The 229899-nt window shown below is 38.7% G+C and overlaps 18 protein-coding genes across 26 annotated transcripts; 12 read left to right on the plus strand and 6 right to left on the minus strand.

The window, feature by feature from the left end:
* Window positions 1–104: 104 nt before the first annotated feature.
* Window positions 105–2159, plus strand: LOC114456478 (interferon alpha-inducible protein 27-like protein 2). The gene is made up of 4 exons (XM_028438256.1): window positions 105–372; window positions 501–533; window positions 1171–1332; window positions 2043–2159. Exons 1-4 carry the CDS (start codon window positions 363–365, stop codon window positions 2129–2131), a joined length of 294 nt encoding a protein of 97 aa, XP_028294057.1. The 5' UTR covers window positions 105–362; the 3' UTR covers window positions 2132–2159.
* Window positions 2160–3516: 1357 nt separating this feature from the next.
* LOC114455877 (interferon alpha-inducible protein 27-like protein 2) lies at window positions 3517–8090 on the plus strand. Its single transcript, XM_028437176.1, has 5 exons — window positions 3517–3564; window positions 6150–6262; window positions 6838–6878; window positions 7556–7735; window positions 7930–8090. Exons 1-5 carry the CDS (start codon window positions 3517–3519, stop codon window positions 8088–8090), a joined length of 543 nt encoding a protein of 180 aa, XP_028292977.1.
* A 623-nt stretch (window positions 8091–8713) lies between these two features.
* On the plus strand, window positions 8714–10726 carry LOC114456476 (interferon alpha-inducible protein 27-like protein 2). Its single transcript, XM_028438254.1, has 4 exons — window positions 8714–8941; window positions 9070–9102; window positions 9739–9900; window positions 10610–10726. The coding sequence occupies exons 1-4, from the start codon at window positions 8932–8934 to the stop codon at window positions 10696–10698; spliced, it is 294 nt and encodes a 97-aa protein (XP_028294055.1). The 5' UTR covers window positions 8714–8931; the 3' UTR covers window positions 10699–10726.
* A 6624-nt stretch (window positions 10727–17350) lies between these two features.
* LOC114456477 (interferon alpha-inducible protein 27-like protein 2) lies at window positions 17351–19298 on the plus strand. The gene is made up of 4 exons (XM_028438255.1): window positions 17351–17510; window positions 17639–17671; window positions 18309–18470; window positions 19182–19298. The coding sequence occupies exons 1-4, from the start codon at window positions 17501–17503 to the stop codon at window positions 19268–19270; spliced, it is 294 nt and encodes a 97-aa protein (XP_028294056.1). The 5' UTR covers window positions 17351–17500; the 3' UTR covers window positions 19271–19298.
* Window positions 19299–25702: 6404 nt separating this feature from the next.
* Window positions 25703–35238, minus strand: LOC114456464 (cytosolic 5'-nucleotidase 1A-like). Its single transcript, XM_028438241.1, has 6 exons — window positions 34718–35238; window positions 31155–31322; window positions 30841–30970; window positions 28884–29006; window positions 28616–28800; window positions 25703–27452 (listed from the first exon to the last, which is right to left on the minus strand). The coding sequence occupies exons 1-6, from the start codon at window positions 34841–34843 to the stop codon at window positions 27033–27035; spliced, it is 1152 nt and encodes a 383-aa protein (XP_028294042.1). The 5' UTR covers window positions 34844–35238; the 3' UTR covers window positions 25703–27032.
* Window positions 35239–61812: 26574 nt separating this feature from the next.
* On the minus strand, window positions 61813–65553 carry LOC114456465 (protein L-Myc-1b-like). Of its 2 annotated transcripts, XM_028438242.1 has the most exons (3): window positions 65334–65553; window positions 64413–64968; window positions 61821–62954 (listed from the first exon to the last, which is right to left on the minus strand). In XM_028438242.1, the coding sequence occupies exons 2-3, from the start codon at window positions 64903–64905 to the stop codon at window positions 62374–62376; spliced, it is 1074 nt and encodes a 357-aa protein (XP_028294043.1). In that variant the 5' UTR covers window positions 64906–64968; window positions 65334–65553; the 3' UTR covers window positions 61821–62373. The 2 variants fall into 2 exon arrangements, with proteins under 2 accessions (XP_028294044.1, XP_028294043.1); XM_028438243.1 differs by lacking the exon at window positions 65334–65553 and having other exon boundaries at window positions 61813–62954; window positions 64413–64914.
* An 8892-nt stretch (window positions 65554–74445) lies between these two features.
* Window positions 74446–93856, plus strand: LOC114456454 (sodium-dependent lysophosphatidylcholine symporter 1-B-like). Its single transcript, XM_028438224.1, has 14 exons — window positions 74446–74687; window positions 79190–79315; window positions 80365–80489; window positions 84810–84933; window positions 85120–85198; window positions 85278–85429; window positions 85522–85612; window positions 86151–86269; window positions 86509–86592; window positions 88533–88616; window positions 88728–88840; window positions 90452–90595; window positions 90711–90887; window positions 92468–93856. The coding sequence occupies exons 1-14, from the start codon at window positions 74604–74606 to the stop codon at window positions 92520–92522; spliced, it is 1557 nt and encodes a 518-aa protein (XP_028294025.1). The 5' UTR covers window positions 74446–74603; the 3' UTR covers window positions 92523–93856.
* Window positions 93857–95338: 1482 nt separating this feature from the next.
* Window positions 95339–100795, plus strand: LOC114455878 (zona pellucida sperm-binding protein 3). The gene is made up of 8 exons (XM_028437177.1): window positions 95339–95746; window positions 97344–97456; window positions 98589–98695; window positions 98778–98952; window positions 99036–99150; window positions 99221–99300; window positions 100026–100114; window positions 100212–100795. The coding sequence occupies exons 1-8, from the start codon at window positions 95339–95341 to the stop codon at window positions 100793–100795; spliced, it is 1671 nt and encodes a 556-aa protein (XP_028292978.1).
* Window positions 100796–101781: 986 nt separating this feature from the next.
* Window positions 101782–137071, minus strand: LOC114456443 (uncharacterized protein KIAA1522 homolog). Of its 3 annotated transcripts, XM_028438190.1 has the most exons (9): window positions 136809–137071; window positions 136321–136394; window positions 123639–123945; window positions 108297–108437; window positions 107888–107928; window positions 107664–107799; window positions 107388–107489; window positions 103115–107266; window positions 101782–101870 (listed from the first exon to the last, which is right to left on the minus strand). In XM_028438190.1, exons 3-9 carry the CDS (start codon window positions 123919–123921, stop codon window positions 101815–101817), a joined length of 4911 nt encoding a protein of 1636 aa, XP_028293991.1. In that variant the 5' UTR covers window positions 123922–123945; window positions 136321–136394; window positions 136809–137071; the 3' UTR covers window positions 101782–101814. The 3 variants fall into 3 exon arrangements, with proteins under 3 accessions (XP_028293991.1, XP_028293990.1, XP_028293992.1); XM_028438189.1 differs by lacking the exon at window positions 136321–136394; XM_028438191.1 differs by lacking the exons at window positions 136321–136394; window positions 136809–137071 and adding an exon at window positions 135952–136127.
* Window positions 137072–139531: 2460 nt separating this feature from the next.
* On the plus strand, window positions 139532–144335 carry LOC114456466 (syncoilin-like). The gene is made up of 5 exons (XM_028438244.1): window positions 139532–139692; window positions 140784–141250; window positions 142382–142792; window positions 143515–143639; window positions 143729–144335. Coding segments are annotated over exons 1-5 (1050 nt in total). The 5' UTR covers window positions 139532–139691; the 3' UTR covers window positions 143775–144335.
* Window positions 144278–149852, minus strand: LOC114456459 (histone-binding protein RBBP4). Of its 4 annotated transcripts, none has more exons than XM_028438233.1 (12): window positions 149698–149852; window positions 148301–148448; window positions 148076–148221; window positions 147952–147960; window positions 147652–147825; window positions 147449–147564; window positions 147157–147320; window positions 146923–147049; window positions 146739–146816; window positions 144977–145111; window positions 144773–144883; window positions 144279–144651 (listed from the first exon to the last, which is right to left on the minus strand). In XM_028438233.1, the coding sequence occupies exons 1-12, from the start codon at window positions 149711–149713 to the stop codon at window positions 144589–144591; spliced, it is 1287 nt and encodes a 428-aa protein (XP_028294034.1). In that variant the 5' UTR covers window positions 149714–149852; the 3' UTR covers window positions 144279–144588. The 4 variants fall into 4 exon arrangements, with proteins under 4 accessions (XP_028294033.1, XP_028294034.1, XP_028294035.1 ...); XM_028438234.1 differs by having other exon boundaries at window positions 144280–144651; window positions 147157–147317; XM_028438235.1 differs by lacking the exon at window positions 147952–147960 and having other exon boundaries at window positions 144282–144651; window positions 147157–147317.
* On the plus strand, window positions 149839–155477 carry zbtb8os (zinc finger and BTB domain containing 8 opposite strand). Its single transcript, XM_028438250.1, has 7 exons — window positions 149839–150038; window positions 151543–151567; window positions 152618–152739; window positions 153620–153702; window positions 154467–154519; window positions 154783–154819; window positions 154903–155477. Exons 1-7 carry the CDS (start codon window positions 149957–149959, stop codon window positions 154987–154989), a joined length of 489 nt encoding a protein of 162 aa, XP_028294051.1. The 5' UTR covers window positions 149839–149956; the 3' UTR covers window positions 154990–155477.
* A 2821-nt stretch (window positions 155478–158298) lies between these two features.
* On the plus strand, window positions 158299–162791 carry khdrbs1a (KH domain containing, RNA binding, signal transduction associated 1a). 2 transcript variants are annotated; one of them, XR_003672827.1, is made up of 11 exons: window positions 158299–158641; window positions 159184–159311; window positions 159406–159522; window positions 159603–159749; window positions 159828–159952; window positions 160045–160306; window positions 160386–160462; window positions 160541–160602; window positions 160695–160871; window positions 162480–162540; window positions 162604–162791. XR_003672827.1 is itself a non-coding variant. In XM_028438240.1 (9 exons), exons 1-9 carry the CDS (start codon window positions 158482–158484, stop codon window positions 160805–160807), a joined length of 1191 nt encoding a protein of 396 aa, XP_028294041.1. In that variant the 5' UTR covers window positions 158299–158481; the 3' UTR covers window positions 160808–161829. The 2 variants fall into 2 exon arrangements, 1 of the variants encoding a protein (XP_028294041.1); XM_028438240.1 differs by lacking the exons at window positions 162480–162540; window positions 162604–162791 and having other exon boundaries at window positions 160695–161829.
* A 2013-nt stretch (window positions 162792–164804) lies between these two features.
* On the plus strand, window positions 164805–177451 carry tmem39b (transmembrane protein 39B). Its single transcript, XM_028438230.1, has 9 exons — window positions 164805–164994; window positions 167918–168104; window positions 168189–168408; window positions 169292–169375; window positions 169527–169681; window positions 170397–170730; window positions 173508–173695; window positions 173783–173903; window positions 177154–177451. The coding sequence occupies exons 2-9, from the start codon at window positions 167974–167976 to the stop codon at window positions 177385–177387; spliced, it is 1467 nt and encodes a 488-aa protein (XP_028294031.1). The 5' UTR covers window positions 164805–164994; window positions 167918–167973; the 3' UTR covers window positions 177388–177451.
* Window positions 177452–180818: 3367 nt separating this feature from the next.
* On the plus strand, window positions 180819–188167 carry ccdc28b (coiled-coil domain containing 28B). The gene is made up of 6 exons (XM_028438247.1): window positions 180819–181028; window positions 182479–182773; window positions 184477–184646; window positions 186386–186540; window positions 186923–186945; window positions 187383–188167. Exons 2-6 carry the CDS (start codon window positions 182535–182537, stop codon window positions 187435–187437), a joined length of 642 nt encoding a protein of 213 aa, XP_028294048.1. The 5' UTR covers window positions 180819–181028; window positions 182479–182534; the 3' UTR covers window positions 187438–188167.
* Window positions 188168–189053: 886 nt separating this feature from the next.
* togaram1 (TOG array regulator of axonemal microtubules 1) lies at window positions 189054–202979 on the minus strand. 2 transcript variants are annotated; one of them, XM_028438202.1, is made up of 20 exons: window positions 202737–202979; window positions 201255–202328; window positions 199131–199191; window positions 198746–198865; window positions 198375–198595; window positions 198084–198292; window positions 197886–197974; window positions 197599–197795; window positions 197412–197508; window positions 196570–196749; window positions 196320–196407; window positions 196106–196211; window positions 195787–196022; window positions 195528–195686; window positions 195148–195274; window positions 194905–195038; window positions 194649–194820; window positions 194306–194525; window positions 194134–194220; window positions 189054–190405 (listed from the first exon to the last, which is right to left on the minus strand). In XM_028438202.1, the coding sequence occupies exons 2-20, from the start codon at window positions 202296–202298 to the stop codon at window positions 190185–190187; spliced, it is 3768 nt and encodes a 1255-aa protein (XP_028294003.1). In that variant the 5' UTR covers window positions 202299–202328; window positions 202737–202979; the 3' UTR covers window positions 189054–190184. The 2 variants fall into 2 exon arrangements, with proteins under 2 accessions (XP_028294003.1, XP_028294002.1); XM_028438201.1 differs by having other exon boundaries at window positions 197334–197508.
* Window positions 202980–203618: 639 nt separating this feature from the next.
* On the plus strand, window positions 203619–219746 carry klhl28 (kelch like family member 28). Its single transcript, XM_028438207.1, has 6 exons — window positions 203619–203790; window positions 206331–206591; window positions 206676–207313; window positions 212560–213003; window positions 216282–216490; window positions 216625–219746. Exons 2-6 carry the CDS (start codon window positions 206331–206333, stop codon window positions 216786–216788), a joined length of 1716 nt encoding a protein of 571 aa, XP_028294008.1. The 5' UTR covers window positions 203619–203790; the 3' UTR covers window positions 216789–219746.
* Window positions 219747–219879: 133 nt separating this feature from the next.
* On the minus strand, window positions 219880–228740 carry dorip1 (dopamine receptor interacting protein 1). The gene is made up of 5 exons (XM_028438245.1): window positions 228470–228740; window positions 226892–227416; window positions 225472–225561; window positions 225241–225375; window positions 219880–223140 (listed from the first exon to the last, which is right to left on the minus strand). Exons 1-5 carry the CDS (start codon window positions 228550–228552, stop codon window positions 222957–222959), a joined length of 1017 nt encoding a protein of 338 aa, XP_028294046.1. The 5' UTR covers window positions 228553–228740; the 3' UTR covers window positions 219880–222956.
* Between the last annotated feature and the right edge of the window lie 1159 nt (window positions 228741–229899).

Consider the following 229899-nt stretch of genomic DNA (forward strand, 5'->3'; position numbering starts at 1 on the left):
GTATTTATTTCAGAACAACAAGAAATAATAATAAAAAATAAAAAAAACTAACTCTTTTCTGCCCTCTTGTGTCAACATTGTGCCACAGCTGAATTCTGGCTGGGTTTTAAGATTCGTTTCTCAGTAAGTCTATCCCTCCATTTTTTTATTCAAAGGCCAATGCAAAACCTTCCGTGAATCATGTGACTAGTTAAACAACGTGACTTCGCTTTAAAAAAAAAAAAAGGAGCGGTCATCAAAACTGTGTAGTGGGTCTGACTTGTATAAAAATCTCACAGAGCCTGGACCAGTCGGAGAGTGACTGTTTGTTCTGTAAACATCCATCCATCCATTTTCAGACCAGCTTTTTCCTCCGTGTAAACATGGGACTCTGTAAGTATCTGCATTTATTTTTCTAATACTTTAACTGCATTCAACTCTTATTTGCCATAAATGCTATTTCGTCAATGCAGATCTAGGGCTATATTATGATATAAAATCATTTCTGATGTTTGTTTCAGTGTCTTGGGCTGCTGCGGCTGTTATTGGAGGAGGTAAGAAGACACATCAAACATTTTAATACCAAACCTTAGCTTAAATTTACTCTGTAATTAGATAACCATGCAATAAATTACACTATGTCCTCTTTTCACGTCTCGTCTGGACAGTGTGGCAGGATTTTACAAACTCATCCAAATGTCCGGGTTTCCCAGGAACCCTGAACGCATCTAGGGGAGCATGTGTATTTAAATTACCGTAACTCTGCTAATAATTGCTCAATCGGTAATTTCCAAGATGGATTAAAATAGACCAAATACTGGTGGATTTAATTTTTTAAAATATATCAGTAGGAAGAGCCTGGATGATAAAAGAAGGAAAGTGTCTATTAGTACGGTTGCCGTACGAACAACCCTTGGTGCTATTGGTACGTTCACCATGGACAGACTGTTATAATGCATAATAAAGTTGATTGATATCAGTCATATTTTAAAGTCTTTATCATACAGAGATAAATTAATTTTTAAACCTTATGGACAAGATTAACTTGTTTATCTACTATATTGTATTTTGCCGTTACAGGGTAGATTCAAAAACACGTTCAGTAATTTGAGTATGAAGCGGTCGGCCCAAGTGTCCTCTTTTTTCAAATTATGGTCATCCTAATTTAGGCTAATGTGTGTTTCCTTTCAGTTGCTGCTCCATTGGCTGTTCCAGCTGTTCTGGGGGCCGTAGGGTTCACCTCAGTTGGAATAGCAGCTGGATCTTATGCTGCGGGCTGGATGTCTGCTGCAGCCATTGCTAATGGTGGAGGAGTGGCAGCAGGAAGTCTGGTGGCTATTGGACAGTCAGTCGGTAGGAAAAGCACAAAAAAACAACAATACCTTCATATATAGTTTGTTGCACTTCTCAGTTACAAGGTGATTTACAGAATCAAACTGTATATTTTCTTTCCCACCTTCCTCTTGATCGTGTTCACATTCATCAGTTGAACGTTACTTCCTACTACTTTTACTAAGAGGTTTCCTGAGGCAACCTTTTCTCTTCTAATACGATATCAATATTGTGACCTTGGTGGATGGCTGATATCTAATTTTGTAGTATTTAATATTAAGAACAATATTCAGCAACAGCAGGTATGATAAACACTGACCCATTTATTATTTACCAATGGGTTTCATACATTTTATCCTTAAACATAAGAATATTCTACAATTAAATTAAATTAAATGAATTAAAAAATAACCTATATGTATATTTAAAAACAAATTATATTGTATGAGAGATTTTAAATACAGGCCAAGATAATCTTAAAGTACATTTTTTGGTGATATGTGACCGATATTGGATCGGAACACCTTAAGTTTTACATGTATCACTACAATTATGTGATTATTAAATAGGAATCCCTTAAAACATTGTTATGGCAGAAGTCATATTCTACCTTTACAATCTCTAGAAACAGCCAAATGTCTCACAAATAACTTTTTTGTTTTTTCTTCACATATCCAACAAAACTCACTGTTAATATGCCAGTGATTTGATTACATGATGTCTCTCTGCAGGTATGGCTGGTCTCTCTACTGGTGTCACAGCTGCTTTGGGCGGTGCTGGAGCAGCAGCGAGTGGAGCAGTGGCTGCTATTCTCATTTAAAACTTGCAAATCAAACTTATTTATTGGACAAAATGACCAATATCCTATTAAAGAGAAAAATAACTGCTCCTCAATGTTCAAAGTTGTGACCTGTATTTCTGAGTATAATTGTCATGATTATTCACATGAAGGAAACAGGTTGATTTTGAAATAAATGGTGCATTAAATAAAAAACAGCGTGTTGGTTGTGATTTTTCATTAAAAGTAAAAAAGATTAGACTTTATTTGAAGTTTTATACATAAAGGCTGACATTATGCTGTCATTATAATGACATGACACCTGTCATCATTAGCATGAATAAGGTGTCATGAAAGCTGTCATTAAAGAGTAACTGAACCCCAAAACAACTTTTTTCTGCTGAATACATATGTACTGTATTTGGGTATTAAGTAGTGCTGTTGATTGATCTTTGTCCAACTTTTAACTTTTTAGTAAAAGTATTTTTAATTTAGTGTTTTTAGTTGTAAAATGTCGGAGTGAGTGCCCTTTATGGGTTGAAACCTGGCTATTACAATTGATTTTTGCTATTGGCTGAGAACAAGATCACGTGACATTTTGGGATCATCTTGCCACAAACAAGCACTGTTGGCCCCGCCCCTTTTATAAAAACTAGCACCTGTGGGCTCTACAATCTGGTGAGTAGGTTGGATTGAAAGAAGAGTGAATCTAGACGTATAATGAGTAGCAAGTTAACATAGCATAAATGGTTCATTGGAGATTTTATAGTATAGACTGGGCGTGTCTTAACTGCTCCAGTAATCCCGCCCATAATCAAGACATTTTTTTAATTTCCGTCCTAGTGGGAGGTGAGGAGAAAACGGGTTTGGTTACTCTTTAAAGCTGCAGTTTGTAGAATCCTCTCTCCGCTCCGTTTTGAAACTGAAACTTAGCCTCCCTTACCGGTGTCTTTTGTGAGCACTCTTTGCAACTTTTTTCTCAATAGAGACTTGGTGACAAACGTAGGGACATTGTCGTGTGTTATTGGAGATTTTTTTCTGGTGTTTTAGAGACTCTGAGATTAATGCACGTATCACTCTGTAGTTACTGCCCTGAGCAGCGGCTGCTGCCAGAGAGCTCACACAGTCGGCTGTGATCCCAGCTGCCGCTCAGGGCAGAGTGAAAACTATCACTCCGCATCCAGACTGTAAAATTAATTCCCCTTAAATAAGCTGCTTTTAGGTTTAAACACCATTTATCCCGTCTGTTCTCACTCTCTCTCTGAGACCAGTGTGTGCAGTAGACCCTGCACAGTCACAGGGATCCACAAGGACACAAAGCGATCCGCTCCACCTCAGTATGTTTGTGCCTTTAAACTGTTGCTCCTCTACATCTGTCGGCATTTTTACGCCTGATTTGCTGTGTAACTGTTGTGTCTAACGCCACGATGGAGACTTCTGCTGGGATGTCTGTCATCAAACTTTTATTACCGATGGTACGTGAACGCGCCTAACTTCAGTCGATCAGCCACTAGTATTGCCCAAAACAGCCTTTCGAATGAAATAATTCCTCTTTCTTGTAAACAGTTAACAACACTAAAAGCCACTTTAAGTTAATTCCAGTTGTGCGACTTGCGGCAATGACGTGCTGGGTGACGACATAATCCAACATGGCGGCCTGGAATAGAGCCGACACTATTAAATAAGAGCCTTAAAAGACATGGATATATTGAAAAAAGGGATGGACGGAGGCATAAACATGGAGACATTGACATGGACTTATCACACACATGGAGATCAGCAAACGGAACAGGCTTCATTGGACGGGTGACACCAAGACCCGGAGACAGAGTAAATGCGTCCCACTGCTGCACAGGCTGTAATATCACAGGGGACGGATCTAGATAAGCAAACTGCTTTTTTCCGTCGCCCTTTCCGGCATGCAAAAAGACAAAAAAAAAAAAAAAAAAGGATGATGTGATTTTGCTCTGAAAGTCAAAATGAATTTCTGTGATTGCAACCATGTCGGAAATGAACTGAATAAATAAATAAAATAAATCACCAAGTTTATCAATATACCAGTTGTTAGACCATATATTTTTACCAGGAAGCAACTATTTATTCCTGGTTATTGTTTTTCAGAGTTTTACTGGGCTTTATTTACTGGTGATAAGGTCATATCTCTCTTTCGTTTTGTGGACCAAAGTGTGTCATTGTGAAGCTGTTGCTTCAAAACTACAATCAAAATAAAGGTGAAAACAGTTCTCATGTGTGGTTTTCTATGTTAGAGCCGACAATGAAATGCTTGTTGTGTGTTTTTCCCGATAGACGTGATACGTCACGTTCGCCGCCTGTCCAATCAGAGCCTTCCCAACCCGACCAGGTTAACCGTTCAGCATTCATTGCCATAGTGATTAAGCAAGCTTTGTAGTCCAGCACACACTGATTCAATCCCGGAAGTTAGCGTGATAAGAGATAATCTAGATTCATAGTATAGGCCCTACTAGCCTCCACAGTCTTTAGCCAGCGGCGTTTATGTTAATTGTGTTTATTAGCATTTTGTTGTCATTTGCAAGTATCTGACTTTGTGATTAATTTGGGAAGTCGGGTTTTATGTCACAGATAACGTTAACTGTAGTAAGTAAACGGGCACCATTTTGAACTGGGGAAAACGCCTCGTCTGCCTCTTGTTTGTCCGATGACAAAAATGTCTTTATTTCAATACAGGAATGATTTATATATATATTTAAATGATTAACTCATCATCAAGCTCTACAGAAGCCTGATAACGATCCTGGTCATTTTAATCAGGTGTGTTGGAAGAGGGAAACATCTAAAACATGCTTGATAGGGGACCTTGAGGACCAGGATATCAGTGCTAGGGATATCTGAGAGTCCATACAAAGTCCCAGCTAACACTTGGATGAACAATTCAAAATATTGGCCCAATTTCACCTTCCCAGATCTTTATAATTACCTAAGAAATGAACCCCATGAGTAACCGTAACGGTAAAAATCCTGCAGTAAAATCCTCAGTCGATACATTGTTAACATTGTTTTACACCCAAACAAATATGGCGACTGGCGTTGAAACGTCACAACTTACCCGGATGCCCGACTTCCCGACTGTATTGTTTGTGAGCATCACTGCACTCATGTCCATAACAAACTTTCCCCCAGGGACTATAAAGTTAGTTGTGTCTTAAAAAACGAGATAATCTCTCTCTGTTACGTGCAAGTGAACTTGACACTGTTGTGATCCTCCTCTGTTTTTTTAGCAGGCTAATCAGCTGGCTGCAGCTGTGCTCACCTGGCCTAGTCAGAGCCCTGCAGTAGATAAGGGCTCGATCAGAAGGTCTTCAGGACAGTCTGGAGAGAGCAAGTCTGGAGAGAGCAAGTCTGGAGAGAGCTGTGCTACGTGGTGGCCTTCATTTTGTTTTGTTCTCGGTGTGGTGGTAAGGTGTAGGGTTAGGTAAGACGAGGTACCTCTTACATTTTACACACCTAGGAATTTGTCTGTCTAGAAACACTAGGTAAGTGGTGAGTGCCACCCCATGTACGTTTTGGCCTCTTCTTTAGTTAGTTAGTCAGGATTTTTGTTTGTTCTTTTTCATATTGCAGCAGTAGAGTTTGATAGGGCCTGGTTTGTTTTATTTGTTTCATTTATTTGGCACAAACCTCCCAGCCCTCACCTTCCCCGCCCGGGAAGTGTTCGTCCTGGTGTTAACGACGAATAAACCTGTTAAAACTGAACTGTCTTTGTGGATATTTGACCGTTTGCCATCCGGGTGTCTTTTGGGCACTCGGGGCGTAACAAGTGGGGGCTTGTCAGGGATCTTATACAACTGTCCTGGGCACGACGGTCAAATATTGCTTAAAAGATGAGTTTTAGTGTGCGTAGTTTTGTTTCGAATCCCTCGTTGGGGCAGCTCGAAAAGTGTCGGAAAGAAAATTGCTTGAACTTGCTGCACAGTATGGGGTTGAAATACCTCGGGGAAGCTTAAAAAGAGAAATAAAGGAATTGGTGTTGGAAAGACTTGTGATGTTGAAACTGATTCAGCTTCGTACCACTGTTGTCCAGCCTGAGACTGGTGCAGTGTCTGTTACAGATTTGGAGGATGGAGTGGACCCGGCAGCGTTCACGCCTACGGCTAGTCCAACAGAGGCAATGGACCCGCCAGCGACCCTGCCTCGGTTTGAGCCATTTACACCGTCGTCGCCGATATCCAGTGCCAACTGAAGGTATGACTGGCTCGGCTGCAGTTAGACGCTCAAGAGAGGGAAAACCTCCGCAAAGCTGAATATGAGTTGAGACTCCAGGTACGTACGCTGGAAATTGAGGCGGAGAAGGAGGTGAAGTTGAAACAATTAGAGGTGGAGGCCTTGAAGTTTACTTCTACTCAGTCTCTGCCTGCCAGTCTGAAACCAGCTCAAGTCTTTGATGTCACAAAACATATTCCGTTGGTGCCAATGTTCAGAGAGACGGAAGTTGACTCTTATTTCAGTGCGTTTGAGCGAGTTGCGACTGCTTTAAATTGGCCGGTGGACATGTGGCCAATCCTTCTCCAATGCAAGTTGGTTGGGAAGGCGCAGGAAGTGGTGTCTTCCTTGTCTTTAGAAAACAGCCTCAGATATGATGTGCTGAAAGAAGCAATTCTACATGCCTATGAGCTAGTTCCAGAAGCATACCGACAAAAGTTCAGAGGTCACAGAAAAACTGGGCAAACACTTGTTGAATATGCCCGTGAGAAAGCTGTGCTTTTCGATAGGTGGTGTTCATCGACTAGCAGCACGGACTTTAGGTCTCTACGTGAGTTGATGCTCCTAGAGGAATTTAAACGCACTTTGCCTGAGAAGCTGGTGATGTTTTTAAATGAGCAAAAAGTAGCTACCTTAGCTGATGCAGCAGTGTTTGCAGATGAGTTTGTGCTCACTCATAAGCCAGTCTTTATCCCTACCTCACGTTCAGAAAAATTTGTAACTCTGTGTCAACCCACTTCTGGCACAAACCAGGCTAGAACTAGATGGCTAGTACCCCCTCGGGAAGAACGGGAGTGCTTCTATTGCCACAGGAAAGGTCATGTCATAGCTGACTGTTTGGCGTTACAAAGACAGCCAAAAACAAACTCACAGGAACGAGACGTTAGTTTGGTGAAAAATGTTAAATCGGCCCCTAAACAATCGCCAGCGTGTGGTGTTACGCCAGAACCCGTGTTAAGAACCGTTCCTTTCAAAAGGATTTGTGTCTCTCTCTGAAGAACCAGCAAGTCAGAAACCAGTCATAATGTTAAGGGATTCAGGGGCTTCGTTGTCCATTTTAAGGGAGGATGTTTTACCTGTATCAAATAACACCTATTGTAAGGCTAATGTAGTGCTTCGGGGAGTGGGGATGACTGATGTGAGTGTGCCGTTGCGTAACACTCTCCAACAAGCCACCTTTCAAGTACAATGATGAGAGTAATATCTTTTGTGTTTCCATGTGTGCAGTAGGCGCTATCGGCGCTGTGGGTTCTGTGGTCGCTGCTCCCTTTGTTCTGGGTGCTTTGGGTTTTACCTCAGCTGGAATAGCAGCCGGGTCCTTTGCTGCAAGCATGATGTCCTCGGCAGCCATAGCTAATGGAGGAGGAGTGGCAGCGGGAAGTTTGGTGGCTCTTCTGCAGTCAGCAGGTACACTGGTTTCGTTGGTTTCATCATGTCAAATTATCCAATCCCGTGTCACTACAAAAAATACAGGGACACATCACACACACAAAAAAAAAACTACTTCCAGACCTCACAATGCAGATTTTGACAAATTCTTTACTATTAAAATACATTTAAAAACAGATACATTGGTAAAATAGATAATGATTTTTTTCTAGGTGCAGTTGGCCTTTCTGGAGCTGCTACTGCAGCTGTGGCTGGTGCTGGAGGAGCTGTTGCCTCGGCTGTTGGAGCATCGGTGACGGGGCTAGCCTACCCCAATGACCCAAACATGGAGGAAAAGGAGGAAGACGACGACGAAGACGATGAAGAAAAATGATTAATTTCTTCTTTGAAGCCTATTGAGTTAAAAGCTACAAGAAAACCTATTATCTCTACTCGTGTGAGCTCTGACATAATATTAAAGTGCTCTATAAGTAATTGGTATTGACTCATGGCTAACACATTTTGCTGAAAATAAATGCAGTATACATATATATATGTATCACTATATATGTATGTTGAACATGATCAAAAACTAATTGTAGAAAAAAATGTCTTTGGGGTAACCAGAAATTCTTGTTATCAAAATGGGGTCATGGGAACCACTGCAATAAATACTGTTTAATTCCACTTATTTACAAAATGAGATTATTTAAAATGTGTGTTATCATTCATTCATCATTATGCTCTATAGTTGTTTTTAATAAGTTTTCGAGGCAAAATGTTGTAGTTGGACAAAGGGGGTACTTGGATTCAGAAATAAGACAAAGGGGGTACTTGAGCTACTAAAGATTGAGAACCACTGCTTTAAAGTGTTGTATTTATTTCAGAACAACAAGAAATAATAATAAAAAATAAAAAAAACTAACTCTTTTCTGCCCTCTTGTGTCAACATTGTGCCACAGCTGAATTCTGGCTGGGTTTTAAGATTCGTTTCTCAGTAAGTCTATCCTCCATTTTTTTATTCAAAGGCCAATGCAAAACCTTCCGTGAATCATGTGACTAGTTAAACAACGTGACTTCGCTTTAAAAAAAAAAAAAGGAGCGGTCATCAAAACTGTGTAGTGGGTCTGACTTGTATAAAAATCTCAGAGAGCCTGGACCAGTCGGAGAGTGACTGTTTGTTCTGTAAACATCCATCCATCCATTTTCAGACCAGCTTTTTCCTCCGTGTAAACATGGGACTCTGTAAGTATCTGCATTTATTTTTCTAATACTTTAACGACATTCAACTCTTATTTGCCATAAATGCTATTTCGTCAATGCAGATCTAGGGCTATATTATGATATAAAATCATTTCTGATGTTTGTTTCAGTGTCTTGGGCTGCTGCGGCTGTTATTGGAGGAGGTAAGAAGACACATCAAACATTTTAATACCAAACCTTAGCTTAAATTTACTCTGTAATTAGATAACCATGCAATAAATTACACTATGTCCTCTTTTCACGTCTCGTCTGGACAGTGTGGCAGGATTTTACAAACTCATCCAAATGTCCGGGTTTCCCAGGAACCCTGAACGCATCTAGGGGAGCTTGTGTATTTAAATTACCGTAACTCTGCTAATAATTGCTCAATCGGTAATTTCCAAGATGGATTAAAATAGACAAAATACTGGTGGATTTAATTTTTTAAAATATATCAGTAGGAAGAGCCTGGATGATAAAAGAAGGAAAGTGTCTATTAGTACGGTTGCCGTACGAACAACCCTTGGTGCTATTGGTACGTTCACCATGGACAGACTGTTATAATGCATAATAAAGTTGATTGATATCAGTCATATTTTAAAGTCTTTATCATACAGAGATAAATTAATTTTAAACCTTATGGACAAGATTAACTTGTTTATCTACTATATTGTATTTTGCCGTTACAGGGTAGATTCAAAAACACGTTCAGTAATTTGAGTATGAAGCGGTCGGCCCAAGTGTCCTCTTTTTTCAAATTATGGTCATCCTAATTTAGGCTAATGTGTGTTTCCTTTCAGTTGCTGCTCCATTGGCTGTTCCAGCTGTTCTGGGGGCCGTAGGGTTCACCTCAGTTGGAATAGCAGCTGGATCTTATGCTGCGGGCTGGATGTCTGCTGCAGCCATTGCTAATGGTGGAGGAGTGGCAGCAGGAAGTCTGGTGGCTATTGGACAGTCAGTCGGTAGGAAAAGCACAAAAAAACAACAATACCTTCATATATAGTTTGTTGCACTTCTCAGTTACAAGGTGATTTACAGAATCAAACTGTATATTTTCTTTCCCACCTTCCTCTTGATTGTGTTCACATTCATCAGTTGAACGTTACTTCCTACTACTTTTACTAAGAGGTGTCCTGAGGCAACCTTTTCTCTTCTAATACGACATCAATATTGTGACCTTGGTGGTTGGCTGATATCTAATTTTGTAGTATTTAATATTAAGAACAATATTCAACAACAGCAGGTATGATAAACACTGACCCATTTATTATTTACCAATGGGTTTCATACATTTTATCCTTAAACATAAGAATATTCTACAATTAAATTAAATTAAATGAATTAAAAAATAACCTATATGTATATTTAAAAACAAAATATATTGTATGAGAGATTTTAAATACAGGCGATATAATGTTAAAGTACATTTTTTGGTGATATGTGAACGATATTGGATCGTAACACCTTAAGTTTTACATGTATCACTACAATTCTGTGATTATTAAATAGGAATCCCTTAAAACATTGTTATGGCAGAAGTCATATTCTACCTTTACAATCTCTAGAAACAGCCAAATGTCTCACAAATAACTTTTTTGTTTTTTCTTCACATATCCAACAAAACTCACTGTTAATATGCCAGTGATTTGATTACATGATGTCTCTCTGCAGGTATGGCTGGTCTCTCTACTGGTGTCACAGCTGCTTTGGGCGGTGCTGGAGCAGCAGCGAGTGGAGCAGTGGCTGCTATTCTCATTTAAAACTTGCAAATCAAACTTATTTATTGGACAAAATGACCAATATCCTATTAAAGAGAAAAATAACTGCTCCTCAATGTTCAAAGTTGTGACCTGTATTTCTGAGTATAATTGTCATGATTATTCACATGAAGGAAACAGGTTGATTTTGAAATAAATGGTGCATTAAATAAAAAACAGCGTGTTGGTTGTGATTTTTCATTAAAAGTAAAAAAGATTAGACTTTATTTGAAGTTTTATACATAAAGGCTGACATTATGCTGTCATTATAATGACATGACACCTGTCATCATTAGCATGAATAAGGTGTCATGAAAGCTGTCATTAAAGAGTAACTGAACCCCAAAACAACTTTTTTCTGCTGAATACATATGTACTGTATTTGGGTATTAAGTAGTGCTGTTGATTGATCTTTGTCCAACTTTTAACTTTTTAGTAAAAGTATTTTTAATTTAGTGTTTTTAGTTGTAAAATGTCGGAGTGAGTGCCCTTTATGGGTTGAAACCTGGCTATTACAATTGATTTTTGCTATTGGCTGAGAACAAGATCACGTGACATTTTGGGATCATCTTGCCACAAACAAGCACTGTTGGCCCCGCCCCTTTTATAAAAACTAGCACCTGTGGGCTCTACAATCTGGTGAGTAGGTTGGATTGAAAGAAGAGTGAATCTAGACGTATAATGAGTAGCAAGTTAACATAGCATAAATGGTTCATTGGAGATTTTATAGTATAGACTGGGCGTGTCTTAACTGCTCCAGTAATCCCGCCCATAATCAAGACATTTTTTTAATTTCCGTCCTAGTGGGAGGTGAGGAGAAAACGGGTTTGGTTACTCTTTAAAGCTGCAGTTTGTAGAATCCTCTCTCCGCTCCGTTTTGAAACTGAAACTTAGCCTCCCTTACCGGTGTCTTTTGTGAGCACTCTTTGCAACTTTTTTCTCAATAGAGACTTGGTGACAAACGTAGGGACATTGTCGTGTGTTATTGGAGATTTTTTTCTGGTGTTTTAGAGACTCTGAGATTAATGCACGTATCACTCTGTAGTTACTGCCCTGAGCAGCGGCTGCTGCCAGAGAGCTCACACAGTCGGCTGTGATCCCAGCTGCCGCTCAGGGCAGAGTGAAAACTATCACTCCGCATCCAGACTGTAAAATTAATTCCCCTTAAATAAGCTGCTTTTAGGTTTAAACACCATTTATCCCGTCTGTTCTCACTCTCTCTCTGAGACCAGTGTGTGCAGTAGACCCTGCACAGTCACAGGGATCCACAAGGACACAAAGCGATCCGCTCCACCTCAGTATGTTTGTGCCTTTAAACTGTTGCTCCTCTACATCTGTCGGCATTTTTACGCCTGATTTGCTGTGTAACTGTTGTGTCTAACGCCACGATGGAGACTTCTGCTGGGATGTCTGTCATCAAACTTTTATTACCGATGGTACGTGAACGCGCCTAACTTCAGTCGATCAGCCACTAGTATTGCCCAAAACAGCCTTTCGAATGAAATAATTCCTCTTTCTTGTAAACAGTTAACAACACTAAAAGCCACTTTAAGTTAATTCCAGTTGTGCGACTTGCGGCAATGACGTGCTGGGTGACGACATAATCCAACATGGCGGCCTGGAATAGAGCCGACACTATTAAATAAGAGCCTTAAAAGACATGGATATATTGAAAAAAGGGATGGACGGAGGCATAAACATGGAGACATTGACATGGACTTATCACACACATGGAGATCAGCAAACGGAACAGGCTTCATTGGACGGGTGACACCAAGACCCGGAGACAGAGTAAATGCGTCCCACTGCTGCACAGGCTGTAATATCACAGGGGACGGATCTAGATAAGCAAACTGCTTTTTTCCGTCGCCCTTTCCGGCATGCAAAAAGACAAAAAAAAAAAAAAAAAAGGATGATGTGATTTTGCTCTGAAAGTCAAAATGAATTTCTGTGATTGCAACCATGTCGGAAATGAACTGAATAAATAAATAAAATAAATCACCAAGTTTATCAATATACCAGTTGTTAGACCATATATTTTTACCAGGAAGCAACTATTTATTCCTGGTTATTGTTTTTCAGAGTTTTACTGGGCTTTATTTACTGGTGATAAGGTCATATCTCTCTTTCGTTTTGTGGACCAAAGTGTGTCATTGTGAAGCTGTTGCTTCAAAACTACAATCAAAATAAAGGTGAAAACAGTTCTCATGTGTGGTTTTCTATGTTAGAGCCGACAATGAAATGCTTGTTGTGTGTTTTTTCCCGATAGACGTGATACGTCACGTTCGCCGCCTGTCCAATCAGAGCCTTCCCAACCCGACCAGGTTAACCGTTCAGCATTCATTGCCATAGTGATTAAGCAAGCTTTGTAGTCCAGCACACACTGATTCAATCCCGGAAGTTAGCGTGATAAGAGATAATCTAGATTCATAGTATAGGCCCTACTAGCCTCCACAGTCTTTAGCCAGCGGCGTTTATGTTAATTGTGTTTATTAGCATTTTGTTGTCATTTGCAAGTATCTGACTTTGTGATTAATTTGGGAAGTCGGGTTTTATGTCACAGATAACGTTAACTGTAGTAAGTAAACGGGCACCATTTTGAACTGGGGAAAACGCCTCGTCTGCCTCTTGTTTGTCCGATGACAAAAATGTCTTTATTTCAATACAGGAATGATTTATATATATATTTAAATGATTAACTCATCATCAAGCTCTACAGAAGCCTGATAACGATCCTGGTCATTTTAATCAGGTGTGTTGGAAGAGGGAAACATCTAAAACATGCTTGATAGGGGACCTTGAGGACCAGGATATCAGTGCTAGGGATATCTGAGAGTCCATACAAAGTCCCAGCTAACACTTGGATGAACAATTCAAAATATTGGCCCAATTTCACCTTCCCAGATCTTTATAATTACCTAAGAAATGAACCCCATGAGTAACCGTAACGGTAAAAATCCTGCAGTAAAATCCTCAGTCGATACATTGTTAACATTGTTTTACCACCCAAACAAATATGGCGACTGGCGTTGAAACGTCACAACTTACCCGGATGCCCGACTTCCCGACTGTATTGTTTGTGAGCATCACTGCACTCATGTCCATAACAAACTTTCCCCCAGGGACTATAAAGTTAGTTGTGTCTTAAAAAACGAGATAATCTCTCTCTGTTACGTGCAAGTGAACTTGACACTGTTGTGATCCTCCTCTGTTTTTTTAGCAGGCTAATCAGCTGGCTGCAGCTGTGCTCACCTGGCCTAGTCAGAGCCCTGCAGTAGATAAGGGCTCGATCAGAAGGTCTTCAGGACAGTCTGGAGAGAGCAAGTCTGGAGAGAGCAAGTCTGGAGAGAGCTGTGCTACGTGGTGGCCTTCATTTTGTTTTGTTCTCGGTGTGGTGGTAAGGTGTAGGGTTAGGTAAGACGAGGTACCTCTTACATTTTACACACCTAGGAATTTGTCTGTCTAGAAACACTAGGTAAGTGGTGAGTGCCACCCCATGTACGTTTTGGCCTCTTCTTTAGTTAGTTAGTCAGGATTTTTGTTTGTTCTTTTTCATATTGCAGCAGTAGAGTTTGATAGGGCCTGGTTTGTTTTATTTGTTTCATTTATTTGGCACAACCTCCCAGCCCTCACCTTCCCCGCCCGGGAAGTGTTCGTCCTGGTGTTAACGACGAATAAACCTGTTAAAACTGAACTGTCTTTGTGGATATTTGACCGTTTGCCATCCGGGTGTCTTTTGGGCACTCGGGGCGTAACAAGTGGGGGCTTGTCAGGGATCTTATACAACTGTCCTGGGCACGACGGTCAAATATTGCTTAAAAGATGAGTTTTAGTGTGCGTAGTTTTGTTTCGAATCCCTCGTTGGGGCAGCTCGAAAAGTGTCGGAAAGAAAATTTGCTTGAACTTGCTGCACAGTATGGGGTTGAAATACCTCGGGGAAGCTTAAAAAGAGAAATAAAGGAATTGGTGTTGGAAAGACTTGTGATGTTGAAACTGATTCAGCTTCGTACCACTGTTGTCCAGCCTGAGACTGGTGCAGTGTCTGTTACAGATTTGGAGGATGGAGTGGACCCGGCAGCGTTCACGCCTACGGCTAGTCCAACAGAGGCAATGGACCCGCCAGCGACCCTGCCTCGGTTTGAGCCATTTACACCGTCGTCGCCGATATCCAGTGCCAAACTGAAGGTATGACTGGCTCGGCTGCAGTTAGACGCTCAAGAGAGGGAAAACCTCCGCAAAGCTGAATATGAGTTGAGACTCCAGGTACGTACGCTGGAAATTGAGGCGGAGAAGGAGGTGAAGTTGAAACAATTAGAGGTGGAGGCCTTGAAGTTTACTTCTACTCAGTCTCTGCCTGCCAGTCTGAAACCAGCTCAAGTCTTTGATGTCACAAAACATATTCCGTTGGTGCCAATGTTCAGAGAGACGGAAGTTGACTCTTATTTCAGTGCGTTTGAGCGAGTTGCGACTGCTTTAAATTGGCCGGTGGACATGTGGCCAATCCTTCTCCAATGCAAGTTGGTTGGGAAGGCGCAGGAAGTGGTGTCTTCCTTGTCTTTAGAAAACAGCCTCAGATATGATGTGCTGAAAGAAGCAATTCTACATGCCTATGAGCTAGTTCCAGAAGCATACCGACAAAAGTTCAGAGGTCACAGAAAAACTGGGCAAACACTTGTTGAATATGCCCGTGAGAAAGCTGTGCTTTTCGATAGGTGGTGTTCATCGACTAGCAGCACGGACTTTAGGTCTCTACGTGAGTTGATGCTCCTAGAGGAATTTAAACGCACTTTGCCTGAGAAGCTGGTGATGTTTTTAAATGAGCAAAAAGTAGCTACCTTAGCTGATGCAGCAGTGTTTGCAGATGAGTTTGTGCTCACTCATAAGCCAGTCTTTATCCCTACCTCACGTTCAGAAAAATTTGTAACTCTGTGTCAACCCACTTCTGGCACAAACCAGGCTAGAACTAGATGGCTAGTACCCCCTCGGGAAGAACGGGAGTGCTTCTATTGCCACAGGAAAGGTCATGTCATAGCTGACTGTTTGGCGTTACAAAGACAGCCAAAAACAAACTCACAGGAACGAGACGTTAGTTTGGTGAAAAATGTTAAATCGGCCCCTAAACAATCGCCAGCGTGTGGTGTTACGCCAGACCCGTGTTAAGAACCGTTCCTTTCAAAAGGATTTGTGTCTCTCTCTGAAGAACCAGCAAGTCAGAAACCAGTCATAATGTTAAGGGATTCAGGGGCTTCGTTGTCCATTTTAAGGGAGGATGTTTTACCTGTATCAAATAACACCTATTGTAAGGCTAATGTAGTGCTTCGGGGAGTGGGGATGACTGATGTGAGTGTGCCGTTGCGTAACACTCTCCAACAAGCCACCTTTCAAGTACAATGATGAGAGTAATATCTTTTGTGTTTCCATGTGTGCAGTAGGCGCTATCGGCGCTGTGGGTTCTGTGGTCGCTGCTCCCTTTGTTCTGGGTGCTTTGGGTTTTACCTCAGCTGGAATAGCAGCCGGGTCCTTTGCTGCAAGCATGATGTCCTCGGCAGCCATAGCTAATGGAGGAGGAGTGGCAGCGGGAAGTTTGGTGGCTCTTCTGCAGTCAGCAGGTACACTGGTTTCGTTGGTTTCATCATGTCAAATTATCCAATCCCGTGTCACTACAAAAAATACAGGGACACATCACACACACAAAAAAAAAAACTACTTCCAGACCTCACAATGCAGATTTTGACAAATTCTTTACTATTAAAATACATTTAAAAACAGATACATTGGTAAAATAGATAATGATTTTTTTCTAGGTGCAGTTGGCCTTTCTGGAGCTGCTACTGCAGCTGTGGCTGGTGCTGGAGGAGCTGTTGCCTCGGCTGTTGAGCATCGGTGACGGGGCTAGCCTACCCCAATGACCCAAACATGGAGGAAAAGGAGGAAGACGACGACGAAGACGATGAAGAAAAATGATTAATTTCTTCTTTGAAGCCTATTGAGTTAAAAGCTACAAGAAAACCTATTATCTCTACTCGTGTGAGCTCTGACATAATATTAAAGTGCTCTATAAGTAATTGGTATTGACTCATGGCTAACACATTTTGCTGAAAATAAATGCAGTATACATATATATATGTATCACTATATATGTATGTTGAACATGATCAAAAACTAATTGTAGAAAAAAATGTCTTTGGGGTAACCAGAAATTCTTGTTATCAAAATGGGGTCATGGGAACCACTGCAATAAATACTGTTTAATTCCACTTATTTACAAAATGAGATTATTTAAAATGTGTGTTATCATTCATTCATCATTATGCTCTATAGTTGTTTTTAATAAGTTTTCGAGGCAAAATGTTGTAGTTGGACAAAGGGGGTACTTGGATTCAGAAATAAGACAAAGGGGGTACTTGAGCTACTAAAGATTGAGAACCACTGCTTTAAAGTGTTGTATTTATTTCAGAACAACAAGAAATAATAATAAAAAATAAAAAAAACTAACTCTTTTCTGCCCTCTTGTGTCAACATTGTGCCACAGCTGAATTCTGGCTGGGTTTTAAGATTCGTTTCTCAGTAAGTCTATCCTCCATTTTTTTATTCAAAGGCCAATGCAAAACCTTCCGTGAATCATGTGACTAGTTAAACAACGTGACTTCGCTTTAAAAACAAAAAAAGGAGCGGTCATGAAAACTGTGTAGTGGGTCTGACTTGTATAAAAATCTCAGAGAGCCTGGACCAGTCGGAGAGTGACTGTTTGTTCTGTAAACATCCATCCATCCATTTTCAGACCAGCTTTTTCCTCCGTGTAAACATGGGACTCTGTAAGTATCTGCATTTATTTTTCTAATACTTTAACGACATTCAACTCTTATTTGCCATAAATGCTATTTCGTCAATGCAGATCTAGGGCTATATTATGATATAAAATCATTTCTGATGTTTGTTTCAGTGTCTTGGGCTGCTGCGGCTGTTATTGGAGGAGGTAAGAAGACACATCAAACATTTTAATACCAAACCTTAGCTTAAATTTACTCTGTAATTAGATAACCATGCAATAAATTACACTATGTCCTCTTTTCACGTCTTGTCTGGACAGTGTGGCAGGATTTTACAAACTCATCCAAATGTCCGGGTTTCCCAGGAACCCTGAACGCATCTAGGGGAGCTTGTGTATTTAAATTACCGTAACTCTGCTAATAATTGCTCAATCGGTAATTTCCAAGATGGATTAAAATAGACCAAATACTGGTGGATTTAATTTTTTAAAATATATCAGTAGGAAGAGCCTGGATGATAAAAGAAGGAAAGTGTCTATTAGTACGGTTGCCGTACGAACAACCCTTGGTGCTATTGGTACGTTCACCATGGACAGACTGTTATAATGCATAATAAAGTTGATTGATATCAGTCATATTTTAAAGTCTTTATCATACAGAGATAAATTAATTTTTAAACCTTATGGACAAGATTAACTTGTTTATCTACTATATTGTATTTTGCCGTTACAGGGTAGATTCAAAAACACGTTCAGTAATTTGAGTATGAAGCGGTCGGCCCAAGTGTCCTCTTTTTTCAAATTATCGTCATCCTAATTTAGGCTAATGTGTGTTTCCTTTCAGTTGCTGCTCCATTGGCTGTTCCAGCTGTTCTGGGGGCCGTAGGGTTCACCTCAGTTGGAATAGCAGCTGGATCTTATGCTGCGGGCTGGATGTCTGCTGCAGCCATTGCTAATGGTGGAGGAGTGGCAGCAGGAAGTCTGGTGGCTATTGGACAGTCAGTCGGTAGGAAAAGCACAAAAAAAACAACAATACCTTCATATATAGTTTGTTGCACTTCTCAGTTACAAGGTGATTTACAGAATCAAACTGTATATTTTCTTTCCCACCTTCCTCTTGATCGTGTTCACATTCATCAGTTGAACGTTACTTCCTACTACTTTTACTAAGAGGTGTCCTGAGGCAACCTTTTCTCTTCTAATACGATATCAATATTGTGACCTTGGTGGATGGCTGATATCTAATTTTGTAGTATTTAATATTAAGAACAATATTCAGCAACAGCAGGTATGATAAACACTGACCCATTTATTATTTACCAATGGGTTTCATACATTTTATCCTTAAACATAAGAATATTCTACAATTAAATGAAATTAAATGAATTAAAAAATAACCTATATGTATATTTAAAAACAAATTATATTGTATGAGAGATTTTAAATACAGGCCAAAATAATCTTAAAGTACATTTTTTTGGTGATATGTGACCGATATTGGATCGGAACACCTTAAGTTTTACATGTATCACTACAATTATGTGATTATTAAATAGGAATCCCTTAAAACATTGTTATGGCAGAAGTCATATTCTACCTTTACAATCTCTAGAAACAGCCAAATGTCTCACAAATAACTTTTTGTTTTTTCTTCACATATCCAACAAAACTCACTGTTAATATGCCAGTGATTTGATTACATGATGTCTCTCTGCAGGTATGGCTGGTCTCTCTACTGGTGTCACAGCTGCTTTGGGCGGTGCTGGAGCAGCAGCGAGTGGAGCAGTGGCTGCTATTCTCATTTAAAACTTGCAAATCAAACTTATTTATTGGACAAAATGACCAATATCCTATTAAAGAGAAAAATAACTGCTCCTCAATGTTCAAAGTTGTGACCTGCATTTCTGAGTATAATTGTCATGATTATTCACATGAAGGAAACAGGTTGATTTTGAAATAAATGGTGCATTAAAAAAAAAAAAGCGTGTTGGTTGTGATTTCTCATTAAAAGTAAAAAAGATTACACTTTATTTGAAGTTTTATACATAAAGGCTGACATTATGCTGTCATTATAATGACATGACACCTGTCATCATTAGCATGAATAAGGTGTCATGAAAGCTGTCATTAAAGAGTAACTGAACCCCAAAACAACCTTTTTCTGCTGAATACATATGTACTGTATTTGGGTATTAAGTAGTGCTGTTGATTGATCTTTGTCCAACTTTTAACTTTTTAGTAAAAGTATTTTTAATTTAGTGTTTTTAGTTGTAAAATGTCGGAGTGAGTGCCCTCTATGGGTTGAAACCTGGCTATTACAATTGATTTTTGCTATTGGCTGAGAACAAGATCACGTGACATTTTGGGATCATCTTGCCACAAACAAGCACTGTTGGCCCCGCCCCTTTTATAAAAACTAGCACCTGTGGGCTCTACAATCTGGTGAGTAGGTTGGATTGAAAGAAGAGTGAATCTAGAGGTATAATGAGTAGCAAGTTAACATAGCATAGATGGTTCATTGGAGATTTTATAGTATAGACTGGGCGTGTCTTAACTGCTCCAGTAATCCCGCCCATAATCGAGACATTTTTTTAATTTCCATCCTAGTGGGAGGTGAGGAGAAAACGGGTTTGGTTACTCTTTAAAGCTGCAGTTTGTAGAATCCTCTCTCCGCTCCGTTTTGAAACTGAAACTTAGCCTCCCTTACCGGTGTCTTTTGTGAGCACTCTTTGCAACTTTTTTCTCAATAGAGACTTGGTGACAAACATAGGGACATTGTCGTGTGTTATTGGAGATTTTTTTCTGGTGTTTTAGAGACTCTGAGATTAATGCACGTATCACTCTGTAGTTACTGCCCTGAGCAGCGGCTGCTGCCAGAGAGCTCACACAGTTGGCTGTGATCCCAGCTGCCGCTCAGGGCAGAGTGAAAACTATCACTCCGCATCCAGACTGTAAAATTAATTCCCCTTAAATAAGCTGCTTTTAGGTTTAAACACCATTTATCCCGTCTGTTCTCACTCTCTCTCTGAGACCAGTGTGTGCATTAGACCCTGCGCAGTCACAGGGATCCACAAGGACACAAAGCGATCCGTTCCACCTCAGTATGTTTGTGCCTTTAAACTGTTGCTCCTCTACATCTGTCGGCATTTTTACGCCTGATTTGCTGCGTAACTGTTGTGTCTAACGCCACGATGGAGACTTCTGCTGGGACGTCCGTCATCACACTTTTATTACCGATGGTACGTGAACGCGCCTAACTTCAGTCGATCAGCCACTAGTATTGCCCAAAACAGCCCATGGAGAAGACGTGTTTGTGGAAAGATCTCTGATTGGCTGACATTCAACGTCACACTCCTCGATTTCTAAACTTAACTTACAGTGACATGAGAACAGATTCACTGTCCACTCAAAACACTTTAGATTACAATATGCTCAAAGATAATTGCAAATTTTTGACCAAATGATGCCAAAAAAAATATTACATACTGCAGTTTTAAGTGTCGTTCATTACCCTAATTCTTTGTTACCCTAACCCCACTAGATCCCTCCACCTAACCCAAAAAATTGCAACATAGCTCCAAAGTCCAAAGGTGTCATAATTTAGCTAATGATACCATATTGTCAGTCTGTATAAAGTTTCAAGTAAAGTGTTACCAAAATAAGTTATAATACAGTAGGTTGAAAAAAATGTCTTAGAGTGACATGTGTCCTGAAAGACTGCTGCAATGATTTCCTTCCACTCTGCAGACATGACAATATGATATGTTGGTGGAAACATGTTCTTAAATTGTGTTGCATGTTTCCTAAGCTGTAGAACAGAAAGGGAGTGGAAAGTTATAGCCTTTCATTGTCCTCTGATGTATAAAATGTCATGATGTGTTTTGTTTTCATATACTCTGTGTTTAAATGCTATTGTTCCTCTGGCATCTTCCACGTTCAGATTCCAACACGGTTTCGTTTGTGAGGAATCGAATGTTAAAGATGTTCATCATAGATTCCACATCTTTAGACAGTGAATAGATGATGTGGGTTTGCTATCTTGACATCTTTATTTGTTCTTATTTAAACAAAAGTTGATCATTTTTTAATGATTTGACCATCAGAAAGTATTTGATTGAACACGTAGGTAGAAAGACGTCTCTAACTTACAATTAAAGAAACATGCAGGAATATCAGGGTGTGGAACCATATTTTTTTAATATAATGGGCCTTCCTTTACAATGTTTTGCATCTCAAATCTTTATTTCTGAAATGCTCGAGCACCAGAACCCAATAATCTTTTTTCATGGAAGTGTGAAAGCTTTTAACATGTCTATGGCTTTAGTTACCAGGGTAACCTCATAGAGAGCAACACATCCAGAAATGGAGCACTATTTCAATAAAATGAAATACATAAAAAGTGTAATTTGTTTGTCTCTTCATCCTCACCAACACAGACTCACTCAGCAAGCTTGGAGCAATCTGATTATATATGCCAATCTTTGTTTGTTCTATAAGAAATTTAACATTGCTCCAAAAGATAGTGCAGTGATGAATTTTCATTCAAACTAAATGGGTTCAGTTTGAATTATCAATAATCTACAGCGTAAGAACCCCTTGCCTTTCAGTGTGTGTCCTTTGAGTCTTCCTTTAAAGGTGCAGTCTGCAACTCTTACAAAAGTAACTTTTTGTCATGTTTGCTAAAGCTGTCACTGTGTAAGGACAGCTTTGCATCAAACTAGTAGTTTGTGTGAAGAAAACAGGCTCATTGAGTCCCCCCTGCTGCTCCTGCAGCGACCGAGCAAAAAGAACCAATCAGAGCCAGGATTGTGTTTGATGGGCTGTCTGACAGCTGTTGCTCACAGGCCCCGCCCCTTTCCCAGGCTGGAGCGCTGTCTTTTTTAAAGTGTATGTTATGGAGGAATAGAAGATGGAATTGGTGACTTTTCTGCTTGAAAATGAATTACTCCTGCTTGATTTACATTATGTTTGATATGTAATTGTTACACTAGAACTCTGCAGTGCATGCGTTTGTTCATTTGTGCACAGCAGCCTCCGTGTGGCTGTTGTAAGTGACACGTGTTGTTGCTGCTGCTGCTGCTGAGGTGTGGCACATTGAGAGAGAGAAGCGCTGCAGTAATACGCTTTTAACAGAGCATGTTATCTTACTGTGATGTTGCTGTCGGACTAGCATTAGCTTTTTAGCTCCTCTGAGGGAGGGACTTTGCAAGAGAGCAGCGGGGGGAAGGGATAGAGAGGGATTTGAGAGTTGCGGACTGCACCTTTAAGAAGAAAAAATTACTCTTTTCTGCCCTCTTGTATCAACATTGTGCAACAGCTAAATTTCTAGTTTTTTGTTTTTTTTGAGTTTTGTTTCTCAGAATATGATTTATTATTTCAATATTTGAGGGAAATAGGTATGTGGGATAGAATATAGGATGTTTCACTTTCAAACTTATAGGTACGGGTCTCTGAGTGTGGATGGGGGGTGGAACATAATAAAGCCCAGATGTAAAAGGGTAAAACAGAGGTTTAATGAATTAAAAGATAAGTAGCAGGGTTTACAACGATCAAGGGAGCTACAACAAAGGAAGGCTCTGAACACAAAAGAAACAGACCAAAGCAAATAACTTCCGGCAAAAATTAAACCAATCCAACTGACTAAAACAATCCACAACTAACACTAACAGATTAACTCACACAAACTTAAAAATGCTATAAAACTACTGCATTAACAGAAAAAAGTAAGATTTGGTTACTAGTATGAGGAGAGTTTCAGGCTTTCTCAGATTTGATATAAATCAGCCTCACTGTTAAGACACACCGCCTTAAAAAATGGGCTCATTAAAATCTACCGTAATCGACTCTTTACTTTTTAAAACCTGAGTCGCTGCAAACTAGAGAGACATTTACTGAGAAACGAAACTAAAAAAAACCAAACAAACCAGAATTCATTTGCACAATGTTGACACACGAGAGCAGAAAAGAGTCACTCAAAGGACACTCACTGAAAGGCAGGGGCTTCATACAATGTAGATTATTGATAATTCCAACTGAACTGATTAGTTTTAGTGAACATATATTACTGAACTATCTTTAGTAAATCACATTATGATCAATATACACAGATTTGGTATGTGATTACAGATGATAGATATATTTCACATAAACATTAAAAATGTCTACATGATTTATAGTCAATGAGCCACAGCTTAACCTGGGCAGTAAAACACTGATGAGAGCCAGGTTACAAAAAAGTAACTATGACTAAAATTCAGTCTTTAGAGGTGGAAAAAGTCAAAGTGGATTGTCGTGATATCTCTAGTTACCCGTTAACCTGTTTTCTGCACAATGGGGGAGGAGCAATGTTAAATTTCTTATAGAACAAACAGAGATTGCCATATATAATCAGATTGCTCCAAGCTTGTTGAGTGAGTCTGTGTTGGTGAGGATGGAGAGACAAACAAATGACACTTTTTATATGTTTCATGATAATGAAATAGTGCTCCATTTTATGAGGTTATCCTGGTAACTAAAGCCATAGAAATGTTAAAAACTTTCACGCTTCCATCAAAAAAAGATTCACAATAAATATCTACAAGTGCAAAACAAATGATCCTTTCACTGAGGATTTCTGCTACAAGACAATTGATCTCTATCTTTCACAATTATGAAAAAATGTCATTTAACATTCCCGTGTAACTTCCTTTCATAATGTTATTTCCTCTAAATTACTGTGGTTTGACACATTTGAACAGGATAGAGGGAAATGGGGTTTATTTACTAAATAAAAAAATCAATATTCTGAATTATTCTTAGAGAATTTGTTAATGTACATGTTAATGTACATGTTGTCCAGAACATTACAGACACCCAGGATAAATACAGATATATATATATATATTTTTTTTTTAATTAAAAAAAAATATACAAAAATTAAAACAAAAAAACACAAAATAATTAAAAAATTAACAAAATAAACTGATCAAAGTTGGCGGACCATCTGCCGTCCAACAGATCTGACAGTAAACTATAAAAATACTTCAGAAATCCTTCCTTATATAAAAGCTCTTTGCTTCAATGAAGTTGAGTGGCTTCATGTTGGGATCCAGCAACAAACTGGTGAGTTTCTGTTACTGTTTCTATTGAAAATGTTGGTGTCTAACGCCCTCTATGTCACACATCTTATAGTTGCTCAGTCTTTATCCTACTTTCGCTGCAGAACACCTTTTTCTTGTTGATGCTACACCAGGAATGTCAAAGTCATTTTAGTTCAAGGGCCCCACAACACCAAAGTTAGAAATAAAATCAAACATATGTCACTGTTAGAAAACGGCTTCTTTTATTTTTTTACATGATGGTGCCTGGATTTTGTGTTTCATGGGAAAAATGTTTACAGGTCACTTTCAATATTCTAAAAGTTGAACAATATCAAAGATCATTTAATTTGTGCCTAATTTCCTCAAAAGTATAATGTGTGGTTGTTTGTAAGAAACTGTCAGGTTTTGAAGTAATAAAAAAACAAAAACGAGAGCTCTTGCAAACAATTTGGTAATAATTATCACTGCAATCACGTCGCAGAGAAATATTACAAGACCCCTGATATTTTGGGGAGTTTCGTGTTCTAGCAGACCACGAGCCTTGAGTTTGACATGTCTGTGCTCCAATAAAACAAAACTTAAAAGTCAAACCTTTGTTGAAATGTCAAAAAATATCCTCATATATTTAAGTGGTGGGGTTTTAAATGGAGTTCATGGGGCAGACGCAGCCCTGTGGATTAATTAATTAATTAATTAATTCCCTCCAAAATGCTCAGCTCTGATGCAGGAAATCTATGGGGTGCCAAGTGTAAAAATGTAGTATAAAAGTTTTAGCTAACACATTTTCATTATTTATCTCACTTTTCTCATATTTAGCACATTTTCCTACATTTAACATTTAACCATGAAAAAAGCATTAAATCTAAATATTTAAATCTAAATCTAAATGGCATATGTTATATCTAAATGTTAAATCTATATCTAAATGTTAAATCTAAATCTAAATGTTATATGTTATATCTAAATGTTAAATCTAAATGTTATATATCATATCTAAATGCTTAATCTTAAATCTAAATGTTAAATCTAAATGTTAAATCTAAATGTTAAATCTAAATGTTAAATCTAAATGTTAAATGTTAAATCTAAATGTTAAATCTATATCTAAATGTTAAATGTTGAACTTAAATGTTTCACACATATGCTAATTGACCCCGCCCCTTGTAACCTCAACCAATACGCAAGCAGAGACACACACAGCCGATCCCACCCACCTCTTCACCCTTCACCAATCCCTGCCTGGGTGATTATGGCTGGTTCTCTCCAGGCGGCGGCGATCGAGCGCAGGTGGACGAGCTGCCCTTCACTGTACACATATGAGAAAAGTGAGGTAAATAATGAAAATGTGTTAGCTAAAACTTTTATACTACATTTTTACACTTGGCACCCCATAGAAATCAAGCTCTTTAATCTGTGTATCATAATGTAGGTAAAGGTGCAGTCCAAAATACTGGAAAGCTTGCACGACCTCCTCTAAAGTCCACCTGTCCAGACTCAGGCCACGCCTCCACAACCTTGAACATGACGAATCTTGAATCTGTTATAAAAAGAACAAATTACTCAGAAGCAAAACAAATACTGAGCTGTCCAATGAAAAATCAGCAACCCATGCATTACATTTCAGCTATATATAGCTTTAGTTTTCTGAGCAGGATTGAGGACTATAGCTACCCTTAGAGACAATGGTCTCGCCTTTACTTCAGTCTCGACACAGAAAAACAGTCAACAGTTACTCCAGTGGATCACTTTCTATAATGGCATCATATCCTCCAGTGCATCAGCAACCAACAGGACATAACCAAACAAACAGGCAGGCTGTGGCATAGAAGACACTGAGCTTTTGGCCAGTGCAACCGAAGACTGCACACATAATGCTGGTAATGAAGTGCTGCAGGCTGCACCAACCCATCTCAGAGGAAACACTTCAAAAGACACACTATAGAAGTTTCCATTGCATCATAAAATACTTTTAAACACATACATTGAATCAATCACATGTACAAAAAAAGACATACTTTTATCAGCTACATGCAAAACAGACAAGAGTGCAACAAACAGAGACGAGGAAAGGCACAAAATAAAGTACATAAACCTGCATGACGGACAAAGTGATGAGTGCTTTTAGAATATAAAATAAACTTTCCTTGAAATCTTTTAAATTTTTACATTTGCAATACGTTCAGATTCAATAAGAATAAATAATTTAAAATAAATACTGTACTCCAAATTGAAAAAAGCTGTTTTAACAGATTTAACAGTAAGAATAAACTTTAATTATACTACCTGTTTTGGTAGTCACATTTGTCAATGCTAATTAGAAGTAAAAAAAAATAATGGTCATTGAGTGAATTCGGGTCAATATGATATTTTATATGTAATCATACCAAAAACTCAACTTTCATAACAAATTTTGACATTACTGACTTTAAATTCAAGCGCTGTGTAGAAGATCTTGCATTTGTTGGGATTTCACCAAAGCTTTATATGCTTTATTTTTTAGTTTCTGATAGTATATTTTGTCCAGGGCCGCTGATCTCCAACTTTGGTCCACAGGAAGTTTCCTTTATCTTTGCTCCTGATTTGGTTCCTCTCTGGGCTATTCCATAAGGAACGTGGCACGCCACTGTCCCCATCTCTGCTGCCCCCTCCACATGAAACATCTGGTCATCAAAGAAAATGTGCGGCCTGATCTTCTCCAGCATTGGGCCCTTTGGGGCCCCTGCGAGAAAGAGTGCCTCGTCTATTTCCAGTCCCCATGAGCGCAGAGTCTTAAGAGCTCTGGTACCAGAGCTCGCTGCACTGCGAGCCGTCACTAAGTAGGTCCTGATGGGGCAGTCCATCCTTTGGCCTTTGTCGTAAAACTTCTTCTGCAGTTTTCCCAACACCTCAAGGAAGCCCTTCAGTGGCCCCTGCAGGAAAAGAGGACAATTGGTGCTCAACACACAAGAACTCTTAAACCTGCTATAGAGTCAACAGGTTTGGCAAAAATATCTGATGGTTCCGTAATAACGTCTAAATCAGTGGTTCTCAACCTTTTCAGCCCGTGACCCCCAAAATGAAGGTCCCAGAGACTGGGGACCCCCATAACCATGAGATACCATTGGTTATGATTTGGCGCTATACAAATAAAGATTGATTGATTGATTGTACCTGAAGGTAGTTGAACACAGACATGAACTTTCAAGAACAGTGATGTTGAGACAGGGCCATCTATAAGGGGGAATAACGGGGAGAACTTTTTGGAGCACAGCCATAAAGTCAGCAAAATGATGGTCCATTATATTATAAATCTGTGATCACCACATTTATTTATTCATCTGAATAAGATCCACTGTTACCCAGGAAGTTTATTATTATTTGCGCCACAGCAAATCTTAAAGATGTAAATCATTGTTTTAATCAGAAATAGTCAGTTAAAAGTGACCAAAAATGGTGGAAAGGGTGGTGAAATGGGATTTTAAAAACCACAGAAATTGGTTAAAAGTTGTAATATAGAGCGGCCAAAAACAGACAAAAAAGGTGATGAAAAAAGTGTTCAAAGTGTAAATATTGGAACAATTAGTTTAAACTGGCAAATAACGGGCATGACAAATCGTAAATGTGGTTAAATTGGCAAAAATAAGAATGAAATATGGTGAAAAGAGGTTAAAGGTGACAATAATGGCTCAACATATGCAACATTAGGTTTGGAAAAGTAGTGGAAAGGGTTTATAAGTGCCAAAAATGTTTTGAAAGTGGAAAAAATGTGCAGAAAAGTCATTGAAATTTGATGTAGAAGTGACAGCAATGCATTAAAAAAAGCAAAAATACAGCAAAAAAAAGTGATGAAAATACGCTCAAATATGGCAAGTTTTGTGTAGTTGCTGAAAAAGCAAATACGCGTAAATTGGCTCAAATTGTTCAAAAAATATTCTTAGTTTCTTGACGGCATCTGGCGACCCCCTCTCAATGGTTGAGAACTCCTGGTTTAAATGATTCTGAAAATTAACCTTAATGAATACGTTTAAATCTGTCCAAGTGAGTCTAGCGCTGTGAATCAGCATCAGCGGATGTGTAGTGTTGAGGGATTTACATGGTCCAGAGGCTTGTTCTCATGAGCCTTCTCATGTTCAAAGAACTTGTCCAGTCCATGGGCCTTATAGATCCGCTCTGACTCATCGGAGAACAGGACGGCGTCCCCATCAAAGGCGACGCGCAGCTGTGTCTCTGAGACTTCTTTCAGCTTCCCCGTTGTGAACATGGTGGCTGCTGCGATGCCTGGGTTACAAACATAAAGAGTCACATTAGCATCGACCTCATCGTGGTCTGAGAGTCCGTACTGGTTCTCTGTTGGTGCTCACCTTCTTCCAGAGCTTCACGAACCTTCGCAGCATCAGCAGACAGGTAAAGGTTAGTGTGGTAGGCCTTCATGTAGCCTATGGGGCTGTTCCCTCCAGTCATGCAGAAGCGTTCAATGAACAGCTCTGTAGAGACGAGTTCAATGACAATAAAGATCTGATCTGTGACAATGAATGCTGTGTCAGCAGAGGTGTAAAGAGTACTGATATATCCTACTCAAGTAGAAGTACTGTTAATTCATTGAAATTGTACTCCAGTACAAGTAAAAAGTAGCTCATTTAAATAGTGCTCAAAGTAAAAGTTACTAGTTACTTTCGCCCCCCATGTTTATTATTGGTAATACATTTTGCCACAGTTGCCTTGCATACAGTAAACATCTCATGGATAAACTTTAAAAGGAAGAGATGAAATCTGGCACAATTGGAACTTAAGTTATTTTCCATAAAGGCATCTGTATGAAATAAAAGGTTTGTCAAAATGTACAATTGTTTTTTTTTTTTTAAATAAAACACCAATGAATTCATTTCAAAATTTAAAAAAAATCTTAGGCTCTATGTATAGATACATTTATGAACTCTAAAACTGAGAAATTAACCTTACTTTTAAAACGTACTCAAGTAAAAGGAAAATTACAGATTTAGAATTGTACTCAAAAAAGTACACGTGCCCATAAAAGCAACTGAATTACAGTAACGTGAGTACTTGTAATCTGTTACTTTCACCTCTGTGTGTCAGTGTTAATCGATAAAATGCAAAGAAATTGCAAAATCCAAATTTTGTTCTGTTGAGAAAACGATTTCCTGTATTTTAGACTTTCTGCGAGGAGTTTGGAGTTTCTCGCCTCATTTTTACATCAGACATTTCCTCCCACACAATTAAAACAGAAGTACACAAGCAGTGTGAGGTGTTAAAAATAAACCCTGAATAATTATTGTAAGAGTGAAAAATAGATGCACACACATCCTGATACCTTTGTGTCTGTGTAACTAAGAGGACAGCGAGTCATAAAGTGAATTACAGGACCCGCTGCCAAGCAACCAATGATTTTACAGCACAGCATTTTGCTAAAGCACTTCTGTTGCAAACACAGGGACAGAGAGATTTTCTCTTAAAGCTTTCCGTAAACATTCCTCTGTCCACACGGCGCCTAAGAAACCACCGCAAAGCTGAAATAACTTGAACTTGTCGTCAACGTTTCTGGCTATATGCGGACTATGCAATTGCATTTGGCCCCATGAACCACTAGGGGGCCCCAAAAGCTGTGTACTCAGCATCATCTGAGGAGAATTAAAATTACACAGTCCAGCTCTCACCATGTTTACACTCACTCAAGGAAAATATTTATTCAGTTACAAACTTTTTCGAATCTAGAACCATACCCGGCAAGCTACAGGAGGGAAGGGTGAGGTGCCCATAAGAGGCTCACACACGTGCCCCCCAGCGGCTGGCAATCCTTTCCTTTCTCCACTCTAAACCCCCCCAACTCCCCCTTCCCCTTGCAAACTGTGCTCCAGAAAGAGCACAGTTTAGCATCTGCCTTTTTCCCACTTCTCTCATATGATAAGAGGGGCTGCCGTAGTGGCGACCCACAGCTCTCTCCGCTCCTGTCCCCTTATGTTATATGACTGTGATTTATACGGTATGTGATTGTCTCGTCATGTTTTCTTGGACGGAATGTAACTGAAACTGAATTGCCCCTCTGGGATAAATTAAGTATTCTGAATCTGAATCTGAGAATGACCGGAGAGGTTTAAGGAATTACTCCATTCTGAATTAAAATCTGAATAAACCAGCCATTTACGGTAATTCAGATTTAAATCTAATTCGCAAGGGCCATCTTTATTTGGAATAAGATGTTTACAAGGTCAGTTTAAAGAGGATTTAACTTTTATTCAGAATTGAAGGGGAATTAAAGCTCTTGTAGGGTTAATGATCTGTTTTCTGTGGTAGGGAACTCACGATGGTGGTTGATGGTGTTGATGAGTCTCAGGCCCACGTATGCATGGTTGTTGGTGATGAGCACGACATCAAAGAGCTCCTCGCTTGAAGGGTAAAGCTCCCTCAGCTGAGCATTCACAGCCTCCAGAGCCTGGCAACACAACCAAGAACAGGAGTCGTTCATCAAGAAGGACTACAGAGGGAGCAGTAATCAGCCCCAGTGTGATTGTGGAGATTCAGAAATACTCCTTATTCACCACTTTTCATTCATTCTAAGGATGTTTTTTTCCATGTGCTAGTAAATCACACAGCCCCTCCCCTCAGTCCCTCCTGACCTTGACAAAGGAGAAAGCAGGTCCGGGGCTGAACGGCTCAGTTTCATGCTCCACCTGATACTTGATGTACTCCTCCATGCCCTGCTGCTCAAATATCTGCTGCTCTTTCTCCATGTTGAAGAGGACTCGGGAAGACACAGCAATGGTAATGGCATTGCCTGGCTGTGGCTGCAGGACGACAGGATAGACACATTTTAGTACAGAACTAATCTTTCCATGTCTCAAGGCAGATAAACATCAAATATTAACACTAATGGGAAGGGGCGTATCACCACATTTTGGGCCCTGGGTACAAACCATCTTGTTGGGCCCCTACTGTAAGTTACTTTTTTTTTTTTTGCCCAGAAACTATACTCGTATTCTCTAACTTTCTATTTTTTCACATTAACCAAGAAGTTCCCAAAGGTTTTTTGGGTCGTGACCCCATTTTAATATCACAAATGTCCGGCGACCCCTGAGACATTTTTTTTTCTTCCTAAAATTAGTTTTTGATCATGTTTATTAAAGTGTGTTACAAATACAGTAGCCAGGACTATAGTGACAAAGTGACAAGTGATATTTTTATACAGCATTTTATTTTAACTATATTTGAAAAAGTTTACGTATAGGATACTGTTATTTGATATTTATTGTGTGTGATGTATATTTGAAAAAAAATTTCACCTCCATTTTTGTTTTGTTTTTTTGTTTTTACAATTACTAGACATTATAGGCGACCCCATTTTATTTTGAGGCGACCCCACATGGGATCCTGACCCTAAGGTTGAAAAAACTGCAATAACCTAATGACTCCATATCCATTGCTTGTATCTTATAAATCTGTTCTACGATATTTCAGTTATTTATTGAATGTTGTGTTTGTGACATATTTTTGCTACAATATTGGGGCGCCTGGTAATTATTATTATTATTTCTTATTTTTTGGGGGGTGGGGTATAACTAACACAAACTGTACAAAGGTTAATAAAAGGTAAAGATAGAAGAATTGGAATAATAATAAGACTTGGTGGCAGCAAAGTTTAGTCTTCAAAATATTTTTTTATTTAAAAAAAATTAATTTCCAATTAAGATTTGACATGCAAAAGACATGTTCCAGCATTTAAATGTGCAAGAGTGCACTGCTCTGATGCAGCATGAATAATTGTTTTAGTGCAAAACTGTGATTAACAACAACCTTTATTTTCACACTGGACTAATTAATTCCAATATAAATAATCTAAAAAAGTTTAAAATGCATTTTTGTACATACATGTAAAACAGACTTCTGAGGGGGCCCCCTGCCTTGGGCCTTGGATACTCAGTACTCTTTACCCCCCCCCAGTCTGACGCCCCTGCTAATGGGTCAAACCTAAGTAAATTATGGCTGATTTACTACATTTGATGTCTTCAGAAGGTAAGAGGGATTTAAAGGAGACTTTGTTGGCCCTGCCTGACATACAGCAGTGGTTCAACTGAGTGTACAGAGAGGTGACAGTGGTGATAAAACATATTTTCCAAAGCAGGGTCTGATAACGGAGGCTGACACATGTCATTGCCAACCCCTCACTGGACCCTCGTTTAAAAATAAATGGAAGTTAAAAGTTTATACCAAGAACACATTTAACAATGAAGCCTTTCCTTTAAAGGAGAAAAAGAGGCATGTTATTGAGGTGATAACATAACATAATATTCACCTGCCAAATTGATTTTTGTTTTATCAAATTCCTGCTTTGCAGCCAAAACAGCTTAAACCAATCACATGACATGAGTGACTCCACTGGACCTCTGAGGATCATCTGCGCTGTCTCACAAATTAGGACCAGAACATCCTTTGTTCTTAACAGTCACCAAGGATCTGAATTCTCACTCAGCTTTCAGTCTCACAAACCATCCCTGAACCAAAAACAACATTATTTATTCATGTTGAAAGGCTGCACATTCTGTGCCGCATTGGTGTCAATGTACTGTCCACACATGGCAAGAGTCACTGTCTTAAAGGATGGAACTGAAAACATCACAGCATGTTTCTGCCATGTTTCCTGCTCATTAACATATACGGCTGTGCAGACAATGTATCATAAAATGAGATCATCTTCCTTTATTTGTCAGTGGCCCTAAATGAAGGTGGACGATAATGAGAATTGATTCCTAATTGGTCAATGCCCAATCAATTGGTATTGATTTGTTTTCCCTTTTGCCTGCCAGGGATCATCAATAGTCATAATCTTATAGTTGACATCCTAAATAATGATACTTTTCTGCAGTTTAAAGTGTTTTAGAGATTTATTATCTATCGCTGTATCATGGGTAGTTTAATCTCTTCCTATTGGCTGGGAGAAATTAAAGGGATCCTTCGATTAGAGAATATTTTATGTTGTAAAAAAAAAATTAGTTTAGAGCGAACTGTAACTTTAAATATTAAAGAGAGCAAAATGCTTCAAAATGTTGACAGACGATTGTGTGTAAACCGCTGAATAGTGACACAAGTTGAGTGGAAAACTAATCTTCTCCGCCTGAAACAGGATCCCTGAACATCTCACTCGGACAATAAAGGGGCCTCGCAAAGCCTCCTATCCTGCTTCCTGTCGCTACATCTCTTTGATGCTTTATGTGCTCACTTTTACTCCATGTTTGACCCTCACGCTGCACAAGTTTGTGATTGTTGTGGTGCAACTACAAAAAGACAGTTCTGTATGTGAGAACAGTTTTTTCTTGGCTACAGAATCTGCCTCAAAATTGTTACTTTGGGATTAAGGAAGGGTCCCAGTTGACCAGTCCTAATAAAATGAAAATAGACTCTAGAGCAGGGGTCTGCAACCTGTGGCTCTGGAGCCTCATGTGGCTCTTAGACTCTTTAGCAATGGCTCCCTGAAGTTTAATAGAAAAATAAAAATAAATCATGAATTGTTGTTTCTTACTATAGTATTGATGATTAATGACATTAACTTCAACTAAACATATGGTTAAAAAAACATCTTCCACTTCTACAGACCAACTTTCCGTGTACCTGTGGCTAACCTTAAGTTTTAAATCCCTGGTAAGATAACTAAACTAACAAAAAAGACTATTCTGTGTTGACTGACATGATCATTCAAGTTTTTTTGTAACCCTTCAAATACAAAAAAAAACCATTTTGTTTACATAACACCATTCAATGTAATTATTTTTTAATATGTTTATTTCTACAGTCGCCTTACGTTTACCAAAGTACACATACTTAGCGTCTTAGGGTTAGGTTTAGGGTTAGCTTTTTTTTTTTTTTTTTTTTTTTTTTTTTTTTAGGTTTAGGGTTAGCTTATAACTCTATATCTCAACAATTTGTATGGTTAGAGTTAGGGTTAGGTTTAGTCTTGGTCACATGACCTAAACTGGCCAATGACTGACCTATCATACTGTATGTGATCTAAACTGGCCAATGAAGGGCGCTGAGTACGAATAGAATGTTGGTCTATTGATACGGTAACCGTACGGATAGTTACTGCCTTTTTTTTTGGATTCCAGAAGGACTTTAATCCAGGTGAAATGAGGCAAAATGGCTCATTTGCAGTATAAGTTACATAAAGAGGGTTTTCAGGAGTACTCACTGATTTGGGTCTTCTTGTAGGCGTGGAGAGTTTTTCATGATCTTCCCAGGCGATTCCTCTGTTGCTGCCATTCTCGGTCAGTCCTGGTCCCCCAACGGTCAGACATTGACCGTTGTTTTGACTCATCTTACTTTATAGGCTCACCACCTGTTCAGTACCAGACTGAGTGTCAGCCTTACTGTGGCAGCTCTCTTTCCTGGTCTCAGCCTGTCTCTCTCTCTCTCTCTCTCTTTCTTTGGCTGTAGTTCAAGGCTCACTCGATGATGCTCACAATTGAAATGCAGTCCTGGTGCAGAGAGCCTGGCTGTAGCTGCAGTTGCAATGATGTCAAAGCTAATGTGCTGTCAAAGAGAAGAGCTGCAGGGAGATGTAGCACAGGAGAAGATGGATGGGAAATAGACCAACATAATTTACCTTCATCCCTAGCATCATGTGTACTGTTCCTCTCTTTCAGATTCTGTGTGCGTACTCAGCTTTCTCTCTTTCTTTTTCATATTACATACCCAGCCCCCTTTTAACCCTCTCCAGGCCTGATTCCTTGAAGCTGCAGCTGAGATTTAGTGTATGTGACGACTGCTACTTGCTTCTGATTGGACAGAACATGCTGCTGTGTCCAAGCATGCACGGCTATGTCATGAGGCTTGAAATGTTCCCCTGCTTCACTTCACCTATAAGATGATTCTTCGCACTGCGTCAGAGGTGATGATCACCTACGTCTGCTGGTACTGCACAGCTGTTTTATTTCCTGCATGTTGTTTTTTCCACATATGATCAGCTCACGCTCCTGCTCAGCATTGTGGGAAAACAGAGTCCATCCTGGGTGATGTGTTTTCTCACGTGCATCTATACTGATCAATCATGTCCTCGTGCCCTCTTTTCACATGCATCACTAGCAGGATGTTTGCTTGTATCGACCCATGAAGCAGCACTCTCAGTTGCCAAGCAACCGCCAGGGGAGTCAGTATGTCTGGGACTCCTGCGTTTAGATCTGATTGGCTGTTTGGACACGAGAGGGAATAAATAGCCCATCAAACACGGCAGAGCTCAAAGGGAGAGGCAGGTGTTGTAAGGAAGAAAGATGAAAAAGCAGACGGTGCTCTGGGAAGTCTAAAACATGCCATTAACAGTGTGATCTTTGCTTTTATCACAACTAACAGACAAGTTAGCTGAACGTACAACAGGCCTTAGAGAACCTAAGAAAAACAAGTTCCCATTCCCCTGGGTGGTGCTAATAACATTTCATCACTTTGTAACAACCCAACATGTAATCCAATCAACAGAAGAGGAAATAGAATTAGGGAAAAAAGTGCCTTATTAAAATGTTCATCCAAACAGTGAACAGGAAAATAATTTATTCATAAAAATGGCAGTTTAATAAAGCGAAAGGACAGAAAAGTACGTATTTTGGCCTTTTTGAGCAAAGCCTCTATTTTCTAACTATTCCAAGTCCCATGTCAATAGATTTCAGTGAGTGCATCTTGTCATGACTAATGGCAAGGCATCTTATTTCATGCCACAAGAGAACACAATGTCTTCATCGTTACACATGGGTATAAAGACAATTAAGGCCCTTGACACACATGTTTTTGGATCAACTGTGACGTCACATAGATGATGTATTTGACGAAATATCATTTTTTTCTATTTTATAACCAAAAGGTTCTCCTACCTTTGAATGTAAGGCTTGTAGCTTAAAGTGATGGGTTGCACATTGACATTGTACATTGTCAACGTTTTTTTTTTTTTTTCTTTAAAGAATATGAAAACTTTTTTAGTCTTTGCATTGTTCAATCATGATTATTGTCTCCAAATAAGGAAGGAGGTTGATCTGAAAGCCATTTCATGCACTGCACGTTTGCAGCCAGTAGAGTGCAGCACATGCGCAGTGAGTCTCTGGAATAACTCATTTCTTGGGGGCAGTGGTGATGACAAAGAGGTGGAAGAAACAGTGAATGTGAAAGAAGAAGACTGAAGTAGAGCTGATAATGATTGTTTTATGCATTCAGACTGCATGACTCCAACGTGGTGAGCTTTGTATAAATATCCCGATGTGTTAGTTTTTATTGGAATTTTAAAAACTATATTTTACACACGTCAGTGGTCAACTGTACTCCAAATTAAGGAATACACATTATTCCTATACCTATTTAACCTTTCAATACAAAGGCCTTATTTAACAAAGATTGTCCTTATTTTGCTTGTGTGAAGAATAAGGTAATTTGTTAGATTAATTGGTCAATATTAGTTGTATCACTCGTAAAAATGCTACGTTGTGTTAACCATGTTGATATCACAAACACACAAATTGTTGTTAAAATATGGTATTGGAAAATATTTACAATTACTTTGCATTTTTTATTTTTTTTACTATTTAAGAATCTAATATTAAACTGTAATATTTCAATTGTTCATTTATTTTAAATGGAAAGTAAAACATTTTGACAACTTGGCAAGTGCATTTATTTTGATTAATTGGTGATAAAGCATTGATATTTTATTGTTCATTTTGTTACATAGAGTAATGCGAGCCTTTTAAATGTCGCAATTTTGCGAACCGCTATTTTGTGTGTGATTTCAGCCGCTGGCAGCTATTGTTTTGTGTGTCTGTAAACAACCATAACAACATAAAGGCCAGCAACATGCACAGTTCAACATGTGTGAGGATAAAGTTTCACCGTACTGCTCTACTGATCGTAGTTAGACGTCCAAAATCTTTGAGACAAATAAACCAGCTGCTAAGCCACAATAAAATATGGATATTTTCTTATAAAGGAAATACATTTTTATTATAATGCCATGATTTATAACAAAAAAAACCCAATTGACCTAATCAAGGGCACTTGTTGAAGTGTTTACTTCTCCTTTGAAGGTGGGAACATCCATAGTAAATTACCACTACTTTTTAAACTAAATGGAAACGACAAAAAGTCTTTATTCTCCGTTTTCTGGATCATTATCATTCACACTTTAAAGGCTGGGATGAAATTTCTATCTTATTAATGATGATACAAAAGGTCTAAACCAGGAGTCCCATCACGGTGCCCGCAGGCACCAGGCAGCCGCATGGACCATGTGAGGGGCCCTCAGGGGCCCCAGTCACCAATGAGCTCCATCTACATTTATTTTCCAGGATTCAAACTCACAAATATAAATACATATGACAGATGGAGTTAAATACTGCTGCACATGATGAAGTTTTAGTATTAAATTAACCATCTTTAAATGTTTATTTTAACTGAAACATTGTGACAAATGTGTTTAAGTGTTGCAGACTAGGTGTATATAAGATATGAGATTTTTGTTTTTTTTTTTCAAACGCAAGGTGGATTTTTGCAAAATATGACATCATTTTTCATTTTACAATGTTATGTTATATGATTAGTTAAAAGTTGTTTGTTCGTGGCTCGTAAAATAGGAAGATGGTAATTTTCTATGAAATGTAATGAAAATGAAACAATTGCATGAATTAGGAGAAATAAAGTATTGCATGTTGAAGCTTAAACTTTCCTATCTTTTTAAGTTACTTCTAGCCTTCCTTATTATCTTAGCCTCTAATTAAAGTGAAACTCTGAACATTTGGTATTTAAGAAGTGCTTTTCAAAATGGTTGCCCTTCAGACTACTCAGTACCTATGAAGTAGCTCACAGTTTCAGAAAAGTTGGTGACCCCTGATCTAAATGTATTAGCACCAGCACTTTTTTTTTTTTTTTCTTTTGAAAAATTGCAATGAAATGCTCAATCTGGATCCGATTTTGGATTAAACTTGGTGGGTTACTTGAGGAACCTACTCGGCATAACTGAGTCAAATTTCATAAAGATTGATCAATTAAGAACTGAGATGTGACATTTTTAAAATGTCATAGTGGCCACAGTTACTGTACATGATGTTTCTTAATTTGGAATTAGTTATTCTGAATTAAATTATTTGAAGAGTTCTGCTTTGTGTTACAAGTCATTCTGAATTGAAGTTTACATGGAAAACCGGCTTTATTCAATTCCGCTTTCGGCCTGAGGGTTGGGAAGGGCTCTGATTGGACAGGGGGCGAACGTGGCGTATGCAAGTCTGGATAGCAACGAACAGTCAAATGAAGCCAAGAAGTCAGTTTAGTTTTAAATGATTTATTCATCACAAAACAAAGACCAACACTTCCCGAGTGGGGAAGGTGAGGGCTGGGAGGTTGTAGCGAACCCCAGCCAGACAATGGTGAAGCTTACTGATGTTTTAAAGTTTTTTATTTATGTTCGGCCTTTGTCCTTATTTTGAACATAAATGTTTCCTTGAAACACCGTAAGAGCTAAAAGACAAATAAATAACAATACAGTTAGCTCTTACAACACAGATAAATACAACATGCTAAGTGCTAACAAGCTTGTGTGGCTACAATGAAGAAAACTCAAATATCACTCATTTAGAACATTACTAGTTTACAAATACAATATTTAACACTTAAAAGACATGAAATACCTTGTTCCCGATTCCAGCTGGGCGCTTATTTCACAGAAAACTTTGTTTTATTACTTTATTCTCTTCTCCACTCCATTTTACCGTTTTCCTTCCTGATGTAAATTTGCATACTGTCAGGTGAGACAGTCACTTCCGGTTTTTACCAAAATAAAAGACCCGTCGTAATCAAAAAAGGGGCACGAATAAAATAACACAATACCTTCAAAAAAGGATAGTCTTTAAGTCCTTTACACTCCCACCAATCATGAGTAAATAATGTAATGGTTCAGAATGCATTATGAACGAGTGATTTTCAAACAAGAGATGACATACATCTTGAAAGGTACAGAGAACTCATGTGGAGAACACCTTAAGTAGAAACCTTAATAACCATTTTGAAATAACTATCTGTAAGGAGGGGTATCCGCCATCATAAAAATAATAATAAAAAGGAAGGAAAGAAGAGAGCAGATTTAGTCCATTTCCAGCAGCAGGACTAACTTCTGAACAGGACGCTCAACCTCAGACACTTTATGGAGACGCTCCCCTTTCTTGCCAAGCTCCCTGTCGCCGAGACAGACCTTCACTCTCCTTACTAATCCGTCCTTGTCAGTAGTAGTCTTCGAAACTCTTCCCAATCTCCACTCATTTCTGTGTGCATCTTCCCCCTTTATCAACACAATATCTCCGATTTGCAGATTTCTTCTTGGGGCATTCCAACGTTGTCTGAGAGTGATGTTGGCAAGGTACTCCTTTCGCCATCGACTCCAGAACTGCTCTGCAAGGTATTGAACATGTCGCCACCTTTTTCTGCCATATATGTCTTCTCTGACGAATTCACCTGGGGGAGGTAAGGCCTTGACAGATTTCATAGTCAGAAGGTGGTTAGGAGTGAGTGGCTCAAGACTATGAGGATCACTGAGGTTGTCAACGGTCAGTGGGCGGCTGTTAACGATTGTCATAGCTTCATAGAGGAAAGCCCGTAGCGAAGCATCATTTAGCCTTCCAGAAGATAGGGAAAGTGTGGACCTCAGGATGTTTCTCACTGTTCTAATCTGTCTTTCCCACACTCCTCCAACATGACTTGAATATGGTGCATTCATTTTAAAATCACACTGCTTCTCTGCAAGAAACACGACCAGTCGGTTAGCATCGACTTCTTTTAGAGCTTCTTTGAGTTCGTTTTTTGCTCCGACGAAGTTGGTCCCTTGATCTGACTTAATCTGACGAACAGCGCCACGTATGGCAATGAAGCATCTCAGGCCATTTATAAGAGCATCCGTTGTCATATCTTCCAGCATCTCTATATGGACGGCACGGGAACTTAAGCAAGTGAAGAGAAGACCGTACCTCTTGTTCTCTTTTCTCCCCTGCTTCGTAAAGAATGGGCCGAAGCAGTCCATACCGCAGAAGGTGAAGGGGGGCGATGGTTCCACGCGTTCAGGGGGCAGATCAGCCATCCTTTGCTCTTCTGTTGGTTTCCGGTGCCGTCTGCAGGTAACGCATTGACGAATGTAGGATGCGACTGCTCGGTTTATCCCTGGTATCCAGTAGCCACTGGACCTGATTGCATTGACGGTGAGACCTTTACCTTGATGTGTCATCCTTTTATGGTGATGGGCAATCAACATCTTTGTGACGTGATGGTCTTTGGGGATGATTGCAGGGTGCTTGATAGAGTTAGGAAGAGAGGAGTTGTGCAGTCTTCCTCCCACCCTGAGAACACCGTCCTTGCCCAGGAAAGCATCAAGAGAGTACAGTAAATCGTGGCATGGTAGGGGGGCTCCTTTGACCAACAGCTTCAGCTGGTCTTGATACACATCTTTCTGCAGAATTTTGATTATGCAGTGTTCTGCCTCTTCTCGTTCCGTCACTGTAGTAAGGCTGTTGGATCGGTTCTTCTTGATGCGTCTTAGAATGCGTGCAATAGCTCGAGTAGCCAGCGACCAGGATGAGAATTTCGACAAACGATCAACCAGACTTACTCGCTCTGTAGCTCCTGTGCTAAGTGTAAGGGCGCTTCTGACCTCTGGATCTCCGATCGTTAGCTCTGGAATTTCATCCGCTGGCAGATTTATTTCCTTTTCCCATAAAAACTTGGGTCCAGTGAACCAGGTAGATGTCAGAAGCTCGCTGGGAGTCAAGCCTCGAGAAGCGTGGTCAGCTGGATTCTCAGCCGTAGGGACGTATCTCCATTGTTTTGGGTCTGAACTGAGATGAATCTTCTGAACGCGGTTGGCCACAAAGGTGTGGAATCGTCGGGCTTCATTTTTGATATATCCCAGGATCACTTTAGAATCTGTCCAGTAGAACTCCTCAGTGTCAGTAGATCCCAGTTCCTCCTTCAGCATATCGCTTATCTTAATGGAAACTACCGCCGCTGTCAGTTCCAATCTTGGAATAGTTGTGAGTTTGGTTGGTGATACTCTGGATTTTCCTACAACCAAAGCACAGTGAACATCTCCCTCTTCATTTTGTAATCTCAGATACGAACACTGTCCATAACCCTTTGTGCTAGCGTCCGAGAAATGATGCAGCTCAGTTTTTGAGATCGTTCCGAAACTAGCAGGTGAGTAAGTGCGGGATATGGCGACATTATCCAGTTGAGTTAAATTGTTTCTCCACTGTTCCCATTTAGGAAGAAGCTCATCAGTGAGAGGATCGTCCCAACCTGTACCACGTCTACACATCTCCTGAAGGATGATCTTTGCTTTAAGGAGGACAGGTGCCACAAATCCGAGAGGATCATACAGGGACGCTACTGTCGAGAGAATGCCTCGGCGTGTGGCAGGCTGTTCTTTGAGGGTGACGTTAAGCCGAAAGTGGTCAGACTCAACGTCCCATTGAATACCAAGTGCTCTCTCAAGTGGCAGATCGTCGAACACGAGGTCCATATCCTTCACATTGGTTGCTCGTTCAGAGAGTGGGATACTCTCTAAGACATCTCTGTCGTTCGACACAAACTTATGTAGTCTCAGACCGCCCATGGCACAGAGTTCACAAGCTTCCCTGGCAAGTTGAATGGCATCTCCAGTGCTTTCAACGCTTGTCAGCCCATCGTCTACATAGAAATCACGCATTATGAACCGTGAGCCTTGGGGATAGATGTCAGCATTTTCCTTAGCTAGGTGTTTTAGCCCATAGTTTGCGCATCCAGGAGAGGAAGCTGCACCAAACAGATGTACCTTCATGCGAAACTCGCAGGGCTTTGCATTGAAGTCTCCTTGCTTCCACCAAAGAAAGCGCAGGTAATCACGATCTGCTTCATTCACATGGAATTGATGGAACATTTTTTCGATGTCACATATTAATGCAACAGGATGCAAACGAAAGCGGATGAGGACTCCATTCAAGTTGTTCAACATGTCGGGACCAGAGAGGAGGTGATCATTCAGGCTAGAACCTTTATATCTGGCTGAGCAGTCAAACACTACACGAAGTTTATCAGGCTTCCTTTCATGGTATACACCATGATGAGGAATGTACCATCTCTCACCTTCACTCCCATCATCCTCGATCGGCTCTGCATCGCCCTTTTCGATGACATCTTCCATGAACTCGACGTAATGCTTCTTATACCGTTCATCTCTTTGCAATTTCCTTTTCAGATGATTGAGTCGAATCATGGCTGAGTCTCTATTGTCCGGCAGGCTTGGTCTCCTTTTGAAGGGAAGAGGCATTTCGTAGTGGCCCTGTGCATTTTTTCGTATGCCGTCATCCAGCTTATTGAGGAATGTGATGTCATCCTGTGACACCGTTTTGTCTCTTTCACTTCCATCTTTAAAGTCTGATTCGAGAATGCGGATAACATCTGCTGGAGTGGCTTGGGGTAGTTCTTTAACTGAGACTCTGTGACACAGATGACTTGTGGTCAGCATGTCATGGCTTTGTGATGAGCGGCCCACAATGCTCCATCCCAAATCTGTTCGCACTGCGTAGGGTTCTTCATCTCCTCCCAGAATTACTTGTTTTGGTGCCATCGCTCTGGAGCAATTATAGCCTATGAGGAGACCTACTTCACAGTCTTTCAGGGGTTGAATTTCATCTACTATTTCAGCGAGATGACTCCATTTCTTGGCTGTCTCACAAGTAGGGATGTGAGCGCGGTTCAAAGGTATAGATTCTTTCGTGTAAGTAGCAGGAAGGTCGACTTGAATGTTTGAACTGTATCCCCTTACACAAAGACCGGAAACTCTTTCACTTGTAAGAACTGCGTCTTTTCCGCTCATGGTAGTCAACTTCAGCTTCACTGGATACCTTTCCGCATTTAGACCATTGCTTACTTCTTGTTCGATGAATGTAGTATCACTTTGAGTATCAAGTAGAGCATAGACAAGTTTCTCTACAGTTGGATTATTTTTAGAAGACAACCACACTGGTATCACCATCGATGTGTTGGATGAGCCTTCACTTGCTACGCTGAGTGATGTAGCAGTGTTACCTTGACTTGGCCTTGTTTCTGCTGAGGACCATTCCCTTTTATAGTTTTGGTCATGGAGGGCTGTAGGATGCTTCCCTTTGCAGGTATCACAGGCATGACGATGACGACATTCTTTTGCGCTGTGACCAGGTTTGAGGCACCCGTAGCAGAGTTTCTTTTCCCTTACGTAGTTCCGTCTATCAATCAACGACATCTCTTTAAACTTGGAGCACGCGTGAAGATAGTGTCCGTTATCTTGGCAAAGAATACATGAAGTCTTAACCCTTTTTTGATCTGACCTTAGGCAAACATTGTCTACAGCTGTTTGAGTGGTGAAAACACTGGCCTTGTTTCGCTTTGGGTCTCTGGGATTTCTCCTTTCAGGGTCAGAGTCTGAAGGACGAAGGGCATGAAAGGACGTGATTGGGTTGCATGCAATGTCAGCTTCAGCAGACGTGAATCTAGCGAAGTCCTTGAAACTGGGGAATTCTTGGTTCTCATTCAGACTGTGTGTGACTTGACGATTCCAGCGTGAAGCTGCCCAGTCTGGCAGTTTGTGGACAAGCTTCTGGTTCTCTTCACAGTCATTTAATATGTCGAGACCCTTGACATGAGGCATGGCATCGAGACAGGCATTGAGAAAGTCAGAGAAGTTTCTGAGTCCTTCTGCATCCTTAGGTTGAATCCTTGGCCAATTGGTGAGCTTCTGTCTGAATGCTCTCTGAATGATGAATGGCTGGCCAAAGCGGCGATTTAGCTTGTTCCAGGCATCTTGGTAAGCTTCATTGTCATTTCGGTAGAAGGTACCATCTAGAGCCTGGCGTGCTGGGCCACTAACGTATTTCTTCAGATAGAACAGTTTTTCGGCTGGAGTGATTGCCCGTTGGTCGATGAGCGATGTAAACAATGACTTCCATTCAATGAATCGTATAGAATCACCATTGAAGACAAAAGGCTCAGGAACAGGCAGGCGATTCAAGGTTAGATTATCTTGAAGGACCTGGGCGAGGGAGGAAATGTCCGTGTGAGTGGAAGTCGTGCCATTTGAGATGGGGACTGCAGTGTGGAAATTTGGGGTGTTTTTTGTTTCCTCGATCCTTTCATTAGCGAGGTTAGCAGCTTCGCGTTCCGTTTCCTTCTCGTAGACCTTCAGCTTAGCTTGCGCTGCCCGCACTTCCTTTTCTGCCTGCAGTCGCTCTAACTCACGCTTTTGTGCTTCTATGACTTTCCGTTGTTGTTCCTCCAACTCCCGTATGGACTCCCTTTGTCTTTCTTCCTCAAACATCATAATGTAATTTGCTTCCTTTGCTGCTAAATCGGCTGCTGCATCTACACGCTTGGCTGCAATCGACGAGGCTATGGAGTGGCGGCCAGATGTTCTGTGGCTCATCAAGGAAGATGCAGATCCGTAGACTGATGTTGCATAATCACGGCAGCGCAGTTCATGAAGTCGGCGTCTTTCCTTTTCCTCATTGAACTCGCCTACCTCATCTATTGTTCTGTCATAGGCAATGCCTATTATTTCTGCAGTTACTGACTCACACGTATCGACTCGTCTTCTTATGTCAGTCGATGGTGTGATGAGGTCTCGAATTTGACTGTACATGTTCATTATGTCTCCCTTTTCTTTCTTGAGTTCATCGATGAGAACCCAAAGCTGCTCATCTGGCATGTATGTCTTCAATTGATCTCTTGCTTTACGCACCTGGAGCTTCCATTGTTCATACATGGACTGCAGCCTTTTCTCCCTTTTCTTGGCTTCTTCCTCTTGGAACTCACGCATCTTCTCAGTAGGATTTCGTGTGCGTTCTGAGCGTCTGGGACCTTCAGTTTGTTCATTTTCTCTCTGAACGAGACCCTGGAGGTCAGCTAATCTGTGTTGCTTTGCCTCAATAGCTGCCTTTAGATGTTGTCCTTCAGATATATCTGTAGCTACCTGAAGCTCACTGTGTAAATCTTCAATTTCCTGATTTACTTCAGCTATGTGCTGCTCTAATTCTGTCATGTCTGCTGACTGTGAAATTATAAACAGGAATTGTATTTTATTTGATTATAATTTTACTAATTTATGTAATTTTTTTTTTTTTATTTTTATAATTGCATTTATTTTCTTTTATTTAACTTTTATATATATATATATATATATATATATTTTTTTTTTTTTTTTTAATTTATTTTATTTTATTTATTTATTTATTGGAAAAGCCTTTTAGCAGATGTGGTTAGCCTTTACAGTGAGCACCATAAACATAGCATGTTAGCACAAATTAACAATCACAGATGCAGGAATGTAAATACACTTCAAAAGGTAAGTGTCTATCTAAGCAGCACAACAAGAACAACTCTCACAGTATATGAGACAAAAATCCAAAAATTGAGAAAAGTCCTTAATTAAGGGTCCATTTATCAAAAGAGAATTTGGATGAGACAACAATGTATTTTCTTTACTTGAAATGAGCAGGTACGTAAACTATTAAATGTCTGTTAGCTCAAGAAACAGTATGTCCTTTACTGAACTTATTTCGAAAGACCGTTGTCCGTAGCTCTCTCTCTTTTCTTTTTTTTTTTTTCTTTTCTTTTATTGAGGAGGCAATACTCACAGTTCTGAATCAATTTCAGTAAACGTGGCTGTACTTGACCATTGCACTGAATCCATTGTGACCGTCGCTGCACTGCTGAGGTAGATTAGGCTGCTCCGTGTGGAAACCGGCTGCTCGACGATCCACGGCAATGGCGTAGGCGACGACGCAGGCACGTGCGCAGACCCTCCGTAATGGCGTCAGTCAGTCAGGATCGGTGCGGGTCAAGCTCTTACTGTAGCGAACCCCAGCCAGACAATGGTGAAGCTTACTGATGTTTTAAAGTTTTTTATTTATGTTCGGCCTTTGTCCTTATTTTGAACATAAATGTTTCCTTGAAACACCGTAAGAGCTAAAAGACAAATAAATAACAATACAGTTAGCTCTTACAACACAGATAAATACAACATGCTAAGTGCTAACAAGCTTGTGTGGCTACAATGAAGAAAACTCAAATATCACTCATTTAGAACATTACTAGTTTACAAATACAATATTTAACACTTAAAAGACATGAAATACCTTGTTCCCGATTCCAGCTGGGCGCTTATTTCACAGAAAACTTTGTTTTATTACTTTATTCTCTTCTCCACTCCATTTTACCGTTTTCCTTCCTGATGTAAATTTGCATACTGTCAGGTGAGACAGTCACTTCCGGTTTTTACCAAAATAAAAGACCCGTCGTAATCAAAAAAGGGGCACGAATAAAATAACACAATACCTTCAAAAAAGGATAGTCTTTAAGTCCTTTACAGAGGTTGTGCCAAATAAATGAAACAATCAAAACAAACCAGGCCCAATCAGACTCTACCACTGAGCAATATGAAGAAGAACAAACAAAAGTCCTTACTGACTCACTAAAAGAGAGGCCAAAACGTACACGGGGTGGCACCTGATCAACCACCAGTGTTAGACGGTAACATTACTTTTGACAGTAACTAGTACTCTAATGCAAGATTTTTTTAAAGAAATAACAGTTTCCATTACAATAGTGTGCGTTTGTCCGTTACTTTGCTAGATGCAGTGTACTTCCTGTTTACAGTGGCGCCACATATTTTTGTGGGATGCCATGCCAACCTCCTTAAAACAGAAGAAGAAACATTGTCGGCGTGTATCTGTTTACATCACGTCCGCCAATCATGGCAAGTCTATGTGAGAGCAGGACGAGCTTTTCAGAGTGGAAATACGCTCATTATTTTACCAATCTGTCTCCAAAAGATACATGCATCGGTGAAGCTAAGCTAATGCTGCGTTGGTGGACTTGAGGGAAGCCTCTGCACCAAAACAACAGCGTATGAATGCAGGGAGGATCAGCAAAGCTATTGCACGGTATGTTGTTGTAAATATGCAGCCTGTCGCTGCTGTTGAGTCGCTGCTTTCAGCAGCACTTTAATCTGATACGTTTAGCATTGTGTAGCTAAGAAAAATGCTGTGAATTTGTTTTTCCATATTTATTTTCATAAGCATTTTCAGCAGCAGAATGTGCACCTGGAATACGCACAGCTTACTTTACATTACTGTGCTAAGGCTGAAAAATTACTGTTTTAATTTTTGAGCAGCAGTTTTGTTACGTGCACAACATTTATGGTTGCTTTATCGCAGTTTTTGTAAAGCAGAGTTGGTCAAAATGTATTCCCAATGTTAATTAAGATTGCTTTCATTTATTTATTTTAGAAGGTTTTTTGTGTTCATGTTGTACATTGCTGCTAGTTTTTGTACTTAAGCTGTAAAGGAACATTTTAAGAGCTAAACAACTGTTTTTATGATACTGAAGCTTCTTTGATTTTTTATCTTTGATTCTGAATAATATTCAGGTTGTTTGGTGTTATTTATTTCACAATTCCTTGTAACATTTTCATTTTCTGCTGGTCTCAGGTAAATAAACTGGCATTGGAAAAATACTTGTGTGTTTCAGTTTGTAAAGACAAATACTGAGCAGAGTTTAGTACTGTGAACGTAAGTGATTAGAAACTGTAGGGTTGGATACAATAACATTTCATTTATCAGAGGCTTTTATCCAAAGCAATGTTAATACAGGAGCATTTGGGGTAGAAGGGATTCAAACCACTGACCCTCTGATTACAAACCAGCTTCCTTAACCACTATTCACCGCACAGTTGATCAACAATGGATTATTTTCTGATACAGCACTGATATGAAGCTGTACGGACACAAATGACTGAAAAAAAATAATACAATACAATTCCTTAATTGTAAGTAACTCAAAAGTAACTTTTTCCAGTAATGCATTACTTTTTGATATAAGTAATCAAAATAAAAACTGAGTTACTTTGTGAATGAAGTAACTAGTAATGGTAACTAGCAACTTTTTTTCAGTAACTAGTACATCACTGCCAACCACTAACCTCATGTTTCTAGACATTCAAAATCCTAGGTGTGCAAGATGTAGGAGGTACCTCTTCTTACCTGGCCTTACACCTTACCACCACACCGAGATCTCAACAAAAGTGAGTTTCCACTCTCACAAACGAAGGTCACCAAGTTGTTGCAGCAGAACAGGTTGAACAGCTGCAGACATCTCCCCAAGACATCTCTTCCAAGCCCTTATGCAGTAGTATACTGCAGGCCAACTAACGAGGCCAGGTGGGAGCTGCAGCAGCCACTTGATTTGCCTGCTAGCAACAAAAGAGGACAGTCACCAACTGTCACAACAGTGTAATGTTTATATGCACGTAACAATGTCTATTGGGGAAAAACACACAAAAAACCACTGCAATACAGAAGAACGCACATGAGAAGTGTTTTCACTCTTATTTTGATTGTTGTTTTAAAGCAGCAGCTTGACAAAAACACATGGTTTCGCAAGATAGAGCAGTGGAGAAAGGAGATAGAAGTCCATACTTTGGTCAATCAAAGCCAGCGGTTACTTCTACAGTTGCTCATCCTCCACTATATAGGATGTTGAGTGAAAAAAGAACTTTATAATGGTCCATGCATCATTAGTGAAGCTCTGGTGCTTCATGCCCCAATGAAGCCATTCCGTTTGCCGAGGTCCGTGTGTCCTTGTGAATGTCCGCATGTTTATCCTTTCCTCCATCCACTCTTTTCATTATAACCATGTCTTTTAATGCTCTTATTAAATAAATAGTCTCAGCTCTAGTCCGGGCGACCGTCGACTATGTCGTCACCAGAGCGTCATCGCAGCAAGTCGACCAGAATTAACTTAAAGCGAAATTAAGTGTTTCCAGGAAAGAGGAATCATTTCATTCGGAATTCAAATCAGAATAAGTTTAGATTTAAGTTTAATTCGCAATTAAATTTGCATTATGAATTAAGTGTTTACAAGGTCAGTTTAAAGAAGATTTAACTTTTATTCTGCTTGTCAACTGTCAAAATCTGTTACTAAGTAATCTGTTGACATATACGCTACTAAAACAGCATCAGTTCATACACAGACTTCACATGTGACAGTTTTAAAAAACAATAAGTTAAATAGCTGCAGGTGTACTGATAAATGTTTGTGAAAGGAGTGATGAGAGACGCGCTTGTATCCAGGAAACATGAGTGATTGTTCCTTTCCTCTAAAGCAGAGCCGAGGGGCTACAGTTGTGTTTGCCTTTGTGTTCCTCACCACAGCTCAGAGAGGGTTAACAGGACACAGACAGTTGGGCCGCTCCCACTGAGCTGATTTGAATACCGCCAGCGTTTGGCGCGAGGATCGGGGGATCGAGCCTTTCTTTATACCAACTGTGTCACCACCACTCCCCTTGTGCACCCTGCAGTGGCGGGAAACACTAAAGAAAGAGCAGACAGAAAATAGAGAGAAACAGTGATGGGGGGGGGGTGCTCAGCATCTGCGCACGAGGCTCAAAAGTACCCAATGAACCTTCAGTCACCTTAAAAATGTGTCAAATACAAAATGTTCTCGCTCAAAAGTGACGGAAGTGAACAAGGGCAGGAAATACACAGACAACGCTCCGCCCCTTTTATGGTTTTGGCGCGAGAAGAGCAGAGAGATAATGCTGTGGATAGACTGTGGATGGAGACAAAAGCGTGGAGCAGGCGAGAACAAAGAGGGGAACAGCATGGACTTACCCGCCACCTTATCAGGCCCCACCCCCAAACACATTGCCTGAAGGCTTGAAGCAAAGCAGATGACTATTATAACCTTAATCAGCCCTTCAAAGGGGCCACTCAGGCATGTTCATCACAACCACAGTCTTTGTTCTTTCCGGGCCTCTGGTTTATTTTAGCTTCCCGTTTAAAAACCACACATATGTGCTTTTATCAAACACGTACAAGTGCAAAATACTACTTCCACGTTTATAAAGATACTTCGGAACAGGTGGGGGATTTTCCTGGTGTCCTTCTGCTCAAGTAGCCTGAAGTGAATTTAACAGCAGCTGCACTGTAGGCCTATACTAAGTTACATATTTGGATTTGTTATTAACTTTCAGTACAGAGTCCCAACATTGCAACATAATAGTGAAAGTAGGACCTCAATGAGCAAGACATTTAAAGAGCAAGAAAAGGGAATAAGTGAAGCTGAGCCACATTTCCTATCACTTCCTGCCTCCAGTGGTTTCAACATAAAAACAGGAAGCTTGTGTGTTTCCTTCTTCTTCACTTTAGGTTTCACACATGCACGCACACACACAAACCCACACACAGGGAAGAGGAAGGAACCACTGCAGTAAGTATTACATAAACTCCACTGGGGGTCACTCTGCCCCCCATACATTGACAGATACATTGAAAATTACATCTCTGAATGTAGGAGGATATTCACCATCTGATGAATGTCACTGAGTGGATGTTAGTGTTGAGCATGTCCAAACATCAGTGGTAAAAGTAACAGATTACAAGTTCTCACATAGCTGTAAAATCAGTTATTTCACAGGTACTTAAGTACATTTTAAAAGAAGTCAAGTCATTTGTTACATTTCTACACCCAATCGTTACTGAGTAAATTATTATTTGTCGTTTTAAAATGATCAACGGACATTGTGAAACTACAAAAAATGAAATCACATCTTAGTCGACCAATCAGATTAAACATAACGCACGGCTCCAAAACAGCATTGAATGCCGGTTATTTTCTCAGTTTTAGTGTTCATTAATTTATGTATACTTATACGTGTTTCATTTTGAATTGAAATAATTGCTGTGATATTATTTCAAAAAGAACTGTACATTTTGACAAAACTTTTATTTTATGCAGATGCTTTTGTGGAAAATAATTACTTTCCAAATGTGCAAGATTTCATCTCTTCCTTTTTAAGTTTATACATGATATGCAAGGGAACCGTTGCAAGATTCATTACCAAAAATGAACGTGAGGGGTGAAAGTAACTAGTACCTTTTACTTAGAGTACTATTTAATTAGGCTACTTTTTACTTGAGTATTTTATGTATGACTTACTGTTCTTGCACTGGTGCTTGAGTACAATTCCAATCAAGTTCAAGTAACAGTTATTTTACTTAAGTAGAATATATCAGTACTCTTTACACCTCTGCCAAACATACACAGCAGTAATTGGTCAATAAATTAGCTTTAGTGTGAGGTTGGGGCAGGTTATTAGACCTTGTTGGGTGGGGGGTTATAGCTGTGATAGGTGGTGGTGGTGGGGCAGTCATTTTATAGTGGTCTGCCGGGGGTTAAAGTAGACGGGGGGAGGGGAAATGCTTTTCTCGGAGTAGCTTGAGGGAGGGGCTGGTGACGGCACTCAAAGGGGGCTGAATTCAAAAGATGCAGCAAGTGTCCCAAACTTCAACTGAAGCAACCTTACACCGTGGAGCCAAACAATGGAACATCTGCTGGCTGACAAAGGCTTGCCCCAGTGACTGACTGGGAGATGCAATGTCTCCTGATGGACAAATGGCCTATAGCAATGGTAGAAAGCTGGAGGACAAATCTACGATCACAGATATATTTAGTGCACACCTGGGGGGGGAAAAAACACTTCAGTAGATTTTAAAAGCAAAATAATAGATATACTTGGCAGGATGTATTGAAGTTGATCACAGCGTTTGCGAGGGCCAAATAGTAAGTCAGAGCATTCACAACAATTCCCATTTAACTGTAATCTGTATCAATCAAATGTGGCATAAGAAAAGAAAAACATTAAATAAAATTGGAGAAGAAATTGAAGAAAAGAAGATCTGATCCAACCACTGCCGCCAGAAATGACAAAAACGTGATGTTCACAGAGGGCTACAAAGGTAATTGTACTGTATAAATGCCTCATGCTATTCTAGTTTCTATTTCTGTAATTTTAATAGGAACACGTCCTAACATCCATTGAAATACATAATTCCCACATCTTTATGTTCTGATCATTGTATTTTCCTTTTTTTTGCTGTTTTGTGTGAGAACTTTATAGTCCTGTTCTGGGTCAGACTTGATCTGACCTGGTTTTTGGACAAAGATTAAACAGTTTTAGAGTCAATCATTTGGTTCTGCAAGATGAATCAAAGCTTTTGTGAATGTACTCCACAAACTGGGTGGAAGGTTTTATTAAATTGTGTTTTATCCTTAAATAAACCAAAAACAGCAACACACCAAGGACAAGATCATTAATTAATGAATTGTCCCAAATGCCAAATTTTGACAATCACAAGATCTTAAAAGTGTACAAATTTAAAACCAAATAATAATTTATTATAAATTATAATAACATTTGTAATCACAAGTGAGCAATTCAGAAGACTTTTTAGTAATGACATTAGTGTTGCCCACTGAAGACACCTCCTGCTGCTGCCGCCTCCCACTGATAACACCCCCCCTTCCATCAAAACAAAGGCACCCACGAGAGCCAATGACAACAATAACAATAAGGATTGTTAACCCCCCCTCCCCCTCCCTTTATTTATGTCAGAAAAAAACACTCTTTAAAACACACGGTGATGCTAAATGCAGCCTGATCTGCTGCTTGGTATAAACAAGGCCGTGTCCTCAGAAGTCATTAAAGCTACATCTGAACAATTAGCTAAAAGATGCAAAAGTGCTGCAGGTCGATGAGAACATGGTTGGAGGAAGTATTTGTTACAATCTTGCACTACATGATAACATTTTTTTTACTGTTTTACAATTTCAAACAGTTGATACTTCCAGAATAAGTGCACAAAAATAATGAAAGTAACTTCAATAGTTGAAGCACATGATAAGGTTTGGTCATCTATACTTCCATCCATTTTCATACCCGCTTATTCCCATTTATCAGGGTTGCGGGGGTCATCTATACCTGTTGAATATAAATATTAACCCATCAATGCAGGAATTTGTGTAATGAAAGACACTTTAAAAAAAATATTTGTATGGATTCCCAAATTCTAATCCTAATCCTTATCTATTTGAGGCTAAAAAAAAACCCATCAGTGTAATGCTGTGAGAATGGCACATTCAAATGTGAACATTCCAAACCCTTTGAAAATGATGTTGCTTTTAAGTCTTCCACACTTTCTCTCTTTTAGCCTGTGCTTTGTGAACACAGGAAAGGAATTGTGTTGAAGTTTGGGTTGCCAGGGTGAGGGCAACCAGGCCGTTGTTACAGTTGAGGCCCTTTTCCCTGCTCTCCTCCAGATTATCCATTAATCAACATCACGGTTACGTCACTCCTCAGAAAGCCCCATCTCTGAGGCTGAAAACACCACAAACACAAATTACTGGACATTTTCTTTCACCGATGCTGTTACCAGTACGAATGATATCATGTGACTTGTTTGATTACCAGTCATTGTTGATCTTTGGTGTGATTGAGTTAGTGAGGCTGGAATGGAATGAGCTTCTGATAGTTCATCAGTGTTATAGATCCAAAACCATTTTAGGCGGGTTAATCACATGCTTGGGTGCAGTGCGTCTGAACCCAGATGGCGCTGGTGTTTACTCTTAACGGGATTAGGATTAGCAGATTAAACAGACAGGTTGAAAAGGCTGCTCTGCTGACACGATACTCCCGCCTGGCCCAACGCTAACCCTTCCAAATGTGTTTAAGATTCTACTATCCTACAACAAATTAGGTTACTAGCAATGGATGATAGTGACGAAACTAAATAAAATCAACTCAAAATACTGGACAACCTTAGGCATCTGCATCTGATTTACAATTTTGTGACACTCAGGAGTTAAATAGTATTTATGCAGAGCCACTGGTTGGCTTTGCATATGTTTAAAGGAAAATCCAAGTTTGACTTCAGTCATCTGAGTGCACTTGTATCTGAAGAGAGGAACATATATACAGTTTCCAAATGAATCATTGCTGTTATGTAACATTGGGCCAAGGATGGGGAGGGTGAACAGTGTAGGCGGGAGCATGACTGGGCTCAGGAGACTGGCCTAGATTAGCAAAGGGTGGACATAAGTACCTGAGGAAAGGTCAGCAGTCAGAAGACTGGAGGAGGGTCTGACAATAGTAGGACAGGGAATGTGAGAAAGTGAGAGAGGGGAAAAAAAAGCAAAAAATGAGTTTAACTGGAAGCAAATCCTGTCGTGGGGATGTTTGTGTTTTTGTACAGTAGCTTCCTTGTTGTTCTACAGAGGATCAAAGGTCCCGTGATACATCCAGGCTGAAATGTAGGTCAGTAGATATAAGGATTGGAAACTGAAAAAGTGTCAACATACCAATGTAAATGAATAAGTATCTCCAACAGTGCTTTCTGTAAACAAAAAATAGGGTCTTTCTTACCAGTGACACCATTGTAGTGCAATATTCCAGTAAACAATATATTGGTTCCTTCAGCAAACAGTGGTAAAATTTATGTGACGACCTACCTGCACATTTTAGTGAAAAAGCAGAAAAGGATTTGAAAAAGTAAATAAATAAAAAAGATCATTTAAAATATTGCGATATATATTGCCGTACAGAGATATCATCACACTCCTAGTGTAAACTATAAAAGACTTGACTGTTCAGACTACAACCCGTCTCCATGTAGACGGGGCCTAACTTGGGGAGGAATCTATTGCGGGTTCGGCTCAAACATTGTCCATATAACCTAAACCTCACTGAATCACCTTTTGGGGGTAACCCTGGCCATTCCCCCTGAAGGAGCTTCAACTACTGTTTTATACTCAAGCTAGAGTAGGTGAGGAAGTAGAGAAGGAATTTTCAAGAGAAGTTCCAAGTTCGTACCCACACATTTACGCTAAGTGACCATAAAACTGAAGTTAAGCTTTTTGTTCTTAAATACAACATTATCTCAAATGGACATTCAGTGTTTTATTAAAGACAACCTTCAACCCAGCGTCTTTTTTTCCGAAGTTCAAAACATACACACACGTAACTTTATTTTCTCTGTTGCACTGGCAGCTCATTGATTTCATAAATGTAACACACTATGGTTTGTTTATAAACAGCATACAGATTTTTTTTTTTTTAAACAAAAAACAACAACGTTGTATGCAGACAAATAAAGGGAAGGCTTCATTTAATGGTGAGTGAGAGAGACTTGACTGTGATTTCCTGCAACTATTGCAGTGCCTGTACAACCTGAGCACCATCAGCGTGCACCCCCAGGTCCATCACCTCCAGCTCACATCACATCACAAAGTCGCCCTTAGATAAGCATGTTTCTCTCCCGCCTAAATTTTAGCTACTCTGCATATAGGTCAAAGATAAGAAGGATTCCCTCTGAAACACAGTGTGATTTTTTTGGTCCGTTTCCTCTGCGACTCTGTGTAAACATGCAATGTATACACGCCATACAAACGAGGCCAGTCAGAGTCCACTCAGTTAATACGGTGGAAATATTGCTCAATCCGCCTGTGAGTGTGCGTGCTTTTTCACTTTCAAACTGTCAGAGTAAGAGATTATTGTCTGCGACGGCAAGAGGAAGTTGCGAAAGTTGACACTTTCACTTTCCAGGAATGCTGATGTGCTTTTGTTTGTTTTTGTTTTTTTTGTTCATTATCAGTCTGTTAAAGTAATGTAGAAAAGCAAGTGACAGACTGACTCCCACATGGCCTAACTGACGGTTATTCAACCAGAAATTCCAGTGCAGCAAGTTTAACTGGTGGAGTTTCCCCTGTGCGGGAAACGTTCAAATCCTCTCATTTACTTTGTTTTGTTTTAGGACATTTTAAAGATTATTTGTTTGGAGTTAATTTTCACATTACACTTACTTTTAGGACATCATGTCCTAAAAGTAAGTTCATGATTACTTGATTATAGACTTATAAAACAGAGTCACATTGTTTAGCACTCTAATGGGGGAATCATAATCAAGCGTATTTGGGTTTTTGTTGCGTTTTAAAAAGCACATTTAAAAACATTAAACGCATTCACAACCCATTACAAGAAGATATAAAGCTGAATAAGAAGATTTTGTTACTCATTTGTGAATAAAAAATTTTTTAAAAAAAAGTCTTCAGAGTCGTTTATATGAACTTTTAGCCGTCAAATAAACGCAATGTCCCAAAATGTTTGGGTATAGACATTTTGGAGATTTCAGCCAATCAGCACGTCATGTTGTCGTCACATCAGGTACTCTTTGTATTTCTGGTCTCATAGAACGTCTATGGTAAAATAACATTTCAATCCAACGTTTTAATGATTAGATGCTTGTATCCAGTTCCTTGGACGTCATGATGTTATTACTTGAGAAGACCACTAAGATTACCGTGCGCAGATTTAGACAGGAAGTGAGAAATTTGGATGCCACTATGAACCATCTATTACTCCAGATCCACACATGTCTGACAGAGGAAGAAAGACACCTGAAAACGGCTACACCCTATGCCACGATGGGAAATATTTTTAACTTTAACTTCATTCAACCAGTTTGAGTTACATGAATAGAGCCCTTCCTCAAGTAACCACTACGTCAAAGTTCTTCGTGACTTCCATATGCATATGCAGCATCTAAAAATTAGATGCGCTGTCATCATTTGGGTTGTGTTTCTATTTAAAACGTGCTGATTATTTTTGACGTAACTACAAAATCTTGCTTCTTTGCATACACAACAGTTTTGTCACTGCTGTAGGCCTATAGCCTGATCTAATTCCCTTATCTTGTCTTTGATGTAAATATAGGTGTAACATGCACTAAATGATCCCCATTCAGCCATTAAAAGCTATGTGAAACCAGGCATTCAGCTGCCCTGGACTAAGGAACGTGTATTTATGGTTTGGCCTTGCCCTGCGCTTGACTTTTGTGTAATCTGGTTTGATCTTAGAAACCCAGGCGTTGGGTCTCCACGTGCATGGGGGGCCACCCTATACAGTATATCGCTCTTTAACGTCTCTGTTTTCACTGTAATTATTAACATCAACAAAAGACAATGAAGTAGACCAGTTTTTTTTTTTTCCCCTCTAATCTCCACAACAAAAATGGCTGAAAATCATGCTTTGTAGCATGTGTTGTTGGGGTTTATTCTTGCTCTCGATATGCTGTATCACAGCTGAACTGGAAAATGTTTAACAGCCCCTTATCATTCAATTGTATAATGTCTTTGGTCTAACAATACATTTTCCAGTACACAGCTTTGTGCTTTAAACACAACGTCCCACATTTTCCAGGAACGTTTTGAGACAGCTAATTTAACAGTTGCTCATGATTTATCAATTGCTCATATTTATTATAAAAGTTATTAGCTAACAATCTAGCAATGCTAACAGCGGACAACTGACTATTGATCAGAAAACTGCTCTGTTCACTGAACTATGATGGTTGGTTAAGTAGAACAGTTACCCATGAAATACTAACAGTTTTCCCCCATGACTCCGCCCCCGGATACTGACATTGTAGAAACAAGGCTAAAAAGTTCCCACATCTGATGTTTAACCTTTTTCTCCTACTTAGCATCGTGTCTTATCCTAAAATGTACTTTATATGTGCACTAATTTGTCTCCTTCCTTGCAGTTTATCATTACGTTCTCGTTTATATTTACGTCAAAGCTAGAACTTTGATTTTTCACAGCCTCTCCCTGACAGGTTTTTGTTTTGTTCCAGACAGTAACGACGACGTTAACTAATTTTATTTCGTTGAAAAAAACACAAACAGGCCATGTCTTTGTAAAAATGTGGCAATGGCATACACAAACGTGTGTTTACAAGCAGTCGCACATGCATTTCAGAGGTTTCTGGGAGGGTGACTTCAGGGTTGAAAATCCAGTCTGACGAGTTAACCGTCAGCGGAGCATCCCACAGGACAAAGAGCTCCTCTTACCTCATTGTTTCCTTCAGGATAAACGCAGTTCTTCTCAAACATAGGTGCGCCACAACTGCCAAACGTCTTCACGGGCAATGTTTGCATACAAACAACTGGTGGCAAGACTTTTCTGGCTTTAGTTTTCAACTTTAGCTTTAGATTGTGTCATCCGTTCACTCTATAAATCAGACTCAACTCCTGGTAAGTATGTTTCCCCCCCTGTGAAAATGAAGGACTGACCCAAGCTACAGACACATTAATGCTTCTGTAAACTAATTATTTATAGTCGCACTAATCCACATTTGAATCAAGTGCAACTTTTGATTTTTTGCAGGGTTTATTTTCTCAATAAAGGTCCATGATAGGTTGATTTTACACAGGAATCGCAAAGCTCAGTTACTTTTCTTGCCTGGAAGTTTGTATTGAGTGTAGATGAGATCATTTCACTCTGTCAGCTGTGTCATCTCAACAGAAAAAAAAGAAAGTAAACCCAACAACGGAAATGCATTCAACTGTGCCAAAGAAAACTCCCCCCCCCCCGGGGATGGAAATGAGGCCCAGAGATGGAATACAAGGAATACACCCTTATGTCCATGTTGGAACAAAAGCTGCTGAGATGCAGGAGGACGGTTGGATTTCAAGGTGTGCCAAGCTTGTCTGTCAGGGCAGACTTGAAACATAAATGATTGTTCTTGGTTTGATGAACAAATGAGTGGAGCAGAAATGTGAGTCATGAAGACCTGCAGAGACCTGTGCAGGAGGTCATTAACGAGGCAGGAACTGTGAAGAACTCCACATTCCTCATCAGGGATCTAGGTTTAGTTTATACAGAGCGAAATAATAATGAGGAACTGCTCACGTTGAAGTTAATACTTCCTAAAACAGTTCAGAGCAGCTTTTTTCTTTATTTTTTTTACACACATACAATTACAACTTTTTTTATTAAACCATTTAAATTGTTTTAAAAAACAAAAAAAACTAAATCTCTTAAAAAGTCATTTGTGAAAGCTTTGAACCTCTATGTAAACAAGGAAAACATTTCAAATGCAATTTTGCTGACATGACCTTTTGGACTATACAGACCCTTTCCAAAAAATTTGAATATCATAGAAAAGTTGTTTGATTTCCATAATTTCATTCAAAAAGTTAAACTTTCATAGATTATAGATTCAGGGCCCACAATTTAAAGGATTTCAAGTATTTATTTGTTTAATTGTACATAATTTGGGCTTCCAGCTCATAAAACCCACAAAAACAGGAATTCAAAAAATTAGAATACTGGGAAGAAATCACCATTTACTTTTCAGTTTTTGCAGAAAAAAAGAGGAGATGAAAGACTGGACTGTTGGCCAGTGGTCCAAGGTCCTCTTTTCTGATGAAAGTAAAGTGTGTCTTTCATTCAGGAATCAAGGTCCAAGGGTTTGGAGGAAGACGGGTGAGGAACAGAACCCATGCTGCTTGAGGTCCAGTGTGAAATATCCACAGTCAGTCATGATCTGGGGTGCAATGTTCTGAATTATGGAAATAAAACCACTTTTCCATGATATTCTAATTTTTTGGAAAGAGGCTGTACATGAACTGGCCTTCCTGCATGAAGGATTGGAAACTCTTATCTGGTATTATCTCTGTTGGGCATCCCTAAAGATTCCTCTTCTTCCTTTTCTCCTCATCATCTTTGTCTCTTATGAATTTGTATTTAGCAGCAAATGCAGACTTGGAGGAGGTATTGCAGAGTTTTGGCAGCATGTGAAAGAAAAATTTTTGAATATTCAGTTCTTAAGATGTTTGAGCAGAGAAACGATAAGACGTGCAGGACCGGAACATATCAGGATCTAGGTTTGACAACCTGATGGTCAGAGGTGAAAGTATCGCTTTACAAGTGCTCACATTACTGTAATTTAGTTGCTTTTATGGGTACTTGTACTTTTTGGAGTATATTTCTAAATCAACAATTTTACTTGACATTAAATATCTTTTAAAAGAATGAAAGTAATTTGTTAAATTTTTACACCCAACCGGTAGTGAGTAAATTGTTATTTTTTTGTTTTAAAATGGTCATCGATAATTTTTAAACTAAAAAAAAAAAAAGAAATCAAATGACCAGACACTTCCAAAACCGCATTAAATGCCAGTTATTTTCTCAGTTTTAGAGTTCATAAATGTATCTGACCACAAACTCACACTGAAACCAACATAAACATCTGCTCCAAAGGTACAGATTATATTTAGGTGCATGAATGTGACCTATATCTGAGTACATCAGGTGCTCAGCATCCAGCAGCTACTGCAGAGGGGAGGATCCTCAAATGGTATCACACACACAGACTCTCCTCAAGGACAAGTCTCAAGGACAAGCTGGGTCTAACCTCATGCAGACCTGCATGCAGCACATGTGCACAGAATCTCAATTTTTTTTTTTTTTTATAGTGAAAACACTGCAAAGTATGACAGGGAAGGAGCGATCGGCTTGGTTGCATTACAGCTAACGAAGGTGAGACCTCGGGTTTGTTACTTGAGCCTGGGGTGAGTCATGATGAATGTTTGCACAGTGTTGTGTCAAGCTCAACAACTTTATTAAGTTGTCACTTTAGTGAAAGTTGAAGTCGCTGCATACACGAACAGGTGGTAAACTAAGCACAAAGCGTCACTTTTAGAGGATTAATGAACCCTCTCCTCCATGGATCACTCCACTGTTTAATAGCAGGGTGAAAAGGTGTCCTATAAAACTGGTTCATTGAATTAAATCACTTGTTAAATGTATCCTCGTTTGAAAAATCTGCACTATATTCATTTAGCTCACTCATTGTAAAATACAAGGAACATCCAGGACCAATCACCTGTCCATCCTTGAAACGTAAACTGTGGGAAAACCATTGGGGGAAAAAATATTTTGGAAGCATGAAATGGGATTTTTGGTAACTACTGGTACATCTCCAAATAAAAAAAATTGCAGTTTAATATATAAAAACCCCCTCCCCAAAACCAAATATTAGATCATATATGATTATCAATTGGTGGGTCGCGAACCTGTACTAATACTTAACGTCTAAGAAACTTGTCTTTTGACAGGCACAATGTGAAATGCATGTTGCACATTCAAATATATAGTTTTGTTTGAATATTAAAAAAAAAAATGTGCATTTTAAACAGCTATTTTTGAAGAATGTCTTGATTGGTTGAAATTTAAAAAAAAAAAAAAAAAAAAAAGTGCATTGTTGATATAATGACCGTGGTGAGACCAGTTGAGAACCACTAAATGGAAATAACATGTTCAGCCTACTTTTAATGTGATGCAACACTGAATGCATCTTATAAAACATCTGCGCAAAATAAGAAAATGTGTTTAACTTTAGTAATGATTAAATTGCCAAATGTCGGAACAACATTTTTCAATGAGGTGAAAAAACCCGATACTGACGTCAACACATTTTATGGCAAATATGCACCAAGATTTATAAACCAACCAAAAGAAAAAGCAAGAGACAAAAGTTTGTATGCAAACATTGTATAAAATTTAATGATGCTTTTGATAATAGCATGCTTTAAAAATGAAAAAAAAAAAAAAAAAAAATCAGAAGTCTTGAAATCACAAAGTGACATGTGAATATAAAGTACAGCAGTGCGACCTTTTTTATCCATTTTCCGGTTTTCTTATCAAAATAGAATTTCATACAGAGAAACAAAGCTTGGTGAGAATTCTCCGTTGGGACTTCTTCACCCTGGAGCAATAAGCTATTATTTACAGAACAATTTTTGTACATCAAACAAAAAAAAAATAAAAAATAATAATAATCAGCCATACAAACCATTCATGAGAAGTGATGACATCAAAACCACCACGACCACTTACACCTCTGCAGCCTAGAAACCTTCTCTACCACACGTTGTAAACTGTTGACAAGCAATGTCACGTCGCAGCATACCAGGAAATTTCTCTGTGATCGCAAATATTAATACACTCTACCGTTTTGCTCATAACTGTGATGCTGTGCAAAGAAAAGACAGAACCAGCACACAGACCTAACTGCTGCTCCATCTACTAAACACGTAGCTGTGAAAGAAAAGAAAAAAAGTGACGTTTGTCTGTGAGGCAGTTCATTCTCGTCAGCGACGTTTGAGTTCAGATAATTTGCGCATAAGCTGCTGCTGCTTGGATTTCAGGCGTTTCTTCTCATGGAGATGTCGCTTCTCCCTGCCGTGCAGCTCCACCAGGTACTCTGTAGCCTGGGTCAGGATGGCCACCTTTGGAGTCTTGGCCGACTCCAGTCCAGGAATCTGATCCCTCAGGGCGAGGAATCGAGACCTGAGGTCGTTTCTCCTTTTTCTTTCCAGGAAGTTGTGGTTTCGCCTGCGATCAATGTCCTCAGGGTCTGAGTCTTGGGGGGCCCCGGAGGGCGAGGACTGAGCGGATGAGCTCAGCAGCTGACAGGAACGCTTGCTCTGAGGCTCATCCTCATACTCCTCGTCGTCATCTTCCTCTTCCTCCTCCTCCTCCTCCTCCTCTTCCGGCTCGCTATCTGGAGAGCGGGCTGCGTAGTTGTGCTGCTGCCTGTGGACGGACACGTGGAAGCGCTTGGGGCAGGGGTCTGCCCGCACAGTGAGGGTGACTGGTTTACGGACATTCACCAGACGCATCCGGTTCTGTTTCTTTTCCACGGTAACGACATCGATTTCCTCTTCATCGTCTGTTGTGACAAAAGGAAACAAAACTCATCAGTGCATGTCGAGAAAAAGCTTTTACATTGATGGGTAAACATTTAATTAAACAGATACAAGGAGGTGCATTCAGAGTAAATAAACCAATGCCTTGATTACGGGCGTGGCTTGTGGAGCATTTAAGACACGCCCAGTTTATATGAACAGTCTATGCTGTTAACTAGCTACTCATTACACCTCTCTATTCATTCTTCTCTCAATCCAACCTACTCACCACAGATTATAGAGCCCACAGGTGCCAGTATTTAGAAAAGGGGAGGGGCTAACAGTGCTTGTTTGTGATGCAAGATTGTCCCAAAATGTCACATGATCTTGTTCTCAGCCAATAGCAAAAATCTATTGTAAAAGCTGGTTTTCAACTCATAGAAGGCAGTCACTGACATTTTACAACTAAAAACACTAAATTAAAAATACTTTTACTAAAATGTTAAAAGCTGGATCAACCAGCAGCACGACTTCATACCCAAATACATTTGTATTTGAAGGGTTTTACAATAATTTTAGGTCTGTGAGTGGGCGGACAACAAGGAAAAGCTTTTTTTTTTATATATCAGTGTGTGGATTTAGATTGTGGAACAGTTTGCCAATGGAAATTAAAGATATGTAAAGAAATGTAAAAGAAAATATATAGAAAATGTTGTTACATTGTAGGACAATTTTGAGTGAGCGTAAAATGTTGTGTGCATGTATTTATTCAAAATCATGTGGAGATATGACAAAGTTATCTTATTAACAGCAACAATGGCTGGAAAACAGGAAACTGAAAATTGATCATTTGTAACTAATGTCGGAAAAGGGGTGGGACTAATAGTTTATGTCTATACCACCCACTACCTTTCATATACAGTATGTGTATGCAGTAAAACATGTAATTGTTTTGTCTTTGTTGTTGTTTTTCTGGAGGGAAGCCATGTGCATCAAATCTTAAATCTTAGTTTTTTGTATTATTGCATTTGTTTGGAAAAAGAAAAGGAAAACTGTATATCATTCAGCATGGGGAAAAAAGTGGTTTTGTGTTTTAGTTACTCTTTAACCAAGTAAGTAAACCATCAGAAAGGAACAAAGGCAGGAAATGTATAGAAGCTCGTTCATCAGCTGTTTAAATGTGGGAGGGCAGCCCTAGTTGTGTTAATGTAAGAGGTACCCTCGTGGTTTGAAAGTGTGTGTGCATAGTAGTAATAAATCATCATGACTGGATCGCCCCGCCCATCTGTGATAGCACTGCAGTGGAAGATAAAGGCGTAGAAAAAGGGACGATGGTGGATAAGTGTGTATTCAGAGGTGCAGTGTGAAATGCACTGAGTAGTGACTGCAGCACAGCACACAGTAGAGTAGACCACAGTTATGCAACACAATCCCAGCTCTCCAAATTACGCATTGTTAGTGGGTGAATGTAATCCCGGGGCGGGGCCAGTTCAGTTCCTTACCGGAGGAATCAGAGCGGGACTCCGAGCCAGACGAAGCCGGCTTCCTGCAGCTGCTGGCGGGGTAGGTGAGGACAGCAGCCGGGTCCACGCAGTCTGTGGCCGCGGTGAGCTGCGCTTTGCTCGGCCTGACCTGTGCGCTCTGTGCGCCTGGAGGAACCACCACCGCCGCCGCTGCTGCTGCTTTAACCTTCTCCAGCTGCTTACTGGCTGAGAAACAACTCCACATGCAGTCCTGGATTATGTTGGAGCTCAGCAGCTCCTGTGTGTCTGGGAGAATCTGACCGTCAGACTCCTCGTCCTGACCCAGGACCTTGGAGAGCCAGCTGAGCTTGTCCCCGGCTGATATGTGCAGAGTCCGGGTGGGAGACATAGGAGGGGTGGGCATCAGCTCGAACTTTTTCCATATGTCCTCACTGGGGGCGGTGGACTTGTAAAAATCCTCCTCAGTGTCAAAGTAGTTAAAGAAGTAGTCTTGGAAACAGTCAAAGTCCATGTTTGCAAACAGATGATTAAATCTCCCTCAAGGTTTTAATTCCAAAAAGATGTGAAGAAGGTCCTGAACGAGCAGAGAGGGAAACATTAGCAGTGATCCTTGGAAAACACTGGTACAAAAAGACCTTAATGGGACACTGATATGTAGTACACACTCCTCCACAAATGGGACCGCATTAATTATTTACTGCGTCTTTCCTGAGCTCTCAGGACCCAAGCTGTTCACACACACACACGAGATTATCAAGTTTATATCAGAATACACTACAGTTATGGCTTTAAATTGTAATTAAATTGTGAAATTATTCATAATAAAATCTGAAATTGGGTGTTTGAAAGTAGATTTTTTTTGTTCCTAATCATAAATCTGTTCATTGAGAGTAGGCACACAACTTTAACGCCCAGGAAACACATTCATTAACTACTCACCGGCTCCTTAATGCGTATTTCAGGACATTGGGTGAAATCTCCACAGCTCCCTTTGGAAACAAAAACGGTTTCTGGACACTCGGAGTTGATCCCAGGAACAAACACTAGATTTAGTCCGTACTTTTGTTTCAGTTTGGCTAAAGGGGAGAAAATGCGGAGGGGGAAAAAAGCCGGTTTGCGCACACAGGGTCCCTCCCCGCCTCAGACACACAGTGCGTTTTTCGCGCCAGACAGAGATCCTGTTATAGAAGCGCAGGGCGGAGCCTGAGAAATGTCTGCAGCGGTAGATCCGGTAAACCACGCCCACTGACTCCAGCACCAGCCGTGCACACAATGATCATCATCATCATCATCATCATCATCATCATCATTTGATCAATCAGCCTCAGTGAGAAACACACCCAGGTTTACGCGCATCTTCCTCCAAACGTTAAAAACACTCATGCACGCGTGCGTTTAATATGTTGATATTTTTAATTGATTCATTTACAGTCAATGACGTTGAAATGTCAGGTTCATCAAATTGAAGTTTTGGTCATTTGTGAATAATATTTTGCAGGTTTTAGATGTGCAATAGGACATAAAACATATACAATAACATAACCTTTATTGGTCCCTAGAAGGGGAAGTTTGCACAGTTTCAGCAGCAGATGAATAAAATAAAATAGCATAATACAAATTAGAAGATATATGGGTTTGTACACAGTACAGAGAAAAAGAGATATTTTTAATTGATAAATTACATTAAATAATAAACAACAGCACTTAATAGAAATGTAACTCTTCACATAAAGACCAATATACCTGTTTATTCATTGAATACAAATCTAAGTTTTGGTCATTTGTGAATAATATTTTGCAAGTTTAAGACGTGCGATAGGATGTAAAGCGCAGTTGTGTCAAACTCAAGGCCCGAGGACTAAATCCGGCCCTTTAGAGCAGTGGTTCCCAACCAGGGGTACGTGTACCCTTAGAGGTACTTCAACATACCTCAGGGGGTACACAGAAACATTTGTCAATTTATTTTTCTAAAATGAGACAAATTTACGCTTGAAAAATTTACACATTTTCCTTATCTTTTGATAATACATTGTGGCAGATCAACACCTAAAATGGTCAAAACCTCAGAAAGATATGAGTGAAGCTTTCAGACGAGCCTTCTGAGACATACTAACAAAATAAAGGGGTACTCGCCTTAAGACAGAAAAGATAAGGCGTACATTAGGACAAAAAAGGATGGAAAACACTGCTTTAAGGGCATCAAATTCAGCATGCTCGAGAAAGTGAAAATGATAAAGAAAACATTAAACATTTTGTAAATTACCAACTAATTCAGCTGTAGATATCTCAGCACCTCCAAATACAAAAATAAAATTTCAATCTAAAATATTTACAGAGCTCAGTTTTCCACTTCTTATATCACACACAATTTGCCTAAACCTCAGTGAGAAACACACCCAGGTGTACAACGTTAAAAACACTCATGCACATGTGCGTTTAATATGTTGATATTTTTAATTGATACATTTACAGTAAATGACATTGAAATGTCAGGTTTACATAAACAACAGCACTTGATAAAAAAAATAATAATAATGCACTCCTCAAATCAAAGTTTTGGTCATTTGTGAATAATATTTTGCAGGTTTTAGATGTGCAATAGGACATAAAACACATAAAATAAGATAACCTTTATTAGTCCCACAAGGGGAAATTTGCACAGTTTCAGCAGAAGATGAATAAAATAAAACAGAATAAAATAAAATAGCATAATAAAAAATAGAAGATATATGGGTTTGTACACAATACAGAGAAAAAGAGGGAAGACATGTGACAAGAAAGGACATTGCACAATATAAACAGAATATATACATATACACACTAAACTAGCTGACGAACAGTTTTGAAATAGGTCCAACTGAAGGCCCGGGGGCCAATGCTTTAAAGCATCAAATTTGGCCCGCTCAAGATAGTAAAAATCAAACATTAAACATTTTGTAAAATACCAACTAATTAAGTTGTATATCTCAGCACCTCCAAATAGAAAAATAAAATTTAAATCTAAAATATTTACAGAGCTCAGTTTTCCTGTTGTTCACATGACAGCAGTCTTTTTTTAATCTGAAATTGTTAAAACAACATTTTTTCAAAATTTGGCAAATTCTCCTCAAATTATTCCACAAAATTACCCCAAATTCCCAAAAGCAAGAACATTTAAGTGAAGGTCCTGCAGGGACTGATGTACTTCCATTTGGTTTCTCAAGCTTTGTAATGTGTCACATAAAACCAAGAGCAAAACAACAACCTTTTGGGTTCCATAAATATAAAGCAGGGAAGTTCATTTCTTTCTTTTTGCAGACGCGTCAATAGTTTCAGATGTTTGTAAATGGCTGTGAAGAGGAGTTTTTGGAATAAAATTGTGAAAAGCCTGGTTTTCTCATTTATAAGTGTGAATATGGTTTGAATTGAATCCTACATTTCAAACTGTTTCACTAAAACCAGATGAATTCAGTTGGTAATCAGTGTATTCTCCTGAAAAGAAGCGTTTTCACAGTTCCTGGTGAAGGGAACAGCCTGGAGGGCCCTGCGTTGCAACACAAAAGAGCCCCAAAAAGAAGTGCAATCAACAGGTAGTTGACACATCGGCAGACAGCTGTAACCTTAATTACAATGAGAAGCAGCTTCCTCAGCTGCAAACAGTGGATGTGTTCCACAAACAAAAGCAAATCCCTGTCCTGATGAGCTCAAACTCCTCGACTTAATATAATTAAGATGAACCCAGTGTGAAAAATTGCTTCATGTCGCTGAAAGGCAAAGGGTCAAAGGTCGTCAACGTCTCATGACCAGACATCGGCAGCTTTTACGGTCATCCACCAGCCTGGGTCCCTCTCTCCACGTGAACATATTGATCGATTTGGTTGGTGGCGTGAGCATCTTTCTTTGTGATCAAGCAGCATTTTGTGTGGCCGGCACACGCTCATTGTGAGGCCGAGTTATGAACTCTGATTAGTGACATCTGTCGTCAGAAGCCAGGCACGCTCCTGATTGTGTGACATCCTGAAGTAAAGCTGTGTAAATCAATATCAAATCCGAGTGGCTACTCAAATAAATACAAAGGAAAGAAATAAAATTATCATTTTCAAACAAAAGAAGAACTATTAACAAATCTCCAACACCCGGTCCCATTTTTTAAAGCGCATGCCTCACTGTACAGATGTATTGTACTTGTAATTAGTAACAATTTTCATCTATAAGTAAAGTCCCATAAAGAAACGTTTCACTTCAAACACTTGGAATAAATTATGAAACATGGATAAAAAGTGTTATTCAAGATAAATATACTGATGTATACAATGTAAGTATAGTAGATGATTTAAAAAACTTTAATAATGAGATAAGATGATCATTTGATACCAGCTGAAATGTTCAGTTTTGAATACATGTAGAAACCATATTTATCACATGGTGACGGGACTGGGTTCAAGCCACGGACTCTCGACTCCTTTCACTGTGGAGTTTGCATGTTCTCTCTATACTTGTGTGGGTTTTCTCCGGGTACCCCGGTTTCCTAGCCTAAGCCACACCCACTTCCATACTTTTTGAAAGAAAGTGAGTATGATAATGCTGCCGTTTCTGCTCACTTTCTTGGTTCTAAAGAAACCGAGGCAATCAGAGCCGTACCGAAAGAACGTCATATCTCTTGCGCCAAAACAAACATGGCGCCCACCACGGAGAAGACGTTCGGAGCTGCGTTCTGCTCTGTTTTAAAAAACCTGGGTATATCGTTGAAAGCACAACAATAAGAGGCTTTAAAAACATTTATATTGAGGAAGGATGTTTGTGCCGTGTTTCAAAGATCTACGCTTGTCGCGCTATTGTCGTCAGGTTCGATCTTCTTTTGATTGGTTACTTTGCACGTGTTTGTCCCGCCCCCAGAACTCAAATGCCTTGTCAGCACTTCCAGACCATAAACTGTAAAAAAGATGGATGGGACAAGCCATCGCAGAAGTGAAGCTTTTATTTTTAGAGCTCCCCCTGCTGACTGGCTGCAGTATAGGTCATAAACCACGCCTCCTCAATGATATTGGATGGGATTTGGGTCAAACTGTAAAGTTAAAATACTCGTCACATAATTTTTTTTCAAACCTAAACTCTGCTGCGATCATTAGTTATTATCACCCTACATTGTGTTCAAGTGCTCATTTTTCTGTGAATTTTTGTTTAAATAAGTTATTTGAGGTTGAAAGACGGGATTTGACATCATATATGATGATGATTGGGAGCCGATGATGGGTAGTACGCTAAATGGGCGGGGCGTGTTACAAGGACTCCTCCCGCCGGACCCTACTGCAAGACTCTGGCTCCAAATGACGTCAAATTTGCAAGATGGAAGCGCTCCAAGCGCTGTATTTTGCCTTCAAGAGCGTTGAGTGGGAACAGCTACAGTGCACGCCCACTGTTCCAAACTAATCACCTGTATTAAACATTGAATAATACAAGGAGATTAGGATGGATTCCAAGCTACCGGTTTCATACCAGTTTCCAAATTCATGCATGTTGAGTTAAATGGAGTCTCTAGATTGTCCATAGGCATCAATGGTAGACAGAATAGAATAACATAATTAGTTGCCAGGTCAGGGCATGTTTTGTGTGATGATCCACATGAGCAGCTGTTGAAATTTTTGCTTTTCAAAAGTGCAAAGTGAAAGAAGGTGTAACATTTCTGTCCCTGATGAACTGATTTAACAGCTCCCTGCTGTTGGATATTTAGGCCATATTTGTTGATCTATTTTTTTTCTATTTTACATCAAATATCCACTGAAATCAAAATGTTATTTATTTTTCAGGCAAATTACTGTTTCATATATTTCATATGTCAGAGAAACCATGTGATACATACATACAGTAAAAGCTCACTTTATCATTTGATGCATGTTTAGAATAAATGTCATTGATTTGTGCTTTATTTTCTTTCTAAAAACAACAGGCTACTTGAGTAAATTATATTCATGTTAAAGTTTTGCAACATTTAAACATGTTTTTGTGTTGAGTTGTGAATCAGTGCTACTTGAGTTTTAAACTCTATTAGTAAAGTTCAATTGGACTTCAAACTGGAGTAAAACTTGGTGTGAATATCAAGTCATGTAATTTAAAAAGATCCATAAGTTTCCCTTTTGGTTCTTTTTAAAGCCACAGAATTAAGATCAAGGCCTTTTGAACTCCAACTTTAGGTCCCATAATTATAAAGTTGACCAGTCCTATGTTGAGAAAAACTAAACGCAGCCAAAGAGTGGAAAGTGGTCCCATAAAATTCAGATGAGTCCCTGTTCCTGCATTATTCCCTTCCATGGTCTTTGTCTCTGAGAACTGTGGGGGGGGGGGGGGGGGTATTTATTTTCTCCAGATGAGTGATTGTGGTGATAACTATGCTTAACACCAACAATAGCAGCCCCCCCAAGTCATCTACCAGCTTAACTTCAAGTACCCTCCATTGTTCTTGATTGTTATTGTAGCATATGTATGAGGGTGGTAAAAAGGAGGGGACCGGGCACAAAGGTTGGGTGTCCACCTCAGCAGAGGCCTTGTGTCGTCGGTAACACCCACTCGGACCATTTAGGACAAAGCAGTGCAGGAATTTGGATGGTGTCTTTGGGGATATGTGTGTCGTCCTTTTTCCCCACGACCTCCATGACACACAAGGATCCTCTAACTGTGACCTCTGACCTTTTCCTCCCCAGTCAACGATGACACAGAATCTGTAAAGGTTTAAAAATAGGACCAGTCAGCCATCACATACAAAAGGAAGAGCAATGCAGATGAGACAGAGAGAGCATAAATAATTTAAACAAATGTTATTAGTCCCCAGAGACATCATTTTCTGTGTGAATTTATAAATATGCAGGCACAGCTTTACCTGCAAATGGTTCTCACACATTTTATTTCTCACCAAATCGTTTTCTACCTTAAATGCTCGCTTGGTTAGAGTTATTTGTATATTTTAAGTTTATCTGGCTGTTGTTGGTGCCACGTTATTTTAGAGAAAGATATTTAGATAACAGCACCACCTAAAAACAAACATTTACAAATAGTTGAAGTTTATTTTCTTGCGTCTTGTAATTTTTTTGGACGTTTTTGTTCTTATGGAAATAAACTTGTATTCTCCAAAAAACTCTAAATGTTCCTTTTTTTTTTTGGTTAATTTGATATAGACGCCATTATCTTACAACAGGTCTGACTTACTGTGCCATCTAGTGGTTAATAAGTGTAACTGCAGAAAATAATTGCGACTAGCCTGAACATTTTGTCATTAATTCCATAATAAGTAATATATTTATTTACTCAGTGGAAAACTGCATAATTTTTAAGAGTTGGTGGAAAATAACTAAATAAACTTCACATTTCAAATTTTAATCCTAATCTATTAGTGTAATGTTTGGTATATGGAACCGGTATTCTATAAAATGTTGCTTATAACAAAACTAACTGTGAGTAGCTATTCTACATAAAATATAAATCTATATCTATTCTTCACAGGCCTTATATTTATAATTTTATTTATTTAGTCTTCATTTTATCATTTTGACCCCAAAAAAATAACTTAGTTTTACCTTTAGACTTCTCCTTGGTTTTGTTCTAGTCAGGGCTGAACTTTTTTGGCTCAAGTACCCCCTTTCTCTTATTTCTGACTACAACATTTTGCTTCGACAACTATTTAAAAACAACTATAGAGCAAAAAAATGGAATGAACGATTGAAAACACACATTTTAAAGAGTCTAATTTTGTAAATAAGTGAAAAGAAACAGTATTTAGTGCAGTGGTTCCCAACCTTTTTTCTAATCGTGACCCTATTTTGATATCAAGAATTTCTGGTGATCCCAAAGACATTTTAGTTTTTGATCATGTTTGAGCTCAGATATTTCTTTTTACTGCATTTTAGTTGAAGTAGATTTTATATCTCACATAGTGTAAGTGTAGAAATACAGTTGTTTAAGATTGTGTGATTATTTATTTATTTGTATGTTTAAAAAATAAATTAAACACTGATTTAGTGGCTCCTATGAGATGACCTATCATTTCTGGTCTTCTCACGCCTGAGATTTTATTTGTTAATTTTCCACTCTCTCTCTCTCTCTCTTTCTCTTTCATGCACCCCTTGTAATGACATAGCGTACCCCTAGGAGTACACGTACCCCCATTTGAGAAACACTGCACTAGTTAACTAGAGACCTTCATCAATGTCTGACTAGTTAACATGATACATTTTTCCAACTGTTGTCTAATGTTTTTAATTTCACAACAATTTGTATGAATTAAGTCTGGATTGGATTAACTTCTTTCTACTGTTATTAACTGGTATTATTATCCTGCCGCTAGAGGAAGTTTCACCAAGTTCCCAAGTGTAATTTTAAAGAGATTAGTTCTGCTAACTCCTATAACAATAAGTCCCACCATTTTAAACTTACTTCCCCTATACTCAAAAAGTGCTCTTCATTGGACGCAGTTAGTTGTGATAGAGTTTTGCACTGATTAAGCATCATCTTCTTCTTTAGTCTTAGTCTAGTTTTCAACTAGTAATGAACAAGTGTTATTTGGCATCAACTATGACAGAAATCATTATGTTCATGTTTAGCAATAGGCCTATACCACATGGCTGAAAACAAATCTGCAGGATTAAGATATTTCAGATTGTTGTATGTCATAAGACCAGCTAAGTTCCCACAATTCACTCACAAGCCCCCCATGCAGGCTTTGTTTCAGAGGAGAAACCACACCGTGACTAAGCAGGTCTACAGCACATAATCAGTGAAGCACAACTTCTATGGTTTTAATTGTATGATTTTACAAAATAAATAAATAAACTAATAGCCTTGAATTACTGTCATGTGCCTGTATTAAGAGTTTATCTGTGTGTATTGCATTTGATTTGCAATGTCAAATTATGAGCGTGTATCAAAGAGCTTCTTCAGCATTATCATAGTGAGTGTTCATGCATTAACATTAAACACTATGTGGTTTAGTGTTTCCAGGCTGGATCCAGAAACCTAAAACTCTGAACCTACAGAAGGAAAACTGCAATAAACATGTTGACTTTATTAGTTTTTAGTGTTTTATGTAAATGCTGTCAGCTTTGTAACTATACTGTATGTATTAAGCGTTTTGCATTCTGACATGAATATTATAATCCACTTATTGGGACTAAGGGTGGGATGATGTATGTCGCGACAAGATGTTAAACGTCACACGATATATCGTCTATAGTACGAGTGGTATTGCGATATTGCGAGGGGGTTTTACTAGGGGGTGAAACATACCTTTTATCGCTGCTACTTACGTATGTCCCAATCAAACATATCCATATCTTTAATTTGTGCTGTGTAGACTGTTTTAGTTTGATGTTTTAAAAAAACTCATTATGCAAAGTCCATACACAGATTCGACTTATTTCTTATTGTTATAAGCTATTGTTGGTTTTTGCTTATTGTTATCATTATTATACATATGCCTATTGAGTTGTAAAAGTTATACACAGAGTATATATAAGTATGCCCAGAGTTGAAGTGTAATAAAATAATTGGGTTTTTTTTCAAACTGCATTTTTTTTTTTCTCCCTTTTCTAAAAATATTATCTCGTGTATTTATTGTGAGCCCAGTATTATATATTGTATTTTTATGAACTTCCTGTCTTACGTCCCCCCATTGTGTCAAGTGCTTCGTGTTTTTTGCTGTATTAAAACACACACTTCCCGAATGTGTGACTCATAAAGATTTTCTCATTATGACACTGAAACTATAGCTCCTCCTACACATATAGCCTTTACCGCTATGTTCTGGCTGATGATGGTGCGTTTGAGGACTATAAATAAAAATCCAGTAATTATGTTTTACTGTTGGCTAGAATCTCTTTCATTGTAATATTACCCACAATTATTCATGAGCCCTTGGATTGATTTTTAGGCGATATTTAAATGAATAGTTTATCCAAAGCTCGTACAATACGTCGTAGAGAAGGAAACTCCGATTTCTCACGGTTCGTGAAGTATCCTCTTCCGTTGAACAGGCGATGCCGACGTCACACACGAGTGACGTAGGCGGCGTGTAGTAGGAGATGGATAGAGCTGCACGAGTGGTCAGAAGCGCGTGCAGCGGTCCACCACGTTGCACCGAGGATTTTTGTCTTTTTTAAAAAACAAAAATAACACAGATTTACAAAAAAAAAATAGATTAATAATTAATATTATTGATAGATTGGCGTTTGTTTGGGGATCACAATGGCTCGAGGTGAAGGTGCTGAACAGTGCGGAGCGAGTTTACTGACGGTCAAACCTTTGAATAAAGAGATTAAGACTGTGAAGGTAAGTGAAAGCTGACTCGTGCTGCTTATGTATTTTTACATTCTTCCTGATTCTTTCCAGGCTTTTTGAGCGTAAAACGTGCCTTTAAAATGTGTGGATTTTTTTAAATGTATTTATTTAAATTACTGTGCTGTGACACTCAACCAGCAGTTTGAGGCAGACTTAAAAAATTGTGCCATTTATTTGGTTTAGAAGGGATTTATTTTTTTATTTTATTTTTACAATGACAGCACCTTAATGCTGACAGGTGTGCAGCTTAAACGTGACATGGAGCTTCCATTCACTCTAGTGGACCAATGGAAGTGTGTGATCATCATTAAGGAAGGGCAGAAAGCCTTTCACTCACCTTGGATAAATTGGAAAGAATGTAATACTTTAATGTCTGTCTTTCAACTTTAAATATTCCACACAGTCCCTGTCTTTATATATGAACATAAACTTTGATGGCGTCTACTCTACTTGCATAAAAAGATACCAAATATGTAGCACTCACTTTGATTTTTTTTTATTGTTACTTACTAAAAACTTCTGTAATATATTCTGTTTTTGTGTCAAAGTATCATGTGGTGCGACCGTCTAGTCATTACTGCTTCAAATCTTGAAAAATTACTCTAAATCTATTCATCTATATTTATTTCCATCATGATATTCATGCAAACCTTGTGCGGTGAAGCCCATTTATTGAAATAACATGCAGTGAAATCCTTCTGTCATTGACTAAATACTAGGGATGTAACGATTCACTCAACTCCCAATACGATTCGATTCACAATACTGGGTTCACGATACGATTTTCTGACGATTTAGTTTACAAAATGGGACTGTAGACAAATTATGACTGAAAAATATTCCTTTATTTTTTTTGGGGGAAAAAAAAGAAAATACTGTACTATTTTCCTTTTATATTTAATTGTCAAATAAATCCCTTGATAAACTATTCAAAACAATGCAATTTAACTAAAAATAAATCTTGAATGAAATAAATAAAGGAATAATACAAATGAAGAAGAAGCCTATGAATTTAAATTCTCGTTCTATAGCAAAACTGCATAATAGTTCCTTTTTTTTTTACAGGTGCAACTGAAAATGCATTTTGTGCCTTAACAATTGGACTTTAAAAAAAAAAACCAGTCTGCACCGTATTTACGTCAGATATTTGTTTGGCCAGCAGAGGGCGCTGGTAACTCAGTGGTCGGTTGGCATGCAGATATTATTGCAGTGAAGAAGAAATGCTATGCGCTAACAGACAGAGCTAATAGAAAAAATGTGACTTTTACAGATATTCACGTAATATTACAGATATTCTTTCGGTGCTAAAGGGGTAAGGAATCATTTATGAACATGTTTAACAGTAGAAGGCGGCCAGAAACAAAGTAGTAGCAGATTCCACCCACCCCCTACACTTTTGGATGAGAAAGAGATATATATATAGCGCCCTCTGCTGTTTAAAAAAGTACTGCAATTCAATTTTTAGAGCATCGATGTGAACCATGGTACCTATGAATCAATTTTTAACTGCCTTACGATTAATCGTTACATCCCTACTAAATACAGAATGGCTATGATTAGAGACACGCTGTTAGGGATGTAACGATTCACTCAACTCCCGATACGATTCGATTCACGATACTGGGTTCACGATACGATTCTCTCACGATTTTTTCATTTACAAAATGGGACTGTAGACAAATTTTTGGGAAAAAATTAGAAAATACTGTATTATTTTCCTTTTATTTTTCATTGTCAAAAGAATTCCTTGATAAACTATTCAAAACAATGCAATTTAACTAAAAATAAATCTTGAATTAAATAAATAAAGGAATTATACAAATGAAAATGAAGCCTATTAATTTAAATTTTGGTTCTATAATAAACAATGCAAAACTGCATAATAGTTTTTCTTTTAAAAGTGCAACTGAAAATGTATTTTGTGCCTTAACAATTGGACTTTAAAAAAAAAAAAACGTCATTGCACTGATTTACGTCATATTTGTTTGGACCAGCAGAGGGCGCTGGTAACACAGTGGTCGGTTGGCTTGCAGATATTCTAGCAGTGAAGAAGAGAAGCTATGCTAGCATACAGAGCGAATAGAAAAACGTGACTTTTGCAGATATTCAAGTAATATTACAGATATTCTTTCGGTGCTAAAGGGGTAATGAATCATTTATTAACATATTTAAGAGTAGAAGGCAGCCAGAAAGAAAGTATTAGCAGACTCCGCCCGCCGCCAACACTTCCGGATAGATAGATAAAAAAAGTACTGCGATTAAATTGTCAGAAAATCGATATCAACCGTGATACCTATGAATCGATTTTTAACTGCCTTACGATTAATCGTTACATCCCTACACGCTGTGCCAGCTCCCGACCCCAAGGTTGAAAAACACTGCTCTAATTTAACTCAGAGGGTTTTGATAGTTCTTCCTCTAAAGTCTTTATGACTTTGTGCAAAAGCATCCTCCACAATTAGGGGGGCATGAAATTGATCAAAAATATATTTTGAACTGAAGCATTCTGAGTTATATTTATTTAAACACTTTTATTTAACAGTTAAGCTTTCCAAAGCGCACATTACCACTGCAAAGATCAGCAGGATTTAATGCATCTGCTGCTTAGCATTTTTTTCTTTTGACGTAAAGCGTGAATGTGCAGCTGTTTAGCCACAGAAACCAATTCTGAAAAGCTATCTGAACCCTGTTGGGTCAGTTTGAATGAAGGTCGTATGTAATTGTAACTGTGTACACTGTGTTCCTCAGAATCTGCCAAACCTCCTTTTTTCTTTCTTTTTTAATGTGGTCTACCATTGAGTGACTGCTGTTTCCACTTCACAGGATATTTCACTAATGTGCATTTACCAATCCCAGGAATTCTGAGTGATTTCAGAGCTCTTAAAAGTCACATTTTTTTTTTTTTTGTGAAGTAGCATTATAGGTGCTTTATTTCCATGGAACATTCCGTGAAATACTTTTAATGGTGCTAACTTTTTGTTTTTATTCTTTCTTGATTTTCTTCCATTTGAGTTCTTGTCCAGGTTTCATGAGCTGGATTAAATGAACTTTCTTTCATAATGCACATTGACAATGTATGTTGTCAATTTATTCTACTTTTCACTTACAACATGGCTAAAAAAGTGAGCCCAAATTTAATGTCCAAATCTCTTGGCAACCCTGTGATCAGCTGTCTGTCTGTGTTGACCTTGTTAATGAACTGGCAAACCGTTCAGGAAGTGACTTTCTTTGCATTCTTCACTAGAACACTAGACTGGCTCAGTGCCTTAAAATGTCATGGTTAATAACATGTAGGTATTGGTGAAACATTGAGGGTTCCTGTTGAGAGGCTTTTTAATGTCACTTAAGGCTGCTCTCAGGTTGCCTGACTTTATTTAGGCTCTAGTTGTATTTTTAGTTCCACATGATTACTACTCTAGTTTAACTCTGTGTGGGATTCAACTGGAGATAATATTGCTCATCCCTGAATTAAGCTGCACAATCACTCCCTGGCTGACATCATCAGACCCTAACAGGTGATTGGCTGCACTTCATAAAGCTTCACTGACCAATAGTCAGCACACTGTATCACACTCTACTACCTCCAACATCCCATTGCCTCAGCCAATGGCTGTTCAGCTGCCAGTGTGGTGATGTAGGTCGGAGCTCATGTGAACTGAAGTAACCTCTGATTGTACACCACTTTCTAGAAAGGGGCAACCACGCATGTGTCTCTCAAAAAGGTTGGAGAGTAAGATAGGTAGAAAATATTATTAAAAGCAGTTGGAAAGAAACGCTTAAAGGCTGGGATACAATGTACGATTTTTTTCAATCGTTGCACTCAGGTCCAGCTCACGATGCATGTTCTCACTGTACGGACCGACACTCTGACACGATCTGACTGCTCACACTGTACGTTCATACACGACACGTCGGGGTCTTGTTTCCGCAAACGCAACGTACAAATAAGAAGAAGAAGAACACAGAAGCGTCGCCATTACAACAGACGAAGAAGAAAAACACGGAAGTGGAGAGACACTAGCAAATCTCAGCAAAAAAGAAAAGACGGCGATGTGATGGACCAGGAGCTGGCTGGACAGACATGGGCAGTACAGTCCGTCAATTTTACAGCGGTCCTACGGTGTTCACGCATGCGCAGTGTGAGTGTTTACGGTAAGCCGGTCCGTGGCACTGCTTTAACTGTGCGATACCCTTATGAGGACCGACTGGATTTCAAACATTTTTGAAATCCTTACGACCCTACGATTGCTGATCGGGAGCTGGTCGTGAGGTGTTATCGCTTCTCGTGACCCCACGTATACTACACGATGCACGACACACGATGTAGCAGAGACTCGCACGATCCCACAAAATAGTCGTCCGAGTCGAAAATTAGCTCAAATTGGGCCAAAATTCGCACAGTGTATGCCTGCCTTAAATGTTCACACTTAGATTTCATGCAAAAATAATAAAACCATGCCTTTCTCTTTGTTTTTTCTTATCATCTCATGCAGCAAAAAAAGCAAAATCATCTGTCTCTGTGCAGCAAACTGTGCTACGCCTTCGGAGGAGCTCCATACCAGATCACGGGCACTGCTCTGGGCTTCTTCCTACAGATCTACCTGCTCGATGTTGCTCAGGTGATTTGGCTCTGTTAAGCAAGATGAATCTGAAAAAGTAGTAATAATAATAAACACAAATGTTAACGGTGAAGGCCACTTAAGTTAGTCTGTAATCACATTGGCATTTTCCCCAAGAGAAACTTCTACAGATTAGCTTCACAGTCAAAGTTTATGTTCCCTTTTCTAAACCTCATACCAGTTAACAGTCCCTGTCCCTCAGCAGTCGGTCAAGCGCATTAACTCCGGCTCTGACTGCTTTGCTTTGTTGCTTAATTAGAAAATTAGAGTTTTCCTCTGAGCACAGTTGGGAGTCTAATCAAGGCTCGCTCAAGGGTTGAGATCATTAAAATAGTAGTAAGTGATATTTCCTTACCAGAGCTTGTTTGAGTCATAGTGCAGTAGATTCACGTGTGGAGGCAGGATTCTCGCCAGGAATTTTTTACAGCATAGGGGAATCATGTGGCGCGTGAGCGAGCACAACTGGTGCGTAATATTTGTAATTTTTTTACTCTCTGAGGGCTACATTTAGTGAAGTAAAGCTAAAGTAAGCCTTACTTAAAAGCTAAAAGTTATTTGATGATGAATGTAGTAAGAGAGTTACTCATCCTTGGTATATATATATATATATATATATAGGTCCTCTAATAAACACTAATAAATACTCACACACTGTAGAGACTATTTATTCAAAAGACTGATTCCAAGACGTGCTTTTCAAATTCAAATGAGGTATTATGTGGGACCTGCAGTAATATTTGAACAAACACACATATACACACGTGCAGAGAACACGTGCGCGCACACACACACACACACACACACACACACGCGGAGGATTACACATCTGGAAGTCCCTTTTGTGTCCAAGTATACAATAATTATTACAACAGAAAACAACGGAAAATCTCCCCAACGTTGCTGAAAAGTGAATGTAGGGGGCGCCATCGCTCCATAGGGGAGCAAAATTACAACGTCAGGGGCTCCTACGCTCAACAGCACTTGCGAGAACCCTGGGAGGTATTTCCAGCTCCCTTCTGCTTGAGTCTAACTTTTTATTTTCTCTCTAGCTTGATCCCACCTATGCCTCCATCATCCTGTTTTTGGGTCGAGTCTGGGATGCTATTACAGACCCAACGGTGGGTTTCCTGGTGAGCCGGAGTCGATGGACCAAAATCGGGCGCATGATGCCCTGGTAAGTGTCTCTCTCACAAAACAAAAGATAACGATTATTTGTAGAAAATGCATCAAACATGCCGGTAAAAAAAAGAAGAGAAAAGAAAAACACCTGCCCATGTGATTTGACTAACAATAACAAAGTTAAAGTGCCAAAAATGGAAGTATGTAATCAGGCTGTAAGGGTGTCAGAAGGAAATAATGTGTATCAGGTTTGAATCAAAACTGTTTACCTCAAGTTACACTGAAGTAAATGCATTATTTCATTTAGATTCAAAAAACAGTCGCAGCCAAAGAGAAGTGCTAAGGATTGTGGGAAATAGGGATGTCTGTTTCACTTCCGATATGATACCGATATTACAGCCTTGTGTATCGGTTGATACCGATATTGATTCAACATGATATAAGCACAAATCATACATACTTTTATTACTTATTGTGTAGTTTGGAATGTTAGAAAAGGCTTGATCAAGTGATGTTACTCAAACAGAGAACAATAGTCAGCAACAATAGGTTACTTTGTTGACGTGTGAACCACAATCATCTGAAGCGGAAAATTTTATCGGAGAGCTTATATCAGTGATTTTAGATGCAGTCCGATATTCATTTTCTGGCTGATATCGGACCTATATCAATATCAGATTGGGACAGCGCTAGTGGGAAATGTAGGATTTTAATGAAAACTACTACAGGGCGGTGTGCACAATATGTTTGAGCCTTTACGCGTACACATTGCAGTAGCCTTTAGGTCCTAGTTTTGAATTGGGTGAGACAACAGAGGGGTATTCCATAAAGGAGGGTTAACAAACTCTGAGTCTATCGATAAACTGGTTACACTGGATATAAAGACAGTGACTGCCGCTTGATATCGAATCAATTATTTTGATTTTTAATGTAATATTGTCGCCAGAGTCATCTCAATGTCCTAAAAAATGTCATAAGCGGGACGCGAACCCGCGACCCATCGCTCCAAAGCGCAGCGTCACAATTCACTGCGCCATGATAGCTTCAAAGTTGCGTGATTTACAAATTTAACTGTATAACAATATAAAACAACAATTGAGCCTTAAAAGTGGATTCATTTAAATTATCATCTCCTCCTTTATATCATCCACAGGTTTGTATTCAGTGAACTTTACTACAGACGTCAGTAGATGTTTTAATGCCGATCAACCTCTCAGTGACTTTCACTAAATGATCTGTATCCACAATGTTATAAAGAAAACTACAGTTTGCACAAAACGTCTGTGGTGTGTGATGTTACTAATGTGTTTCAGAGAAAAGTGTTAAGGTTCATTAAAGTGTTCAGAAACAATGTTCAGGTGGGCGGAGCCAGGTAGAAACCCAGGGTTTCTTTGATAAAACCTGCCAGCGACCAGGTTTAGTTCACGGACAATGTTGCCATGGTAGCATACTCAGAGAAGAACATACCTCACGTTTAGGAATGGGATACTCAGAGTTTCCCTCATTTGAGCCCGAACATACTCAGAGTTTGAACATAACCCGCTTTATGGAAAACCCCTCAGGAGAATAAAGACAAACCCAGTGGAGAAAGGCTATGAGTAAGCCACACCAAGTTATCACCGTAACCCGAGGAGCAAATTTTCCCAGGCTTTTTTTATCACTACATGTGTTTGCCAGTAAGTCAAAGTTGTGCGTCTCATACACAGCAACCATGCTGATGAAACAAGGAGACTGGCTTTTTCAATTAAGAACAAAGTAACAAAAATGTGGAGATGGTTCAAATCCAAGCCTTCACAGGGAGATTTTAAACTACAAAGGTCATGTGGGCTAGACAACAGGGCTCAGGAAGAAAGTCCGTCTGTAAAAAATAGACGTCCTTGACATTGTGTTCATTCTGCAGCAGTTTTAACAGTGTAACAAGAATATCTCACTGTGAACTTATCACCGGAGGCCGTGTGATACACTTTCCTCAGAGCTGTAACTAAATATTTACCCCATGCCGGCATATTTGAGTCATCATTTTCACAGGCTGGTTTTCTCACATGATATGACAGAGATATCTCCAACGTGTGTTGAAGCTCCTTCCTTGTACCGTAGTAGGTTGATGGTGGAGGAGGGGAATGTGCTGCCGGCTGCTACCATTGGTCCAACCCACAACACACCATCAGTTTAAACCAATAGTGTGTGTGTCCCTCTTTTGTGTATTTGATTTCTTGAGCTGTGTGTTGAAAACAGAGAAGTTACTTTGGGTCAAAATGCAGCCTTGGTTGGATAAAATGGAGGTCATTGTTAAAATCAACAACACATCGTAAGAGGAATGCGCACAAGAGCCTTTATGTTCTCTATCTCTGTCAGAAGAGGAAACATCTGAACGTGACACCATGTGACTAAACATGGATATTTAAATGTGGGAGTTTTGCCACATGCAGAACGTCCTTAGTTTATGTGCACTCTGAACTCAGTTTGCTTCATGCTATCAAATTGACAACCTTGTAATCAGGGGCAAAGCAGCAATTTTAAAAGTGAGAGTGTTTTAAGGGTAGGGCAACCGTCGACTCCCAGTCAGTGATACTTAATATGTGGCTCTTTCTCTTAATTTTAATTATTATTCTGCTAGAAAACCTTAAAAGGCAAAACTGTTTAACCCCTTTTTACCTTTTGCAACTTCCTTCTTCCCATTTTTTTGATTTTAGCTTCCTTTTGCCAATAAATATATCTCTTCCTCATTTTTTGTCAGTTTTTGCACTTTTATCCAAATTATTTTAACCATTTTTTGCCACTTTTCATCCAAATAAGCAGCCTTTTGCCGAATAAATAACACTTGTTTCCTTTTTTCCCTACATTTTGTTCCACATTTTTGACCTTTTTCACTATTGTTCGCCATGTTTTGCTCATTTAAGCTACCTTTTGCCATTACACACCACCTGTTTCCTTTTTATTGTCATTTTGCCTATTTGTAATAAAGAGGCAGTTTGTGAAAATCTGCTGGACTGCAACCAAGCATCTGTGATCTCAAGTGCAAATTTTAAACTTTTTTAATTGTGTTGGTGCACCACTGCTCACAGAAGTTTTTATCTACCTTGGATATGACTACCAGTTAAAGTTGTACAGTAAGTAAAGCCTTTTGGTGAGACGGAATGGGGTGACGATGAGGTGGGCTGGAGGGAGGGAGCCATTGGACCAGCCCGCTCTCGTCCGCTTTTTCCTTCCATGAGCTCTAATAAAGCGGGATTAGGAGGATTATAAACACAGCAGCATGCAGAGAGAGGGTTGAATGGAAGTTAGTGTGAGGGAGAATATATTGAAAGAAACTTGAATTCCACAGTTACAATGAACAGAACTTACTTACCATGGTTCTGTACCATTGTAATATACAGTTTTGAATAGCAGACATATTTACAGTAATAATATATTGTGTTTCAGGGTTACAGATGTGTTGGAGTGAGTCAATTTTCCCTTGATATTTATTTTTTTATTTTCAAATTAATATTTCATCACAAGGTGCCTTTTTAATGCAAATATGGCAAACAACACCAAAATTCCATATATTCACAGGTAATACAATTTTATAAAGCTCTATGAAGGTAGATATGTTGCAAAATGTGAGCTTGTAGAATGTGATTTGAGCTTGTGTATAAAAAATCCACACATGAAATAAATTTAATGTCACAAATGATGGAAAAAAATGTATAGACTGATATTTACACAAAGTTACAGTTGCAAACTTGTAATCCAACATTTATTCACGTTTTTTAATTACTTGCGTATATGATTGTTTACAACCACAACTCTCCGGTTACAACTCCTCCAATCTACCGCTACAGATGCACAAACTGCCTTTCTCGTGTGACTCTGCGCTGCTTGAGTTTTGCAACACATTTTGCGAGACGTCTGTAGCAAAACTGATTCATGCTCGTAGAAATGGCCCCTCCCCTCCCTGCTCCCCCATGTGTGGGATTGACCAATCAGAACCGAGGATTTAGAGACAACGGGCTGTGTCTTTTTAGCGCAGCAGCCGGTGATATGACCGAAACAAAGTCATTTTTCTTCACTGTAAAGGCACGATGCTGAAATTTGCCTCCACAGATTGTTAGAAAAAGGTTGTGGGAGTCATATATGAACAATGAGAATGAGAGTGATTCTCCTTGTTTATATTTAGGTAAACGCTATGTGGAGATGAGGATCTAGAGCTGACAGCTGATGCAGTGGCCAAGCATTTGACAGTTCACATACATGTTCATTGTTTTATTGCTTCGTCACATTATACAGACTGTTGGAGTACAATGTCAAGGAGCGTGTAGGTTTATTTTACTAATCAGGAAAGGAATTTCCGAACAGATTTACAGATAATTTTTTTTCCTTCTCCTCATCCCAGGATCCTGATATCCACTCCATTTGCAGTATTGACATATATCCTCATCTGGTATGATCCTCCATTCGAGAAAGGGAAGGTTATCTGGTATCTGATCTTCTACTGCCTCTTCCAGTCAATGCAGACGGTTAGTATTCCAATATTCAGGTGTTTCTTCTTAAGAATAGCCAGATTGTAACCAGTTTGTGTTATATCGGGCTAAAGGGGTTGCATTGGGAAGTCAATTTGGCCTCAAATGCTCAACAAACTAAGTTCAAATACCTCTGAACAAGCTCCTGTGCTAACTTCTCCTTGTGTTTGTATACATTTGCAGTGTTTCCACGTGCCGTATTCAGCCCTCACCATGTTTATAAGCAGCGACCAGAAAGAGCGAGACTCTGCTACAGCCTACCGTACGTGAGACCTCTCGTCGAGATGTGATTCTACATGTGTGTTGTGCTATATTGGCTGAACATCCTGTGTGTCTCGTAGGAATGATGATTGAAGTGTTGGGCACAGTGTTAGGCACGGCCATTCAGGGACAGATAGTAGGCGGTACCTCCTCCTGTATCATGGAGCCAGATGTTCTGAACAACACAACCCTACTGAAAACCAGCGTGACTAAAGCCTCCCTGGAGGACACGGTAAGATGATGACAAATTAATGACATTTAATACTAACCACTTAATGCGGCTTTTAATTGAATTGAAGCATATGCATTATTGTCATTCTTTAGAAACGAGCATACCTCATTGCATCAGGAGTGATCTCCTTCATCTATGTTCTGTGTGCTGCAATCCTGTTTTTTGGAGTGAAAGAACAAAAAGGTACCAATTCATGAATAACAATATTTAATTTGCCCTTTTATGGCACAATTAGGTTATACCACATGGGCCCTCCAGCATAGAATGTTGATATGCTGAACAATACCCAAGGACTGAAAGTCATTAATGAAAAGAAACAGAATAATTAACCTGGAAAATCTGTAAAAAAAACCCAAAACAATCCACTTCTACAGCTTACATGTATTCCTATATGTCTTTATTAATGTGATCAAATGGATTTGAGAAACCCTCCCATGAAAATAGGAACTAGTGCACTTAGAATGGTATTGTCTCTAAACCATTCAGAGTTCTTGCTAAAGTAACAAAGACTTCATGTAATATAACAAACTAAAATATAACAATTTCAGGTTCAGGTCTCAAAGTTAGCGCTTCAAATATGCAGTTATTAAAGTTTATTTCATGACTGAGTTGCCCTTGGGAAATATTTATACTTACAACTATGGAATAATAATTGTGAAAAAGGAAAATTGGTGTGATATAAATGTTACATTTCTCTTGGTCTTTTTCCTCTTTATTTTAGAAAGTGGTCGAAAAAAGACTGAACTGCTCACCTTCACGCAGGGCCTTCGTGCAGTCATGAGTCATGGACCGTATGTGAGGCTGGTCCTTGGCTTCCTCTTCACCTCTCTGGCTTTCATGGTAATATAATCTGAAAATATGTTGTGGTGTGTGTGTATGTGTATTTATGCACCTTTTTTTTTGGCGGGGGTGTGTAAATACACTTTTCTTTGGAGGACAACTGAAAAACACCTAAACCGAAATGTTTGGATGGTGGATGGATGAAGTTGCTTTAAATTGTTTAGTATCGTAAGTCTTTCTATAGTGACCTTTAAAATAATAAAAGTGCTGGTTCGAAATTTCTTGTTTTGCTTCTGCAGTTACTGGAGGGAAATTTTGCTCTTTTCATCACTTACGCTCTTGGCCACAGGAAGGACTACCAGAATATACTTCTGGTCATCATGGTGAGTTTTTTTTTCTTCTTTTTGTCTCTTTGTAAAACTCCCACCTCCCATCAACATACTGTACATGCACATCAGTCGCTTTTCTGAAAAATTCACCGTTTTGAGTCGTCTTCATAGGCTGTTTCTCGCTACTTGCACGCTGGAGGTTAGATCCATTCCACACATATCAGACCGATGTCGAAATCGCAACTATTAATGCTAATTCAGCCAATCCCCACGAATACTGCGTGGCCCTGCAATTCTGTCCAAGGGACTGCAACATTTCCGCAATTTTACCCAATCTTACTAAAGATTCCAGTCGATTCGGTGGCACAACGTGGCTGAAGTCTGTCCGCCCTGTGTTATCCACATCAACATCCAAAGCCGGCAGCCACCATCAGCTGCCGGGAGTCACCCGGTGCGAGCGGAATCACCGTTTAGTCTGGTTACAGACTGTGTCGCAACAGCCAAACTGACTCTTTCAAGCAAAATAGCGTCAAACGTGTCTCACATACGCAACTGTTTAATGATCTCCTGCTGCTCTAGGACTTTTTTTTTTTAAATTACCTGATTAAACCTATTATATAAGATCTTTGATAGAGCTTCATTACAGGTACTCTCTGCAGTGGCCAATATCAATGGCGCTTGCGCCCCCTGGTGGTATCTCCACGCACAAATTTACAAATTGCTGAACACATGAGACTCTTCTGCAGCAAAGGTGTTTGTAGCAAAAGTCATGAGTTCATTGATTCGATTCTCACAGGAAAAGAACAATTTATTTTAGGATTTTTTGTTTTTCTTTCAAAAACTTAAACAAACTGATTCTCTGTAATATTTTTTGCACTGGAAACCTTTAAAATGTGATGGAAATAATCCATATCTTGTTAAATTATTGTGAATCTGAGCTCTTTTATGTATTGTTGTGAAATAATTCAAAGTAAATCAGTTTTTTTTGCCAAATTGACCAGTTTAGGCAAAGTTATAGAAAAAAAATACAGCCTCAAAATGCTGCAACTTTTGCTGCATTTTTTTTAATCTTCAGGAGGAGAGCAGGAGTTGTTTGTGCTCCTGGGAGCTCATCTCTAACATGGTCGCCCTGCAAAGGGGCATCATGGGAGAAAAGAGGCACAGTGGTATTTTTGTTACTGGGGCAACTGTTTGCTGCCACTCTGAGACCTGCTAGCATCGTCTGTGGCTCTCCGTTCCTTTGCTTTCCCTGTAGGGAATCAGCTCAGGCCACATTGTATCACGCTTCATAGAGTTTCAGTGTTCCTATTTGACAATTATTCTTATGAAGTTATTAAACATTGGTTAAACAAGAGGTCAGCGGTCATGAGACACAACGTAAAATAATAAAACAATGTTCTGTATGTTCATCTTTGGGAAAACTCTTAAAACCAAACTATTATATAAATAAGACTTTTAATATGAATTACTTAAACTTTTGTATAACTAGAAGTTGCTCGTAGGAGTGAAAGTGAGTGTGGGTGGTTGCATGTCTGTGTCTAGTTAAATTCAAGCTAAATGTACCTGGCAGCCACTAACAGCAGAGGTAAAATAAAAAAACTTTCACTTGGATTGGAATTTGATGGCATAATTAAAAAATTTTACACCTGTGTGATATGAAATGCTGAATTTTCTTCATGTAGAAATATAGGTATATAAAAATTGTACAGAAATATGTACATTTGTTGCATTTATTTAAAGGTTTTAAAGTGACTTCATTGCTTAGGTTAAACAAATATTGAAGTAAATGTATTAAGACAATATTATTGCTTATGAAAATAGTTCTTTTAATAAAAAAGACATATCAGGTTCCCTTTCTGGGCTAAAATATCTACATTAAGCACAGATAGACCTAAACATATTGTGCAGAGCAGCCACACAACTAAAAGCATTGCTGTGGCACTGGTTAGGTGATTAAAGAATTAAAATACTGATGTATCTTTGTCATGTTTCAGATATCTGGGACTGTAACTATCCCATGCTGGCAAATGTTTTTGGTCCGATTTGGAAAGAAGAAGGCTGTTTACTACGGCATCTCGGTCAGTAATCTTTGTCACTTTATTTACAAATATTTATTTTATGCTTTCCATCATTAAAAAAAACTATGTTTACATCAGAGGGTTTGATTGATAATATTTTCTCCTTCACAGTGGGCTGTACCTTTTATGATCCTGATCATCTCTGTCAAAAGCAACCTGATCATTTCCTACGTGGTCTCAGTAGCAGCCGGTGTGAGCGTGGCTGCAGCGTTCCTCCTGCCCTGGTAAGTGTCTGTTACAGGGTTGACACTTTCTTTTAAGGTCCAGTATTATGCTAATTTTCACCCATCTTCACTTGTTCTAAGAAACCCAACAACATGGTATTTCAGGTTTATTTTCCCAAACTCGCCTGTTTTCCAAAAGTGAAAAGTCACTTTTTGAGCAGTTCTAAAAACAGGCTGTTTTGGGGCTTACTTGTGCATATTCATGAGTAGGCAGGTCTGTAGACGCTGACTCCATACAACAGCTGATCACAAGCGATTTTCTTTTGCTATCCACACACACTTGTTACCCTAGCTAATAGGTTTCCACTGTAGTCAATGTGTTAATTTCCACCGCGTCCACTGTGGTGCGTGTCTGCTCCCTCCCAGATGCGGTAGTCCGGTGTCCACCGCCAGATACTATATTGTTTCCTCTCATACTGTAACTGCACTGTAAACTGCAGCAACTTTGATTTAGTTCATGTTTTTACTGGTGCAGTTTTATCTCTTCTCTGTTGGCTGTTGCTAAAAAATGTGGCTATGACAAATCCAGAGAGTCCAACCTTCTTGTACTTCTTCGTTAGGAACACTGACCTGCTTATCTGTTTATTGTTGCGTTTATAACACATACATTGAACTGCGTTCTCGCGCGATTATATAAATATCGTGAGGACTACTCTGTCTCGTGACGTCACAGTCGTTCAACCGGAGTGCACCGCGGCGCACTCAAAACGCAACCGGTGTGGATTACCAGAGAGCGGTGAAAAACCGGATCGGTGCCGTGGCGCAGCGGAGACGTATCCAGTGGAAACCTCGGGTTATTGTTTTCAGCCAAAAAACTGCACATTACAGAAAAACACATGGCTATTTAAGTGGCTATTGTGGTTGTGAGTCAGACAAACACTGTTTCAGGATGTGTGGCAGCAGCAGCATAGTCAATCAGCTGAGTCAGCTGCTTCAGACACTTACCGGAGCTGCTACGTCGCTTTCCTGTCATCCTCACCACTACTTATTACAGGAATAGTCCACTCAAGGTGGTAGTCCACTGTTTTGTCCAACCGCTGCGTTGCATTGGGTCACAAACACGTCGGATCATCTGAAAGGCAAAACGAGGCGGTTAACGGGTACTAAAAATGGAACTGATTGTAACTGCTCCCTGGGCGCTACAACGTTGCTGCCCACTGCTCCTCAGGGAGGGGTTAAACGGAACACATTTTGTGTATGTAGCTTTACATATATGACAATAAAGTATAATGTATATTCTATATTAAACCCAAGTGTTTGTTTTAGCTGTGAGATAGTTTGAGAGGGAGGTGCTCACATTCTTATATAGGTTAGGAAGAGCCACGATTGTCAGGAGGAGGAGTTTCTGCTCGGTGACGTTAAATAGCGAGGAAAATCCAACTCGGCCTTTTGGAGCTGACTTTTACATAATGTGGAATAACAAGGGAGGGAGGAAACATAACTTTTTCAAGTTTGACCCTCTGAATGAGGCTAAAGGGATGTATATCACTGTAGCAAAACCATTATAAAGTGTTTTTTTTTATAATACCGCCCCTTTAATGGTAAAAGGTAACATGCTGCTGTCTATTTGCACAAGTCCTTGAGCCTCCTTGTCAAACATTTTGCTTGCAGGTCAATGCTCCCCGACGTGGTGGACGACTTCAAAGTCAAAAATCCAAACGTCCACGGCTATGAAGCGCTCTTCTATTCCTTCTATGTCTTTTTCCTCAAGTTTGCCTCTGGATTGTCTCTGGGTGTCTCGACTCTCAGTTTGAAGTAAGTTGTGTAAATGTATTTGGCTCTGACATCTCCTCTGTCTCATTGTCCTTCAGCTAACCATCGAATGACCTGTACTAAACCAACTTCATTCACTTTCTTTTTAAATCTGCAGATTTGCCGGCTACAAGACCGGGGAGTGCTCCCAACCCGAGGCTGTCAGTTTAACCCTGAAGGTTCTGGTATCTCCTATTCCTGTAGTTCTTATTGCTGTGGGGCTGTTGATACTGAGGACGTACCCCATCGACATGGAGCGGAGGAAGGTCAACCGAGAACAGCTGCTGAAAATACAGTAAGTATGGCGGTAAAATGCATCCACGTGACGTAAGACGGATAAAGAATTTGTGATTTGAGCCTCAGCCTACATCGTTAATTATTCAAGCTAGTAGTGAATCAGGTTTAATTCAGGGTTGGGGTCAATTATATTCGTAATTGATAATTGATTACAATTATGACACAATTCTAATTGTAATTTCATTTTTTTTTGCTGCTGTACCGTAATTGAATTGAAATTGAGTTCAGCTAATTGACTTTGTAATTGAAATTAGCATAGAAATTCTATAAAAACTGTCAATTATAATTGAATAAAATGCAAACCTGGGGATTCACGTTATAGTTCCATGGCTTCCACATATGTAGTTAATTATTCAAATATGTTTCATATCAACTTTACCTATAAGTTCTCTTGAGGATTATTTTACCATTTGTATTCATTAAAATCTAGTCATATAGTGACAGAAAAAAGGCTCAGACGCCCGCACCAGCAATATTAATATTCATATTTTCATTGACGAGGAAGCCTAACAGGGTAACCAAGACATGAAAAACAAATTAGATGATAGATAATATTTTTTAGTGTATTTTACAGCTGATTTAAGACAAAATAACCCGTTATCATAAGAGATGCTAACAGAAAGCTAACACAAGAGGAAGGTTACGGTTTTATGGGCTTATTTATTAAAGGCTCAGTTATGAAGCAGTCATTAAGTGTCATTTGCTAAATTAGGACACCGTTGGAGCTATGTTGGCATTTTTTGGGTTGAGGGATCTAGTGGGTTTAGGTAGGTTAGGGTAATGAATGACAGCCTTCGTGACACCCTACTCATGCTAATGACTGGTGTCATGTCATAATAATGACAGCATAATGTCAGCCTTTATGTATAAAACTTCAAGTTAAGTGTTACCGTAATGCGCTTGTTACGGCTGAATTTACGGTTGACCTCATTTGAAGACATGATTCATTGCTCTGGTTGAATGATGGAGTCCAGGAGAAGCATTGATGATTTTATATAAAAAATAGTTTATTCTAAACTAAGAAAAAAGGTACAAGATGGAACAAAATTAGCGTCCGTCCAGGCGGACGTCCGAAGGAAGTGCCGCGCCCTCTAACAGTTTCAGCTTAAGCTTGTTATACAGATAAGAAAAGGTCCCAACAGTGAGAGACAAAAGGGAGGGAGTCAGATGCCCATAGTGGAATTGTTGGAGGATGATGAAGATGTTATGAGAAGGTTCTGCTCCAGTCTTTATCTGTCTTGATAAGTGTGTGCGTCAGTGTATGTCTGCATGTGAGCAGAGATTCTGGCTTGGCAGAGACTGTGCTGCACTGAGAATAATACGATCTGTACTGTTTAATCATGATTCAGCTGTTCAAAAGTGTAAAGAGTAATGGAGTCGTCATGTATTAAAACATGACAAATTGTACACATGAACATACATTTGAGGATATGATGATGAATATAAAAATGACCATAACACGCTCAACATGTTTCTCTTTTGTGCAAGTATTTTCTGTTGCATTTTTCCATGAGTTTTGTACAGAAACAGGTTATTCACCTGACTTTCTTTGTGTGTGACTGTGTTCCCTTTAAACAGAGAGTCTGAGACTGATTCTGATTCGGAGTCCTCTGAGTTTGGGAGTCAGGTGTAGCAGTGCAGGATGAGCTCACCATTGCCACTCCCGCTGCTAACGTAGCTGCTACCCATGTTTGCACAGGCTGCTGAGTCATCAACACTCTACTGACCACCACAGCAGCCTAAAGATCATCAGGGTTTAGGTTTCCTCCATTTGATCACCCTCTAGTGGCAGACCAGCATCACGTCAGGTCTTAAGAAGTTTGTTTTTCTCAATGTTAACCAAAGTCATGGGGTGGCTTTCTGTTCCTCTATGTCAATTATCCAATGAAATGTTACAAACGTATCAAAAATGTCACTTGAAATAACACCTGCGTACTGTTTTTCTTAGTTCCATCTTTTCCAAATGATCAATGAGAACGAACCATTGTGTCCTTTCTGTTTGTCAATGAAAAAAAATCTGATGGGTTTAGTTTTTCCCAAAGATTTACGGTTCACTGACACAATTGTGAAGCGTTTCCTCTTTGTTTTTAACAACGCACAGCATTTCGGGACCATTGTAATCGTTGGCTCACCCCACCTTCTTGAGAGCGTGTGTCATTGGTAAAGTATTTCATTGATCGACTGCCTCCGGTGTGGCCTGGAGTGAGATGCTACTTTGTGATGTTTACGTTTTTCCATTCAGAGACACTCTGATGGAAGTTTTGAGGCTTGATGAAGGACACACCAGCACAACTCCACTGGCTGGAGTTGCATGGATCTTTGCTACATTTTGTACATTGTTGGGTTTTTATTGATCATTTCATGAAAGCAAAACAAAAAAAAAAAAAACTTGTATGTACCTGAGTTTCCTGAAGGCATCTTGTGGTGGGACGTGATACATGAGTAAGGGCTGCAAAGATATTGTAAACTCAAACTAAATGCTTGTTTTTCAGCGCTGCTATCATTTGCTTTGCTAACATGTCTTCAGCCAAATTCCCACATAGATCCTCAATTCCTAATAGAAGAAGATACTTTATTTACCTATTTATTTAAGTCTGCCGAAGGGATCGTCAGTTCCTGTGAATGCACAATGTGTCATTATTTATTACCATTGATTTATTTTGTGAACATATGGGGGTTTTTTTTTTAAGTCCAGTGAACTTCTGAGAACAATAAAGCAGTACATATCCATCTTTAGAAACTGTACAAGTCCCTGTGAAGTCTACAATATGTGATGCCTTTGCATTTATGCTTTCTGAGTAGCTAAAGAGGCTTTTGACATTCTTTTAATGGTCAGATTTGTTTTTTTGTTATTCTTGATTGCCTTGAAATTGCACTGAATGAGTTACGCAGCACATTACATCCCTCCCAGTTCTCTCTGGGCTCTTTATGCTGCTGTGTGTACAAAGTGAATATATGTTTATATGTCTGAGCAACAGATAAAAAACACTGAAGGAAAAAAAATGTGCTGTAAATTTGTCATTTTTGGTTTGTGAATAAAGTTGGTGAACGCAGTAAAGCATTTGTTTGCATTTCTTTACCAACCTTGTATAGAATACATAAAACTGAAATGGTTCTTTTTCTCATGTGGTAAAACGGCCTTTGCCAATTTAATCACATTCACCATTTGTCATGGCCATTATTTGCCAGTTTAAACTAATTGCTCCTACTTTTAAGCAAATATTTAAACCCCTTTCCCACTTTTTTTTGCCATTGCAACCTGTTTCGTCTTTTTTGTCACTCTCGACTACTTTGAGCCCATTTCAGTCACTTTTCACTCATTTCTCGCCACGTTTATGCAACGTCCTTTGGCCCATTTAGTCACTTTTCACAAAGTTCTGACACTTTTTTCAGATTTTCGCTGCCTTTTGCCAATAAATATCCCGTTTTTCCCCCCAGTATTTTGTCCATTTTTGCAAATTATTTTTGACACTTATTCAATTTTTGTCCTTTCGTTAATTTTGTTTTTTTTTAAGATTAAGATTAAGATTAAATCGGGCTTCCGCCTTTAATTGGCCATGTAATGTTAGTACATTATTGGAATTTGTCTTCTGCACTTAACCCATCCCTGAGGATGGGTCGGCAGCCATTTTGCGGCGCCTGGGGAGCAGTTCGGGGTTAAGGGACTTGCTCAGCATCCCACAGTGACGGCCCCGGTGAGGCTTGAACCGGCAACCCTCCGATTACAAGCCCAGCGTCCTTAACCACTAGGCCACCACTCCCACTTATCTAAGCTATAATAACTTTTGCCCAATAAATACCACTTGTCTCCTTTTTTCCTACATTTTGCCCCTTTTTTTTTTTTTAACTATTGTCACATTTTGCTTATTTAAGCTACCCTTTGACATTGCAACCTGTTTCCTCTTTTTTTGTCATTTTTTTCTGCACTCTTGACTGTTTTGGGCCTATTTCAGTCACTTTTCAAAAAGTACTGACACTTTTTTCAGATTTTAGCTTCCTTTTGCCAATAAATATCCCACTTTTCCCCAATATTGTCCATTATTGCAAGTTCTTTTTGACACTTTTATCCCATTTTTGTCCTTTAATTTTTTTTGGCCACTTATCTAAGCTATAATAACTTTTGCCCAATAAATACCACTTTTTCCCTACATTCACTATGTTTTAACACATTTTGCTCATTTAAGCTACATTTTGCCAATACATACCACCTGTTTCCTCAATTTTGTCATTTTTTCCCCCACACTTTACTGCTTTTTGCCCATTTTAGTCACTTTTCACTCTTTTCTTGCCACTTTTGTACCATTTTGGGTTGTTTTTTTTTTTTTTTTTTTGCCAGACTAAGGCCTAACCAACCTGATAGCTGCACCTGGTCCACTAATTGGACCCAACTGTGTTACACCGGGTCATTAGATTGAGACACAAAGTGAAACACAGCAAAACTCTGAAGAGATGAAAACAAAGCTGATTCTTACCGTCTTATGGATTATTTTATCATTTGGCCGCCTCACCTCCACCGTGGGCACAGCTATTCAGAGGAAAGTCCACCTGTCACCGCCAGGAACCAGAAAGTCCACCCGGAGGCTCCCAGCTAGCTTATCCCCGTCCTCCAGCTCTACCCTAACACCCGGACCAGAGCCGCGCGCTAAGACCCAGTCGGACTTCGCTTACCTCCGCGACGTCTCCGTCACCTGCTCCTCGTCGGACTTCGTGGTTCGGGTCAAGCCGGCTTTCTACGGGCTCGGTGCGGACGCGGAGGAGCTGAGGTTGGGCAGCGGCTGTAGGAGCAACGGAGAGCTCGGACCGTACGGAGACCTGCTCTTCACCTACCCGCTGACCGCGTGTGATGGAGTGCGGGAGGTGAGACACCCAACTGAAGGTGTGCTGTGGTATCTGGCACTAGGCCAGCGTCAGTTGCTTAAAACAATGTAAAAGATCAATGATTGCTTTCACAAATCCAATATTTCACTTAATCCAGATCTTAATCTGGAACTATAATTCTATAATAAGTATTTCTGATTTGGGACAAGAATCATATGTATAAGTAGGGGTCAATTGTTGTAATTGTAAAAAAAAATGTAATAATTGTAATTAAATTGTAGTTTAATTGTAATTGCCATGAAAATTCTATATATATTGTCAATTATAATTCAACGCAAAACTGGGAAACCTTGTTCTATGTACAGTTCTACACATATGTATGATTTATATTTGATAGTGATGTACCATATAAAGTATTAATATGGAAATAATCTGTTTAGAAAATCATCATTTGATGTTTTTGCAGTGTTTTTGGTAATCAAACCCCTCATTGTCAGTAGGTTAGCAGCAGTTTAATAGTACATAACTATTGTAAATTCTTTCAGGGTTGGGGTCAATTGTAATTACAATTATGGCGTTATTGTAATTTAAAAAATCTGTTGCTGTTGTAATCGTAAATCAATTGTAATTGAGCTCAGATAATTGACTTTAATGGTAATTGCCGTGAAAATTCTATATAAAATTATAATTCAATGCCAAACTGGGATGTACAGTTATACACATATGTAGTTAGTAATTGTTACAATATGTTTAATATCAAACTTTTCCACATTCTAAAAATATATTAAAACCTATATTTTCATTGATTAAAAAGCTTATTTGTTTCTAGTGTATTTTACAGCTGATTTAGTTCATGTGATGCTAACACACGAGGAAGGTTAACTTTTATTAGGTCATTTATTTCAGACTCAGTAATTGTGATTAATTGTAATTGAGAATGTAATTGACTTTCTGAGGATAAAAAATAATTATTTTAATTGTAATTTGAAAAAAATGCTAAAAGAATTGTAATTGAAAGCATAATTGTAACTGAAAAATAAGTCTAAAACAATAATAATAATAATAATAATAATAAATAGATAAATAAAAACACTTATATTGCAGTCAATGAAAGATTTCTGAAGTCTTGCTTGGCTGCTCCTAATCTTTGGGACTGGGAACATTCTAGTGCTGGGCAATATGGACCAAAAATTGAAACTCGATATTTTTTTATTTAATTATTTAAAATAGCGATATACGATATAAATCTAATCAGAAAGACAATTCTGGGTTAAATTTGCAGATGCAAAATGCCACACCGGCACATTTATTAACAAACAGCTGATCAATATGTTCCACTTTAGTCTGTCTCCTGTCAGGGACAGCACGTGTGAGTGAGTTCTGAAGTGTGGCTTGTTTAGATGAAGGTCTGGGTTAGAACGCATTCAGAAATCCACCCAACTGTGCTTTTTATGCTGTTCTGAGAAGTAATGAAAGCAGTGAGTCCTAAAGCAAGAATTTTAAACTACAAAAAGCTCTAAAAAAATATATCTATAAAGGCAAAAATAGAAAACTCAATATATCGCCCAGCTCTAGAACATTCCAGTGAATGGAGTGTGTGGTCATATTGTCAATCTTTTTCTTTCTTTCTCGACAGCTCCCCCATGGTTATCTGGTCTACAAGTTTGTTCTTCATTATGAACCTTCAGCCAAACGATTCTCAACCGGTGCGCAAAGGTTTAGGATCGACATTGAATGCCGTTATCCAAGGTCAGTGTGTCATCTGAGACCATCTGCTTAAACCTCATGAGAATTGCAGAATGCTTTTTGAGACAATAGAGAACATGATAGTGGTGAACAGAAAATGCACAGTGGGCTGCTACTGGGAACCACTAATGGGGACTAGTTCCACTTAAATATCTGAAGAATGTCCAACAACAGTTGTAACTAAGAGGAAGCGCAGACAAGAAATGAATGGAAAATGAAAAGCAGGAGCTTCTACTGCCAGTTTTGAAGAAACTCTGACCTTATAATCCAGTGCAGTCTGCAACGATAAAAGCTGGTCCATCAGTAACCAGTGTTACATTTAGACTGCGTCCCTATTTCCTTTCCTATCCACTTTTCCTTAACCCCATGGATGATGTCACGGGGTTAATGAAAGGTGTTAGGGGACTTCCTAAAGGAGTTAAGGAAAGGCCATCACATTGTCTTGACAATCAGACGCACTTCCAATAGGTGATGTAATAATCCTAGGTCGGTGAATGTTAGTGACACCTGCCATGGTGAAAAAACTACACATTTCCCAAATTTAACTTCTAAAAGAACATTTATAACACTTTCCCCTGTGCCTCTAACTGCTGATAAAATCTCAAATGTCGCAAGGTTTGAATGTAAATCAAAGGAAAAAAGGTTAGCAGGCTACGAGGAACAAAAGTGAAACTAAAATAACGCCACATTGAGAATGGTTGCTCACTCTCACCTTAAACTCAGAAATATGAATTATTTAATAAAACAGTGTCTGTTTTATGTCAATTATAAATCTGATAACATGGCTTGCATACAATAAGATATGGGTTTTAGGTTATTTTAAGTTGTTCAAGGCATATTATTGCATTGGAAATATACATGATCTGCGTCCCTTTTCAGTCTATGTAAGTTTAACTTTTAAATGTTGTCACCGCAAGGAATTGTGGGTCAGCATTATTTAGTCTCCTATGGTAAAGGATGCATCAGTATTTCCTAGGCTTAAGAGGTTATCCTCCTCCTTTCCTTAGATTTTAGAGAATTGGAACGCTGCTTATCATGGCTGCCGCTTAAACACTTCCGGGGGTTAAGGAAAAGTGGATAGGAAAGGAGATAGGAGGGAGTATTCAGACGCACCCTTAGCTTTTGTCTTTTTCAGGGACCATCATGTCCACCAGTTGGTGCTGAAGCCCACCTGGGAGACCGTTGTTTTGCGTAAAAAGCTGAAAGGACAATCAAATGACTTTGAGATCAAGCTAATGGATGGTAAGTTTAACAGGACAAGTCTCGATATGTTTCTCTTACTAGAGAAGTTCCCATATGCTGACATGTCTGATGGACCACTTAGAATCATGGAGCGGCCCGGCTAAGTCCCAGGTCTATCATCTTGGACAAACGGTTCATCTACAGGTTTCTGCTCCTCAACTTCCCTCTGAGGGAACTCTGTACATCAGCAGCTGCATCGCAACACCTTCCAGCATCTCAAAGTCATCTCTCAAATATACCATCATTGATAACTTTGGGTTTGTCCCTTTTGTTGTACATTATTTCACAACATTTCGAAAGACGTCTGTAGCATGTGTTGATGCACACTCTGACTCCACAGCTGCATACTGGACAGCAAGAGAGAACCTGGAGCGTCCCAGTTTGTGTCACGCACACACAACACTCTGAGATTATCACTGAGGGCTTTCCAGTTTACTGCTGATCCAGATACGGAGGTGGGACAGATAATGTGATGATATGACAATCAGACGTGGCACTGGTATCGTCAGCTTGTCTCTGTCTCAGGTCAGCATCCACTGCAAATTATTTGTCACATCGGACGATCCAGGACCAGCTCACAAGTCCTGCACCTATAGCGGGGACAGGTGAGCACAGCTAATGAACTAATCACTGGATCTGGTCCAAATAATGGTGGATTGAGAGTACAGGGTTGGGGTCAATTACGTCTTCAATTATCAATGTTCAATTCCAACTCATTTATCATTATGGTGACTGCCATTTTTTCCAATTACAATTCATGTCCACCTAAAAGTCAATTGCAGTTACCCTTTCAATTATAATTAATGACAATTTTTTGAACCTTTATTAAATAAATATATCAAGATTAACCTTCCTCTTGCGTTAGCATTTCTTATGATAACGGGTCAGTTTTGACCCATTATCTGACCTTCAATCAGCTGTAAAATACACACAACAAAACATATCTACCGAATTTGTTTTTGATCTCTTGGTTACCTTAAGTTTCCTAATCAATGAAAATATTGGTATTAATATTTTTGGTGTGGGTGTCTGAGCCTTTTTTCAGTATACCCCACAATTTATTTATTTTTTTAATGGTAAAACGATCCTTAAGAGAACTGAAAGGTAGTGGGAATACATAAAACTAACATTGTTCCACAGGTTGGCATTTAATTAGATTGTAATTGAAAGTTATAGAATTACAAAGTCTATTATAATCCAGTTACAACGGCAACAGATTATTTTTTTTTTTTACATTTGTTATAATTGTCATAACTGTAAAAGTTTTCAATTACGCAATTACAATTGTAACTGACCCCAACCCTGATTGAGAAGATGTTTTCCATGACAGATGGTGGGCTCTCACTGGATATGACTCCATATGTGAGTGCTGTGAGTCTCAATGTGTAACATCAAAAACCAGGAGAGCCATTAAAGAAGGTAAATGGTCAGTTTTATGGGTATCTACATCATAACAGATGTAGTTTGTGATCTTGTTTGTCCATTAATGCTTTAACACGTTCTTTACCTTTCAAAGGCTCTGCCAGCAGCTTACCATTACTGTTCTCAGACTGGCTGCACCATGAGGATGGTATTCATCCATCCAGTTCAATAAAAGACGAGAGCAGCGTACATCATTACAGTGACCAGCAACTTGGCCATGAGAAGCTTCTCAAAAATCCAGATGACGAAGAGGAGAGGCTTGAAGAAAGAAATGTGGGAGTAACACCTGACTTAGATGGTTTGAGTTTCTGGAAAGGTTTCTCAGAAAACGTGTGGAATGAAGAAGAGGCGAGGAATTCACATCAGTTCAGGGAGGGTGGTTCAGGTTATGATGAAAATGGATATTTAGAAAGTGAAAAAGAGGGAAGAATTGAGGAAAGTGAGTATATCCTCTCTAATTTAGCACAAAGGGGTCATTTAATTGGAAAGAAATACAAAAGGGTTTTGGATCAAATCTCTCCATTAGATTTTGAACAAAAGCGAGAGATAAGGCCCCCAGATCATGAAGAAGAAAAGACACAAAGAGGTGAAAATAGGAATGTTATTGATCCTGATGTCCAGAGGAGGAATGTCAGCAGTGGGACAGATGAAATGACTTGGTTTTTCACTTGGAGGTAGTCCTAGTTAATTAAAAATTTGATTTGTTTTAAAATAAAATTCCTTTAATGCATATTGGCTTTTGATGTCATTGCATGTGGGGAATGAAAGAAGAATGAGCCTTTATTCACACCTTCACCATAAAAGCAATGAGGTTTGCCATTTTTCTTAAAAATGGGTTATTGTTGAAAGAATGCAGAGTTCAGAATTCAAACCTTTAGGCTCATGCATTATAAAGGAAATGCAATTGTTGCATAAGCATAAAACTAGACAAGTGGATTTGTTGATAAATCTTTATTTTTTCTTTATAAATGATTTTCTTACAGTTTCTAAATCCAGCTTGAAACAAAACAAGTGTCCCAGTATTTGAAACTCGGCTGAAGATGGGCCAAACAAAATGCATCAAATAATACCGGCTTTGCTCGCTGGTTAAAGTGTTTTCATTCCTGTAAAATGTCAATACATCACTTAAAACTAAAGTAGTAAGTGGGGCTTTAGAGAAAATACATTTATTAACATGATTTATCATTGATGCATTATTGCAAATTAGACTGTGGAGTTGAATAACTTAAGATTTTTCTTTTTCCATCAAATACTCTTGGTGTTGAAACTCCTGTGTAAAATGTACAGAGAAGAACTCTGTTAAAGCAGATCCATCATCACAGGATGAGTTAAATACATAAAACATATGTACAGATCGAGTGCCCAAAAGTCCCATTATTACAGACTAAAGCTCTGATTCAGCAGGACACAGTAAGTGGTACAATCACTGTATAACAACGGAGGGCAGTATATTCCCATCTAACGCATGAATAAAGCTCAGAACTCACTCTTGTGAAAAAAAATACACAATCTTTACTCAAAATGTAAGATGAGTACTTAAAATAAAACCCACACCATTGTTTTTAGATTGATGAAATAAAATTCTTAAAATAAGAATTTTACCAATCCAGATGCTGCTCCTCTCCCACAGGAGACAGGTGATGAATAGATTCAGTGTTTCTTTTAAAGGCGCTGCAGATCTCCTTCAGTCTTTACAATCATGTGGCTCCTCCTTCAACAGTACCTGCTGTCCTGTTAGTTTTCTCTCTGTCATCTAAAGATGGAGGAGGAGGAAAGAACAAGCTTGATTACAAAAATGTCTCATCTGTCTTTAACATAAAATAAACACAAACCACATGGAAAGCAAGATGGCTGTTTTTGTCATGTGAATGAATGTGTGTGCGCATGTATCCTGCCTTTTGGCTTGTGAAAAACAGGATCGGTGTAGACTCCTAAACCATGATTAAGATAAGTTGGTCCAGGGACTGTATGTGGTTTTAATTATGGAATGAAAAATCCAGTTAAGCTAATGTTGAATTGTGCATCTTTAGCTGCTCTGCAAAAATGTTGACTGCCACTTCAAAACCCATGATTGTAAAGAATCGCCAGTTCTTCAAGCCTTTGGAAGGACAAATCCTTATATTCAACTACAGCCACATCTCAAACCTGGTTCTCAAGAACACCTGTCCTGCATATTTTAGATGTCTCCCTGTTCCAACACAACTGAATCTAATGATTGTCGTCATTGCAGCTCTACAGAAAGCCTGATTGCTAGCCTAAAGGAAGCTAGTGCCATCCATATTTCATCAATTGGCAAAGTGCCAATTATTATGCGCTTCAGTGCCACCAACTAGGGATGGGCGGTATAGACTAAAAAATCTTAAGCACGATAATGAAAAAGGAAAAAAAAAAATGTTCCTTACAAACACAAATGAAATTGAATACATCAACACTAGACACATTAAAAAAAAGGCTGCTGACTCAAATCTTATGGCCTCTGTCACCGTGTTTGTGGGAACTTTGTGTGGATCTGGTGGGGGAACTTGGACTGGTTCACTTTGATGGATGGTTGTCTGGTCTCAACCAAGTAGCGGTCCATGATGTATTGCTGCTCAGCATGCTTCAGGTAAGCCGTGACAAGCATCGCCACCACGGAGGCTCTAATGCAGAGCTCCCGTGAACAGTGCTCCAGAGAATAAAAAGTTGTTGACAAAAAACTTGGTGGCAATTTAGCCTGTGGAACAAGCTTTTTAGGGGCATTCTTGGCTAAATTGTGGGACAAATTGCCTCTGGCCCTCGCTAATTTCCGACAAGGGAATTTATTTTATATTTCCATCGTTGGACTACATATTCTTACCGGTGAGAATGTTTTGGACAATATACCGTACACAATAACATATTGCATATTCTTACCACCAACCACTGTCCTAATATATTTGTAAACTATATTTTCCATATAATTATTGAAGAGTAAAGCTGCATTTTTTAAGTTGAATGTGTTTTAAGTGTCTGTCTTACCTTTGATTGTCTCTTGGTGTGCTTCCTGTCCAGCAGTTTGCTCTGTAACTTTACTCTTCTCCACTTCTTTTTCTTTGGGTTTTTTTGCAACTTGCGGTGGCACCTTCAATCCTTTCTTCTGTGATTCTGCTTCACCAATCACTTTAGCAAAAGAGGAAGTTTGCTGTTTGTCTTCTTTGGCTTTTGATATGGGCTTGGTCTCAATCACTACCTTCTTGGTACTCTTGGCAAAGATAAAGCTGGCAGTGTTGGTGGGGGACTTACAGAAGTCCTTCGGGGAGGTTAAGGAATGCAGGTTAAGGCGAGAAGACGGGCTCTCCTTTGACCTGGCCACAGTTCTCAGGCGGATGGCCTCTTGAAGTTTCATGGAGGCAGCAGGTGCAGTGGTAGCAGACTTTTTTACAGGAGAAGTCACAGGTGGTGTAACAGAGGTTTTGGTTGGAGACTTTACTACAGTGGTTGAAGTTGTGGGTGAGACCACAATTTTAGGTGGAGCTGTTGAAACAGGTTTATCCACAGTGGAGATAACAGGGACTAAGGACGTAGGTGGAATCACGACAGAAGGTGCAGGTGTTGTTGCAAGAGACTTTTCCTCAGGAGAAGAAGACTCAGATGTGGTCACAACAGAAATGGACACTGCTTTAGGAGGAGACTCTTCAACAGTAGAGGCATCAATGGATGAAGAGACTGTTGGTGTCACAACAGAAGAAACTGTGGAGGCACAACACTTTTCCACAATAGAGGTGACTGTAGAAGAAGAATCAGATGAAGCCACAGCAATAGACGATGAAGAAGGGGCAGAATTTTCCTCAGTAGAGATAACTATGGGTGTGGATGTAGGTGGAGCTTCAATTAATGGGGCAGGGCTGCTTTCCACACTGGAGACGACCGTAACAGAGGACACGGTTGGAGTCAAAACAGAGGGTGAAGTTACAGTCTCAGAAGATATTGCTTCCACAGAAGAGATAACCGTGGATATAGTCACACCAGACGGTGAAACGGTAGTAGATTTTTCATCAACATGGTCATCTGTGGATGTGGATACAGGTGGGGTCACCACAGGTGAGACTGTTGTGGTAAGAGATGTTTCCACAATGGAGACAACTGGGTAAGAAACAGAAGAAGACACAACAGAAGGAGAAACTGTTGTATCCGAAGCCTTTTCCATTAAGGTAATGGTGGTTGAAGAAGACTCTGATTGAATTACAACAGTTTGTGATTCTGGTGACGTGGGTATTGAAGCGACCACAGCAGGTGGCGAAGTAGATGTCGGGAATGTCGGGGATGTCATGATTAGTGACCTCCTTATGGGCTTCTGAGGAGCTTCACCGTGAGCAGGGGAGGCGTGGACTTGGTAATCAGGCTCTTGTTTTGGCAATGAGACCTCAGTCTGTGGGGGTTCTTGAGCTTTAGGAGGTTCTGGGCTGCTGTTGACAGACCGCAGCTTTACCATTTGCAGAAGGGAGGTGGTGATAATGTGAGTTGGGCTCTCGTCTTTTATAACAGCGCTTGAGGCTTGCTCTTGGCTTTGTTTTTTTGGACTCATTGCACGAGGCTGGTTGATTGGTAAAGGTGGAGGAATAGGAATGTTAACAGGTGAAGCCAGAATAGTTTCTTGAGCTCTTTCTGGTAAAGAGGTTTTAAGAGCCGATGGCTGAGATACTTCCGATTCACTTCCTGTCTTTAACGAGTGTCTTAGTAGTATCAAGGGTGGAGGAGCTGGAATACTTTGTGGTGGAGAAAGCATGCTAACTGGTTTTGCTTCATCGGTAGATATTTCTTGAGGAGGTGGAGGAGGGATGTGTTCGGGAGGCAAAGGGGCTGCCTCAATAACCAGTGGAGGTGAGATATGAACCACAGTAACAGGTGACCCTTTGGCTCTCAAAGAAAATTCCTCTGTTGGTGGAGGATGAGTTGGAGGTTGTGGCGAGACATCTTTAGATGATGGTGGAGGGATCATAGTTACCGTAGGAAGTGAAGCAGCTGAAGTTGGTGGAAGTGGAGCTGCATAGGATGGTGGGGGAGGGATATTCAGTGGTGGAGATGCCTCCTCCTGAGATGTAATAAGCGTCTGTGAATCAGCTCCTTGGATCACATGAACACTTCTTGTTATCACCACTGAATCAGACTTTGCTGGTGGCATCTGACCAGGTAACACTAGTCCCTCCACTGGAGGTGGAGGAAAAGGGAGCTCAAGCTCATCGGGACCACTGGCATTCACTGGTGCTATTGGAGGAGGAGGTGGAGGCCAGGAAGGCTCAGAGGTTACGACAACTTTGGTCTGTGTTAGGAGGCCTGGGACTGGATGGCGGCCCAGTGAAGGAGACTGCGAGGGTGAATTGCGCACTAGTGAAATGGCAGATAATGGATCTGTGCTAACCTTGATTTCATCTTCTTTCTTTGCTACCAACCTTTCTTTCCGTTTCTCGACTGCTTTTGCCAACATTCCATGTAAAATATCACTTCCTCTCATTTTCACTTCTGAACTACATACATTCAAATCATTCTGAGCTAGTCTTTCATTGTCTTCTTTGTGAATCTCTGTGATCAATATCCCAATTTCTTCAACTTTCTTTGTTTCCAACATCTGAACAGATCCAATAGCCGACTCCACAGTTGAACTTTTGGATATTCTCTCTCCAATCAGGCTCTTCACGGAGCTCTCCGCAGACACTGGTGGAGACACCCTCTGCTGTCGTCTATCCTTTGGATTTTTCTTTATTATGGCATAAAGGTTGTCAGGGGCTGGTGGACCAAGCAGCAACTCAAATGAGCGCTTGCTATAAGCCCATACCTCTGGAGGAGGAGGTGGGGGTGCTCGGACTTTAGGGTGAGGAGGGATGTTGAAAAGCTCCATTAAGGTCTGCACTGAAGGGCTGACACTGGCTCTATCGCACAAGTCTGGCTTAGCTTCTTTAGAAGGAAATTGGTTAGAGTGAGCCGAGGACGACCCGGGAAATAACATCTGAAACTTTGCTAAAAAGCCTTTTCTTGGTTTTCCAGATGAGCCCGAACTCTTTTTTGATGCTTGTGGTGATATTCCATCTTGGTTAGAATAGCCACTAGATGGGGAAATTATGTTAATCATATTTTTTTCACGGTGTACTTGGGAAGAATTTGCATCCAAAGTGTTGCGAGGATTCTCTACAATCCCGTGTAACATTGGAGAAGATCTGGGTTTGTTATTATCAATTCCTCCACCTTGGGTAGTCACAGTTGGACTAGAAGGTTTTCCTACTATGACCCTTACATCCGTTAAATCTCTTGATCGACGCTTCATTTTAGTGTGGAGAGAGTAGGTGCGGCTTGGTGGAGGAGGAGCCCTTTTGGGCTTAATGACAGAAAGGCTACGCCCAAACTGTCCATCCTTCTTGCCGTCATCTCCATCACTGATGAGCTTCCCATTAGAGGCAGATTTCATAGCACAAACTTCGTCATTGTTGGCACTAGTGGCCTCTACACCCCAATACTTTTTTTGCCTTGCGCTGGTGTTGGATATGGTTGAAGAGTCAGATACCAAAGTCTCAGAGGAGTCAGAAGTATTCCAGCTGCAATCAGACATATTGACATGGTTTTGCCGAGAGGCAGAACGCATGTTGGAGACTTGGGAGGAAATGGTTCTGGTGGACGAGGCTACAGAAGATGCTCGTGAGGGAGCAGGGCTGGCCAGCACTAGGCTGCTCTTGCTAACGGTGCGAACGCTGTTTCGACTCCGACCCCGACTGATTTCGACTACATCTATCGATGGTGGCAGCACTGCGTTGGGGATGATTTTGGACATGTAAGCTGCCTGCGGAGACATAGACATCACTGGGCTGGGCGGCTCCGAGGTGCTGGTTAACCAAGGCACGGCCAAAGACCGTGGCCTCTGCTCGCCTGCCAAGTCAGGGTTCAGCGAACGCAGCAGGGCCAAGTCATCACTGTGACTGGCATGAGTAGTATTGAGCACCCTGATTTTCTCCTCACTGAGAGGATGGAGGGCATTGACACACTGGAGGCTGGGACAGGCTCCCTCCGGTGAATCCTGCTGTGGTGAAATAGCAGTGGGGCTGGTGGGACTGGTGGGGCTGGTGGAGCTGTAATCACTTTCACCATCATAAAGCTGGTCTTCCTCTAGCTTGTGATCCAGTGTCCAGCCCACTCTGTCCAATCCTGTAGGACAACGATGAGAGGAGGAATAGTTACAATATGTTATTTCACAAAAATCACAACAGCCCTTTAAAAAGATGAAATGATAATGAGCATTCTAATTGTATTAATATAATGTGCATACCCAGCTCTCTTTGAACATGTCTTGGGATACCAGCGGCTGCCTTTCGGTCTCTTTTTTTGGACTTGGACTTTTTTCCAGAGTTCAATGGTCTGAAAGTTGATGCTGAATTAAAATGAACAGTAAAGTTATTAAACCTGGACAAGTAAATTGAATATATACAATAATCTTTGAGTCATTTGTTTTCCTCTACCCTGAAAGTATCTGTTAAACATTGGAGAGTAAAAAATGAAATGCATAAAATAAATGTTATTAAAACAACATGCTACTTTGTCTCACCTTGTCTGGTGAGTCCAGAGCGAGAAGACTTGGTGGACACTGATGAGCGAGTGGAGATGACAGAAGATGAGTCAGGAATGGTGCTGTCAGTCATAAACCCTGCCCCCTCCCCATCTGTTTGGACTGTTAGTGACGACTGAAAACAGAAGATAAACTGTGTTCATGGTGAGGGATTACATCACAATTGTGAAGAGTTGAGAAAAACAATTCTCGTTCAGACTTACAATTATGCTCTCAGTATCGTATTCCCCTCTTATGTTGGTTTCTGCAGGAGAAACATCATCAAACATTTTCACACAGAATAATCAATCTTTGCCGTAAATATATATATTTTCTCTTATATTGTGTTTTGTGGGATATAGGACTCATTACGTACATTATTTTTGTGTAATTTTGGAATAATCTTTGTTCTTGTTTTGTTTGTTTTTCAGTTATTTTTTAGCATGTTTGTAGTTTTGTGTGTTTTTGGAGTAAATTTGTGCATTTTTCTTGTCCTTTTGTGCAATTTTTGTAATTTTGTTTGTCTTTTTTTTTGTTATAATATTGCTGTTTTATGGGTTTATGGGTCTATGTGGCCCCTGGGCCACATATCTGTTGCCCATATCTGATCTAGAATATTGCTGAAGTTTGTACCTTCTTCTTGCATCATTTTCAATCCCTCCATGGCCTCAGTGTGAAGGTCCTCCAGGTACTTGGGCCTGCTGCTCTCTATGAACACATTCTCCTGGAGCAGCGGGGGTGCCGGGGTCCGATCATCATCTTGCTTTGCATTAGCTTGAAGGACAGAAGACAAAAAAAAGATGAGCCTGGATCAAGTGAAGATTAGGCTTAGAGTTACTTTAATAGTAGATAATGACAGCGTATGGCCAAGATGAGGCATCAGTTGTCTGCCAAAGATAATCAGGTACAGAGACATTAACAGGGTTTTTTGACGGCTAATGCATAAGAATTAAGCACATTGATGTCCAGCCACACAAATGCAGGATAAGACTTTGGCACGGACATCAAAGGGAGGATTACTCAATCAAATATCCACCCTTTTCTAAAACCTTTACAGCACACATTTAATTTAACCCCTCAAAGTTTAATGTAACCAATAAGTACACACATCAATGAAAACTCCATGGGATCAGTGTAAAATGCAGCTTTAAAAAAAAAAAAAAAAAACTAGTTATACAATTAAATCTGAACTATAAATTAGATTACAAAAGAAAAGGAACCTAATTAAATTGACACATGAAGAATATCCCACAATAACCTACTAATATGTTGCTATAATTTTATTTCACCATTTTGCTGAAATTCTGGAATTGCACAAGATTATTCTTGGTCCTCCATTGTATAAGTTAATCAACAATATAATTTTACCTCAGGGATTTTAATCTAATTACGTTATCTGAATTAATAATAGAATGTAACTGTTCGGTTGTCACATTTTTGTAGGTATTTTTCAGCTTAAAAATATCTGTGCCTTCTGCTAAATAATATTGTTATTTATAAATCTGCTGATACAGTAAATATATCACTGTATTTTTGTACAGTCATATATTTACTATATGTCTGACTTGTTTGTTATTAGACATTCTCATTTGTGTTACAAAAATAAAATGTTATATAATCATTAAACCAACATTCCTTAACCTTAACCTCCTTCCTCCACCTGTTCAAGTTACTTTAGGACAACAATAAGCACCAGTGCCTTCAGAGTGTTTGATACTGGTTCCTTTTTAACATTTTTGCAACTCAGGTGCTGGCACTAAGGCATACATTAAAAATCCACATTGGTGTTGGAGATATGAACAGAAATTGTAAAGGAGATACTAAACATTGTAGTAAACTGTAGTTTTATACTTCTTTGCAACAGTTAATGACAACATACTCTGCTTCCCGTTGTTCCAGTCTGTCCTGGTTTCACATGCATAGTTGAGATGTTTCAGCAGGGTAACCATGACTCATGAATAAAAAACAGAAGTGACTGCTGCAGTTCACTCACCTGTCCTCCTCAGAGACGTAGGAAAGCAGTAAAAATTAGAGCCGAGGACGTGACTATTCACAAGGACCATCATGGCTGTTTATGGAAAAGCAAAGACAAAATCTACACGCGTGTTTGAACTAATGCAAATGTGACCAATGCGATCCATCAGTAGAAAAAAAACACATTAGATGTAGATCAACATGCAATAACATACTTGTTATTGTTTGTCAGTGGTGAGTATTAATGCCTCTACAGCCAATAGGCAATCAGAGCTCAAACACTAATCCCCAGCACATTCATTCCTAACATCACTCTCTATTGCTGCATCCCCCCAAGTTATTGCTCATATCCCTCCCTCTGTTGCTGCCCATCTGTGGGGATGTTCCCATCTGATTGGTCCGCTGAACCACAATCGAAGATGTAAACAAGGAAGGAAAGCACAAGGGCCTGGGATACAGAGGGATCAACTCTCACCAAAGCAATGGAGTGCCATACACTTTAAGCCACACATGTCAAACGCAAGGCCCGGGGGCCGAATCAGGCCCTTTACAGCAGTGGTTCCCAATCTTTGATGCCTCGTGTACCCCTTTTGCAGTTTTGTCAAATCATGTGTACCCCCTTCATATCATGAGTACCCTCTCCATAGACTCATTTGCTTTTTAATTTTTGAAACAGGGTGCACACCTAAACCCCTAAATGTGTCTTGAACATTAATCCACAAATTCAAAACAAAGAATGGAATTTGTTTAAAATATTTTAACAAAAAATCCCAATGCAACTTTTATGTGATTACATCACTAGTAAGTTAATATGGTCTCCTGTGTCAAATTATTGTCTTTTATTGTCAAAAGTTTGATAAGATTGCCTCTATAGCATCAAATAATCCTGTTTAAATAAATTACCAGAACATATAGTATTTATGTTAGCATAATAGTACTGTTAGTTTGTGGTGAATTGGCAAAAATAGTCATTTTTAATCTGAAATTGTTAAAAGAACACCCCAAATTCTGATAATTTCTTCAAAATATTCCACTAAATATCCCACTAAATATCCACAAATTTCATGAAAATGGGTCACAAAATCAAATAAATTGAAAGTGAAAGGACTGGGAATGATATCTGTCACTTATTACGTTCATATTATCAGTGCTGCACATATATGCGTGGAAATAATTCAATAATGATTGAAGTACTCATTTCCTGCCTAAAATCTGTAGCCCACTTAAGATAAACTGCTCCGTATTTCACCCCTGAACTAAAATGAGTTTGACACCCCTGCTTTTAGCTGTGGTTTACAGTGATATATTTATACCAATATATCAGCTACTATTGCTGTTCATCACTGTTCCTTTCTGGATTTTAATACTGAAAATCTTAACCCAGCTCAAATATTGTGCTTTTCCATTGTTTTTGCTTTTAATACATTGTAATTTTGCTACCATGATTATTTTTTATCAAATAAAACCATAGCGTATGCCTCATAGATTAATAACTCCAGCCTCATTTACTCGAAAAAGAAAATAAAAGGTTGAAATTGCTGTAGTTATTTTTCCCATCTCGATCGTAAACACGTTTTTTTTTTACATTTTTGTGCATTGCATTGTGGGATGTGGAGTCCCGTAACAGATGCATAGAAGTATTTTACCTCATTTTTAGATTGATTTCTTGTGTTTTTTGCCAGACAAGAAGGACAGTGATTTACTTGACACAATTTCATTCAAGTTTGTTCCCAATCAAATAATTCAATAAAAACACTTCTATGCATCCGTCTCCACAACTCCACATCACACAATGCAATGTGCAATAATGTCAACAATCAAACTTTCAAGCAGTAATTTGACCCTTTTACATAATTTTTTTTCTGGGCAAATGATCTTCATATTATTGATCAATGAGGCCTATACTATTCATTTATCTGATAAAAATCAGCAGCTTTAACTATTTACTTGCTGCCTGATATTATGTATAGAATAACAGCTCTAATGATGAAGACAGTCAGTGTCAGGCTGGATTCATCCATCAGTTCCAGTAAATAAGTTCTTCATGCTTTAGCATAGCATGACACTTTAGACCATGGACCAGTTAGACGGCCAATGGGATCACATTGAAAGCTAATGAGCCCAGCGTGTAATGTCTGACATCCTGTTGTTGTAATTGTGTTTCGAGCATGTTTTGTCAGACTACTGTATGTAAACAGACTGTGTTGTGGTTTAGCCACAAGGTGGAGTAAGTTAATTGGGTGGTTGAATCCTGAAAGAAGATCAAAAACATTGCCAAAAAGTATTATCATGTATTTTTCCAGATTTTTCATATGTGTAATTTGTGTGAAAATCTGAAAAACACACATGACCATCAAAAAACATGAAAAAATCTAAAAAAAAAAACAATAGTAGATTTATTTGTGAATATTTTTGAGACAAATCTCCCCCCAAACAGTGTTATAGTTTAGCCACAAGGGGGAGTGAGTGAATTGGGTGGTTGAATCCTAAAAGATCAAAAACATGTCCAAAAAGAGGCGGTCTGATGTGCAGCAGCACATGATCACACATGTGAATTATGTTTCTCATTGTTGTAGAAACCCAATGTTTAATGTGTTGCTATGCAAACAGCACAGAAGTTTCTTAATAAAATTTAAAAAAGGTCATTATCAACAGGAAAATCAAAAGATCCACAAAACCTTTTCCAAACTAGATTTATAGAAACCTTTTTTTGTATTTTAAAAGGCACTTTGTTCGTGATTTTTTTTCATTTAACAACTTAACTTTAAGTACTTCTTCGGATGCTGAACAGACATGATACAGAACAAATGACACCGACATCTGAACAAATGGAAAAAATTCTCAGGGTCGAGTGACTCAAACACAAATCCGTTTACAGATCAGAAGTAAATAAATAAAGGAATCGCATGTGTAGCAGTGCATAGTAACAAGCAAAAAGAAAACATCAGAACTAGATGCTAGAGTTTTCATCATCCTATTGTAAACAAACCATCATGGACGTGCATGTGTAGTTACCTCAGCAGCACAACTGGAGAGGCCTGGAGTGAAGGGTGGGGCAAGACAGCCTCAAGGTATTAATGGTCCTTGGCTCACAATGTAATTACAACCATATTAATTCCAGGCATATCATAGGCACCGTCTGTCCCAAACACAAAGCTGTGGTTTACATCTCATTTTTAGATAATAAAAAAAGTGAATCCAATGGAAATACGTTGTGATTATTTTCAGTGTTTATCCTAAGAGGAGGGTAACTAATTACAGGCTGCTCAAAGAGGGGAATTATTGTTATGGCATGTAAATAAAAGAGGATTAGTGTTGGGGGTATTAGATCAGCTAACATCTGTTTATTGAGTTGTTTTGTGAATCGTCTGGTGGTAAACACAAACAGTCTCAAGGCACTTGTATTACTGGATATTGTAAACAAATGATGAAGATGATGTAGGGGGCGGGGCAAACTGAAGAGTGTCTGTGACAGAATACAGTCAACAAAGAGGAAAATCTATTATACTCCCTATTGCGTGTTGTTCATGCCGACTTAACCTGAATGTCATTTATTATTAATGTATGTAACTTCATCCTGATCTTGCTTGACTAAAGCTAAAGTAACACAACTAAACCAATCCAATCCTGAATTAAGCCTAAGATAAACAAACCCTATAGTAGCATAAACCTAACATGACCAATATCACCTCGCAAATTAAATGTATTTTAGCCAAATGTTACCTTTTTTTTTTTTTTTTTTTTTTTTTTAAACTTCATTTAACTTGTTCCCAATTAAGTACAATGTAAATACCAAAAAAATAACAATACATACCAGAATATAACCCCAACAACATATTATAATTCTACAAAATGTAACCATAAACTAATTCATTTAAATGATGACTTCACAAACATTTTAAACAATCAGTTAAAACAAAAAACAATCAGTTATCATGTTATATTCAGGGATACAATACAAGCCAGTATAAAGGAAGATCCTTATGTGAAATCAAAAATACTCTGTTTTATCAAAAGACAATTATCACTAACATTTACCAACGTAGTTCAACATTAGGCAGCATATACTGTATGTGCAAATAAACATTTGGGCTACAAATACGTTTTGGTTGAAATTGTAAATCCATAATGAGATATTTAAAAGTAACCCCTAATTACACTGAAATCAAACGTAACATAAGGTTTACTTCATTGTAATCTAACTGACATTTATCTGTCCTGACTTGTTAACACTAACCCAACTAATTCAATTAATCTAAGCCGAACCTAATGAAACGACTTCACAAAACATGAAGTAAAATATCAAAATTATTTCATTTAGCCCAAACAAAAGGAATAAAAACAGTAATCAACCTCTTTTAAGCTGTATTATCATATTTCAACCCTAATTTAAAGTAACATAATTATATTTAAGCTTAACTGTAACATACCCATTAAGAGCCAATTCATCCTAACCCTAAATTTACATAACGTCACCTAATGTCTCTCTGTTTGACAAATCGTTCTTTACTTGTTTTTTATTCTGATCTATACTCCTTACATTTTTAGCTGTGAATGTGATAATGAGAGGAAAAAAATAAATTATTCTCTAAGAAAAGATGCACAAGAAAAGACGCATTAACTTGGATGTTTTTAAATAATGTAAAAGTAAAAATTTAAGTAAAAGACACCCTTTATTTCACAGAGTGGATCTAAATACGTCCCTTTTCTCAAAATCCAAACAGACATGTCATTAAATTAAGAGGTTAAAATGTAATAAAATATGTAATTAAATGTTCTCACATACACATACCTGAAATGTAAGATTAATATATACTGTACAGTATATAAAAGTATAGTTTGAGATAGAATGGTAGAGACACACAGAGATGTTAATCTGAGAACGAAGCCATCACAGACCAATCTGAATGATAAGCGATAAGCAAGAAGAGATTGGTGGCATTTTATTTTGAAAGAAACTTGGCACTATTTTAACACAATCAGGAAATACGCAGCGGAAAAAAAAAGACAACAGTGATGCAAAACATCAGGCTATCTCTCTGACCTGTCACATAATCACTGAACCAAACAACACGCTAGTCAGAGATAACTTAACTCCTGTGTGCATGCCTGTCATTTAAAAGGTGCTCAATCACTTTTAATTGGTTTTGGGTTCATTTTTCTATATTCTCATCATTTCTATGCATTACTTATAATAGTTTCCTTTAGACCAAGTGAGTGCAAGCACGGCAAACACTTTACATCATGTGCTTTTGTAATAAAGCACGATTTCACAAGGTTGTGGAAAATATCTAGACCGACTTGGTCCTGTTTAATGTACGGTAAGCATTTATTTAGGCCAGGCTCTTATTATACATCATTATAGGCAATAAAACTGTGCTATAAGTGAGAAAGGAGCATAACGTTCCTATTATTTACACAACAGCGTGTAAAAATGAGCTAAACAGTCTGGCTGTATTATGGGTTTACTTCTTCATGAGCTGATAAGTGTTGTTTTATCTCATTTTTGGCCACTTTAGGCAAAATAACTGGGTTTTGTCAGCTTTGATAACAGACTGATGCAGATTTTAGCCACACCAAAAACAGTCATTAAGGTCACGGTTTATATCGGCTCCTTCAAATTCTTATGTATTCTTATGAAGAACTGAAAAAGTTATACAGATGATGAGTTGTCTTCTGGCAAAAACGAATCTCATTTACCGTTATAGGGCGTGTCATAAACGTAGCGTCTAAAATGCATCAGAAACTTGTGGATGAACTGGATGTACATTCAGTTACAACCCATGCAATTCTTTGTTTGCAATACATTTGCTGACGAATAACATTAGTTTTTGCCTAAAGAAAAATTCACCTGGTAAAAAAGAAAATTGTGACAACAATCCTAATCATTTGACTTTTTGTCAATGAATAGAGGGTATGTAACGTAAATCTGTGTGTGTGTGTCACATCTCAGTATGAGAAGTCACAAATGTCACACTCCAGTTTTGTAACAAAGCTAAATATTGTCTGTAAACCGTGTGAAGCAACGACAACTTAGAAAAATGTATGTCACACAAACTCATCATTACAAAGACTATGCCTTAAAACAGGGATTCCCAAATAGAAATATGCGTAACCTTAGTCGGTATAAGAAAAATACTCATTAAAAAAGTAGTTTGAAACAGATTCTTCTTCTTCTCCTACTGTAGACTTTTTCCCCAAAGTTGTTGTAGTTGGACATTAAAATGTTTTCAGTAATGACAGAAGCTTAGTTTGCCATAATTAAAACAATAACCACCTTTTCCTTGTGTCTCCAGCGTATTAGCAAAGTAAATCACCCCGCCCTTACAAATGAGCCGTCAACCTTTGTGGGATAAAGTTTAAAACTAACTTCACTCCATTTCTTCACAATAAAGCAAAGGAAACAGTATCAGTGAAACCAGTATAACCCTACCGACACCTTCAGGCACTCCAAACTTTGCAAGTCGCTCTACAAGCCTAACAGATCACCAGTCCTTGAATTTGTTTAGAAACAACAGCGTGTACATAAAAAAAGTGGATTTTCAGCAGTGTGAGCACACTCTACTGATCGCTCATCAAGCAACTCTTAAGAACATCATAAATGATTGAAAGGGAATCGTGACAAGTGAAAGTATAATGAGAGAATACTTAGTGACATGTTCATGCTGCCATGTGGGTTGTTTTTAGTGACACGCAGAGTTGGTGGAGAACCATTTGCATTTATTGACGATGCTTTATAAATAGGCAAACTATTATTCCAGGAATTGGTTCCACTGCTTTGTTTTTAATGTGCTCTGCCGTGTAAGTCATAATATGTTAAAAAAAAAATTATATATATATATTTTTTTATAAAACAATATTTGGGTTTAGAAAGAAAGAAAGAAAGAAAGAAAGAAAGAAAGAAAGAAAGAAAGAAAGAAAGAGGAAGTAAATAAGGGAGGAAGGAAGGAAATAAAGAGAAGGACAAACAAAAAAACAACAGAAGGGAGAAAAGATAAAAGTCAAGACAGAAGGAAAATTAAGTGGAAAATGGCATGAAAAAAAGAAGGAAATAAAGTGATGAAAAACGGACAAAAGGGGAAAGGGACAACTGAACTAATAATTTGATAAATACTGCTGGCCTTATGGTCACGAATAACATTTCCCACAATCCTGTGGGTACGTACGTATGTTTCATGTCATTCTTTCTCTTCACTGTCTCCCAGATTCTCTCTGTTTTGTGAAAACCTAATTCTTTGTTTTCTAATGTTGACCGTGAATGTATCCATGAAATCTAAAAAGTTATGAACTCGTATCATAAACACTCCAAGGACACAAAAGGCTCTTACACCACATGATAAGAATGTTCAGGTAACAGATGGAGTCAGTGCAAAAATGATAATGCTTTGCTTTAGAGTTTGATTGCAACATTTATTTATTTTTTCAGAAAGAGAGTCTAAGGATTTGTACAATCTGAAACTGGCATGAAGGCCAAACAAATGGACACACAAAGGACTCCATTTTTCAAGTTTCCGCAAAGAAACATCTCAAAGCAAAGGAATGTTAAGAATCTCCGAGGGAGGTTTTTTTTTTATAGCATACAGGTGAGGTGACCTCCTGAGCAAACTTTGCAAGGACTGTATGACCTAATCAACCTTTACAAGCCGTGTCGATCAAAGCAAAGAACGGCGCCAGATTTGAGCTGAGACTATGAGGGAAAATTAGATTGATGTCAAAGGAAACAAAGTTGCTTTGCTTTTTTTCTCCGCTCAATATTAAAGGCTGCAATTGTATCAGTTGGACATAAGTCGAATGAGTCTATCAAAAGGAAACATCCACAAGGTCAAACTTTATTACTTCTGCTGTGCTGTGTCCTCAAATCAAACTCCAGGGGTTTTGTTTACAACAACACATTTATCTGAACAAAGGGGAAGAGAACTCTGAACAGGGTTTGGATGATGACCCTGGCAGTAAATTTACATCCGCCACCACTAAGTCTCAAAGTCAAGAAAAAAAAAACTATTTGGTTCTTTAGGATGGTGACACTTTTCATCATTTTGTTTTCTCTGCAGCTGAAACATAAATTTAACTATAAGTAAATGTCCCAGTTATTCACTGAGCACAATGCACCACATCCAATCTTTTCCTTTATAAAAAACACTGTAAAAACAATAATAATAATAATAATAAGTTCTGATGAACTACAGCCAGGCCTGCGGAATGTCTCTGCGCCAAATAGCACGTACCAAGTTCCTGAGAATTTAGTCCAATGACTTGGTTCCACCAAGTAAAACACATAGAATTGTGCAATGTAAAATCGTAATCTAAGTTGAATTGCCTTTGAAACAATACATCACATGACAATGTTCCGATAAATTTAGCAATTACCGGAAAAAGGGGTGGGCCCTTTAAAAATGTCCCTGAGAGGCTCTTGACATCTGGCATGTTAAAGCCAATGTTTTGAGTGTAAAATATTCCAATAAAAATATATTTCATACATAATGTTTTCATGAAGGTGTACAAATTTGCAGATTAATCATTTCTAAAGTCATATATTTAAAAAAATTGCAATAATCGCCTTATACTTTAATATCGGATATATCGTATTGCATCGTATTGTCACCTATGTATCGGGATATGAATTGTGTCGCCAGATGCCAGGCAATACACACCCCTAGTGAGTGGCGTTTTGAGTCCAGTAGCCTAGCCTAAAAACAGACGTCAATGCTAACTTGCAGAACTGACTGACAACTGACATTTTAACTCTTAGAATGTGACTCCAGGTGATGGAAAGGCGTAGAAAGGATTTCCGGCGCAGTCTTTGTTGATAGAAGTTAAAGTAAGAGCAGCTATGCACAAGATTTGGGGAAGCAGAAGAAAGCCTCTGATTGGTTTTGTGGAGATCTGGAATTGAAGGGCAGTGATTGGCCATGACAGCAGTCAGCACAAAAACAATAGACAGGTCTACAAAATGTAACAATGACAATTTAGAAAACAGAAATTTAATTAAAATTAGATTAATCCTGAGAAAGTGAAAAAAACCTGATTAAAAAAGAGTAAAACTAAGAGGCAACAAAGATTTAATGTCAGAATCAACATGACTAGACCCACAAGAGGACTTGACTTGTGGAGGAGAAAATGTTGCGTTAAATGCTCATAACGACCTAATATGAGATCTAACCTAAAACATGTCACTGCATGATAAGGCAGTACCATCGTGAATAATATGTTATGGTTTCATTTATTCAGACTTTTTTTTTTTTTCAAGAAATATACTTTCCTGAAAAAAGTTGTCTGAATAAATGAAACCTTAACAATTTTTTTTTTTTTAAAGACAAAATTAACTTGCTGGAATTATTAAGCGAAAGTCAAGAAAACATCAAAGCAATCAGCAGATGCCTTTGAGGAAGACTGGCAGTTCACAGTCGAAACATGTCAGAAAACCAAAGTAAATTTCTTGAAAAAATGTTATCTGAATAAATGAAACCTTAACGTATTATTTAAAAAATTAGATTAATTTGCTGGAATTAGTACAAACATGATTTATCAACATATCACTTTTAGGAATGTCACGATACAACTTTTAAATTTCTGATATGATACCAATATTACAGTCTTGTGTATCGGCCGATACCGATATCAGCATGAATCATACATACTTTTATTACTTTTTTTTTCTTTAATATAAAAATAATTATCACTTATTTTGTAGTGTGGAATGTTAGAAAAGGCTTGATTAAGTGATACTCAAACAAATAGTCAGCAACAGTAGGTATGAGCAAAACTCAGCCATTTATTATTAACCAATTGGTTACATGAATTTTAACCTTCAACATAATATCTACAGTATTCTACAATTGAATAAAATACAATAAAAAAAAATTATTGGGAAAAAAATTTAATAAAAATAAAAAAAATTCGGAAATTTTAATTTGATATTCTTTTCAGGCTGATCTTAGACCGATATCCAATATCAATATCGGATCGGGACACCCCTAAAATGGCTTTAGCCCTGATTGCGTTGCTAAAAATATTTTATTGAAAATTAAATATATTTTATTATTATTTCATTTGATGCTACACTCATGCTAAACAGAAGCAATGAGAGTCTTGGTTAGATGAAAAACAACAAGAGTGAAGGGGTCACAAAAACAGAAACCCTTGTTGCCCGCTCGCTGTCAAAGCCCTGGCAAGGCTTTTAATTACCTGGCACAGTGCCAGTCATACCAGTCCTTTACTGGGCCAAGGGCCTCTGTCATCAACACACATTATCATCAGCGGTTTTCTGGGTGAGTGTGTTTGCACTGCATCTTACTTGTAATTTCTTTGTATTTTAGGGACTAGTACAGTGCCCGTCGGAAGTATGTATTCATATAGTGGGGGCTTAAGTAGAGTTGTCAATTATGGCCAAATGAGTATGAAGGTTGGATGTACAAAGGGTGTACATACTCTGTAGTGTTATAAAGAGGTATATTTGCGGGTGCAAAGTAAAACAGTGTGTGCGACTTCCCTGGTTTAATTCTATAAGACATGCGTAAGAAGAATGTGTTTGGTTTTCTTACTCATTTTCATATTTTTTTTTTGGTTTGGTGTATTTTTCTGTACTGTATGTTTTTTGGAGTCATTATGTGTATTTTTGGATCTTCCAGGTGTCTTTTTGTGCATTCTTTGTAAAACATGTTTTTTGTTGCCATTGTCGTGTGATTCTGTTGTCATTTTTTGTATTTTTGTATCGTTTTTGGTGTAGTTTTGTGCATTTCTGTTGTCATTTTGTATAAATATTTAGTTTTGTGTATTTTGAGCCATTTTCATATTTTTCTGTAGTGCATGTTTTTTGGAGTAATTTTGTGTATTTTTGTGCATTTTGTGTACTTTTTGTATAAATGTTTAGTTTTTTGTTTTATTTTACTCATTTAGTATATTTTAATTGTAAATAGTGTTTGTGTGTGTTTGTGTGCGTTCAGCATGTACATCCCGGCACTCTCACGCGCAAGCACATCAGCCGTCGGTGTGTGCGTGTGTTTACATTATAGCTGCTAGCATCTTAACACATAGAATAATATAACAAGAAACACTCACCCTTGCACAGAATAAACGATAATCATCGCAGAGCCGCACAGGTTGTTGAGAGAGAAAAAAAGAGACCGGGAAGTACCACAGAAAATAAACGTTTTGTAACACCAAAGTCGCAACTCTGTCTCTAAACGGCTCTGTGTGCGTTCAGCATGTACATCCCGGCACCCTCACAGGTACGTGCATCAGCCGTGCGTAGGTGCACATCCGCCAACTTGGAGGAAGTGGAGTCCGTAACCTGCGATTTAAAGGAAGTTTGGGATCACGGGAACACTTAAATAACCATGAAACATTAACTTAAATAACTTTTAGCAGTACAAAATCATTTTTGATGTTGACCTTCTTTTATAAATCCAAACAAACTGCGACAGTGACATCATGAACCCGGAACCGGAAGTAGCGCGCTCAATACTGTGCTCATTACCACGCTCATTACCACGCTCATTACTGAGAGGGCCGTAATCTTAAAATGAACGTTTTGAAAGTTTTGCTACACCAAATTACTCCAAAATAACGAATGCACACACTTGTGGTATTTAGAAGCCGTTGACAAAGTTTCAGGTCGAACTCATACCGTGTCGGGAGATATTCGCTCCATAAACACACACACATATGCACGCAAACCTTTGCTGCTTTATAGATAGATGAGCTCCTTCTTCGGTGAGAGAAAGAGTTTTGTGAGCAGTTCTCTGTGGCTCTTTCCAGCCCTGATAGATTTCACGGCACAAACAATGAGTTCCAAGCTCTGTGCTCATTGGAAGTGAGTGTTTATACCTTGGCACACAAATCACAGGTGATAATCAACACTTCAGCCCTTCTAGTGATCTATTTTTGAAACTCAAAGCCATACTGCCTTCAGGCCATAGATGTACTGTACCAACTTCGACAAGTTTCAAGTTTGTTAGGAACATAACATTAACATACTTTTATCCTAACTTTTGTTGAGTGGACGCGTTTGAAGGAAAGTAGAAATTATGACTACAAAAGCGACCTTGGCTCTTATCACTCTTTAACGTTTACTTTCTAAAACTAAGCTCCTCGCACTCAAGCGGCTACAATGGCTAGCCATGGGTGCGCAATAGAGTGCAGATATTGTGAAATGTAGTCCACAAACAAAGACCTAATCAATAATGCTGACCTGCTAGTCCAACCATCATCCACTCAGGCCATAAACAGGATTTAAAACTTTCCCACACAAATGCATCTCCTGTTAAGAATAGAGGCTGAAGATGAGTCTGGATTCCATGGAAATCCCCCATTGGCCTCTTAGATACACTAACCAATGAGCAGCAAAAAAAATACAAGAAGACTGTAAAGAATTAAAGAGGCCAGACAAACCCTAAAACAGCCCTGAGCAATTGCAGGCTGTTTAATATTTGTTTTTTGCACAAACTAGCTCACTAAAAGTAAGATTAACATGTTTCTTAAGTGCTTCTGAGTTTTTAGGTCTGACTGGATTGATGAAACTCTTACTGTGAACAGCCAGCATGCTGACATATGAGTGCAGCGCTGCATGCCTGAACACGATCTGCACAGAGTAACTCTGGGAAAAGTCCGTGTTGCTGCAAGTTTGTCAGAGTGTGATTTTTTTTTTTTTTTTTCTCACTGAGTGTGAGTGTGCTTTCATTTAAAGCTGTTGACTGAAAGTGTGCAGACTTTTTTTTTTAATTCACCTCTGTTAAACTTAAAAAAAACTAAACGAGTGAAAGAGCTGCAGTTTCGCCGAACAGGACGAACAGATTTTCTGAGCTGCAGGTCGAAAAGGCAAAAAGGGATGTCATTCTGTGCAAACATCTATTCAGTGAACAAACACACATGCCCGGGAGCAAATAAGCAGGATATTCAACTGGTTCCCATCCCTTTACTCCTACTTTACCTGAGACAACACCTCACGACGCAACACGACAGCAACTTGCCAACAATTCATTTCAACCTTTCCAATCTAATCACTATTTTAATCATTTCCTTCCGGAATGGCACTCATTTGTTTATTTCGGTCCACTTAAAACACAAATCAACTGAGTATTTTAAAAAAAATAGCTCAACATTGGATGCAGAAAAAATTCCACAGTGATTTTGCACCAATTATTGACTGACAATAAACCATTTAAAGGATACGTTATGAACAAATGGTTGGAAAAAAAGGAAAATAAGGAGTCGAATAATGGATAATAATTGAAAATATCCAACGTGTAATCGTCAATTTTATTAAGTGAACAATCCAGGATGTGCTCTCACAAGCACTCTATAGGTTTCTGAATCCTATGTGGATCCTAATCTGGATAATAGTAGTAATCAAGGGGAGTTGGATTGTTTGGTTTGCGAGCCCTCATTGTAAAGTTGGCCAGATTTAAAAGTTTAAACAGTGGTTCTCAAACTCTTTTTTTCCCTCTTATTTCTGAATCCAAGTACCCCCTTTGTCCGACTACAACATTTTTGCTTGGAAAACTACTTAAAAACAACTATACAGCACAATGACGGAATGAACGAATGATAACACACTTTTTAAAGAATCTGATTTTGTAAATAAGTGAAAAGAAACAGTATTTGGTTCAGTGGTTGCTAACCTTTTTTCAAGAATGTATCAAACATTTTACTGCATGCTAGTTGAACTAGATTTATAATCCAAATAAGTGAAAGTATAGTATTATTTTCAAGAATTTCAAAAATCAATTTCAACTTTTCAGAAATTTCAGGCGACCCCACATGGGGTCCTGACCCAAAGGTTGAAAAACACTGATTTAGTGGCTCCTGAATATATTTATTTCTATAGTTTTCATCATTTCCAGTCATTGCATGCCTGAGGTGGGACCAAGACTGACACTTTATTTGTTCTTTTCTCCCCTCTCTCTCAAGTAGTGCCATCACGTACCCCTAGGGATACACGTACCCCCATTTAAAAAGCCCCAAAGCAATGGAAACACTGTAAAAGATGGAGTCGACTCTTACCATGACTGTTGCCATGAGGGTGAGCCTTGATTCCTGACCTCAGTCCTCCTTTATGCCCAACAGAGTGAACATTCAATGCCAGATCGAGTGCAGGACCCAGACTTAAGTTCTTTCCATTATTGCCGAGGTTCTTCTTCTTCTTGCCCTTCAGCCAGCCCAGAGCCCGGCCCAGGGAGCGACTGCGCTTCTTTGAGCTCTTCTTTTCTTGTTTCTCCTGGGAAAAAATGTCCACCACATCTTGGGGAAGCAGTTCCCCAACTCCCAATGAGTCACGGTTTGACATGCCACCTCACAGTGCAGCTTTCCCCTAAAAAAAGACAGGGATGCAGAATTACATTATAGTTCTCCAGTGGAGCCACGTGTGTGCGTACAGAGATCATATTTCCCTAAGAAAATAGATTTTTTAGGGAGATGGGAGCATTTGCTTACACAAGTTATTTCTTATTTGAGTGTTGTACAAACCATGGAAGACAACTTTATAAGACTATTTAAAGTTTAAAGCATAAATTGGAAGCCAAATAAATTGGTACAACTTTAAAAGACTAAGAAGACAATTAGCGTATCGCAATGTTTTGTTAAACTATATCTCTATTAAGTGGAAAATGAAACTCTGAAATAAAGTAAACTTAATTGTTTTTCTCAGTTTAGGGCTTTGTAAATGAGGAAAAAAAGTAACAAAATCAGCCGCTTAATATTAAAAAACAACAATACATGAAAGTCCTTTCCTGGTTATTGGCGTGTTGCAACCAACTTGAATAGGTGCATATCGCCAGCTACTGTACATGTTTTAGTTCATTAGAATCCTCCTCACATTCCCATTAAAGGATATACACTCAATATGGGCTTTTCAAAGGCCGATGCCAATACCAAATAAAAGCCGATATCTGAGGCCAATATACTTTTTTTTAAAGCACATTGCTCATGAAAGACAATTGAAACACTCATGTATATATTAGATCATTTAAATTAGATAAATTAAATACACCAATAGAACTCTAAATATTTATTGAACTTTAAATATACTTGTACACAACCAAGTAAAGCACGACAACAATACACAATGTGCAATTAGTTGGTTTAAACTAAATACCTGTTTTAGGTATAACCACTCACTCCTTCCCTCTGTTCACAGCCACTGCCATTATACCTAAGCTTCACACTTGTCACCATATGCACAACTACAACTTCACATCTCACTTTAAAATAATCAACTCTTCCCCGCCCTTTCCATTTCCTACCTTGAGTCTCTCCTCCCTGTTCCCTTCCCCCTCACTTAGATGTAACACTGCCCTCTCTTTTTTTTATATCCTCCCTATAATAGTGTTTCCTTAGGGAGGGCTGGTGATGGTCAATAAATAAATAAATAAATAAATAAAGATTAAAAATACTTAAAAAATCCATATATCGGTCAACCTCTATACAAACCTCTACACCCATTTCTATAAGAGTGAGAAGATTAACTGAATTGTGGAACCAGATGCAACTGCATGAATTCAAAGGAAAAAAATTAGGAATCTACACATTTGATGATCATGATATTCTGGCTGACTGCTCTAAAAAAAAAAAAAAAAAAAAAAAACCCACAAAAAAACCACAAACAGTGAGCAGGTCTAGGAGTTATAATAATAATGTACAGCCATGTAAATATACATAAAGGCCAATGCATCTGCTGAAGTTGCCTCCTGAATACATTTTATTGTATTGTAATAAAAGCCCAAGCCCTGGGTTTTATGAATAGTGTCTTTAAACATTTGTGTCTACAATAACAGACAAACAGTTAGTCATCAAGCCAGACATTTTCCTTTTTTTTTGTTAACTTAGTATACAATTAAACCCTGAAAATTGAGTTTTTTTTAAAAGCATTTTTTACACAGGATATTTCTGGAACAATCAGGAAGTAACAGCCACTGGAAAAAGGTGGACAGATTTAATGTCATTTCCTAATCCATACTAATTGTTTAGATTGATGTCAAACATGTAATGTTAGTTGGTTTTCAGCAAATTCTACGTGAAAAAAAAGTTATTGACAAAGTGCTGTTCTGTAGGTTCTAATGTAAACCCTATCCTCTCGCTATGTGCAAGCAGGAGCTCTTAAGTAACCTCTGTTATAAATCACAGCATTCAGTCTTTGAAAGGTCAGGATATTTCAACTCAAGAAGACGCATAATCCACTCTTCACAACATTCTTATCCCATTACAACCAGCGTTTACGGCTTCAGTTCCCTAAAATCAAAGGCCATTAATTTGGTGCGTGTCCACAAAGGGGCATTTTAGGGCTTTAGTTTCAAACATTAGCTGAGCGGTGAGCGAGACAAGACAGAAACAACGTTGGCTTACATTAAACACTGCAAAGCTTTAAGTAAATCAGACATGGGTTTAAAGTTTTATTCTTTATTTTGCAGCCTGTGTTTGTGAATCCCCCCAAACCCCTACCCACCCCCTCCTACCCTTAAACCAAACGTAACAGTCCTGCAGAGAAAGACCTGGCACCGCTCCCTTCATTCCACAACATGGAGTCATAATTCACCAAGCCGCACCCGTGCTCTCACACTCTTTTACATACGGAAACAACAAAGCAGTTGTAAGAATGAAAAGATACTAACCTAAATAGAAATACATATACATTAAGGCTTTTTTTTCTACTAGCAGTGTCTATTAATGAATAAATACGTGTTGTGTTTGTTTCGTGCCAGCTGCTGTATTCTTTCCCTGTTTTTTTTCTTCTTCTCTTCTCTGTTAAATGAGCTCATCAACTTGCCTTCTTCAAGGCAGTGTTTCCTGCCTGGGGATCCACAGCTAACACTGAGATTCTTCCAACTGCCAACTTTATTACAGACACTCGTTTTTTTTAAATCACAGGTGAAAGCCCCTGGCAAGGTGAAAGTCAGAGTTGGTGAATAGACTGAAAGAAGGACGGATCGGAAGATTAAATCTGAGCTTTTATCAGCTATGCCAATATAGGTGCATGCATTAAACATTCCTTCAGTGAGACGGTACCTTATGACTGCATAGTGAGAAAGAATCACGTAAAAAAGTTGTTCTCTCTAAAGAAAAAGACCCATATTAGCGAACCTTGTTTTATTCAAATAATAATGATAATACTCTCCATAGCACTCATTATTTGGTGTACAACCACTGGTGTTGAAAAGCAGATGATGAAACTAAGTAGTCAATCATGTTGAATGATTCATATCAACCACTCAATTAGGGCTTGACGATACGGACCAAAGCCATTTTCTCAAAATGGCGATATACGATATAAATCTCGATAATTTAATTTACAACGAAATCTGACCAGAAAAAAAATTCTAGGTTAAATGTATTGATGAAAAATGTCACACAGGCTCATTTATTAACAAACAGCTGCACAATATGTGCCACTTTTGGTTTTTTCTCTTCTAACAGACAGCACATGTGAGTGAGTTCTGTTAGGCTTGTTTAGTGGAAAGTCTGGATAAGGACGCACTCAGAAATCCATCTAACTGTGCTTTTCTGAGAAGTAGCGAAAGCAGTGACTCGTAAAATTTGTATTCTTGTACAAAATACGTGATAAAAAAATTTATATCGATATAGCCGATATAGTAATTTTCTATATCGCCAGAATAGGAAACTCTATATATCTTGAATCTTGATAAATTGCCCAGCCCTACACTCAATGATAGTGTCAGTTTTCCTATCTCGACTCTTCTCCCAAAACAAAAATGGAAGTTAAATCAAACAATAAAGGCTTAGATCCAAACTCATGTCAAAGGTGTGCCATTCCGTCTCCTTGTGTGTGAACTGCTTTTCTAAAGTTTACACATGTGGGTGTTACGTTGTGTTAACCCAGACCAGCTAAACATGTTATCAGCAGAGTAGTGTGTTGGGTAGAGGCTTTAGAAAAAAAAAAGTGAGTCTTAGTGAAAGGCTAATAAAAAAAGACTATCTATCCTAACCAGAACGAGGTAGTAGGCCTCTCCTTGCACCCAACCTGTGTTTCTCCTGCTTCAAATTACAGTCATTTGGGTGTGAGTAAGATCACTAGTTCCAAGTCGCCAATCGTCGGACGCCACTCTCAGGAAAGAAGAGCCTGGAGTTTACATTTAGAGCCCACCCGTACTGCTCTTTGTCTCTCCTCCTTCACTAATAGATCAGAGCAGACCCAAGCACTCAGGGACAGAATCACAATCAACATGACTTTAATAATCTAGGGGGTTAAATTACTTTTGTTCCAATGACTGCCAAACTGAGGAAAGTATAGCAAAAATGAAGGAAGAAACAAGTTACATGGATGGTTAAATGTAAACAAAAGCAATGATTATAAAAACAAAAGAAATATACAATGAAAACCCTGTTGGGGACTTATTGCACTTGTAGGTTGGGTGTACTGTATGTTGATTGCACATTCTGTTGGGCTAGAGTGAGTAGTTGTGGTCTAGACCACCCAGCTTTATGGACCGCTGGCGGTACAGACTGTCGCATGTGAATGACTCACGCCGCTTTTCCTGTGGTTACACAGAACAACCTGCAATTTTCAGTTTAGCAAACAAAGTTAATCATGACACACTCAAGAGAGACTCACTAACCTTGTCTGAACCCCAAAGTAAAGTTGTTCTATTTGAATATATTTAGTTAATATGAATACTTGGATTATAGACACGCTTCACACAAGTTTGTCATTGGACTGAAAACAAGGATTTATTGTTTCATTATTCATCAGCATTGGCATGACAACTTCATAGTATCACTCACTACAGTGTATAATAATAAACCCAAACAACAGGTCAAACTGGCATACAAAAGAGAAAAGCTTTTCTGAGAAATCACCAAAAAAAAAAACATTTTTAAATGAAAACAAATATAATACTTGTATTAAAGTTTTAAATTAAACCTTTTTTTCTTAATTGACAAAACTTAGATTAAAAACCATGTAGAATAAAATGGTTTTACCTCATATCCTCCAATTCTTTATGGCTGAGGTTTAATTCAAGGTGTAGTGTATTGTTCCTTAACTGTAAATATTGGTAATTTAAATACTCATAACTCTAGAATAAAAACGTTTTTAGCCATTCATTCTGGTTTAATGCATTGCATGGCTGTTTGCTCATGTGTTACTGTGGTCGTCTTCTGTTCTAGAGGTTTGAGGTTCGATTCCATGTCTACACCTGTCTATGTTTCAAAGTGTTCCTGAGCAATACAGTGAACCTTAAAGTGCTCCCAAAGAAAGACTGTGACTTACATGGCATCTCATGTAAGCGGTGTCAAAACACAATCTTATTAATTTAAGAAATTCTGTACCAACATATTGATACTGAGACTTTGATCTCTGCGGATCTGTTGTGAGAAATCCCACAGTTGTTTTTCATTATTTACTGCATCGACTAGGGTAACCAAATACAGCTGATTACGTGTAAACGTGTCCTCCCTCTCTCTCACACACACACACACTAACACACTGTGGTTTCTAAACCCAGCCTGATCCTCCTGGAGTAGGCATGTGTTTCAACACGCTGTTTACATATCCTTCAAAAAGAGGTCAGGCTTCATATTGAACGAGAGATACGGAATCAACCCAACAAACCTCAACCGGCTTGTGTCAATACACGCGGCAGCACTGTGACTGTTGGACGCTGACTGCAGTTGTGTACACATCAGCACCGGGTAAACTGTGAGCTGATAATTATTTACACACCCTCAACATCTCAGACTGAAAGACTCATCAGATCTGGAAATACTACCGTCCGTATATATTGATTATGCGACACTGACAGCTTTACGTCGAGAACCTCGAGGACATAAATCCCTGAGAAAATCTAGGTCTCCGCTCCTAATATACACAGGCAGCAGGTCAACAAAGTAAAAGCACTGAACACCTTGCCAGCAGCAAAGGGATGTAGAAGAACTTGCTGTTAAAGATCCTGGATAATTCCACCTGAATCTCCACTTTAAAACCTTACAGGGCCTCCCAATGACAGCATTCACAATAGAAAAACACATTGTGACTCTTCCTACGCAAACAGGCCTGTGTCAACGCAAACTAAAGCAGTGTCGAAAAGTACACGTCAGCAAAACTGACAAAAACTTTATTACATCTTTAGTTTTTGCTTTTCTTTTCGAGAACATCCTCACATTAAAAAAAGGCAGTGGCTACCCGTAGAGTTGCCATATCAATTTACCGATATTCTATCCGTACGCAGCCCCTATTTGGCCAGTTTAGGTCACGTGACTAAGAATAAACCTAACCCTAACCCTAATCCTAAAATGCTACGTACTTGTACTTCGACAACCACACCGGGGTTGTCCGTACGGAAACCGTACAAATACAAAGACTGTTTTTAAAAATTCATCAAAATATTGTAATTTTTTACTCTGAGAATTACAGACATAAATGATACAACAAATACACAAATTCTGCACAGACTTTAGGGTGAGCAAAATATTATTTCCCCTCATAACATCTTGGCTAAACACTATTTATCATTTAACTTAACATCACACCAAGCAATTGACAAATATGTTCAGTCTTGACTGTCTGGATATATAAAGTCAACACCTGAGACTTGTAACCCTGCATGTGAAATTGTATTAAAAGGTTTGTCAAGCCTGCAACTATCAAGAACCTCCCTGGATGAGAAAGGAAGAGGAACATTTAAGTGTGATGTCTTTACAAGTTGGTGCAAACTGGAGAAAACATTCCATTAAGATCCTGTGTAGGATATGGCGTATGCTAAACCAGGCAGGGCTCCATGGGTGAAGGCCACTGAAGATGCTACAGCTGAAGAAAATATGTAAAAAGGAATGACTGAACTTTGCCAAACAGTACCTGTACAAACCAAAATGTCTCTGGAATAATGTTCAGTGGACAGACAATGGTAATGCACATCAACAATGTGTTAACAGACATCACCAACAGCTAAGCTTGGTGGAAGATCCACACCATTTCTGGGCTGTTTTGATGCTTTGGTACCAGATTTTCAAGGGATTATAGAGTGAGATGTTCTGCCAAATGTTAGAGAAAGATTTAGAGATCAGAGTGTAGATCATGGGTTCTATAGCAGGATAAAGACTCAAAGTACACATTCAAAAAGGAAAGAAATGGACCGTTTTAAACTCCTCACTCAGCAATGAATTCTGATCTCAACTCAATTATAATCATTGGGAAAAGGAGAGATTGAATAATTTGGAAAGGAGAATGCAAAGCTAAGCAGCTAAGAATTGCAGAAGCTTATAGATAACTACACAGAGTGTTTGAAGTCAGTCATCGCTGCCAAAAAGGTGTTGCAACCAAACATTAAAAAGCCACGTATTCATTATATCCATGTCATTTTTTTTCTCCTTTTTTCTCTTTCAAAATACAACATGAATGTGGAAAAATAATGTTTTTGTTAAATTACTTTAAACATCCAATTAAAACACTTTCACAATGTAAATTTTGTTTACACGTGTACACGTCGACAGCATTCTCGTCGACAATTACATCATGTTAAAAACAAAACTGCATTATGTGTCAGGTTTTAAATGCAATTGTGATATATATGCATAACATATAAAGCAACAGGTGAAAAAAGCCCCAACAGGAGCATTTTCGGGAAATGGCTGCTAGAGAGAAAACTAGTGCTGTCTGGAAATACTTTCCCATAAAAATGACAAAGTTTTAAGCAAACTGTGCATCACAAACCATCCCTACTATAATTCAACCGGGTCGAAGTGGAACATCAATGAAGAGCTCCTGTAAGTTAGCTTGTGCGCTCACCTGACGTTAGCAAAGGCAGCGCAGCGCAGCAAGCTAACGTTAGTTTGGGAACGATATATGATCCCGTAGGCGAGTGTGTGCATGTGTTTGACATTTTCAGGTTTTTAAATCTTAACGTGAGCTAGAACTGGGCAAAAATTTGATTTAATCAATTAATCGAATCTGTAGATAAAAACTATTTTTATTTGGCAAATTTGAGTAAAAAAAAAAAAATTATTTTTTTTTTCACCCACCACAGTTTTTTCTTTTTGCATTCTTTCCTTGTGGGTTACCTTAGTGCGATATGAGCCAGCCCCCTCTTTGTTTACATTTGTTTACCCTTTGAGTAGGCTATGTGTGCCACAGACATGTTTAATTTTTTATTCGCACTATGCTGAGATGCTAAGGTAAGAGTTTATTATTTTTCTAATTGTAGTGTTATAAAATATGTAGTTATCTGATTTCTTAATCAGAAAATTTAAACTACTGTGAAGAAGCTGTTGCACTTTTGCTTAAACCTGGGTTAAAACTTCAAAATTGTTGAATGATAGAGCCTCATTTACTTTTTATTTTGGGATTGTTCTATGCATTTAACACTTGACAATATATCTGATGTCTGCAGTCATTTTTAAGTGCATTGAAAAAAAATCAAATTTTTTTTTTAGGCAAAATCACCCAGCCCTAACGTGAGCCTATATTACATGACTGTATGTAAAATTAGTCAGAGCTTCACTGCTCTGTAGGCTACTTATTTAGTAGGTGGATGTCCCCCACTCCTAAGTCTTTACTCCATCTCCCTGTCTAATTGTCTGGTTACCAAATGTGAGGCCTGAAAATTTTCTTATTGGGAGCTAAAAAAGTTATTTGGATGACTGTTTAACAATTTGAATCTTTATTTTGTAGCTTTTTTTTTTAACAGTTTAATGTTTATTATTCTATGTTGCTATTGCCTGCTCTGCTTGTTGGACTGTAGGACTGTTTATTGTCCAAATGTTTGTTGTTCAGTGCTTTAAACTAAATAACTTGGAAATACCATACATTGATTCCAGTGGTTATTGGTTTGTTTTCAGTGCGATTTTTCACTGAGGACATACATTGATGTTCAGCTGCTCGTCTGTCTCACACTGTGCACATCTCTCAGTAGTATTAACTAATAACTTGGTATACAGAAGGTGTTATTAAATACACTCAATATTAATAGCCATGTTTTGCCCTTGTAGAATAGTTTGTGCTTGTATTGGCCTGATCTTTTTTTTTTAAAAAAAAACCTTGCGTTATAGACTTGTCGATAAGGAAACATCAGTCTGTAGTCGACAAGGAAAATAGTCGGTTAGCAACATCCCTAGTTTATTTACATTAATTTCTCAAAATATTGTACACGCTAAAAAATTAAACGCCAATAATAGAGGACGGGACAGTACGTCTACCCTCAACATATCCTACAATACAAAAAATTACAAAATATCGAGTAATTCCTTCTCAAAAGCAAGACAATCATTGATATTATTGAGCCTCAGACAACCACAAAACACTGATCTGTTATGTACACACAAATAAATATGATTAAAACTCCAATAGAAACTAGCAAAGAAATTGGAAAAGCATGTGCTGTTACTGGTTTAAAAAAAAAAACCTATTTAGTGCTAGTATAATTTCACCAATTAAACAAAAGTGCACAGCTGCATCATAGATTATACCATCTGCTACAATACAACTACCACTGCATTTTCAATAAATTTACACCATTTATATTAAAAAATATGGGAGAAATAATGCAAGGATGTAAAAATGTTGCTTTAGATCCCAATGACTCAAATCCAAGATTATTCTATTCAACTGTGGTAAATGGAAGCATGAAGAATTTCACAAGAGGAAAGGGCTCAGGCACCTTAAGACCGACTGCAGTGAGTCACACAGGGAAGCTGACGGAGCAGACTGTGTCTCATAGTGGAAAAGCAAAGGCGAAGAGGGAGTGTCAGTGATACAGACATACAGACACCTTTGTTTGTAGTAGGACTGGCTCTGGACATTCACTTCCATGTCTGTGCTACTGATTTCACATGCCATAACTCTCTACTGGCAAAGAGACAAAGTTTAACATCAGACAGCAGGTGGGAAGATGGATTTAACAGATTAGTTAGAAGCTAAGATGTTCAGTTTGCTTTTGGTGGATGGGGCAGTTTTTAGGGTCCTCTTCAATGTGGAAATACAAAAAATACAAAAAGGCCTTTTATGTGTGCAACCAGTTCAGGAAAAACTAGTGTTCTTTATGTTATAATCTCACAAAGCGGTGTGAAAAGTGTAGTTATGGTGCAGAACCTGCAGGCATCAGTCAGGGCGTTGTCTCTGCTCTCTGGGCATTATCAAACAAAGCGAGCACAGTCGACTTAACATGCCTCGTCTTAACTACAATTCTGCACACTCATCGTGTGCAAATACTTCTGCGACATCCACTTCTGAGATGGATAATGGCGTTACTAAGGCACCAAACAGGTAAAACTCAATTCCTTGAGGAGGCTCAGCAACTCAAACCAGGAGCTTCACGGAGACACATTTCCAACTTTCTGAGGACACTTCGCCAGTGAAGAACTACGCTCCCAGGGTGGTTGTAAAAGATGAAATGCACATTGGCAGTGGACCTGGACTGAATGAAACCTAATCTTGTACTGACACGATGCAGTGCCTTTGTTTCTCACAGATGGGGATCTGTGATGGAGATCCAGGTCGGTGTGCTGGGAGGCCGCCGTAACCATGCAGCAGCTTGTCTGCTAAAAGCTGCAGCTGCATTCCTGAAAGATTGATAATTACCGACCGAGATACTCTTCTTTCAGAACTCTCTCTCTCTCTCTCTCTCTCTCTCTCTCTCTCTCTCTCTCTCTCTCTCCTCTCTCCTCTCTCTCTCTCTCTCTCTCTCTCTCTCTCTCTCTCTCTCTCTCTCTCTCTCTCTCTCTCTCTCTCTCTCTCTCTCTCTCTCTCTCTCTCTCTCTCTCTCTGAAACTAATTCTTCAGATACAAATTATGCAGTTGATTAGCAGTCAATGTGCAATATCTCACTATGATTAATACATTTAAATCTAGTGAGTTGTGTGTAAAAAAATAGTAAGGAAAAAGGTGAATAAATAAAAAGGTAAAATAAGTCTAAATAAATAACTATTAAAAGCGATAAGCACATTAAGAACACCCTGAGTAGACTTCATTCATTCATTCATTCATTCATTCATTTATTTATTTAATATAATAATGTTGCATTTTAATTTAGTCATAAATGATATGAACTAAAATAAGAATAAAGACAAAAAAAAATTATGTATATATTATGTTATTAAATATCAAAAGATGTATTTAAAACTAGGAATGTCCCATATTTTTTTCTGCCCACAGACTGATGGTTTGTTGTTTGTTTGGATTTGTTGCTAGGGGATGACTTCCGGTTTCAAAATAAAAGCCTGTTGAAAAAAATAAAAGTTTTAAAAACCTCCCCAAGGCGCTTTAGCAGCTGTCCCACACTCTAGTAATGATAATTGAGACAAGTCGACATGATCATCCATTAAAGAGACAGACAACCACAGGCAAAACGTTCAAATTCTTCTCAGAAAAGTGTACAGACTCAGTATTGTTGATCTATCTAAATAACATCAAGAGATAATTAAAAAAAAAAAAAAAAAAAAAAAAAAGAGTCTCCAATTATGTTTAGGGTTGCAAAGGGGCGGAAAACTCACAATAAATTTCCAGAGAGGAATTTAAGTTTGGGAATATTAAAAAATATGACCTTTTCTTCTCAATGTATTATTAAAATTAACCAAAATTTAAAAGAAATGTGGAATAACTGTATTATTCCCAAACAAAAACGTCAGCATTCATGCAAAACTACACAAATAAAAAAACATTTCCACAGGAATTAACAAGAAATTTACCAATTTTGAGGTTGACATTAAATACCAGCATCAGTTGTTTAAAATGACTCCAAATTTCCAGTTAATTCCAATGAATAATTCCCATAAAAAGTTTCTGTTTTTGAGTATTCCTAATATTGATAAAGTTAACAGAAATCTTCCAACCCTTTTGCCACCATAGTTATGTTGAGGCATTTCTACTATTTTCTTGTTTTAGTGCAAGACAAAGAAGTGAAAGAAAACAGAAACCTTTTTTGTCGTCTTCCAAAGTCTCCTGAGAAAGAGCCGCTCACACACAGCAGCAGTAAAGCATCTTGTTTACTTTGTTTCCAGGGGTTACCAGAGGTCTGAATCAGGACCTCAGCCTGAACACAACTTTAAGACCTCTTGAACTGACAGGTCGGACTGGGATGAAAAAGAAACGCTCGAGAGAAGGCAAACACAGCTGGACGGAGAAGTTTAAAAAACACACCCTGGCATCTCCGATGTGTCTCTGTTGTGCAGCACGAGCTAAATCAATTCTCTTCCAAAGTCCAGACACCAAATCGACCCCAAACCAGGCTCGATTGTAGTTAAACAGCAACTTTCTCAACTCCTTTCCGTACCTGACTGTTTCATTGATAAGAACTGAGTGATTAATCCCTCATCAGGAACAGACAGTGTGTCATTTCCATTCACTGTGATCATGCATGACATGCAGTTTACTCACTTTGATCATGGTTTAGTGTCTTACAACACCTTCTGTTCCTCATCAGTGCACTCAGCTCTGTAAAAGCTTCATCCCATCCCCATCATTTAAAATCATCTGTTTTATCTCGATCACTGTCCACTCACCCTGTCTTTGCTTAGGCTACATACCTGTAATCTCTCCCTGGGTACAAGCCCTAGCAGAGCAGGCTGGCAAAGAAGCCACACCAGTATGTGACACACCCTATCTAAACAAATGATTCTGCCTCACCTAGCACAGGGTGCATGAGATAAACCTGAAGCCACTGTACAAAAAAAAAAAAAAAAAAAAAAAAAGGAGTCAAGTATAGGTGCAACACAGTTTTTCCAGGACTCCTGATCTGACACCTACCTCCAGTCTAAAATCCAGGAGATGCATCAGGTATTAGATACTGTAAGGGTCATGCTGTTGCTGGCTCCCAGTGACTGGAATGGAAACAACACAATAAAGCTCATTGTGAAGAGCTGAGAGAAAACAGCCCAGGTCTTAAGTTACCTGTGCTTAGATCCCTCAAGGCCAAACTGAGCAAATCTCCCACACCTAGTTTTCCAAGCTCCCAGTATACAGTGTTGGCAGTCTGCAGCAAACTGCACCAGCCCTGGATCACATATTTCAACTGTTTGTTCTTTACATTTGGCTTTTCTGTGATGTTGATTGACGCAGAAAATTCACACACACACACACACAATAATAACTACGTGTTGATGGAAAGGGTTTTTTTAAAAAAAAGGATTTTCCTTAAAGAAATAAAAGTTACTTCATATGTTGTTACATTTCGGTGTGACAAAAGCCTGCAGTTTCAGAAAAGTATCAAAGTGGCCATGAAACCAACTGTTTACCTTGTTGAACTTGAATATTCCAGGTGCGTTGGTTCACCCGCTCTCCATTGGAAAGCGCCTCCGTCTTTCCTCTTCCAAACTTCTACCGTCCCACAGAAAACTTCAGGTGAACCATTTCCGTGAAAACGTCGCCGCACACACACAGAGAGAGAGACGGACAGGATAGTGTAGCTTGTGTTTGACACTCAGCTGCAGTGTGTGTTGCCTCTGTGCTGCTGAGGAGCTGCTCACAGACAGACTGACTGACTGACTGACTGACGGAGGCTCCACCGACCTGCCCCTCTCACACCTGGTGGAACGCTGCGCGAGCTCAGGTTAGGGCGCTCTGAGGACATCTAGTGGAACAACTGTGGAACAACAAGCTGGACTCCACTGGTGTCAAACAAAAGAGTCGCGGGCCAGAACTGGCCAATAGAAGATTCCAAATTGGACGAGGGCGGGGACGCATTTGAGCTCACGTGCTGCGCTTCTGTGAGACGCGGAAGGAGACCAAAGAGAGCTGTAATGTGGCTGCGCGTGTAGCTGCAATGATTGACGGCAAGACATCCGACCAATCAGAGGAGAGCTCTGGAAGAACATTAAAAAGTTGTCGACATCCTGAGTCAGGTGCGTATGGAAAGCTCAGTGACTATTTAACAGGGTGGGGGTCAATTACATTTTTCAATTACAATTACGTTTTCAATTACCCATGTTCAATTACAATTCAGTTACAATTAGAGTGACCAGCATTTTTTTTTTCCATTTACAATTAAATTACAATTCTTTTTTATGTTCAGAAAGGCCAGTACAATTACGCTTTCAATTACTAAAGTTCAATTACAATTACTCCCAATTATTCAGCCTGAAATGAATAACCTGATAAAAGTGAACCTTCCTCTTGTGTTAGGTCAGATAGTGGAGACCAGAGCTCACAGTAAACATGGTGATGCTGTGTTTAGTTGTTATGCTGCAAAGAAGTGGAACAAACTGCCAGCAGAGCTGAAGTCAGCATCACATGTGAACATTATTAAATCAAAGTTAAAGGCACTTTTATTCTCTACTGCGTATGATTGAGAGGGAGATTTTTGGTCATGTTGTTCATGTAATGTGTTTGTTGATGATTTTATATTGATTTTACTGATGATTTTAAATGTTCTTATTGATTTTAAGCTGTTGATTGTTTTATCATGTAAAGCACATTGAGTTGCCTTGTGTATGAAATACTCTATACAAATAAATTGGCCTTGCCTTGCCTTGTGTTAGCTTTCTGTTAGCATCTCTTATGACAACGGGCCCCAAAATCAGCTGTAAAAACAAATATCTATCATCTAATTTCTTTCCTATTTATTGATTACCTTGTTAGGCATCCTAATCAATAAAAAATACAAGTTTTAATATTTATGGTGTGGACATCGGAGCCTTTTTTCTGTCAGTATACACCTCAATTTATATATATATATATATATATATATTTTTTTTTAAATGGTAAAATGTGAAAAAGCTTGTAATGAAACATGTTTTAATAATTGTTAACTACATACAGTATGTGTAGAACTGTAAATATAACTGTAACATGGTTCCCCAGTTTAGCTTTAAATTATTAAATTATAATTGGCATTTTTTATAGAATTTTCATGGCAATTACAATTACAAAGTCAATTATCTAAACTCAATTACAATTTAATTATGATTACGACAGCAACAGATTATTGAAATTACAATTACATTATTATGATGCCATAATTGTAGTTAATTATTTAAAAAGTAAAGTAACAAAAAGTAATAAAAGTATGTATGATTCATGCTGATATCGTATCGGATCAATATTGATATCGGCCGATATGCAAGGCTGCAATATTGGTATCATATTGGAAATGAAAAAGTTGTATCGGGACTTCTTGATACCATGTTGTCAGAAACACATATTAGTTCACTAGTGAACTGCACCCACTCTGACACGTTAACTAGTCAGTCATTAAGATCTCTAGTGAACTAGTGATCATAAAAGTGTATACTTAACTTCCTACTGTAGGGGAAAATAAGCACTAGTTACAGAAACAAAACAAATATATATATATATATATATATATATATATATATATATATATATATATAATATGGTGAGTGGAGCATCAAAATGAAACACGACTGACAACCAATGAAAACTCAGGATTTTGCTCTCATCCCACGTGCTTCATTTCACTTTTTAAGATAAATGAATTCTAATTTAAAAAATTGGCCCAATGATTGCGCTAGAAAACAGGTGAAGGTTTAATGATCAAGGAGTTATTTTTGTATTCAACAAATAAACAAAGTGCCTGACATAAAAACTTGGCCAACAATTTTCTGAAAATCATTTTCTGGAGGCACATTTGTATATTTAAGGATAATAATAATAATAGGTGGGTTAAGTCTGGTTCTGCTGCTGCAGTAGGCCAACTCTGATTGTCCTGTAAACGATATTTTACACGTTTCATGGAACAACAAATTAAAGGCAATCATCATGACACAACCATGTAATATAAAATGTGCCAGTTGACTGAATTGAGCTGTCTTGGCAGGTTGGATCTTCCCATCATTAAGTTGTTTCAATACATGATGTCACTTGTCTCTTAGCTGCACATGAGAATTTGAGGTGAACCTGAGTATTTATAGTTCCCACCCCTTTGGCTGGTCAGGACATGTGTTAGCAGATGCATCCCAGCTCCTGGCACTGATGTTTGGGATCACATGCAGTGGTGGGGAGAGGGTTTTAGATTGAGTTTCTCCCTCTGCTTCCAGTGTTATTAATAAACAGGAAAAACACTGCCCAGTGTTTATGTGGAGACGGACGCATAAGCTGCAGATATCTTCTTAAAACCTAAACTCTAGACTATATGCAAAGCTGAGCATCCACCCTGCCACAGTAAGTCAGAATATACAGAATATATAGTGTTTTACATGAACCAGTTTCAATGTTCTTCTCTTAGCGTTGTGGTTTTACACTACGCTTATGTGTCATGTTGATGAAATCTTTAAACTAAATCAAAACCTGCAATTAGAAAACCTTTTGGGAATAAATGTATCATTAATAATACACAAGGCGGATATCCCACTCTTTAATGTTTTATGTGTTACAGCCACAAAGCAGGCGACATGGACATTTCACCCAAAATAAATCTTTGGTTGAGAATAGTAGAGCAAACTTTAGATAGATGATGGAAAAAATAACATAAAAAATTAAAGATAACTTAGACATAGAATAGGCTAAGTAGACTATACAATTACATAAATTTGTCAAAAAAATGTGTGACAAAAAGGCATTTTTTTATTTATCCACAATTTTATTTTACGTGTATCTTTTCAACTTTTACTTTCTCCCCCCTTTTTTGTTTTAGTTCATTGGTTTCTTTGTTTGTTCTGGTCCGTTTTGTTTTGTTATATATATATATATATATATATATATATATATATATATATATATGGGGTGTCCTGAGCCGATATTGGTCTATCAGCCTAAAAACGGATTCAAATTTACGATTTTTAATTTTTTGGCAATTCATTTTTTATTTGTTTTATTCAATTGTAGAATACTGTAGATATTATGTTGAAGTTTAAAATGTACAGTATGTAACCAATTGGCTAATAATACATGGGTCAGTTTTTCTCATACAATTGTTCTTTGTTTGAGTATAAAATCACTTGATCAAGCCTTTTGTAACATTCCACACAATATATTTTTTTTTTATTTGAAAAAATAAGTTAAAAAAAAAGTAATAAATGTATGTATGATTCATGCTGATATCATATTGGCTCAATATCGGTATCATATCGGAAATGAAAAAGCTGTATATATATATATATATATTGGAGATGTCCTGATACTACTTTTGATGACAGTTGTCTGTGAAAATGACATTTTGTTTGTTAATTAATGCAATAAAGTGTTAAAAGAAATGTTGATTATTTTCTTCTTTTCTCAATTTTAAATCTCCTTAATGGAAAATACCTGATCAGTGGAGGAATGGAAGGACAAAGCATTGCCCCAGGACTCAAACAATGGACTCACATGTATCAAAGATACACCAGAAAACAACCAAACAGTCAGTGATGTTCCATCATCATCATCATCATCATCAGGTGGGACCACAGAGGAGCCCACAATGCAGATGAACATGGAGAATTTGTCTGAGCGTTTTGATGTCTGCATCCAGCGAGTGTCTGCTCTGGAGAAGCAGAGGGACGAGCTGATCCAGGAGCTGCTGCTGCTGCAGGAGCCCAGGCTGAGAGCTGTCAACCAACTCAGGGGGAAACTCACGGGAGCGCAGAGACTGCTCTCTGTGGCTCAGCTGGAATATGTTGCTGTTCACGAGGAAGTGCAAAAGGTGAAGAGGAAACTGTTTTCCACAGCCAGAGACTGCATCCAGAGCCAGGTGATGCTGGCTGCACAGGAGTATGAGCTTTCCCAGTCAGCTGTAAATCAGGTACGCATCCCTACAGTGAAGCTGCCCATTGCCATATTATGCTTTTAAACAAACAAGTGTATTTTATCGGTATTTACAAGCAAGTTCAAACCCATATATTTACTTTTTTTTAAGGTTTTATAGCAAATAAACCAGAAAACAATAACGTCTATGTTTAAAATTCAAAATATTCAATTTGAGTTTGGAGCAGAATTTAAAGCACGCAGCAAAAAAATAATAAAAAAATTACAATTTATCATGTAGTACACTACAGATTCAAACAAGCAAATATTTGTCAACTTTGTAAAGGATACATCAGGTCTGATCCGAGGGCCACATTATCAATATTCATGTCAGCATTTAGAAAAATGACCAAACTGAACATTAATACAGGAAAGAAAAAAGGGTTTTTGAAATGATTTAGTGTATATTTTTTTTCATGTTTTTGTTGTCGTTTTGTGTCTTTGAGCGATGGCTTTTATTTCTGATATCGTTTTTAGTGTTTTTGTTGCCATTTTTCTATCATTCTGTGTATTTTTGTTGTTATTCAGTCATTTCATGTATAATTTTGTTATAGTTCTGTGTATTTTTGATGTCATTTTCTTTTTTTTTTATTACAATTTCTTCTATTTTTGTCGTCATCTTGTGTATTTTTGTGTGTTTTTGGAGTCAGTTTGTGTATTTATCTGTTATCGGTTTATTGAGTAGGTTTTTTTTTTGCTGTGGCGATGAAGAGGAAAACCCAGAGAAAATGTCTGCATACATATAAAATTATATAAACAAGGGGTTAACTGGTGCATGTGACTGAAAAGCGACCTGTACAGTGTGTGCCCTGACTTTGTCTTTATGTTGGCTTACTCGCGCTTTAGATCTCTGCAACCTCTTGATTGGATGGAAGAATTGGTGTGAACAGAATACAGTGCAATGATTATACACAACCATACAAGTACAGGCTAATCCATACAAGCCTAGTCAGAATCTTATTCGTAATTACCAGAAAGTTATCCAAAACAGCTACAGAAACATCTTAGTTCATGATGGTTTACTTTATCCTAACCTAAAGCACATATTTGGACTACATTACCCTGAACCTGCAACAAAAATCAGCAGCATTTGTTATTTCTGTCTGTATATACTTGAATATATTCACAGGAGGAACTCCAGGCTCGTATCCAAATCCTGTACCAGGAGTTGTCCCAGTTACAGGAGGCCCACCAGAAGCATCTGAACACACTCAGGGACCAGGCTCGTAGACCCCACAGACCCAGAGCCATGAGTGATGTGGGCTTATGCAGACAGGCTTCTATCAAGCTGCAGAGAAGGCTCAGCGGCAGTGTGAGGGCCCTGGAGGCCTGGTACGAACCCCGTGTCATGGCCTTACTTAAGAGGAGGCAGGGTGGAGAGGAAACCCTGAGAAAGTACAGGGAACAGGTCATAGAACTAAGGGCCCGTCTAGGGCCTCTCAAAGAGGAGACACAGAGACTGGAGGTGAGGAGGGTCTATTTGGAGCAGAGGATCAAGGTTATGGAGGTGGAGAGGGAGGAGAGCATCACACAGTATAAGGTACGTTTGGATCAGACTATGGACAAAGGTCCCTGATGGTTCTAATAAGGCTTTAAAAATTTACATCTTACATACATTTAGAAAGTTTGGTTAGTTAGACTTGATTATAAATAGCAAAAAGGTCAAATACAACTTACACCTTTCCACATTATAATTTTTTTTTTTTTAACATTTTGTATGCCTTATTAATATTTATTTCAGTTTTTATGTTTCAAGTCTCAAACTGCAGAATGGAAAACAAAAAAGCCGACAAATGTCTAAAAACTGCTGCACATCAGACCTCTATGGGGTGCCGAATGTGAGACAAATTCATGTGAAACAGCATGTTCTATGTCATTGTTAAAAATATGTACACATGAAAAATAAATCTAAATGTAAATATTAAATCTAAATGTAAACATTAAATCTAAATGTAAAAGTTAAATGATCGACAAGCACTGACCTGCCCACTTTGCGTAATTTCTAAACATTTAGCTTTACACTTGGCGACTGACATTTAGATTTAACGTTGAAATTGACATTTTACAGTTAAATTTTCATTTGTACCCATTTTTAACAATGATGTAGATTGTTTACATGAATTTCTGTCTCAAATGAAAGAAAAATGAGTTAATGTGCACTAAATGTTCAAAATATGTCGAGTTTTTACATTCGGCACGCCAGCCTGTTTTACATCAGCATAACTTAATTTAGAGTAATTTCCCATGTGTAATTGTGTCCAGGAGACAGTGGAGACACTGACTGAGACTCTAAAAGAACTGGAGATGGAGTATGAAATACAAAAACAATCCAAGAACATCTTAGAGCATCTAAAGGATGGACTTTCAACAGAGCTAACCTTTCTGAGGTAAGTCACTGCTGATATACTTTAAATTCAGTTTTCACTTACCAATACATGTCATCTCTGTATCTTATGTGCAACATTGTGTTTTGTAGAGGCTGTGATGACGTATATGAAACTGCTGCAGAAGAACATCAGTGACTTAATTTCACAATTACTACCAATAATCAGTTAAAAGTTGGAAGATAACGTTCAAAGACATTGAACATTTTTGGATGTGGTCGTTTCCCCAAATATTAGTAAAATAGTTCAAATCTATTATGGCTACCTGTATATTATGTAAATATCTCAATTGTAAACACAGTATTGAGCTATGAAGGAGTTTGGAACCTGATCGGACACAACTGAGGTATTTCCTTAAAATATAACAGTTTTAGGAAAGGATTTAATTTTTCCAATCAATATGCGTGTTGTACTGTACGTGTCACTTTTCAGTGCTCATACTCTTATGGCAGATGGTTACATCTATGCACTAAACACATGACATCAGCATATTGTACACAGCAGCTTGAATGTCAACATTTTATTAGGAATAGACTTGGGTACACAAGTACAAATGCAGTACAGAGAAACAAAAATGGAAACGCAAGGAAGTGACAACACCCTGTGAGAGAAAGTTCAACTACATTTACCAAGAGAATATATATATAAAAAAAAAAACCTTCAGTATGTACAATTATATTCAAACATGTATCATTGAAATAGATTTCAAACAACAAACGGAGAGAGATAAAACATCTGTGATAGCAGGCTGATACCAGGAAGAGATGAAGGATCTAAAAAATATGAGCAAAATGTTTTAAATACACCACAACAGAACGACAGGTTTTATTTCTACACTGCAGCCAAAATGTTTATGAAAAAAACAACTGTTTGCTGGGGCTGATTTTTCCTGTACTAGAAAAGTGATAAATTGTTTTACAAGCAGGTCTAAAAGAGGAGATGAGGTCAGTGCTTATGCCTGAACCTCTGTATCTGCAGCCCCCTCTGGGTCCTCGTCATTGTAAATATTTTCAGCCTGTAGAAAACAGTACAAAAGCATTAGTGCTGGAAAACGCTGCGATCATTTCTGTTCCTCCTGCATTGGGGGAATTTATTCATTTTTTCTCTATTGTCAGACTAATAAACTCGTTTCTTACCATTTGCCACACTTGCATGATGTTGTCTTCCGATACCGAGCAGATGACCCACGGCTCGTTGGGGTTCCAAGAAAAGTCTGAGATCTTGGCTGTGTGTCCACCATGGATGAACTGCAGGGACGCAAAGCAGGGGAAAGTGTTTAAGTTCGGAAAAAAAAAACAAAAACATTTGGCATCAAAACCTGACGCACAATGACCGCTCACCAAAAGCTCAGGAGGACCATCCTCGGCATCCTCTGGAGACTGCTCCTCTCCAATCTTACTTAGATCCCACACATTAAGTCGCCTGTCGGTGCCGCTGGAAGCCAGGATGGTTTCGTTATGAGGAGACCATTGAACCTAGAGAGCAGACCAGCACAATGCGACAAACATGATATTTGCAGTTATTTCCTCCTCTAGTCGTTAGTATTGTTAGCATGTTAATAAAACCACAAACTAACAGTCAGATCATTGAAGTTGTGATGGTGCTAATGCAGTGTTAAGATTAGTAGCTTGAGCAAACTTCCTAGAATTAGTTAGGGATGTAAGGATATAGCTTAAAAATCGATGCAAATAAGGGGGATTAGAATCGATAAAGCACAATATGTGCATCGATAATCTTAAACAATGGGGGGGGGGGGGGCGGCTGTGACCATTTAAATGTTGTTTGTTTAGACATTACAGTTTGGGAGAAGAACTTTATTCGAGCAAAAAAAAAAAAGAAGACCCAACCTGGCCCAAATGAAACCGATGTCTCTTTAAGCCCGAACTCGTTTCAACTCAACACTATTCACTAGGGATGTAACGATTCACTCAACTCCCGATACGTTCACGATACGATTCTCTCACGATTTATTTTACAAAATGGGACTAGACAAATTTTTTTATTGGGAAAAAAACTAGAAAATACTGTATTATTTTCATTTTATTTTTCATTGTCAAAAGAATTCCTTGATAAATGATTCAAAACAATGCAATTTAACTAAAAAGTAAATCTTGAATGAAATAAATAAAGGAATAATACAAATGAAAATGAAGCCTATTAATTTAAATTCTGGTTCTATAATAAACAATGCAAAATTGCATAATAGTTCTTTTTCTTTTAAAAGTGCAACTGAAAATGTATTTTGTGCCTTAACAATTGGACTTTTAAAAAAAAAAAAAAAAAACCATGATTACACTGATTTACGTCATTTGCTTGGACCAGCAGAGGGCGCTGGTAACACAGTGGTCGGTTGACATGCAGATATCTTGCAGTGAAGAAGAGAAGCTATGCTAGCAGACAGAGCTAATAGAAAAATGTGACTTTTACAGATATTCAAGTAATATTACAGATATTCTTTCGGTGCTAAAGGGGTAATGAATCATTTATTAACATATTTAAGAGTAGAAGGCGGCCAGAAAGAAAGTATTAGCAGACTCCGCCTGCCGCCTACACTTGTGGATAGCGCCCTCTGCTGGTTAAAAAAAGATTCAATTTTCAGAAAATCGATATCAACCGCGATACCTATGAATCGATTTTTAACTGCCTTACAATTAATCGTTACATCCCTACTATTCACATACGTGCACGCGCATGTAGAAGCTGAGGCGAGTGAGCATCCATTTGTGCATCTTTCTCACACTAATCAAAGCACATCACCTGATTTGCCACGCAACGTCCGAAGCCTGAACCATCGACACACAGGCACATGACCACATCTTAAATAAAATATGTAAATTCTAAGTCAGGAACATCAGCAAACTTCTTACATTTTTATTTTATGGTGACAAAAAGAAGAAATGTGCAATTTATTTTGGTTTATGAGTTAAAACAGTTTGTAAGAAGCTTCTAAGAAGAAAATATATTGGTCAAAACAATCCTTGACAATTTAAATAAAAGAATAAGAATCTGTCTTTGTCTGTCTTTCCTTCTAAATCGTGATTCAAATCGAATTGTTGGTTGAGTGCATCCTTACACCCCTACTTAGAATATTGTTAAACATACCTGGAAGATCTCGTCCTTGTGAGATTCAAACGAGTGCAGCTTTAGCTTCAGGTTCCTCAGGTCCCAAAGAGCCACTGTCTAAGAACCAACACAGGTCAACAGATTTGAAGCAACGAAAAACACCAGCGTTACTGCTTCCTTAGGGAAAGACATGTTGTAAAACAGTTAAACTGAGGTATCTCACCTTATCTGCAGAGCCTGTGGCCAGAATGAACTCGCTGTAGGGATTGAAAGACAGACAGTTGACCTCTGCCGTGTGTGCATCCACTGCGTGGCTCGGTTTGGACGTGTTGTTGGACCTCGTGTCCCAGCTGTTCCCAACAAAAAAAAAAAAAAAAAAAAAAAAAAAAAAAAGACAGAATGCACAAGTTTTTACACACAAAAAAAGAGCAAAAGATCAACTTCGGAATCTGCCTACATCATAAGTTTCTGGTCGTCTGCCACGGATCCAAAGAGTGATTCGTGGAGCAGGTGCCAGGACACGTCCTCCACCACAGCAGTATGACCTGTGAAGATGGTCTTGGCATCCACAATCTTGCCCTCCTTTGGCACCGTGCTGATATCCCAAAGACATATAGTCTCCAAAAAAAAAAAAAAAAAAAAAAGACATGACATTATTTTTAAAGCAAGTAACAGTAAAATAATAATTTTTAATTCAAAATAATGAGCGCTAAGGAAAAAAATTACATCATAGAGGGAATTAGGCTTACATGGTCATCAGAAGCACTGAGGAGACAACCACTAAGGTTCGGGTTCCAGGAGAGACCATAACCCTCCTTCTGGTGTCCCCTCAGGCGCAGATCAGGCGTGCATTCTCCAGAAGGGTCTTTGATACGAACAAAATCAGTGTGACAAATAAGTGAAGTGTTTCAAGACTTAGAGAGCACAGATACAGCTTTGGCTGCAAACCAACCAGGCTTGGACGGGTGCTTTGTGTAATCAAAGACTAGCACGTCGCTGGTGGGGGTCTTGGTGGCAATGATGCAGGGATTCTGAGGCATGTAGCGGGCTCGGTTCACCTCCCCCTCATGGTTGATCTTAATCTCGATCTCTATTTTCCCACTTACAGATCCAAAGCCACCAAATTCTAAAACAAAGAATGACACACGACAAAGGACAGTTGCTGCACACATTCACAAGCTGCTAAACAGACCAAAAATGAATATTGTAGTAAAACTTGATAAAAAAAAAACGTCATTTTAAATGTACATACCTTCAGTTTCTGAAGCATTAAAGATTTCAACAAAATTGTAACTTCACTCATGATTCAAACATGACAGTTGAAATTGTTTTTTTTTTATGGTTCAGTTAACTGCAATGCAGGCACCGTCACTCACCTCCTTTCTCACTGTCATAGTGTGAGGCGTCAAACTGGGCGTCATCATTTGGGAGCTGAACACTTGCTATAACAAGGTGATTCTGTTCGTCCGAGGTGTGCGTTCCCAAAACTAGCCTGTGCACACTGTAATCTTTTCCCTCCGGTCTGTGAAGACAACACGTGATTACAGATTCTCATCATTTTTAATTAAATGCCTGCTCGAGTGCAATCAAAATCCTCTCACCTGGTGACATCTGGCAACCACTGGGCAGTAAGGCTCGGCCACTCCAGGGCGTGAGTCATGACCAGGTCATAAAGGAAGGGTGTGTTCTTCTTCCAGATCTTGTACTCTTCATTGATCACCCTTTCCTCCACCGCATCATCAAATGCCGCTGCAAGGGAGACGGAGATGCAACAAGTCTCTAGAGCTGTCATTCTCCAAATACTGATCACCACATAACAACAAACCTGCATCCAACTTTGGGATTGCGTGAAGTGCGTTAATTACTGACTAAATTTAAAATTAAACTTTTAATTATTATTCCTTTTCAAAATAAATCAACACAATCTTAAACAACTGTATTCTATACTTTCAATTTGTCAAATATAAATCTAATTCAAATAAAATGCAGTATAAAAAAGTAGGACAGACAAAAAGGACAAAAATATACATACTGTATAAAAATATGAAATGATCAAAAACTAATCCTAGAAAAAAAATATTTGTGTTCACCAGAAAGTTTTGATATAAAAATAGGGTCATGGTACAAAAAAAGGTTGGAAACCACTGCATTAAACATTTTGGTGCACCCTTTGATTAATTTCAACAACGTTATCCCTCAGTCACTGTCTTATTCGTGTGCATCATGAAGCCTATGGGTCAAATTATACTAGTAGAGGTATTCAGTTTGGCCCTTAATGTGACTTTTGAAGTATAAGTGTATAATAACTGCTGGCATTGCTTTAAAAAAAAAATTCAGTCTCCATTTACTATAATAATGATGCATCCTATACTTCATTCATACAAACATACTGTGGCTGTAGCAGGTGCTTTATCTGTAAAGAGTGACTTTGAAAACAAATTGTAATCACTAGGAGGATACTTTTAATTCAAAAAAGTAGAATCTAACCTTAGATTGTAGTGTTATGTGCATATGCAACATACCTTTAATATATACATATAGGGGCTAGCCTGACACCTGTAGTTTAATAAGAGCTAAGACTGTGTAATAATAGATCCACATACGTTTCATTAATCATCGTGAAAATAGTCACTGCCATTTTAACCAAAGTAGATGATATGTGGGTGATATTGTAGTTAAGTGTAAGCAAGTGAAGCATTTTCAAAGAAAATAAACATAAGCTCATGTGCTAATGGGTATATAATAAATGAGAGGAGAGATTCGGGCAAAAAACAGACGTAAATGTATAACTGAGGTTGACCTGAAGCATTAAAATTGATAAGCAGAGGAATCAACGTGCTAGCAGCAGCTAGGTTTAGCAACAGCTAGCTGTCCGGTGTTTAACAATGAAACGGGACGGCGCGCGCACAGCCATGCGACAAACCTCTCATGCGACAAACCTCTCATGCGACAAACGTGTACGTTCAAACAACACACTCACCGCACATGGCAAGCTTACCGTCTTTATCAGCCATGGTGCTGCGGGTAACGCTAATAGTGACAGGCGAAATGTATTCTTTCCAGGAGCGATCTAAGCACCGCGCCAAGGCTCGCAATGGCGCCAACTCTATAGAAGCTCCGCAGCCAATCGACGTCCAGGAGGAAGTCGTTATGTGACCATTTCCGGATCCGCCCCCTGCTTATGTTTTGCTTCCTGGAACCAAGAAACATGCTGTAACAATTATCATTCCGTTTGATTACAGACACGTTTCTCGACAATGAACGACCGTGAGCTCGACCTGACGAAGGAGCAGGAGGCCACCAAAGCCAAGTACCCGCCGATTAACAAGAAATATGAATGTAAGCCTGAACACGTGGTCAATAATCTAATGCTAGGCTATGTTTACATGTATTTGCTACATGCTTTCTTTCGTTCATGGTAAACGTGTCAACTTTAGTGATAACAAGTTTTCTGGTGGTTTTAGAAAAGCTCACCTAAAACTATTATTACCAGAGGTGTAAAGAGTACTGATACATCCTACTCAAGTAGAAGCACGTTTACTTGATTGAAATTGTACTCAAGTACAAGTATGTCATACATAAAATACTCAAGTAAAAGTAAAAAGAAGCTCAATTAAATTGTACTCAAAGTAAACGTCATAGTTACTTTCACGCTTTTACGCCTTTTTTGGTAATAAATCTTGCCACGGTTCTTTTGCATACAGTAAATATCTCAGAATCAGCGTTAATGGCCATATAATGTATGTTATACAGACGAGAAATGTGCTCTCTCTAACAATGTAAACATTAAATAATAACAATCAACTCGAAAAAAATATAAACAGTAGTTAAAGATTAATATGTGCAAAACTAAATTCAATAATATATCAAGATAATAATAATAATAGTGCAGTAGTGCAGTGATGATCTCATGTATAAACTTAAAAAGGAAAAGACTAAATCTTGCATAGTTAATTTATTTTCCACAAAGGCATCTGTATAAAATAAAAAGTTTGTCAAAATGTACATTTCTTTAAAAAATAAAATAACACCAATGAATTCTATTCAATTTTTTATTTTATTTTTTAAATAACGAGGCTCTGAGTACAGCTACATTATCGTTTTAGAGTTTTGTGTCAATTTTGGCACTGTGCATTAAGTTTAATCTGATTGGTCTGCTATGATGTCATGCATTTGATTATTGCCAATGTCTGGTCCTTTCAATTTTTTGTAGTTTTACAAAAAGATATTAAATTACTCAGTAGTGGTTAGGTATAGAAATGTAATGTACTTATTTTAAAACATACTTCAGTACAAGTAAAATTACTGATTTAGAAATATACTCAAAAAAGTACAAGTACCCATAAAAACAACTGAATTACAGTAGCATGAGTATTTTCACTTCTGATTTTTACCACATACTGAGAAAATATGAACCTGAATTAAAAGCAGTGTAAATTATCTTTCTTCCCCAGTTAGTGGGCCCTACCCTGCATGACAGGATCAAGTGTTTACCGTCCTAATGCGTCTCTTTTCTAAGTCCCAAACTTGATCTTAAACATCATGAACTAATTTTCTGATCTAAATAAATATGTTCAGTCAGGGCACAATATTTTGTAGTTAAACACATGGTGGGATAATAGTTTCTTGCATCACATTCACACACACACATACTTCTAACCAAAGAAATAAAAACACTTTCTCTGGGAGAACAGGCAAACCCTGCTCAGAAAAATCAGAGATTCAACACAAAACTGCTTCACAGTGAAGAAATGGCTCTAACCAGTACTGAGCTTGATTAATTATCTACTTGTAGAATATGTTTTTATCCCATCTAATCTTTATTTCTATTGTTTATTTTCAGACCTGGATCATACGGCAGATGTACAGTGAGTATGATATGTTATTTGTGTAAAATCGACCCATGTTTATCTGTTATTGCTATTATTGTATAAATTAATGTAGCTCACTTTTTCCTGGACTACCCCAAAAGTCAATTAAAAAAACTACAGCTTATCCAGAAATCTGCTGCAATAATTTGAGTCAGAAAGAAGAGAATTGAGCATATCACCTCTCTTTTAATAACACTGCATTGGCTCCCAGTGTCTTTTTTAAACAATTTGAAAGTTTTTTTCATTATTTTTAAAGCTGTAAATACCCATGCGTTCTGTTTTTAAAAGAAAACTAAAGACACTAGTGATGTGCCAAAATATTGATACTGCGATATATCGCAATATTTCATCTTGCTGTATGTTATCTATACACTGGCGTCAAATATATAATTGTTTTATTATAATTATTTTTTATATTGTAACATACACGACTTGACAAAAACAATATATATATATATATATATATATATACACACATGATACACAGAGATAATGCAGTACATACACAGTACAATGAGACAATAGGTGAGGAGTGGATATTAATAATTTACACTATGTGTGTGCGTGCTTACGCGCATTAAGAAGAGCCACTGTGCAGTATATACTTTGTTTTACTTGGCTGTCATTCATTTGAAATTGACAATGTTTGGTAATTCCTGTGAAATGGATTCAATGCAGTCAATAAATTCTGAATTTATTCAGTGACACAGATATACTAATGTATCGTGGATTAATTTTATTGCAATATATCGAAAAAATATTGTGACAGTATCGTATTGCAAGAGAAGACATCTTTTTTTGGCTTTTAACATGCAATAATCCTAATTTTGTAATGTCTTTCTTTTTAATTATGTTTATAACTATGTATGCTGTAATCCATGGTTTTATACTTTTTATTGGCTCTCCATTGAATTGATTGTATTACCTTACATTGCACTTTTTATTGATCTCTGCTGTCTGTCTGTTGTTGTAAAGCACTTTGTGCTACATGTCCTATGTATGAAAGAGGGTATAGAAGTCAATAAAGTTGAGTTGTTCTCTGTTAAGGATTCACTCCTGGGGCGACTCTTTGGAGGAGGCCTTTGAGCAGTGTGCCATGGGCATGTTTGGTTACATGACGGATACAGAGACCGTGGAGCCACTTGACACAGTTGAGGTGGAGTCAGAAGGTGAGAGTGCAGCGTTTGTTACTGTTTGATGGAAACTGAGGCTACATTCCTTAATGCTCAATTCTGATTTTTTGTTTGTCTGTTCACATTACCATTTCAAATGTAACCTGTGTCAGACTCCAGTGTGAACTGTAAGGGGCTCCAATCTGACCCACATGCGCATTGTCGCGTTTATCTTAAAGCTTTTGTGCAGTGGAGTCGGAGAATGAATAAGCAGGTGGCGAGGAGGATGAGGAGAAAGAAAAAGAGAGACTAATATTTTTTGGGGGCTTTTTGTGGTGCCGATTTGCTTTTGAACACGAACCATTTATGATATGAACCTTTAAGCTTTGACCCGAACCCGATAGAGCCAAACTAAAACAAACAGGTCCAACAGACATTGGTTATATTCGTCGCCACCCAAAACTTATTTTTTTCTCATAAAAATGACATATTTACACTTTTGTTAGAGGTAGGCCTGCTTTTATTAACAGACAACTGTTAATGTCAACATCAGATCAGCGCACAGGGAAACAATCGCACGTCAAACACAGATCCAGTGCGCGCATTTTTTTTAATTTTTTTGCAGCGCAGCACTCACTGCTGCCTGCAGCTGTTGATATAAAGTGACGTCAACATATCAAATGCACATTAAATCCTCCTTCACACTGACGTCGCATTAAAATACAGATTTGTATCTGATTCAGGACCATATGAAAGTGGCCTAAATCTGTTTGGGCCAGATTTGTGTTCACACTGCTTTTAAAAAATCAGATCTGGTCACTTGACCTCCAAAGAATCAGATTTGGGCCACATTTGCCTGCTGCGTGAACGCAGCCTCAGAATCAGCCTCACGTTGGTAGAAGTAAAGATGGTTTGTGGTTTTTGTTGTCCACTGAAGGTGAAGACATGGAGTCTCTGCTCTTCCACTTCTTAGACGACTGGTTATACAAGTTCAGTGCTGATCTCTTCTTTATTCCCAGGGTGAGTACGATGATATTTTAGCAATCAGTGTTCTAAATCAGACATAGGCAACTTGCTGCCCGGGTGCCACATGCGGCCCTCGGTCTAAATTTGCGTGGCCCCAAAACCAAACTGTAATTCATGAAGTTATATGAAGCCCAACATAACACACATAACTCCACAACAAATGCACAAAATATTAACATAAGTACACAAAATGATAATGAAGACACAAAACAACCACTTGAACTCAAAATCACTACAGAAACAACAACATAATACAAAATGACTTCAAAGACACACAAAATGCCAACAGAATTGCACAGAATGACAGAAAAATACACAAAACGACAATATTAACACAAAAACTATAACAAAAACAAACATTTTGACTCGAACAACACACAAAAAGGCAACAAAAATTTGCCATATTGACAAGAAAATGGACAAAATGAGTTTAAAAAATACACGTAATGTCTAAAACAACAAAAAAAACACAAAGAAAACCCACACAAAAGGGCTAAAAGACAAATGAATGCTCAGGTTGGTCTTTATTCTAAATGCTAAGATGTTAATATTGTGGCCCTCGGATTAGATACAATCACATTTTTGTGGCCCCCACTCTGATATCGGTGCTGTCTCTGTTTTTAACCGAACTTTATATCCATTGCTACTTTCTTCTTCTTACTTGTTGTTTTTTAACTTTTTTTTACTTTTTTTAAAAAATCTTTTGAATGCAAAAATAATAAACATTTTTAATTATGTTCTGTTTTACTTTTGCTTAGGAAGTCAAGGTTTTGCACATTGACAGAATGCGTTTCAAGATTCGCTCTATTGGGTAAGTATGAGTGCAAATTGTTACATTTGTCCATTAGTAATGTAAACATACATATCCTACAAATTATATATTTTCAGAAAATAAATATATAATTTACATTATTTTTGGGGTGGCCTGTTGGGGATTTACTATGGACTGTTGAATAAATTAATAAACATAACATTTTGTTGTAAATGCTATTAATAGCACGTTTTCCCTAATTGTAATAATAATCAGTCTGTTGCATTGATTTCCTTCTCGATTATTATTTTCCTTTATTGAAGATGGGGTGAAGAATTCTCCCTGGCAAAGCATCCACAGGTACTGCCAGGAGAAGCATTTTCAAACAAAGTTATGATAAACTGAATATAAGTTTTTTTTATTGACTTGTTTTGTATTTCCAGGGTACTGAGGTCAAAGCCATCACATACTCCGCGATGCAGATCCATGACATTGAAAAACCAGAAATATTCACCATCATCGATATCTGATAATCTCCTAATGGGAAAAATACATCCCTGGTTCAGAGGAACCGTAAACATATATGGCCAGTTTAAATGGCCTATATTTTTTTTTATCTCAAGCACTGAAACTTAATTGACATTTTTATTCTAAATCTATTTTTTTTTCTTTTTACTGTTCATAAAAAGTTTTAGCAACTGCACTGAGTGAAATTAAACAGATTAAAATATGTAAATGGGTTGTCGTGTGACATAATTGAAAATTCAGATTTAAATGTATCATTTTTTAAGATCAAATCTGATGGCCTTACACAGTAAATTATAGTTTTTGGTTGGTTTTTTTTGATTGATTGATTTTTTTGCTTGAAATTATACCAAATTCTGTTTTTATTTATGCATGTAATTGTGATAAAATGTGTGTGAGACATATGAAGAGCTTCATTACATGCTGTAATACACTGTATAGATGAAACTGTTTCTAACCTGTGACATTTCAATTAAACCAGTTTCAGGACCTTGTTATTGTTCCACAGCAAATTAATCAGTTCATGTATTAATGTTAGAGTTGTCTCCACCATGTTACAACATCATTCTCTAAAGTGCCGTCATGATTTGAACACTCTAGTCTGTTTAGCTTCCTGAGGTAGACGATGCATCCGTCACCTTTGCACGTGACCAGGATTGACAGGATGAGAAAATATATCATATACTGTGTATTTGGGTGAGACAGAAATGTTAGAGCAAGTAAGTTGTAGAATAGAAGGAAGACCGGTGATATAGTTTGGATAAACTGAAAGTTGATACAAGTAAATATAATGGTGGTGAATGTAAGGAGTATTGTTAATGATGTAAATGTATATTACAGCAAATCAAAACCATAAGAATGAGGAAATAACAGGATATTTTCATCTCATTTGTTTAAATTAGTTTAATTTATTAGTTTATTTGGTACCATGTACAGAATACATGAAACAGATTATTTTACTAATTTCCATCTACATCTATTGTAGTCGATAACACAATGGTTCCCAACCAGGGGGATGTGTTCCCCTGCAGTGCATGGAAACATTTATGAATTTATTTCAACATAATGTGTAATTTTACCGACATATTTCAGACACTGAACATCCCCAGCAGACAACTTTTCCACCCGTTGACAATAAACGCCATCAATGGAATAAACAATGTGTTCTTATTTTCTGACAAAATCTTTAGTAACATGTCGAAGATTATAAAGTATTATCTGATACACAATATTAATTAATACTTAGGAAATAATTAATTATGTTTTTAGTATTTGCAATTTTAAAAACAATTGATATTTTGTTATAAACAAAACATTTAAAAAACAAAATGATAGGTTGACATGAAAAAGCTGCTGTTGTTCAAGCTGTAGATGTGAGTTCAGATGCCAACATGTAAACAAAAAGTTAATAAAAACAAGGGGTTCTAAATTGCAGTGTCAAAGGGGTATTTTGGGGGTACACGAGATGAAAAAAATTGTAAACACTGACATGAGAAATGTTCTAAATTGTGTTTTCCAAACTTTATTGCCCCATGTATCCTTTAGCCTTTATTTTTATTTTTTTTATCACAAGTACCCATTAGCTCATGTTATACATTATTTATTTGTATTTTCTGGCGTTTTATCGCAATTATTATTGCGTTTTATCGCAAAACTATTGCGTTTTATCGCAAAACTATTGCGTTATTTCGCAATAGTTATTGCGTTTTATTGCAAATTATTGCGAAATAACACAATCATTATTTTCCTCGTGATGTCCCCTGGCGGGCTCCGTATAATTTAACGAATTGTGCCACAAATTATTATTGATGGATGAGAAAAAAGACTGCATGTAAAAAAAAAGAAAAAAGAAAGAAAAAAAGTCAGCGCTAAAGAATAAACTGACAAATGTTTCTGTGTACCCCCTGAAAGGTATTCAAGTACCCCTAGGGGTACACATACCCTAGTTTCTATATCTATGTGTAGCTCAAATATCTCCGTGGTTCTGGGACAGACAGACCTGAGACTTTCAACATGGCTGCTGCTTTGTTCAAAAGTGCAACGTTGGATTTTTTTGGACTGCAATGATACCGTTATTTAATTATTTCATAAAATTGTCTTAAATTCAGCTTTGCAGAACAGCTTAATGTTGTTATCTTCATAACATAGCTCATAACAGCCAATCCATGATGAAAAAAAGAAAAAAAAAACTGCCCATTACAAGGTACAGCAGACCATGATTCATGCTGAAAAACTGTATAAATACCTAGGGTGAGAAGATTCACAAGGTATTATGCACCATGGCAACCGAGGAATGCATACCTATAGAATGCAACAACCAACCCTGATTAACATGTTGGGATTAAACCACCTTTTATGAGCTAGAGCAGACAAGGATACCAGTTGAACAATTGCAGCCCAGGTCGTACATGTGTGAAACCATAGGGGGCCCTTTGGGGGCCCATGTGAGGCTTGAGTAAGTGTTAAATTCCTTGCTAAAGAGACCTTGTTGGTCGCTCGTGTATTTTGTAAGCAGGGACAAGGCTGGCCTAAGGCAGTGAGTGCTATCTGATATGTGTAAGCCTTTTTTGTAAGTTTTTATTGAATTTTCATGCCAGTTACAATTACAAAGTCAATTATATAAACTCAACGCAACACATGTTTTCAAGTATAATTTCAATTATAATTACGCCATAATTGTAATTCATTATCAATTATGCGATTACAATTATAATTGACCCCAACCCTGCCCAAAGCACAATTAAATTATGTTATAATCTCAGTTTTCAAGAACAGACGCATTAGCAGTGTGAACAGTCTTTGAAGAATGGTTTATGATGGGGAAGGAACGGTGTTTGCATTGATACAAATGGAGATATTCAGTACACATAATAGCTGTACAGTCAATTTGTAACAGTGCAATATATTATTTTTTTGCCATTTGTTGTTGTTTTCACTGTTTATTTATTGTTTTAGTTGCTGCCTTTGTATATATACACTTCTTATCTTATTTGTATCTTGCACCAGGAGAGATGTCTTCATTTCGTTGTACATTGTGTATAACGACAATAACATAATTCTATTCTATTCTTATTCGATTGGGCGCGCCCTAACGATGATTAAAAAATACATTTACAATTAAATAAAAAAGTATTTATTTATTGGTTTTAGAAGTTAATTAAGCGGTTCGTTATTATTATGAAGAAAAAAAAAAAATTGTCTAAAAAAAAAAATAATTTAATTTTAAAATGTCATTTTACAAAAGACAATGTTGTTCAACTACAAAAATGTTTTCCCGGTCGTTGCGATGACGTCAGGCTCCGCCCCTCTTCTTCCTGTTTTTCGGCTCAAATGCAGCTGCGCCATCCTGCCTTTGTCTGACCGAGCGGAGCCTCTCACACATACACTCCACCGGCGAGAAAACCGGACCACCATCATCCTTTAATCCCACCGCACCTCGTTTCGAGGACGACTGAACCAACCGGCTTTGCCCTTCCTTCTGCACACAGTAACGCACAATGAGCCAGCCGAGCTTCGACAGGAATCCGACCATCGCCGAGGCAGAACCCGCGCAGTGGAAAAACAAAATGGAAGACACCAAGTACCTCCCCGAGCTGCTAGCCGAGAAGGACAGCCTGGACTCATCTTTCACACACGCTATGAAGCTTATTTCTGCAGGTAACGTCGCTGGGTGGTGTTTTTATAAGATATCTGGCTCATTAAAGCCACAGCTTGGTTTCCTCTGCGGAGGTTAGGCAATGGAGGCCCGAACAAAGGCGCTTCAGACACGTGGTTTATTACAATGTGGGTCAGTCAGTCCTGTTTCATAACACCCATTTCTGTTTTTAAACACAATCGTGTTATTAAATATTTAATGTTCACGTTACACTAAGCCATTTAAAACTGCCAATAAAGATTTTCTAATTCCTTTTTTTGTGATAAACCCAAATGTATCGTTTTCAGAGATTAAGGAAATGCGAATCAGAATTGTATTTTTAATTTTTAAATCTCAGGTTAAATCCTATAGCAATGTGTTCTCCGTGAATCACACAAAATGGGTTGTTTCATTTGAATGGGTTTCATTGTGTAGTAACCCCCTGGTGGTCACCGGTATTGGCGCTCTAAAAAAAAAAAATCTGGATCCACGTTATCGTGGGTTACTGATAGTCGTTAGCTCCTGTTGTGTAGTCACCATTGTTCCCACATGTCTTTTTCTGCAGAGATTGAAAAGATTCAGAAAGGTGAATCCAAAAAAGAGCCGGAGAAGGAGACATACCTGGATCTGTTCGCAACCAAGAACCTTAAACTCAAAGAGCGCGTGCTCATTCCAACCAAACAGTACCCAAAGGTAAGTAGGGTTGATGGTTGCAGTGGTTATAGCTTTCTCACAATACAGTGATCACTTTATTGTGTCAAGTATTAATAATTTTGTGCTATTTCAGGTGAACTTTGTTGGGAAGCTTTTGGGACCTCAAGGCACTACTATCAAGAGGCTCCAGGAAGAGACTATGGCTAAGATTTCTGTCCTGGGCAAAGGGTCAATGAGGGATAAAGGGAGGGTAAGTTTGGGAGAAAATGAAGGATGTTTGTTGTCTGTTTATTCTGGTTGTGATATATGGATCTTTTTTTTGTTCTTCAGGAGGAAGAGTTGAGGAAAAGCGGTGAAGCCAAGTATGTTCATCTGTCAATGGAGTTGCATGTGTTTATTGAGGTGACTGCACCCATTCCAGAGGCATATCTCCGTATGGCTCACGCCATGGATGAAGTCAAGAAGTTTCTCATCCCAGTAAGTATTATTTTGTTGTCTTCTTTCCTGTGCTTCTGAATGCTGTACTGATAATTTTTTTTCCTTCTTTTTTAACAGGAGCCTGGGGAGCATGACCCCTACATGGACCCTCACTTCCTGAATGGATCCCAGGATGGCTCAGGCAGGGGACGTGGACAGTTTGGAAGGGGGCGTGGTGGACCACCTGGCATGGGGGGGCCAAGGTAATACCTTGCATATTAACATTAGCCAAATGCCATTATCATAGTCACATTTAGAACAACCTTTTAATTGCTCTCAATCTGGTAACTTGCAGAGGTCGAGGAATGCCACGTGGTGGCCCTCGAGGAGGAATGCGCGGTGGAGCCCCACGTGGAGGACCAGCCCGTGGCGGTGCCCCCAGAGGTGCACCATCCGGCAGGGGTTCCCTACCCTCTGCTCCTTCCAGAGGAGCTTCAGCTGCTGGACGCTCCAGACCACCTGCTGCTGGAGCCCCGAGGATGCTTCCCACCGGTGCCATGTCCCACCAGGCCGGCCAATCAGGAGCATCATCCAAACCCGACTCTTATGACGAATACGTAAGTTCTATTAAAAGAAAGACTTGGGCGTTCCCTTTAGCCCTTCAGGATCAATAATTTGTTCTTTGTATTTGTGCAGCCACAGTACGATGAATCCTATGCTGATCCAGGCTATGAGGGATATGAAAATTATTATAATCAGCAGCCTGCCCCTGGGTGAGTGATTATTAAAGTCCATTTAGACTAATATTGGCATTTGAAGTGTCTTAATAGTTCTATACCATCTGTCCTCAGGGACACTGAATATTATGACTACGGACATGGTGACGGCCAGGAACAAGCATATGAGTCATATGGCAAGTTTTTAAGATCTGTATTTTAGGCATGTCTGGCGTTGATCTGTATGTGTTGCTGTAGACTAAAGTTTGCCTTTGCTCTGTCTCTACAGCTCAGGATGACTGGGAGGCGGCCTCGTGGTCTGGCGCCGGGGCTGGAGGCAAAGCCCCCCAGTCAAGGCAGATGAAAGGATCCTACAGAGAGCATCCGTATGGGAGATACTGAGCGACCACTGGTAGAGAGTTGCCACAGCAACTGTCTCCGATTGTAACTCGCTTAACTTTAAAAAGTAATTTCTCCCTATTTGTTTTTTTTTATGGTTTGTTTTATTTTCGTTTTATAACTCAGTAGGAATGTTTTGTTGTATCGAGTGCCAGAGGAGCATGGGCAGTTTTCATCTTTCCATTTAATGTTTTTTCAGTTGCGTAACTTCTTAGTGACGTAAACCTTCGTGGAACGCAGAGACATTTGATGGTTATCTGAATATTTGGTTCTGAACAAACTCTTAATGGAGGCGACTAACTCTTCTTATATAGGTTGCATTTCAAAAGTCTTTCCTGACTGGACAAAAAACATATTCCTAGTGCTTTTGTGCACTTAGTAGACATTTTAGTTACAAACTCCCAATACAGCAGCCCAGAGCTGTTTTGAATTAAAAGTAAGATTTTTTTTTTTACAATACAAATTTTGAACGTATGAAATATTCAACAGTAAAACTTAAAATCATCACTACCTCAATTCCTCCTTTTTAAATTGGTATATTTTTTTTGAGATATTTTCAAAAAACCCAAATTGATTGTCTCAAATTTAAAGGATCAACATTATTTTCACTTTGAAAGGAAGGTTGTAGCCAGCTTAATGTTGTTCATAATCTTAGATCACCTGTGTATGCTTTAACTCTACTCCAAAATGCCTCATGCTTGTGTACTTGTAACTAAATAGGATACTAAACATCCTAAAATGTCTTGTCTTCGGTGCGTGTTTCAATAAAGTTTGTAGTTTTCTTTTTAATCAGTCTAAACTTGGTATTTTGCCTTTATTGTACCAAAGGAAGATTGTGAAAATGGTCCTCAGTGGGTCTCAACGCTGAAATGGATATGTATGTATCTACATCAGCCTGACTTTTATTTTGAGAAAAAAAAACTGTTTTCCAATGCCCTTATTTTCACAAACCCCATCTAAATGAGTCTTGTAATGCCATCTTCAAAACGGACCAAAAAAGTAAATAAAGCTTGTCATTCCTTGAAGTAAATGTGATGCTAGATACGTTTTTGAATTGGTCAATGGTGTAGTGGTTGAACATGTATTTGTTATTAACCTATAGTTAGTTTATCTCTTCAAGCTCTCGAGAGCACTGTCATCGTGAGCCAAATGAAATAACTGAATTTCAACAGTATTTCAAATCAAGCTTACAGGGATCTTACTTGACTTTGAAGCAAAGTCACGCTGGCTGCTTTTTATAAAAGAAAAATATCGCTGAGGAGAGGACTCTAAAAGCCTAGAGATCGCCACAAGAAGGTAAAAACTAACCCCTAACACTCATCTGTTAGTTTCTTGTTTTATTCTGTGCAAAACATGAAGTAATGACTCATTCAAAACAGCAAAAACATTGAAGTACCAAATTATGCTATCAGTAGTTATCCGAGCAAAATAAGCGCATAAAACATGGTTGATGCAACTCTTAAAACAAATTATCTATACGTAATACTACTTTTTTACATAATTTTTATGGACTAGAATAATGAAAACTAGAATTTAAATCGAACAATTTAATAGCATTGGCGCTTTAGAAAAAAAATCTTTAGTTCGAGTTGCATGTTTATTGTAAAACTAGTTTTGCATGTGATCCTGTTTCAAACAGTCTGTCCTGGATCTCACTTTTGTTTCTTTTTCTTAGGTTGTCTGAAAACTGTGTAGGTGCAGTTTTATATTGATCACCAGCGTACCAGACTTTGGCGGTAAGTGGGAAAATAATGTATTTTATATTTGCAATTGAGTAAATTTGCCGTTTTGTTCTTCAGGTATTTCATTGGACAGAACGTCTCAGACCTTGGTTACGTTAACCTAAAGGTTTGACTGGATGACAATAGTGGAATATCAAAAAACTGGGTTTTATAGGATATTTTTTAAAAATGTTTTATATTGAAAAATATTTTTATATCACTGCATTTTTTCATACCAAACTGAAAATAAAAATGACTTTACTATATTGTATGTGTTTGTTTCCTTTACACTTGTCTTATTTTCCCCCATGGTTCTTAACATTAAATTGATAGTTATAGATAAAAATCATATTTTACAGCATCTAATACCATGTCATTGTATTTAACATAAATAGGGCTATGCGATCATATCTACTGTAGCATTGTTAATAAGGATGCTTTTTACATGTTTTGAAGAACACTAGGACATCCATACAAATGGAATAAGTGCTTGGTTAGATCACATGGGCTTTCATGCTAACCAGGATCTGAATAAGTTTATTTACTGTCCAGTGCATAAATCACCCACTTCCATACATTTATTGTTTACAAAATATCTGCCTTATTTGCAAAATAAATGGGATTTGTTCAAGGCATAGTCTGTCTAATCTAGAATATTTTACTCAAGACCATAAAAACCATGACGTTTAGCAGTTAAAGGGCTTTCTATTTTGAAATTAAATTTTCCTTCAAATACATTTGACGGACTGAAAGCAACGCGTCTTCAACCCTTTCAAAGCTTGACAAATTTCTTAAAACTAAAATCTTGCCAAAAATGAATCCTATGTTTTTAAGAGTTACTGAAAAGTCTAGAATTATAAAGTGTGATGTTGGTCAGGTGAATGAGGTAAGTGTTCAGAAGTTTTTTCTTATTAGAAAAAACATGGAGTTCCCATGAACATTCTGAGCTAACTGTAAATTTAGGTCAAATTACAACAAATAATCAGCAACAGTTACAAGTGCGTCTCATAATTATTAAGTTGAATAATTGCAGATCGGTCCTGGGCGTGATGGAAAATCCCAAGAACAAGTGCTTCTGAGATGAGACCAAACCTACAAAACGTGGTCTTGGGACCAAGCACTACAACAAAGTCTTTGATTTTTTTTAAAAAAAAATCTGTAATTCAGGGTAAATGAGTGGTGCTTTGAGAAAATGAGGCATTGTTCTGACATTTTACTGCAAAATTTTAATAATTGTATTATACAAGTAACTAGTGTTTACTGGTATATCAGTGAATATACAATCTGCTTCAATAATAGGTAATAAAGTTGGTAATCTTAAACATGTTAGTGAGGATTTTGTACAGAAAATAGGGATATTTCTATAGTTTGGATTCCAGGTGCAAATTGAAAGGTGTTCAAGTGCCTGTGACCCTGCTCTCGGGCTGGATTTGGCCCCAGGGCCTTATGTTTGACACATGCATTAGTTTATAGCGTTCTGTGTTTAAAAGCCATTATATGATCAAAAATTTGTTTTATTTCACAAAACAGAAAATGTACATTTATAGAATCTTACCGTTTCTAGATTTTGAACATAATGTGCTGTTCGACAAATAATTTCTTGTTTGATTACAACCACATATGGCTCTAGGGCCTCCATTTGAGTACCTATGTAACATACAGTATTAAACCTGGTGTAAAATAGGACATTTTCTCTTGTGCTATGAGCTTTTTGCCACCAAAAGTTGGAGAGGCTTTACAGCAGATATGAACAAGTGGCCCAACGTACAAAATTACATAGATATTGAAAATTACTCCCAAAACACAGAAAATAAGAGTAAGAAGGTCCTGGGTTGGATGCTTTCTGTGTGTTGTTTGCATGTTCTCCCCATGGGTTTCCTCCAGGTACTCCAACTTCCTCCCACAATCCAAGAGATTGGAGTCTGTAAATTGCCTGTGTGTAGCTCTGTGATGGAGATAGGCACCAGCAGACCCCTGTGACCCCGGAAAAAAGGAGCACGCGAGTGAGAAAAGGACTGGATGGATGTGTCCAAAAGCATCCAAAATTTGCCATGTGTCATATATAGCTTTAATGACATTTACCACAAAAGGAGCTTCTTTGAATATGTCCCCTTATACGGGCATTTAATATTTTTTTTAGTATCTTGGAAATAAATTCTTAATTTTTCCATGCACCTCCTGCATTATGCTTACGTACCCCTGGTTGGGAAACACTGCAGTAGAGCAATGAAAGCAGAGCAGCAGGTGAACAGGTGTATGTCTCTTTAAGAACTGTTCCTCCCACAGCTCCCAGTGTGTCCGCGCCCCCTGCAGCAACAGCAGCCACAGCGTCCAGTTTCACGTCAACAATGTGCGTCTCTGTTGTTTTCAGAGGAAAACATTGCCAGCTTTCAGCGTCTCTCATTAACGTGTACCGGGTTTAGTCCGTGTTGTTCCGTCCGCCCGACCTGCTCCTGACTGCCTGACACGGTACGGACACCTTTCTCTGTTATGCTAGGAGGAAGCTAGCTTTAGCTTAGGCCTCAGACCCACTGACCAGGGCTCGGGTTCTGATTCTGAGATCTTTCTTCTATTGTTAAAACCCACGTTGTCCACTCTCCCTCCACCCCAACTACAATTTTAAGCTTTTGACTCTATTTGGTTTTGTGAGGAGGTAGTAGCTACTTTAGCTAACTCCCTGTGTCAGCTTCCGCAAACGCTGAAGCTTTATAAAGGGGTGCCAGTTTAGTGCACGCGGGCTTCACTAAAAGGGGGGAACATCAGGACACATGTGCGACTTGTAGAAATGAAGCGATGTTGCACAAAACCTCACAGATACACACAATAGACGAAACAGTCGAAACGTTATGACCTCATTTCTACAGATGAGGATGTACCAAAACATCCCTGGAGGTGTGATGTAGTGTCTGCTAAAAATAAATAAATAAAACTCATGTCAGCAACAGGTCCTGGCTTTAACTCCTCCTAAATATATTTTATATATATGGTCGTGACTGACTGGTTAATGTAGCACATCCATCAAATGCTGGGTTAGATTAATATCTTTGTCATTTTGGGTTCAACGCAACATTTGTGATAGTGTTGTTGAAAGAAGTTACCTCGTGGTTTTGGGGGTCCTCCATCAACCCCTAAAATAAATAAAAAAATAAAAGAAGTTGTGAACGAATAAATGAAGATTCTGCATTTATGAATTCACACTATTATGGGTTACATTGTCATAATTCATATATTTTGAATAAATAAACAAAATGAGATTTCATGCCTCAGGGGGATTACCTGAATAAATACAATTATTAAAAACTATTGTCACATTTAATCACAGAAGTAGTAGTAAATCCACATGGTGTATTAATTAGGGTGTCCCGATCCGATATTGATATCGGATATCGGTCCGATATCAACCAGAAAATGAATATCGGATTTTATCGAACTGCATCTCTGATATCATAACCGATATAATAACTTATTTTTTATTCAATTGTAGAATACTGTAGATATTATGTTGGAGGTTAAAATGTATGTGACCAATTGGTTAATAATAATAAATGGGTCAGTTTTTCTCATATTTACTGTTTCTAACATTCCACACTACAAAATAAGTAATAAAAGTATGTATGATTCGTGCTGTTATCGTATTGGATCTATATCGGTATCGGCCAATATGCAAGGCCGCAATATCGGTATCGGCTCGGAAGTGAAAAAGTTGTATCGGGACATGCCTAGTAACAATTAAACCAGAAAACTGTTTCTGTATAACATTTTTCTCTTAAAAAAATAAAATAAAAATGACTGCCACTTCCTACTTCATATACTCTTTAATTTTTCTTTAAAATTAACTGAAAGCCCATCAATAGATTTGTAAATGTTCCTGAACCACGTTGGATTTATAACAAAGTTCTACCTAAAGCATAACCTTTTTCCAGGGATTACCGTTTCAATAAGGCATATTATTACATTAGTATATATTAAGCTTTTTTCAATGTTTTTGATTTGTCCAACTGCTGGAGACTTGCTTTAAAAATCAGATAAAGATATAGTGTAGGCCACATAGGTTGATAAATCGTAGATCATTTGTTAAAAATAAGATGCAAAATGTTGAAATTACTGCTCGAAAGTTTGTTTTCATTTCCACTGTAAACACCCAGATTTGTTGACATTTTGGGAAAAGTTTTGTGCATTGCATTGTGGGATGTGGAGCCCCGTAAACGAATGCATAGAAGTGTTTTTACTTCACACTTTGCCAGACAAGGAGGACAGGGATTTGCTTGACTCTATTTTTGTTCTAGTTTGTTTCCAATAATTTCCGGGACATCACCTGCAAGATCTTTCCATGTAAACCCCATAAATAAACATCCACCATTGTTTAGACACAACTTCCAGTCTGTGAAAACATCAGAGATGTGTTGGGAAGTCACTTTGGCAGAGTTTTTTTTTTTTTTTTTTTGGGAGGTGGCAAAGACAAGAAATCACATTAAGAATGAAGAAAAAACACTTCTCGGCATTTATCTACTGGACTCCAGATCCCATAATGCAATGCTTGAAACAATGTCAACAAACAGTGTTTAAAGTGGAGATCAAAACACATGTTGAAGTGGCAATTTCTACCTTTTACATCTTTTTTCCCCCCCAGCAAATGATCTTCAATTTATTGATCAATGAGGCCTACACTATGACTATAATCTGAATAAAAAAAGTCTTTAGCAGCTTTAAATTACATTTTTAGTCTAGAGATTAAATAGAGATCAGATTAGCTCCAAGAAAACTAAATCAGTAAAGTCATAGTACAAAAACATTTAAACAATGGCAGATACATGTTTTTTTTTGTTTTTAATGCTTTATTGCAATAATTAATAAACACAAACATGCATTATCACAGACAACTGTCATCGAAAGTACACTGCATTTAATATATATATATATATATATATATATATATATATATATATATATATTTTTTTTTTAAAAAAGTCAAGCAACAAAAAAACAAATAAAAGAATACAAAATGACAAAAAAAAGAGGGAAAGCAAAAGTGTAAAAGAAATATTTAAAAGGAAATGTGGGATAAATAAATTGGGTAAGTGTCTTTTTGTCACACATCTTTTGATGAAATGATGTAATTGTGTATTCTACTTAGATGTAGACCTACTTGGAAGTATTTTAGATTTTTCTTAACTATACTTTTGTAAGGTTTCATCTTATCTATTGTTTTTTCCTGTTGCTGTGGCTTCCTTCCCAGAACACAGAACAAGTTAGTTCACATGACTAGTTCAGGGTCTGCTTTGCCAGATATTATATGTAATTATAATTTTAGTTATGCCTGTGTGTCAGTGGTCAAAGTACTCGACCACATCTTGCGTTTAAAGCTTTTGTATTTCCCGTACTTTATTAACAGGCAACAACCTCAGCCCCACACGCTGCAGACAGAGGTGAGCTGTGGGTGTTTCTGCGATGGCTGGTGGAAGGAGAGGAGCGAATCGCAGCACCTACTGTCGTCCTCCCCTGAGCAGCGAGCCTGGCTCCGTCACCAACGGCAGTCACACCACCAGCTCCCCGGTCACGGGGGTGCGTTCCCGCGCAAGGTAAGCCGGACTCGCTATTGCACACGGCCCACGGTGAACCCAACGCATGTCTTTGCCTCGTGCATCATGACGCTCTGCCCGCAGGAACGGAACAGGAACGTGCATGTCCAGCCCGCCGCTCGCCGCCCAGACCGTCATCCCCCTAAAGCACTGCAAGATTCCTGAACTGTCGATGGATAGAAACGTGCTCTTCGAGCTCCATCTTTTCTTCTGCCACCTGATCGCCCTCTTTGTTCACTATGTCAACATCTACAAGACCGTGTGGTGGTATCCTCCCTCACACCCTCCTTCACACACGTCACTGGTGAGTAGGGCTGGGATCAGGATCATAATAACGCTCACTATGTTGTGTCGGGGTGTCCCGATCCGATATTAATATTGGTCCAATATCAGCCAGAAAACGAATATCAGATTTTATTGGACTGCATTTAAAATCTCTGATATATATTATATTATATTTATTCAATTGTAGAATACTGTAAATGTTATGTTGAAAGTTAAAATGTATGTAACCAATTGGTTAATAATAAATGGGTCAGTTTTTCTCATACCTACTGTTGCTGACAATTGTTCACTGAGTAACATCACTTGATGAAGCCTTTTCTAACATTCCACACTACAAAATAAGTAATAAAAGTATGTTATTCGTGCCGATCGAGCCAAATCCGGCCCTTTAAAGCATACACTTTGGCCTGCCGGAGAAAGTAAAAAATGACAGAGAAAACATGAATCATTGTGTAAATGAAACTCAACAATATTTGCAGGTGCTCACAGTTTTTACCAGTGCTTTTATCGCATGATTGCAGTCATTTTTAATGTTAAACTGGTGAAAAAACTCAAAATTTCCTATAAAACTATCACTTTTTCTGAAATTAAGAAATAATAATTCCCTTAATTAAATCAAAATTGGTCACAAATGAAAGAAACTTTAAAGTGAATATCCTGTGGGGACTGACATCTATCACTTATTGCTTGGATATTGTCAGTTTCTTACATATTTAATATTTTTTGTATACGTAGAAGTGTAAACTAGGACATAATAATGTTGAAATTACATGTTTTCCCGCATAAGATCAAACTGCTCTGTATTTGACCCCTGAACTAAAATGAGTTTGACTCCCCCGATACAGGCAGTGTCTTTAACAGCTGATGACATCCTCGAATAAAGTTTGTTTTTCTATTTGCAGAACTTTCATCTCATTGATTACAACATGCTGGTGTTTACAGTCATTATTCTGGCACGGAGGTTGATTGCAGCCATCGTTAAAGAGGTAAGATGACACATTTGATCCTTTTTTTTTCTTTTAAAGATGAATTTCTTATTTTATAAATGTGTTTTTAAGTCACAAAATTATCAATTTGAAACCGTTTGGATTTGTCAAGTAAACGTCTTTGACTTCTCAATTTGATTTTCCTCCCAAGGCGTCTCAGAGCGGGAAACTCTCCTTTCCTCACTCCATCTTTCTAGTGATGGCACGGTTTGCTGTGTTGACGTTGACTGGCTGGAGTCTGTGCCGTTCGCTCATTTATCTCTTCAGAACTTACTCAGTGCTCAGTCTGCTCTTCCTCTGCTACCCGTAAGTGTCCCTCACTGTGATGATGGCTCTAAGTCAGGGGTGTCAAATTCATTGGAGTTCAGGGGCCAAATATGGACCAGTTTCACCTTAAGTCGGCCATAGATTTTATTTTTTTTTTGGGGTGGGGAGGGGGGGAGGCACATTGTGCCCTAGTTTTTAATCAGTTCAAGCCACTTCAAAAAATTCTTGATTTTGTTACCAATTTGTGTGTAATTAAGAGGGATTTTGTGGAAAAATGTTCTTTCCAGAATTTGCTATTAAAAACTGACTGCATTCATGTGATATAAACAAAGGAAAAATGCAATTGTGGAGTTGCTGAATTTGAGATATCTACAACTAGATTATTTGGAAATTTACACAATAATTCATGTTTTCTCTGTCGGCCGAATTGGATGCTCTAAATGGCCGGATTTGGCCCCCGAGCCTTGAGTTTGAGACACGTGCTCTAAGTGCAAACACTGGTGTCTTAGATTGGGTTAAAGTGGTAAATCTTTACAAAGCTTAAATGTTATTCAGAGTATAATAAAGAGAACAGGGTGTTAACAATTTGTTGGTTATGTTTGGTATTTATGGGAATATTATACTTAAAGAGGCAGTTTGATTTTCTTTGGTTTTCATCCATTTTTTATTGTTGTTTTATTACCTTACTTCTCATTGCCTTTGGCAGGAAGTTTAGTCGATAGATGTAATATATAGCTGATGTCTTCACCCACAGTTTTGGGATGTATATCCCATTTTTCCGGCTGAGCTGCGACTTCCGTAGAGTGGGTCCGTTCTCCCCGATCGCCAGCATCGGCTCTAAAGAGGTGGGCAGTGTTGGGAGGGGCAGGGACTACCTGACGGTGCTGAAGGAGACGTGGAAGCAGCACACCAGCCAGCTGTACGGAGTCCAGGCCATGCCTACCCACGCCTGCTGCCTCTCTCCTGACCTCATCCGTAAGGAGGTGGAATACCTGAAGATGGACTTTAACTGGAGGATGAAGGAGGTGCTGGTCAGCTCCATGCTCAGTGCTTACTACGTAGCATTTGTACCTGTGTGGTTCGTCAAGGTGAGATTCATCATTCTGCTGTGAAACAATTCAATTAAAAATAATTGGGAAATTTTCCTAGTTCCTTTTCAGGCTATTTTTGGGACAAAATACTATTACTCAATAAAATACTACATTTTCTCGTAATTTATTGAAACAGGATTATTTTATCCTGTAAAGGCCATTTTATCACAGTTGGGGGTGTAGGAGATTCCGCTGTTCCACAAATGCAAAATCATATGATTTATTGGAGAGGGTACTTGGGAACCACTTGTTTAATGTTTTGTTTTTTTTTAAACACCACAAATTGAGTTGATTTGCCTTTGAAGTTTAAACAACTCTCATTGAAAAGCAAAAAAAATAACCCTGTAAGTGACCATGTTTAGTTATTATTTGTAGACACTCTTGGATAGAGTTGGGCAATGCAATGAATCTAACGATACGATTCATAATTAGCATGTCATGATACGATATATCCTGATACTAAACAATATATATCGCGATAAGTACAGTACAAAATGGTACGAAATACAATTTATTTCATTTTTTCAAACTGTCAAATTACATTTCTCAAAAAAGTTTAACTTTTACTTGTACAACAGATTCTGATTCTGACCAGGTTCAGAGGTGGCAGCCATCTGCTTTGACTGGTTGGGGTTAGTGAACAGAATATGATAGAAGGATAGTCCATCCGAGTGTTCCAGACTAGTTGAGCTGCAAACCACCGATGAGGAACCGCCAGCTCCTGCATCAGGACACCTGAAACAGAAAAGAGAACCCTCGGAGGGCGAGGAGAAGGCACAGACTGCTGGACAAACATGATATACTATGATACACTTGTTCCTAGTGGTTAGGTTAATATTAATATTAAACGTCTTGTGGCTTCCGCCATGCTCTGAAATACTACCACTAGAGACAAGGTTTCATCTTGTACTGGGGGCACTTAGTGACATCTTTATGAAAATAAAGTGCAACAAACTTCCAGGCTGAAATGTATTAAGGAATGACGTAGTGTAACAAGGTCTTATGTTAGCTAAATCAAATGTTTTTTTTTTGTTTTTGTTAAAAAACATGATTAAAAATATTGATTTGGGCATTTTTTTTTTAGATTGATACGATAATCGCTTGTTGAAATTGCCAAATCGGAATTACTCTGAGAATCAGATGCTTTGTTTGTATACTTTGCAAAATCCAACCCAACTTTATATCTTCTATTTCCAGATTAACAACAAAAGTCTCCTGAGGGTAATACTCACTAAATAATTACATTAGCATACTGGGAGTGTTCTCTGACAAATGCTTTGATTTATTAGCATGAGCGTCTTTGACGTTTACAGATAGGTCATACCATGTGGTTTAAAAGTCAGTTATAAAGAGACAAACTGGAGCTTTGCTGAGCATTTAATGCTGACCTAATTGTTGCCTGAACACCTGAGATTTAAAACATGTCAGATTTATTGTCCTCCGTTTTCTTCCAAAGTGAATTGGTTTTTATTTTGATGACTCATCATCAACTAAGCTGAGCATGAATGGGCACAAATCCAAAAGCAGCATCTGAATTCCATATGTGGATACATCTTTTGTATCTTCAGTAACAAATACCTCCGTCATTGTTGTTCCTTTCCTCCATCCAATACGACATTTTTGACCACATATGTCAAACTCAAGGCCCGAGTGCCAAGTTTGGCCCACCAGATTTTTTTGTCCGGCCCGCTTAAAGATTATGTTCAAAGTAAAAATGACAGTAAAATGAGAATTTTTGTAAGTTGAAGATAAAATATTATTTACATTAATTTAAAATTACAATTATTTTTAAAAACCTGGAGAATTCTTGCAAATTATCCCACAGAATTCTGGCAAATTACATTACAAATTTCCAAGAAAATTTGTTGCAAAGTCAAGGAATTTTCATCAATTGCTTAACAATCAGGATTTTGTTTGAATTTGTGGTTTTTCCTTCACAAAAACATGGATTTTTCTGCTCCAGCCCACTTGAGGTCAAACTGATGTGACCCACTTTGAGTTTGACACTCTTTACAAACTGTCTCGTACTTTGATATAAAGGACCATTTTTTAAATGTAGCAAAAATAATAATAGCTAGTTCGACCAGGGCAAAAATCAATTCATGTATTTTATTGTATAGATGTGACCATCACCAGCCCTCCCTAAGGAAGGGTAAGAAACACTTTATCAAAGGGACAATATAAAAAGAGAGAGAGGGCAGTGTTATACCTAGGTGATTGGGGGAAGGAAACAGGGAAGAGGGAGTCAGGGTAGGATAATGGAAGAGGCGACTTTTAAGGTGAGAGTGAAATAGGAGTAACCAATATTTTTCATTATGCAAAATTATCAAATATTTCACCAGGCCTGAGGCCCAAACTAGCAAACAATTGCAAACTGGAATAATAATAATAAATAAAAGCAAAACAATATAATAACTAATAACTAATTACACATGTTATTACTATTATATTACATGTTAAGTATACACATATGAAGTACATTGATCATTCTTTTGAATATTTATTTGAGGAAAGGTCATTACTGAAGACTTTTCATTAAAAAATGTGCAATTTTTAAATGAAAGCAAGACCAAAATGTACCATGTTTTACACATTGATGATGATTTCTGTATCGTTACTTGTTTTCTCTTACTTTTACTCCCTGTGTTTGAGATGAATTATTTCCTATCATTTTAGTTATTGATTGAAGTCATCTGCTGTTCCTGTTTCACTGGTGAAAAGGTTTTTTCCAGAGCATTTATGGCGGTTTAAACTGGTTGTTTTTGGTCCTTCAGAGCACGCAGTATGTGGACAAGCGTTGGTCCTGTGAGCTCTTCATCCTGGTGTCCGTCAGTACTTCAGTCATCCTCATGAGGCACCTGTTACCGCCTCGTTACTGCGACCTGCTTCATAAAGCGGCAGCTCACCTGGGCTGTTGGCACAAAGTGGACCCCTCCCTCTGCTCCAACGTCCTCCAGCACATGTAGGTGTTGCCGCTCAGGCTGCTCTGACCACATTCACAGTCTTGTTGGGTTCCTCTCACTCAAACTTCTCACTTATTTTTGCACAGATGGACAGAGGAGTACATGTGGCCACAGGGAGTGCTGGTGAAACACAATAAGAATGTCTATAAGGCAATGGGCCACTATAATGTGGCAGTTCCTTCAGATGTGTCGCACTATCGCTTCTATGTAAGTATAAAACAACACAATGGAAAGAGTTGTTCATATTAACAGGGGGAGGTCACATGCAGCCCTTGGTTTAACGTAAACACACATAACGGCTCCAAAAACAAACAAAACAGCAAAAATTCATAAAATCACTTAATGGAACTTGCAAAATTACAAAAAAATACACAAAGGACAACAAAAATACACAATTTTACTCCAAAAAGTTGTGCATTAATGATATTTATAATGATCGTAATTTTATTTTTTATTTTCTTTAAACTGGTAGAATGTACATAACTTGCACTGTATATGGTCTGTTACAAACATCTGTTTTTCCAAATCAGTGTGTTTATTTGCTGTCCTAATAAGGTAATAAATTAAATAAAATTTAAAAAAAAACCCACATACATGCACAACAAAACATACACAAAAATAACTGAAAGATGAACAAAACTGAATCCAAAATGCAAAATTACAACAGAAATGCACAAAATGACTCATAATTTAAAGAACAACAAAAATACACAGAAAGAAAAAAAATAAATATTGAAAGCAGTAAGTCAAAAATAAGCCAAATGACTTCAGAAATGCACAAAATGATCAAAAATATGCATGTAAGAATTAAATAACAAAAAACTCAAAATGAGAGAAATAACATGACAACTAAAATACAAAAATATACAGTATGAACAAGCCGACTAAACCTTTTATTTTTCTTTGTATTAATCTTCAGATTGGTCATCTATCTATAAAAGCAAAATAGATCTGTGTGTGTGTGTGTGTGTGTGTGTGTGTGTGTGTGTGTGTGTGTGTGTGTGTGTGTGTGTGTGCGTGTGTGTGTGTGTGTGTGTGTGTGTGTGTGTGTGTGTGTGTGTGTGTGTGTGTGTGTGTGCGCGCGCGCGCGCGCGCGTGCGTGCGTATGTGGCAAATACAGTTCCTTGCAAAAGTATTCGACCCCCTTGAACTTTTCAACCTTTTGCCACATTTCAGGCTTCAAACATAAAGATATAAAACTGTAATTTGTTGTGAAGAATCAACAACAAGTGGGACACAATCATGAAGTGAAACGAAATTTATTGGATATTTCAAACATTTTTAACAAATAAAAAACTGAAAAATTGGGCGTGCAAAATTATTCAGCCCCCTCAAGTTAATACTTTGTAGCGCCACCTTTTGCTGCGATAACTGCTCTAAGTCGCTGGGGTATGTCTATCAGTTTTGCACATTGAGAGACTGGAATATTTGCCCATTCCTCCTCGCAAAACAGCTCGAGCTCAGTGACGTTGGATGGACAGCGTTTCTGAACAGCAGTTTTCAGTTGTTTCCACAGATTCTCGATTGGATTCAGGTCTGGACTTTGACTTGGCCATTCTAACACCTGGACATGTTTATTTGTGAACCACTCCATTGTAGATTTTGCTTTATGTTTTGGATCATTGTCTTGTTGGAAGACAAATCTCCGTCCCAGTCTCAGGTCTTTTGCAAACTCCATCAGATTTTCTTCCAGAATGGTCCTGTATTTGGCTCCATCCATCTTCCCTGTCCCTGCTGAAGAAAAGCAGGCCAAAACCATGATGTTGCCACCACCATGTTTGACAGTGGGGATGGTGTGTCCAGGGTGATGAGCTGTGTTGCATTTACGCCAAACATAACGTTTTGCATTGTTGCCAAAAAGTTCGATTTTGGTTTCGTCCGACCAGAGCACCTTCTTCCACATGTTTGGTGTGTCTCCCAGGTGGCTTGTGGCAAACTTTAAACAACACTTTTTATGGATATCTTTAAGAAATGGCTTTCTTCTTGCCACTCTTCCATAAAGGCCAGAGTTGTGCAGTATACGACTGATTGTTGTCCTGTGGACAGAGTCTCCCACCTCAGCTGTACATTTCTGCAGTTCATCCAGAGTGATCATGGGCCTCTTGGCAGCATCTCTGATCAGTTTTCTCCTTGTATGAGCTGAAAGTTTAGAGGGACGGCCGGGTCTTTGTAGATTTGCAGTGGTCTGATACTCCTTCCATTTCAATATTATAGCTTGCACAGTGCTCCTTGGGATGTTTAAAGCTAGGGAAATCATTTTGTATCCAAATCCGGCTTTAAACTTCTCCACAACAGTATCTCGGACCTGCCTGGTGTGTTCCTTGGTCTTCATGATGCTCTCTGCGCTTTAAACTGACATCTGAGACTATCACAGAGCAGGTGCATTTATACGGAGACTTGATTACACACAGGTGGATTCTTTTTATCATCATTAGTCATTTAGGTCAACATTGGATCATTCAGAGATCCTCAAGGAACTTTTGGAGAGAGTTTGCTGCACTGAAAGTAAAGGGGGCTGAATAATTTTGCACGCCCAAGTTTTGATTTTTTATTTGTTAAAAATGTTTGAAATATCCAATAAATTTCGTTTCACTTCATGATTGTGTCCCACTTGTTGTTGATTCTTCACAGAAAATTACAGTTTTATATCTTTATGTTTGAAGGCTGAAATGTGGCAAAAGGTTCAAGGGGGCCGAATACTTTCGCAAGGCACTGTATCTCCCCGACCTGGTATGAGTTCGACCAGAAACTTAGTCAACGGGTTCCAAATACCCCAAGTGTGTGCATCTTTTATTTTGGAGTAATTTGGTGTAGCTAAACTTTCAAAACGTTAATTTCAAGATTACAGCCCTCTCGGTAATGAGCGCGGCAATGAGCGCGCTACTTCCGGTTCCGGGTTCATGACGTCATTTGGCTTTTATTCTAAATGCTGAGATTATATTCTCATATTGTGGCCCTCGGAATACACATTCACTTTTTTAGATTAGATTAGATTATACTTTATTTTATTCCACAGTGGGGAAATTCACACGTTACAGCATCCAAAGATAAAGAGCAAGCAAACAACAAAGCTAAATACAAATACAGAAAGGAAAATTTAAGGGAGGGAAAAATGTATATATGTATAAAATAAATAATAAATATTGGTCAAGATAACAGTACAGAAAAAATGTAAATAATAATAAGTGGCGTTTTGCAATGTTTTGGCCCCCAAAGCTGCCCTGTCCGATATAGATGCTACCCTGGTTCACCTGATTGTAAATAATAGCTCATTATCAGGTTTTCTATAGAGCTGCATGAAGACACCATCATTAGATCCAGGTGTGTTGGAGCAGGAAAACATCTTAAACAAGCAGGACAGAAGCTCTCCAGGACCAGACTGCTTTAACGTGTGTTCACTGGCTTTTATGATGTCTCCTCGTTACTCACGGCACCATATCTTTTCTTTTCTCCTCAGTTCTTCTTCAACAAGCCTTTACGAATACTGAACATACTCATTATTCTGGAAGGTGCCATGATATTCTACCAGCTTTACTCATTAATGTGCTCTGAAAAGTGGCATCAGACGATATCGCTGGCCCTCATTCTCTTCAGCAACTACTACGCCTTCTTCAAGCTGCTGAGAGACAGGATAGTCCTTGGAAAAGCGTACTCGTACTCCAACAGCTCATCAGACCAGAAAGTCAGCTAGGTGCTTTCTCATTGGTTCTGTAGTGAAGAAGACATGCCCAAGAGTTTGGTATTTTTTTTTTTCTACGAACTGTTTTTTTTTTTTTGTTGATTGTCATTTAAAAGAATAAATATTTTTGTATCTCACTAAGGTTTTTTTTTTGTGTGTTTTAATCAATTAAATATATCTGAATGACTCTGAACTATATCAATGGTTTCTACATTAAAACACATGAAATCCTTGGTCCCCGCTTTTTCTGCTGGCCTGGCTGCATCTTCGGGCCTGGGGCAGCGCTTGGGTTTATAGTAGCAGTTCTTGCACATACATTCGTCTACGATGCACTGGCATGCGGGATAAAACTCGTACTGGGCTTAAAGGGTCCATGTTACCCCAAATCAACTTTTCTGTACTTTAAACATCATAAAAGTGCTATTTAGGCTTCATACAGATGTCCAAAGTGGTTTTTTTTTCATTGATTCCCTCAATCGTTAGTTAGAGGGTGATTTGCTCCTTTCTTACTGCAGGGTGAGCCCAAACACCTCGCTCCAATTTGATGACACGTTCCCACTTTGATGACGAATTTGACGCAGCACTGAGCTGGAGAAGCCGCGCCTCCAGGAAGCTCTCTGCCGCGATTGACATGTAAACAGACACACCCACTAAGGTGAGCGTTCCAGCGTCCTTCACGCAGTGCTATGTATGTATTTTCTACAGTGTATGAATGTACCGGTGAAAGCCCCGCCCCCACGCTATGTCTTGTGTTTATAAAGCAGCATGAGTTCGGCTACGGAGTGGGTGGGAGGAGGGCGGGCCCTACGTCACCGTGCGGGGAGGAGGAAGTCAGTGTCTCGTCTATAGACACACCCACTCATGAATATGCATAAGTAGGATGCAAATCAGCCTGTGTGTGTAGAGTTGCTCAGAAAGTGACTTTTCAGAGGCTAAAACTCTAGAAAACGGGATAGTTTGGGAAAATAAACCTGAAATACTATGTTTTAGAACAAATGGAGATAAACAGCATGACATGGGACCTTTAACCTTAGACTCATTGATCCCAAATACCTGTTTTAGGTATTACCACTCACTCCTTCCCTTTGTCCACAGCCACCACCATTATACCTAAGCTTCACACCTGTCACCAGACTGGCTTGATTACACAACACAATAAGCACAACTTCAAATCTCACTATCAACTCTTCCCCACCCTTTCCATTTCCTACCTTGACCCTTGACTCTCTCCTCCCTGTTCCCTTCCCCCTCTCCGAGGTGTAACACTGCCCTCTCTTTTTATATCCACCTTCAATAAAGTATTTTCCTTCTCTTCCATAGGGAGGGATGGTAATGGTCACAGTTATGCAGTTATCACAATAACAAAACTTGCATTGCTGTCTTTAAAAGATTGCACATGTTGTAGTGTTGACCTTTGACAGCATGTGCAGACAAAACAAAAACATAAAACACATAAAATCTATATTTTTCACACTTTACTAAAACATGTAGTCTCCCTTACTGGATACATTAGAAACTTGTGAATGTACAGTCATAGAACTGTTTATGATTATTACAATTACATTTTGACACACAATCCTGGATGTATTTAAAAGTGTTAGAAGATAGGATTTTTAAATAACAGCAAAAGTGAATGATTCTCATCACACAGGCCTTGTGAATAAATGTTAATTTATAGGGTTTAAAATGTTATGTTGAAAATCGAATATAGTTTTTATTTTCACGTCAACACAATGAATGGTGCATCTTCATTATTTTTTACGTTATTAAGGGTGGTTTGCGCGCACTAAATGTGTTTTTCTTGTTTAAAATAAATTGAAAATCTTTTCAGGGAACTTAAGACTGTTTAAGTTTAACCTTAAGACTTTCTAGACCTAGATCAGCATTTCGTTCTTTAAATGGAGCTGAATGCTTTATACTATAGTAAACCCCAGGATTTATACACCTGTTTACATTTAGAAGTGTGGAAACTAGGGTACAATAATATAAATGGTGATTTAAATATCACTTTTTTTTTTTTCAATGAAAATAAAACCAGGATGTGGCTTAATTTAGATCAAACTGGGTTCTATGTGAACTAAAATGTATTTATGATCAGGGATGGACAACTTTAATAACAGTGGGAGCCACAAAAAAAGTGATTCTCTTATCCGAGGGCCACAATATCAGAATATCATCTCATCATTTAGAATAATTATAATCTGAAGATTACTACAGGGATCACGGTTATAGTCAGCAGTTGTTTACTTTTGTGTTCATTTTCTATATTTTTTCCACTCTTTTTGTGTTTGTTGGAGTAATTATGTGTTTTTGTTGTTGATTTGAGATACAGAAAGCTTTATTCATCCCCCACCCATACAAACATATACGACACACTATAGTCATCAATGACAGAGGGATCTCAAAAGATGGCGTATGGGAAGGTGTAAGAATGAAATAGAAAATCATCAGAGCATTAATAATGAAGTATGAAAACAAAAGAAAAAAACAATAAATACCAATACTACATAAAATAATTAATAAAAAATAGAATAAAACCAAGGGTATTGCACATGATTTACATTCCACTAATGTACATTAATATATATGGAAGTGTGGAGCTGTCACATGGAAAAAATACACTATATTTTACAAACAATATAATTATATTGTACAAAACATTATATTGTACAAACAATATACTTTCATTGTATGAACAATATAGTAAATTGTACAAAGATATGTTGTACAAACATGTTACACAAACGTGATGGTATATTGTTTGCACAACTCTAACATCACATCGCACTCAGTCCAGTCTTTCACACCCCTTCCATTGTCCTACCCTGACTCACTCTTCCTTGTTCCCTTCCCCCTCACCTATGTGTAACACTGCCCTCTCTTTTTATATTCTCCAGTTTCATGGGAAAAGTAAGGAACCCCTTTTACGCAACTCAAAAAAATGAAAATTACCACAGCAAGTCATAATTATTAGTTACTAAAGTCATAATTGTGAGATAGAAAGTCATAATTATGAGTTACTAAAGTCATAATCATGAGATAGAAAGTCATAATTATGAGATGCAAACTGCAATTGCTGCTGTTAGCATTTTTAATGTGAATAATAAACACATACTGTATTTTTGCTGTTTATTCAGTTCTAATTCAACACATGGTACATAGTGTAGAAAATAGTGGAAGGACATGAATAAGTTTTTATTGCAAAATTATTCTGTCACAATTTGGTATGTTTCTTTGCAACTTTACAAAAAAATAACAATTTTCTCACAATTATGAATTTATTTCTCATAATTATGACTTTGTATCTCATGATTATGACTTCACTAACTCATAATTATGACTTGTCAAAATGATTATTTTTTTGTGGCGGAAACGGGCTTTCATTGTAAAAAACGAAATCTCCGCCCCCCTGATGTGGGGCGGGGCTTACTGCCCCTTTAAGAGATGGAGATAAAGACGGCAACGCGTCAGTGAGCTGTGAGCCACATTTCATCACCAATCGGCGCCTATTATTTATTTTTTGTTAAATTCTCTATTTCTTTTCTAATTCTGCGGTCTTTAAAGATGAATCTTCAATAAACAAACATTTAGTCTGAATTAAGAATCAAGTGAAATGAGCAGTGGCGGCCGCTCCGTGACGCGTGTCTGATCCGGTGAGTCTCATTTGTTTATTCCATCAATGATTGTTGTGTTTCTACGTCCTTTGATCATGTGTTACTTCGTCCTTTGATCATGTGTTACTTCGTCCTTTGATCATAGCGTCGTTTTAAACTCACGATCCGCTGCCAACGCGTTGTTTATACTTCAAAATGTGTGTGTGTGTGCGTGTGTGTGTGTTCTAGTGGCCATCTTTGGATGCTACAATGGAGACAGACAGTCTCCTGTTGTATCAGCATCATGACTCAATGGGTTTGTTTACTAAATCACTGTTTCAGTTAGACTGACTGGTAATAATAATAATAATAATAATAATAGTCTAAAACAGGGGTCACCAACCTTTTGAAACTTTAGCTACTTCATAGGTACTGAATAGTCAGATTAAGGGCTACAAAAATGCACAAATTTACTCTAAAAACAAATAAGACAAACACAAAAAAACTGAAAAAATCTGCAAAACAATAACAAAAATGACTTCAAAAGGCAAAACAGTCAATAGAAATACACAGAATGACGCCAAAAGCACGCAAAATACCCAAAATAAATGTACAGAATGATTTCATAACACGCAAAACAAAATCATTATTCTCAATGCTGAGTTTATATTTTGATATTGTGGCTCTCGGATCAGAAAATCATCTTTTTGTTCAACAATGCAGAATGAGAAAACTATTTGAAAAATACAATAAACTTTTAAGTAAATTACAGGATGTGTAAATGGGTATCATATCATATCAGATTTTAACAGTCCAAGTCACATTTTACAGGAAATATGATTAAATGATATGCACATTATACCTTATTATATGTAGGGTGTGAAAAACAGTACCAGTAAATATATACAGGTATAATACATGTCGATAAATATGTGGTAAGGGGGAGTTTTGCATGAAACATGAGATATAATGTTGCATATTATAAGAACAGCTTTTGTACGTAAAGAAAAAGTTACTGTGAGGATGAGTAACTTATGATTATCATAAAGTTATGATTTAAACAAAACTTTAGCAACAACACTAGAAAGGATAATAAAGCTAGTCCCATAGAACATCAAACGAGTTTTGATTTGTTGACCAAATATTTTAACGATTAGTTACAAATTGCACCATTAATAATAAAAAATATTCTATTAATATTTTTTTATTACAATATTTTGTTCAAGTGTGAGGCTTTGCCCATGAGGAAGGTGTCAATATTAAGTAAGTAATTGAGCTTCTTTTGAACACTTTAGTGGTTTTAATTATTTAAGTATATCCAATGACAAAAATACACCGTTTCAATTTTGTTTACTTTTCTTTATATATATTTGTCCACAATGTATCAAAGCATTCGATTATTAGAATCTAACCCAACGTTTACATCAGAATTCTCTCTGCAATTCTATCCCTCAGTGATTGACATCAACAGGAAAGCTGCAGCTGAAACGATCTAAATTTGTTATTCCAGGACATCCTGCATGTAGACGATCCAGGCTGTGGATAAAGCAAAAAAAAAACTAAACAATGGAAGATAAACGCAAGAAGCGGAGCCCAAAGGTGTCCCTTCCCCAGCCTCCGCCCCCTCCCATCAATCCCCGTAAGGTTACGGTCCTGCCTGCCAGCAAAAGTGCCACCTTCTCCCTGGGCCTGCCACAGCCCCCCTCCCCAAAGAACAGAGGGAAATACAAACGGTCCATTGGAGCTCCAGGCCAGCCCAAAGAGCTGTTCACAGCTACTGTGGTAGCTCCACCAAAGACCAGCAGGTGAGTGCAACTGGGAGACTCTCCATGTCAGGGGCAGGGGTGGACTGGGTCCTGGCTTTTTTTATCCAGACCAGCCCAGAGAAAACCATGTAGAAACCATTATTAAGTCATTGATTCTCAACATGTGGCTCTTCATGTCTTAATTTTAATTATTATTCCCCAGAAAACCTGAAAAAGGGGAAACTTTTTTAACCCATTTTTTCCTATTTTTTTTTTGGCAATTTTGCAACTTCCTTTGTCAAATTTTTGTGCCTTTTCAAAAAGTTCTGACGCTTTTTTTCAGATTTAAGTTTCCTTTTGCAAATAAATAATAAATATCCTCTTTTTCCCTATTTTTTGTCTATTTTTGCAAGTTGTTTTTGACACTTTTATTGAATTTTTGCCTTTTCTATATTGTTATTGCGGTGGCTATCTACAGTTGCTGTATCAATATAACGACATTCTATCCGTACCCAGCACCCTTATTTGGCCAGTTTAGGTCACGTGACTAAGACTAAACCTAACCCTAACCTTAAGATGATACATACGTGCACTTCGGTAACCGTATCAATAGCACCGGGGGTTGTTCGTATAAATAGACACTTTTTTCTTTTTTTTTTTTTTGCCACTTTTTATCCAAATAAACTAACTTTTGCCCAATAAATACTACTTGTTTCTTTTTTTCCCTACATTTTCCCTTTTTTTTGTTCCACATTTTTGCCTTTTTTCGCTATTGTTTGCCACATTTTGCCCTTTTAAGCTTCCCTTTGCCATTACATACTACCGGGTTCCCCTTTTTTTGGCCACTCTTGACTGCTTTTGGCCCGTTTTAGTCGCTTTACACTCTTTTCTTGCCAAGTTTTGCCACTTTTGGACAATTTTTGGTCACAAAAACTTCCGCTGTACTGAGATTGTTCATTCAATTTCAAAGTAAATGTTAAAAGTACATTTTTGGCATAAAATGCACTTCACTGACAAATATTATCTATTGGTTAAGCAACAATCCAATCACATCAATGGAATCTCAAACCATGGATCAACATTGTCATCATTAGGATACGCCTTTTTTTTATTTTTTTTTTAAAAAAAACGATGATTTTCATTTAAATGCCTGACACGTTCCAGCAATAACATTTTAAAAACATCAAAATTGTTTGGTATTTTGTCTAGCTTTAGGTAAAAAGTAACTGATTGTGTTAAACGGACACATAATGTGTTCTTATATCGAAAGAAGGCCCGTGAATAGAATCCAATTTTATTCCTGGCAGATTTTGTGATATTGAAAAATTTTGTCCCATTGTCCAAAGAATTGATATCGTATCGTCTAGAAACTGGTGATGTACATCTCTAATAGACATATTCTGTAAGCTGAGAGTGATTGAGCATAACCAATGGATTTGAACTCATTTGATTTCCAACAAGTTGATTTTTTTTTTTCTTTTTCAGACAAGGTTTTTCCAGAAATTTTATCTCCTGACAACTGCCAGTCTTCCTCAGAGGTGATTGCTCTTATGTATCCCTATGAGGTCTCTCATAAGGAAAGCATCTTCTGATGGCTTTCATGTGTTCATATGAGTTCATTCTGGGAACCTGAGAGTTCTCTCAATCACCTCTGAGGAAGACTGGCAGTTGACAGTCGAAACATGTCAGGAGACGATATTTCCTGAAAAACGAACGAAACCTTAACAAACGAAATCATTTTTTTTTTTTTTGAACTTCCTCAGACCTCACAAAGAGAAGCCTAGGGCCCCCCAGCCAGCAGGGCCCAGTAAGGTGGTCCAGTCGTCCCCCCTGCAGCACTCCTTCCTCACAGACGTGTCTGACGTGAGAGAGATGGAGGGAGGACTACTCAACCTCCTCAATGACTTCCACTCAGGCAAACTGCAGGCTTTCGGTAAGACAAACGTCTAATGATCCGCCGCTCAGGGAATATCCTGTTACCGCTTCAGATAATGGCTCCTAAAATACTCCAAATGTATCGCATCAAGTCAAGTTTATTTATAAAGCACCTTTCATGTACAAGACAATTCAAAGACACCATGAAAATGACAAAAATTAGGAAAAATCAAAACATGTAAAACAATATCGATGAATAAAACAAAATAAAATCAGATTAAATGGTGTGACTGTTTAATGAAAAGCAGAGTCAAATAAAAATGTCTTTAACCTTATTTTGAAAGAGCTGAGAGTTTGGACGCCACAAAGACTGAACGCTGCTTCTCTCCATGTTTGGTTTTTGTTCTCGTAACATGAAGCAGGTTTATCCCAGACAAACTGAGACCTCTGGGTATTTGATATCAGAGTAGAAGGTCTGAGATATATTGTGGTCCTGAACCATTTAGTGCCTGGTAAGCACGTAACAGTATTTTATAGTAACTTATCTGATTTATTGGAGGCCAGTGTAAAGATTTGAGAGTTATGTGATCCACTTTCTTTGTATTTGTGAGGACTCGGGCAGCAGCGTTTTGAATTAACTGCAGCTTTTTTCTTTATTTTTTTAGGGAGACCTGTGAGGACAGCGTTACAGTAATCCAGTCTACTAAAGATAAAGACAATATAACCTCACTGGACTGTAAAAATAGACAATATAACATACATATAAAAAAAACCCTACAATGTACTGTATTTATCTGTATAGGAATTTTACTCATAGCTTTTCTTCTTATTATCTATTTTTCTGCACCTTATTGAAAAAAAATACTACGTACCCTATGTCAGTGGTCTGCAAACTTTACCTCAAAGGAGCCGTTTTGCCTAATCTCACCTGGATTAAAATCCTTCCAGGGCCGAAAAAAAAAGTGTATAAAATTCTGCACAGTTAAAGTAATATCGAATCATTTTGAGTTAATGGATTTAAAGGACTACAAAAAATAACTTGAATTTGATAACACATGATCATGTGGTCAACACATGTTAATTGCTAATTTCTTGCAACACATAAAGCATGCATATTAAGGCGGCATGTTGGCAATTAATTACATCTTTCCCCACACAAATACAATCTCTATTTTCTTCCAGAATAGTCTTTTTGTTAGTTTAGTTATCTTACAATTTAAAACTGAAGGTTTGCCACAGGTATAAGGAAAGTTGATGGTCAGTAGAGGTTGTAGGAGTTGAAGTAGAAGGTGGCAGAGTTATTGCACAATGTGATTTATTTTTAGGTTAACCAATTGTTTTATCATAAATGTATTTGACATTAATGTCATTAATCATCAATACCCTCTGTAAGAAATAACAATTCATGATTTAATTATTTTTTTTTTTTAAAGCTACAGGGAGCCATTGCAAAAAAGTCAAAGAGCCACATGAGGCTCCAGAGCCGCAGGTTGCAGACCCCTGCTCTATGTAAATACTTGCTGCTGTTTTTTATCCTGCAATACGAGCCAATGCAATGAAATTTTGTTCTTATCTGTACTGTAAAGTTCAAGTTTGAATGACAATAAGGAGAGTTTAAGTCGAAATAAATGAATGCATTTTTCGAGGTCCTGCTGTGACATTATTTTTTTAAGCTGGTGGGTGCTAACTTTCAGCCTTTTTTCTACAATTTTGGTTTCCTCTATGTTTAACTGAAGACAATTTTGACATCATCCAATGATGAATCATTGCCCATTGTTCCACGTGGTCTGTGTGCAGGTAAGGTGTGCTCCTTTGAGCAGCTGGAGCATGTGCGTGAGATGCAGGAGAAACTGGCCAGGCTACACTTCAGCCTGGACAGCCATGTGGAGGAGCTCTCTGAGGACCAGAGGAAGTGTGCGTCCGACCACAACCTCGAGCACCTTCTGTGCAACGTAAGGACGAGTCACAGTGACACACTGCTGCAAGTTGGAATTCAAACAAGCTGCCACGTTGGCTTTTTGCATTCCGTAATATCATCATAGAACTAAAGAATTCAGCCCCCAGGTCATGATGGCATTTTGATTCAAGAAACTATTGGAAGTTTTGAAATTTTGCAAGTAAATACCACAATTTTTTTTTTTGGCAGTAATGTGTGCTTCAATGTGTGCTAAATAAATAAATGAAAATGAAATGGATCCTCAAGGATCATACAATTGTTAACATCTCTAGAATCTATTGACATGTTTTAAATTGGACTTTCCAAACAATCTTGACAAAGGTTTGTGCTTTTGGCATCACTTCAGTTCTCACTCACTTTCTTTTTTCTACCCACAGCTTGAAGAGCTCAGCACCTCCATGTATCCTTTCCAAAAACATAAAAAAATTAAAAAAAGGTATAACCACCACTCACTCCTTCCCTCTATTCACCGCCACCACCATTATACTTGAGCTCCACACTTTGTCACCAGACTGGCTGAATGGATTTCACCACACAATATACACAACTATAACATCACATCACACTCTCACTTTAAAGCAGTCACTTCTTCCCCACCCCTTCCATTTTCCTACCCTGACTCCCTCTTCCCTGTTCCCTTCCCACCTAGGTGTAACACTGAACTCTTTTTTTTTATATCCTCCCTATAATAAAGTTCTTCTTACCCTTTCTTATGGAGGGCTGGTGATGGTCACTATTATGCAAAAAAAAAAACTGTTTACTGGGAATTATACATTGACCAGGTTTAGATGATAGTTTATGGCATGCTGTGTGAATCCTTAACGTCCTGACAACCAGACAAAAGCTCCACTTGGCCGAGAACCAGGAATTAACAAAGACATCTGGACCCTGATGTATTGAGTTGCTCTAGATGGTGATCAATGCAACGACGTCACCTCTGAAAGAGTTATAGGAAGCTTTTTTTTTTTTCTACCCACACATCTCAGGCACAATAACTGATGATCGTGGGACTCGATGCACATGAGCATCAAATATGACTAAAGTTGTAAACTACAGAGTGCAAAACAAAAGGCAGCAGTTGTTTTCTGGAAACGAATGTGTGAAACACTTTGGTAGAAACACTGGCTTTAATATTTTGACCAAAACAAAAGCACAATGCATGAATTTTAGAGTTTTTCTGAAGGTGTGTTTGCTCAGGAGTTTGGACCATATTTTATTATATGCACCAAACCGGTGTGTCCCACTTTAGATCCATCACTACTGTGGACGGCTAGACATTTTGGCATGTTCTCGTTTTTTTTATATCTTTGCTAATTTTTGACTACGCTGTTCATAGTGAGTCAATGTACGAAATGAATTGAAATGAAGTGTATGCAGTTGAGCTAATGTATTTTGATGACAGGAAGGGGAAATGTTTATAACAGCAACCCTTTAAGCACAAATCCATCTACTTCCTGCAAATGAAATGTCTGCATGTTGGAGACACTGTATAGGAAGATCTTTATCTTGCTGAAGGATTTCAATATGGCAGCTATTTTAAGTTAAAAGCTTACAATTTCAAAGTAAAATTTCCCTGGCAAATTACCTGAAGTGATGCTAGTGCTTCGCGTGTAACGCTCAACCCTCAGTGCTTTTATTAATAAAGTATAAACTGTTTTTTGGAGAATTAAACATGTTAAGAAGAATGTGCTTGTATTTCTTTCTAATACATATATGTGCATGTGTTGGTAAGACTCAAATCTCTTAGGCACAAGGTATCTGAGACTAAGCATTTTATGATTTTATTTACTTTTTTTAATCTATTCTAGAAATTATGTATCACTCAACTGGTGCATTTGTAGAATCGTGATATGAGCACCTCCGAAAAGCACCGAATTTCTTTTCCAGATATTCTCATGTACGATTATTCACACAAAGACTTTAAAGAAATATCGTTCTCCTTATTAATAACCATACAGGAGGTCAAAATTTATGGGGATCTCCATTTCTTTGAAATATTGCGATAAAATGCGCAATCTGGATCATGTTCAATATTTTATATTTCACAAAGATTGTTCAGTTACGAACCAAAATATTAATTACAATTTTTTCCCCAATGACAAGTTTTTATTAACTTTTGAAACCGATCCTGAATCAGTACATTGATCCAAACCCCCTTTAAAAATGTAGTGGAATCTTCCATGGGGTATTGTCTATCTTTGGTTCAAATATGATCAAAATCCATAAATTACTTCTGAAGTAATCCTGTTAAAAAACAAAATAAACGCTGATGAAAATCACAATTAAAATAAGATATTGAAGAACAAGAAGTTTATACTGTTTAGTCTTTTTTGCAAATTTTCCAGTGGTCTTAGTCCTTTTAATGTGCTTTAAAGTGTCATACCATGGCTCAAATAGTTTCTTAGACGTGTGTTTATTACATTCATTTAAAAAATTTAAAATGAACACATTTGAGTTGAAAAGCTGATTTTAAACATGTTTGTAAACCTTATATCAAGCACACTGAGGTTTCTGTTACAGAAATAGAAGTTTATTCATATATATATATTTTCCTCTCTCATTTACAAACAAGTTCAATGTTATTTACCGACAGGCGAGTTCAAAGGCTACTCCTAGAAGACAGGGCACTACATCAAGACAGAATCAGACCATAGCCTTCACTGTTTCTCATTGAGCTATAAACTTCTTTTCCTTCCAAGCTGTCATTCAACTGGGAGCATCAGTTGGGAGCCCACTGCAAGTGAGGCATCTGTGTTCATATTTATATATATCAACAAAAAATATAAACAACTACCATCTTTGCAAAAACAAAACCCAAAAGTTATCACTGTACCACCATACAGAATTCAAACAGATGAAGCTAATACTGTGCAAATTCATGTGTGAGCCATACAAAAGTATTTTATACAGTTCTGAATAATCTCAATTCACAAAACTTCAAATTGACTACATTACTTGTTTTTGTTTTGTTTTTTTAAACATCACATTGGACGAGACATTAAAAATATCCACCTGCTCCCCGTTTACTCTCTTGTTTTTGTGCATTTCATTCTTACATTCTGCAATATTGTCTCTGATTGGTCAACAATGCAAACCTAGATCATGAAAAAAACAAAAACATAAAAACAATGACAATCATTGGATTATACGTGTTAAATCCTACTTTCAAAGTGCAAACAGAGCAGGTTGGGTTTAATGAAGGAAGTATGTCAGTAATTGTCCATGCGTCTGTTACCAGAGCAATCTCACTGAGATAAGAATAAATGCTCCTATATTTGAAGGATTCTGTCTTTATTGATATAAAAGTGCAGCCACTCAAGACATGTGAAACCGTTCCATCTTCAAGTAAGGTCAGTGTGAATGTTGTGATCTCTCTGACTCCAAGCTCGATGATTCCAAACTGTGGCTTACAGAAGAACTGCAGTAGGGCACAGAACTTAGAGAAGATTATATCCTTCTGGTTTTGTTCGACATCTATCCATCCGTCCATTTTCCGACGCACTTGTTCCTTCTTCGTGCCGTGGGGGTATGCTGGTGTTTGTCTTTAGCCATCATTAGGCCGGTGGTACACCCTGGACAGGGCGCCAGTCCATCGCAGGGCAATACGCAGTATTGGAAGAAGATGCGGATTGCTCTGATCTAATGTAGAGATGAGAGGATCTTGTTCAAAGTTTGTCTAATTTTTAAAGGCTGAGACATGGCACACTCAGTCAGCTCTGAACCCATCTCGTTGTATAGAGCATTGCACAGGTTGTGAATGCTGCTGCTGTGGGTAGAGATGCCCAAAAGATGCCACAGCAAGGGCAACACTCTCTGCTTCATCATTTGAGGCTTTCGATAGCCGATGTTCGTGACAATAGCTGGACACAGGAAGAGAAAAACAAAAGCCAGATTTAGTCAGACAGATTAACTTTGAAATTGCAATCAAAACCAGCAAAATAAAGAGTTTATAAGTATCAGTTGAAGAATAAAATCCTCCAAATTGACTGGAGTAGAAAACTAGATATATCTTGAATCTCGATATATATCTCTCAGCCCTACTAACCAAACATGACAGCTAATCAGCTGTTCCTTGTGAGCTCTCAGCTTACACAATATTGTATTTACGTTTTCAGAGTGAAAATAATATGTGGTTAACTGTAAGGAATATGACAACAAACAAAAAAATGACAGGTGCTGTTTGGATCAAACACCCATCCATCCATCCATCTTCTCCCGCTTAGCCGTTTCCGGGTCGCGGGGGCAGCATCCTCAGTAGGGAGGCCCAGACTTCAATCTCCCCGGCCACTTCCTCCAGCTCTTCCGGGGGGACCCCGAGACGTTCCCAGGCCAGCCGAGAGACATAGTCTCTCCAGCGTGTCCTGGGTCTTCCCCGGGGTCTCCTTCCAGAGGGACGTGCCCTGAACGCCTCACTAGGGAGGCGTTCAGGGGGCATCCTAATTAGGTGCCCGAGCCACCTCATCTGGCTCTTTTCGATGCGGAGGAGCAGCGACTCTACTCCCAAAATGACTGAGCTTCTCACCCTATCTCTAAGGGAGAGCCCAGCCACCCTACGGAGGAAACTCATTTCGGCCACTTGTACTCGTGATCTTGTTCTTTCAGTCATGACCCAAAGTTCATGACCATAGGTGAGGGTTGGAACGTAGACCGACCTGTAAATCGAGAGCTTTGCTTTTTGGCTCAGCTCCCTTTTCACAATGACGGACTGGTGCAGACTCTGCATCACTGCAGATGCCGCACCAATCTGCCTGTCGATCTCTCGCTCCATCCTTCCCTCACTCGTGAACAAGACCCCGAGGTACTTGAACTCCTCCACCTGGGGCAGAACCTCATCTCCAACCCGGAGAAGGCACTCCACCTTTTTCCGGTCGAGAACCATGGACTCGGATTTGGAGGTGCTGATTCTCATTCCGGCCGCTTCACACTCGGCTGCGAACCAATCCAGTGAGAGTTGAAGGTCACGGTATGTTGGAGCCAACAGGACCACATCATCTGCAAAAAGCAGTGATGCAATACCGAGGCCCCCGAACCGGACCCCCTCAACGCCCTGACTGCGCCTAGAAATTCTGTCCATAAAAGTTATGAACAGAATTGGTGACAAAGGGCAGCCCTGGCGGAGTCCGACCCTCACCGGAAACGATTTCGACTTACTGCCGGCAATGCGGACCAGACTCTGACTCCGGTCATACAGGGAACGAACAGCTCCTATCAGGAGATTCGATACCCCATACTCCCGGAGGACCCCCCACAGGAATCCCCGAGGGACACGGTCAAATGCCTTTTCCAGGTCCACAAAACACATGTAGACTGGTTGGGCAAATTCCCATGACCCCTCAAGGACCCTGCTGAGGGTGTAGAGCTGGTCCACAGTTCCACGGCCAGGACGAAAACCACATTGCTCCTCCTGAATCCGAGGTTCAACTATCCGGCGGACCCTCCTCTTCAGTACCCCTGAATAGACCTTACCGGGGAGGCTGAGGAGTGTGATCCCTCTATAATTGGAACACACCCTCCGGTCCCCCTTCTTAAAAAGGGGGACCACCACCCCGGTCTGCCAATCCAGAGGCACTGCCCCCGATGTCCACGCGATGTTGCAGAGTCGTGTCAGCCATGACAGCCCCACAACATCCAGGGCCTTGAGGAACTCCGGGCGGATCTCATCCAACCCCTGGAGCCCTGCCACCGAGGAGCTTTTTAACCACCTCGGCAACCTCAGCCCCAGAGATAGGAGAGCCCACTCTCGGGTCCCTGGGCCAGGCTTCCTGATTGGAAGGCGTGTCGGTGGGATTGAGGAGGTCTTCGAAGTATTCCCCCCACCGATCCACAACATCTCGAGTCGAGGTCAGCAGCGCACCATCCGCACCATATATAGTGTTGACGGTGCACTGCTTCCTCCTCCTGAGACGCCGGATAGTGGTCCAGAATCTCTTCGAAGCCGTCCGGAAGTTGTTCTCCATGGCCTCACCAAACTCCTCCCATGTCCGGGCTTTTGCCTCGGCGACCGCCGGTACCTGTCTGCTGCCTCCGGAGTCCCACAGGCCAAAAAGGCCCGGTAGGACTCCTTCTTCAGCTTGACGGCATCCCTCACCCCCAGTGTCCACCAACGGGTTCGGGTACAGTATTGCCGCCACGACAGGCACCGACTACCTTGCGGCCACAGCACCGATCAGCCGCCTCAGCAACAGAGGCATGGAACATGGCCCACTCGGACTCAATGTCCCCCGCCTCCTCCGAGACATGGTTGAAGTTTTCCCGGAGGTGGGAGTTGAAGCTCCTTCTGACGGGAGACTCTGCCAGGCGTTCCCAGCAGACCCTCACTATACGTTTGGGTCTGCCAGGTCTAACCGGCATCCTCCCCCGCCATCGGAGCCAACTCACCACCAGGTGGTGATCAGTTGACAGCTCCGCCCCTCTCTTTACCCGAGTGTCCAAGACATGCGGCCGCAAGTCCGATGACACGACTACGAAGTTGATCATTGAACTGCGGCCTAGGGAGTCCTGGTGCCAAGTGCACATATGGACACCCTTATGCTTGAACATGGTGTTTGTTATGGACAATCTGTGGCGAGCACAGAAGTCCAACAACAAAACACCGCTCGGGTTCCGATCAGGGGGGCCGTTCCTCCCAATCACGCCCCTCCAGGTCTCACTGTCGCTGCCAACGTGAGCGTTGAAGTCCCCCAGCAGAAAGAGGGAATCCCCAGAAGGAGCACTCTCCAGTACTCCCTCTAAGGAATCCAAGAAGGGTGGATACTCCGAGCTGCTGTTTGGCCCATAGGCACAAACAACAGTCATGATCCGTCCCCCCACCCGAAGGCGGAGGGAGGCTACCCTCTCGTCTACCGGGGTAAACTCCAACGTACAGGCACTAAGTCGGGGGGCAAGAAGTATAGCCACCCCGGCCCGGTGCCTCTCACCATTGGCGACTCCAGAGTAGAAGAGAGTCCAACCCCTGTCGAGAAGGCTGGTTCCAGAGCCCTTGTTATGTGTCGAGGTGAGACCGACTATATCTAGTCCGAACTTCTCCACCTCGCACACAAGCTCAGGCTCCTTCCCCGCCAGAGAGGTGACATTCCACGTCCCTAACGCTAGCTTCTGTAGCCGGGGATCAGATCGCCAAGGCCCCCGCCCTGGACGACTGCCCGATCCACACTGCACCGGCCTCATATGATCCCTCCTGCAGGTGGTGGGCCTACGGGAGGGCGGGCCCACGTCGTCCTTTCGGGCTCTGCCCAGCCGGGGCCCGTGGGCAAAGCCCCGGCCACCAGGCGCTCGCACTCGAGCCCCAACCCCGGGCCTGGCTCCAAGGTGGGGCCCGGTAGCGCCAATCCGGGCGACGTGAACTGCCTTTGATTTTTATCTTTCATATATAGCTATTGAACCGCTCTTAGTCGGACCCGTCACCTGGGACCTGTTTGCCTTGGGAGACCCTACCAGGGACATTAAGCCCCCGACAACATAGCTCCCAAGATCATTCGGGTACTCAAACCCTTCCACCACGTTAAGGTGGCGGTTCATGGAGGAGTGGAACATTTGGTGTTGGATCAAACACCAAATAGGAAATTTCGAAAGCAAAAAAAACACATACCTGCAACCTTGTCAATAAGGTCAGCTTTTGCTTTGCCGTTCAAAAACATGGCCTTATTGCAGAAAATCTGAAGCAGGTGAGTGTTGTCTATGGTGGAGAAAGAAATATTGATGAACATTTCTTTTTAAAGATTTTCTACACATCATTCATTTCAAAAGCTTAAACTGTGTACCAAGGTTAGAGATCAGAGCATCAATGGCTCTAACAGCAGCACAGTAGATGGTGTTAGTCTTGGAGTTCAGATGATTGTCCACAATAGCTGGGACCAGTGTGTTGACCACTTGGGCCATGTTCTCCTCCAAGACACATATGATTTCCGGCAGGACCATCAAGGCATGCAGGTTGACCTTGCTGTTTGACTCTGTCAGCCTTGCACTTATGGCATCAAACACCTGAAAGAAACAAGAACATAAAAACTATAATTTCACTGGAAGATGTACTTTTATTAAATAAACAGATTTTAAAAAGTAAAAACTGGCTACAAAGAAATGAATGTGTCATGAGCGAGTACTGACCAGATGTATGTTACTGATGATCACTTTTGGGTTGTTTTGAGAGTCAGCTACAATCTGGTTGATGCCCTGGATCCTCACTTTGAAGTCCTTAGACCCCATCAGATCTGAGAGCTGCTCTATATAGTGATTCTTATCAGCAACAGTTTGCGTCTGAGCTTTGCTGCTGTAATGGCTGCAGAGAATTCACAATGCATGAAACAAGCTTTACCACTTTAAGATTTTGAAAAGATTTGGAGTTCAGAGCGTCTAAACCCACCTGTTGGTCTTGTTGACCGGCTCTCTGTTGAGAGATGAGCCCCTCTGTGTTTCGTTGCCCCTCTGTGTTTCGTTGCCCATCTGCGGCCGTCGACCTCTGGCTGACCGTGGGTCTATGGGCTCATTATTTATGCCCTAAAAAGACCCAATCATCTCCACATTAGGTTCATGTTAATGCACATAGTTAGTGAAGCTCAACTCAACTATATTCATAGAGCACTTTAAATAAACAACAACACTGTACCTTTGTCATGACTGTGTTCACGATTTTCTTGATCGCTGCCAGTTCTCTGGTAGCAAGGTTATTATCCAGGACTTTGTTAAATTTTGGTTCGGCGGACAAAAACAGCAACATTTGCCGCCCAAAGAACCTGTAAAGAATGACATTTAATAAAGTAAAGCCAGTATGAAAAACAGTTATAAAATAAACTGGAATTGGCAATCTCTCAAGAATGTTCCAATCTAAACAATGTAAAACGTTTTGATCCTTTACAGCTTGTTAAGCTCTAGAAGCGAGTTAAAATACCAAACTGATCATTTCATCAACAATCAGTCAGAGGAGTTGTAATTAAAAAAATAAATAAAACTGATGAAGTAGTGCTGAAGGTTTTTTCTTTGACGTACCTTGCTTCTGGCGACGCGTCCTGTGCCAGTTTGCAAATGGCAGGTATGAGATGTCCCGCGATATCTTTGCCCCCGGACACAATACGGGCGGCACCAATCTTGGTTACAAGATCAGCTAGATGTTGCGCGGTGCAATTCCTCACCACTTTATTACGATCACTGTCAGAATAAAAATAAAGAAAAATCAAAGTGTTGGAATCTGTTTTGTTTGAACGAGCCCAAGTGCAAAGAACTTAATAAAGTCTGTTTGCATACTCACTTGATTCCCCCTGCGAGTAAAGCATGGAGGCAGCGACTCGGTGTGCAGTGATGCACCATAGAGCCCAGCGCTGCATCTGCATCCTGTCTGATGAAGGAGTTTGAGTCTCCAGCCTTCTTCAGTAACAGCTTCACAGTCTCCTCCAGCTCACAGTCCATAGAATCTTGGAGATATGTGTACATGTCACCCAGCGTACACAGGGCAAACCTCGACACAGCCGATCGGTTATTCTTCATCTAAAAAGAAAAAATGTGACAAATGAAACGTAAAGAACTCAGTTTTTTCCATGACACACGCACTCACTATTCTATTATCTTACCTCTTCCATGACAAACTGACAACACTCGTGAAGCCTGTTCCGAATGACATCCGGGTTGTTTTGGATCAGAGAGCAGAGAATTGTCATACCCTCCTTTTTCTGCTCCCTGCAAATAAAATAAAATTAAACAAGTAGTTCAGAAATAAAAAAAGGATTTATTACATTTCAATTTGTTGAAAACTCCAAAAAGAATTTAAAAATCACTGTGTCTCACCAGTCATTAGAGCTCATCAACTCCAGCGCCATGTCAGGCTTTTGAAGATTAGAGTACTCGCAAGTCTTGGTGACATGGGTGAGCTTGTCTAAGTGGTGCACAAAGAAGAACTAGTTTAGTCTCAGTTGTTTCTCTGTCAGCCAGCAAACAAGCAACACGTTGCTGTGCTGCTTAATGCAAACAAAGGCCTGTGAAAAAAACAAACAAACTGCTGAGTAGATGTAAATTTTCTTGTTTAAAATGTACAAACCAGGGCCAGGAGATGGTGACGGCTGGCTCCTACGGCTGTGACTCCACCTCAGACGTGATGCGGATTTGTGCTTACTGGGGGGCACTGTGGGAGGGCTCGGTTGGGGAGGTGGGGTTGGGGTGTAGCCCTTGATGGGACTGGTGGGGCTGAGAGTGGACTCATCAGACATTGAGTTGCTGTCTACAAATGAAAAGAAAAAAATTCTCAATTATGGATACAAATGTCACAATAAATATGGTTTGATCATATTTTACGACACTTTAAAACAGCGGTTCTCAAAATTATTTGGTTCAAGTACCCACTTTCTCTTATTTCTGGATCCATGTACCCCCTTTGTCAGACTACAACATTTTGCCCAGAATACTATGAAAAAAAACAACTATAAAGCATAATGAAGCAAAGAATAAGTGTTGACACACATTTTGGAATGAAACAGCATTTAGTGGTTCCTGAAGAGATTTATTTCTGTAGTTTTTATCATTCCCGGTCATCTCATCCCAGATGTAGGACCAAGACTGACACTTCTATTTCATTTCATGTTCTAATCAAGACCATTTTATCTAAAAATCAACATTATAAAACCCCATATTTTTTATGCTTTTATTTGTTAATTTTCCACTCTCTCAAGTACCCCCTATAGTGCCATTGCGTACCCTTAGTAGTACACTTACACCCATTTGAGAAACACTGCTTTAAAACATTGAATTATTAACTAATTGCTTTTTAAAATTACTAAGCTCTAACTTTCTAAAATCCTCCCTTGCCTTTATTAACCGTTGATCTGTCATCTTTTTCTTGTGAATAAGACAGCATCTTTTGGACAGAGTGACGAATCTTCTCACGTTTTTGATTCACTTCGGGCAACTGATCATCAAGCTGCTCCAGGAGCAGCGGCTGAGTCCGACCCTGGCGTGGCCTTCCATTCCTTCTCTTTTCCTGCTACAACATGGTCAGAGGAACAGAGACCTGGGTTAACTTTGAGTCAAACAGTTTTCAAAGTGTCATCATTACTGAAAAATAATAGCTGACCTCAACTTCATATTTGGAAGGCTGGTAATCTATTTCTGGCTGCACATGGCTGTAGTCGTCAGCTGGGGCCACGGTGGGAGACCACTCTATAAAGAAGAAGGTCTGCTTATGCAACGGAGTGGGTTCAGGGGAGCTGGTGGACGCCGCAGTGCAGGTCACTTTCTGCCCCACAACTCCAACATCAAGGGTCACTTCATCTGGTTGGAACAACAAAAACAACAAAACTTTAAAATCACTACAGGAAAATACAGCAGAAAAAAGTGTAACCACTTCCTTTTCCAACCTACCTTGAAGGCTGCTAAAGTCCATTGACACACTCTCCCTCAGCTTTTCAGAGGCCCCATGCATCCTTTCTGATGTGTAAGATTTTCCAGGACTGTTGACAGATGTGACAAGTGAGAAATTATGAGAGGAATCTGCATAGCACTGTTCCAGATATCATCATACAACAATGAATAAGAATGAACACAATTAAGATCTTCTACCTGGCTTTGAAGCCACTGAAGCTGGAGCTCAGACTGGGCAGTACACCCTCATTGCCTGAGCTGATGCGCTCTGGGGAAGTGTATGACGAGTCTCCACCAAAGTCAGCCCTCACAGGTGCGTTGAGGCTGTCCAGACCAGCACTACTAAGGTTTGCCTTAGCCCTCTTCTTTGCAGCGCTGTTGTGTAATGAACGCAGCGAGTTCAGCATCTGTGAAAAACATTAAAATCATTAACAGCCCAACATCAACACCACAGACTAGTTTGGATTTTGGTGAAAAGGTATCTCGCACCTCCTGCTGGTCCAGACATTCATCATTGAAGCTTTTTGCGTCCTGCAGAGGGCTGCTCTCCCTCTTGTTGGGCCAGGTGCTGGACTTAGAGAGGGAGGATGCTCTTTGACGAGGGGCCTTTGGTGGGGTTTGCGAGCCCGTTAGGAGTGCAGTGGTAGTATTAAAAGCAAGGGTTTGCTCAACACTGCGGTTTCGGGAGAGTGCAGAACCTTTACTTTCACCTGTGAGACCACACACACACCATTAAAATCATGGGCCAGCTTTGGTCACTGGCTAGAAGGTGACGTTAAGCATTTGTTTTTACACAAATTTGCTTATATGCTAGAGGAAGAAGTTAGCATGTTTAAAGAGTTGGGGATAAGTCTGCATACCATCATCTTTGTCAGAGAAATTGGACATTTTAGGAACATCTTGGCTCAAGTTGAGGCTTCCACTTCTTCGGAGATGTACAGGAAACTCCCTCCTCCTAGTCTTCAGTGGCTCTCCAGAACCTTGAGAAAAAAAAAATGCGTCACATTTTTTCCTCCCTTGAAAGCCATGTATTACTAAAGTGACACAGCCTTCATGACATGCACAACTCTAGTGGCTGATCTTATGTGGGGGGTGTGTCACATTAAATTACATTTCAACCGATTAGAAATGTCTCCACTTTTAATTCTGGACTGTGAACACAAATGACAGTGTTGAACACAGTTCCAAGCACCAATGTCTAAACATTTACACAAGAGCACTAGCTGGCTCATTCTTACAACTTACCAAAACTTGGTACGTAGGCTTCTGGCTGCCTGGGCTGAACAATGACGTCCCTGCTTTCCACCTGTGAATGGAAAGAAAATGATTTATTTTAATAGCCCTACTCCTGTAATTCCATCCACTAACCTGAACAAAGACACGTGGCAGTTAAGCGCAGACAAAGGCCTTTAGTAGACATTCTGCTACTGTAGATTGACTTCACATCATGCACACACACAACCATGTACTCATCGTTTTGTTTAGACAAAGACCGAGCACAGTTTTTGGATGCATCAGGCTAATGTTACTCTTTTGCAATCGGATCAACATCAACTACTGAGCGCTTGGTGGGAATACTGTCAATATACAGTAGAAGCTGTATATACGTAAGCTTTGTTTCAAGAGCATGTCCCTGGTATATGAACAATTATGTTCCCAGCCTGCCTCCCTAAGTGAGCGGTTCAGTAATGGGGTTGCTGGGAAACACACGGCACAGTAAACAGAGTGTTTTTATAAATGATGGCTGATAATAACTTCAAGAGCCATGTATGTTCAGGTAGTACTCACTAACCCTAAGCCACCAGGCGAGAAATAAGCAATTAAAAAAAACTCACGATACAGCGTACAGTTTTTTATATTCATTGAATATATCTAAAAAGAAGTAGGTTGATCATATTTCATCCAAGCCCGATTCGTACACAGAGCAGTGAATTCTCATCCCTGCGGCAATGATGTCAAGAAAATGAGTCACCTCCCAGGAACAGTGTCAGTGACACCTGAGGGCTCTGTGAGGTTTATCTTTCTGCACCTCTCAATGTTTCACAGATAACAAGTAAGGGCGCGACACACATCAGCACTGTTCGCTGTTGTTCGAGGAGTACAATTTGGGTGTTTAAACAAACGTGAACAATCAGTGCTTCGTTAAAAAGATTGTTTGTTTTTTTAAAGGGCTGCAATGATAATCACACCCACAGGCAAAGAGGTGATTCAAGATCGCAGCCCTTCTATTCAGCTGCTCACCATTCATTCTGCATCGTGACAGATACTGCTATCTTTAGGTTTTCTTCCTCAAACATGTCTGAGGAGAGCACAGCTGCTCAGATCTCTTGACATGTTTTGGACATTTGGTTTATTTCCCTTATTTTGTATAATTCCTGCACACTACGGTGGAGACAAATGAGGTGGGATAAACAAAGACCCAAAATAATCCACTTATTTAAAGCTCTTTCCACTTATTGACTGATTGGAAGCAAATCAACACGTCTACTTGGCAACCATAATATTAGAAACGTGAAGTATGATGGCTGTCTCACTGGCTATTCATTTTTTTCCCTTTCAAATAACTGTGCATGTATTTTGTTTATTGATATTACTTCATCATTATACACTTTGTTATATACAAAACTGCAAGACCAAATATTTAGGTTAGCGTTCAATGAATAGATCATTTCTATGGTAACAGTAAATCGTGTTAAATTCACATGAGGATTATTATACCTGCTTTATAAAACATTTCAAAAATAAGTGGCAAAAGCATGTAAATAATCAACAGAAAAAGACAGTTTGAATTAGGGCTGGGCGATATGGACCTAAAATATCGTAAAATGTAAATCTTGATAATTTTAATTAAATAAAGTCTTAGCAGAAAGTTAAATTTGCTGATGCACATTACGTGCCACTTTTGGCTTTTTCTCCTATTAGTAATTTGAGTATTTTGATACAAAATATGCAATAAAAAATACAAAGTGGCTATCCGTGCATAGCCGTACGGACAACCCAAGGTGCTATTCGTACGTGGCGTAAAGCATGTGACCATTCCGTGCAAGAAATTCAAATCCACTTCAGAAGGTTGGGGTTAGGGTTAGTTCGTAACAGTTTATGAATATAAGTATTAATAGCAAACAGAAGTACAAGTACAAAGCATCTTAATCACGTGACCTATCACATCACCGAAACTGGCCAATGAGGGGCGTGACGTACGGATAGAATGTTGGTATATTGATACGGCTACATACAGATAGCCACTGCTTAAAAAATATGTATAGCGATTAGGCGATACTGTAATTTTGCTATATGGCTCAAATGGAAAACTTGATATATCACCCAGCCCTAGTTTGAATGTGAAATTGTATGTGATGATGGCCTCACCTGTTGAGAGGATTTTCCACTTGGTGTGTTGCTTGGTTGTGGCTCATTCTCAATGGAGGAAAGGCTTGACTTCTCCCAGGGGAGTTTGTTCTTCCCTTTCCCTGCGCTGGCGATCCTCCTTTGAGGTGGGAGGTCATCGGTGAGCGAGCCTAAGCTGCCATACCCGTGGAGTCGCTCACTGTCGGGCTTAGACCGATGACTCCTGGCGCTGCTTACTCGCGGCCCATCCATCACCCAGTCCATATCAGCTTCAGACGCAAAGTACAGTGAGCCCCGCTGTCTTGGTATGACCAGCACTAACCCGTACTCAAGGGTCCCGTCTGAGGAGAGTTTTGGTAGCGCATGCCTGGCTCGTCTGGCCTCTACAGCTGCCATTAAGCCCTCTGCGTCCTCATTCTTCTCCACCTTCTCCACAGCATTAATGAAGGGAAGCTTTCGTCCTGACCCGAGGCAGTGGTCAAACAGTGCAAACAATTCGAAAGCAAAGTGACGCACTTTCCTTTTGTTGTCTACCAAGCAGGGTGCGACCTCCGAACAAAGCTTGGGGATGTCGAACTCAATCTCAGGATGACTGAGTATCGCTACCATGATGACATTAAGGACATCCTCCCGTACCCTGGGTTTTTTATGCTTCAGGTTACCAATGACCAGGTCCAACACACGCTGTGGTGGAACAGTTTTCATCAGCTGTCGAAACACATTCAGGTATTCATTCCTTGTGATGGTCCGAGCGTCCCCGAGGGCCTTGAGGGCCACTAAGATTATGCGCTCGAAATATCTGTTTGCACACATGTCCAACTTCTGAACAAGTAAGTTTAAAACTTGCAAGGTGCTGAACATCACTTTGAAGTTGCTGTCCTCCAGAAGTCCGGGTAGAAAATTTATGAATTCCTCAATGCTCTCGCAGGGAACTGATTTAATGTCCACTTCTGAGAGGACACGTTTGAGCTTTTCCACTCCATATGTGCGGTTCTGGTAGTTCTTCCGGTCCAGAAGCTGCTGGTGCAACTCGTGTGAGATCAATGCTGGAATCATCATCGTCATATAGATGAGGGTCACAGGTCAACTGTCAATCTGTGATGAAGAAAACATGGAAATTTTAAAACTATTCAGTCAGAAATCATAAAGCACATAATGGTGAGGGAGGAAGGAGAGTGGAGCATTGATCACTATGTAACAGTAGATTGGTAAGACTGCACTCAACCACTTGTGGCTCACACTGAGAAAGACAGTGGAGCTTACAGGTGGAATTAACCACTGCTGTTGTGCATTCACACGTCAAAGCAAATGTAAAATGCCGTAATCGGACGTTATTGGTGCTTTAGTAACTATATTTCAACAGAAAGTGGGACTGTCAACAATGGATGAACATACACAACACGCAGACTGTTTAGAGACAGAGGTCTGGTGAACAAAAGCACCGGTAATTACTAATAAACTTCAGCTAATTTTGTCGTCACTTTGTGGAGAAATAGAGCTTACATGTCGCCCACTGTTTCCCCCCGCAACGCTGTGGAAGAAGAAACTCCTCCGCTGTCCAAACGCCCGCGTCATGAAGCAGCAGCTCGGCTCTAGGCTCGCTGTCTGCTCGGAGTTCCGCTTTGGAAGATACCGAGTTATTCGCCTCAAAACAGGACAGGCGGACAACAACACAACACAAACACGGTGCCTGCGCCGCAAAAACACACACTCCAAAGGTTTCAAAATGGCGAACACACGTCGCAAACTGAGCGCTTCCATGGTGACGCCGAGTAGGAGGGAGGGTGAGGGAGGGTGAGTGGGAACAACTCAGCTCACAGGTCAACACACAGGAAACTTTATCCATACGCCTGGAGAATCATGTTTTGACATTCATCTATCACCGCATGTGGTCGTCAACTTTCTTACTTCTTATATATATATAATATTTTTGGTGTGGGCATTTGTACCTTTTTTGTCAGTATACCAAGATTTACATTATTTAAATGGTAAATTATCCTGAGAAGTGACAGATAGTGGGAAAAGTTAATCTGAAAGGTATTTTAATAATTATTAACTGTATATGTGTAAGCCATAGAACTGTAACATAATTCACCAGGTTTGAGTTTATATTGCAATTGACAGATTTTGTAGAATTTTCATGCCAATTACAATCACAAAGTCAATTATCTGAACTCAATTACAATTCAACTTCAACAACAGCATATTTTTTTCAATCACAATTATAATTACGTCATAATTTGGATTAATTATCAATTATGCAATTACAATTATAATTGACCCCAACCCTGCTTGTGTCCGATGTTTACTTCCTGTAAACATTTTGAATGTGCTTTTGTTTTGAAATTAATCGGAAGTGAGTGCGTTGTGCTGTGGTCTACTTGATGTACTAGCGTGTCTGTAGCTGTGAGGCTAGGTCGGTCGGTTGTTGGGTAGCTTGGTCCTGGAGGAGGGGAAGCAGGCTGGCACTCGGTTGTTTCCCAGAAAGCAGCCCGGGGTTTTCCGTCGTTGTCACCGAGCCCCGCACTGCCTTATCGGCCATTGCAGCGGACCGAAAGTACGGTTTGAATGTGTCGGTGTGAAATGCTGTCACGGAGCTAACAGTGACGCTGTGTATATATATGTGTATATATATATATATATGTGTGTGTGTGTGTCTGTCTGTCAGCCATGTTACTGTATATCAATCAATGATGCAGCTAGCTTCGGGTGCTGTGTTTATTTTTAGTTGCTAACCTGCACTGACTGCAGTGCAACCACTTTGAGATGTGCGTGTCCAGAATGGAGATGTTTCAGTGTGGATGCTGATGTTGTCAAATATGAAGATGTTTGTTGTTTATTTGGTGTTTCAAAGCCAGCCTGTTGGGTTGATCGTGATTTAGCTAACCAAGTAGCCGTCTGCTTGTTTTGAGCTAAAGGGACTAAATGAGTCTGGATTTGACTCAAAATCAAGGCTAGGCCTCAGTCAATAATAAACAGCATTATTAATTATTTTGCATGTTAACACAGCTATGTTTATGGTTTGCTAACTGGTGACCTAATGAAGGAATGGAAAATTGGTATCACTCTTGTGGCTATTATTGTGAATGCTGCAAATATTGGCAGATTTGCATTAATTTTATTTTGAACTTTTTTCTGGCAATATTAACCTACATTTACTTAACATCAGATTAAGCTTTAAATTACAATAACATCGCTTTGTATTTAGGGCTGATAGATATATTGTTGTGGGTTAGGTAATGTGTAGCTATAACATTTTTTTTTAATTACTTTTCAGCTTTTTCATATAATGTAATACTTAGAAAAAGTTTGGTCATTGTGCTTTTTTTTTTTTTTTTTAATTATTAATTTGTTTATTAGGTGATATAGTTAACAATATAACAACATTCCAATGAACTGTTTTCCATTATACACCTAACACAATATTTTTTTTAAAAAAAACAAAACAAAACACATCACTCATTACAACAAATTATTATTTTGTGTATCATAATCAGTCAGCTATTTATACACACCACAGAGACATTCACACACACTTTTTTTTTATTTATTTTTTTTATTTTTTTTTTTACATGTATCAACTGTTATACCTATATAACCATACATACTAAATAAAATAAAAATAAATAACATTAAATTAAATAATAAATATTAAATAAAACCTTACATCAAATTGTTTTTTTTTTTTTGCCTTTGGCTGAGAAAATTATTTTCTCTAGTTTAATAAATGACAAAACATAAGTCATTGTGCTTTTATTTATTGATTTATTTTTTTTTTTTTTTGTATATCCCTAGTTTTTCAGCTGCACTGTTTGAAAATCACACACTATGAGGGATAAAACTGTTTATTTGTAATTTTACCCTCCTTGGGGCATGCTTTTATGGTCATTTTTTCTCGCTGATATCATCAGGACTGAATCGTCCTCTGTCTGCCTCAGATTTATTGTGTCTCTAGTGTAGTCTGACTCAAAATCCTCCCTCCAATCTGTCATAGGTATATAATGGAGTAATTGTGTCGAGCTGAACAAATGGTGTATGCTGATGCACAAAATTGTCAAAAAACAACAAAAACCCCACAATCTGACAATTTTTATTTATTTATTTGTTGGTAATGCACATTGCATTAAACTTTTTCACTTCTGATGCAATACCGATATTGTGTATTGGCTGATATTGATTTGTTATATAATGATATCAGCACGGATCATCCATACATTTATGACTTATTTTGTAGTGTGGAATGTTACAAAAGGCTTTATCAAGTGATATTACTTCAACTGAGAACAATTGTCAGCAGCAGTTGGTGATAAAAACTGTCCCATAAGAATATTCCACAATTGAATGAAATAAATAAAAAGTAAATTAAAATACCCTTATAAATAACCTCAATAAATCCATTTGAAAAACAAAAAAGTGCAAAAGTAACAACTATTTTTTTAACTTAAACATAAATCATATTCTACAATTGAATAGAATTCATAAATAAATTAAATAGAAGACGCTGAAAAATAATTGTGATAAGTCCAATAATGCTTTTATCAAATATTTTAGATGCAATTCAATATAATTCGATTATACTTAATTTGTTGTGGTTGCTGATATTGGACAGATGTTTGATATTCACAAATCGAGGCAGCCTTAGTGGTAACAACAGCGCACTAAGCCTAAATAGATATCTTCAACATATCAGTAAAATATTACTATTTTCCTCTTTCCACAACTTCAGCAAAAATATGAAGGTAATAGAAAACGTGTGTTGTAAGCAGTGATAATAAAAAGGACAGTCAAAGTTATCTTTTCTAGTCTTAAAGTGACTTGGGTGTAATTTTTTGATTCTGTAATAATACCGGATGGCCCAATGGTGTAGCCTCATCGAAAAAAAGGTTCTTGGGTTTACTTAAGGTTCTGCAAATTTATTCTGATAAAATGTGTGTTAGTTGTACATTAATGCACTTCAATAGAAACATTAACTCTAGAGTCCATTAGCACACACCCTTTGGACTAATGGAAGGAAACCCAAGTAACCAGAAAACAACAACGTCAGTTTTTGCCGCTGACTCGGTGCTTTATGACTGACCTGTACATTCCTGCTTGCAGATGGACCAGCAGGATCAGTCCTATATGTTTGCAAGTTTGACGCGGCCTCACTCGGAGCAGCTGCTGCAGGGTCTCCAGCTCCTGCGGCAGGATCATGAACTATGTGACATTGTCCTACGAGTAGGTGATGCCAAGATCCACGCTCATAAAGTAGTGCTGGCCAGCATCAGCCCCTACTTTAAAGCCATGTTCACGGGCAACCTCTCAGAGAAGGAGACGTCAGAGGTGGAATTTCAGTGCATTGAAGAAACAGCCTTGCAGGTTTGCTTAGAGAGAACAGATGCTTAATTTCTGAGTAACTGCCTTAGTGTTGTCTGAATAAAACTGTTGCTCTTTTGTTTCCAGGCCATCGTCGAGTATGCCTACACTGGTACGGTGTTCATTTCGCAGGAAACTGTGGAATCTCTGCTGCCAGCTGCCAACTTACTCCAAGTCAAGCTAGTTCTTAAAGAGTGTTGCTCTTTCTTAGAAAGCCAGCTGGATGCTGGGAACTGTATAGGCATCTCGCGTTTCGCAGAGACTTACGGCTGTCATGACCTGTGCCTGGCTGCAACAAAGTTCATCTGTGAGAACTTTGAGGAGGTGTGTCAGACGGAGGAGTTTTTTGAGCTAACGAGAGCCGAACTGGATGAAATAGTTTCCAACGATTGCCTTAAGGTTGTCACAGAAGAGACTGTGTTTTATGCACTGGAGTCGTGGATCAAATACGACGTAACGGAACGACAGCAGCATCTCGCTCAGCTGCTACACTGTGTTCGCCTTCCACTTCTCAGCGTGAAATTCCTCACTCGTCTCTATGAAGCCAATCACCTCATACGGGACGACCATGCCTGCAAGCACTTGCTCAACGATGCCCTCAAGTATCACTTCATGCCTGAACACCGGTTGTCCTATCAGACTGTGTTGTCGGCCCGGCCCAGGTGCGCCCCAAAGGTGCTGCTCGCAGTCGGAGGCAAGGCCGGACTTTTTGCCACTTTGGAAAGGTAACGCTAATGTTCTATCTAAAGGTAGGGCTGCACGATTATGGCCAAAATGATAATCACCATTATTTGGATCGCAATATTGTAATCACAATTATTAATCATGATTATTCATCCTGTTTGGGAAAACATATTTATTTAACTACTTTTTAACAAATTACGTGAACAGTTTAGAGTGCAAAAGAAAAGCTTTAAACAAGATTGATCATAAATATTATAAAATGTACTCAAGAATTTAAAATGTACTATGGACCAACTATATAAATACACTGTTACAGACTCCTTGAAAACAATTATAGCATATAAAGAAAAGTTAAGAACATTAGGCTTAAGCCTACAGGTTATGGGCAGAAACCACCACCCTGTCATCATTTTTTGTCTGGAGTGTCCGCTGGATTAATTCATTAATACTAACTAATTAGGTACTTATGTCCATCAACTTTCAGGGGCGTGTCAACACGAGCACCCGCCCTCCCCACCTCAGAAAACCCCCTAAAACTCTCCACTCTTCTCGACTCCCACTGAAGTGTCGTTCGCTTGTTGTTAATGTAGCTTAATGAAGCCTTAATCATGTGTTTGTGCCCTGTTGGTTGGCTGACTACTTGGGTTGAGAAAGTACATAAAAAATAGAAATGTAGTAGAGCCGGATTTTAAATGTAAAAATTGCTGACGATCAGGTAAATTTATTCATTGAGGTCAAAATCGTAATCACAATTAAAAATTGGATGAATTGTGTAGCCTTAATCTAAACCTACGTTCACACTGCAAGCCTTAATGCTCAGTCCAGATTTTTTTTTGTTGCTCGGATCTGATTTTTTTTATTTGGCAGTTCACATTACCATTTAAACTGTGACCTGTATCAGATTCCGTTGTGAACAGTTTGCAGCTCCGAACTGACGCACATGCGTATTTTTGCGTTTGCCTCAAAAGTTTCTGTGCAGTGGGAGGCGTGCACGGTGTCGGGGCGGCGGGATTTGGTCTCGTATGTACGGTTGTTGGTCGGTCACACACTAGTGTGGGGCGTTGCTGCGGCGGTCTTGCTTTCCTGGGGAATGCAGTCCCGATGGATGGCGGCTGGAGGCGGCCTCTCTCCGGGGAGAGGGTCTTGCCTTGTAGCTCGCCCTCGACAGTTCCTGGTGCCGGTCAGTGTGCATTGAGAAGCCAATTTTTTCCAACTAGGAAAGAAAATCAGGGATAATGTGTTATTTAAATTTAAAATACTGCTAAACTATTTTTAAAATCCCTAACCTCTTAAAAATCATTTATATGATATTCACATTTATAATATGTTAAAATGTGTTAACTTTTGAAAAAGCAGATTAATAAAGTTGAATTGATTTTTTTTGTGATTTGGCAAAAAAAAAAGTAGTTTACTGTATATCTCACTAACAGCAAACAACCTCCTCACATCCTGCAGGTAGATTAATATTTAGAAATATATATATTAATTATTTATTCAAAGAGTTGTGTGAAATTATCACACATTTGGAATAAAATCTGTTTAGGTCGGTATAGATTTGCCCACTGATATGTGATGTTGTTTTAGACGAATTGTTAAAAAATTAGGGTTGCAGCTATCGATTCTTTTTGGAATTGATTAATCTAGCATTTTAATGAAAATGATGTGGCTGTAAAACGATCAAGCATTTGGCTTTTATTTAAAAAAAAAAATATGTTTTTGGCTCCAAAACTAAGCCCATTTTTTGCAATTTAACCATTTAGTGTTTATAACTGCCAGTGCAAACAATTAGATAACAATACAGTTAAGTCAACTTAATGTAAAACATGTAAAGCTATGAATACAAACTTTACCTTAAATAGTTAAGGCCATTTGGCCTTAGTTTTGTCTTAATACAATATATTACAAAAAAGGATTGCACCTTCTGCAAATTACCCACCTGAGAACAAAGAATGAATATAAAATAAAATATCAAGCCAAACAGGTACACAATGTATACAATTTGTAAGAAATAAATGTAAATAAAACAATTTTAAATAAGAATCACACCTTTTCAGCTGTAATCTCAATTTTTGTGCATTTCTGTTGTCGTTTTTTGTATAAATATTGTTTAGTTTCTTTGTTTTATTTTACTTTATTTTAGTATATTTTTATTATAGATGCCTTATGTGAGGTGTGGATTTGTTTTGAGGTGTGTGTGCGTGCGTCGTGGAAGTCCTGTTATGATAGGCAAAATCCATCTACACTGGACTATGTTCTCCGCGTTGTGAAGCGTAAAATGGTCGCACACTTTAGACATTTTCTGTCTTTTTCGCACTCCACCGGTGTTCACGTCGTCCGCCAGAGAGAAAATGATGCACGTTGATTAATTCAGTCCAGGTAAAACCAGAGACCGCGTACAAAGCGGCCGTGATACGGACTTTGGTGACGTCACGTGAATTAAACAACGCTTTGAGGCAGAGAATTTGCTTCGAATAATTTTTGTAATCGAGTAATTCGAGGAATTGTTTCAGGCCCCCCAAAAATAATAATCACTTCTTCATAAGTTAGGGTGAGAGTTCTCTTATTTTTGGTTTATTTAGAATGATTTTATCGGAATTGATTTGATAAATTTTTATCCAAAATAATAATGTGTACAGTGAGTGAAATAAATCCCTGATACTGGACAGTACAGGTGAGCTTTACTAGATTCCTGTTGTTTATTATAATGGAATCATCAATAAATTAAGTCCAACCAACACTTCAGTTTAAATTAACAGGATGTTAACTCTACTGCTCTAATTTTTAATAATCAATATGTTTTTAATAAAATCCATATTGGGTTTACCTGAATCTTCTGCTTGTTTTTATACATTAAAATAAAACTATTAATATAAACAATGATGTGTTCAGGTTAAATTAGCAGTGGTTGAACCTTTTCACATGATGATTATCATTACCATGCGGGCAGACCTGCTAATAGTGTATCATGTTTTCCTTTTTATTCATTTTTTTTATACAATGTCAAATAATCCTTTTATTTTGAAGGTGAACCCAGAGGCTTGGAGAAAAGCGTTTTGAGAGGTCCAGCTCTTATAATTTTCAGCTTCTCTTTGAAGATAGCCAATGTTTGAGCTTTTTGAAGATACTTTTTTTCTTCTTGGAGGTGAGGTCTCTGAGCTTTTCCTCCAGGTGTTCCATCTTCACCTGATTTCGTAGCTGACTCTGCTGACTCTCCTCCAAAGAGAGGAGGAGCTCCTCCTGGGCACGTTTTTGTTTCTCACAGCATTCCTGGACATGACGCTCCTCCTGCTCCAGTTCCTTCTGCCTCAGCTCCAGCTGCTGCTTTACCTGCTTTTCATCTTCCAAGTGTTCCTCATATTCCTGCATTAGGAGGCGGACGTTCTCCTCCAAATCTTTCAGTTGCTCGTTCTCCTGCAGAAGCTCCAGCTCCCGTTGCAGCTGCTTCTCCTCCTCCTGCTTTTGATGGTTTTCCTGCAGTTGAAGGGAAATCTCGTCCTTTTGGACTTTTTCCTGCTGCAGCTGCTTTTCCTTCCTTTTTACTTCCTGTTCGACTTCCTGCTGCTTTTGTTGTTGGTGCTTCAGCTGCTCCAGGTGCTCCACATGCATATGCTTCACTTGCTGCAGGTGATGTTTTTCTTCCTTACGGTTTCTCTCATCTTCCTCCAGTGAGAGGGAGACCTCCTGCAGTAGGACTTTTTCCTGCTGCAGATGTTGCTCTTGCTTTTCCAGTTTACTTTGGGCTTCCGTCAACTGCTGGTTATGCTTCAGCTTCACCTCCAGCTGCTGCTGCTGCTCCTCCTCCATCAGACACTTATGTTTTTTTTCCAGCACAAGGTTAATCTCCAGCAGTGTGATTCTCTCCTGGTTCAGCTTCTCTTGCTTCATGGTCAGCCTCTTTTGGGTTTCCAGCTGCTTCTGTTTAATCATTGATATATTCTTAAACTGCTTCTTCTGCCACTGCTCCCTCTGATCCAACCTATTCTCCAACTGCTGTTGTGTCGTCTTCTCTATCTGCCAATTAGATGTCTGAGCTTTCTCACGGAAGAAGTTCTTCATGTGGCCAAATACTGGTTTAGAGTCTTGCTTTTTTTCTCAGACTCCACAATGAACTGGTTCTACCAAAGAAGATGAAAGGCGCCATAGAAGCCATGTGATGATGTCATCCAGGAGGCTCAGCCCCAATGGAACTCTCCTATGTAGTTTTCACTTTTACCCCGCGTAGACCCCCTTCCTGGTGTCGGGGGGGGTCACTGCTCCTCTTCCCGTCTGCCCCCCTGCCTCATCTGAGGGGGGGTCTGCCAAAGGTTTGGGTCCGGGGTAGCGAGGTCATGGGCTCGGGGGTTCAGGTTTGGCGTTCAGTGTGTGGCCTGCTGGGAGCTGGAGAATGAATGAGCAGTTGCAGAGGAGGACAAGGAAAAAGAAAAAGAGCCATAATTTTTATTTTGGTATTTTGCAATGCAGATGTGCTTTTAAACACTCCCCATTTATGGTATGATAAGGTTTTTCAGGAAACTTTTATCTCCTGACATGTTTCACTGTCAACTGCCAGTCTTTGTGAGAGGACTTCTGCTGATCTCTTTTGAAGTTTCACTTGACTTCCATGTAATAGTTCCAGCGAGAAAAAAATCCTGAAAAAACTTGTCTGAATAAACGAAACCTCAACTTAACATACTCTTCAAAAAGAAGTCACTACAGTTATGGTATGAACCTTCAAGCTTTGACCCGAACCCTACTGGCATTCAGATATTTAAATCCTAGCCCTACCCGAACCTGACAGATAAAACCAAATTTTTTTCTTCATACAAATGACATATTTTGGTTAGTTTTAGTGGTAAGCCCATTTTTATTAACAAACAACTGTTAATGTCAACAGAACAGTTCCGCGCACGGGGTAACGAGCGTGCGTCAAACACGATGAGGTGCAGTGCGCGGCGCGTAAGAGACCCAGTGGATCTATTTACATTATTTATCCATGTATCAAAGCTAAGGATAATCCATGTTCTTGTGCAGAAAAGGGATCGATTCAACAGTGGATACTTGGATTTAGGAGCACATATGAAAGTATCCTGGGTCGGATTTGAAAAAACTGCAAATGTGATGTTCAGGCTGTCTAAAAACATTTTGGATACAGGTCACATATTGGCAAAAAGATCATATTTGGGTGGCATTTGCCTGCAGTGTCAACGTAGCCTAAATATCATCAACTTTCCAAAGCAGCTTTTTAATGTGCTTGTGGTTTTAAGTCAACGTGACTCAGTTCTGTTTGTGTTATTTCTTTTTTTTTCAGCATGGAAATGTATTTCCCTCAGACAGACTCTTGGATAGGACTTGCTCCTCTCAGCGTACCTCGATATGAATTTGGTGTGGCCGTGCTGGACCACAAGGTCTACGTGGTGGGAGGCATCGCCACACACATGAGACAAGGCATCAGCTACCGCCGACACGAGAGCACAGTGGAGAGCTGGGACCCCGAGAGCAACACGTGGTCCACCGTGGAGCGAATGGCTGAGTGTCGCAGCACACTGGGGGTGGTGGTCCTTGCTGGGGAGCTGTACGCACTTGGAGGCTACGATGGCCAATATTACCTTCAGTCTGTGGAGAAATACGTCCCTAAGCTGAAGGAGTGGCAACCCGTGGTACCCATGACAAAGTCCCGCAGCTGCTTTGCCACGGCTGTGCTGGATGGCATGGTGTATGCTATCGGAGGCTACGGCCCTGCACACATGGACAGGTAATAAACCAAACCTTTGTTTTAAACACATATTTAACAGTGTGAATCTGTTGAGAAGTTATGTATTACAAGGCATATAGCACATGTGTCAAACTCGAGGCCCGGGGTCCAAATACGTCTCTTTAAAGCTCCCAATTCGGCCCATGGAAAAAAGTAAAAATGACAGCGAAAACATGACTCATTGTGTAAATCACCAACTAATTCAGTTGTAGATATCTCCAAATACACAAATTCAATGAAACTGCACATTTTTTCCCAGGGCTCAGATATTTCCCATGCTTATATCACATGATAGCAGTCATTTTTAATCTCAAATTGTTGTAGGTACTAAGTACTTATTTCCCTTAAATTATTCTCACTAATTTCCCCAAGTTAAATAACAATTGGTCACAAAATCAAGGAAATTTCAGATCCTACATTAACCAATAACTGTCACTTATGGCTTAGATATTGTCGGTGCCTTACATATTTTAAATACTGTTATACGAAGTGCAAACTAGGGCTAAAGAATGACAAAATTGCACGTTTTACTGCCTATAATCTGTGGCCCACTTAAGATTGAACTGGTCTGTATTTGGTCCCTGACTCAAAATGAGTGTGATTCAGGCATTAAAGTGGACATATTATGAAAAATTTACTTTTGCTGTTTTTTTAATCAGGTAACTTGTGTCCACCAGCACACAAAATATAAAATAAAACCATCCAGTCATTTGTTTGTGGTCTGTGTAAGTCTTATGACACAGAGAAAATTGCTCCGTTTCAAATTTTCTACATTTGTGACATCACAAATAAAATCAGGAATCAGTGTTGCCCGATCAGATTGACAATTTCCAGCCCAATCACATCTTAGAACCTGCCCATTCCAATAAAAACAGCCCAAACACGAACCACGAATCTGGCAACACTGTTTGTGTCACAATGCAACGCAGCGGTCGGACAAAATAGTGGACTATCACCTTGAATGGATTATTCCTGTAATCTCTACATGAGATGATGACAAGAAAGCAACATAGCAGCACCAGTGAGTGTTTGAAGCAGCTGAAACAGCTGCTTTTGCTGTTGCAGCTGCTTTTGTGGCACGGCGTATACACATCATGAAACAGCGTTGTTCTGACTCACAATCACCATAGCCGCTTAATTCTATCCATCTGTTTTACTGTAATGTGCAGTTTTTTGGCTGAAAACAATGAGTGTGTGAATAGCAAAAGAAAATTGCTAGTTATCAACTGTTGTGTGGAGTCCGCATCTATAGACACGCCTATTCAGCCCGGTTTTAGATAGGGTCAGAAAGTGATTTTTCAGAGGGCTAAAACTCCAGAAAACAGGTGGGTTAGGGAAAATAAACCTCAACTACTATGTTGTTAGGGTTTTGAAACAAATGGAAATGGGTGAAAAATAGCATAATATGTCCCCTTTAAGCAAGAAATGAAATGTATTCATCGGACCACCTGAAAGCAATTGACAAACGTTCCTTTTTGTTTTCTTCACATAGTTGTAAAGGTAATGTTTGTGTCAGTGAGCTTGCTGGACCCACAGTTGGTTGAAGGATGATGTGTGTTGCTGTGAAAGTTACCAGGTGTCTGTAAATGAGTGCGAGAGACAAGCCTCTGCTGCTCTGCCTGTGAATCCACTGAGAGAAAGTCTCATCCCAGTTGCTTGTTTCCTTGACACCAGAAACCCCTGAGGAGAATGTGTTTGAACAAAGAATCTGTGGAGACTTTCTCTGTCCTTCCCTAATGGTTTACATGTCCTTGCTCACTGGTTATCAGGGACTGTTTATCAGTGTTCTAGCCTCTATTTAAAGATTACATCAACCCAAGACAAAACATTGTACATTTGAACTGGTTTACTTCAACTATGTCAACAGCATGAACCGATGTTATTTTAGAAATTAGCTTTGATTATGTTTATAATATTTTGAAGAACCAAACGGAAAGCTAGATCATATATACAGTATAAACAATGGATCAGCGTTTTGCTGCCTGTCATTTGTTAACGAGAAGAAATTTGGAACTGACACCGACAAGATATTGTTTGGACTTCAGTTGGATAAATAAATAAAGCCTGGACTTAAGTTTTAAACTACTTTAAAAAAACTTAAAGCTGCTATCCATGGTATTTTATTAGATATAATTATTGATCTATGAGCCCTACACCATGATTCTAACATCATTTACTCCAAAAAGTAAGATAAGAATGTCGTGAAAACACTTCTATGCATCTGTTTACGGGACTCCACATCCCACAATGCAATGCGCGAAGCTTCTTGAACAATTTTAATAAGCGAGTGTTTACAATGGTACGGTGGCCCTAAAAGCACTCGACACAACATAAAATGAAGAACCTCACAACACAAAATGACACAGAGTGACGAACGCCACAACGCAACACAAAACAAAAGCGCATACAAATACAAACCCCACAACTCAAAAATAACTCTTCTTCTTCGTGGATTTTTACTTCCGTTGTTGGTGTTTACCAGGCTGCGCTTGTGTTGTGTTCTGGTGTTTATTTGTATGCACTTTCATTTTGCGTTGTGCTGTGAGCTTTTAAGGCCACCGCACAATGGAGATCACAACAAACTTTCGATCAGCCGTTTCCCGACTTTTCCTTTTTGGAGTAAATGATGTTGAATTCATTAATCTATGACTATAAGTTTATCTAATAACAAATACTTGTGGGTAGCAGCTAAAGCTGTGCCATTAATCGAAATTCGATTACGATTATTACACTCAACGATTACAAAAATAACATAATCAAGAACAAACCATTGAAAGCCAACATGAGGAAAGTTGTTAGTGGTCTTGAAACATGGCAGGAGAAATGCAGCAAAAAGGCTTTCTAAACAAGTAAGTAAAGTCAAATTCTCTTATATGGGAACACTTTGGTTGCAAACGTGAGCATACTTGATTTAAGTATATGTTAAAAAAAAATATATTTTACATTGTTTTGTACAAAAAATAAATAACTCTTTGGTTGACAAATAATCGTTTGAATAGGCGTGGTTTCCATTATGACTAAAATAATCATGATTACTATTTTTCCTAAAATCCAGCAGCCCTAGTAGCAGCTTTAATTTAAACTATGAATTGTAATAAAGAATTTCCTAATAGTCTTTTATAAAATGACATTTAAGAATAAATGGCAACCAAATAAAATTGTGTAGTGTTGCTGACCCCTGATGGAAGTTTTTGAAAAGTCAATAGAATCTTCAACAAAAACCTTTATGCGTTTAGTTTATTGTGCTGCTTTTTTTTTTTTTTTCTCCTTCTAAACAGCGTGGAGCGTTACGACCTCAGCAAGGATGCCTGGGAAATGGTAGCCCCCATGGCAGACAAGAGAATCAACTTTGGAGTCGGTGTCATGCTAGGCTTTATATTTGTGGTGGGCGGACACAATGGAGTGTCTCATTTGTCCAGCATCGAGAGGTATGACCCACATCAGAACCAGTGGACAGCTTGCCGGCCAATGAATGAACCCCGCACTGGTGCGTTTGCCAATATTTCACTCATTTTGGACAGTTTGAACATCTGATTATTTTATAAAATGATGACTTTGAGCTAACTGTTTTTTTTTTTTTGTTGTTCTTTGACTGGGACGTCCTCCTCCTCCTTCCTCCAGGTGTGGGCTCTGCCATTGTGGACAACTACCTCTACGTTGTAGGAGGTCACTCTGGATCATCCTACCTGAACACGGTGCAGCGCTATGATCCCATCTCAGACAATTGGTTGGACTCTAGCGGTATGATGTATTGCCGTTGTAACTTTGGTCTGACTGCTCTTTGACCTATGGCCCAGCCAGCTAGGAACCATTGAAAGAGCTTATACAAATACGTTTCTTAGTCTCCTCCACCCTACCATCATTCTCCTGGTGCATAGCTGCACACCAACATGAGGCGAATTTACTGGGTGGATGGATGGATGTGCTGGGTGGGTTGGTTGGTTGGTGAAGGGCGGGACACCACCCGTCATGGCTGCAGGAAAGAGGAGGTGGAGCTCTGAGGTTGGTCAGATGACGGAGGAAGCTGTACGACAGGACAGCACACTGCGAAGAATGGCTTTTACAGCTGCCGGACCACAAAGAGGACCTAGAGCCATGTCCCAGAGGATCATGGGAAAAAAATCTGCTCATTCATGTTTCAAAGTCACGTCTGTAGACATGTTTTTTTTTTTTTCTTTTTCTTTTCGTTAACAATTTTAATTTTCTTTCGCTGCAGTCCGATCTGTGTGTTTTAAGTTTTGTAGAACACAACAGATCGCTTGTGTATTTGTACAACTATGTGGCTGTGTCGTGTGTGTGTGTGTGTGTGTGTGTATGTGCATGTCAGATGGGATTGTTTCATTTTGTTACGTGTGTCCATGTTAAACTGATGCTCGCGCTCAGCAAAGCAGCACTTGCATCCAAATCAGTGCTTCTCTCACACACACACAAAAAGAGAAACAATGGAATCTCTATCTTCTCGAAAAGGGCTGCCTTTCTCTCTTCTGTAAATAATACTCCAAATGAAATATATAAATATGAATATATCCTCTAGTGCATTGCCTGTAAATGTTTTTCTGCACTGGGTCAGATGTGTGTACATGTTTATGTTTGGGATGACAGGAGAGTTGGAGCGATTATCCTTACTTTCTGCTTCATAGAGCTGAAAAAAGGAAAGGAGGGGAAATAACATCTACATGCTCCGATGGTTTTTGTCGTTCCAAGGTCAAGCCTTGCATTTGCTTGATAATGTTTCATAATTACATGCGCTTTATTTTTCACCCATTGGTCTGAAACCAAGAATAACTGGTGCTATACTTAGAATTCAGGACTAGTTTGTTTAGACTCCGCTTTGTCATCGTGATTGTCGTCAGTCATAGTTTTTATTTAAATGCAGATCAATTAGTTCCCCCTTACTGTGCAATAAAATGAAGTTCTGCTGAAGGAGGAGGCCTTCTACACTCACATTTTTGACATCTTGACATTTAGCACTATATATATGTTTCGTCAACGATTTCCTTCTATTGAAGCCATATTCTTGTGAACGTTTTCCATCATGTTGCAGAATGTGAGAACACTTTGACAACATCTGCAGTCGCTATGTCACACTTTAGTCTGACACCTGATTTCTGTTCCGTTCACAGCCTTGTGTGTAGCGTCAAAATAGTCTATTAAAAGCATCAGTGCTCCTGGTATCTGAGGATTTAATGCAGTTAGGAGCACATGTGACTTGAGGGGAGAAAGCTCATATGAGAAAGTCCATGCAGGTTATTCTGCATAGATAAATCTGAGGTTTTGGTTTCCTTTGTTTACCCATGCATTTTCCCTCATCCTCTCAGCATTGAGCGTGCATTCCACACTTCCTTGTTGTCATATTGAGATAAATAATGCACCATCAAGCACTGTGCCAGCTAACTTAGGCCAGGTCGCCAGTTTAACTGATTTGTTATCCTAACGGAGAAATCCAGTTCTCTTTTTGGTGCTCCCCTGTATGGGTTAGGGTGTCACTGCAGCAATAGGAGGAGGAAGTCTGGGCTCTAGTTGAGTTTTTTTGTGTAGCACAAAAGTGTGATTTTAACGCTTACCACCTAATGTAACATGTACACGAGCTAATGGCATTTAAAGAATGCAATAAGACTTTTTTTTTTTTTCAGTTTTCTCTACTTTTGTGTCTTTACAACAAGCCAAGGCATCTCTCTCTTAATGCTGTAACAGAAGCTCATGTGCTTAGTGGGTAATATGGACGTCTAATGAAACATTAAACACGTTAGCATCGACTTTTCTTCATCTGTCTGACAACAATGTTTAGTTTTTTTCCATACATGCTGGTTCACTGTTGTTTGAAAGCTAATTAAAAGGGAATTTTTATAACAATGTTTATCATTCTGTCCTCTAGTGCAAATACTACGAAGAGTTTGTATACATGCGCTTTTGTTTTAATTCTAACTACTGTAATATTCTTGACATCTGCCTTGCGATTAGGCAAAGGTGCCACTGATGAGACTAAGTTTGATTTTTGGCTGTTTGAATTTCTGTAAATGTCATTTTTTTTCTTCTTTCTTTTTAATATTCAAATGACACAGATGACTATTTTTGTATTTATTTGTTTTGTTTACGCTGTGTAACCTAATCTGTGTCTTGTGTTGGATTGTTCATCACCACCTAATATTTACAGCACGAGTCATGCAGGCGTGATTATGTGTGGTTTCCATGATTAGTCTGACCTCACTGTCATAGAATCCATGTGATTTCTGAGGTGTACACTAACAACTTCTTAGTCATCTTTTTTTTTTTTTTTTTTTTGGAAAGATGCTTTTTAAAATCTGCAAACATGAATCTGCAAAACTCGAGTGTCTAATTTGAGTTTCTACGACTGCCTATCCAGTGTCATGTTTGGTCACCGATCTCACCAAAGTGCTTGTTCAAAGAAAGCAGACGATGACTGACCTGACACCGGATTTTGCAATGGACTGCTGCTCTGTTCTGTCTTTGTTTGGGGGAAAGGAACACTTTTTTTTTTTTTTTTTTTCCTGATGTCAACATTAGCCAAAAGCACCACTGTTGCTTCTTTTCCATTTCCCACTGTGTGTTTGAAGTGAGGTGGCAACCTTGACTTTTCTATCCTGTGGATTATTACTGGAACAAGACAGGATAGCATTAGCTGTTTAAGCAAACAAGTAGCGTTTCACATGTTACCATGTTTGATTGGAGGCATTTTACATTTCAGTCAAGTTTGTGTGGTGCAGTTGTGCCTGTTTTAAAATAAATGCTTGCCTTAAAAAGGTGCTTTCTGTCTATTTGCACTTCCTTTTTTTCCACATTCATTCAGAGAAAACAAGAAAATACACACATCTGTATATATATATATATTTTTTTTTGTAATAAAAAGTAGACAGTGTGAAAACAGCTGCTTCTAAATTCAACAAGTTTAAGACATATCAGGCAGCAAGTGTTCTTCAATCAGAGCCAGTTTGGCATAGGGTCACATTGGGATGCTTCACAATTAGGTTGAACTCGCTCTTATGCTGTACTACAAGTTGCTTGAGGAGCTACCACTGTGTGTACAAAGGAATTAATAGAAGAAACAAAAAAGATTATCTGGTTTATCTTGTAAATGACTGCAGAAACAAAAGGCAGACATGATGGAGCGAAGACATTTGGCTGGTGGAGGTAGATCACGCTTTTGGCAAAGCTCAGATATACGTTTGGTCTAGCCGTTCGCTTTGATAATACTTTGACACGTGTTTTAAAGTAAACATTGTCCTCTGATGAGAGTAAAACAGATGACATGTTTCAGGAGTAGCCAGTTGATGAGTTCAATCACAGAGCATGATGTGAGGATCCGCTGCCACATATTGCAGCAACAACTTCAACGGCTGTTTTGGCAACAACTAGGAGATCACACAGACTCCTGTACTACAAAGCTGGATAAGTGTATCCGATATCTCTCTGTTAGTGGGCTTCATCCAACCAAACATTTTTCGTCACAGAGCAGCCGTACTATGAAGCAGGTTATAAACACGTTCACTTAACCCAGGTGATTTCAGTCTGGCGACATGCGCATTCACGTAAAACAGGCGGAGATTTCAGCGTCAGACCAACCACAATAACGACAAAACAATATAGAGCAGGGGTGTCAAACTCATCTTAGTTCAAGGGCCAAAAACGGACCAGCTCGATTACAAGTGGGCCGCAGGTTTTAGGGGGGAAAACGGAACAATTTCAGCATTAATGTGCCCAAGTTTGCACTTCTAATTAAAAATACAGTATGGAAAGCATCAACAATATCTCCTTTAGTTTTTTTTTTGTTATTTTTTTTACCAATTTGGGGACATTGTTGTAATAATTTGAGGAAAATTGCTGGATTTTGGAAACATTTAGAGTTTTTTCAACAACAATTAACAGCTGAACTATTTTGTAATTTACACAATGTGTCATTTTTACTTTTTCCTGCGGGCCGAACCGGATGCTATGAAGGGCCCGATTTGGTCCCCGGCCCTTTAGTTTGACACTAATGGTATACAGCAACTTACGTTACAATTGAGGAATAATACTTTAAAAATATGAAGAATTAAAATTCTTAATTCAGACCAAAAACTACAGTTTCTGCAGAAAAAGTAGAAAGGAAGGAATGCAGGCAGAAAGCTGCTGAGACTGTTAATGCGTAAAAGTCTGAGATTATACAATATTAATCCATGGGATGATAAATGGACATGACAGTGATCTGTTCAGTGCCCGACACAGGCTTTATCATCTGATTGTAGATCAGTCCATCAGATATAAATCTATACTTTTCCTAAAGGATGTCATCTGTAATTGAAAAGATTGCATTAATATTCTTTCTTTCCATAAACGCAGCTGTCAGATCTGCACCAACCAAGATTTTCTAAGAATGGGCAAGTTCATTTTCCAAGAGAACTGATTGGTTAGGAGGCGGGGCTTTTGTCCTAGCCAGAAAAAACCTACTCCCGACCACGTTAGTCGCTCAGCGCCTCAGTTACCATGGCGATTTAGAATAAAATCCAGGAAGTTAGCGCGATAAGAGGAAATCCAGCATTGTAGTACAAGCCCATGATGTTATGATAGATCAGGTCACACACTTGGAGGCTGTGTAGCCAAATCCATTAAATTAAGGCTTTTTAGTGTCAAATGAATATTGAACACTTTAAGATCAGTTGGTGTTGTTTGCTAAACAACTGACTCATAAGAATGTTTTGGAAATCCAGAGTAATAACAAACATCAATAAAGTCAAAAATAATTCTCTTCTTTAAAAACATTTAAAGTGCAAAGCTATTGCTGTTTATGAATGAACTACACAGTACCAGTATACATCATATGCTAGTGTTTCTCAACCAGGGATTCGTGGACCGCTAGTAATCTGTGGTGTAATTGAAAGGGGTCCCTGAAAATAAAATGTCTTTGAAAAATATCCTATAGAAATAGGATTATTTCATTCAAACGTGACTGAGACCTTTAGCAACAATTACAGTATCACTTACACTGCCTAGTAATTGTGTGAGAGAAAAAAAATTGATTTGACGATACATCGCGATCTATCACTGTGCGACTATCATATGGATCCAAAACAATGTCCAAATCATTTTTTTTTTAAATCAAGTTCTTAACGAAAAAAAAAAAAAACATTTAATTGTGCTAACAAGGGCATAGCACGTAAACGCCCGGTCGCTATGTGTCAATGAACCACATAAAACCTTGTTAAACTACCTCAATCCTCAATGCATTTTTTTTTTCATATTTTCACTTTTATAAATGTGGTTACATTTTTTTTTTTTTTTTAAAGAATTTAAATACTTAACAGAATTAGAATCCATTGTAGAAGCAAAAGTTTAACCTAAAAATTTCAGTTTGATAAACATACCACTTGTTTTTGACATTGGTCCTTGAATTACAGTTCGTTACCATTTACTTGTTCTCGCAAGTTTAAAAACAACTGAATAAATTATATTGCATACCTTTCTGTACTAGTAATGGTGAAGTTTGTAATTATTGATATTGCGATATATGGCAATGTGTATTGTATTGTTTAGTATCGGTATATATCGTATTGTATCATCAGATTCATAGCAATGCACACCCCTACTACACAGGTATGGTTTTTTTTTGTTCTGAAAGTTACAACTGATAGTAAATAAATGCCATAATGCAATTTTAAAATGCAGTTTCTGCATATTTTTTTTTAAACAAATTGCAGGGGGTACAGGACCCCAAAAAGGTTGAGAACTACTGTCATATGTGATGTATCGTATACAATTTATTACGTACAACGCAGAACTATTATAGTCCAAAAACCTCTTGGATTCCAAGAAGCCACAATGTGGTTATAACCCCTAATTCAGCAAGTTTTCTGCATGCATTATCACTCAGTCTGACGAAGAAAATTCCTGAAGGCTGGAAGGAAATCATCTACTCCAATCCCTGCTTTCATCGTTTCCATCCACGACCAGGTGTGGGGTCACCTGTCGGGGGCTCGGACGTAGACCAGAGAGGAGAGCAAAAGGAGCTCAGGCGGCTTGTGCAGAAGGATGAGGTTATCAGTCCTCAGACCGTCGTAGTGCATCCAGCAGCCGTCGATCTGGAACGCTGCTGAGTAATGCTGCTCTTCCTTGTTAAATAGCGTGGCGCCCTCTAGTAAATACCTGGAAGAGAAACCATCATCATCTCAGACTGATTTATTTTATGTGCAACTACAAATGTGAGAACAGGACTCCAGGAAGACCAGTAACCACCTCATGGAAGCTAATGGGGATCATCTGAATAAAGAATATACAAGAGCTAGAGCTTCATGTCAGTTAAAAACCCAACGTACTGAAAATGTGCCACTGACTGCACACAGCTCACAGCACGGAAGCTATTTTTACAGCAGGCTGAGCTGAATTAAGCAGACTTCTTAAATCTCATGTCTTCCGGCTCAGCTGTGTTTCTAAAATTAGTTTTCTTTCTTTTCTGTGAGGATGAGCTAGTCCTCCTGCTTTAAGCTTTTAATGAAACCAAGAGTGGAAACGTGCATCACTTTTTCACACAATGGTGGAATGAAATGTTCACTTCCTGGGGCTTATTTAGGGGATTCATATAATAATAATAATAATAATAATAATAATAATAATATGGAATTACTTTGATTATTCTGATTTAATTAAAAGTCCTTAAATAAGTATACCATCAATGCCATTTCATTACATAATTCTATCATAACACTACTTAGCCATTCAAAATATTAGCCTACTACACAGTTACACTATTCTGTTAGTATTCATTTAATATTCCATGTCTGCGGTCTAACTATATACGGTTTATTAATCTTTTTTTTAATGAATTATTATTATTAACAATATTTAACTAAAGCTTAAGTAAAAGTATGTGGCCTGTGTTTCAATTGCAATATATGTATTTCAATAGGTAAAATAATTTGTCATACAGTGAAATTGTTTCATAGATTTAACATAGAATGATATTTTATCAATCAATATATTCAACCATTTGTACAAATAATATCCAGTCATTCTTTTTGTTCTAGTGTTCTGGTTCAGTTGGCTACTATGTCAACTGGTGACTGACTTGTATTATAAACACATAATTTATAAATATATAAATTCATATATTATTTAAATACATTAATGAAAGTTCAGCTATAGGAAAGAAAAATGATCTGAACCAATTCATACTTTTTCCTTATACATACAGCGCTAACATGCATCCATACACATAGCAGCACACGCCCACACATACACAGGAGAGAGGTTCACACTCTTTATATATTTACATAATACAGAAGAGATTAAAAAAAACCCTTACACCAGTCCTTTGCCCGTCCATTTATATATAACTAAATAATTAAATAACTAATTATATAACAAAAAAATACCCCACGACCCTGAACAGAAATAAGTGGGTCTGAAAATGAATGAATGAATGAATAACAAAAATAAAAAAACCGACTTATTTTTGGTCATAAGTGGCCATTGGAAACACATCAGTTAACTCAGGATTGGATAACTAGCATTGGCCAAAGTTTAGCATTAGCTAAATGCTAATGCAGAAAGAAAACGCACAAAAAAACGGACAGGGAACACATAACTAGGGTGTCCCGATCCAATATTGGTCCAATATTAGCCTGAAAACGAATAACGAATAACGGATTCAAATTTCAGGATTTTCCGATTATTATTTTTTTCCCAATTCATTTTTTATTTATTTTATTCAGTTGTAGAATACTGTAGATATTATGTTGAAGGTTCAAATGTATGTAACCAATTGGTTAATGATAAACGGGTCAGTTTTTCTCATACCTACTGTTGCTGACTATTGTTCTCTGCTTGAGTAACATCACTTCATAGAGCCTTTTCTAACATCCCACAATACAAAAAAGTAAAAAAAAAAAATTTTAATAAAAAAAAAAAAAAAAACAACGCAAAAAAAAAAAAGTATGCTGATATCGGAATCGGCCGATACGCAAGGCTGCAATATCGGTATCATATCGGAAATAAAAAAGTTGTATCAGGACATCCCTACATTTAACCCCAATATATGGTATTTTTTCCAGGATGGCTTGGACTTACTCATCATTACCAAAAGTGATGGTGCAGTCAGGCACCAGTTAAAATGAACACCAAATGAAACAGAACACTGTAAGCATCTTTAAACCAAAAGGTTGGCCAAAAGGGTTTTGTCTCCACTGTGTGGCTATGATGTGCTAGTGCTGGTGCTGGTGCTGGTGCTGGGGCGTGTCCATGCCTTACCTGTGCCTGCACAGAGCCAGATGGTATGGGACGTAGGACAGCTCCTCTGACTTCCACTGCTGCATGTTGAGGACAACAAAGGGTGGAGGGCTGTAAAAGAAAGCCCTCTGAGATAACTCCCTCAGGCCGTTACACCTGTCAGTAACAGACACAGGAAGATGAAGGAGGAGTTGGGGCGGGGAGGGGGGGGGGGGGGGCTACAGTGAGGCAGCGCATGGATAACAGCCTCACCCCAGTTCTGAGCAGTGGATGAGCTTAGAACAGAAGTACTCGTCCACGGCTGTCTGGATGGGGTCTCTTTGGGGGAGCTCGTGAGGAGGGCTGCAAAGCGTAAAGAATTAAATCAGTAAACCTGATGTTTTCAGTGTGAAACATTATTTGAAAACACAGATTTCAGACTTCAGGCCACATTTATCATCAACCGGTGAGCATTCAGCAAAGTGAGAACAAAAGGTGTAAAATGGTGCAACTTGAAGAGAAGAAAACACAGAAATGTTTTATCATTACAGGCCTTTGATTGTCTCACAGTATTATGAAAAAAAATCACTTTACAGTGGTTTTGCTACAGTGATAAACATCCCTTAAGCCTCATTCAGAGGGTCAAAGTGGAAAAAGTTCTGTTTCTTCCCTCCCTTACTATTCCATATTTTCTAAAAAGTCAGCTCTAAACGGGCGAGTTGGATTTTTCTCACGTTGTGACATCACATCGCTGAAACTCCTCCTCCTGACAATCCTGGCTCTTCCTACCCTATATAAGAATGTGAGCTCCTCCCTCTCAAACTATATAGAATATACATTATACTTTATTATCATATATATAACGCTACATAATACTATAGCTACATGTGTTCTCTGCATTAAACTCCTCCCTGACGAGCAGTGGGCAGCCACGGAGTAGTGCCCACGGAGCAGTTACAATCAGTTCCATTTTTAGTACCCGTTATACCGCCTCGTATCGCCTTTGACATGATCTGACATGTTTGTGACTGACCCAATGCAACACAGCGGTTGGACAAAACAGTGGATTATCACCTTGAATGAACTATTCCTGTAAACAGTAGTGGAGAGGAGGAGGAGAAAAAAAAAAAGTAAAACTAGATGTATATTTCACAAAGTGAAAGGACAGAAATACAGTTAAGATTGTGTGTTGTTTTATTTATTTTTTACCCCGCCTAGCGCCCGGTGTGAGCCGGAGATAGGCACCAGCAAACCTTCGCGACCCTGAAAAACAGGAACAGGCGGGTCTGAAAATGGATGGATGGATAAAAAATTTCAAATATCTATAACTTTTAGAGGACCGCATTTAAACTCCAGGCGACCACACTCAGGGTCCCAACCCCAAGGTTAAAAAATACCAATTTAGTGGCTCCTGAATAGATTTATTTCGATAGCTTTTATCTTTCCCGTCATCTCACGCCTGAGGTAGGACCAAGACTAACACTTTATTTGTTTATTTTCCACTCTCTCTCTCTCAAGTACCCCCTGTACCGCCATTGCGTATCCCTAGGGGTACACATACCCCCATATGAGAAACACTGATTTATGGTCATCTCTGGGACTCAGTTTGTCAATATTCTAAATCTATTTTCATGAATAGTTTTCACTCCTATCAAAACTCCATCCTGTCACAGCTGGTCTGTGCTGGGTTCACCTGATGCTGATGGTGGTCTTGATTAAATCCTGGAAGCGGGTTGGACAATTCCAGTTGGAGCACAGGCTCTCCTGCGTGGTGGACATCAAGTTCTCCAGGTTCTCCGTGAAGTTCTCATGCTCGTTGCCAAACAGGTCTATCTCCAGGGCTGCGTGGTGGACTTCGGATCGGTACTGTCTCTTAGACATCCTGTCCAGGATCCACAGCAACTTCACCTGGGTGTAATTGCAGGAGTCCATTAGGTGCAGGAATTTCTCCACAAAGTCCTTGCCCAGGAAGACCGCCAGCTCCCGGCAGAAGCACTGGTTGTCCCGAAGGATGACGTAGAGGATCATGAGGAAGCCATCGATGGTGCAGGTGTTCTTCAGGTGGATCCTAACGTACAGAGGAATGCATGACACGGCCTTCCGACCGGCTTTGATGGTGAGGCCGCCCCCCCAGGGGAGCACCGGTCTCCAGAAGGAGTGATCCTCCTCGTCGCTGTTGTTTATGGAGGCACGAATTTCCTCAAACAAAGTCCTAGAGCTGCAGAAACATGTGGATCAAGATTTACTATATTTTAACATTTGGTCCGGTTTAGTTTATCAACCTGCAAATGTGCAAATAAATGGATGCTGTTCAAATAATTTTCAGTGAAACCAGAGCCAAGCGATGGGCAAAGTCTGTTAAACTTTAAACCCACTATGCACAAAGAAAATTTTTATTTTTTTTATTCTAAATCAACTCAAAGAAAGTAACCTGATTTGGTTGTAACTCAAGGCAAGGAACATTTATTTGCATAGGGCATTTCCTACACAAGGCAATTCAATGTGCTTTACATGATTGAAAAAGTGCGACAGAAAACATTTAATGGTTTAAAATCAAAAAGATTAAAATCAGCAGTAAAAACATTAAAAAAAAACAACAAAAAAACATCAGATTAAATTACCATTAAAACTCAAGGGGCAAGAAGTGATCAAATAATATTGATGTTAGAGAGGGACACAGTCGAATGACCTCAGATTTAAAACCAACATACAACATTTAAAAAAATTAAATAAAGAATTAACCTGAAATCTGAGGTTAAATTAAAAAGAAAAACAAATGCATTTCCCCCCTTTCTTTCTTGTTGTCACTTTATTACTGGATAAACAACTACTACTGCCACAAGTGACAAAACATCACTTTGTTGCGTAAATAAATCCCCTTCAAAGTAAATCCACGGGGTATCTTATTTTGAAAATAGCAACTTCCGGTCACACCATATTTATAAAACAAAAAACAAAAAAACGAGCATTTTCTGTTTCTATCTTCTACCGTTTTATTTATTTATTTATTTTATACAATTGCATTTTAATTGCAATAAAAAATACACTCGATTCGTGTCTTTTAAACATTCCTCTTCGGAAAACGCAAAGACCAAAACAAACAGTGACAAGCTAACCCCCCCCCCCCCCCCCCCCCATGTTTACAATCCGTGCTTTACGTGACAGGACTGTGCAGGGAGAGCTCTGCACAGCACATCGACGTAATTAATCATCAGTAAATACATGCTGCACTTTGCACAATGATCACTTCTTAGTCAAAGAGTCGTTTTACCTTTCGAAATGCAGAGAGCTGATGTGTCTGTCTGAAGTTTGGAGCTCCTCAGTGTCGTTTAACACAAAGAATCGGCTCTCCATCTCTCGGCTTCATGTCGCACGCCGAACAGTCAGTCACACACTAAAATGTCGTTTCGGGATTTTCTCGTTGCTTCCACTGAACATCTGACACATGATACTAATGCTAACTAGTGACTCCGATTAAGCTAGGCCTGTGTAAACCGCCGCACAGGCGCTTTGTAGTGGTTTTGATGCAAGCAGCATGAGTACACTGCTGCCCTCTAGCGGCCTTCCGCGACTTTACAGCTCCGCCTTTTCCAGCGCGTGGTGATAAATTGAAGAATTTTATTGGTCGAGATATTCCAACCGGTGGGTCTAATTAATAAATGATTGGCTGGTTGGAGTTGACAGACTGTAACTAGTACCGCCCCTTAAATCTATTGGTTATGGGCCATAGATACTATTCTGGAAACATTTTACGCATATTTCTTTAACATCATATTATATTATGTATTACCCTTACGCATATGTCGTCACTTCTTAAATATAGGGCGGTTTGGATCAACGTTGCCAGGTTTGGTACTTTGCGGGGTATTTTAATTTAGGTGGTTTTGTACAACAAAAAAGTAGATTTAAAAAAGAAGCCACGTTGCTCCACAGTTTTTTGAATGAAAAGGATAAAAGTACCGTTAAGTTTGGCCAGTCTACACCTGCTGCAAAAATTTCCCAAATATTGGAAATTTGTCTTTTGAGTTTAACCTCTGATTTATTTTGGTTTTGGTTTTTTATTTTCTGTTTAGATCTTGATAGTCATTTTTGTGTATTTTCAGCAATCTTTGTATATTCTGTTAATGTGGTTGATTTTTTTCATCTTTTTTGCTATTATCTTCAGACATAATCTAAATTATTCTCCAATTTTTTTTAAAAAAAAAAAAAGCATCTACCTGTATATTTTGAATATAAATGCTTGGTCGGTGTAACTGGTAAATGTGAATACTATACATTGTCTTTCCTCCACAAATGTTAATAAATATTAAAAACCAATCACAAAGTGGTTTTCAAAACAACTGCCACCATAATATAAAAATCAAACTCACTTCTGCGATTATTCTTATATGTACAGTAAAATAAAAAGTACAATAATGTTGGTATGGGATCCCTGCAATACAAATGTGATGACTACTCCCTTTCAAACTCGTAAAAAATAAAATGAAATAAAATAAAAACAATAAATGTAAAATGAAATAATAAATGCAACATTTCTGGAAAAATATTTAGATTTTTTTTTTTTTTCATTATTAATAATGACATAATAACCCAGCTACCCTGAAAAAAGGAGCAAGTAAATGGATGGATGGTGTAAAAAAAATTTGAAAAAATAGAAAAACTCTTATAAATTAATGTATTAAACTTGGGATAAAGCAAAGT

This window comes from Gouania willdenowi, chromosome 22 (assembly GCF_900634775.1).
Source record: "Gouania willdenowi chromosome 22, fGouWil2.1, whole genome shotgun sequence".
Taxonomy (NCBI): domain Eukaryota; kingdom Metazoa; phylum Chordata; class Actinopteri; order Blenniiformes; family Gobiesocidae; genus Gouania; species Gouania willdenowi.

Coding starts and splice junctions, on each gene's coding strand:
- LOC114456478 (XM_028438256.1), top strand. Junction 534..1,170: donor TGCGGCTGTTATTGGAGGAG/GTAAGAAGACAC, acceptor GTTTCCTTTCAG/TTGCTGCTCCATTGGCTGTT. Junction 1,333..2,042: donor GGCTATTGGACAGTCAGTCG/GTAGGAAAAGCA, acceptor GTCTCTCTGCAG/GTATGGCTGGTCTCTCTACT.
- LOC114455877 (XM_028437176.1), top strand. CDS start 3,517: ATGGAGACTTCTGCTGGGATGTCTGTCATCAAACTTTTATTACCGATG. Junction 3,565..6,149: donor TCAAACTTTTATTACCGATG/GTACGTGAACGC, acceptor ACTGTTGTCCAG/CCTGAGACTGGTGCAGTGTC. Junction 7,736..7,929: donor GGCTCTTCTGCAGTCAGCAG/GTACACTGGTTT, acceptor ATTTTTTTCTAG/GTGCAGTTGGCCTTTCTGGA.
- LOC114456476 (XM_028438254.1), top strand. Junction 9,103..9,738: donor TGCGGCTGTTATTGGAGGAG/GTAAGAAGACAC, acceptor GTTTCCTTTCAG/TTGCTGCTCCATTGGCTGTT. Junction 9,901..10,609: donor GGCTATTGGACAGTCAGTCG/GTAGGAAAAGCA, acceptor GTCTCTCTGCAG/GTATGGCTGGTCTCTCTACT.
- LOC114456477 (XM_028438255.1), top strand. Junction 17,672..18,308: donor TGCGGCTGTTATTGGAGGAG/GTAAGAAGACAC, acceptor GTTTCCTTTCAG/TTGCTGCTCCATTGGCTGTT. Junction 18,471..19,181: donor GGCTATTGGACAGTCAGTCG/GTAGGAAAAGCA, acceptor GTCTCTCTGCAG/GTATGGCTGGTCTCTCTACT.
- LOC114456464 (XM_028438241.1), bottom strand. CDS start 34,843: ATGAGTCAAAACAACGGTCAATGTCTGACCGTTGGGGGACCAGGACTG. Junction 30,971..31,154: donor CTGCTTTCTCCTTTGTCAAG/GTCAGGAGGGAC, acceptor TTGTGTTGCCAG/GCTCTGGAGGCTGTGAATGC. Junction 29,007..30,840: donor CAACACCATCAACCACCATC/GTGAGTTCCCTA, acceptor TCGTCTCTACAG/AGCTGTTCATTGAACGCTTC.
- LOC114456465 (XM_028438243.1), bottom strand. CDS start 64,905: ATGGACTTTGACTGTTTCCAAGACTACTTCTTTAACTACTTTGACACT. Junction 62,955..64,412: donor GTCCCGCTCTGATTCCTCCG/GTAAGGAACTGA, acceptor TTGTCACAACAG/ACGATGAAGAGGAAATCGAT.
- LOC114456454 (XM_028438224.1), top strand. CDS start 74,604: ATGGCTCGAGGTGAAGGTGCTGAACAGTGCGGAGCGAGTTTACTGACG. Junction 85,199..85,277: donor AGACTCTGCTACAGCCTACC/GTACGTGAGACC, acceptor TGTGTCTCGTAG/GAATGATGATTGAAGTGTTG. Junction 88,617..88,727: donor CTGTTTACTACGGCATCTCG/GTCAGTAATCTT, acceptor TCTCCTTCACAG/TGGGCTGTACCTTTTATGAT.
- LOC114455878 (XM_028437177.1), top strand. CDS start 95,339: ATGAAAACAAAGCTGATTCTTACCGTCTTATGGATTATTTTATCATTT. Junction 98,953..99,035: donor ACCATCATTGATAACTTTGG/GTTTGTCCCTTT, acceptor CTGACTCCACAG/CTGCATACTGGACAGCAAGA. Junction 100,115..100,211: donor CAGGAGAGCCATTAAAGAAG/GTAAATGGTCAG, acceptor TACCTTTCAAAG/GCTCTGCCAGCAGCTTACCA.
- LOC114456443 (XM_028438189.1), bottom strand. CDS start 123,921: ATGTCAAACCGTGACTCATTGGGAGTTGGGGAACTGCTTCCCCAAGAT. Junction 108,438..123,638: donor CCCTCATGGCAACAGTCATG/GTAAGAGTCGAC, acceptor CTGTCCTTCAAG/CTAATGCAAAGCAAGATGAT. Junction 107,267..107,387: donor ACATGTTCAAAGAGAGCTGG/GTATGCACATTA, acceptor GTTGTCCTACAG/GATTGGACAGAGTGGGCTGG.
- LOC114456466 (XM_028438244.1), top strand. Junction 141,251..142,381: donor CCCAGTCAGCTGTAAATCAG/GTACGCATCCCT, acceptor ATATATTCACAG/GAGGAACTCCAGGCTCGTAT. Junction 143,640..143,728: donor ACAGAGCTAACCTTTCTGAG/GTAAGTCACTGC, acceptor TGTGTTTTGTAG/AGGCTGTGATGACGTATATG.
- LOC114456459 (XM_028438232.1), bottom strand. Junction 148,222..148,300: donor TGGTTGCCAGATGTCACCAG/GTGAGAGGATTT, acceptor TTGTCTTCACAG/ACCGGAGGGAAAAGATTACA. Junction 145,112..146,738: donor ACAAGGACGAGATCTTCCAG/GTATGTTTAACA, acceptor TCTGCTCTCTAG/GTTCAATGGTCTCCTCATAA.
- zbtb8os (XM_028438250.1), top strand. CDS start 149,957: ATGAACGACCGTGAGCTCGACCTGACGAAGGAGCAGGAGGCCACCAAA. Junction 151,568..152,617: donor GATCATACGGCAGATGTACA/GTGAGTATGATA, acceptor TTCTCTGTTAAG/GATTCACTCCTGGGGCGACT. Junction 154,520..154,782: donor TTCAAGATTCGCTCTATTGG/GTAAGTATGAGT, acceptor CCTTTATTGAAG/ATGGGGTGAAGAATTCTCCC.
- khdrbs1a (XM_028438240.1), top strand. CDS start 158,482: ATGAGCCAGCCGAGCTTCGACAGGAATCCGACCATCGCCGAGGCAGAA. Junction 160,463..160,540: donor AATCAGCAGCCTGCCCCTGG/GTGAGTGATTAT, acceptor ATCTGTCCTCAG/GGACACTGAATATTATGACT. Junction 160,603..160,694: donor ACAAGCATATGAGTCATATG/GCAAGTTTTTAA, acceptor CTGTCTCTACAG/CTCAGGATGACTGGGAGGCG.
- tmem39b (XM_028438230.1), top strand. CDS start 167,974: ATGGCTGGTGGAAGGAGAGGAGCGAATCGCAGCACCTACTGTCGTCCT. Junction 168,105..168,188: donor GGGGTGCGTTCCCGCGCAAG/GTAAGCCGGACT, acceptor CTCTGCCCGCAG/GAACGGAACAGGAACGTGCA. Junction 170,731..173,507: donor TACCTGTGTGGTTCGTCAAG/GTGAGATTCATC, acceptor TTGGTCCTTCAG/AGCACGCAGTATGTGGACAA.
- ccdc28b (XM_028438247.1), top strand. CDS start 182,535: ATGGAAGATAAACGCAAGAAGCGGAGCCCAAAGGTGTCCCTTCCCCAG. Junction 182,774..184,476: donor GCTCCACCAAAGACCAGCAG/GTGAGTGCAACT, acceptor GAACTTCCTCAG/ACCTCACAAAGAGAAGCCTA. Junction 184,647..186,385: donor AGGCAAACTGCAGGCTTTCG/GTAAGACAAACG, acceptor GTCTGTGTGCAG/GTAAGGTGTGCTCCTTTGAG.
- togaram1 (XM_028438201.1), bottom strand. CDS start 202,298: ATGACGATGATGATTCCAGCATTGATCTCACACGAGTTGCACCAGCAG. Junction 196,212..196,319: donor TTGATGAGCTCTAATGACTG/GTGAGACACAGT, acceptor TTTTATTTGCAG/GGAGCAGAAAAAGGAGGGTA. Junction 195,275..195,527: donor GACGCGTCGCCAGAAGCAAG/GTACGTCAAAGA, acceptor CATTCTTTACAG/GTTCTTTGGGCGGCAAATGT.
- klhl28 (XM_028438207.1), top strand. CDS start 206,331: ATGGACCAGCAGGATCAGTCCTATATGTTTGCAAGTTTGACGCGGCCT. Junction 206,592..206,675: donor TTGAAGAAACAGCCTTGCAG/GTTTGCTTAGAG, acceptor TTTTGTTTCCAG/GCCATCGTCGAGTATGCCTA. Junction 213,004..216,281: donor GGCCCTGCACACATGGACAG/GTAATAAACCAA, acceptor CCTTCTAAACAG/CGTGGAGCGTTACGACCTCA.
- dorip1 (XM_028438245.1), bottom strand. CDS start 228,552: ATGGAGAGCCGATTCTTTGTGTTAAACGACACTGAGGAGCTCCAAACT. Junction 227,417..228,469: donor AGCTCTCTGCATTTCGAAAG/GTAAAACGACTC, acceptor ATGTTTCTGCAG/CTCTAGGACTTTGTTTGAGG. Junction 225,562..226,891: donor AAGACCACCATCAGCATCAG/GTGAACCCAGCA, acceptor TACGCTTTGCAG/CCCTCCTCACGAGCTCCCCC.